General features: G+C 41.2%; 3 protein-coding genes and 1 long non-coding RNA gene across 13 annotated transcripts; 2 read left to right on the top strand and 2 right to left on the bottom strand.

Annotated features, from left to right (window-relative positions):
- Positions 1 to 39574: 39574 nt before the first annotated feature.
- LOC131557235 (uncharacterized) lies at positions 39575 to 40795 on the bottom strand. Its single transcript, XR_009274721.1, has 3 exons — positions 40600 to 40795; positions 40003 to 40174; positions 39575 to 39780 (listed from the first exon to the last, which is right to left on the bottom strand). It is a non-coding gene; the product is annotated as an uncharacterized LOC131557235 (long non-coding RNA).
- A 33584-nt stretch (positions 40796 to 74379) lies between these two features.
- NSUN7 (NOP2/Sun RNA methyltransferase family member 7) lies at positions 74380 to 88667 on the top strand. 2 transcript variants are annotated; one of them, XM_058804127.1, is made up of 12 exons: positions 74380 to 74692; positions 75223 to 75281; positions 76136 to 76266; positions 77438 to 77590; positions 78834 to 79017; positions 80572 to 80782; positions 81362 to 81505; positions 81920 to 82021; positions 82527 to 82644; positions 85836 to 85953; positions 85992 to 86003; positions 88009 to 88667. In XM_058804127.1, exons 1-12 carry the CDS (start codon positions 74380 to 74382, stop codon positions 88444 to 88446), a joined length of 1983 nt encoding a protein of 660 aa, XP_058660110.1. In that variant the 3' UTR covers positions 88447 to 88667. The 2 variants fall into 2 exon arrangements, with proteins under 2 accessions (XP_058660110.1, XP_058660109.1); XM_058804126.1 differs by lacking the exon at positions 85992 to 86003.
- Positions 88668 to 90129: 1462 nt separating this feature from the next.
- Positions 90130 to 253860, bottom strand: APBB2 (amyloid beta precursor protein binding family B member 2). Of its 8 annotated transcripts, none has more exons than XM_058803109.1 (17): positions 253827 to 253860; positions 200480 to 200553; positions 193243 to 193349; positions 183733 to 183801; positions 178951 to 179751; positions 155398 to 155606; positions 150510 to 150572; positions 149975 to 150060; positions 149797 to 149857; positions 135538 to 135684; positions 131166 to 131293; positions 99045 to 99159; positions 98402 to 98489; positions 97219 to 97302; positions 96610 to 96725; positions 95658 to 95837; positions 90130 to 95035 (listed from the first exon to the last, which is right to left on the bottom strand). In XM_058803109.1, the coding sequence occupies exons 4-17, from the start codon at positions 183749 to 183751 to the stop codon at positions 94868 to 94870; spliced, it is 2265 nt and encodes a 754-aa protein (XP_058659092.1). In that variant the 5' UTR covers positions 183752 to 183801; positions 193243 to 193349; positions 200480 to 200553; positions 253827 to 253860; the 3' UTR covers positions 90130 to 94867. The 8 variants fall into 8 exon arrangements, with proteins under 8 accessions (XP_058659092.1, XP_058659094.1, XP_058659095.1 ...); XM_058803111.1 differs by having other exon boundaries at positions 155398 to 155603; XM_058803112.1 differs by lacking the exon at positions 150510 to 150572.
- Positions 253861 to 268479: 14619 nt separating this feature from the next.
- Positions 268480 to 273280, top strand: UCHL1 (ubiquitin C-terminal hydrolase L1). Of its 2 annotated transcripts, XM_058803815.1 has the most exons (9): positions 268480 to 268569; positions 268675 to 268686; positions 269177 to 269305; positions 270141 to 270291; positions 271526 to 271611; positions 271687 to 271734; positions 272102 to 272171; positions 272494 to 272552; positions 272854 to 273280. In XM_058803815.1, exons 1-9 carry the CDS (start codon positions 268537 to 268539, stop codon positions 272938 to 272940), a joined length of 675 nt encoding a protein of 224 aa, XP_058659798.1. In that variant the 5' UTR covers positions 268480 to 268536; the 3' UTR covers positions 272941 to 273280. The 2 variants fall into 2 exon arrangements, with proteins under 2 accessions (XP_058659798.1, XP_058659800.1); XM_058803817.1 differs by lacking the exon at positions 268675 to 268686 and having other exon boundaries at positions 268529 to 268569.
- The last annotated feature ends 12536 nt before the right edge of the window (positions 273281 to 285816 follow it).

The raw sequence follows: 285816 nt of genomic DNA, 5'->3' as shown, positions 1-285816 counted from the left end.
TCATCTGGGTCCAGTCAGGTTGGAGAGGCACTCTGCCTGCTGGGTTCACTGCTGTGTGTGTATCACAGGTGGCCAGCAGCACAGCTCCATCCAGCTCAACAGCTTGCACACACATGTGACACCGTTGCCTCAGCAGTGGGCTGTGGCTTGACTGCAGCAGATGTGTCACTGGAACCAGGAGAGCCTTCCCTGAGCCAGGAGTGCCCAGAGCCCAGGGCACACCTGCAGGGGCTGAGGCATGGCCACTTGCTGCAGTAACACAGGCCCCGTGGCTACAGCCTATTCCAGATGCCCAGTGTACCCAGCACACAAAAGTCTGCTCAGCTCTCCAGGGTCCATTTGCTCTGTGTGTTTTCAGGTGTGTTGCTCGCTCCTGCATTCACCTCCCATCCCCTTTAACCTGGAAAAGGAGAGGCAGAAGGGGAATGTCTCATGCATTTGGTACTATGCCACCATGGCAGCAGCCTGTGACTGCCTACTAGGATGGTTCTATACTGGGAATGGGCAGGATGCTGGCATGATTAGAAAAGGCATGTGGACTTCCCTACAGCTGCTACACACAATCCTGCTGCTGTAGGGCAATCTGCAAGACTGATCAATACCTTTTGCATGAACCTCATGAATTCCCAACACCAATTTTTATACCCTCTGCATGAAAATCCCTCCCAGCTGCTTTACAGCATCTGCTCCCAGACTGTGAGGAAAAGTGCAATAATTGTGCAGGGGAGGGAGAGACCCATCTTCCTCTGCCAGCTTCTCAGGCTCGTAAGCCACATTCTGATAACCTCTATGTGCCTTGCTGATACCACAGTAGGAGTAAGAACACCCTGCTAATCCTCCACTCCTTGGAGTCTCAGCTGTGGCTATCAGCTCCGAGACCCCCAGGCAGAAGCAGGGGATTTATCTGAAAGAGCTTATCTAGGCTTAAGACCCTGCCTAACCAGATTTAGGGAGCAGAAACTTCTCATGGCAGTCTTGCTCCTCCTGGTAACCAATGCTGCTCACAGAGAGGTGCACTAGAAAGGCAAGGGAGAAGGTCCAGCCAAGCTGTTGCTCTCTTCAGTTTGGATAAGGAGCCCACTCAAGATCTCTCAGATTTTCCCAACAAAACCTAGTTGGAAAAGACCATGTTTCTGTGAAAAGATTTACTTTTGGCAGTTTAACATTTTCTGGTTGCAGTAGCATTTCACAGAAGACTGGAGGAGACCTGGCCACAGATCTCCATTAGATAAAGTTTTTGTCACTGCTGTATTCCATGTCATGGTCTGGACTTTGGCAAGTTGAAAACTGAGGCTGCAGTGGTGAGATTTGGGAGTAGAAGAGCAGCACACTGGTACCTGGGTTATGGAGCCAGCTCAAATTTAGTTTGCCTGGCAGCATAGACAAGGTTACTGCTTGTTATGGGAAGGTTGTACAAATACTCAATTTTCCACAGTGCTAACATTTCTACAAATCATGTTAGCCTGGTACAAGCCTAAGAAAGTCAAATAGTGTGTTGTATTTACACTCTGAGGGCAGAGGACTTTGAAGAAACTCAGTTATCAGTTGTAGCTGCCAGGTATAGCTACCACAGAAAAATGATGGCTCTACTACAGCACACCTAAAGTTGTATCATGTCCCCCATGGCAAAGAGAGCAGTGGCAAATGTGATGGGTCCTCCCTCTGAATTTGCCCTTGCAGATCAGCTGATATAAAGCAACAGAAACTGAACCTTTTTTTCATTGTTGCACAAGAAACAAAAAAAGAGCCTTCCCTGTATAGCCATCACCTTGAGAAAACTCAGTCTGTTATTCACACATTTTCGCTCTCAGAGATAAGGTTTCCACAGGGCTCAGAGAGAGGAGGATGCTTCTGAGGAGGCCGAGTCTGCCCTGGTGTCACCAGGTCCCAGGTGTGCCCCACCAGGCTTGGGCAGGTCTCTGGGGTGGGCTTCTGATTAACACACACCTCACAGAAGGGACTGGGGCCCATGGAAACTTGGCATTTCAGTCTCCTTTCAGCCTGCAACCTTTGTCACAGAGCACAGGTTTCAAGGGCAATGTAACACTTGCATATTTACTCACTGTGGATGGAGGAGGTGCCGGGTTGGACAGCATACAGACCGTGAAGTCAAACATTAATTTGATACAGACATCGTATGACTTCTACTGGCTTGGGAGCAACTAATACACAGGGACATTAAAACTGAGAAAGCACCTAAAATTCACAAAGCTCTTTCAATGAAACACCAATTTACTTACAAATTGTTAACAACCTTAACAACACAGAGACCAAAAAACAAAACTAAAACATGCGTATCAGGTAACAGAGGGGAATTTCTGTGAATCTTAAATAGGGCTTAATTTTGTTCCAGTTCTCTTTCAACAGATGCATTTGTATTTCATCCTGCAGGGCCACACTTGCTTTGGAAAAGAGTACAGGCAGATCCAGAGGGGCTGCTGCAGAGGCTTTGAAAATTTTCCATTGCCAGTAAAGAGCCTGCATCTGAGCACATGGGGCTATTAGGAATATGTTTAGGCCCATCCCTAAGCAACGTGTCGAAACCACCTCCCCAGGAAACACAGCACTGATCTCTCCTAGAGGAGCTACATCCCACCCTCTGGAGCAGAAGGATTAGCAACTACCTGCTGCTGCTAAAAAGCAGGTGGGAGGGGGAAATAATGGCTGTGAGCTGTGGAAGATCTTTATCACAGTAAAACAGCAGAGACCTGAAGTATGAATTGAGAGCACTATTTCAACAGCGGCCTGAATGCTGCACACATGAGGACACCTCTCCAGCTGTGGGTTTGATTTGGTGTCTGGGCTCCTGGAAATCCTATCTGGACATGCCAGCAGTGCAAGATCTACAGTCCTACCATACCTACTCATCCTTTTGGTCCATAATCTAGTATCTTGTGCTGAGCTTTCAGATCAAAATGCCCTGTAGATATTCATCTATCAGAGAATGAGTCCTCAGCACTTGACAAAATACTCCTCTGGATGACAAAAGAGATGGTAAGGAAACTGAAACATTGCTGCTAGCTGATCCCAGAGCTGTTTGGCTTGTGGTTTCACTGGATAGGAGTTGAAGTCATCACTATTTCCTTAGAGGGAGCAAACCTTGCAAAATACACAAGATACGTAAGAAAAGTTGCTCATGATTCACAGAGAGACCAAATGTTGATGGGGAAGAACATTTGCAAGCAGTTTCTGTAGAGCTGCTACCAAAGAATGGGCAACACTGATACAAAATTATATATCAGGCTAGAAAACATCCTACAAAAAGAGGCCTTTTTTCAAGAAACAAACCAACATATCCCACCTTTCTTGTTCACTCCCTTATTTGTAGCTTTTTTTTCAAAAATAGTATTACGAAACATTATCATCCAAAGCTTTCAGGGAGTATTGCCTATTTTTACTCTATCTTGTTTTGTAAGACCACACTACACTTGTGATTTGGCAACTTCACACTGTGGACAAGTATTTCAAAACATTCCCTTCTTATGAACACACAGCTGTTAAACCACTTTTACATGTATTGCTGCATTTTGTGGTGCCACCCACAGTCGTTCTTAGGAAAGGACCTGGGAAACTCAGTGCTTTAAAATCAGGGATGGACATACCCCATGGGTTTGATTTTAATGCAAAAGTCCCCCATCTAAGCTGCTTCTGGGATCTGCTGATGGGGCAATTTTATGTAAACAAGGAGAAGCTCAGGCTTTGGTGGTGCTGATTCAGTCAGGATCCTCACTGGACAGCTGGGAGGGGTATTTGTGGCCTGGAGGCTTTAACAATGTCCCCATCTTATCCCTGGGCCCTTGTATCCAGTTGTGGAGACCAGGTGCAGAGGGACAGATGGACAGGTCTGGGAGGAGATGCCTTCAGGAGCACTGTGCCACCACAACTGCCTGGCAGGCACACCTGCCCTGGCAGCACTGGGATGGCACTGCCTGCAGGTAGCAGTGTCTGTGGGGCACTGGTGTGTAGGGACCATGACATTAATTTATTTATTATCGATTATCCATTATCCAGCCTTATGTCGAGATACATTAGGTTTTTAAATGCTTTGCAAGAGCTGACTGGACATGTGGAGCTCTAAAAAGTTATTCTAATAAAAGAGAATACATGTGTTGCTAACAATACTTTAATTCTACTTTCTTGGGCATTAACATTGGAACTGAAACTAGCCTGTAGCCATTTCAGCAATGAGCATTCTTCTTACTCTGTCCTTAGCACCTTATGTTATATTTGGGCAAATATTTGCTCTCAAATTCAGTTCCTAACATTTGATGACATAAAGAACCTTCATTAGACTCCACAAGTGCAGCTAGTTGCTTTGAATGAACCCCAGGAGACAAATAATGTTTCTAATTTAAAATAACACTTAAGAAGGTAGTACATACAGAGATTTTTATAGCTGAATGGAAAAGAATGGGTCTGAATCAGCCTTTCCAGAATATACTGCCAAGATGATGAATTAAATATTTTTATTCTTATTTGCTTTACTCAAAATCTCACAGGAGATACTGATGTGGATCTCTGTGAGGCCAGTTCCTGAGGACTGTACTTACGTATTTGGAAGCTATTATTTACTTAATTATCTCCATGCAGCCCAAAACATCCCAAAGCTTCAGTACACAGATGCCTTTTACAGGACATCCACCTCATCACCAAATTCAAAGCACAAGGAAAAACATTTGTAGAGGAATAGGATGAAGATCTGAAGGTTGGACCCACACGTGGACCTCTTGCTTTGTGGTTTTCCTATCAGCTGCTGGTAAGAGGTGTCTGGCTGACTCTCACTTCTCTCTTTTGGTAGAACTCAATAAAGAGCTCCTGCCTAGAAATAGCAGAATGGCTAAGACAGAGGTGGAGGTAGATGGGTTACCACAAAAGCACAAGTTAGTTGAGGATGCCAAGGGATAGAGTGAGTGACTTGATGATTGTCTGAAAGGAAGTTAAGAAAAAATCTGGAGATTAACAGACATATGGTTCAGGAGGAGCAGGATATTGGGAACTGCTTACAAGGTGAGTGATAGATGCAGAGGAAGGTGGGATAGAGCTCAAAAGCATCTTGTCAGTAGAAGAGATAAAAGGAAATCCACAGTTTCTGAAGGGAAAAAAAATAGGATGGGGCAACCCGGCTGCTGAAGTGAAGTTGTTTTGGAGGGACAGCTGATGAGACATAGTAATGCTTGTGAGAAGGGAGAAAATGAGGGTTGAATTGGAAAGAGGAAGTAGCAAATACAGGATGTGCAGATGATGGCTCTGAAGGAGTGCCTGTGAGTCAGGTAAGATAACAGTGTACTGGAAGAACATAACCAAAAGGACATCTAGTCCCTGGGTGAAGGGAGAATTGGTGGGTAGTGTGCTTCCAAGCCATGCATCTGGCACCATTGCACTGGGTGCTGGAAGCTGCTCAAAAGTTGAAGAAATGGAGTCCATCTAGAGAGAGAAATGGGAAAAGGTCAGAGGGACAGCGCAACGAAGCCCAACCACATTAAAAAAGGGACAAAATTCCTCGTGTGGTGAAGCTGGAGGGATGAAAACTGTTCAAGAGGGACTGGTGGGAAAACCAAAGTGATGAGAGCTCAGAGGTTTGAAGATCAGAAAATAAACTGCCTATGGGGATCTGATCAGTTAGGGAGCATTTTTGTGACCAGGGTGAAGTCTTGCTTCACTTTCAAGAAGTCAAGCAAAGCTGTGAGGCTGAGAAGAGAGAAAGCTAACAGGGATATGGGACATTGAATGACAGTCACTGTGCTGAGAAATGAGAGATCTTTGGGGCAGCAGGAGAGAGCCTGAGGTGCAAAATTTTGGGAGGCAAACAATGGGGAGCAGTGTGTCAGCAGGTGGTTGAGCAGAGGGAGGAAGGAGAGGCAGTGCTGGGTGCAGCCTGCAGGGACTGAGCTTGTTAGCCCTTGCTGGCAATTGGCGGAGCAGTGTCAGGAATGGGCAGGCACCATGGCCCCTGCAGGGCAGCAGGGAGGGCTGGGGAGGGCTGGGTCAGGGTGAAGGGAGGAGTGGGAACCACAGGGGGAACAGGTGAGGAAGAAAAATGTCAAATGAACCTTTTTCCTGTTTATGATGGAAATACCCTCAAGCAGATTTTCATACTAATTAAAAATATTAATATATAAGGCTCCTAGGAAAACCAGCAATGCCCTCTCTACAGTAGCTACATCACATGTGCAAATAAAATATGTTGTTAAACTTAGTTTTTTTCTGTGTAAGGACTAAAACTAGATATCATTTAGTCCTATGCACACACAGCCAGTAATAGTTTATGCTTGTGGAGTTCCCATCTACTGTATGAAAACTAGACAGCTGAGTAACACAATGTTCTGTACCAGAAAATGGCAGCATTTAGCCATTCTACCAGCTCCCCAGAGAAATTTTATGGTGTTTCTATTTTTTAAACCTTCTAGTAACAGTGAAAGTGGATCAGATTAGTCAAATCCTTTACCAATCTGAACTTGAACACTTGAAGGGATCTCACATCTCTCTGGGTAACATGTTCCAGCATTTTACCACCATCATCATAATTTTTTTTTCCTTATATCTAGTCTGCATATTTTATCTACAAATCTAGATATAGTAGATAGATAGATAGATAGATATAGATATATCTATTTACCCTCTTTTACTTTAAAAGCATTACCCTTGTCCTATTGCAACAGGCCCTGCGAAAATTTGCCCCCATCTTTCTGCCTTTATGTACTGGAAGGTGCTATAAGACTTCCCCAGAGCTTTTTTTTCTCCTGGCTGAACAACCTGAACTCTCAGATTTTCCTCATAGGAGAGGTGATCCAACCCTCTGATCATCTTCACAGCCTTCCTCTGGTTTTTGCTCCAGCAGGTCCATGTCCTTCCTGTGCTGAGCCCTCCAGAACTGAATGCAGCACTCCAGGTGTGGTTTCACAGGAGTGGAGAGGGAGAATCACCTCCCTTGGCCTGTTGGCCACATTTCTCCTGATACAGCCCAGCCTGTGGTTGGCTTACTGGTCTTTGAGAGGACACTGCCAGCTCATGTGCAGCCTCTCATCCACCAGCACCCCCAAGTCCTTCTCCACCGAGCCATTCTCAATTCCTTCATCCCCCAGCCTGCTTTGATGCCAGGGGCTTCCTTTACCCAGGTGCAGCACTTGCCCTCAGCCTTGTGCCTCGTGAGGTTTCTCTGGATCCACTTCTTGGTCCCCAGGGATGGCATTGCATCCCAGCTTGGCACCATCTGCAAATGTGCTGAGAGTGCACTCTTTGGGTTTTTGTCTTCAAAACAGTCCCCTAAGCAGTGAGGAATTAAACACCTGAAAGTACTTCATTTCATTCAACACAACTCCATTTGTTCCATAAGGACTTTGAAGAGCACTGAAATTTTGCCTATGTTGTGGACCTCTAGATGGATCATTTTTCATCAGTCATGGAAAACTACATGTTTTTCCTGTTTTTTAAACAACAGAATAGATGGATGAAAACAGCCATTCAGAAATAGCATACAAAGAGTCCTAAATGGATGTCATAGACCACTGTGAAGGGAGATGATGAATCATATTTTAATTAATGATTACCAAGACTCCAAGCATCACCAGATTATGAGAAAGGTCTTAGAAGATGCCTTAGTAAAGATTGCTAGACAGAGTCTAAGTCACTCAATTTATCACCATCAAAATACCAAATGCTGAACCCAAACTGTTAGTCTCCTGTCCCCAAATGTGAGAACAGTGCTACAAACCTGTTATCAGGGTTTCTTCATGATTGATTACTTACTTTTTTTTTTGTTTTACAGTTTATCACCTGCATCTAGACTGAAATGTGATTGGTAGTTTGAAATAATCCTGAAGTATTCTACAGTGATAGTTGGTATTTCATGTTACACCTATGTTCTTGTGGGCTTTCAAATCCTCATAACAGTGTACATTTCCTTAGCCTTTCCCTTGAAGGAATCCCAGCTCACTTGTTCTTCACATGGTGCTTTCACCTCCTTTGACATACAGTCAGCTCTGAAGGAGAACACTGGAATGATTAAAGTCAGAAATTAAAAAATAATACTTGGTTTCATTAAGTTTACTGTGACAATTTTGAGTGATAGCAGAGCCATTTATCTGATCTCACACATTAGTCAGATACTGGTTAAAAATGTAGGGATGGGAAACTGAGTGTCTTGGCCACTTCTAAAGATTTTTGTTCTTAGTTAAGGACATGCTGTCTCCAGACACAACGTACCAGCAGCAAGCACCATTCATCACAAGAAATGTCAGAATGCTGTCATATATTTAACTATTAAAATTGAAAATGGCTCCAGATCATGGAAAGTGTTTCCACACCTTCACCCATTGCTTGGGGTGGCAGTGGGGACATCAGACTTCTCAAAAGCAAAGAACTGCAGAGACCAAGAAGAGGTCCAGCACAAAAAAGAGCAATGACTCTGCTGTGTTTTTTCTGGGGCCAGCCAAGACTGCTAAAAATTTCCTGTTTGCCACTTATACTTGTTTTATTTGAAGAAACAGATTATCTCCTGCTAGACACTGGGCCCATTTGGGCCAAGTAAGAATTGCCATTGCAGCACCTTTGCAGAGATATGGCACATAGCTGGCGTGAGTGCGCCCTCTCAGCTGAGCTCTGGCAGCCTCACCCCTCTCTCAAGCTCACTCCCAGGCTGGGGCACCTTCCAGAGCTGGACCTGTGAGCTGCCACCAGGCAGATCCTGGGATCCTCCCCCAGCCCAGCATTCCCTCCCAGCACGGCCACGGGGAGCTGGGAGAGCAGCCAGGGCTGGGAGTGCCTGCCACCCGCCCGGGCTGAGGTGTAAGCCCAGCACACCCAGGACAAAGGTGAAGCTGTTTCTTCACCAGAGGCCGCTCGCAGGAGTGATGGCAGTGCATGCTAGAACACCCTCACTCCTTGGCACAAACAAGTGAGGGCAACCCAGACAATCTAAATAAACAAATAGAAGCACAGAGGGAGGAAAAAATACACATTTTGGATTTGCTGCTATTCTTCATGGGTACATTTGACGCTTAGATGTTGTTTCAGGGGATGCCATGGTTCAGTTATTGATTGAATCCAAGTTGCTGAGCCCATTTCTCGTTTCTCACTGATGTCATTTATTGATAGGTTGCATATACTTTCATTTGCTTGTGGTTAAGTAAATCATCAGTGAAATTCTTTATTTTCTTGCAATGCTAAAGCCACTAAAAACATGAACAAGACATCGATGAATATAAGCCTGTGGGATCACACTGTGTATGAGCCTGAAATTCCAGACTGTGAATCAGTCTGTCTGGCAGAGCCTTTAGTGATCCTTTGTACAAAAATGGAGTAAGCCTTGTTGAAACTTCATTCTCATCGGTGTGTTAGTCAATGTTTTGGGTGTTAGCATCTCGCTGATTGCTTGATGTGTTAAGGAACAGTAAATAAAATGGTAGTGTGTAGCTCCTTTGCTGTGCAGATCTCTCACCTGTGATGCTGTATCTCTGAGGGGAAAAGCAAAGGAAAGATGGATTTATAAGCCCAGGGTTGTACCATGGAATTGCTACTGTTAAAACAAAGTTCACTCCATCCTTGTTCCTTCTATATGATAATTGGAAATGAAGGCAAAGTGTGTATTTTCTTAGCTCAGCTAAAATCCCTCCCTTGCCACCTATAGACCTATGTAAAGTAGTATATGCAAGGAAGGAAAGAAGATAAATGATGTTCCAGAGAAGGTGAAAGGAATTCTCATGGCCTCATTAAAAATACATTCCTGGGAAACTGGTTGCTAGAAAATAAATTTTCTATTAATTTCATTCCAGTTGAGTGAAGAAGGAAAAGGTGGGACTATGGCAGTCAGTCAAAAAGAGGTTTCAGCCCTATCATATTTTGGTGACATTCTTTTAGAAACCTGTGTCTCCAAGATCCTTTTTGCCTTGTGAATGAGATACTGAAGGAATATCCAAGTTAAATGTCTGCATTTCTAACCTAAAGAAAAATACCATGCTCAGTCATGAAAATTAATGTGTCAGTCAGAACCCACTGACATCCCTGGGACATCAGATCAACTTCTTTTAACTAATGAGTCTGCATTCTTCATTTAAACCAATTAGCACAGTTCCACTAGAGTCAAGACAGAGGTCCTGTTTCAGAGGGCTTCACAGCAGAGCTTCAAGCAATGTGACTAATATCAGGAAAAAGTGGCTTTATTCCCTCTGAAACAAAACCTAGAAGCTCTATAGCAATTAATGCTTATATAAAAAACGTAAATAATGCATACACCATTTATAAAACTTTATAAAAGCCTGTATTCCAGGCAGTACAGCTATGTACACGTCTCAAAAAATGCCCGTGTGAAAACATGCCTTAGCTCCCTGCAGCCACAGGGAGTCACATCTTATGACTACATGCATCTCTGCACACATTTGACACAATTCTCATGATTTTGTGTATATATGTGTGCACAAAACCTGCAGTATCCCTTTTTGAAAAAGTATTTGTAAATAAAAATATTTATTATATTTTCAAGATTTTAGAATGCTTATTTAATTAATTTTTACCATTACTAAGCCATAGGAGTATCAGAGTGGTTTTTCCTTCATAACACATATTGCATATACTTTGCCACATTGTCACTCAGACGACAAACCCACAAAACACAGTGGGCCAGAAGCAGCTTCTCAGAGCTTCCCCTCCTCACAGCTTCAGACTTTAAGGCAATGGAGTTGCACTGATGCTTTTCACTAAGTGCTTATCTTTCCTGTTCTGTAAGAGAAGGGGATAAATAACATTTTTTTTCTGGTAGTCTGAAGATAAGCAAGTTAATTTAAACTACTGAGTATAATGTTTCTTGCTATATATTCTCAAGTACAACGGCAATCTAAGTTTTGCTGTATTGCTGTGACCCATGTTTTACTTATTTGGAGGACAAAGGAAGAACTTGGGGTCATTTGTTAACCCACAAACTTTTAAAAATTATTTTAGTTACATAAAAGAAAGCACAGATCTCAGTTCTGAGTCTTCCTATGCACAAAAAGAGGGACAAAGTGGAAGAGAAGGGACAGAGAAGGTGCTCTTGGCTAGGGCAATCTTGTCAGGCTAGTTTAACAGGGTTGAAAAACCATCCTAGTGTAAATAAATGGGAGCACTATAGCACGTGGCTTCACAAAGCATAGCCTGCAATTTACTGGACCCCAGACAAAATACACTATCATGCAATGCTGCCCTTGCCACCCAGCCCTACTGCAGTGTCTCCCCATGCATCTGGTACCTATGGCCATGGTGTAGGGGACAGAATGATCTGCTTCCCAGAGGTACTGTGGCACCACGGCTCCCTGCAGTGCTCTCCCTCCAGCTCAGGCATAGATGGGAAGTCAGAGTGCCTTAAATTAATCTACACATCAGAAAACTGATATACAATTGGCTCACAATTCAAATAAAAATATAAGAACAGTGTTATTATTTCAGATTTTTGGGGCTCATGTAGCCCAGTAACCTGTCTGCAGCAGTGACAAAACCTGACCCCTGAAGAATAGCAACAATGGGATGAACATAATTGGTCTTTTCTGCAAGTTGTCTCCCAGTCTCCAACCATTTTCAGCTCAGGGGTCTCCTCCAGCCTGATCTAGATTGCCCAGTGGTGGACCTCTCTTCCAAATACTTGTCCAGTCTTCTCTTGAGTGTCTAAAAAAATTGCTGTATCTGTCATAACCTTCAGTAAAGAGTTTCACAAATACAGTACTTGCTGCATGAAGAAATATCTCCTTTTATTCTGAAAATGGCTCCTAGATCTTTGTCTAACAGTCACCACCTCTTGCATTGGGAGAGAATGTGAATAGCTCACCCCAAACCACAATTTCACACCACCCTGGATTTTATAGACCTGAATCAAAGAAAACCCCATGGTGATCTCTGCCTGAGCTTGAGCCTACTCAGCCAGAGGCTGACTATCACATGTGTTTGGTTGCTTTTTTCCAGGGGATTAGGGAATTTACTAAAATGTTCTTATTGCCCAGGGTCTCAGCACATCCTTGTGGCAAAACTTCAGCCCTCACCCACTTGCTGGACATTGAGCACACTGAGCACAACAACCACACAAAGCTTGGTGTGGGCCACTGGTCTCAAATATTTCATTGTCAGAGTGTGAGTGTTGAATTGCTCTCTTCATGGTACTTTGCAAAGTACCAAAGATTTTGCCTTACCTGGTGTATTAAGTTTTGGATATTATAGGTAAGATCCCCTCACTACTTAGGTGCACTCAGTAGCTTTTTATTGTATTGCCTGACATCATGTTTCCCTTCCATCACATCATTCTGCCACATTTTAATTTGCCTTATGGTTTGCTTTCAGTTAGTTGTAAGTAAGCCAGAAACCAGAACTTTTAATGGTCATCAGCACTGTAAGCACTCATATATTTATTGCTTCCTGCAAATATTTGCATGTGATGCTACTGAGTAAGATTTTTAGTTGCCTTCTGAAAGTAAAAAATTCATGAGCTCAGTCAGCAGACTTCTTTAAAAGCTGGCTTCCTAAGGAATGATTTCTAATGCTCTATGTTTTTGCTATTTTAACTTCTCTCAATAAGTGGGCTGGAATGGAAATCCTGCCTGATCAAGCAGATCTTGTTTAGGCAACATACCTTCAATTGATTTTACATCCATTCATCAGAATAGTTTGCTTTATAAATTGATTTTATGTCTAGCTAGAACACAAGAAAATATGTTTAAACCAGTTACTCCATGTTTACATATGCACCATATGGCTACGTGGTTTATCTCCCATACTGGGGCAGGAGGGCATTTTTAATTATTTACAGCAAGGGCAGCTCATCAAAACTATATCTGTAAAAATCATCTTGGCCAGTCATATTCCTCACAGGTCTGTGAAGCATCCCAAAAGCATATCCTGCCCTGCTCACTATGCAGACCTTGCAGACATCTTCCCCTCTGCTGAGGCAGGGGAGGGCAGGCAGGGCTCCCCAGCTCTGAGAGGAAGCAAATGGCATCCTGAAGAAGAGCAGCTGGAGCTGGGAACGAATATGTGCAGAATGGTGGGACAAATGTATCAAATACCTCGGGTTAATTGACAGTCAATTAAAGCTAGTGCCTAGGAAAGCTCTCATGATATTGCAAACTCAGGGCTGAAAGTGGTGGATATAGCAACTTTAAATAGAAGATGCTGATATTTTTTCTCACTTATTTACTTACTTATGTTTACTATGTTTAGCGATTTTCCAAAGCAAATTTAAGATGACCATATAGACCGGAAATAACTCCATGGCAGCACACTCAATGGGGGTGACTTGATCAGCATCACTTCTACTGGCACAGATGTTTCCAAAACACCACAGTGGCAGCAGACACAGCAGAGGAAGACAATACTGCTTTAAAAGTGCAGTGAAGTGATACCCCCGTGAGTCACCACTCATGGCCTTTCCCTCCATTCTCAATGATCACAGTATTGCTCTGGTTTCCCCAGGGACCTGCTGGAGGAGCACTCTTAAATACTTCACACAGCCCCCAGACCCCTCTGAGAGAGACTGCTGGAGAAACAGCTTGGACCTGAGAATAGTTTATGGGGGGGCTCATGGGTGGGCTTTGCACAGCCAGGGCCCTGGTTCTGTGGCAGAGCTAGTCTCAAGTTAGTAATTGCACATTTAGCATATTATGCAAGCATTGATTCCTGCTTTTTCACAGGTATCAATTCTGCTTTGTGATAGCCACTCCTTTTGTCACTGATTTCACGCGCCACAGGAGCCCAGGTCCTGTTGGCATCAGCATTCTCCCCCCAGCCTTGCCTGCCCTGCAGCAGTGACCCTGTGCTTCCTGGGTTAGGGCTTGTGTACTGCTCATGCCATGTTTCTCCTGGATTCAAATTACTAGGATCAAAAGTTCAGCAGGTTCTATGCTAAGTCAGTCTGTTTATATGTTTATTTGTTCCAGTAACCTGCCAGGTCTTCACAGGTCTTAACCATCCCATGAGAAGATCTCTGCCTTTCTTCAGAGTTGGCTTGACTTGTGCAAGCACAAACTGAGGGGCTGCTTTGGGGGGAGAGCAGAGATGGGGGGTTAGTGGAGGATCATGAAATGCTGTTTGGAGCCAGCAAATTGCCATTAAAGAATGCTGCCCACTTATGTAGAAAAACTGGGTGCCAGCCACTCACCAACCCTGTTATTCAAGTTCTGCAGCCTGCAGCAAAAGGCTCCTAGAATTAGCTCTCCCAATCTGGTGGTGAGACACTTCTGATGTCTGAAATGGGCTTCCCTTGGGGTTGTTAAATACCTGCTCCATGTGATTGGGCTAATTAAAAGTTTTTAGCCAAACAAACCCCTGTTTGTGAGGGTATAAGAGCTAAGAAGATTAGATATTAGTTAAACTAGACATAACTGAGAAAACAAAGTTGCTGCTGTTAATTCTTAAAAATGCTGCCCCACTGTGTGTGGGTGAAGGAGTGGATAACAAAATCAATAGGTGAAACAGAAGTCTCAGATGACAGGTATATCCCATCAGAAAAAGTGCTTCCTTGAATTCAATATTGTGATGTAACAGGAGAATATATTTATTCTACACAGAGATGGCAAAACCAGCTTTAGAAAAAATTAGTCTTGATCTCCTGTATTCTTCTTGCAAAGGACATGTAGGTATTTTCCATTATTCTATAGATTTACTACTATAGCTCATTGACTAAACAGGTGTAAACAAATCGCCCCAGAAGCTGGCTAAGCACAACTCAATTCCACACTTTGATCAGAAAGATTGTCCTCTACCACACTGAGAAACTGGATGAGTCTCATTGTTGTACTGACCAGCTGGGAAGTCAGAGCCTCTCAAAGACTTTCTACCCTGTCCTTCCAGGGGGGTCTCAGTTAAAAAGAATCAGCTTCTTTTACATTTTCATAGGAATCAAAAGTCAACTGTTTTCTTCTTCCAGTAGGGAACTGCTTGCAATTGCATCCCCAGTAAGAATAGTTTAGGGAAAATTGAACTTTGATCCAGAGCATATTTGTGCTGAATTTGTTTCCTCCCTACAAAAAAAAAAAAAAAAAAAAAAAACCTAAAGAAAAAAAAACTAAAAACCCCACAAAATCCAGGCCATTAGTGCCTCCAGACTCCTCCTTCTCCCCCTCTGCAAATAGACTCAGATCTTATGCTTGCTTAGAAATTCTTGACTTTATTCCCAGTGAAACTGTTCAGCAGCAGCCAGCAGCCCTCTCCGTCAGCATCTGCTGCTACCTGTCATCTTGCCTTGTTTCACTCCTTCCTGGGCAGACATCCCAAGGATCCCAGGTTTTTATCTTGATGGCTTCGTTCTCTCCTACCAGCCTCATTCTAGAACACCTGCTAAAGCTGCTAGCACTAATTATACTTTTATTTGAATGCAAATACTTTGCTTGGGGACATAATAAGTATTCACCTGATTTTGGAGCCTCTGAAAGAAGGCTGTTGAGCTGATCAGTGCCAATGAGGAAGGGAGAGATGTAAGAACTACCTCCACAGAAATAAGTGAAGTCAAACCATGTCAGTGGGCATTCCTAGGCACTGGAATGGAAACCAATTGCACCTTTTAAAGTCCAGAACAGCTGACACACTTTGGACCCATGTAATTTAAGTACACCAGAGGGCAGATCATCACTCTCCCAGGCACAGACTGAGGCTCAGGGTGAGCTCTGCATTGTACCTTACACACAGCGTGGGTGTTGCAGCCATTGGGTTTTGGCAGGTGACACAGCATCCTCCTCTGGAGGCAGCCAGCCCCTGTGCCAGAGAGCAATTCTGGGCACATCTGATTTACTAGCAGAGATGTAGCTAATGGGGAACAGAGATAGAAAACCAAACTCCTTATTTAACAAGTAAAATAAAGAAATCTTTTACATCTGGAAATACTGAGGCAGATGATCAAATAATTAGCACTGCAAGTTTGTACTGCCTGCAGCTAGAAGAACTGCTCTCTGTGGAAGCAGGAATGTGGTTGAGCCTGCAAAAACGTGATAAGGGATCTGTACCTAAGATTTTTGGATGGTCTGCATACGTCACAGGTAAGTTTCCACAGAGTTGAAGGAGTATTAAGGACCTGACTCCCATGGAAAATCTCCCTGCTCTATCCAGCTGAGGATGGCTTGGCAAGCAAGTGCCAGTGCCACATTTTCACTCCTTCTGAGGAGGTGTAGCAAAACTAAAGGTGTAGAAACAACCTTCCTTTTTCTTCTATCACAAGGTGACCCCAGAAACAGCAAATAGAAATAGTCTTTTTACTTGCTTTTCTCAACCAAATAAAAAATCAATTTCAGTTAAATTTTCCCCCAGCACTTTAGAGGTTCCTTCCATTTCCACATAAAATGCTCACAATTGAAAATTGGAAATATTTTCCTTAGAATTTTAATTTTTATACAGTCTGTTTTGCAAACTCTACCTAAATAGTTTTATTTTTACGAAATATTCACTTTTGGTAAGTATGTAAGCTGTTTACACATTTTTATCCTAGCTGGAATCCCAATGAGCTTGCATATTGTAAAGAAAAAAGTATGGGTATGGATTTCTATGCTGATGTTTCATCACATGTGTGGGCTGAGGTTGGCTGTAGCTATGAAATACAAATGTAGTATATACAGATCTTGCTGATCTAGTAGAAGTATTAAATAACAAATCTCCTGGCTCTTTTACAGAAGATGATTCAAGCAATCCATAGGTTCCTAGGCTGCTGCACGAGATCACAGCCTGATCACACGTGTATGATGGCACAAAGATGAATAATAGCAACTGCATTTTCAGTCCCACCCACATTTCATCTCATTTTTTTAAATCACATTACACCTACACACAATGCTTGGCAAGGATTGACAAACACAGACTACAAGAAAACCAATATGTTGTTTTCTATATGTGTGTATTTCAGGAGGAAGTAATACCTGGGGTTTTTTTCCCCCGTTTTTCCTTGTTTTTATTTTCAAGGAAACAAATCTGAGAAAACAAACAATGGAAGTCATTAGTTGTCATGGGATTTCAAATGCTGAGTCCTAACACAAGTGCAGGTAAGATGGGACTAGAGCAGGAGACAGCTGAGCTGTCCCAAAGTATTGCTGCCTGGCCTCCCTGTTGGGCTGCTGTCAGCTCCAGCACATGCCGTGACCTTCCCTCTGCTGAGAGCTGGGAGAGTTCTGGCCTTGCCTTGAACGGCAGCAGGACCAAGCCCTGCCCAGCCAGTTTCACACTCTGCGTGCTGTGCGTGCGTGCCAGCGTTATGCAACGGGGCGAAAAACGAAAACCTGTCAGGCACAGAACTGGTGCACTCAAGGACATACTGTTATTTGTCTTGCAGCTTTGCCACTCTACACTCTGCTTTGCCACAGGGATTAGCCACGTGCCATTGATAGCTGCCATGATAAAGTCAACCAAAACACTTCATTTTTTAACTTTCAGAACATGATCTAAACTTTTGAGGGAAATGGCTTGCTTGGCATCAAGTTTTTATTAGAAAAAAACCCAAAATTAAACTGGAAAAACATTTACTTTTCCCAGTCTTCTTTCCCCAATTTTCCCTTCCTTTGTCCCTCAGCTAACAAAGCAGCAGATTGAATTCACATCCCAATTCCTTTATTAATTATTTTTTCAACCAAGTGAGTAGGTATTGTAATTGCCAACCTTTGCTTTCTGGAAATTCTTTGGTGTATTACTGCATAGCAGAGTGGTGTGACAAGGATAAAGAGATTAGAAGTAATTTCATATAACTCCTTCTGTCAAAATCTGCAGAGGGTTTTTACTGGTAACTCTGAGTGTTGCTGAAATTCTTCATTAAAAACTTTCAATATATGGGCAGGAAATCTCTAAGCTCTAAGACACAAAGTAACCAAAACAGAGGGAGAGAAGGAATATTAAGTCAAAGTCTGAATAGAGAGGGAATACAAAGGAAAAAAAAAAAACCAACTCACCCCACTCAAGTACTACAGTAATAATGCATGTTATCTCCAGGGGGTTTGACAGCAATTTAGCTTTGAAAGCCAGAAAGCCACATGCTGATTTTCACCAGTTTCAATTAAGTGGGCATAACCTGTGCAGACACAGGCTCTCCCTACTAGCCTTAGACTGCCCAGGTGGCTGTGACCTGCTTGATGGTCACTACTGCAAGCTGCCTTGGCTCTCACAAAACCCAGGCTGTGCTTTTCCTGTTTGTTGTACCAGCACACTTCACATACAGCCTAGATGGGTGAAATCTGGCCAGTAGACAGAGAATGTTTCCTAGTGTGGTTGTCAGGGATGGCCCCGAGCACTGTCAGTGTGAGAAAGCAGAGGTGAGGCACACAGAGAAGGAACTAAATATGATCTGGCCAACACAGCTGGGCCAGCCTACAGACCTTATAAAAAAGCTTTGGAGACAAAAGGAGGGTGGTTTGCATTCTCTGTGGTTGCTCTATTAAATGAACAGAGGAATGGACAGATATTAAATGATAATGTCAGTCCTGCATCTTTTCAAAAGTTGCTATTGTGTTATAAAGCAATCTCCAGGTATTGCAGGTCCTCCTCAGGGCCTGTGGCCTTGCAGAAGAACAGAGAAAGTGCAGATAAGCATGAGCACAGGTGCATGAAAGGGAATGTACTGCTACCACCATGGAGTAGGAGAGGAGTATCATTGCTCTGTCCCCTATTTGAGGCGCATACTCTTCTATGTTTTTGGGAGGTCCTTTTCTCTCTTTGTGAATCATTCTCCCATTAGTTTCCACAAACATATTCACACCTCAGGTTTGCTCAATGAAGACTGTAGCATAATCTGCTGTGTTGCAGCCCACCCAGGGACAGGAGTTTTCATCCTTGTCTTTGGCAATTTGCTATGAATGAGGGGGATTGCTCTGTGTGCTTCATTTCTGTTCCTGGATTTCAAGTTGGTTGATCAAGGGATATTTTCCTCTGCTAACTGCAGCACCCAGTGCAACAAGTGTTTCCCAGTTGTCCACTTCTGCTTGAAAAAGAACAAAAGCTTTCCCAATATGCATTGTTTAGGAAATGTAATGCATTCAGGTTTTGATCCTGCACCTTTCTTGAGGCACAGTTGCTTTTGGTATGAGAGGGAAAGCAGCCCCATTGTACAGCTGTGCCTCAGCCCTGGTCTGCCTGAAGGCAAAGTGCAAAGGAGAAACACAGCCCTGTGTGGTGGGCAACCCTGGGTGCACAGCCTCTAACCAATCTCCTGCTCCTCTCCTGAAAACAGCTGAACTTCAGGCAGCTATCACTTGTAACTCTCATCCAGCAGGAAAAGGAGAGTAAAACACCACAACAGCACAGGGTGAATTGCTACATTTGACTTCTGCCACTTTACAGGACACTTTAATAAACAGATCTCTAGAAGAGGTGCACTGTGGTGGCCAGAGCCATGCTGAACATATTCCCTAAGCAAGGGAATGTCTAACCCTAGTACACCCAGCATGGGTAATATCCCAGTCCTCAGCACACTGCTCACTGTATGTCTTCCTTCCTTACCCCCCTATCTTTTCTTACCATGCAGAGGACACCAGCCTCATTTATGTTTTCATCTGTTTTTTCAGCTGCAATGCTGTCAGCAAACGAGGCTTGCTCTGCAAGGTTTTGGTCACCTGTCCTGCTTGGCCAGTCTCATCAGATGTCCAGCTGACCAGCAGGGATGCATGGTCCCAGTGTGGGACCGCTGCATCCTCAAACCAGCCCCTAAGTCAGCACAATTCAGACTGTGAGTGACTCCCACCATGAGAAGCCATGGCTCACTTCTCCCTCTTTTACCACAACGTGCAGGGATGGGGATAAAACACAGAAAGGGGCCATGGCACAGAAATGACAACCCAGGATCTCCCCTTCCCAGCCCAATACCTAATCAACCATTGGTGATGAGGATGCCTCTACTTGTGAGTTCTCCTCCTGGCCCCACACATCCCTGACTAGGCAGTGGCAGGGTGCTGGCATCTCCCCACTCCAGCCACTTATTTCTGGTGTACCCCAATGCAGCTCTACAGCCAAGGAGGGACAAAAGCATTGCAGGGCTTTCCTTGGGTACCCTCCAGTCTGACGAGGGCCAGGTACCATTGCCCTCACTCCCATGTTTCACCATGTTTCACCCAGCCTGCGTCTGGGTGGATCTTGCAGACATGTGCATGGGTGGGTGAGTGGTGCAATGTGCTGCTCCCCTGGAGCTCCTCATGTTTGGAACCTGCAAATTTGATCTCACACTGCTCTGGACCCTCATGGCAGACAGGGGCCTCCTTTGCTTGACATGCAGTAGAGAGGGTGGCCTTGTTCCTGCAGAGAAGCTGGGCTCAGACACCAACAGTGGCTGCTGTCCCCAGCATTCTGCTAAAGACAACAGAGGTGACAGCACCTGATGCACTGCAGGAAAGGGGAATCCACAGCTAAGGCAAATAAAGAGGCTCTTGATTACAGCTTCCTGCCTTTGGTCTGCACATGGATCTTGCGTGTCACTGGACAAGTCATTTAAACCAAGCTTTGTACAGCTGGTGACCAGTGGCATGTTCCTGGTTTCCAGATGGGAACATTTTCTGGACTGCAATTTGCTTGCAGGAGCACTTAGAGCTGCAAGGGAACTGTTTGGGAAATGCATTTTGAAAATGTGGATCTGAAGAAAAACTAAGTTTTCTGGAAAGTGGAGTCATGAGGTGAGCAGTGTGACTGACTTATACTAGTAGCTGAAGTACAAATAAAACAAGAAAAGAGGACAATTTGTTTTGCCTTGAGGCAAACATTAAATTTCTGAACTCTTTACCCTATTTTTATCGTTAAATTTGGTGATATTTTCTAAATGAAATTCCACTCTAAAGCAAAAATAAAAAAGTGATTGCACAATTTTGAAAACATGGAAATAACACATCAACTTATTTGTGTACCTGTATTTGTGACCGTCCAAAACAACCTCTCGGCTTGACACAAGCCTATAGCTAGAGCTTGTTTAGCCTTAGGAACACTGTTCAGTGAAGATGACCTTTATGTAAGCAAGTTCACCTGTGCCTGGCCCTAGCATCCCAAACTGTATAATTAAAACTATGGCAAACTTCTTCATTTATATCTTGTGTCCCTATTTTTTAGTAAATAAATATCAAATGGTTGTTATGCAGATTATCTCATTACTGTTTGTAAGTATTTAAGTTTATAGTAATGACCACTACTAAAAAGCCAAAGAATAATAAATCTCTCTTCAGAGATTTGGAATTCAAGAGCATGAACCATTTACATCCCAAACAGCAGGACAAAAAAAAAAATTAAATATTTAAAGTTTATTGTCCACCCTCATTTTTATGGATGGCATATTGCAAGGCTCCTTCAAAAAGCCTCATCAGCACTGAATGTGTCAAAAAGCCATGATCATACTATAATAATATATATAGCAGAAGGCAAACTAGGATTGTGCAGACTATAAATCTGGCACTTCACGTTTTTATGAGCAGGATATAGCTGTGCATGGTTTCCTAAGCTTCCCTGTTTTTGTTTTTTTTTTAATGAAAACAGAAACCCAACCCCAAATTCCATCATGAGGCATCCTACTGATGTGTGTGTCACCAGAGGGGTGGCACATGATATTTACTGCTTGGACTTCTGTTTCACGAAGGAACAGTAAATGACAAAGGCAGGGCAGCAGCAAAGAAAGAGGGAAGAGGCATGAGTGGGGGACTCCTCACAGCTTCTTGAGGGAAAGTTAGAGTGGTAAAAATCCTTGAATTCACATCCCAAAGTGCTTTGGCTGCATCCAGTCACCTTGGATGACTTGCCCTTTCTTCTGCTCCTGCCCTTGTCCAATAGCAGTGCCTCAAACTCCCACATCTCCCTCCTGTCACTGTCTCTAGCCCTGGGAACCCCAACCTGGCTGGCTCTGAGTGCAGCCCCCATGTCAGACCTTGCTCCCAAATGTGCTGCCTCCCTGCCCAGCCACCTCTTCTCAGTCATTTCTGGGTTGTCAAATCCCCTTTTCCATCAGCCTTCTGACTCTGCATCAGCTCTTCAAGGCAGACAGTGCTCATCTCTCTCCTGCCTCTTTGTCTCTCTTCTTCCTCCTCCTTTCCCACTAGGTTCAACCTGTTCTTCAGGAGCCCCACAGCCCAGCACCTGTTTCTTTGCTTTCTTTATCTTTAGGTACCCTATAGCTGCTCTTGAACACAGGGCAGAGAGCCCAGCAGGCTCATGCTAGAACTCTGACTCAAGTTTTCTCAGAGCACAGGCAGCGTCAACAGTGGGTTTGGGGACTTGGACGTTAAAAGTTGAAGTTTCCAGTAAACACATGGAAACTCAGTTTTCAAAGGTTCACATCCTGCTTTGACCCTCCACAAGAGCTACTTCCCTGCTTGAGGTCGAGTACTTAGTAAACCTTAGGAAGAAGTTGCAAAAGTTTGAAAAAAAGCAAATTCTCTAGCTTTGATTTTCAGAAATTGTCAAACACTTTTAGGCTGAGTGACACTTAGGTCTCTATACAGGTAAATGCAGAACAATTCACAGGCCTCAGGTATCTTGCCACGCAATGCAAACCTTTGCAAAATCATGAACAAATAAAAATGGTCTCCTAATAGAAAATGCAGGACATTCTTATTAACCAGAGATGCTCTATCTTCTTCCTTTTACATCTGCTTGTACAATGGAAACTTTTGGATGGTAAATGTCATACACTTGGAGCAGTTACAGCCCCAGATCTCTGTAGGTTATATTGTGTGGACACTTTTTTCCGCAGAGTTCTAGAGTGGGCTACAACAGTTATATCTGCTTATCAACACTAAAGCTTCAGGCCCTTTAGCATTACATTTCAATCTGCTTTTCCAAAACCAGTGATCTGAAGCAGAAACTTGGGATTGTCCCACCAACATCCTGAGGACTCCCTGCTCTCCTCGGTCCCTGGAGTTCCACAGCAGGTGCTGCTCACTGCTCTGTCAGCAGGACCTTGCTCTCACTTCACAGGGACACAGCTGGATCATGAAATGCTGGCGGTGCCCCCTTCCCGTCCCTTGACAGCCTGTGCCATTGCAGTGCTCCATGGAGTCCCCCTCACCCCAGGGCTGTGGGACTGAAGGAGCTGAGGCCAGGAGCCCAGGGGCTGCCAGATGTTTGGGTTAGTGTTCAGCTGGGACTGGCACCTTCCCTCATCCTTCCCCAGGACTCGCACAGCACAACGACCCAACCTTATCAAAATGAAGGCATAAACCAAACACAGAAAAATCCCTGAGATTTGCTGAAGTTCCCCACCAACTGACCATAGCAGACCTCACAACCTGGTGGGACTTTCAGCTATACCAGCAGAGACCAGCAAGCACAAAACAGATATCCACAAAAACCACTGGACTCTACTGCTGTTAACTCATGTGTGTTATTTTCTATGGCAAGGCAGGGACATGAACCCAGGTTTCATAAGTTTTACACTGGTGCTTTTCCTGCAAAACCAGTCATTTGTATACTTTTTCTTCTTGCCTGGCTTGTTCTACACCCTGTTGCACATAGGTGTACAATAGTACCCGTGAACTCAGAAGAAACCTTTATTTAATAGTGACTGACATTTGCAGGAGCTTTAAGAATGCAATGATTTTGGCATCAGTTCCTTTCCAGGTAAGGATTAATGAACCAATGTGTCAAATACCACCTGATGTTCTTTGTTTGAAAAAGGCCACGTTTCAAAATGGCAGCAGCTTTCAGATTTTTTTTCAGAATGATTGTGCTTTGGTTTGGAAATAGGGAAGCACAGCAAGGATTGCAACACAAAACAGATAAGATTAGATGAAGAGGAAATGTGATATAAGTGGTTTGGATCTACAGAAGGACGAACAAAATTATGTTCATCTCACACTGTTCATGATACAATGCTTGATTTAGAAGACACAAAAGCAGTGCCCCTCATCAGAGATCAGGCAGAAGTTAACCCCTCTCTGTGTCTTGGTATTGTGGCTGAAACCACATTTAAACAATGTAGAAAAGCAGTGAAAAGGAAGGTCTGGTTCATCCACCTTGCCTGTCATTGAAAGCTCCTGATGTTGGCCAGAAGGGGGTTCACCCCTTTTGCTTTTCCACGGTTCCAACACCTGTACACCCAGCTGTTTGCAAGGATGCAGAGTGGGTGGTCTGTGGGGCACCAGGGCACACACACGCCAGTTCAGAGCGCGTATCCTGTGCCAGGATCCCTGGCCACAGTGCCAGACTCACTGACTGACACAGACAGAGCATGCAGAGAGCATGGAGACCCAGAAACTGGCACCAGGGCCAGAAGGCAAAGGTGAACCTCTGAATATGGGAAAGCAGCGAGCCAGCTTTGAACACAGAATTCCGAAAGAAACTTGCATAGCAGCAGCAACTAGCAAGCTTAGCTAATCCTCTTTGCACCAGCCTCAGCTCTGCAAAGGGTTTGTCTGACTTATTTGTGGGTATTCCTGGGGCACAGGGGACAAGTAACCTTGTATCCACAATCACAACACAATTACAGCTCCCAAACTGCAGTGGGATCCTTTGCAATTGCTTTGGAGTACAACAAAAAAGAGAACATAGAGTTAGTTGCCCATGTATGAAAAACATGGAGGTGCACCTGAAGATACTACAAACTTACACCCCAGCTTACAAACCCCCTGTTCAGCCCATGTCTTGTGTACTGGCAGCATGCACTGGGAGTTGAGGTCTTTAACTGATTTTCACTATTACCAGTATGAAGCTTTATTGAGAACTTAACCTTTTAGGCTTACAGATGGAAGGCATTTTCCATAAAATTAAGTTTCTCATACTGCCCATGGGAAAGTAAACCTCACTGTCAGCAATTTTGCTTAAACTTCCTTTGGATAACTTGTAGTTTTTACACAACTTATTTATTTAGAAAAAAACACCCTGCTGTATCTGTTGGAAAATACAGAGGCAGAGATGCTTCATGTTTCACCTCTTTTATATATGTAGTATATTCTTTAACAGCTCGTCTGTTGTGGCACTCAAGAGTGTATTTCTGGTATACAGAGGGAGAGAAAAAAATATGACACAGTGGGCAAAATGATCCCATAAGATCATCTCCCTGAAACAGAGATAAAAATGGTAACTGACAGTGCTTTAGGAGTTGGAAATCCAGCACTGAGACTGATTTGTGTTGATATCTCTAGCGCACATGCTGTTTATATATATGTACAAATATACAAATATAAATACTATATTTTCCTTTTTAAAACAAACCAACAACCCAAAACCTCAGTGATCTACACATGGAAATGCCAGGATTTGACTCAGATTTCAATGTCCTTGGTAAAGGCCAATGAGATGGACACCACAACCTGCTCTCAGCAGCCCCAGAGCCCAGGGACTAGCAGGATCACTGTTAACACCTCTCAAATCCCTGAGTTTTTTTAAAGGTGCCTCCCTTCCCACTGGCATAGCACCATAAACCCATCTTTGGGACATGACAGGAATCAAAAAGCCACTGTTGAAACTCCAGGTAATGCTCTAGACAGGGGAGGGGGAAGAAGCCCTGAAACTCTTCTGTCAGCAAAATGCTTGCCCTGGGCTCTTCTCATTCTGATGCAAAAACCAACAGACAAGACCACCAGTGCCTTTGGTTTAGCAATACTTGCTGTATTTACTCAGGGCTTCTGGCAGTTCATTCCACATTCCTCACAGCTGTAGGATTTATACAATGCCCTGTATATCAACCAGACAGTGTACCTGATAAACTTCCCCCGAGGCAGGTGGCCATGGGAATGGCCAGGAATTTGTGCAGGAATTTGCACAGGAATTTGCACAGGAATTTTCTTACTTATAAGGTTAGCAAAGAGTAAAAACTAAAATTGTTCACCAGTCAGTCTTGCTGCTTACCAAAAGTGTAAGCTGATGACTCCCTGCAGAAAACCAGAGCTTTCCAAGAGAATTAAAGAGTGACCATGGGAAGACACCTTCTCACCACCTCCAGCAAGGACCTGCAAACACCTGTGGTGAATCACAGGTCAGAGAACAGACCTTAAAATATCAGGGAGGGCTCCCAGTTGGCAAGGCAGAGAGGGGCAGAGCAGCACAGACACAGCTGTGTTCAGGAGCTGTCTCAGACCCTCTTCCCACTGATCACACACCATGGAAGGCAGAGCACTGTGCTGACATCCCAGATACCTCTTGCCACCCCTGTGGTGCTCAGGAAGGTTTATTCTGCACACATACAGTCTGACCTGTGACTCACATTGGTAAGCTGAGACTTAGGACTTCAGTATGTGGAAGAAGCATGTAAAAGCCTTTTTGTTTATTGTTGCTCAATACAATTATCCTCTATGAAAATCACATTTTTTCCTTCCCTGCAGGACAACTGTGGCCTGTTTGAGCCCTGCCCAGGTTGAAGCTTGCTCTGGGCCCTGGAGTTGTGCAAGGCTGCTGGGTACATCTGCAGCCACCCTTGGCCTGGGTGCTCAGGATGAGCAGACAATCTTGTCAGTAGCATCTACTCATCCCATTTGCTTTGTAAACACTGACAAAGATACCACAAATGGCAGCAACAGCAAGCACGTTCAGATCTCCTTGACCCAGCCAGAGGCACCTCCATGTTCATTGAAAGTCTGCACTCAGTAAGTCAGATAAGTTGTGTCTTTTCTTGCCTGTTTCATGAGGCCAAGAAGCTAAAGGCAGAATCCACCTTCAAGAGCCACAGACTATTGTGCAGTCCCAAAAGTTTGAATGCACTCACCAATTAAGTCTAGGTCTGCTTGCAGCCTTAACTGTGACTATGCTCCTGTGAGCTTCTGGTGCTGTATTAGTGCTACCTTTAATGAAAATGCTAATGACAGTGAAATGCTTCCTGTGAGCACTAACACTCACATTAGGATGTGGATAGTAGTGTATGAACTCTGGTGAAATTTCAGCATACAGTCAACAGAAATTTTACTGCCGAAACATGGCCTCAAGTCATGGTAATAATGTTAATATTTAATTGAGGTGAGTTGAACGTGCTCTTTTGTTGCAAAAACATCTAGAGGACATGTCCCTGCGTGCATGATCGTGTTTGACTCTATCTTCCCTCCTTGCCTTTCACGCTTTTTTACCCGCTCCAGCTCTTCCTCCCTCCCCAGCCACAAGAGCTCCCACAGTTGCACCCTGCACACTGCTCACACCTCATACCCTCTGTTTGTCACCCCAACACAACTTCCAGTGTTAAAGACCTGTTAGCCACAGTCTCTTCATAATTTCACCCTTACAGGGTCCTGAAATCTTGAGCATAGCTTTCAAACCCTAATAAAGCCCCTCTGTCTCAGCTTTTCTGATCCCATTTGGGGATCAGACTCAGTGAACTGACCTTTTCCTCCCCTGTCTCCTTCCTCCTCCACCTCTTCCTCCTCCTCCTCTTTTCAAGGATTGCTCATTCGTCATTTTCTCCCTTCCCTTCTCTTCTGAGCCCTGCAAATGCCTCCCCTTCACCCAAGTCCATCACCTTCCTCCTTGGGTTTTGATTCCTCATTTTTCTCTTCTTATTCCTGCTGATTTATGCTGATGACCCATATCACCCTCTTTGTCATGCTATGTCCATTTTAACAATTCTGTTCCTCTTCTGCCCTGATCCTTTTCTTTTCCTCATTAAAAAGGACTGTTTATTTGGCATGCACTGTCCAGAGGCTTTCTACTGCTGGGTTATTCCTGCACTAAACTACAAGTGGTCCCATTCAGCACCACCCATTAGCCTCCCCCATTATGTCCACTATTCAGCCTTTTTGCGATTTCCATTCCATCAACCCTCATGACCTCTCTTTTGCTTTTAGCCCTTACCTCTATACCAAGTTAAATTGCAAAATCTCCCTACATTTCAATTCTCTTCGGTTTTCTTCCCTATAATATCCAGCCCAACCAACACCCCTCAGCTGTTTCTCTTCTGCTAGAAAGGTTGAAACACTGTCTCCTGAAAGCCCAGCCATCACTTTCAGCTGTATGTGGATAAAGCAGAGCCTCTAATACTGCCCCCCTCTCAAGGAATACCCAAAGTCTCTTTTCTCTCCTTTTCACAGTGACCATTACTGCTCTGTTTGCAGGCAGAGCAAAATTTTTATTTGGGCAGCCTTTCTTTCAAGGTACAGCTAAGACCTGTTGATGCTTTCTGCATGCATGTCAAGGACATCGGCTATTCTCTCTGCCCTCAAAACTTAAATGCTTCCCTGGAGTCTCACCCTCACATTAGCTCATTAATGGTGACAATCCTTTTTGCTCTTTCATAATTTGGTCCACTGTTGATCTACAATCTTGATCACTGTTTTGTCTTCCAAATATTATTTCAAGAGTCATTTTCATAGCTTTGAATGTGCCACTCATTTTCTGTGCTCCTGTTGATCCTCCTTCCGTCTTCTAACAAATAAAATAGAAGGTCCTTACACACAATACTTGCCTAGGCAGGCAGAGCTGAATAGTATAACCAGGTGTCTTTTGTAGCTTATGAACACCCACTTTATGCTTCTCATCATATGCCCTTCTGTTTTCCTTCATAATTCCTCACTGGGACTGCCTCCTTGGTCACAGCTGCAGAGGAACTTTGCTCACCTCTCCTAAATTCTTTCTAAAATCTCTCCCTTGCTGCTGAGATAGCCCAACAGCAGCCAGCCTGCTGGCATGCTGCTCTGCTCTGTACCCGGCTGACCCCTCACCATTTCCTTGTGCTCCACCTGCATCCATCCCATCCCCTGCCTCTCAGCAGCAGCTGTGTTGTGCACAAACCCCAGTGGCAGTGGCAGCCCTTCCGCTCCGCCTGTGTGAGCGGCTCCCCGCAGCAGAAACACCCAGGTCAGGAATCCCAGCTCTGTGACACAGCAATCATAAATGACATCTTCAATGTTACTGGGAACTCAGCTTGCTGAAACTCAGCCCACACCCTGACTTGCGGTGGAGCTGAGTTTCTCTGGTAAAAGACAAAAAGGCAGAAGCAGTACCTCAGTTTATTTCTACGGCACAGCTCCAGCCCATCCATTGGGTACTCAAAAGGCCAAAACATGAAAGCAAACTCTGAGCTACATCACTTGGGGTGCTGCTTTTCCAGAGTAAACCTTCCAATGGCTCTCCCATTGGCAAATAAGTTAGAAAGCCTCTCAGTTGTTAGAGGCTGGTTAAGCTGTTCTCCCTTTGGAAATACGTGGAAGTTACTGTTGTTGCATTGTTATTGGTTGAGGATTCTCATGCCTTTATAATTTCTTTCCATCTCATGGCAAATAAGCCCATCTGTGCTGTCTCAGTCTCAGCTTTATGACCTACCTAAGCAAAAGATAATATTCAAACTCTAAGCATATTTTGTAAAACACACTTTAAAAATATCAGAAACTTCTTTCTTCTTTTCAAATAAAATCTTACTTGGGATCAGGGCAAATGAAAGTCTGGAAAGGACAAAAATGCCCTCAAGTATCAGGTAGTCAGCTCTGCAGTTACTAAAAAGTTGCTTTTCTCTGTTGAGTTTACTGTGTCACCAAAGCCCTACCAGCCATAGCTATACAATGCCTGTATTGTCTCAGCAAGGCTACTGAGATGTTCCTGATCTTGGCAAGAGCTGGGTCTACCCAGAAGCATTTTATTGAAAAAAAAATTACTACAGCAGAAAGAAATATTATTTTAGGCCTCATATTGGAAAGATAAAGGTCAGAGTCCTTCCCTCTTACTAAGGGAGCAGACAAAAATATCCTGTTCACGGGATCCATTTTACAAACTTGAAAATTGCACCTAAAAATCCCCTTATGAAACAAATTTCAAAGTGACTACAATATAAGGAAGGATTTGTTGGTTTAAGTCATCAGTAATTTGGAAATTTCAACTTCATGACAAAAGAGGCAACTACATGTACCATATACAAGCATGGAGATAGTCTCTGTATACTCTTTATGTTAGATCTGCTTCCTTGCTACAAAGCAAGCCTGATCTTTATGTTCACCTTTGTGTTTATAATTGATTTTTTTTTTTAACAGGAGCAGGATCTGCCCATGTTTCTTCACAAAGAGCACATACTTGCCCCTACTAAATTTCTCAGTAAATTCTAGCAATATTCAGATTCAGGAAACTGCACACAAGTGATCAGGGCCATTTGAATGAAAAAGCCAAGACCACCTTTTTCTTTCACCCATAAATGTGGTGCCACCTCTGCTGGAGTTTGTCACCCTAGCAGAGCAGTGGGCCCCATGGTAACCCAACAGGTACTCTCACATCACTCCAGGTAACCCCTGGTTCTCTCTAGCTGTCAGATGCTCCCACAGCCTTCACAGAGGAGGGTGTAGCATTTCATAGAGTGGTAGTAGCAAAATGAGGGGCTCTGCCATGTGGAGGAGGCCAAGACTCCAAAATGTGGGAAGCTGCAAAAGCAGACCCCAGTGCCAGGGATAGCTTTGCTGAAGCCAGCCAGGTGAGGGCCACGCAGGATCAAGGGTTCAGACCAAACTGACATAGAAACAGTATTCCCTGAAGGCTCTACCATCTCCACTGCCTATATTAAATCTTTTTATTACAATGTTTGCAACTTTAAAAAAAATCTGTTGCATTGAAGGCAGCACGTTCTTTTGTTTTCTAAAACTTCAAAGGAAGATTTTGCATCCTCAGCTGCAGCAGGGACACTCAGAAATTATTAGCAACCCTATTTAAATGCCAGTCAACACCAAATATTTCCCTAACAACACTGAGGGCCCGGAGCCTGTGTCTCAGAGGAGGTCGGACCCCAAAAGCACAAGAGGGTGCTGGGGCTACAGGTGAGGTGGGAACAGCCGCCCTCAGCCCTCGGGATGCACAGCTCTGAAACGAGCCCCGAGAACAACCTCTCTCAGGACGGGAATATGCAGGGGAGCGGCGGGAGGGAGAAGGACCGTGCAGGAGGAGTGTTGAATGTGCAGGAGGAGTGTTTGTCTCTTGGTTTATCTCGCAGACAGCGGTCTGTAGGCTTCGAGCCTGCCGGACACCGGCAGCGGCCCATTCCTGGCGTTATCTCCAGCTCCTCTCGGAGAGCGCAGCTGCCTCCCGGTTTCCAGCTGTACACCGGGATACCAGGCTCCGCTTAACACCGCGGGCGGCCTCTGCCCCGGCCTGGCAGCTCCGCGGGCGCGCACCCAGCGCTCCCCGCGCACCACGGCAGCCCGGCAGGACCGGGACAGAGTAATTGCAGGCTTGTCCAAATTATCGCTTGCAGTCTCCCAGACACATCAGGGCACCGATACTCAGCTTGCGTTAGCCTCGGGCGGCTCATTTCAGCCCCGGCTAATGCTGCTCCCGCCTTCTGCCAGGTCAGCTCAGTTGAGCCGATAAAATTTAGTAGGGATCTTGCGACCTGTAAGGTCCCAGCCCATCTTTATCCATTACAATAGGTTGGCTTTTGCTCGAAGTTTTATTTCAAGTTCCTGAGAAGAAATGAGCTGCGCAGCCTTTCCTCTAAAAAAACTTTAAAATCTGCTGTTTCTTTTAACATGAACCCTAGTATTTCTCATCTACTCACGCATATCACAGCCTGATCTCCTGATGGATACATGTATTCTAAATGGTCTTCAGAAACTTTTCACAGATAAGGTCCCATTCTTATGCTAATGTCTATAACAGATTGGCAGACAGCAGACTCAGAACCCTCTTGTCACCTCCCTGTCACTTGTGCCACGGCTCTGGGGTCTGTACAAATTACAGCATTTTAAGTGTTCAAAAAAAAAAAAAAAACCAGCCATGAAACGAAACACTACTTCCGAAATTGACTCCAAAGACATTAGGCAAGTCACGCTGTGCTTTATCTTTGACTTGGAGAAACACATATTTTAAATTAAAACTCAGATCTGCAAATCACTTCTCAATCTGTCCTTTTTTAGTACCTGTCTGTGCCTCTCCCCTGTCATCTTTCTTCAGAATCACCAGAAGTCTGTCAATTGGAAAGAGTCACCAAAACTCCATCGAAAACATCTGCAGTTCTCTCCATTTGCCTTTCTCCCGTAAAAATACTTTAAAATGTATTTTCTGAGTGAACTTCTGGTCGCTTACATTGTCAACCTAATCAGAGAGGAGTGAGTACAATCCAATGCACAGCCAAGGGCGGAGGAAGCGCGGAGCAAACCGAGCAGCGGCGGTACCTACCTGGAGCCCACCTCAGCGCCCAGCACCATTCGCAGCGGCGGCCGCGGCGTTTTGGGGTAGCGACCTTAATGCATTGTCCTTCCTACCGCGCTGCTGAGTGAGAGTTGAGCAACTCCTTGCACTGCTTCTTGGAGCAACAGCTCTCCCAGCCTTAACCCCCTCTCTTGGCTCTTTGCTTGGTTGTTTTTTTTTTTTTTTTAACCAGAGTTTTTGAGCACTAAAACTTGCAATTAGTACCAGCTAAGCCAAAACCCCTGCTCGCCCCTGCCCTAAGCCGCACATTCCAGGGCGCTGAGCTGAGCTCTCTGCCGGCACCGCGCAGCTCCGGCACCCCAGACCCGGCTTTCTGCCTGCAAACTCGATAAGGCTGCGGGAGCTCAGCAACACGCACTGAAACTCGGACAGGGGAAAAATTGGTCTCTAATCTCCAGCCTGGGTGGTTTTTATTATCTTCCTCCCCCCCTCCTCTCTTTCTCTCCACATTCACAGTAGCAAGGTTGTCTCCGGACTACTCCCTGCCTTAAACTCACCAAACCAGATTTTTACTCCCAACACCTTCCCGTAAATCTGAACTGAAATTTTACCCTGCTTGCTGAGTTCTGGCTGGCTGAGGGCCAGCCAGCATTCCTGTTGTTTTAAGAGGGCAGATTAAAAAAAAAAACAAACCAAACAAACAAAAACCCCAAAAAACACCAACAGCAAACCCCTCCCCCAACAAACAAAAAAACCCCCAACCCAAACCCCAAAACCAAAACAACAACAAAATACAAACAAAAACAAACAAACTCGCCCCCCCCCCCAAAAAAAATCAAACCCTCCAAAACCAGAGAAGAAAACCTTGAGAGATGCAAGGGCTTGAAGCAAACTTTTAGAGGAGCTTTACTAAAAATACTGTGGGATGAAGTGATTCGCGTTTATCTCTAAAGGGCTAAAACAGTGAGTTGGGTTTTTCTTTGACAGTGTCAGTCGTGAAAAAATACCCTTCTCAGCCATCTGCCTCCTTCAGGTGGATGGATATTTGAAAATAAAATAAACCTGTGGTACTCACCTGAAGGACGGCAGCAGGCATCAGCACAGCAGGGAGAGGAGCCTGCACCTTTGCCTGATCGAGTTACCCCAGGGCAGCCGTACCGCTGGTTTGAGAAGTGCCACATTTTACACTTTTCTGACCTAAAGTTACATGTGGTTTCTAGAAAAGGAACAAAAGAGAAACCAGTTTACATAGACAGAAAAACAGCAACCAAGCCTTCTTTTAAACTCCGTGTGATCCCTCTCACCGTTGTCTGGAACGCTTAAAGAAACAATGAAGCAAGACTGTAAACTTTCTTACCCCCTTTTACCTTACTTGTCTGCGCCTGGCTAAGGGCTTTGATGTATTGAAACAAAGCACAAGACCTGTTTATAGTAAACGAAACCAACCAACAGAGAGATCTAATTCAGACTTGTGACTAAACAAACTGGAACAGGAAGCACACACCAGCAGATTTTTTTTTTTAACGTAGTAATTCCTGCTAGCATTGTCATGAAATAGAAAAAAAAAAAAAAGGTTTTTCTTCTCCCTTCAATTACTTTTGTTCAAATGCAGGAGTTTTTGGTGGTGTTTTTTTGTTGTTGTTGTTGTTGGCTTTTTTTTTTTTTTTTTTTTTTCTGGAGTGAAAAAGCCCAACCAATCAACCAACCAACCAAAATCCCAAAACAAACAAGCAATGTTCCATCTGTATATGTAAATATTTAACAGAGCAATATTTACCACTGGTGGTGACCTGGAAATATTCTTCATCCATTTGTTTCCACATGTAGGTCATTTGTGCAACTGATTAATATCATGACCCTCATCCCAATTAACATCTGTAACTGATGAGTAGACAGAAGATCTTCATCTAGGCTAGTTCAAGTCCCCAACAGTAGATTAGAAGTCCTGCAAGTTAAATTTTTAAAGAATAAATAATATTGGAGCTCAAAAATAGTGAAAGAAATTGATTTCCATAATTCTTTGTAATTAAAAAAATAATTATTTTTATTCTTAATTAATTCTTAGCAATTCTTATTTAAGAATTCTTCTTAATTCTTCTAAATTCTAATCTTTTAAAAAGATTTATTCAGAGCTGGGTACCCACTATGCTGTCTTTTTTCTGGAATATTACCTGTACTTTTTGAAAGCAGTTTGTGCTTCTAAACAATTGTAAATCTAATTGTATTCTTTTTCAAGCATAGAAAAATCTCACAGGTTTTACCTAAGCAAATCCCTAAGACAGTTTTGCTGCAGGTAGAAACCAATCAAACTACTATTGGTATAGTATGTAAAGCTCACAGTCAAATGTTGCAAAGTTCAAGTTCACAGTGTGTCCTCTCCAAACTATTGCAATTTAAAATTTGATAAAAGCATGTGAGTCCAGTTTTAGTAAATGCATCAAGAATAAACAAAAAAAATTCTTTTAGAACTTACCTGCAGTAATGAGCAAATAATCACAGGGAAAATTTTCATTAAATACTTGAATTAAAATGGGAGTTCAGCATTAGCAGCAAATATTATGCAGTTAAATTCTTCAAGAAAAAATAGTCCAGAATAGTAAATAATGAGGGCTTTAGTGGTACAAAAACCTCTCAAGTATTCTGTAGGACTCTTTAAAATCATGACCCATTCACCCAAAGGGAGGTTTTCCCTTAGAATCCTCATCTGATAAGTTTGCCAACAAAGTTCTCAGGCAATCCATCTCAAGCAGAGAGAACCTATGCTCCATTTGCTCCATTTAGAGGAGCAAATTGGCTTTACTGGCAGAAGTAGTTCCTTGCCAACATGTACAGATTACCTCTAAATGAGCATCTCTGTAATACAATGGCTAGTACAGAAAATACAAAGACATGTGAGTGCAGTGCCCTGCATGTCCAGAACACAGGTACACTACCAAAAGCCATGGTTGCACCACTGTGCTCAAGTCAACTATTTTAAGGTGTGCTGCTAAAGTGTAGCTCTGCCTGTTCTACTGACTGCACATGTGCTTGTGGGCCTTACCTCTGAAAGCCAGTTCATGCCTTTCTGGTGCAGGATGCAAATAGGTTTCCTTGGAAGAACCAAGGATAGGAAAGAGTTTGACTTTCTTCTTAGTTCAGTTCAGCTGCAGGTGAAGTGTGTGACTGCACTAGAGGCGTCTAGTTAGAGCTAATCCCTGCCAGCAGCTCATCCAGCAATTAAAATACTCCTTATTGCTCACCATCTGGGTGAGGAGACACATTCCATGGACCCAGGTGAGATTGCAGGGTACCACATCTCTCTGCATACTCCTGCAGGTGAAGGGATGATTGAGAAACATCTGCTCACAAGTTTTTAACAGACTTCCAGACTTTGGTGAGGAAAGCAATTTTTACATTTCTCATCTGCCAACAAAACAATGGTGCAAAACCTCTACTATTTATTGCTTGTGCTTTACTCTGGTTCACAGATTCCAGATCAAATAACAGGTAATGGTGCCAGGTTGTTCCCTAAGTGCACTTTCTCAGCACAAAGGAGAGGAGCAATTCAGGAAAGTCTCTTCTTGACCACCAAATGCTGAATGTATCATAAGCTGAGATAGGACAAAAGCAACCTCAACAATCAGTTGTAGGAATTGTTGCCATTGAGGTTTCAGGTAACCTAAAATTAAACTTTAGATCTAAGCGATAAAATTACAATCTGAGACATTTTTGACTATTTTGAAAAGGATTATTTTTCTCCCTTTTGTCCCAGTTGTCCAGCTGACAAAGTGTTCTGAGGGGTTGTGAGCTCCTTACATATGAAGGAAGGGGTGACCCACATGTAATTTGCTGCAGCACCCTCCAGTCTGTGTGTTAAAATGAAAGAGCAGTCACAACCCTCCAACCTGGAGAAGAAATTTCCTGTTTCTCTGCCAAGCCATGGCAGGGTTTCTGACCAAAAGAAAGAATTTAATGAGACCATAGCAAAGCAAATTAAGCTAAGTGCAGCATGATTAGGCTGTGAACACTAATCTTTAAAGGCAATAGTATTTGATTAAGAAAGGTGTCCTCCAAAACTGGTCTTAAAATTGCAATAAAAAATGTCAGGAGGTTTGGAGTGTTTTTTTGGAGGGCCGTGTCTCCTGAACTGTAATTTTTCCTTCTGAATATGGCTTACTGTATTATCAGTTATGTGAAATACCTAATATAGAGTTTGTCACTCCTGCCCAATAGCTGACTTCACTGCAGCAAGCAAACTGCATGTTGAAAGTTTGGTGACTGCATTTCATTAAGGAGATTATGGCAAAATGTTTTTTTCACCCTCTCTTTAATAGGGAAACTATGAATAAGTGAAAGTATATTATTCAAGAATTAATTTCTAATTATCAGAAAAGTAATTGGAGAAGTAGAACACCTGCTACTTTTGTCAAAAATTAAAAAGCTTCTACCTTCAACTCTAAATTTTGTTTAAGTTTGCTAACATAGAATGTTTCCTACTACAGGTTAAACATTTGAATATAATTCAGTAATCAAAGAGTCTGTAAATAAGTCTGCAATCATACAGCATTTGATTTTTTTCCCAGTTGAAGTTTGCAGAGTAAGCATTTCTGATAGTGGTCTGTGAAATCGTGTCCCTTCCTCGGATCTCAATATGCTTAGTCTGTAACACAGCATCTTCTTCCTCAGAAAGATCTTGTTTGTGATACTTCCATGAAGTTTATTTGTGACAGAGGTCACTGTGGCCCCCGTCATCTCTTCCCAGCCTGTAACTCTTGCTTTCCTGCTTGGTTTGACCACCCTGCCCCTCTCAAAATCTGCTTCATCTACACACATTTCAGATTCAGGCTTTCATTTAAACTCATCATTTCTCAGCCCTTTTATTCATATCTCCATCTCAGCACTTTGCCTCTGTCTTTCCACAGCTCCAGCAGCACCAGCCCAAGTCATGGTAATATTTGCTTTTCTACAAGTAACTTCATGTGCTCTTCCATGCTGTCTTCACACCAAATACAATCCCCCAAAAAAGAAGGGGGTAAAGCCACTGCTGTCCTTTCTTTGAGTCCCTCCTAAAGGCTATCTGTTGTGACAGCAGTGAGACTCCCAGTGTTGTGTTTTGGGATGGGGCTGACAAGGCTGGATGTGTGTCCTCACCGGGCCCTGGCAGAAGCTCTGTTGCCTGCCTGGCTGTGATGAAGGTGCTGTCTTCTCTTTGCCCTTCATCTCACTGCAATAACTCTCCTCCACCTCCAGGCCCCGGGTCTCTGTGCAGCCATTTACACCTGTGGGAGCCAGGCACAAAGCAGTGGGTTGGAATCTGCTCTGTGCAGGAGCCCCCAGCAGCAGAGGAGCAGCTGCTGCCCTTGGCCCAAGGCCTGTGAGGTGCCAGGGGCTCTGTCCCCATCAGCCCAGGCTGGGGGTGTCACAGCTCCAGCTGCTTCTCTTTGATGTCAGCCCTTCACCTGGGGCAGCTGGCAGGTTGGCATATATGCCACGTGCTCCTGCTGCAAATTGTTTGGCTAGCAAATAGCCTTTGGGGGGTTCTGGCCAGAGGCATACATTGGGGTGTTTCTGCTCAGGGGTGTCTGCATGATGCACCTTGGCTGTATGCAAACATGCCCTTACATAACCCTCCAACCAAACCCACAACTCAGAGAGTAATGCAACAAGCTGTTGCTCTTCTTCCCTCTTGGTTTTATTAAAGCTTTGGAGGGAAGAGAGCTCCACACTTTTACAGAGCCACAACCACCTCCAGTGCAGAAATAATAATAGTCATGTCATTTCCATTGTTATTATGCTGAGCTCTCTCACACATACAAAGTGGTTTTCCAGTCCCCATAATAAAATGAGGACCTGAAAAAGCAAGGGCAAACCACTCTGAACGTAGTATTACCCTTCTCTCACAGTTTTGCAGCTCATAAGAGTAGATAGTTTGCACAGGTTATCTTCTTCTTTGCATATTGTTGAGAATTCACAGCTGAAAACTTGGGTGCTCTCCTCACAGCAAACACACTTTAGCTCAAAACTGGAAGCCATTGCTGGTGAAATCAGAAGCTGGGTAAAATCACAAGGCTCTGTGGTCAGATTTAACCCCGGCTGGGAGTCACACTGTTCTGGTCCAATATTTACTCTGCAGTCACTTCTTTTGGAAGGGAAGTGAAACAGGCAAAGTGCAGCAGAAGCAGTTCAGCAGGAAATTATCGTTATGTACTGAAGCAAGACCTAAGAACAGAACAAAAGTCAAGCCAAGTATTCAGCTGTTTATTAATCCTTGTAAAAAGGGGGAGGAGAGGAAAGACATGGCCTAAATTTACTTCTCTGTCTCTCAGCACACATAAGCAGCAAGGTCTGAGAGGCCACCATGACAACAGCAGATACCACTGTGGCGCATGTAGACATCTATGTGCTCGTCTGGGTGTGAGCTTGAGCAGAGATCAGGGGAACAACCAGGAAGGTTTGTGACTGTGGGAGGGAGTGTTCACACACATCCCGTAATAGTCATGGGTGGTTACCAGAAAAAAAGGACTCAGATGACTCAGGGACTTGAAAATAATGGTGAGAGCTGAACACCTTCCACACTCCAACGGACAGAAGTGCTCCAGCAGGACGCAGGAGTCCCACAGGCTGTGGGACTATAATGTACAAAAGGAAGCCATCAAACAGGAAGGTCGCTCAGATACACAAGCCTTATGTTTATGTTAATAAACACTGATATTCTTTTTGACTTAAATAGCCAGGTAATTTTTTTTTTTAATTAGGAATTTGCAACAAAGCCAGGAATTTTCTGGATGCAGGAGAAATCAGATAATCATGAAATAATTTCAGCAGCCACAATATTTTTTCTTTTCTCTCTTTTTTTTAAGAGAAAGACAAATCATGCAAAAACCCCACATCATGTTGAAAAACTAATTGAACTGTAAGCCATTATAAGAGTTTTGTACTGAGTAGTCTCAATAGATGTAGTCTCAAAATTGGATAAAGGAAATCTAAAACCATTCTGCTTGCCTGTCTAGTCCACTTGAAACCTAGAGAGAGTAGCCAGCTCAGGCAGGAACACTCTGAGCAGCGCTGAAGTCCAGTTTTGAAAATTTCTATGAAAATAATTTCATAACTGATCATCCTATAACAGCAGCACAATGTGACTTGCTGCAATATTTGGAGAAGATGCCTACACTTACCAGCCCCTTCAGATTCATAGCAGCAAGATGAACAGTACAACACGGTTTTGAGGTGTTATACAGGAAGCATATTTACCAGCTTAATTTCCTTACTAGCAGTGTCTTGCAGTTGGGTAACAATGAACTTTTGTATGTTTCTGTTTCTTCCTTTTTTTCAATATTTCACAGCATCTTTTCAGCTTAACTTGAGAGTTCAAACAAGTCGATTCTAGAGAGCAAGTAAATCCTCCCCAGCTGAAAATTAATTACAAATGTAGTGTAAAGATAAAATTCATCCAGCCTATGTGAAAAATGCAGACTGTATATGCTTGAATGAAAGACATTGCACATTAAAATTCATGCTTTATTTTAGTCTTAGTTGCAACATTCTAAGTAATTCAGCGTTCTTTAAAAAATTAATCTAGAAGCAAATGTTTAGCACTGCATATATCAATTCATGAATAAGAACAAGATCAAAATAAAACTATGAGTTCTGATTATACATAACATGGCAAGCAGAAGAATTTGGAACACAGTCACAAAGAGGGGCACAGATATAGTTCATTTCACTTTTAAATAAGTATTACTTTTAAAGTTATATTTTTATTTTTTGAGTATAACTCACAACAAAAAAGGCAATTCTTGCTGTTTCATCTTTTTAGTCCAGGTGTACTCTACCTCAAGGAATATCTCTTGACACAGTCTATTCAGATGAAAAGTTCTGTGGGGAAAAACATGGGACATGATCCACATTTGTCAGCATTTGGCATAACAGGATCCTGATCCATGACCAAGTCCATCCAAATCTACAGTAAGATATGGTCACTACATTAGTGACCATAATAAACATTAGCTCTTCTGTAGGTTTTCCCTTTAGGGACTCTGATGAGATATCTGGCACGTTAATTAATGGGATTCACCAGAAGAAAAACTAATGGCTTACTCTGGTCTTAGTAAGTGAAGGTCAAATAAATCTGTGCACCCTCCAATAGTCTCTTAACAACAGCAGTAAGAAGCACAAGTTGCCACAGAGCTGATGACTTAGACTGACGAGCTGGAAGCCAGCCACCCTCTGTGCCATGTAATGGGGCTCTGCCATCCCTGTCAGACTGCTCCTACAAAATTAGAGAGATTATATGAATTTTATAGGCCTTAATTGTGGGGTGTTTCTTTTAATTCTATTAGCTTAGTAATTAGTGGTTTGCTAATAATAACCTTGACACAGCCAAAATATCTGCTGGTATTGTTTTAAGCAGGAGCGATGGAGAGGAATGGCACAGAGTCAGGAGCACTTTCCCTCTAGCCAGGGCTGATATAACAAGGTTTTAGCAGCACTTCCTACTACAATGGACAAAGTCCTTCCCTTCCCTTCCCTTCCCTTCCCTTCCCTTCCCTTCCCTTCCCTTCCCTTCCCTTCCCTTCCCTTCCCTTCCCTTCCCTTCCCTTCCCTTCCCTTCCCTTCCCTTCCCTCTCCACTGCAGCTTTTCCTAAAATTCACCAGTTTAAACTGCAGGTAGAAAAAAAAAATCATAGATTCTACCCAGTGTGCAGGAGCAAGTGGAGAAATCTAGAAGCATGCTTTGAGCATCTGAGAAACATTTCAGACAGAAGCTACACAAAATCCTAGAGTGCTCTGACCCTATTCTCTCCAATCTTCTATCACTTTGTTAGTACAAGCTGAAGCTGAGCTGACAAAGAAATCATATGTGCACTCTCAAAATGTTGTTCTGGTCAGAGCCATCTCACTCAGCATAAACAGCCCCTGAGCCACCAGGGAGGTGCTACTTAGGGCAGCAGGGGAGGAAACGCTCAGTTATCAAGGAATGGTCACCACCTGGGAACAAACCTGTTCATGCCCACAAGCTACTGCACCGGCACCAGTTTCAGGCCATCACACTTTCATTCACATTAGCATCATGAAAAGGTTCACCAGGTGAAGTAATTTTCCCCTTTCAAGGTGAGTATCTTTACTGAAAATTGAAATTTTCATTGACTTGTGTAGTGTTGTTCCTAGTTTTCTTGTGGAAGATAGAAGAGCAATGATGAAAATGGCTCTGCAAAAATCTAAATCTCTGAGATATGGTGTCTCCTTTCTTCTCTAATATAAACCTGTTTCAACTGAAACAGGTAAGAAAATAGTAATTTTACTATATATCATTGGAATGAATTCTAAAAAAGTTCATTGGGCTGAAGTCTCTAAACTAACAAGACAGCAGGACACCCCCTGCAACTGGGGCTCCATTTCCAGATCCATACATTACAGCTGTCACAAAAAGCATAATTTGGAACAGAGAGCCTGCCATTAGCAGCTAGCATCATAATACAATTGTGGTAATAATTGGAAGAAAATAAACAAATATTTATAAAAATATTTCATGGCAGGAGAGTTTTGCATACCTATCAATGAGCTCTCCTTGCAGATGGAAGGATGTTTTTTCCTGGCTGTTAACTGCAGCCCTGCAAAGAGCTGACTGCTAGAAAAACAAGCTGGGGGACTTTTGGCTTTGTCTTGTCACAGAGTCACAGTGCTGGAAGAGACTTTGAGAGGTCATCCTGTGCATCCCCCTTCCTTAAAGGATGAACAGTTATTCCCAGAGTTTCTGACCTACTTTGCCATTAACCATCACTGTTAATTATGAACCTGGAGACAATGTTGTGCCCACGGTGCTTGCAGTGGGGACTGTACTTGCAGTGCGGATGCATGAGATAGCAAACAAAAAAGATCCAGCTTTCTGCTCCTTACCTGTGATGGCTTAGAGGATCAAAGAAATCCAGAGGAGAAAGGAAACAAACAATAATTTACACTACTAAACTATCAGGATTCTGAACACAAAGGTGCTTTTTGTTGTTTGGGTTTCTTTTAATTAGGATCATACTTTGTAATAGTGATCATGAGAGCTATGCATGACACTTCCTAGCAAAATGACTCAAATTCCTGCACGAATTTTTGCAGTATGCAGTGCTTTCAAGCATAATGGGCTTAGATCCACAAATTTGCAGCTTGTAAACTATTGAGACTATAGCAGAGAGATTCAGAACACCAGAAAGAAAACTCATTTGCTATCATTTCAGCTGCTGCTTAAGCAAAATTCTATAACCACTGTGTGTGTGATGGATTCAAGCAGAAGACTTGGCCATGCCCATCAGTGCAAGGTAGGAGCAAATCAAGAGGTGTTTTGAACCGTCCAAGGAGTTGACTATGTAAGGGAAAAAATAATGAACAAATGTGCTAGACAGGATGGCAAATGGCAAAAGAAAGATCCTTTGCAGAGGCAGAAGGCCTAGAGGGTAAGGAGAGGAAAGGAAGGAAGGTCAAGTGACTTATTCAGCTTCTTCTGCTGCTTTGGATAAGAAAAATATTTTCTTCACACCAAGTCAGCAAAAGCATTTCCTGACATCTTGATCTCTTTGCTGCTGTTTCTTTTTTCAGTGAAAGCCGCTTTCTAAAAGGCATTGAAAAATGTGGGTGCTGGTCAAAGGAATGTATTCAACTGTCTCCAGGCTTAATGCTGGCCCTGTTGCCAGAACACCCAGGCACTTTCCATCACACTCCTGTGCCAAGGGTGAGCTTCACTTAGGCAAAGCACACTGTGCAGAGCAGGTGGAGGGTTCAGGGAATGGAGCAGCATGAGCCAGCAGCCAAGCAGAACCTGGAAGGGCTGGCATCAGGAACTCTGATGTGTACAAAGCCAGGTGTGGGTGTCTGATTTAAACCAATCCCTTAGACAACTTTTCTTCAAGCATTCAAGCCTGTAGAGTGCTTTTGGGTTTTCCTCCTTTCCTGCAGGCGAGTCTGTAGCTGGGTACAGTTCAGGGTTGTGCTCTCGCTGCTGTTCAGCTGCTGTGAACCCACTGAGTTTTAAACTCATTAGTGCTGTGTGGAACAGCAGTGAAAATATTTCTCTGAGTAAATCAAGCGGCAAAGGGAACCTGAGGCAGGATTTGCCTCTGGTTTTTCTGAAATGTAAAAGGTAAATGGGGACTTCCCTCTGCACTCAGGTAGAGCTGGTTTTACTTTCACGGGATGAGTTGTTAATAATTTCAAATCTTTCCTATTTACATCTTTTCATATTCTTTTAGTGAGAACAGGTGAAGTTCTGCAGAGCAACTGCCTAAACTGCAAAAATCTGTTTGCATGATTTGCAGAACTCTAGGAAAACAAGCTTGAGAATAAACTGTAAATATTTTGTATAAATGTAAACTGCTCCACTCACCAGCAGGATTCGGACCCAGGATTCCCCCTGCTCCCAAGCCTGGACGAGGACAGCAGGAGGGAAGGGGCGGTGGGTCCGGTTGGGAGCGGCGGGGCCGGGGAGCCGTGCGGCCGCAGGAGCGGAGCGCAGGATGCCGGGCCGGGACCGCTGCCCCAGGGCCACTGTGCCGCCCTCCTCAGCGGGGACTCTGGCAATGGCCAGTGCCAGGGCACCTTCCAGAACCTGCGGTGGAGCCACGGTCCCTGCACGCCCGGGACAGAGCAGCATTTCTTGCCCGGATCGCTCAGTGGTGAGCGTCCTCCGCGCCTCCCCCTCACAACGATTGCTGCAATTCTGTCCTGTTGGGACACTCCAAATAGACAAATTATTGCGAGCACACCAAGTGCCCTGGATGACCCGAGTGAACTCATCGCAGCAGACTTGTGTTTTGTTTTGCAGGGTGCGGAGCAGTCCCTCCAAGGCTGGACAGCAAGCGGCAGCTGCGGCAGCTCTCCCCCTGCCACCGAAGCGCTAACACACATCCAGCCAAACAAACGGACCGGGCTGATCCTGAACTTGGAGTGACCCTCGGTCAACGCACCTTCGCACTTTGTGTTACAAGGAAATGCCAGGCAGCAGCACCCCCTGACCTGCTGGTTTAGGGAGATGGCCCTCAATGAAAAAACAGCTTCCACCAAGTCTCTCCATTATGTGCTAGTTGTTTTTATGCTCTCAAACTAGTTTTCCCTCTTATTTTTTCTTTTTTTCTGTTACCTTTTTTTTCTTTTTCTTTTTTCTTTCTCCCCTGTTGCTAATGAGCACTTGAGAATTTGATTTAGCTCCTTGGAATGACTGCCACTTACTGCTAGAATGTTAATCTGTCTAAACCCATTCAGCTCCTCTTACTTGGAAGTCAATCACCTGGAGCCTGCATTTTAAAGAGATGCTGGCTAAGGCCGTGCAACAGCAGAGATGTTTTGGGACAATTCCCACAGTTGGGAGTAATGTCGGGAAGCTCATGGCTACCTGACGGCAGACAAACAGTGTTGAATCCCCGGAATAAGCAGAACTGGAGCAAAGCCTGGCAGAGACCAGAAGGGCAAGTGGAGAGGAGACAGGAGGCTGCTGACCTGCAGCTGCCACACGGGATGCTGTACTGGCCTGTTTTGGGGGACAGCCTTTAGTTAATGGTGAGAATATACCCAAGGAGGGCGTAGGCAAACCAGCTCAGAGGAGATACGCCAAGACACAGCTGGAGATAAAGCTTTAAAGTGTCAGAGGAGGAGTTTGGCTTTCCAGAAGTATTTAGAGAAATAATTTAATTTGTCTTGTACTGGCCATTTTAAAACCCCTGTTTGGAGGGGGAGAAAATGTGCAGAATTCCATATTAAATGTAGGAGACATGGACGTCACTTGGGATAGTTGATAATGTAGTGGAGCTGTGTATCTGTGAATCATCCCACTGTGCTATTCTGGAGATGTTTCTGTTTTAGCTTACTTAGCATGCTTAGAAACCTCCCATGGTCTGTCAGACCATGCTGCCCAGGCCAGAGGGGCAGCCACCACTGGCCACGAGCTGGAGAGCCAGGATCTGGGAGTGGAGGGGACCGTGAAGTCCCTGAACGCCAGAATTGCTCCTGGGTATTGCTTTGCATTTTTGACATGGGAAGAAGCGTGTTTTACCTGTGGTACACCCCACCTCTGTGACTGTCCCTTCACTCCCTCTGCAGTTCTCTGATGTCAAACTTTGCAGAGAGAAGATGTAAAAATTTAACAGCAAGAAAAGTTGCTTTGCTGCTGCTGCAGAGGAGCAGACTGCTCCTATGATCCCATGTGAAAAAGCACATTATTTGAATGAGCAAATGTTCAGAGGCATTATTTGCTCTTTCCATAGAATTTTTCTTTCTAAATAAGAAATACATCTTCAGGGTGCCTCTCCAGAAACCTTATAAATAAGAAATGCAGAAGGAAGGTCACAGTATGTATTTTGTCAGCATATGCAATCTTTTATGAAGAGACAGTTGGAGATGAAACTGGGATTCCTTTAGGTACTTGTACATTTATCTGCTGTCCTAGTTCTGAAACAAAAGTACATAAAAAATTAAAAGTCAAATGTACCATTATTATTGATTTATAAGCAAAATGGAAGATTGTGTCCATAAGGTTTAGGAGACTTAGGTTACATGCTACCTAATGCTACACGACCAGCCTGATACACTTGCTACAGACTATGATCAGAAGAATATTTTAGCAGTTGAACTTAAATCTGCAGTATGCAGGCACAGTAATGCCCTAATACCTCAGTGTGAGTTTTCTGTGCTGTCTAGGTGGCCTGGAAAGGCCCAGGGATGGCCTTGAAGAGCCCGGAGCTTCAAAGGACGAGGAGAGACTTCTGATCTTGTCTCGGTCCCGGTGTTTATTAATTGTTTATCTAAAAGATTTTCTTTCAGCCCGACAGAGGTCTGCACAGCAAGTCAGCCATGGGCACACTGCAAGCCCCCGGGGCGGTCACCTATCTTTATACTCTAAGTTACGTGTACAATATTTATCATTTCTCCCCAATACCTTCTACCCTTATTAACCGGTGCACTTTTAGTAATAACCAATCCCAAAGTGCCACCATCACCACAGAAGATGGAGGCCAAGAAGAAGAAGAACAGGACATGCCCCAATTCCTCCATCTTACTTCTTTAGACCCCCCTGTACCAAAATCCTAAACCCTGTGTTTTACACTCTAATTAACTTATCCCTTCACCATACACCCAGTGAAACCTTCCCAGTCCTCATACAGGTGTCGTCTCCTGTGTCAGATCAAAGTCCAGCCACCAGACACTTCTGGCAACATTCCAGGACTCCCGAGCCCCCCAAGGGTGTTCTCGGCCACTCTGCACCTCCATCCTGAGGTGCTGAGATCCCACACCTCAGTTTTGATGTAAACTTTCTTTAAATTACTTATTCATTAGCAAAAGTGATTTGAGGGATCAAGTACAGCAGTATCAATGTGGTTTCAAGCTCTCCTCAAAAGCAGTTTTTTTGTCTATAATGGAAGAGGTACTTTTGTGAATTTGCCTCTAATTTTCCATAGACTTCAATAGGAAAAACAGTGGGAAGAGCAATATATTCTGTTTCTGAAAATTTCAAAAGAAAATGATGGACTCAATCTGCTGCAGTTACCAGCACTGCACCCACTGCAGAGTCCCTCAGGGGAAAGCTTGGTACCCAGTAGCACAAGCAACCTGCTCAGCCTGAGACCCTCAAAGGAAAACATCCAAAACTGGCCATTATTCAAAGAACAAGATGTTTTCAGAAATGAGCCTTTGTTGGAAAAAAGAAAGAGCATTAAGTGCAGCCAGGTTTCAAAGCTAATGTGGATGGCTGGCTTTGTATTGTGAAGCCAGAAAAATTTGCCCCTGTAGATGTTGAGACCCTGTGGCAACATGAGTCTTTGTGTGTGAAGAAATTAATGTCTTCTCCATTTATTAACATCAATTCTTGGTAAAGAAATTAAGAGATGCACAGATTGTAGGTACCTGAGGAAGATTTCTAAACTCCTGTCAACTGGGGAAGCCACTTCTTAAAAATGAATAAATCTCCAGCTTATTGGAGATTTGGCTGTAAACTTCCAGCTCACAGGTTTTAAGCTTTTTTTTTTTAAAAGTTGTGATGATTTCTATTTTATTTTTATTACATGAGGTCTAAAGGAAGACTGTTTTTTGACACACTAGATTATTCAGAGCTTTTGGCAGTGATGGGAAGAAGATAAAACACAGCTTCTTAATGTCTGGATGAAATAACCAGACCTGCCAAAAAATTCCTTTGGGAGGTGGAGGAAGAGCAAGCTTCAGGATTTTCTTCATCGACCATTGTGGCTGAGGGATAGATGAACACCTGTACCAGTGATGGCTGTGGGACTTCTGCTTTGCACCCTTCTGCACAAGGGAGTCACCCTGGGCTCAGAAGCATCAAGGGGACACAAGTCTCCCAAGCCTGGCCAAAACTTGGTCATGCTGCCAATGCAGCCCCTGCAGAAGGATTAAAAAGCCTTTTGTATTTTAATTGACTCTGCAAGGATATCTGAGGTACCTAATTTTAAAGATCTTTAAAAAGTATGTCAGCCACGAGTTTGATCTTTCAATAATTTTCATGAGTCCCATTCCACAAAAAGTAGAGGTTTGTTATTATAAATGGTTGTCAATGACTGGGGTTAAGCTGTAAGCTGATCTGGAATTTTTTTAATAAAGTGGCTATTATTTGCAGAAAACTGCTGAGTAAAGTTGTTGTAATGCCACCCTATATTTAAAAAACACTGTCACAGTGTTTTAAATAGTTAGGCATACATTTAGCTGTGGGGCCTGGCTGAAGACATGCACCAGCTGAACTCCAGCACACAGCACTGGTACCAGTTATACTCCACTTGTATGTGTGGCTGCTACAAGAACTGAAATTCCATCACGGTCAAACATGACTGCCTACATTTTGCAGGTACATTGTCCAACCCCAAGTAGTTTCAAATGTCCCAAAGAACATCAAGATTCAGCAGTATAGTCTGAGGCTAAGAATCTCAAATATTTGCGTGGGGAAATTGTCTTCCTGAGTTTCAGTAGGCTGAAAATGTCCAGATATAAACTTCTACCAGCTGAACTAGACATCTCCAGTGCAAACTCCTCAGCTGGGCTGGTTATCTTCTGCTCATGGAAATCTCATGTTTGGGAGCTGACCTCAGTTGTTTTAACTAAAGAAAAAGTAATTCTGGACAAAACCTAAGATTTTCTTCTGTGTGTCCTGGCCTGGGGTTTCAAAACCATGGGCCAAGTCCCAGCCATTACCAACCGCAAGAAAACTCATAAAACAGCTGCTGTGCGAAAATTCCTATGTTCTTTCTCACACTGCTCACCAAACCATTACTAGGAAACTCAAATCACACTTCTCTCAAGATATAAAATTTCTGACAGAACTAGTAAGTTCCAAAGAGCTGAGCCACTTTCTTCCCGTCTCTACCGGAGCAAGCAGAGCTCCTACCCCTTCAGCCTAATTGGGCAACTCAGCTTTTACCATGGTCTGGTCTCTTGCCAGCCACAGGAGCCCAGCACCTTATCTCCAGGCAGGTTAGACCTTTTGGGTCACAGCCAAGCTCCCAGGCTCTCCAAGCAACCATTGGCTGCACCCAGGACAGCATATCAGTTCATCTGCTCCTGGCTCTAACAAAATCTTCAAGCCCTTCCCAGAAGGGAAAGGGTTTAAAAAAAAGCCCAAAACAATATAAAAAAACCCAAACAAAAAACCAAACACACAAAACCCCAAACCAAAACTGCTTCCAGGAGACAACAAATGGGAAAAAAAAAAAAAGGGAAAGGGTGTAAAGGTTACAAGCTCAGAAATTGGTCTGTAGAGGACTGGAGGGAGACAGCAAGCAGAGCATCCTTGAGAGCACCCACCACTCCCTGAAGCTGTCCAGACAAGACACCTCTGGGTTGCTCTGCACAGGGACTCAAGAGGACTAGGTGTGGATACAGGCCGCCACCAAGGTGCCTACACAGCTTTGTCCTCCTGCTGGTATGTCAGATCAATCTGACCAGGGCCAGGAGGAGGCTGATGAGGAGCTCCTGAGACCATAATGCTATCTCCCTCTGCCCCCTTACAAAGAAGGTCTTGTGTTATCAAGGATGTAAATATCCCTTCAAACCCTCTGGTAGGCCACACAGCAGCCTTTTAGCCCCAGGGTTATTCCAGGTGAGTCCCCATGGTGTCATCCCATGAAGTCCATCATGTGACTGTATGAAATGATAGGACAGACCTCCTGTTTTCCTGCTCTGAGCTGAACAAAGCTGTCTGGGAAGAACTGGAAGAGGTAGATGTAGAGCTAAAAGCTCTCTTTTTCTGTCCATGACCCCATCTGATCTTGAGAGTGGGTATTAGCACTGATGTGTTACCTCGATGGCAACACAGAGCTGCTCAGAAGCATGAGGAGCTGCCTTTGCATATGAGCTCTTATAAGGAATATGAACTCTGACAATGCATTGCTGAGGCCACCCTTCCAATTTAAACCCTTTCTATTCAACAGAAAACTGTTCAAAATCCCCATCTGCATGGCTATTTAAGGCAAGTGTATCAAGCTGGACTTAATAGTGCTGTGCAGAAACAATATAACTCACAGGCTTCAGGTTACAGGGGAATAACCTCATCTTCCTCGTAATGAGTTGTATCATATAATGGTGACATGGCAGTCGAAACCAAGAGGGCTGAGCTCCTTTGCCATAACTGGGGTTGTGCTGGAAATGCAAATTGTGCTTATAGGGTTTGGCTTCTCTGCAAGACCTCTGTGGTTAGTTACTGCTGCTAAGGGCTAATCCCTGGGAGCAGGGGTGGAACAGAAGGAGCTCCAGCCTTTGTGCCTTCCCAAACACCACAGGAACAGCACAGGACACGCTGAGCCTCAAGCCCCAAATGAAAAGGACTGCGGTCAGCTTGGGCTAGATCTCAAGGTAGTTCCTTCACAAAAGCCTTTAAAATGATCACCTGTTTTTTTATCTGCAGGCATTTCACAAACCCTGCACAACCAGCTGGCCATTCCCATAAAACATGAACAACAGCATCCAGAAATGCGACTTGCATGAGAGGCTTTAGACAAACCAAACAGGTAAACAAAGGCTCAGTGAGACCCTCTTTGGCCTGACAGCTCTCTTCATAGATAGACAGCCTTTTGTTTAGGTTCTTGGCCTCTTGCAAGGGAATAAAAGGGATCTAATATATAGAAAATATAGAAGATTTTTCTTTTAAAAATTTTTTAAACACTCCAAAGCACTAACTTGGTACAGATTACCTCACCCACATCAAAGAATGGAAACACAGCTATGTGAAAGAACCCTTTTCATTGGAGAAAAACATTCCCTTCCGGTGTTTGCAAACACACTGTACGGAATAATAGTCTTAAATTCATCAGCTAAAGCAGGCATTTGTAGAGTATGTGGGGAAACATCAGTGGAAGAAAAACACAAGGTGTACAAGATCTAGTGCACCTTTCTTAAATTCCTTCTGATATCTGTAAAAACTATATTTGCACTTTTTTCAACCTTTTTTTTATTCTTTGTTTTCAACCAGGGATTTGCAGCCTCTCTCCACTCTCCTCAAAACTCTCAGCTGGATTTAAGCTAACAATGTGCTTATTTTTGATGAACAACGGGGAAAACTTCTAACCATCAGCATTACTTGGATTTTTTTCTTTTGTGCTGCTTGTTGAAAGATAGATTGTGAATGCAGAAAAGCAATCTATTCAAAGTCAGTTGTAGTATGGATTCACACATCCAGCCGAGTAGCAAACGCCTTTTAACAAATCCTGCAACATCCTACACAAAAGTTGAGAAGATAAATAAAGCTAACAATATAATTTAATGGAAAAAGAACACATGTCAAGTCTACCACTGTCAGGAAACACAGGTGAGAAATTCTGTGCCTTCCCTCCCCATATGCAGCAAATTAGGTTGTCCATAAAATGGAAGTCTTGAATGGCAGAAAACCATGTTCTTTACCCAAAAATTGGCATATGCCTTAGTGTGAAGGTGTCACAGATAATTCTTCCTGAAATTGGGAATCTGATTGCTCAGAACAGGATGCTTTTCCTGCAAATTGTTGGTTTGATTCTAGTTTAGGTAGCAGCTGTCATTCAGCTTTGGTAGTTCAGCCACTGCTGCCAACCAGGGGAGATGTCTTGGCAGAGAAGGGGACACCATCTGGAAGATAAATGCAACTGAGTTCTGGGGGAACCTCCACAACAATCCAGAACCTCAGAATTGTATATTACAGCCCATCACAAAGGCAGCATGGATTCTCCTGCTAAGCCACATGGGATGGTCACTTGAATGTGAGGCCATTTTAGAAAACAGAACATGTAGAAGACAAGCCAAACATAAACAGAGAGATGAGAATCAAGTGCACACAGAGACACAAGAATCCTTCCCCGCCTCAGAGTATCTCTCCTGGTCACGTGCCATTAGTGGGAGCTTTGCTAAATGAGTGGTGTGTGGAAGCAAGGAAACTTCTGGTTTCCTCATCTGGCATAACACAGTTATGCATTAAATAGCAGCATAACAGCCTTTCCTTGATTACAGAGCTGATGTGTGATCCAGTGTGGTGAAATTTTGTCATAGTATAAATCTGATGGAATATTTCTGAATTTTGACTTAGATTGGCTTAATTGTTTTCAAGAATTGGCCAGATTTTGATGAACAGTGAAGTACCAAGCAACTGAGCATTTCTGTGTGTTGTTTGAAAGACTTGTTTTGGCTTCAAATTTCTGTATTTGTATTCCTGAGATTATATAAAGTAGTCAAAAACTCCTACAGAAGAGGTAGCCAAATGTTTGCCTTGTAAGAGATAAACCCTCACCATCTGTCCACCTTCCACAGAGCAAGAGGTTTGCAATAAAAAACACACCAGGGTCTCACAGCTGTCCAGGTACCATTGTGCACCTGTGGTTCCATAGATCTTTTTCTCAGTAGCACTGCAAACATAAGCATTTAATCCCACTTTTTAAAAATTTCTGGTGCTCATTTCCAGCCCTCATAGAAAATTTCAGGTTTGCAGGCAAAACTGATGTACAGTTGTGGGAATCAATACCTAAGCATATCTATGAAGAAAGAAGAAGTGAAATTAAAAATAGGCTGCACTGGAGCTGCACAGGGCTGAATTAGTATGTAGGAAAATGAATGGTTCAACTTTCTCTGTTTAACTTAATTCTGACTTGCAAAGGAATTTCAAAACTTTACTGGAAATAAAATTCTTATCCAGGCATATACTAGACTGGTGGAATAATACTAATCCTCATCTCATTCTCTGACATTATTGAACAATGGCTCTTTTGTCTGATATCAAGGTATTTAAGGAAGCTCATATATTAAGAGAAATCTGTTGAAACCTGTGATGAGAGCTACATAATGGAGGTCTTCAGCTTCACAAGCACCACAATCTGCAGATTCCTAAGACCAAAGTGAAGTGCAGACATTTGGTCTCTGACTTGTATAAGCTCATGGAAAAGGTTTGCCTTGTTTTTCTCAAATTAAAAGCTTCTACTGTTTCCTAAGGAGATACCTGAATGATGCATTTGAATGGACACCTGGAAACCTGTCCCAGCCCATCTCTTCTACATTGTGAAATTCAGCATTTACTAGTGGTATTTGGCATCATTAGCAACTCTTTTATGTACACAAAGGCTTTGGAAATCAGTGCAGTACTAGTTTTAGTCCAAGACTTCAAAGCAAGACCATAGTGACATGTAGGGGAAACATACCCAGATATAAACAGCCATGGGTAAACACAGGAAAACACTTCAGTTTTCTAATATTCCACTGCATGTGCAGAAACCAGCAGATATATTTATTATCTAATTGGGATAACATGGACGTTCCTGAGTCTACTGTAGTAGTGATTTAAAATTCAGCATGCATAGAGTCAGAAAAAGGTCACAAACTGCAACTTTCATTTATTTGTCGTGGAATAAAGGTCTGTAGAACAGAACAGCAAGATCTAGAATACCTGAAGATTACAAGCAGTGAAGAATGGATTCACTGAAGCAGACTAAGGAAGCACAAACATTACATCTACCAGCAAAGCCTCTGCTTGTCCAAGAGGCTTTCAAGTCTGAAACTGCTGAGCTTGCTCCTGCCATCCTGATTGTGTACGACCCCTAAAGAGGATATACAGCTGCTTGGTCAGTTCTGGAGGAGATAAATAGGGATCATTCTCCTTTTCCTTTTTTTTCTTTGCAAACCTTTTCCCACTGAGTGGCTCTGGCCATTGGCACCAGTTCTCTGAATCCTCTGCTCTTCAGCAGATGAGGGTCATAGTTGGTGTACAGTTTCACAAATTCTGAGTAATTTCTAACCACCTTCTCTTGAGCTGGAAAGGAAGAGATTTGAAAGCTGGGCACCCTCTGCCTCAGAGAAATTTGGGGTAGGATTTACATCTATAGAAATCTCTCCCTGTAATGCCACCACTAGTGGGGACCTCCAAAATTAATGCATAGTTAAAAACCCAAGCTACATGAATTTGGGTGAAATTAGCGATGCTACTGGGATCAGCAGCACACAAAAATACACAGACAATATATTTTTGCCATGACAGGCACAGAAATAAATGAATTGTTCACCATTGACCTGGTGCAACTGGTCAGACTAGTAATGATCACTTTGGTAAACAGCTCTCATTCCTGCCTTTTCTGCCTCATACAGGTTGTGCTCTCCTACATTAAAAGCTACCACAAAGAACTCTCTAAAACAATATTGTGCCTCTTACACAACCTAGGTGATTTAAGTATGAAAAATAAGGAGCTGCTGGCACACTGCTGTGCTATCAGAGAAGAAAGTGGAGTTAAAGGGTTTTCTGAAAGGCAAGGAGTTGTGAGGCAACATGCAGCACATGTGACCAGCCAACAAAAGCAATCAGTGGCACAGACATGCACCAGGCATGGAGGCAAAAATGGAGAACAGGGACAATAGCAGGAAGCCAGAACAGTCCTTGCAGCAGAAAAAGGGGGGAAAATTACATTCATCAAGTGCCTCTATAGATTTGCTTTGTGAGAATGTGAAACAAAGGGAAATGCTTTGATGCTCAACTTTCAGGATCACTAAATGCATCCTGGGAATCATTGTAATTGTTATCCCCATGTTCCACTCAAACAATTAATGCTTTGCCTTCTCTTTACATTAGAAAGGAGTGGTTTGCTAGTTTTGTGGGGAAAAAAAAAAAGGAGGCATGTCAATACAAAAGATGGACAAAAAATGTATCTGAAAGTCCAGTAGTCATTATTACTGTTATTTTAAGGTTTTAATTAGTAACAAGCATCACTGAAGTGACTCCTACCAAACTAGTAAAGTCCTTACCCTCATGAATGTGTGCATATGTTCATGCATGTATGGCTGTCATGATTTAAGTGATGCATAAGTGATTTTAATAGCATTCAAGGACATGACTATACTTTTGATTACTCCAGCATTGTACTGCTCATGACAGAGCTAAAGCATAAGTGCAAAAAAAATCTGTGAGGCTACCACTTGAAACTACCTTTCTGGTTAGCTAGTAGGGTATCTACCCAAACAAAATCTGAATAAAGTGAAAGGCTAGCAGGGACTTTTTGTGGTTGTTATTTTGAGAACGTTAATGTGTGACTCAGCTTGAGAAATCTGAAGATTAATAAATTTGCTCTTAAGAAAAACTTGAAAAATGAGGTCAGATATAGTTCAAACTGGTTAAGATTCCCCAAGAGTAAAGTTACAAATACAAATAACCCCAAGACCAAATATATTATTAATTACCTATCAGGGAGCTAAAGGGCACATAGTAAATGAAGATAAAGAAAAACTGTAGTAAATACACAGAAGTAATTTATCCTTCTCATGGGCAGGGGGGAATGGGGCAGAAGGACTAGGGACTCAACCTTTGTGCATACTATTATATAGAGATATTCTGTTAAAATATACAAATCTTTCTTGTTCTAGCAAGAAATGCCAGGATAAGACTCCACTCTGATGGTGATACCCATTCACTACAAGAATCTGTATCAAAGAAGAATGTTCTCAATATCCTTTTGCTGCATATCAAAACCAAAGAGTCTGTTTTTTTACCTCTACCCAGTTTGTCACAAGCTTGAGGAACCTAACAACAGATACACATTTGATGCAACATTTCTTCAGAAATTTGACACAATTAACTGTATCTAAAATAAAAAGATACAGGGATTTTTATTCACCAATGATGGGAATTTAAAATCATAGTCCATGAACTTATGTTTTTTTGCCTTTAATTTGTGAAATTGAGCTAGAATCAAGACAAACTCTGAGTTTATCTGACATTTCATGATAAATTTACTATCTTTCAAAATCAAAAAACATATTATACTTATTTAGATCAACTTATATTTTTCTAAGTATTGAGAAAAGATGCTTTTTTTTACAGTCACCTCTATTTTATATAATTAGAACATTGGTGATGAAGAAATTTGTGTAAGCCCTAGACATATTCAGAGAGCAAATTAAGCATCCTTATTTTTGATAAAAATCTAATAAGTAATTATTTTACAGAGGTGAAGGATTACTGATTCTGGACTTTTTATATCTACATATTTTAAAGGATCACTGGAGCAGGATCACTGCTCTCAACAGACTCAAAAGCATCATGTCTATAATGTTTTAAGTGGAGGCCTGGAGCTATCCTCAGATGAAGACACCTTTCAGGCTGGAGATAAAGTGATAGTTGATAAAATACAAGTGATGAAAGAGGAACAAAAATCACTTTCTTTGTTCTTGTTTGAAAATTTTGTTCCAGGAGACAGTAAACAAAGGAGAGGCCTCCAGAAAAATGAGTGTGAAGAATATAATGGTGGGCATCCATCCCTGAGTCTCACCTAGACTCAGAATAGGACTGACAGAGTCCCTGTATTTCTCTTGGCACATTAACTCAGGCATAGAAACTGGAAAAAATCTAGTTGCCCTGACTTCAAAACAAGTGCAGGCATCAGGCAATCTTCAGAAGCAGTGCAATTCCTTCACAATACTATCAAATGTAGGTCCACTTTTCCCCCCTTCCATATTTTCAAACGCCAGCATTTCAATGCCAAGATTGTATGAATGTGCATGCAGCTATCAGGATGAAACAGCACCAGATTTACACCTCAAGATCCACCTGTTTCCAGCCTAGGATTCTTGTCTGAAAGGTATTAGAAGTCAGGAAGAAAAGATGCCAAACACACTGGATCTTCAGTTTCCTACTTAAACACAAACATCCTCAACAGCTTCACAATATTTTGCACTCATCAGGATCTTGGGCTGGCAGACATGGGGAAATTCCTAGAACCCCTCCAGAGTGGTATATGTGCAGCTGCAGACTCCTTTCATTATCTCCTCCCTCAAAACCGTGGTCGTCCTGCCTTTTGAGGCAGAGGCAGCCAAGCTTCATATTTACTTACTTTTTGGTTCAAGACTTGCACAGCTCTGTGAGGAGCACTCCCAGCCTGGCTGCTCTGCGGTTATCCCTTGTGACCATGTCCTGTTTCCACCTCATCAAGTAACTAAACAAATAAACATGTTCACAGTGACACATGCTGAAAGTTCACTCTTTTGATTAAAGGAAGGAGAGGATTTGACATTATCATCTAGTCTGGCTTGGAAAGCTTCCAGAACAAGCTCTGGCTTTGCCTTACCCATTCTTTGGAAGGGGGATTTACCCTTCTCAACCTGACTGAAGAAATTCCTGAGTATAACAACTTTGTGGCAGGACCCACATAAATTTACTCCCAGTGAAGTGGTTGCTAATGCATCCTTTGACCATGTGTTGAAACAAGCAGATAAGACAAACTTCTCCTCAGTAAAATTCTGCTACTATTTTATCTGGATTCAGGAGCTTGTCAGGCTACTATAACCAGCAGGCAGAAGAGCATATGAATATGACTGGAAGGTGATATATTCTGCAAACTGTCACGTCAACACTTATGAGCATGGCTCTGGAATTCTGCGGAAGCATTGAGAAAAGCACCCAAAAAGACTGCTTCAGAGATAGTGAAGTTCAGGACTCATATCTAAACCCAAACTTCCATAAAGTTTAGATTTGGATATTTTCTACCTGGCCTGGAGGCTGCTTCTGTTTCACAGTTTAAATGCACACCTAATTAAGTAGTGTGACACCCTGTGCCAGAATGCAAAGCTCCACCAGAGCTGCACGCTGAGCGTTTATAAAAAGGAGTGACGTAAAAAGGATGGTACAAGTATCCAGGTGTTGGGGTGCCAAATAACTTTATATTAATTCCTTGTGCATGAACATCAAATGCTTTTAGGACCTGGCCAGTTATTTTCCAGTTTATTACAGAGCCCAACTTGGTAAATGAAACATAGTATGTCTTGGTCTAACAAATGCCCAATGAGAGAGGGAAAAAATATCACTGTGACACTGCATAGTTTGAGAAAGAGACATGAGGGGCAAAGATAATGACCAAACCAGTCAGCAAAACCTAACCAGATGTAAGTTATTGGATAAACCTGCTACGAATAAGGCCAAAATCCTACAGAGTGCTTTGCACTTGCTCAACTTAGAGCATGTAAGTTGTCTATTTGCTGCCATTGTATAATTTTTTCAACTACAAAAGTGTTTGCTGCCACACGTGTAGGAATGAAATCAAACCCATGCAGAGAACTTGTCACAGGATCTGGTCATAACAGAGTCCCAAGGTAAGACAAATGAACAATAAGAAAAAAACTTCCATGAAAAAGAGTGAGGATATAGATGAAGTTATGCCAGCAGGATGGATACATTTAGTAATGAAACAGAGCAATATACAAGAAAGGTACAGGAAAAATTACATGCTGAATAGATAGCCAAACTTCTTTTTATCCATAGTTAAATATCTATTATCATGCACAGTCAATTTATTTATGCTCCATTTCAGTTTCCTTTGCTTAGTTGCACTATTCTGCTTATTTAAAAATACTGCCCTAAGTAATAAAAAGCTAAACCTATACTGTCCCTTTTAACCATATTTATGTCTCTTCTACCTGGATTTGCACAGCTGTCACGTACTCAATAGCTAATAACTGACAGCTGAAACTAAAAAGATTTGCTATACATGAGTACTCAACAGCAGTACCTTAATTACTTGATAGACCTTTTACTCCTTGCAAAATGAAGAATAAATTGGTTGATAATAAATGACTCTCTCCAAAATATCTTGTATTTGACCTATTGTAGAGTAGCATAGACGAAGGGGAACTCTCCTGACAAATGATCCCAGGTATTTTTCCTCGGTCTAAGTTTGAGAGGAATTGGCTCCTTGTTCCTGCAGCTCCTCCTGCTGGAAAAACAGCAGAGTTGCAGGAAAAAGGAGAGACCCGCTCCTGGCTCCGCGCGCTGGGAGCAGCTGCCAAGACCAGTCATTTTCCCGAGCTGAATGAAACGTTTCGTCATTTAATAAAGGGAAAACCCTGAAAATACCAGCAGACATTAAATAGTGCCGTTATATACCACTAGCCCTTATGGAAGAAAAAATGTTCCCTTCTGGCGGGCATGATACTCTGTGATTATTGCACAGCAAGAAAAAAATATGGCAAAATGCACTGATAATTACTGTGATACACCCATTAGTCAGTACCAGTTCAGACACCTAATTTCACAGCAGTCTGATGACTAATTGAAAAAACAGCTCAAAAGTCAGCATCCACATTACAATTATTGACCTTGCAGTAAATGTTATCATCCGTGGGACCCCAAAGGTCGATGCTTTTACCCAGTCAGCACCTTGAATCTAGCTAAGGTTCAGTTCACAACCTGCACATAGGAAAAAACAGGATCTGAGAAGTTTGCTTATCAATTAGCACCATGAGTCTGCTCTATTTGAGAAACAGCAGACCCACAGACTTTTTATTTTAAATTTAAATTAATTTTAATGGAAAGGTGGTGAAAGTGCTGAAGCGCCAGTCCTGAAGACTGGCATGTACTATTGCCCAGAGGAAAAAAATATCCAAAAACTAGCTTTAGCTTTGATTACAGGACACTACAAAATTTTAATCAAATTAGGTTTTCACTTGGAAAATGACATATAAAACTACTGATGCAGGAAATCCAAACCACTGCTGATAGCTCAAGTTTTCCTGTCTTACATGTCTTCTTGAGAGGTTCAAATAGGTAGAAGGCCCTCTTCATGCCTGCTGGTCTGAAGTCCTCACATAAGCACTCTTTCTGTGATAGAGCTTGCAATGCCTTTGTTCTCCAGTGTCATCATGCTAGAGAACATTATTTACCAGGACACTGCTGGTGTATGATGAGTTTCTCTGCAGTTGGTAGTATCTTTTGGCCCGTTTTTGCCTCCTTCTTCTTCACAGGTCTACAAAATTTAATTTAAATTCTAATTAAAATGGTTCCTAGACTGCTGTACAGCTGGGCATATTCACCAGAGGCACAGAAGAAAAGATATATAATGCTAACTATATAATTTTTTTCTGCTGGTTTTGTTATATTTATTAACCACTCAGCACTTTAGTGTTTTCATGTATTCATGAGATTTAAATAGAAAATGCACCTGCAAGGGGAGGGTGCATTTTCTAAATTTGATGTTAAAATGTTTCATACACAGCAAGCTGAGGAATATTTAAATGGAATGACTCTAAATAAGACCAAGCTCTAAGCCCCCAGCGAAAAGCATGATGGAAGTCATACACAAAGTATTCACTGAAAAAAATACCAGAGACTGACAAAGCCTATGGCTCCCAGCTGTATGCCCCCCTCTGAATGTGCGTCCCTCTTAGTTCTGCTGGTGGAAGAAAATATGTGGGCATTTTCTGTCATCTATGCAGTAACCCCCAGCCTCACTTGAACTGCCTTGTGCAACAGCTTAAGTTAAGCCATCAGACTTTGATTGATATGGCCACAGAGTGTTCAGGTGCCATTACACCAGTGGTAACTGACACAGAGGTGATAAGAAATCCTAGGACAAGAGGTGTGGTGAAAAGGCATTATCTCTAATCCACCTGTCAAATGATCAAATGTTTTAGGCTTAGGTTTACTTTTGTGACGGACAAACGTTGTATGTCCCTACCAACTATTGGCTATACAGAAGGGTAAATGCATAACCTTCCATATCTCTCCAGAGATAAATGGAGAAGCACAGGCAAGGAAAATGAGGCTACTGCTCATTTGTACTGGATGCCAGTTAAGAAATACTGAACTTTGTCCAAAAGTCAGCAGGCAACATATAAAGCCAATGAAGTGGATGGGTGAGGGTGTCCCTGGTGCAACAGTGGATTGATTCTCAGCCTTAGCATCTGAAAATACAGCGAGGACCTGCAGTGTTCTATGTGAATGCACAAACCTCACACACATGAAAGCACCTTCATACTGTCCCACGGGCTTTACACGACGGGAAATGCCCCGTGTTTCCCCGCTCACCATCCTTTCCTGCACGGCAATCCCCAGCCAGCAGCGCTGCCCGGCGCTGGAGCAGCCGGAGCCGCTGCCCCCGCTCAGGAGCGGAGGGAGCCCAGCAGAATGCCGGCCGGGAGTGCCGGGGCTGGGCCGGGAGGTGGCAATGCCGAGCCGGGCACGGGCCGGCTCCCTGCCCCGCCTGCCGGGCTGCAGCTCCCGAATGCTGCTGGCAGCTCCCGAGCCTGAGGCTGGTGCACTGCGCGCACTTCGGGATGCGCCACGCTGCAGGGGGCCGCTTTCCCCCCGCTTTCCCCTGAGTGAAACAATTAACATAGAGCACTTGACTCCACAACATCGCCTTAATGCCTGAGGAGTCTGCTGAACCAGCTAATGATGCTGTTTTACTTGATTGAAGGTCATATTTCTTCATAGCAGTTGAAGAGATGTCAATACATCAGGAATGTAGGAGAAAAACCCAGATTGTTATGAGGGGCTCAGAAAGGCTGTGATTAAATTAAGCTTATCTAGAGAAAAGCTTAATGACTTTTATGGTATTTAAACATTATGTTCCAAACACACAAATGTTGGATCTGCAATTTTCAGTGTGGGACTGAATGAGCATTAGCACCAGAAATCACATTAATTCAGTTAATTCAGATGAAATTTGAGCTCTGGACTTACGGGTTGGCCCTAACTCTCTTAACCATGTGCTGTGCGTCCAGTCATGAATTCTTAACAGTGAACAAGATCTTACCAAAGTGTGCTTTTCTGTTCTCTGAGATCAGAGATGTCATTCATTCCTTTGATCCAACATGTTCAAAGAGTAAGGGATATTTTCTTATTTGACTCCAGGGCTTGGATTCCAGTGGGGAGAGATATAACACCAGAACAAGGAGAATCTGGATATGTAGAATTAATGCAATCAGATAACTAAGATGTCTGATGAAACACTGCCAAATTGACAATGTCTTCTATTGAAATTATGTTTTGTATGGTAAATTCAGTGTAACATTACAGAATTTCATTGTAATGTTCAATTTAAAAAATATTCTGTCAGAGTTCAGTTTGGAAATATTGCTTTTTCTCTGGAATTCTTCTCATGTGAAGAAATAGATGGCAGTATTTTTCAATTTCCTTCTATGTAGGTATCACTGTGGATTGAGTTCTGCAAGGTAAACTGGAAGAATCTGAACAGTGCCAGAAGTAGCAGAACCATAGGAAATTCAGCAATCAGATCAGGTTTATACTACTATTAACTGCTCTCTTGGCTGAAATTGTAACACAAATCACTACTAGAAATCTTTCAGATGAGGAGAGTAGCCCCCTACACCACAGATATCCTTTCCATGCATTCTGGGAGCTTTCACATCATCTGTGTAAAAACAGTGTGAGATTTTTGCTGTAGGTTCTGAATGGATCATTGGACTTTGTGTTGTGAACTTCCAACACAAACTTGAGAGATTAAATCTGGAAGATTTCTTAAGAGCAATCCAATGCCTGTTTAGAAGACAATGTTCAGATTCCTTACTGGAATATCACTGAAATGACCATTATTAATTGTTTCTCCTTCTCACTGGTACATCTCAAGGAAAAAATTGCACTAATTAAGTGGTATGAATCTGCAGGGTAAATATCCTCAAGAAAAAGTAAAATACTCTTCATTTGTTTTAGAAATTTTTGTCAGTTTTTCTAACTGGCAATCACCTGAACACATACATTTAGAAAATATGCAATTCCATGTAACAAAGACATTTTAAATTTAAACTGGGTGAGCTAAGTAGTATTTTGACTGCCCAGGGCTTCCTGTGACCAATAATACACTGCTGAATCCAGGTGGAGTTGATTTGGATGAACAAGATAGGGATTTAATAAATTAGAAAAGATTAAGTAATTGAGAACTTCTTCTGTAACTTAAATATAAACATATTGGAGCACTTGTTTCCGAAAGGAAAAAAGTTGCTTAGACTTGCATCCCTATATTTTCCTCTCAATGATACTTCTGCAGATAAAGGGAAATTCAGAAGCCCTGTCAGGAAGAACAAAATCTTCAAATTTCCAATAAATACACTGATATCAAACAGTCAGTGTTTCATTCACCTACATAAAAAGATGAAAACTCAGGGCACAGCAGTGCTTCTATTTGATTAACAGTATCACTGAAGGTTCTAACAAGTGAAAGAACAGAAGAACTTTACCCTTCCATGTAATTTTGCAAGTTAATGTCATGGTATCCTTTGCTAGCATAACTGAATGAGTGCTTCACAAAGAATTTAATATATGTAAAGATTTGGGAAAAAAGATTATGATAAATGAGAATATACTCACAATCTTTTATACTCTCATCCTTTTTTTAGTATTTCCCTGTTAATTTTCCTTGCACTAATTTGAATAGAACTGGTTTTTCTCTATGAAAAGCAATAAATAAAATTCCAACAGTCTCTACAGAAACTCAAACTGAGAACAATTACTAAGTTGTGAAATGCTAATGTACACAGTGTTCTTTGGCTTGAACCAGACTAGAATACAGATGCAGAATCAGTGAAATTTTAAATGGAAGCCTGATGGCTGTTTTGATCTAGGACAGACAAGCTATTTCTGTTCAGGAAATTTTGCTTGGAAAGCTAATATGACCACAGCAGTGCACAACAGCTTTTGGTATCTCTAGCTATTAATATTAACAAATTTAACCACTCAGAAAGTGCAACCTTATCACCAGCATCCACTGAGTAATGCAAAAAAGCAAACAAGCCATAAAATCACATGCAAGAAAGACTCAGGCCAGTCCTCAATGAGAACAGTAAAAGCTGCATAAATCCTTTTATACTAAAACCATGGGGAAGAAAATTGTCTTCTTATCTCCATGTTGACCATTCCAGTATTGAATTGATGTACTTTCCTGCATGGAAAGAATAGAAACCTGTCAGCAGCCTATAAAAATGCTTTTCTTAGTTTGTAGCTTGTATGTCTCTGCCTACTTTGACACTGTGATTGCTTGTACAAGGCACATGCACAGTTCCTTGCCTGAGATGCTATTATTAGATGCATGAAATCAGTTGGAAGGCTGTGTTTTCTAAAGCCTGCCCCATTTCTTAGAGCACTTAAACACTGCAGGATACAGGCTAGGGAAGTGCCAGACTTTATAACAGGTCACATCTGTTCTTCACTCCCTAAAAGAAACCAGGCTCAAAGCGAGGAACACAAAGAGAGGAAAGGATGGGCACTGTGAGAACAGGCTCCAAGCCCTAGCAGTGTTCTATTACACAACATAAAGACAGCTTTAAAAGTCACTGGGGTATGCAGGTTACCTGTTTTGCAGACAAGAGGTCTAAAAAAAGCCACTAATCTAAAATGTATCGGAAGGCAAACAGTGACAACTTGCTTCTAGTTTTAGGTTATGTCCTGAGCAACATTGAACTTCAGCATAATACTAGAACAGAAATGTGATTCAAAACCACTGTTTCTCTTTATCCTCCTGGGTTTGATGAATACTCCTATGTTGCTTCTGCTTGTTCAGTGAATTAAATTCTTTTAATCTTTGTTTGGGAGGACTTTCTCATTTCTGTTTGTTCAAGAGGGTAAAAATGCAACTGTGACTTGCCAGGGCTAAGAATGTGTCTTTTCATTATCAATTCTGCCAGGTATTGGTGAGAATGTAATGGTCATACCAAAAAACTTGTCCATTCATGTTATTAACAGACTATTTTGTCATTATTGCTGGAAGATTGCCACAAAGGGAGAAGGGAAAAAATTGACAATTTCACTCAAAAAAACTTACCAAGTGGGTTGCAAATGGTAAAAAGCAATAATAGGAGCACAGTGTATTTCTTATGGCTGTGGCTGCATAATAGGTCAAGCAATCTCATTCCTAGGCAATGATCTGATGATGCATATGCACTGCCACAATTGCTGCAATGAAATTTCATTGCTTAAAAAACACTCTTCACAAATCTGCTTTACATAAAATACATTTGATAGAGAAGTGATTGATCTTGTGAATAGGGCTGAGTTAATTTTGAGACTTTAAATGGTTGGCAGCATTCCAAGGAGAGTTAGACTCACAGATTTCTCTGCAATATTCTTATCTGCAGAGGAGTGCCGAAGATTTCTGAAAGAGAAATCAGCTTCATCAGCAGAGAAAATTGCATGCAGGCACTGTGATGAATGCTGTTAATCAGAAAGGTGTCTGTAACACAGGTGTGTATCTTAAGTTGCAAAGTCAGCATGTTGACATTCAATTGAGATCAACTCTTGGTTACTATGTTACTTAGTTTCCAGCAGGGAAAGAAAGTAGGAAAATCCTCACAAAGATGGTATTTTCTGCCTGCAAAATCTACTGGACTGCAATAATAACAGTAACAACAACAACAATAGTTTAACATGTGCTTAGAGTACTGATCTCTGTCTTTTTCAGCTTTGCAGTTTTTATTTATATTACTGCCTAACACATATTACAAACTCTTAAGAGACACACAAAAATGGGCTGAAAAGTGTGCTATTGGATGACAGTGAGTCATGGGGAAGGCTACTGGAATGCAAGGCTCTCCTGCTAAATCACCCCTCTTCTTACAAGGTACCCAGTATAAACAGCCAGAGCTCCAAGAGCTGTTTGATCTGGCAAATACTCCCAGTTTTGTAAGAAAGGGGCTGGAGACCCATTTGCAGATGGAAGGAATTTGAAAACTGGAATTCCCCTCCAGAAAAAGGAGACAAAATTAACCAAGCTCAAGAAGATTCTTGGGTGTATCATTGATAATGCTAACAACAAAATTAACCACAGTGAAGTGGGTGCTTGCAGGCATTGGCAGCATGTGTCTTCACTTGGTTTAGACCACAGATATCTTACTGCCTTCTTTAGAATTTACCTTGGCTTTGATTTACAGAGCAGAGACAAGATCAGGGGAGAGACATAGGCAGCAGTGAATTTGGATTTTAGGCAGAACTAGCAGGCACAGATTTGTGGGCTCTGTAACTGAAACTGCCATTACAGTAAGAGGGGTATCAACAACAGTGTGAAATGTCAGAGTGGGGAAAGGAACATCTAAAATCCTACAACACCAGTCCTTCTGCAGAACTGGATACTTACTATTTCCTTGTGAATGGAATTAAATTAATTTGGAACAATGGGTACAATGAACTAAGAATCTCAAAAGTGACAGGTGGGTATTACCTGGGCAGAGGCAAAGCATGATCCTGTATCACTAAACTCAGTAGCAGTGTTTAAATTTAGCTCAGTAGATGCAAGTTGTGAAAGGCTGAATGCCCCCCCCAGCCATTCTGTCAAGAGCCTAAATCTGTCTTGGTGTCTAGAGTTACCTGTGCAGGGGTGTTGGAAAACAACAGAGGGTTTCATTTCTTCACATCTGCACAAGTTGTCCTAGACATTCAGATTGTCTCTGAAACTAAGTTATGGAAGAAAGGAAGAAAACAGACAACAGAAGTGTTGAGCACCAATTTAGACATGTACCACAAAATATGTACTAATGAGGCAGGTCATTATTTAATTTTGCAGCTGTAGGGATGTGAACAAATCTTTTGAGGCTTGATTCATTATGCATGTACAGCTTCAGGGCTCTCCATTCTGTAGAGGTGTGCTTACTTATGTACAAGATGAAAATTAAAGGAGTTGTTTATGTCACTAAAACAAGAATGTTTTGTCCCTGAAAGGTGAAAGAATGTCTTCTCTCATATCTTGCCAGACCACATAGCTGCTGCTTTTCAGTGTCAAATTATCTGACTGTGCTTTACTTCTCTGTGCTGTATCTCCTTTATCTTCCTGGCAGACCTCTTTGCAATTTTTTTAGTATTTGCACAACTGAACATTAACATTGTCTTGCACAAATGGTTTCTATGGAATGTATGCAGGAGCTTTATTTTTCTTGGTAAAGGATAAGCATTAGCAACCGAGGTGACTTATATGTTAAATCCTTACATTTGAGCTGTAATTAGATTACAGAGGGAAATATTTGTACTGGTAATTGCTCTCCTGTTCTTAACTTCCAGGAATAATATTTTAAATAGATATCTATGGTTATATATAAACAATAAATATATATTTTAATGTAGATATATAATATTTATATATATTTATAATATATATTCTTAAATAAATTACAAAATTTGCATATATATATATATATACATATTTATATTAAGAGATCTGAAGAGGGTGGTTTTTTGCATGAATATGTCAAAGTCTAGCTTTGTTAAACAATATTATTTTGACAATTGTACATGTATACCAACAGGAATTTATGCCTGTCTGTCTATGAAAAGTATTTGTGAACAGAAAATCACTCTTGAATCTTAATGTTGGCAGTAATGATTACTATACTAGCTAGAGGTCATAACCATGAGAAATAAGGCACTCAGTTTTGCATATGCTTGGTAAATAAATGATAGAAATCTTTTACATAATCTATAATGTAATGACAGAGTGTATCTGTAGAGGAATGTTTTATTAATACCCTGGCTGCTGTGTTTTTTCAGAATGTTAATAATAATATTATTATTTGAAGACTTGGAAAGCTAAGGTCACAAGTGACTAAAATGTTAATTACCACTGCAGTGATTTTTGTACCCCTTGCTTCTATGTGACTGAAAACTCCACTAATTTGCTCTGCTCCTTCTCTGATAGATAGCCTCTGGCTAGAAATTTTGTCTCTTTTTCCTCTGTCTCTTACTCCTATTATCCCTGAAGCAGCTCATATTCCTCCATTCTTTTTTCAAGTTCCTACAGGTCTTATTAACATAAACTATTCTGGTGCCTGATCTTCAGATTTCTTTCTGAGCTTTCCTTGTCATCAGCTTTCCCTGGTCCTCCACACTTCCAGCTGCTAAAACAATGCTTTAGATATCCTACTGTTTTCTACCAGGGCATTTGTTAGTTTCAAGCCAATTCCTGTTAGTTGTTCTGTGTTATTCTGAGTTCCAGTCCTCCCAGCTGTAAAATAATTGGTCAGAAGAGCGAATGAGATAAATTTATAACATTCCATAGCAAAACAGAATTTTTTCCCCCCTTATTATAAAGCCTAATACAAGATTTCTTGCAAGTGTAATGAGATAAAAATTAAATAAAATCTCAGTTGTTAAGCATAAAACATATCTGGGCAAGCTTTCCAGTGAAGAGTTGATCATTAAGTAGCCATTAGCAACTTTTGGACTCATTTGGCCATTACCTTTGAAAATACAATTAAATAACCTAGAAAAACTAAATGTAAAATATGGGTTTTGAATGGACCCCTTACATTTTTGACTGGATTTGCAAATTGACTGGAAAAACAAAGGAGGAAGATTTGTTTATCACCTGCACTTCTTCTGTCTGTCCCACGCTCTGAGCTTACATTTGACTCCAGGCAGCTGGACTCCAGTTTGTGTATGCTTGAATAGATGAAGATTTAAGGCTGAGGTTATTATACTGAATTCAAATTAGTTTCTAAATCTAATGAAAACACTCTGCTCTAAATCTTCCAGTTATGAGGCAGGGAAGCTGACCATAACCAGGACATGATGAGTATTTCAGAAATTTACACTAAATGTAACACTTCAACAAGAAGGAAAGACATAAAAAAAAAGGGAATTTAAGGTAACATGTCATATGTTTTTCCCCACTACAGCTCTCTAAAGGTTTTAAGTTTAACACATGGTACTTGTTAAATGTTTTGAAAAGTGAACCACAACCACCTTTGAATGAAGCAAAGTATTACAGTGACCATCAGTTTTGAACAATTAAATTTCTTAACATTTCTGCATCAAAATTATTTTCAGTTTCACTGAAATCACAGTTACTTATAGAGTGATTAAAAGGGACTAAACTAGTGAAGTCTTTGTTCACTTACCCACTCCCAGTTACTACACAGTAGAACTGTTTACATATTACTTTGGCAACCTGTGTTGGGTCAAAAGTAAATGGCAACCTTTCTCACATATTGAATCTAGTCTGAAAGAACTACGAAAAAAGAGCAACCTCACACAGGGTCAGGTTCCATGGCCACCAATAACACCATGGTGCTAAGTACAGATGTGCTTGTTACACATGGCATCCTGGTAGAGAATGTTAATGACATCTGACTTGCTTTAAGTAAATTATTTACTGGTCTTTAATTATGAAGAATTTCACAAGCCATTAAACCCAAGTTCCTGTGAATTCAATGTGTAATCAAAACTTCTACAATGTAAAAGGCTTAGATTAATTGAAACTCCTATGAACTCCTAGGTTTTACTGCACCATATCAGCACCTGCCACTTCATAGAAAAATAAAATATTTGATGTTTCTTGATTTTTTGGAGAAATTGAGAATTTCAGAAATCAAAATTTGTGGGCATGATCAGTATGGCAGATTTTGATCTTTCTGCCTCTGCATAATTTATTATACTGGGATTGTAATTTCAAAATTAGAGGGGTACGAAATAATGTTCTTGTATGGATGAATAACTGGCAAAAAGATTGTAAGGAGAGGTGTGAAGGGAAGTCATCAGTGGAGTTCTTTAGTAATTTATATACTGACTTATTTTTGTTCAGCAACAATCTGGAAAGGGAGAGGAGCAATGAGATGTGATAGTTTGCCAATACATAAAAATATTCAGAGTACTAAGGATGAGGGACACCATTAGAAATAAGGTCAGAAAGACCTTAGGATACAGAGGGAGTGGACAGATAAAAATCAGATACATTATGTACATAGGAAAAAAAGATCCCTGGCTTCAAACATAGGCCAGTGGACTCTAAGATGAAAGTTGTGACTTAGGAGCAAAATCTCACTCCCACAGAAGTATCAACTCAATGCACACTGTGTCATCTTCAAGCCACCAAGCTCACTGGATATTTTACCATATCCAGTCCTTGAGTAGTACAAGATATAGTTTAAACCACTGTCTTACATAAAACAGCTGAATGGTTTTCTATTGCTCACCTTCAATGAAACAATTTACCAAATTTGACATTATTTAGCCTAACCAACACACTCAAGTACTACAAGTTGTGCTGAAAGTGAGATTTAATCTTTTATTCTCATTTTTAATGTTCTACTTGAACTTGGTCAGCAATTCATTCATGCACTACCTAGGCTGCTGAGCCTGCAAGCCAGTGAGCCACTTCAGCTTGTATCAAATTAACCCTAATGAGACTGCTCAGCTCCAGAGCCTCCCAAGCTCTGGGAAGAAAGGTCCCAGATGGAACAGAACACTGTTTCCCTTTTTCTCTGTCCATGAATAAGTTAAAAGCATGTAGACTAAAAAGTCTAACTTAAAATATGAAGGAGTTTTACAGGGGCTTATTATGAGGGGACAGTAGATCAAAATGTCACAGACAAAATGAAAATGAGGTAGTGGTGCTAATATATATTTATTTCGTTCAAAAGACAAATAGCTCCAGATACTGAAAATTCTTAGCAGAACTTTTAGCAAAATAAACTATTTCAAAGTAAAGATGAAATATTAGTACACATAAATGAAATTGCCTTTGGGCAGCAATTTCCCTCTGTGTCTTTTTAAAAGACCTGCCGTATCTATTTGGACAAAATGGAAAAACCAGCACAAAAAATTCCTTTCTATCTATACTGCAGCTAGCATACTGCCCTATTGACGCACACAACCTATTAAACATGTATTTTACCAATTTATCAGGAAAGATTCAAGATCTGTTTGAGCTGCTACGTGCAAAGTCTACTCAGCATATTTGGCTCACTTTGTAACTAATTGCTGCTGCCAAAGTTGCACCAGCCGTGCTGGAGCACGTAGCAGATCCAGACCAGAGGGGTTTCATCAACAAATTAAGCACTGCTTTTGACTCCCCAAACTTTCTAGTCCTGATGCAGGTGATTGCACAGAGTCACATCGTGATTTGCTTAGATATCTGATAAGATTGATACCAGAAAGGGATCTGGCTAACACTCAAGTTTTTGGCAGGAATAACAAGCACTAGCTTGTGTGCTTCAATGGAGCTTGTTCCCAAAAAACCCTGTAAACTCACAATCTGTAATAACGTGGCTATACTAAGGTTTGAACTGTGCTTTACCAAATGTGCAGCCAACCTACACCAAAGTCCTGGTCACATAGCTTTTGTGCAGCCCTGCGGCAGAAGTCTGTACTTCTATTTTCCCTGTGTAAGGGCACTCGTACCTGTGACAGGTGCTATTGGGAGGTGCTAGGCAGGATCTTGTTGGAGAAATAACGCTCCAAAAGTCACCACAGATTTTAACAGAATCACAGCAGTTTTCCCCTTATTGAGGAGAATTAAAGTTGTCCATGAAAGCATTGTGTAACAGGAACAAACTCTACAGGGAAAAAGGAGATTTCTAGTTTTTTTACAAAAGTTATAGCTGATTTATTGATTATTGGAATATTTTCAACAATTTTATCTCCTTTCCCCTTTTTTTAGAAAAACAAAACATCCGGAAACAACTTTAAAGCATGTCCCAATTATATTTTCAAACTGAATAAAAGCAGAGGCCGAGAGAGCTAAAACATTACAAGATCACGCTGCTAATTTGAAGTGCAAGTGAAACCCCAGCACCTTATCTGGGGCTATTCCTGTATGTGGGGCAGTTCCAGTCCTGTCACTGGTGGCGTTTCGATGCTGTGAGGCGTGTGAGTGTCGGTAACACTCGGCTGTAAGCGTGCTCATGGAGTTTGCGACAATTAATGCTGTTTGGACTTTTTTTTTAACCAATGGGGTTTAAAAAAACCCAAACAAAACAACAAAACAAACTGAGGTTCCAAAAGGAGCGTGGAAGCAGCTCTGTCTCCCGCGAAGGGATTTGCTCGGAGGTCGGCTCAGGGCAGCCTCTGGAAGCGCTCTCCGCCCCAGCCCCGTGTGCGCCGTTGCCGGCCGCTCTGTGCCCCGCTGGGTGCCGCGGGCTGGGGGCTCGGCCCGGCCCCTGCGGATGGAGCCGGAACCCCAGGCCGCGCTCGGCGGGGCCTGTGCGGGCGGCGCCCCGGCCCGAGCACAGCGGGTGGCGGCGCCTCAGCCCCCGCAGCAGTGCCGCGGGTGCGTGTGGGCCGCGGCGGGGCCGGGCGGCTGCGGCCGACGAGCCGTGCCGGGGCCCCGCTGCCCTGCCCGGCATGGGGCGGCCCCTGCCCGGCACGGGCCCGGGGGTGCTGCCCGCAGCCCCGCCCGTAGCGCCCCGACGGAGCCGCAGGAGCCCGGCCAGGTACGAGCCCCGCGGGCCCTGCCCAGGCCAAGGGCAGTGGCCGTGCCGCGGCCGCGCGGCTTTGGGGAGCTGCGTGCCTTTCAGGGCCTGTCAGGGCAGGGTTTCAATGAACCAACGCTTTGCCTGATTTTACAAAGAAATAGCTGCTTTTTCCCTGCTCCCCTTCTGTATGCCTGTCCTGTGAGTGGAGTTCAGCTGTTTCTCACGAATAAAGCGCAGTAGGGGAATGGTGTGGTGGCTGACTTGCTTTCCTGACTCTCAGCAGTCTTTGCTGCCCTCCAGCTTGGCTGGAGCTGGGGACAGCCGAGGCTTTGGAGCTCAGTGTCAGTCGCAGGGATGGTAGGAAACAGATGCAGCCATGCGTCCCCACAGAGTTAGTGAGACGAAAACCAGGGTGCATGTACGGCTCTCAGGGATTTACTGTTTGTTCGTGTGTGAGCAGCCATATCCATGCTCACACACCCGCTTCTCATGGGGTCCCTGTTCACATGAATCGGAGCTGGGAGGTCAGGCTGCCTCCTGTACCTGATACAACACAGGTGCCGTGGGTTTTTTTCTCTTTATTTTCCTTTTTTGTAGAGGCTACTGAAAAAGGTGATAATTGAGGAAATGGGAAAAATACACTTACTGGTGTATAAACGAAGGAATTGGTGATTTTTATGGGGATGTGTGTGTGTGAATCACTTACTATGCTGTGCAGTGAATAAATGTCATAATTCTGTCTGCTTGAGTTTATTAAGGCAAAGCTGGACTTATCTTTCACACCATTCTGGTTTTGGAGACCTTGAGACCTGGGTGTTTTTTTTTCCCCTGTCAACTGAGTAATGTGCTTGAGATCCACAAACAAAGGCAGGATCTTTTCTCCCTTGTCTGGGAAACTCTTCTTCTCAGCTGAGCTTTGTATTAATCCAGCTTGGTGTTGTCTGCTTGGTACAGCATTCAGTAAATCAGACTGTGATTTACAGTGTTGCAAACATAGAGTGTGTCTGCACAGGGCAGAACACTGGCATCTCATCTTTATTAGGGTGACATTTGTCTTTTGGGAAAGTATATTAATCAAGTCATTGATAGCAGTGTATGTTGTGGCTAACAGAAATGGCTTTGGCAAAGAAGTCACAAAGAGTAATTGGAAACTCTACAAATCTTCAAAGTCCTTACACCACAGACACAGTTCACTTGTTCCATATTCTAAAATAGAATATTTGCATTCCCCTGGAGAAGACATATAAGTTTCAGGTCTCTGACATGATGCCCCTGTGAGATATGTTTGCTGGTCAAAATAGTGTAAAAGATCATGAAAGCATTTATGGTTTTTCTTTTCCCTTTCTGAGCACAAGTGTTTCAATTTGTTTTAGGTGATCTGGTGCTTCATTCTAGTGGAGAATAGGGCTTTCTTTTGATAGCCCTGCTTGTTGTGTTTCAATATGGCTTCATAAAATAAATTTATGTTTGCTCCATGGATCTATCACTGCTGCATCTAACAGGGATGTTGGAGCGAAACTGCTGGAAGAAACTGTTTGTCTGAGGCCTCTGTAAAGTAACAGTAAGGGTGGCTTCTGCAGGGTTAGCAGTTCTCAGTTTTGGAGAGCAAATCCTGAGGAAGGAGAATGAGATGTGGCCTCCTCCAGATGGGTTGCCAGAATTCAGGAAGCCACACTGCTCCATTGTGTGGAGTGTGCTGGGCTGGTCAGACACTGACTTGTGCTGGTCTTGGAGAGGGGAGAGATGGGCTGAGTGTCACCCATGTTTGGGGAAGGGAGTTTGAATGGGGGAATGCTGGCCCAGCATGGAGATTTAATGGCTGCCTGCTGGAGAAGGAACAGTTTGTGTCCCCCTCCCTTGCCCCTCCAACTCTGTGTGCTGCCATCCTCCATTGCCACTGGGTTTTTTTGTGATGGGAGGGAGGAAAGGGGAGAGGAAGATAGCATGCTGAGCAAGTGTTTCCGAACAGGGGAGAAGAGGTGTGTATTTTATCCTTAGTGGTGCTGGGGAGTGCAGGGAAAAAGCTTGAGAATTGTTGTAATGAACTAAATCATGTAGCAAAAAAGAAGACCCCTTCCATTTGAGATCCATGCCTAGCTTTTTGTGCTATAGCTACTAAATTCCTCATAGTTCTTTTGTATTATTCTTTCCAAGGCAGGAAGACTAGTTAGATTTTTAAAAATCTTTATTCTGTGTTTAAATTAGTTTTGGCTTAACCCACTTCTGAACAGTTAATGTGACTTCTGCATATCCAGACATTATCATAAATGCGTGTTGGAACAACCAGAGCAAGTAGGGTAAATCCAATATTTCAAATATGTTTTATGTGGAACTTTAGAATATTTTTGCATTCAGTTAATTCTGGGACACTTTCATTTTCTTGAAGCCCTACTCCACCTCTGGGGAAGGTCATTTTTATATATGTTAATGTAAGATGTATAGAAAATCTAAGAAATTCACATGGGCTTAGAGTGTTGGATATTATCTCTAGAGACTCTCAGAATGGGTTTCCTGCATTTAAAATTGTGCTTAGGTAATGCATTAAATACTTTAACATTTGGGTGATCTATGTTTCTCACTTTTAAGGACAGATATGCAGTTTAGTGGACAAACATTTGGAATTCACTGCAGCCCTTTCCAAGATGGCTCTTTATAAAACATGATGTCTGCTTTGAAATTTTGGTATCATTTTTATTAAAGGAGAATTGCTAGTAAGAGATGCTATTCTGCCTGCAATAATAATGGTTCTTATTGGACACCGAATCAGATCTGTGTGTATATTCCATAAAGGACCAGTGATTGTAAAGCACTGGACTTTTTGAAACAAGTAACCAGTCTTTGCATGTGCATTGGTGAAAACAAATAATGTAAAAAAACTCTTATAAATACTTCTCTATAATGTGTAAGATGAGAGATGTATAGAGATATAGATGGTACACATATATATGTAATTGCAAGGTTAGAGCCTGAAAATTGAAAGCCCTCAAAGGAAGGGAAAAGTGTATTCTAGTGAAAGAAAATTTCATTATTCAATACAAACTTTGCTTTTTTGCAGAGGCAGCAGGATTGTGACTTGCCCTTGCACAGTCAGCAACTGGAAAAATGCCAGATTCTGAGAGTAATTTGGAGTCTTCACATGTGGATGTTATAAATGGTACTTCAGTCTTGAGTGAAACGAAAATTTCGGATGAGAAGGGATCTATTGGAAAAAGAGCAGTGTCTCAGATTGGGAAGGATGGCTATCCTGACTCCATCTACATAAATGCAGCTAAGATTTTTCAAGGCCTTCGTACTGAAAAGAGTTCAGGTAAAATCCTGCTGCGCTATGGCGATGCCTCAGGGTCTCCCACGGTGGCTTTTAAAGATGAGCAGTCCAGGCGTGTGTCCTATGAACTGGCTTTCAAAACTCTAAAATGTAAGTACAGAACTCAGCCAAGAATTGCTGACAGAAATGATGCAGCAGAAAAACGTGGAAAAACAAATGTTCCGTGTCTGCCTGATCTAGGGAAATTTTTGTAAAGCTTCAGGTTATTACAGAGTTACAGATTCACAGAATATTCTGAATTGGAAGGCATCTACAAGGATCATCAAGGAAGGCCTGTGAGGGTATTGAACCCATAACCTTGGTGTTACTAGCACCCTGCTCTGACCAACTGACTCATCACAGTGCTTCTTTTCACTTCCTAATTATGGATGAATATACGTATTTACCAGACTACTCATATCCCTCAAATATTTGAATATAGCTAAGTGTTATTAGAATTTGTGAAATCAAACATTTAAATCCTATTCTTTTTCATGTAAATTAATTACATAGGGTTGCTGCTGTTGGTGATTGAATTTGCCCTCAATTTTCATGATGTTTAAAATTACAATTTAGTGACTTACTTCCATAGAATATTGTAGAGAGTAGCATGACTTGTCAACATTTTCTTCTTTTTACAGATCAAGATCTTCTTGAAGAAATGTTGGTAGAGAGTAAGGTTTACCCATCCTACTCAATAGTAAGTGAACCTTTTTTTTAGGCATTTTTATTTTCTGTGTTGATGTAATTAGTACCTTTTCTGAGGATTCTATAACATTCTTCCAAACAAGCTTTGTTGTACATGACAGCCTTAGACTGAAATATTGCTGACCTTATCCATCTCCACAGTCTGTTATCTTTGGCTTGTTTGTGTAAGGATGTAAGACTTTCATGCTAACATCTTGTGTTTGGTGCTATCTCCCTAATAACTTGAGTTTTCTAACTAATTTTGGTCTATTTGTGAGAAGATGAGAATTTTAGAAGGCATAATAACTGTAAGAATTTAATGTAATGAGGCAAACAGTAGTGACTGAAGTGCAGAAATTATTGTCCTTAAGAAGGACATGCTCCCTGGTTTAAAGATTTAGACAGAGAAAGGAGGTTTTATATATATCCCACAAACAGAAGGGTTATTACAACTGAGTGTACTGGATGCTACATATCTAAGAATCCCACAAGAGAGGAATTGATACACAAGAAGGTTTTGTTAGGTTAGCTATTTAACAAACTACTTTCTGAAGAGTAAATAATTTCAACGTTTCAATTCTGATAACATTAGAAGTTAAGATACAGTATTTTATCTGCGTGCATGGAGAATGTTTTTAATTTTGATAATCAAAACAACTTGTAAGTTATATATTTGAGTTTAAAAAAATATTTTTTAAAAAACTGCTTTATTAACTCTCCAGAAGTAATTACTTTCATATTCTTGCAAATAAGCATTTAAGGGTTTTTAATGCCTTTTGCATGGGAGTCTGCTGTTTGATATGGATCTTTTTTCAGAAATCATTCATGCTGGGTCACTTTCTCTATCCAGTTGCTTTTCTCTTGCAGCCAGATGAGCTAACCAGCTTGCTTGTTGTGATGCTTTGTGACCTACAAGACCGAAAATTTCAAAACCGAAAGATTTTTGCTGAAGAGGAAATTGTAGCAGAAGTTCAGGAAGTAGGGAATTATTTATACAGGTATATGTGCAAAGAGCTATTTTTTGTTGATACAGATCAGCAAAAATGAAGATTTGTATAATCAGTGTCTTTTAAAGGTAATTAATAAACGTGTCTTTCACCTTAAAATTTTGTGGTTTTATTTTTTTTTTTTTAATGAGAGACTAGTTTAGAGGCAAGCATTCATATTTATATAGTTATAAAAAATACAGTTAAGAAACCGTCCTTATATTGTGGATTATCTTGCAGGCATCTTATTTTGGCATTGTTGACACTTTTATACAATTCTAGGAAGGAAATTAAATATTCAGTAAGTATTCATAAATGCAAGCGTAATAGAATCAAGAGGTCATGGAATGGAATAGCATTTATCTATTTAGCAGTACTTCTACGATGAAACTTTGTTAAATATTTATTATTTTAAATAATGAGAACAAAAACCAGAATACAGAAACATTTTAATATTTATTATCTCTTCCATCAAACTACAAACAACATTTTGTTTAACTCAAAAGGCATTTATTAGACAAAATTGTCTTGCTGCTGAATTTAGAATGGCCCAAAAAGTTCATTAATCTCTTAAGTGCAAGGTATTTCTGGAGGGCAGTGAGTAAGATAACTGAAGTAGTTCACCAGCAATTCTTATTTATTTTTAATTATCATGTATCAGTAATATGCATGAAGCTTGTGGGAAGAAAAGACTGGAAACATTTTCTCAGACATTTTCATGTAATAATAATAAAAGTGACTCCTGGTTGCCATCATACTTACATTGTTTTTGTACATGTTTAAGGGCCAGCTTTCATCAAATGCTCATTCTGCACATGTATGTATTTACGTTTTCAAACGTTCAGATGCATCTGATGGTTGTGTTCCACACATTGCAGTTCCAAAACATACTGAGATTTTTTTTTAACTGTCTGAGAAAATGGATGTATTTGACAGTCCCCTGCTATAATTCCAGTCCTGCCTGATTTAAAGAAAATAATCATAGCTATTGAGTAACACCTTGCATCTGCTGTTGTCTGGGGTAGAAATGTTCTGTAACTGTATTTTCTGTTGCAACTTGCAGTAGAAGGTGTCCCTTTTGGATTTGGTTTCTGAGCAAGATGGTTTTGTAACAGAAATGTTGCATGCTAACAGCTAATGAAAACATTTATAAAATTTATTAAACTTGTGACTGTTTTTATAGCTATGAGACCAAGCTGGCAGCTGCCCTAGCACGATGTCGCATCAAACATGATGCTCTTTCAATTGAATACTTTGTACCAGAAACCATATCGAAGCAGGAACAAAGGACTTCTGCTTTACCTATCTGTTTTTGGATAAACACATTTAAAATCAGGTAAGATCTTTAAAATATCATCTGATATTGATGGTTTTGCATATAAAGTGATACAGTTTGCTACATACTTGTTTTAGAATTTCCAGGTTATATTTTTACCAGTAATTAAAAATTCTTACAGGAAAATTCTGCTTAATGCAGTGCCATTGTGTTATTTTTTTTTAGAAGTTTTTATATATTGTAGCAGTGGTATTTATACACTATTCTGTTACAGTTCTTCTTCCTGTTCTGTTGCTTGTGTGGGTCATTCAAATAAATGAGGAAAAAAAGTTAGAAAAAATATGAGTGAGTTAACTTGGTGACAAAAAATAAGAGAAAATGTCTTTAAAAGCAGGTGTATTAGTTAAACCATAATCTTGACAAAGGGTGTTAAAACACAATACTTAAACCTGCTGTTTATTCTGTAAGGATAATGTAAACTTTAAATTAAAATACACATTTTAAAATCCTTGTATTCTCTAGGCTACTATAGATGTAACACTGCTGTTCCCAGTTCTGTACTAACTGATACATGAACCATACCACATTATCCTGTTATCTGTTTTGTTAGACAGGTAATCCATTTTGTAACGTTTTTAAGAATTTTCTTTTACTACTCTTGTCTTGGATCAGTGTTCAGTGCTTAGGTTATAGGCTCTTCTAGATAATGTACCTTACTTTGGGTGTGAGTTTAGAGCCCTTAAATAGTAAATAAATAAAAGCTGCTCCTTCCATCCCATGTTTAATGTACTGTATAAACTTATGGCACTGTCAGAAATAGCATTTCAACAAACATCTCCTGCTATATATACCTTTAAATCTTTATGAAATTTGAATTGCTAACCTCAGCAGTTATGCCTTCATTACATTTACACAAGGATTCTTTCAATGTCAGTCATTAAAATTATTGGTGAGCTAGACTGAAGGCAATTGAAAGAACTAAAGCATCCCAGCAGTAAATTTGCTACAGCATCTCCTGAGCACATGGACATTTCTGTTTTGAGGCTTTGAATCATTCTCTGGAGACACATACCTCTTTTTAATTAATTGTATCAGACTTATTAACTGTTTCAAACCAGAACTTACATGGCTAAAGGAGAGTAAGTTTCCCTCCTGCATGAGGCAGTATGCATTTTATACCTATATATGTATGCATGTGTATACACACACACGATAACAGAGGTAAAAAATTCTTATAATCAATGTAAACGATGTTGCTTAAGTAACTCTTGTATATTTAATGGTCAGAGTTGTATGTTAACAGCCTTGAAGATGTTATCAAAGATTTGGAGATGAAGGGATTCACAAAGGTTGAATCTGTGCCAGACTTTGACCATTACACATATGCTGTGGACCAACATTGCCGAGATGTATTGGTTTTTCCTTCCTCTCTTAAAGAAGAACTGCTTAATTTAGATCTTTTTGCAGATTGCAAACTCTTGCTGCAGGTGAGTTGATGTTCCACCTTGAGTCAGATGATCTGAAAATTGAAATAATTGTTTTGTTTTAGAAAGAGGTTGTGAATTGTGTGACTATTCTATTAAATCAGTCAGGCAGTGATAAACTCTCATAAGGTTTTGGACATTTGTAATAATTAGGTTACAAACTGATCCACTTACTAAATTTAGCATACAAATGTCAATGCTTAATTGATAGCTGTGATTGAGTTAGTAGAATGTTTCAAATTTAATTTTAGAGCTGTTGAAGTAAATATAAAAATGGTCAAAAGAGGCAGTCTCACTTCTGAAAATGTGAGGAAGGTTTCAATATAACTCCATATGCTTTCCTTCATTTAGTAGATAGTGATATGCTATTGTAATATTTCTTCCTCTTCAAATGCATGTTTGTGATGGAATGATCACAGTTGTTTGTATTTTGTGCAGTGTGGTTCCTTGATCTCCATAACCCCCACTGGTCTTTTTCCTGACTTGCCATTGTTGAACTCCCCAGTGAAGTTTGGTGGGAGGTTTCTCTTCTAGAGTAGGGGCTTGCAGTAACATGCAACAACACAACCATGAATTATCTGAATTGTCTGATGATTCTTGAATGCCTAGCAGAAACATTTCAACCAGCATTTTCACTAGATGTCTGAAAACTTTAGCCTCAAAATCTATTGCTCAACTTAGAGGTGACTCAGTATTCAATATTCCATTTCAGTTTGTAGATTTTAAATACAATACTTACAGAAAAGAACTATAGTTTACAGCTCTGTAGGTAATGGGAACAAATTCTGAGTGTAACTGCTTAAAAGTATTCAAAATGAGTAAATAAAACCATCAAAACTTCCATCTCTGTGGTGGGGTAGGGTGTTGCTTGAATGCTCTGTGTACATAGACAGTGATGTGAATTTGAAGGCTTAGCACTTTCTTTTTCCCTTTCCATTTATCATCAGTTTGTCAGATTTAGTGCAAGACCTGGTAATTGTGGTCAGAATCATCACTCCTTGCCTTTTTAAGTAATTTGGTAAAATTTCTCTTAATCACCAGTGGTACACGAGCATTTACTCTTGTGGAACTGTCTCTTGTGCTTTCTGCATTCCAATCTGCCTCTCAGTTCAAATTTCAGCAAAATCTTGATCTTTGATCTACAAGGGCAACATTTCTCCTGTAATTATCATCAAGAGCTGTGTGAATAGTTTTGCATTTCTCTGTTAAGCTCCCTCAGAGGATGAATTCTGCCTGAATTGTGGCCAATGTTTGTCTTTTCTGGAACAAGCTGTTGGTAGGAGTTCCTCCTTATGAGGATGATATGTACTTTAATTTCACCTACAGATACTAAGCTTTTTCTTGTATTATTTAGAATTAAGTTATTTAAATTTATTGAGTGACTGCTTGGTTTTGTAATGTATTTAATTCTGTATTAGCAAATATCCCTGATTAGTTTTTTTCCTCCTTTCTTTTCCATTTCCTATGAATGGAAGACTTTCCTCATTTGGAAAAGGCTGGCATTCATAGAAGCCAAGATAGGTGATCATAGTTAACTTTTGTGTCGTTGTGTTGTAGGACAAGTCTCGCAGCCTCGCCGTGCACTCCGCACGCGCGCTGTTGACTGAGGGTGCTGACATTATAATGGCTCACTTGGGTTCCCACCTGACCATTGCCCATATGTCAGTGCTGACAAATGACAGCAGCTCCAGCATTTTTGTTTGTGGTGTGAAATCTTCGGCAAAAGAAGAAGAACTGATGAACAGTTTCAGTCATATGGGATGTACAAGTAGGTGCTGAAACAGTTGGTATTGAGGAAGTATTGTAATACAGTTTGTGATGTCTGTAAATATGGACTAATTCTATCAGAGAACCCTTCTTTGGCGGCTTGGGGATGGCACTAACAACTTTTTTGTCCCAAGGTGAGCTGATAGCTCTTCAGCTACAGTCAAGTTAATTACAGTCTAACCCTATCACAGATGCAAGCTCCTGAAATATTGGTGATTTTTTCTGTAGAAGTAGCTACTACTTAGCAGTTGGTGTAGCTGGTAGTGGGGAACTTCTGGTGTTTTGGCTCTAGCTTTCACTCTGATTTCCAGCTGTTTGAGAGTCTTAATCCAAAACAGACACGCCTGTCCAGTTTACCTGGGGGACACTGTCAGGACAGAATGCAGCACATTAACTGTCTTCTCAGTGGAAGATGCAGCCTTTCAATCAGCTTGAATCCATAGGCCATACTGGGGAGCATGTGAATCTAGCAGGCTCCAGCTCTGTCCAATTCTGTGTAACACCACAGTCTCTTCACCTCTGTCACCTGTAGGCAGGCTTGCTTGCAGTCTGTAAGTGGTGAGTTTTCCCTGTTTTTCAGATATTTGCTTGTTACATGAAGACTTTACTGAGCTTCGGCCAACAGACCCAAGACTTGAAAAGGCAACAGTTATTTTGCTGATACCACAATGCTCTGAACTGGGTGCTGGCAATCCAATGGAGCTTATTTTAAGTGAACATGGAGGTAAATTTTGATACAATATCTAGCTCATGCTTTCTGGTAGAAATAGATCCAAGTATTTTAGTCTAATCAGTGCAGGTGCTTCCGTAAATTGTATAATTTTATTAAAGAAACCTTCCTTATTTTAATTGCTATAAATTATATAAATTAACTTGCATGATTCTGTGACTGCTTCAGATTGATAGTATGAAAGTGTGAGGGTGATTCTGGGGAGCAGAGTGTGTATAGGTTTTTTTAAAGTAAAAAGATATAGGCAGAAAATTTATTTGAAGATACCAATATGTATATAATTTTCTATTTGATTACATTCCTTTATTGACTGTTTGTATAAATCCTTTCACTGTACAATCTTCATTAACTAGAAGCAAGTAAGAGACACCAGTTTGCAAGACTAAATTTACTACTCTCTGCTTTTAGATGCAGATTTGCTACAGGACCTTTTCCAGGGATTTGTGTCGGAGGATAAACTCAGGATTCTTGCTGAGAGGCAGCTTAATGAGTTGCTTCATGCATTGAAATGTAAGTATGCTAATTTCCCAATTTTTGGGAAGACTTTGTGCTATCAATTCCATTGTAGTATCACCAGTTTTAATATAGTTAAAAATGCACAAATTATTAATTATGAATAAGCATGTAACCAAACCCCCTGAACAATGATTTCCTCCAGTCTGAAGGTGTTTCTGTGCCCTAGTGTCCACCAGACATTAATATAATACTCTTCAGTATTCTGTAGAGAGCTGGCTTATGGCTTAGTTATACTCTGCTTTAGAAATTCTGCAAATGTATTCTCCCCCCATCTGCATGCTGCCTCTTTTTTCCTCTCTCCTTTGGTAGCTGTGTGAAAAGACTGGAGACATCTTTGACTTTGTGCAATCTGCAAATATTTGAAAATATTTTAATTATTTAAAAACACTACAGATCAGGAGGTAAAAGTGACATAGTTTTTATGATGCTTTTAATCCTTACCAAACCACTGTCAGTATGAAGAATCTGAAGAGTAAAGAAGTTGTGTTTTGTTTTGTAGTTAACAAAGTACAAGCTATTGTTTACTGCACTTGCTCAGTTTACCCAGAAGAAAATGAACTTGTAGTGAAAAAAGCACTGGAATCTGGAGTGGAGAGAGATAAAGCACGACGCTATAGGTACAGAATGAGTAGTTTTATCTGTGGAAAAATTAAAGTGTGACTTTGAATTGTAGCATAATTCTTATCCTAGACTGATATGTATCTTGCGTGAAATTAAAATAGCTTTTTCTGCCTGTCATGCCATTCTTTCTGTTTATGAGATTACTTAGCAGTATTCTGTTGACTTTTTCATCTAATATTTTTGTTCATCTGCAATTAAAATGGAAGGAAATCATCCTGTTGGAAATAACATTCTTCAGATAGAGCTATTGCTATTACTGTATTAGTGTTCAGAGAATGAAACTAACTTGCTAGCATGCTCTCTGCTTCTGATGTAAAATGATCAATTTCAAAGGAAAAAGAAATTAAATCTTAAATTTAAGAATCATACAGAAGAATAAGAACTCTTTGCTGTAGGATTGCTCATTGCTGTATTCAGATGAATGACTTCTGGGAAGGACAGGTTACAGTAAGAGATCATCCTGTGCAATCATGGAAAATACAAACTTAGATGAAAAAAAGTATGTATGCTGTATACTTCATATGTACTTATAACCTGTTAGCTATCACCCTGTCAGCCAGAGGAATTGTTGAAAGATTGATGGGTATTTTCTGTATTTTCCTTTCACTCACACCAGTGCAAACACTTGGCACTCACTTGCACATAGATACAATAGCGGATTACAGGATGCAGGTTTAAAAGAGTTTATGTTGTAAAAATCACAGAAGAGTCATACTGTATTTTTAGATTTTATATTACCTTAGTTAATAGTCTGGCTATCAAAGGGAAAAGGTACTGTGGCTCAAATATTCAGTGTAACTAAATTTTGCATGATTAAAAGAGTAAATATTAACTGTGGCCAGTCCAAAGAAGGTTTAAAAGTTGTATGTTATTCATAAGACACAGTGCAATAAAGTGCATATTTTTTCAAATTCACTGATAGAAAATAGCAGTCTGCTTGATTTTTTTTACATTAAGTGGGATGAAATCAGGGTATGTCTTGCCAAGGATGGTGTGCTAGACCAAAAGCATTTATGGCTTCTTGCTTGTGTTTTCCTTTGGAATTTGAAATTTTCTGGAGTCTGTCTTGATCTCTGTGCAGCTGTTACTCTATGGGGAGAACTTGGGGAACCTTGGAATGTAATGGTCTCTAAATTATTGAATATAAATAATATTTAAATTCATGACACAGAAATTATTTTTTAAAAAAAGTTCCTGGACCTTTAATTATTTTTTTAAAAATCCCCCCTTGTGTAAAACCCTTCCCTCCCCACAAAGCTAAACCAAAATCTGTTCACTGTTGTGCAGAAGCATCATGAATGTTGTCAAAGCACCAATGATACTACACTTTCAAAAAGGCAATCTTGGATGGTAAGAAAAGGACAATAAAATTACATTAGGATTTTTTCAGACCTGAGCAAATTTCTGACTGACAATTGATTGAGTTTCATAAATGACAATTTCAGATTCAGTTCCTCCTTCCCTGCAGTATCTTGGATGTTTCATCATAGTCCTTGCTACAATAAAGCTGCTGGTAATCAGCACAAACAAAAAGAGCAGTAATAGATTGCCATAAATAAAATATACAGAGTGATTATGCTTAAGATGAAAGCTCAAGCCATTTAAGATGCATGTACTGCTTAAAAAAAAATCATTTTACACTTTTCTTAGAATTAATTAGACAACTTATTTGACTAAAACAGTGCAGTATAGAATGAAAGGCTGTTGCAGAGTTACTAACCCCCACGTTCACAGTATATTTGAGAGACAAGTCGTAATAAAACATGTTGTATAATCATCAAAGATCTACTGAATAATAATTCTCCTTTCCAAGAAAATTGAGGGCTTTCAGGAAACTCTTAAAACATTTTTGCTTATGTGCATTTTATCTTTTTGGAATTACTCTGCAGTACTGAAGTGGTGCCAAACAAAATAAAGCTCTTTTGGAGTTTGGGGTCACACAGCTGGTTCTAGGGCTCTGCAGTTTTAAGGGTGATTTAAAAAATGTTCACACTGGTGAAGCTGAACTTACCTTCAGGATATGACAGTTTACAGCAGCAGTTTTACCTAAAGCAAGGGTACACATGGCAGACAGGTGTGTATAGAATAGTCTAAACCACTCGAGCATTTTGCTTTGGCCTATCAAATTTGAATTAATTTCTACATCATTTTCCAGGGTCATTGAAGAGATTCCTGGTGAACAGTAACTTGTGCACAATAAAAGATTGCCACTGGGTTTTTTTTCCATTGAATAAGCTTATGTAAAATCAAAAATCTGTCTCATAAGACACAGAGCTTTATTTAGTAATATGAGGAGGATTTGAGCCTTGTAGCCTGTTTTATCAAGTTCCAAGGAACATAGAAAATCCAGATCGTGGTGAGAACTTGGAAACAAACAGTTTTGCAGAATTCTCATTAAAAGTGAACTAGCCAGCCAAATCAGGTTATTGCTTTCAAATATTGAATGCATTTCTCTGTAACCATCTTTGAATAAACCTCTGTCTCACAAGAGAGTTAGTGGAGCATTAAGGAGTAGGACTCCCTCAGTGAAGAGGAGGGAATTATAATTACAAAAGGACATTTTGATAGTGTTTTTCTATACTGAGACAGCTTAGTATAGTTTGCTAGCCATATGAGCCAAGTCCTTGAGACTGCTTTGTAACAGCGAGGCACTTCTGGAATTCAGGGAGAACAGAAGAGGCAAGTTCTTGCAAAACTGTAAAATTGGAGAAAAAGCCCTCAATTAGAACAAACAGCAAATTTTCCCAGCCTAAGATTTTTAGCTTAGATAGGTATTGATTATGACATTTATTATTATTACTATTATTATTATAACTCAAAGTCAACACCTCTACAATTTCTGCAGCTCCTTAGTGTTTTCAGACCATTCCCCAACTTCAGGGACAACTTGATCACTCAATAATTGCACACCTGAGAAAGAACATAGTTTTTCATTGTCATATTATGTATTTATTATCTGGTGATTAATATACTTAATAATTGGGGGAAAAAAAGGAATTACTGAAAAAAAAAACCACAATTCTAAAAAGATGAATTCTCATGCCTTTCTTGAATTGCATTTTTTTAAAATAATGATAAATCTATGTTACTGAAAGACATAATTTGAAAATTACTTTTAATATATCCTTGTTTATTTCCTGTTATATTCTTAAATATTATTTTCTGGTCTTCCACTTCTTTTTCACAGGCTTATTCCTTCTATTTTTTCTACTTGCTCTGATTCAGAGTCTTCCACTGAAATGTTTTTCAAAATGGAGCCATCAGAAATTTCCAGTGGTTGTTTCCTAGCTGTTCTAGAGAGAGAGGTAAGCTATGAAAATAAACACTTAAAATCCCTTCATAGAAGACGAGTAGTGCAACTTTCCACAGAAGAATAACAAAACGGAGATTTGAAATAAAACTCCTGGCTGCTTTTTAGTTGTTTTAAGACCAAAAGACAGGTGAGTGGTTGAAATGTGCCACTTCTGGAATTTTATGCTGAGCACAAGTTTAAAAGCTGTGCCTGTTGTGGAGCTCATGATCAGAGCAGACCCTTGATCCAAGTTAGTGCCAGCAAGGTCTAGAGGAAATACATTGCTGTTATCACACTTTGGAATGAAATGCACAGATTGATTAGACTCAGGATAAATGGTATCTAGTAAATGTATTTGTTATATGTGTCACTAAGATTTTCCAGTATCCAAGCAGCTGAAATCTTAATCCCTATGGGTCATTATTACAATTTGAATAAAATAGGTATGAATATGTTTCCTTCCCAAACTCAGGCATATGCAAATCTAGCTTGAAAGGCAGGAGACTTTTGCTGAGTAAACGGAAAAGCCTTGGCATGATTCCTGAGGAAAGGCCTTAAAGGGCTAGTTTGCATCTCTGAGCATCAACATTTTCCTCTTGTTTCTAAGAAAAACACACATTTTTTTCCACCAAAAGTGGAAGGGCTGTGGAGAAGAACTAATCCCAGTTTCATTGCAGAATAAAGATAGGAGATCTTGGTTATTTGTACCATTTTCTGTCATACTGCAATTACAGTGCTTGAAAGAAGCTTGCCTCTTGGGAAAGGTAGATTTTATTAAGAATAAGAGAATTACATATGAAAAGCCTTTCAAGTTACCTGTTATTGACCTCTTTCTTTACAATATTAAATATTTTAAACTTGGTCTGAGTTTTAGTTAATCATGCTATGTTCATCTCTCTACCATATTGTCTCTCTCCAGAGAAACAAACACTTTTGTTGCAGGTAGTTAATGCAAGTAATTTTTTGGGTCAAATTCTAATACAAAGAAGCAGTTGCTCCAATGGCCAGTTTTTAGGTGATTCAGCAAATGAACGTTTTCCACAAAGTAGAAAACATGTATTTACAATTTAAACTGAAATTCCTTGTTTACAGAAACGTTCTTAGCTAGCTGTAAATAGTTTCTCTCCCATTGTTTCTCTTTATATACTTGGATGTTGAGCTGGTTCCCAGTTTGAGTTCCTTGCTTATCTATTATGAACAAGAACTTTCATTACTGTGAAAATTATTCATGCTTAATGTTACTGAAATTTCTGTATTTTAGTAAGTATTTCTGATACACACACACAATGGATATTTTATTCATACAGGCATACTACAGAGCAGGTCAGTGTGGGAATATGTTGGTTTTGGCTGGGTGGAGATAATTTTCCTCACTGTGACTGGTGTGGAGCTGTGTTTTGGATTTGTGCTGAATAGGATTGATGACCTAGAAATGGTTTTGTTATCTCCAAGCAGGGCTTACCCAGAGCCAAGGCCCTTTGTGCTTTTCATAGTGCCGCACTGGTGAGGGCACTGGGGGTGTGTGGGAGGCTGGGAGGGGACACAGCCAGGACAGGTGACCCAAACTGACCAAGGGGATATCCCAGACCGTGTGAGATCGTGCTCAGTACATAAAGTGGGGGGAAGCAGGAGGAAGGGAGGACTTTTGCAGTAATGGCACTGGTCTTCCCAGGGAACCACAATCTTTATCTTAACCCAGGAGTTCCCTAGCTTTACTCTTCCATTTCCTTCCCTGATTCTTTTGGTGGGGGACTGAGCAAGCGGCCACGTGGGTCTTGGCAACCAGCTGGGGTTAAAGAGCTGGTTGCTAAGACAGACACACATTACAGAGCCCAGAACTGAGCTTCCCCTCTTTGGGTCAGCAGAGAAGAAAGCCTATGAAGAACAAATGCTCCAGTACCTCTTTACACAAGTCAAGTTCCTAGTTTTAGAATAAATAGTTTGGTTAGCATTTATCACGTGCGACTTAAGTCCTTCTGCTAGATTCTGCTCTTTTTCTCATGGAGTAAATTCTGAGCAGCTCTGTATTGTGGCTTAGATTCACTGTTGTTTCCTGTGAAATTTTCAGAAAAAGGTGTCTGCTAAAGACATTTTGGCTTCTGCTGCAGCAAAAGCTCTACTAGATGGCATTGTTGAAGAAAAACCAAAAGAAGAGGTGAAAAAGCCGAAAGTAAAACAACGTAGGCGTAAGGCTGCTGCAGGTGACAGTAAGCCAAAAGCTGCAAAGCTCCCTCCCCGCCCAACTGCAGCTAAGGTTAAGGCTCCTAAAGCAGCCCATAAGATACAAGAAACACATGTGTGCCCCATATGCCCAAAAAGCCCAGCCAGTAAGGTGCAAAAAAACCATGCAGACTCCCCAAAAGAAAAGACTGTGCAAGAGAGAAAAGCAGCCAGTGACACAGCACAGGAGACTGTGCAAGGGAAAAAAGCAGCCAGTGATACACCACAGAAGACTGGGCAAGGGAAAAAAGCAGCCAGTAACACACAGCAAAAGAATGTGCCCTGAACAGACAGCTGTGTTGAGCTGAAGAAATCTGTGGACCCTGACTGATACACAGCACCAGTGAAAGTGCAGAAGCCAACATCTCATCTGTCACCTCTGGGCAAGGTGTATGAGACAGACACCTGATCAAAAGGCATGCACAGAACAGAACAGGAATGTACTGAAGCCCACAACAATCACTTTGCCTTCACTGATAACACCATATGAAAGGCTGTAATGAAACAAACTCAGGGTATCAACTTAACATGGCTTTCATGGCCAGACTAGAGCACAGGGTCCAAGTGGTTGGATATTTCCACCACCCTGGTCAAAAATGGTCAAGCCAACTTGGCTGTATGAACCTTCAGACTCTGCCCTCCCTTTGTAAAGAAGGTAAAGGTTACTGTATCCTAATCAATAGTCTTAAATTACAGTATAAATTAATGCAAGGATAATCTGGCCTTAGGAAAGATGTATTATGGGCTATGTATATAGAAATATCCATGTTTAGATAGTAACTTCTCATCCAGTAATCATACTTTAAGTGAATGGAGCTCAGCTGCCTAAGGCTGATAGATTGTTGGGGGAAGTGAGGTCAAAAACCTATAGCCTCTTGCTATACAGTCTGAAGTGACAAGTTGAATTGTATACCCAACCCCTCACTGTATCTGAACCTGTACAGGTAATCAGTTTCAAATTGATGTTTTTAAAGTGAGACTGAATTTTTTAAAGTGGCTTTTCTTTACAAGTGCTAGATACTATTTTTGTGAGTTTCCACTTACGACAGATGCATGGAAAATAAGCCTTGTATTTTTAAAACTAGATGTGAACTTTTGTCCAGGAAACTGGCCAAGTACATTGAAGCCCATGCATAGGCTTTCTAGTGTGTGTTCTCTTGGTTTCTTCTTAAGTGTGCACTGAAATACTAACAGTGAAAAATAGATCAAATATTCTCATGCTAAGAACACTGAATCGTCATCATTATGTCACATCAGACTACATCATGGTTCATAACTGATTTTTATCAATTTCTTAACATAAACAGTTCTTAGTTGAAAAGAGCTGCTACAAGGTAACATTTTTATAAATGTTACTGCTAGTCAGCTGAATAGTGACTGGACAAAGACTAGCTGCCTGTCTTTGGAAACAGCTGTGGGCTTCTAAGCTGCTCCCTTTTGCTATCAAAGATAAAATAACTGTAAAACATCTACAACTGTCTTGTAGTCTGAGTAGAGGATAAAAGGAAGCACAGAGATACTTTTAACAATAAACCTGATTTGTATCTAGAACTTGTAAAAATGAAAGAGACAGCACAGCAATACAGAAAGACAAAGGTATCTGTGGCCCAGAAATCTTCCTCTAGGCCACCATTTCAGATACTTGGGAAGAGTGTTGCCAGGAGCATCACCACTGTAGTGTGGGACTTAACCAGTTTGACATACGGGTCTGGATTTAGACCCATCCAGAGAAAATGTTATAACATCTCTATTTTGTCTTCACCCACACCAGTCAGTGTTACTGGATCAGCAGTAGTTTTAAGAAAGGATGTGAATGATATTACCCCAGCAGTGTAGGCAGCTGGCTCTTGTTCATCTGATAAATATCATTGCTTCACTGAATCAGTGAAATTTCTTACAGCATTTTAATGTGAGCCAGCTGTCCTATACAAAGACATCCCTCACCCTCTGCATATCCCTGTGAGCAATCCATGCTCCTTGCCTGCTCCAGTAATACAATGAACTCTACTCTTATTTCTGAATAAACTTGTTAGGATAGATTTAGACCAATACACATGCCATGTGTAGAACCAGAAAAAAAAATATTATTTTATTTCAAAAACATCTTGGAGGAGGAGGGATTCTACATGTTGGATGGAAGGAATGGACACTGTGGAGATTTTTTTCCCCCCAATATGGTTGTTAAATGCTTAAAATAAACTTAAGAGATTCTGCAGTTAAATAATGATCTTTTTTAAAAAAATCAAGATCTGTATAATTCATTATGAAAGCTGAAATTACTTGTAAAACAACACACGTGTGTCTAATAACAGAATTTCTGGGCTACTTACGTAATATCTGCCATGATGTCCCTCACTTGGCCTCGTCTTGCTTTCAGGAATTTGCATTTTTCACACAGTATGGAGGTTAAACCAGTCAGTGTCTTGATGGCTTACCAAGAATATCAGAGAATGAATTTTTCAACTGCAGGTCACCAGCTTACTTTGTAAGCATGGAACATCACATGGTGGCAACACCTGGGACTGACTTCGGATGGCTTGTAGGTAGATGCCTGTAACAGTCTTTTTTCAGTAAAACTGCATCTTATGTAACTATTTTTCTGTAATCCAGTTGTTTATTTGTCATTTTCAACTAGAAACTGTTGATTCAGCTTTCCAGATACAAAAGTTCTCAGAGTACTGCTACTGCCTCTAAACCACCAGTATGTTTTTCCCTTCCCTCAACCACCATTCTGAACAAAATAATTTTGCAGTTTCATGGAGCAGTAACAGGTGAGACAATCACTTTATGCAGCTAAATTTATTCTCAGAACAGATTACATTTAAATATGGAGAAGTGGTCAACAGCAGGGAAAATTGTCCTTTTGTTGTCAGTCATGTACTTTTATGTAAGACTGGGCTCTGCTAATAAACAGTGTTGTGTTTCCTTCTGTCTCACTGTTGTTAAATCAAACCTGCATGGGCTGATGGGACAGCACATGTGACAATGTGTTAATTAATGTGCCCAAGAAAGGAGTAATGCATTTGGGGGTAATGCTGAAATGCTGTGCCCATAATGGCTCTTGAAATGAGAATATTCTCTTTTCCATGGGTGATGTACTAACACTTTTAGATTCCATGATGAATGATCTATGAAATGCTTGATAAAATTAAGAAATGTAGAACCCTTAGTGACAGCCTGGGTGTGAGCTATTAGATACTCCACAATTTTTGTTCCTCTGCCACTGAAGGGCATATTTCTGTAGGTACAAGTGACTCTGCACAGGAAATATATCACTAAACCTTGTTTTATTGTGAATGGATTCTGTGCTATTCCTATGCTATTTTTGTCATTCCCAGTTAACCACCCTGTAGGTGGCCTCCATAGCCTTGCATCTCCCACACCTCCTTGCTCCCCTGTAAATGAAACAGTCAGTGGCTTAAATAAAACCTACAGCCAGCACTACAGATTTCAAAAGAAAGGCTTTTATCTATTAGTCATTGACTGTGAATATAAATCTCCTTGCTTCTGCAAGGGGGTGTGTTAATGACATGACTGACTGACACGTGATACCTCTAACTTACTACTTGCATTGAAAAAAATTACGACATTAGCTTTGCTTTACATGATTCTTCTACAGACTTCAATAAAAATGTGACTATAAATAATTACAAAGCCTGCCTTTTTTTAGGCAACCTATGGTATACAGAATGGAGAATGTTACAAGAGCACATCCAGTAAAGACAATACATCAACATAATAAAGCAGGATATTTCAGTAAAAATAGAATAAATAAAATAAAAATATTTTAAGCTGTATTTAACAGGTTAAGTTAGAATATGGCATCAGACATACAAGGCATAGTGAACATGGCTGCCGGTCTACAGAATCACTAGGTATTATAAAAAATGCATAGATAACTGAAGGGTTGCTATAACATCAACTAGAACAATTGCAGTTGCTCAAAAACACACACACACCTCATACATACTTTTTTTTGGCCATGGTAAAAAGAGCGTCTGAATATATTGTGAAACAAAAGATAATAGGCTTTGCAATATTAGGCTCTGATTCTGCAAACACCTGGGTGTGTATTAAATCTTTTGGAGAATTAGGAGCTCTACTGAAGCAAAAAGGCCATGTATAGTCAAATCATCAAGCACACTACTTAAATATTTGCAAAATCAACAGCATTTTGTTAACAGACATAAACCTTTTAAAACATACACGGGTGAGTGATGCACAGCTTTTCAAATACCCTTCTGTCTTCTCAGCCCTGCCTGCAGTTGCCTGCATTGCTAATGAAAGCTAACCAGATGTTCTAGCCTTGACAACGTGGATGTAGAACCTTTACACTGCTGTTTGCCAAGTGTTGGTTTAGTTAAAGAGAGTCTGGATCTCTCTTGGGGAGAATCAGCATGGTGCAGATGCAATGAAAAAATTCCATTATACTGTTTAAAATTAATTCACTGCTGTACAACAGTTGCCAATCTCAAATCACGACATTGTCAGCAGGAACTTTAAAAAGATACTGTCAAAGTATTTAATTTAAAATAAAATAAAATGTGAATCACTAGCACAAGGATGAACAAGGAAACTTTTAACTTCACAATCCTACCTAAGGGTACCTGTTAGCCACCACAATTTGAGAGCAGTCATCCCTGGAAATATTCAAGACCAGGTTGGATGGACAGCTTTGGTGAAAAGTGCCCTCTGATAGGGTTTGGAATGAGATGACCTTTGAGGTCTCTTCCAAACCAAACAGTTCTGTGATTCTGTGCTAGAAGTGAGTTTTACACTGCTCCTAGCAGGGTGGCTGGGATCAGGACTGGGAACTACAGAAGCTATATGCAAGCTGCCATCCCCATGCTTTGTGCTCTGGGTTTGTTTGCACATCCTCCCCTCCAGCCCTCCTTCTCCAGCTGTGCAGGCAATAGAGGTGGTGCAAAGGAGGTGGCAAGAGCGTGAGCCTTGAGAGGGGAAAGAGCTGCTTCAGTGCCTGACGTGCAGGATCGTGATCATGAAGAGATCTGAGCTCCTCAGAGGATCAGCTCTTCAGAGGGTATTGTAGAAAGCTAAATTTAATTACAATAGTTGCATAGCCAGCCTTCACCTGACACTAGCTCATACATCACACTGAGTTTGGTAATGATTTTCCTGCATTTTTCAGCACAGAAATTTCTTGAATCATCATTATTTTCCTGTTGTGTTCCTAAGTTACTTCGCCAGGTGTGGTCATTAATTTCTTCAAACAAGGAAATAAAAAAGAAAATAGTTTGTTTATAACAGTCTCTTGCATATTAAAATAAAAGAGCTATTGTAACAAAAACTTTGCCAGCGCTCCTTTATCACAAGATTTGCAGACTTGGGAGACAGTTACTGTTTGGAACCTAGCTATAAATGGAGGCAAAACATTTTTAACACTAGTTAAACATAATGTTCCAAAATCTGTACCAATCTGCAGGTTTAGACAGAAGATGACAAAGGAAGAGACTGAAGATGCAGGACTGCATTTCAAAATCAGCCTGAGGTACAATTTTGAGGGCAATGCTGGGCTGATTTTGAGGGTCTGCAGGTGTGTAAAGCAAATCAATCAGATGAAGTCTTTGGAGCAAAAGCAGTGAAATCCAATTGCACCACCTGAAACACTGCCCTGTTAAAAAACAACTCTCTTCTTATTTTGTTACAAGAGCATTGAAAGTAAAATAAATTTCAGGAAGTTTTGTAAATAACAAGAAATGTAATTGTTCTTCTGGCATGCTAAGTATTCAGCAACAAACTCCAAGGGAAAGGGGGAATTATGCAACCAGACACTGAACTGAACATTTCATCAAACACTTGTATAGAAAAGGTATGGAATAGTTTAGTCTCTATAACAGTTGTAAGAGAATAAAATCACTAACTACTTCTTCTTATTCCTGATTGGTTTGAGCCCTCCATGAAACAAATTATTTTTGATGAATTAATGATAGATTTAGGAGAATAAATTTAACAGCCAGCAGTTGAATTTGTATGTTTAAAGCTTAAAAGCTTCACTGGATCACCCTGCAACTCAATTACTGAAAACACTTCCGTATTTTTCATCATTGGTTTGGTTTTAAACAAAATTCTTCTGTAAGACCATAATGTGTAACCAGAAGATGACATAATGACACTACAATTCAAAAACATGTCAGGGAGATGTTAAAGTAGTTGCTAGACCAATGCTGACAAACAATTTAAAACTATCAGGTGCAGTTCTGTAAAAATAAAACTTGGTATTTAATCTACAGTAATTCAATGGTAGCTAATACTTGATACCTATTCCAGTGTTGAAAACAGAGCAAAGTGCTGTAGGATATAAGATTGGTTTATGACAAATCCAGCTCAAGAAGGTGAAATTTTTAACTCAGACATCATTCACTCCAAGGATTTTAGCACGAGTTCACTGGGAGGGACGTGGCCATATTCTCTTTTTTGTGTGAGTTTAGGTAAAGTTCATGTATTTACAATCAAACAGACCTTCCATTGCCCATGATGTAACTCACTGACAGCAAAAAAATTATTCATGCTTCTTTTCATATCAGGCGATGGTGGCAGGAAGGAGAGAACATGCGTGTGTAACATTGTTTCCATGGGGTGAACTCTCTGAAGAGGAAGCATCGGCAGCTGCAATGGAAGGGCAGACGTGGTCCGTTCACTGGCCCCAGTGTGGCCATGCTATCTTCAGTCACTCGGTGCGAGAGCAGCTATGGCATCTCGGGCACCGGGCGCTTCTGTTTCAAAGTGTCAATGAGGGACAAGACTCCTCTTTTCACGTTGGTGGTGACTCTCCTGGTCACCGAGTCTGCGGGCGGCGGCGGCGGCCGGACTTTGTGTGAGGGAGGTCTGGCTACCAAGCACTTCTGATACCGCAGCTGCAACAGAGCAAAGCCACTCTGAAACCATTTCTGCAGCAAGGAATTCACTGACCATTTCAAATACACACTTCTGTATTTTCTCATTAGTCAAACATCTGCTACGTCTGCTTTGGCTGTGGCAAAAAGCTCAGCTGAAGTAATGGGAAATTGGTCTATCAATGTTTGGGCAGAAACTGTCCATTAGCACGCAACAAATACGGGAATAAATCATATAAATACCAATTTGAAAACTGAAAAGTAAGTTTTCTGGGTTCAGTTACTCTTGCAAAAGGATTATTTTCTGGATTTCATAACATGAATCCAAGCAAAATGTTTTTTTGGCATTAGATAATTTGTGTAGTGAAAGAAAAGATTTCTAATTTGCATAGATGCTGCAGAGGTTAGGAGGGAAGATAATTAAAGGGGCATTGTTCACTAAGCTGGTGCTTCAAACATTAAAATGTTTGGATTTTAATTGATTAAATATTTTTAATTGATTAAATTATAATATTAATTCCGATTTTTATCTTTCTTTTCTCTGTCTTGAAATGAATATAATTACAAATTTGAAAAAATGCAAATTTATGGAGGCAGTGAAAATCTAAAGTGCTATTAGATGCCTTTGAAGAAGGTTACTTACCATACAAGCAGCCTGAACAGCTTCTGATACATTGCCTGCATTAGGTTCACACCAAAACACGTGGCACTCAAAGTGCTGGTTTCCCGTGTCCATGATGAAGGCGAAGGTGTGGATGTCCTTGCCCACCCCCATGAAGGACAGGAACCGCACACGACACTCCACCATCACCTCCTCTTCATTCTGCTCAGGAACCAAAGGGTTCAGCATTACTGCTGCATGCTCTGTGGAACTTTCAGTTTTGATTAAATGGGAGGATATCCTGATACATTATTGTAATTCCTTCTTATCTGTATGACCCAAGCATGCTCAGGCCTGGGCTGGATCTCTCCCTCTAGGCTGCCACTGAGGCTTTGAGCATTGCCACAAAATTTTAAAATGTTGCACACTTTGGAAGCTGCTTGTTTTGTGAAGAAACCAACAACGTGGGTACATGGGTATAATGACTCCAAAATATGCTCCCCTATCACTGGTGTGTTATGGAGATGTTGATTTAGTACCTCATCAAAAGACAAATATAAAATACAGTATTAGTAAGTCCCACTGTGTTAACCTCTATGGAAAATGCTCTACATTTTCTTCTGTAACACAGATTTTTATATTACTCTTGGCATCCATACCAAGAGTAAGGCAAATGCAGTTTGGAATTTAGGATTGCTACTACTTTGGGCTTAACCTACAACATTTTAGGCTTGAAATTCCTAGAAAGGAAAACACTGAATTTAATTATCTAATGAATATTTATGGTAATTTATTTCTGAGAACATGCTTGGAATGATAAATAAAACTGGAGCTGATATGAGCAGTAATAGCCTCTGCATATTCTGGAAAGAAATAAAATGCAAAATAAACAAATTAATTTTAGTTTAAATTAACCCTACTAGCATTTCTGTGTTCCTGGATTTCAACACTCATATAATTTTAGTTGTGTTATAAAGAACACAGTCTGCCTTACTGTTTCATTGATGACTGTGACAGTAGCATCAGCAACGTTCATGGTAACTGGCAACCAGTCATCTTTGCTAGAGGAAGCCATTAGACTTTCAATGGCACTGTTCAGAGTATCCATTCCTAAAAAAGAATAAAATGCAACACTGAAAAATAATATATATATATATATATAAAACAACAGATATTTTTATCTTCACACAGCAGTACAGAAAACAGATTGTTTTGGATTCCTTATTAAAATCAATTTGATAATGGAAGAAGGTATTATGAAGCTGTATTTCTCCACCCCTGGAAGAGCAAAGCAGGTGCCTCTGGCTTACAAAAAACCAGGATAGCATCTTGTTTAGCTTTTATACTGTTTCAGTCTTTCTCATTAGTAGCAGAACTCATATTCAGAGAAAGCTGTAGAAAGAAACTCTGCCTTCTTGGCAGCTCCCAGAATACCCTGTTTGCAAAACAAATGTTCATGTGATGCCCTGAATATTGGATGTCTTCATGCCTGATTCATGTGACTGAAACAGAAGAGGTGCTACCCTCCAGAAGTCATGCACTGGCAGTTGATGAGCCATTAGTTTAAGCAAGGAACTTTGGAATTCACTGAAGTGTTACATACCCACAGGTTTTGCTACAGGTAGCATGCCCAGGTACTGGACGTGAAACTTCTGTACCAGTTCTGTCTTTGGTGTTGGGAAATCTACTGCATGGGAACAAAAGTCAATTTCTATTAATCAGCATTCACAGCAGAAAAAAAAGCATTTTTATTTCATCAATAATATAAAACTGTTTACCCATTAATTGTACTCTGAAGGTATTGCATTGATTTAAAGAAATTTTTATTTCTTCTAACAAGAACAAGCCTCAATCATTTCTAAAGGAATTTTTGGTCTATGCTTAGCATAGAAGCACGTTATAATGATGGCATATTAAACCACAGAAAATATGGGTCTCTGAGATGTATAGACCTAAGTTTCACTACAACAATTATGTAAAATCTGCTTTAATACCATCCTTGCTAATATGTTAAACACAGTCTCCAAGTAATCAATACTACTGCCTGAACAGAACACATTACACAGACCATTGCACAAGCTGATGTATGGATTAGGAGCAAGATATTCAGTACAAACTGGTGGATCCAGAGGCATATAATTTTCTGAAAAGCTAATGCAAAGTATATTTGTTCTCCTGGAATAGTTTCAAAACAGCAGCTACTAAGATGTGACAACACCACACAAAGGCAACTTCCTTCTACCATGCAGTAAAGTGTGCAAAAAGCTGGATGACATCCCAGCACTTGCACCCTTGCCTCAGAAGCTGCTAAAATAGATGCTGAAACCTAGGAGGAGAACTCCTATGGCAATTCTGAATCCAAGTGAGTAATTGGAGTATATTCTGGTTTTAAGGAAGATTTGGCCAACTGGTGCAGTCTCAAGTCAGGAGGTATTTTGATTTGAAAAAGACAATATCCTGAGTAGCCACAAATAAGTATGACTGTGTTTGAAACACTTGCATTTCAAAATAAAAGAGGAAACGCATGAGTTGACATAACTGAGCAGGACTCCATAACTGTCACCAAAACCAAGAAAAATACTTAAAGTAATACAGGAACAGATTACAATCAGTCAGATACATTAATTATAGATTAATGATATAATAGATTATATTACAGATACATCAGGATACACCCCTGACTTCTCTACCCAGCATGCTCCATTTTTGTCAAAATCTGCATCAGAAACAACACTTATCTAAACCAGGACCATCCTGAGGAGGATACTAGCTGTACCACACAGTACCTTGCAGAGGAACATCAAGGGTGACATTTGTCCTGTCTTGCAACGAGCTGCAAGCCATAGCTTTAGCATTTTTCCGTTCAGCCATAATCTGAAGAAGACAGTGATAATACAGCATTAAAAAAATATATATATAGTACAGCAGCAACTACAGTCTACTCATTTTACAACCCTATTTCTGAAATCTGAAATAAGTCAGAGAGTACATGACTAAGCAGGTTATTCTTTTTAAATAACAATTTTAACAGTTAATAATTTTAACAGTTAGCAACTATTTTTCTTGGTCCTGCAGGATAATACCATTGAATAACACCATTCAAACAAGGTTTGATTTATTTATGGAGTTTAACATCATTGTTTATTATTAACTGAACCTCTGTGTTCTTTTCCCATTTTGAATCTGCAGCTTCTTTATTATTCAGGAGAGCCTTTGGCCTCTACACACACTTGTCAAATCAAAGGCACATATCCTCCTCCTCAAATGTAAATGCCTATCTATTTGCATCCTTTCCCTTACAAATCCTCTACACTGTTTCTCGTTGCCAGTTACATAAACTAAACTGGCACTGCACACAACTGCTGATTACATGTATAAGTCTCAGGGACCTCTGAACAGACAAATGCAGCTGATTTTAAATCCACTTGCCTTTGAGCAGATTTCGTGTAAACTTGTAGCAATGGCTTTTGCAGGTGTGTCACATCGAAACACATGACATTTCAGAATTCTGGTGTCCTTGTCTCTTGCCACGTAAGCAAAGTCTCTGTGTAAACAAGATAAATGGACACAAAACATTAAAATCGGTTGTATTTCCAAAACTGCAAGTCCTACATCACCTTAACAGGTGTATATCTCAGCTCTTAAGGTACAAAATATATACCTTCCACAAAGCAGGCCTACAAATGTAGTAAACTGCTTACCCATGAAACACATATCTAATCTATATAATTCAAAACCTTAATCTATATAATTCAACAGCTCATTACGGTTTCCTAACCATGCAACTTACTCAAGTTACAACCTGTAATTCCAAATGCAATTGTAAATAAACAGCAAAATTTACTCAAATATATTACTGAAGATGAAGTAGAGAGAGAATTACATATTAAGACAGAAACCGTATGCAGCTCTTAACTGCTAGAAAACCCCAAGAAATAGCATACAACACTGTAGTCAGAGAAAAATCATATTTCAAAGTGTATAAAGTGCTTAAAATATGCAGATAGTAATTAGAGATCTGGTTGCATAAGGGAGATGTGAACCTGCTGAGCTTTGCTCACACTAATTGCCCTAAATTTCTGACCTTATTTTTTCAAAAGTTAAATAAAGCTGCCCTACAAAAGGGATTTTTGTACTGCACTGGCTGGCTAGTCACCACAGCACATACAGCTTTCTAGCATGGATGAAGGAAGTGCCATGACAAGGTTTATTTGTTCCAGGCTGCTTAGGAGTTGGAGCTCTTCTGAGACAGTCCAAGTGACACAGCTGAGCCAGGAAGAAGCCTGGCTTTGCCCAGCTGCCATCCCTGCGATACCAGACTCCCTCTTTGCTGGTCTTGCACCTCTGCTTTTTCATGTCCTCCAAGCAACCACAGCTTATTCCTACTTTGTGTCCCTCTTGCTACCTTCAGATTTCTCTGGGACTTTGCTCCGGCCTCTTATGCTGAAATTCCTTTTCAGTGTCTTTCTGTTTTACATATAAATAATTACCAGCAAAGCTCTCAGTGGTGAAGAGATAGGAGGGATATTCCTAAGCCACAGGCCTAGTATAAACTAAAGTACTTCTGTATATAAAAGTCTGTAAATATTCTGAGCAGGGTTTAATGTACCATGGATGGCCAATTTTAAAATTCATTTTAAATGCTCCAGGAATTGAAGAATTTTACACTGAAGCTATCTAGGGAGAATCAGTGACTGTGGCAAATGGATTTCTGGCCTTCCTGCTCTGTACAAGACACAGACCCTGTCCTGCAGTTAAGTACTGTGCCTGTACCTAATTGAATGGCAGATTTTGCTCTTCATGAGCCCTTGCAATATAAGGGCTGCTCAGTAACAGGTACAGATGGTTGCTCCATCTAAGTGCTTTGCAACCTGAAGCCTGATTAATAATATTTAAAAAACCCCCAAGCTACACAAAACTGTCAGAGCATGAGATTTGAAAGCAATTGCACATGACAGCACCAAGCAGAAACACTGAATGAAGCTGAGGGCCCCTCTCCGTGCCCCTGCATGCCAGCCTGCAGTGGTGGCACACATCAGGGAGTGGGGCAGCACCTTCCCCTGAGCCCTTCCTGCATGGAGAATGGGCTGCCCTGAATGTGAGACACAGGAATCCTTTGGGACAGCTTCACCCAGCTGATGGTGACCTGCAGGACAAATCACACAGCAGTAATCCAGGAAGGTACTGTCTGTTACAGAAGATGCCCCAAGGCTTCCTCCCCAAGTCCCTTGGCCACAAGAGCTTTTTGCATGTTGTTCCCTTTTTCTGCACTGCAAGATGCTGAGTTTCAGCTGGAATCTTGCTCCTGGAAAGAGACTGGTGCTTTTGGCTCATCTGGACATGTGCCAAGCCTTGCTTTAGAATGGTTTCCTCCTCACTTAACTCATCAAAAGCAGGCTGGAGACTCCTAGCTGGACTCCAAGAGAAGAGGGTGTGGATCACCCGCAGCTTATGAAAAACTTGCAGTTAACGGGAAAACATGAAACAATGTGCCATGTCAAAACCCCCTGGGATTGGTGGTGGGTGCTGGGAAGGAGCTGCCAGGACCACCTGGCCCAAACCTCAGCACTGCATGCAAGGCTTGTGTCCTGCCCCTCCAGCCTCTGTAAATATTTCTGCTTGTGATGGTATGCAGTCATTAACAAGGCTGTGTAACACAATTACAGAAGAAAGTGACACACCAGCCAGTAGAGCAGTTTCAGGCACTGAGAGCCAATAAAACCCTGGTGGTGGTGTTGCAGTCTCACACACCAGTGTTTCACCTGAAGTACCTGAACAGCTTGAACAAAGTAAACCAGCTAATCACACTCATGGATTGTGAATATTCATAAAGCTTCAGATGATCAGGGCCTGCATCTACTGAGACAAAGTATGAAATGTGAGTTCTTCTAAACCTGTGGTTTACATCACACTCAGCCCTGCCAGCACTATCTGTTTTCTAATCATCAATCAGAATTAGCACACAAACCATCCTTCCCCCTTCTGGCAGTGCACAGACAGTACCACTGATGCCATGAATCCATGGAAGTCACCCAGATGCTTGCATGGGTGGCCCTACATGGCAGCCCAGACCTGGGGATGGGCACTGGCTGGTGGCAGCTGGCTCCTCCAGGAGCCTTCAGCCCTGCTTCAGGCATTTCCAGGCACCCAGAGAGCAGAGCTCCATGGTTGGTCTTGGAGAAGAAAGGCACGGCTTTCTGAGGATTTCAGAGTATCTGCTTCCTACAGCAACAATGAAAGTTAGGAAAAGTTTCGTGTTTCCCTACATAGGACCACAATGGAACAGCTTCTTTTTTGTCCAGAGCATTGAATCCCAAGTAAGGCAGAAGACCAGTCTCTGATTCTTCCTCCACTTCAGATCCCTTCTGGGCTGCTTCATCTATAAACCTTCATTTGACTGCAGCTCACTTGAAGCTGATTAACATTTAAGTGAGATTTATGTGCAACAGGCCCCTGGGATAATGAAGAAGTGCTGAGCAACGTGCTTGCAATAGAAATTTACGGAAAAGGGCAAATGCCTCCTCTTACCACTCCCCTATGTTTACATTCTGCTAGGAAAACCAGCAAAAAAAGAAATGAAAAAGCCATTACAAAGCCCACAGCTGGTCAGAGAGCCAGCACAGGGTTAACATCACATCTCATCCAGCTGGCCGAGCCTCTGTCTCCATAGGGGTGTGCACACAAAATCAGTGGGATGAGCAGCAAGGTGTTTAGTGGGAGAATGATGTTGCAAACAAAGCTGTATACTCCTAAAATTTCATAACAGAAGTGCAACACTTCAATTGATACAGGATTATAGAGAAGTGCTGCATAGAGGGTATTTTTAAATTTAAAAAAACCATTTGCACACTACATCATCCACTAATAACTTTCCAGTTATAGGAACTGGATATAAATCAGTAATCTGGACAAAAGCTAGAAAAACAAAAAAATAGATAAGAATTACTTTGTGCAAGACTAGGTAAGACTGGTTCTGCTAAACAGTTAAAAATTTGTAGTAATTTATTTTGAAAGAATACAGAACTAGAGAAAGACATTTTAAAAAGCAATTTTGAGACTTGAAAAGACAATGTAAGGTGCTAAGTAGAAGGGAATTAAATCTCTATTTGCTCTTTTACTCTCTTTAATTGGCAAATGCCTACAGTCATTGACTAAACCCTAGATAATCATACCTATTTAACACCTGGCTAAACATCACTTAGCTGCTCAACCTTGGATGAATATAATCACATTAAAAGCAATTTATGCTAATGCTGTCCTGTTTGAGTAGCAGTTATAACCATTTGCCACTATTAGGGTAAAGTCCTAGGAGGCATCCCAATTAAGTACAGCCTAGAAGAGTAGCACATCCTCCATTACCTTCTCACATTAAACTTATTTCTTCAAAAGACTGTAGAAGAATGTAGAATTGCATGAATCCTTTTGGTTAAAAACCCCTAACATTCTAGCCTTAAAGTATGAAATAAAATTTTTTACTCTTCTCAATAAAATTAAATTGCTGCTATTTAAAACATCTACATTAAAATGATACACATGCAGGAAAATGTACACTTCCTTCCAGATTTATGTATTACAAATTGTAACAAGAATCCTTGAACCACAAAATTATATTCTCTGGGTTTGTCTTAAAATTGACTGAAATTCATCCAGAATAGCCTAGAGGAGATGATTTCTCTGAACTGGTGTACAGATTCTGTGACTGCAGGGTCAGGGAACAGATACCCCAGGCTGTGGGGAAATCATCTCCTGAGCCTGTGACTTCCAGGCTTCCCTTTGCTTTCCTGCAAACAGCTCACCAGAGACTTAGGAGAGCAGGGAACACAAAGAGAGAGCAGGGTCAGAGGCACCTGGCAGGGGGCTGCCATTCCCTGCCAAGGCTTGAATGTCCATGGGAGCAGAGGAGGGGAAAAGCAAGAGAAGGGAGAGGAGGCAGGTGATAAAAGCAGGCAAATGTAATGCCATCAGGACCATCCTCGGGTGGGTTTTTCCATGACACACAAATATTCTAATATAATGAATGGCAGAGCAGATGAAGTGCAAGAAACCCTGCAGTAATATCTGTTAGAAATTACAGATCCTCTGCGTTAACATTTCAAGGTTTTTATCCAGGCTTCTTGTTCACATAGGAGAAAGGAGAATGGCTTATGGCTGAAATAATGTTTGTGACTGTTCAGTTCACTTGTCTTTTTATTATGGTCCCACCAAGGAACTTGCAAAGTTAGGGAGAAAAAATCCAAAGGTAAGAAAATGATAATTAGATGAAACAAGCAGCATTCACAAACACTGCAAAATGTGTTTGTAAAAGATTTACTGAGGACCTTTCAGCTACCAGATACCAGAAAGATACCAAGTGAAACCACTGCTTCCCTTCCACCTGTTCGAAATGAAACTCATAGCCCCTTCTTCAGGTGAATATGCAGCCAACACTGTGGAATCAAATCCTGGAGGAGGAAGAAAAATAACTATTCCCAAGAGTCTTCTCTTTTCCATTTCTGTTATACAGTAGCCACATGTACCCTTCTTCCCTCAGTGATGAGAGCTGGAAGTGATGCGGGGGAGAGAGAATTTTCCCTGTGTTTCTGACAGTTGCTGGAAATCCTAAACACACATTAAAACCTTTCCTTTTTCTTCACTCCAAGTGCTCCACCTCACAAAGCTCCTCCACCTCTTTAGCTACTCTCCAGCTACGGCACACTTGGCCACCATGACATTACCCTGGTGATGAATTTTGGATCCAAGCAGTTAAAATGCCCTCCCCAAGAAGAGGGAGGGAGACTTTTGGGATGCTTTTCTTATTTTAGTTTTTACACAATTTGAAAATTGATTTCCTTGCAGCAAAACATCAGTTCTTCATTTAAATAAATTCTTCTCAAATAGTCTGGCATTCACAGAGTGTAGCTTGTTTTCTAATTCAAGCATAAAGTTTGTAGGGCAAATTATCCCCTGCTGAAAGGCTGTTTGCTTCATTCCTTGATAATGTCACTTGCTAACTCTGAAGGAGGAGCTATGGCTACTTTGTGTGATTCTCAGAGGCTTTAATCTGGCAGCTCTAAAACTCACAGCTGCCGGGTTTTCTTTGATGTCTTATCATCACCACAGTTCTGTGTGCTTCCAAAATTTGTTCAAACCCTCTCAGAGCTGATAGGTCTGATACCCAGCTCAGCCCCCTGAGCCCAGAGCTTCCAAGCCTAAGCATTTGCATGACTTTCACTCCGATTTCCTTCCTGCAGCCTGATCTTAGGCAGCTGCAAAAGCTGCTCCCAGAGGGGCTTCCAGGGTCTCAGTGCTGCCTGCCACCTCCTCCTGTGCCCAGGGGGCAGGAGCCCTGCCAGCCTCACCAGCATGCAAGGTGGCTCTGAGATGCTGCAAAGCATTTCCTTCTCTACACCAAGGGTTTATTCTATTCCTGCAAAGGGCCACAGGTTTGCATCAGCTGGAGTCATGGCCAAGTGCAATTGTCCAGATCCATGAGCTCTGTTAGCACAGTGACAACAGTACAGATTGTACAGCTTAAATGTATGTCCCATGTTGGTCCTCCTTCCCAGCCTCACCCCACAATCACAAAGCCAAAGCACCACCATCATGGCAAGGAGGACACTCTGTCCCATGTGCCATGGTCACCACCAAGGGGGTGCCCTGGGAACGGAGCTCCTGCAGGACTGGCAGCCCAAGGAGGCTCAGACAGCAGTGTGTCACATCCAGACAGGGCTCACTGCTGCTCACCCACTGCTACACAGGCATGGCAGACTCAAAAGTCAATCAGTAGCTGAGATCTCTGCTTGTTTTATGGATGGATTTAACAAAGACGGAACTTCTGGGACAGATGGTATGAAAAATCACTGGCCACTGACTTGGTCAACACAGATTTTTCAGGGTGTTATGTTGGAATTTTCCTTAACTACTTCACAATAATTTTGAAATGTGCATGGTGAGGGGGCTGCCTTCCTACCCTCTGCAGCAGTTTTCAAAGAAAAGGCACACAAATGAGGTAGTTTATCAAGACCATTATAGCTGCTGCTTTTCCCTGGAAGCATTGTAAAGTGGTGCTTTAACTCCTCAGGATGGCCAGTGTGATGAATCCTGAATTTCCTTTAAGTAAATGAATGTGTTATTATGCCTGTGTTATTATGCCTGAACAGCCTCTTTGCAGCAGATCCTGTAAATTTGACTTTGACAAATTAGTATTTAGATATTTTTGACAATGCTTCTGTCTTCCAGATCTAATTGGAAGACACAGGCTTTTGTTTAAAAGGAATATTTAAAGATTTAATAAGGAAATACATCAAGTTGAGATGCTCAAAGCTCTATAACAGATTTAACTGAAGACAGAAGACTACAGCAGAATAGTTAATTTCTCCAGTGTGATTTGTTTTATAAGCAGGGCTTCCTAGCTCTCCTTTGTTCTTTATTATTCAGACAGAGAACACAGCAGTTGTGCACAGACACTACACACCAATCTGCTTGAAGCACACTTTTGCCAGTGCTAGGCTGGAAGCATCATTGCTCTCCACATGCACAAAACCTACATTAGACTGCAAAGCCATAATCAAGAAAGTTCAAATATTTCCCTAGGCCAACACTGCCTGAAGAATTGATTATAAAAAAGTCAGGCCTGGAAACTGTGCTCATTATATTCCACAAAGCAAACACGAGGAACGGTGTGCATCTCTAAACCACATTCTTTCCACCCAGTCCCACTTTCAAGATTTTGCAATTTAGAAGAGCAAACAAACCCCAGATCTCATCTGAGGGATGCAATTCTATTGCTGAGAGCCTTTGGAGTGGCTGCAGCCCTTGTGCTGCAAAGCACCTGACTACAATGCCTCAGTGTCTGTGCTGCCATGAAACAGGAAGCATTGTGGAGAATTCCAAATGATCCCTTTGTACATCCAAACAAATCAAACCGACTGGGGACAACTTTTCATCCAACTTAAAATACAGGCAGGCAACCCAGACAGACTGGAAACAAATACCAAAATATTAAATAAACATTTACTTTTTCAAATCTCGCTAAACTTAGCTCTAAATCCCCTGCTCCCAGGATCATGTTTTTTTCAATTTTTAAAATAAAAGTTGAGATTTTAACACTGTCTTGTATTTCAGATTCCAGAAAACATCATCATCTGAATTTAATCCCAAGACTAGAAGCAAATACTAAGACCCACTGCACTGCATGATTTTAAATTTTCCTATTATTTTAGAGGGCCTGAGGGAAAAAAAACCCAAAACAACCAACAGCCAGTATCAATTGGACAATTCTGTTAACAGCAAATTGAAAAGGTGACAGATATGAATTTACTCACTTAAGTTGAGCTTCTGTTCACTGATACAAGCAAACCAATACAGCATTTTTCAGTGCATGCCAGAAGGATAAACACAAAAATCGAAAAATGACAATAATTTACCTCTCTCTGAATCCAGGGAAGCATGAAGAAACAGAAAGAGCAAGTTAGAAAGCACTCAAGCAGACAGAGCTCCAGCAAATGATAAGAGAGGGTAGCTGAAAAGTGCTGTACATGTAACATACACTGTTTGTTTGTAGCACAGCATTTCTAAGCATACGGCCACTGTTTCCTCTCCACACCTTTTTCCATTGAATCTTGTTGCTCTGAAGTTTGGATTGTAAACATGCAATGAAGCCAAGAGGCATCAGCTGAATTCAGTGAGGCAGTGCAGACATATCAACAGTGGGAGGTAATAAAGCTTAAAATACCATACAGAAGTCTGGGAAGTAGCATGCAGAAAGTATAAATAGACACAGAAAGTGCATGAACCTTCCTTCTTCCAAAATAACACCTTCTACAGCAGACACTGACAAAAGAAACAAGAATAATTCTTCAAGTTGTGCAAAACCCTACACTGTTTAAACTCAAAGAGCAGAAAGCAGGTTGTGCAACCTTTACATGGTTTAAACTCAAAGAGAAGAAAGATTGCCATCAGTTTTTTAAATGCCTCTTCCAAATGCTCATGCTCCAAGGTCACCTGGGGTGCTCTGAAAGTTGCACCCTGAAGAAGTGACAGCCTGGGGAACACCCTTACATGAGCACTGAACTGAAGCCAGGATGTATAAAATCACCACACACCTTCATTTCCAGAACACTTCAGCAACCACTAACCTTGGTGTGACTTAACCCACATCCCTTTGAGAAGGCAGACAGGAGAGGCACAAGCTTCCCTGGCTGGAGGCTGCCTTTCTGTCCCCTCCCTGTCCCCAGAGCTGCTCTGCCTGCCTCCTGAAGGGCTGGAGGAGGCTCCCTGCAGGTGCTGGCACCTCCCACAGCCTGCAGCCCTCCAGGTGATGGCAGCCACCAGGAACCCTGCCAGGGACACGGGAGTGCTTCTGGAGCTTGTCCTGTGAGGAAAGCACAGCTCCCTCGGATGTTACACAAAGGGCTGGCTGGGCTGGGGAAGGATATGGGCTGCTGCCTGATTCTGTGCACCTCTCCCTAAACACTGGACATCCCTGTGTGCAAGGCACAGTGTCTCTGCAGGGACAATGGCCATTCTCAGGAGAGCTACTTAGTCCTGCTCTCCCACTCCTCCTGCAGGCACCTCACAACTTCCCTTTTCTAAGAAGGGCTTATCTCTAGTGAGCATCACAGCATGGCTCATGCACTGTGTGCAAAAATGTGGGACCCTACATCATTCCAGCTTGTAACTGACTCTTGGGGGAAAAAAAAAGAAAAAAAGAAAAGAGGTGGAGTAGAAAAATCATCACATAGCAAGTAATAAGGCTAGGATTAAAGTCAGATCACACTGAAGGGAAGGGATCCAATTCCCATTAGACATCTCATGTCAGCAAGCTCGCAGCAATCGATCTGTTACTTAGAAATGGCTTGGTTAATAGATCTGGAATAAACAGAAGTTTTCTAAGGCAGGTTTTAGCTAAACATGCATATGGTTCCCTAATTCATCTGTCCAAAATGGATGTGTATGCATGCAGCTAGAGATTTAATTTTTTCTCATACTGAGATGAAACCTCTCCTGTTGCACTTTGTACCCCCTGTCCCTTGCAATAATCTCCATGTGGCTCCTTGTGACCAACAGGAATTCACTGCACCAACCTCTCCATGCACATGTCAGAGCTCCATCACAATAGGTTTCACTTGACAGTGTGCTAGACTATTTCATTTAGGCTCCCCTTCCCATAAATGGCTGGATCATGTGGTCTTTTCACATTCCTTCCAATCTGGATTGTTTTATGGTTCTATGAAAGCAGCCAAGTTGGAAAAATTATCTATATTACAAATGTAATGGACTTTCCTAGAAATTTTATAACAGAAGCATGAAGCTTAGCTTTATTGTAAAGAAGAAACACATGGTGCTCTGCTCCACTCCTGTCATGCACTGACCTGGGAGTTTCCCCTTTTCAATATCCAGTGGAGACCAGTGTGGATCTCCCCTGCCAACACCCCCCTCACTCCTTTGCTTCAGCTCCACGGGCTTTCTGCTGGGCTTTGCAGAATCAGCAAGCACTTCAACTATTGCCAACATTTTATAAAACAAAGGGTTAAAATCTCAACATTGCAAATATTGGAAGTCTTTCAAATCTAAACACTATTAATACCATATGCCAGTGCCAATATGAAAATCAGAATTGAAAAAGTAGTATCTCTTTCACTTTCTGAGAAAACACAGTGTTTCTAGGTGGTATGAGAAGTAAACATTTATGATTTTCTTTGTCCATTAATCACTGATGTTATATGAAGTTGACAAACTGAGATTTCCATCTCTCAGAAAAAGCATTATACTGGAGGAACTGTCCTGTAACTTAGACACAACATACTGAGGGGAGGACAGGAAAAGGAATGCCTTAGAGACACAAAACATGACCTGCTGGAGCAAACTCTGAAAGGGAGATCTGTTAATTCCCCAATTGTTATGCAAGATACAACTGGACAGAACAATCACCACTGCAGCTGCCAGCCCAGAGAAAAGAGCAATGAAGGAAATTCAGGAAGGTGAGAGAAAAACAAGCAGCTGAGCTGCTGGACTTCCTCAGGCATGGAGAAATGAGTGGGGCTCTGGCTGCCGTGGCATGCATATGAATCAGGGGACGCTACCTCCTGCTTCTAACCAGTTAATTACTGCTTTGCAATTAAGTCAACAACTTCTCATAGAGTGCCTTGTAATTCATTAATCATTTTCATATAAAAGACTATTTGCCTGTATTTTCTTTACATTCTAGTAGCTCAAATCTGGTTGAATAATTTACCTTTAAACTTAAATAAACATATTTTTAAAAAACCACCCCAAGGCTAAAAAGTAGATACAGAAAGTTTCAGTTCAAGGGGCAGATTTTGTTGATTGCTCCATGTGCCAGAAATGCTGCAAGAGCAGCTGCACAAATGCTTCTGTTTGGTGCCCTACATATCCCTTTCCAAGCTGACTGAGGTAAAACAGGTCAAGCCAGAGCCTGCCAATAACCTGGGAAGACAATCCCCAGAAAATTGTGTCAGGGTTGCTACACAGGATTTGAGATTCATTTCTGAGGGGAAAAGGCCAAGACCAAGAAAAACAGCCCACGACCTTCCAGCCTGCAGAGGTGTGAGAAAGGAGCAAACACTGAGAGGACACTGCCTTCCAGGGAAGGTGCTAACGTGTCTTCCTCCCCATCACTTCTGCCAGGCTCATTTATTCCAGGCTGTTTTCTGATTAGTGCCTTTAGGGACAGAGCATTGCAGGAAGGGCACCTGCCTCCCTGATCCCTGCTTTCCTCCAGAGTCCCCAAAGAGTGTTGTAACTGATGGGGCACTGCTTGAGTGCAAGACCATTCCGCATTTCTGTGCCAGGATTTGTACATCAGTGACTGATGCAAATCCTGGGGGCTGACACTGATGTGCAATGCCCACTCCATAAGCAGAGGGATGATGGAGATTTCACTGAGAGGTGAATGAAGACCCTTTGACATGGTGCTCATGAGGTGCTCACCTGCACTTCTGCCTGCAAGTTTGGGCTCAGCAATCCATGGAGAGTGACAAACTGGAGTGAGCCCAACTGTGGGCAACCAAGGCTGTAGGAGCCATGCTTGTTTAGCTTGGAGATGAGGTGGGCTTGTTTAGCCAGGGGACAAGGAAATGGGACAGGATCTAATTAATGGGTCCCACTTGCTCAAGGGAGGGTTTAAAAAATAGAGCAAACCCAAGTCTCTTTGCCAAGTGAGTGGGTAAACCCAGGGATATATACTCTAAGAGGCTGTGCACTCTGCTCTTAGAGCCTTATAAATATCAGCCTGAAGTGGCTCTGAGATAATCCTGACCCCTGCCCAGGTGTGGGCAGGAGGCTGCTCTGGCTGACCTGTTGCAGTCCATTCCAGGACAACTTTTTTCCCTGGCTCTGTAACAGAAGCACCTCCAAGCACAGATGTGAGATGTCTGTGCTGATGGACATGGTGATGCTGGGTTATGCAGATGATCAACCTACGGGACTGTCTCAAGAGGGAAGAAGGAAGCAGGCAGGGATGAAACAACATGCCCAAGAGCCTCAGCAGCAGGTGCCCCACACATCCAACCCTGTGGCAGGGACAGCAGGAGCTGTGCTGGGCTCCAAATACTCCACAGTTCCTACTGTTGTGTCTTCTGCTTCAACAAGGGCCACTGTAAGACTACAATGAGATGGAGAGCAAATCACACCAAAACACCTGACAGGTTTTGGTTTTGTCACCTCCAGAAAGGTATTTAAGTATCAAGGTGATGTTCTTGTGCTTGGATGATGTTTTAGTGTGGCACTGTACTGCATATAAGCCTGGGAAAGTGTAAGGAGTTTAATCCCTGTACCTGGCAGAGGTCTGCAGCCCAAGCATTTTGTGACTGATGCATTCAGCTAACTTTGTGAAGACAGGTTAACACTTCACACCTCTTCATTCCTGTAGCTTGCCCTGGAGTCTGGCATACTGCAACTTCCTCAGTTGTCTTTTTTAAGCAGATCAGAAAAAAAAAAAAAAAAAAAAAAGGGCTGCCATGTGTTAACTACACCATAAAGAGCTACAAAGGTCTGCCCTGCAACTTCCATGGTCCTTCAACTTTTTCACATGGGACTACACAGACCAGCAGCAGCCCTGACCATCTCTCTTCCTAACAGATAACAACCAGTTGAAATGCCTTCGATGTCAACTACCGTAGAGTTTTAATGGAGTAAAACATATTTAACTTGATTAAGAATTACAGTCCATTACATGAGCCTTACATCTTTATTTACAGTTACAAGTATTTGCCTGAGCACATCCTATGAGGCACAGAAGAGGCCCTATTCTGGTTCTCTAATTTGTAATTACAAAGTCGAGGAGCACTTCATGCAACAAAATCCCTATGTAAAATGTTGTTACACCTCAACAACACAACATGAAAAAATAAAGGAAACAACCTAAATTTCTGTGCATTTGAAAGCCTCCTGGTGCTTAGAGAATGATTATGTCTTTCACTTTTGTATGCCATAAGAAAAATAGTTTCTTTTAATGAAAGGAAAATAGCCATGGTTTATGATTTTTCTAAGACTTTGGTACAGTTTTTTGTTTATTTTGTTTTGTTTGTTTGTGTATGGGTTTTTGCTTTTTGTTTTGGTTTGTTTGTTGTTTGGTTTTATTTTTTTTTTCTTTTTTTAAAATAGTCCTTAAGCCTTTTGTCTCCCAACAAGTAGTGAAATTGCAGACTATTCCAGCAGGCTGGTTTTGAGTTTCTGGGTCCCTGCCATCACCAGGATGGAGACTGAGTAGAATTACAACTAATGCTTTCTGCATGAATCTCCTGTTCATTGTGGGCCAGATTGTGCCATCAATTTTTAAGCAATTCTCCACTGGTAGCGAAGAAGAGCTCTGCTTAAAAATTGATGGCTTGATCTGGCATTCTGTTGCTAATTATATATTATGAAACCTACTACAACCTAAACAGATTCTATTTTTAAAATTAAAAAAAATAGGCACCCGGACAAATCCATGTTTTGTAAAGACTAAATTTTACTCTTAAAACCAGAAGAGTTTGTTTTTGAGTACAGACTTTCTGAATCAGTCAGCTCCACTTACTGGGGCTTTTGTTATTTTGTCAGGTATCAATGTGACATCTAGCCATGAAACTATGGAAGTTTCATAGTTTGGTATCTGACAGCCAGGCTTGGTTCCTTGTTATTCTTAAGTCCTCTCCATAAATAAGCAACCTCAGGTCATTTTGCTGTTCCTTCAGGGTTTCCCTTATCTGCCCGCACTCAGTGACTCAAAACCTGAGATTAAAGAGTGGGTGCACTTAGAGCCCCCCTGAAGCACATGGCTACCCCAGGTGTCCCCTCTCCTGGTGTAAACCAGAGACATCTTCCATAATACACTGCAGATCATTTCCCTCTCATGAGGACATGTTGGCTTGTTAGGGAAAACAAACACATTTCTGGAAGCACAAGAAGAATGTCGAACAGCAGGCCACCTTTCCCCCAGATCACTAGACACCATTTAAGATGGATGGATATTCCCAGGATGGTTGGATATTCCCAGGCAACCAGCAGTAGGACAAGAGGACGCTGTCTTAAGCTACACCAGGGGAGGTTTAGGTCAGACATTTAGGAAGAATTTCTCCCCAGAAAGGGTGATTGGGCATTGGAATGGGCAGCCCAGGGAGGTAGTGCAGTCATTGTCCCTGGAGGTGCTTAAGGAAAGCCTGGATGTGGCACTCAGTGCCCTGGTCTGGTTGGAAAGGTGGTGTTGGGTCACAGCTTGGACTCTATGACCTCATAAATCTTTTCCAAACTAACAGATTCTGTGATCTGTGATATAAGAATTTCTGGTTCAAGTTATTAAAAAATTAAGCCATAAAAGTATTTCAAATTTAGGAAAATTCTTAAAACGTATAAAGAAGGTTTTAATACCACATCAACATCAAAATACTACTAAAAAAAGAGAAAAAGGTCATGTTGTTTCATTTGGCAGACACCGATAAAAGTTCTGGGACATGCCAGTTATTTTCTAATAGGTGGAAATGAAACAAAACACTTTTTACTGACTTGATATCCCTGATCTTTATAACTGTTAAATTTCAGAGCTGACCTATATTAACTTGATCAAGAGAATAAGGCTATCACAGCAAATTTAAGCTTTACAGAGCAGTTGAATCAATACTAGCACTCCAATATCAACTCTACAGAACTTTGTCCACTGTAACAGTTTTACTTCATGTCATGAAATACAGCAAACTGTGAATGATGAATCAGAAAGCCTTGCTGAATTCCCAACAGACTGCAACAATACAAGAAATACCACAGACCTTCAATACACACCTTGATTATCTAAAATACTAATTCAAATGGTTTGTTCTCCATCTACAACTGATCTATGTTTAAAATTTCTTCATAGAAAGGGTTTATGTATATACACTCACTTGTTGTAAAAGGGAAAACTAACCAGTACTTAAAAAAAGAAAAATTAAAACTAAAAAAACCCAACCAAACAAAAAAATCCCACAAAACAAAAAACTTAAAAAAATCATAACTGGTATTACATAAGAAAACCCCACTATCTTTCCCTTTCCCTCTTTTAAATTCTTATGAAAATAAATAGGCCACTTTTTACTGAGAAATGCTCCAGGGCTAAATAATGTTCTTTTCCTCACTCATAAGTTGTTATAATTACATTAACCACAACACAACAGCTACAAGGACATAAAGCCATAGTTTTAAAAGATGAAACAGATCATGTAGTCCCCTCATAGACTCAGCTATCCTTTAGAAAGCAAAAATTACTGCACAGAACAGGGAGAGCAATGAGGTTCCATACCATGCAAGAAACCTAATTGAAGAGTGAAGCTGCTGAGTTTAAAGAAAAAGATAAATGTGCTTGTCTCTCTTCCTTCTCAATACACCCAGCATAATAAGGATTCAAAGCTATATATCAATTAACGAATCAATGAAATTTCTCCTGCTGCAATTTCTTTATAAATTCACATAGGATTAAGCAAGCACAGAGACCTCAAGGCAATAGATTACATTTAATCATAAAGTTTCCTCTTCTGTCAAAAGACCTGCTAACTAAATATATTTAACATGCAGGTATACCCACATACAGTGCAATACTTTTGCCATTAAAGATATTCACGTCTTTTGAAAATTTACACAGATTGTTCAATCTTCATTGTCAATTATGGGCTGAGAAAAGAAAGCCCAGACTGTCTAGCTAGAAGTTAGCTGGGAATTAGCCATAAATAATTATACAGGTGGTGTATGTTGGGAGCGAAAACACAGAGCTTTCTTCGCTTTAGCAAATGAGGTCTCTGCTGTTCTTAACTGCAGCATCTTTTCATACATTAACATGGCATTAACAGGAAAAACAAATCATGATCAGCCTCTACAGAATCAGGCTGGTCAGTATGCAGTCAGTAAGCACAGTTTAGGAACATGTAATTCTGAGCTAAATACAGTCCCCCAAACCTATTAATCATCAGGATCCATAGTTAGCTTACTGCTCAAATGAGCACCATCTGAAGGGATAAAGGAGAGGGAGAACAGCATCCAACACTTACCGCTCAGCACACAGTCCAGCATTGCTGCTACAGTGCTCTCCTGAAGCTTGGTAAGTGTCAGCTCAGGAGAAAAGAAATCTGACTTGCCTTTGTCACACCAGGAGCTGTAATTTGCCTTGCAGGCATCCACACAGTAGCTTTAGACTAATAGACCACAGCTTTGAAAATACAGCTCGAGACAAAGGCTACACTAATGCAAAACTGTTGTCTGGGGGGGTGGAAGGGCTGAGGTTTTTTCCTTGTCACTTTTTAAGTTTCTTACCTTTTCGTTGCAGCTAAGAGGAATTAAATGCCAAGCACGTCATACAGAACCCCCAAGTCAATAATCCCCATCTCCGGTGGTTGTATTTAAGCATCCGACGGTGCAGAGCACTTGATGCAGCCCCGTGTTTGTATTTCAGCGACGGGGGCTGAACACCCCGAGAACAGCAGCTCATTGACTTTGCAGTGCACTGAGGCACACCATGGCAGCTCCCACTCCCCCGGGCTGTGCTTGCCGGCTCCAGCTGCGAGGGAGTGGGTGCCTCTCCCTGGAGCCCGGCTCCGCCAGGGGTGTGTCTGCTCCTGCCTCCCATCCCCGGTGCCGCTCCCCGACCCGCAGCAGCGCTCTCTCCTCCTGCCACGCATTGTGTTTCTGGCCAGTAAACTCCAAAGATTAATCTTTTGTGACACAAGTAATCTTTCGGGGAAAGCTGAAGTGCACAGGGAGTCTGCCCCTCTCCATTTTCCAAAACCTCTGCAAAGCATTCACAACGTAGCTCTGAATGCAACACAGAAAGAAAGTCTCCTTAAAAAGGCAACAAAGATTTACAGCTAAATCCAAAAATTCAGACACAAGTAACAACTACATTTACTTCAATGAAATTACAGGTGCTTATGCTGGAAATGAGATTTATCCTTGAGCTGTAAAAACAAACATTAAATAATTTGATTTTCCAGAACTGGCACATGCAGTAATAGTAAATCCAATTTAGAGGTGTTGCTTGCACTAAAGGTTCCTGGAGCATTAGTTTTTATCAAAACTCCCCATTAAATGTGCTCAATCAGCAACAAAGAGCTGCTTCTGGCAGGGACTGCATTTAAAATGTATCAGAGCTTAAAGCCCATTCCAGGTTATTATTTAGGTTTCACAGCCACCTGCAGCATTGCACATCGCTTCTCAGTGCAGGGGGAAGACTGGGGGAAGGCAAACTCTGACCAAGGAACAACCCCAAGTTTGCAAGAACATGGGTCACCACCCTGCAAGTCACTCTTCTCCATCCAAGGGAACTTCTCCCTCCCTCCCTCAAATGTGCCAGCAGAGCTGTCTGTGGGATCACACCTGTGGTCTCCCAGGAAAATGAGCCAACATGCAAATGCCCACCAACAACTCTTTAAATTATCTGAGCCCAACCTGAGTGAAAGTAGAGCAAGAAACATGACCATGGACATTTCCACCAGCAGAGCTGAGAGGGTGAAAAGCAGTTAAGGATAATTTTCTGGCAGTCACTTCTTTCAGCCACACAGATGCATAAGGAACAGGATGTTTTTTTCACCACCTAAATGCACCCTCAGAATCTAGTGGGATTCCTTCCTTCCTTCCTTCCTTCCTTCCTTCCTTCCTTCCTTCCTTCCTTCCTTCCTTCCTTCCTTCCTTCCTTCCTTCCTTCCTTCCTTCCTTCCTTCCTTCCTTCCTTCCTTCCTTCCTTCCTTCCTTCCTTCCTTCCTTCCTTCCTTCCTTCCTTCCTTCCTTCCTTCCTTCCTTCCTTCCTTCCTTCCTTCCTTCCTTCCTTCCTTCCTTCCTTCCTTCCTTCCTTCCTTCCTCCCTTCCTCCCTTCCTCCCTTCCTCCCTCCCTCCCTTCCTTCCTTCCTTCCTATCATCAACAAGGTTTGGCAGGACCACTTATGCTCAAGCAACAACCTGTGCCATCCCAAAAGCTTTCCACTGATTTCCAGGGAGTAACAGGAGGGAATTTAATTAACAAATCTGTTGATGCTGCCTAAGATAAAACAGCTCCAGCTCCTCCTTGGATGTGCTGAACGCCCAATGCTAAGAAGAATTCAAAGCCATGGAATAATTTTTGCATTGTCCAAGCAACTTCTCAAAAGACTTGACAAAAGTGTGGAATTCACTTGTGGGGAAAGAAAGGGGCATTTTATGGACAAAGTGACACCCAAAACTGGTTAATGGGCTAAAATATAAACATATTGCATTTATAATCTAGGTTCCAATATGCATTCAGTGTAATTTCTTTACATTTGAAAATGAGGACCCAATTGATTTGATAACTATTAACTATTACAACAACCCTCTTCGTTTGCTGCTGTCCTCTTTCAGTCTTGGTAAGGAGAATACAAGGGGGTATGGTAGCCTTCCAGCTGGCCAAACAACAGCACTCATGAGAACAATGTCAGACGTCTACTTGAAAGGCTTCTAAGAAGAAAAGCCAGATTTTGCCATTTTAATATGCTGGAACAGTTTGTGGGAGAGAACTGCTCTTCTCTGATCATCCTTCAGTATGAAGAGAGAAAAAGAGACTCAGCAAAACTTTATAAACATGTGAAAAAAGTATAATTAAAACTAAATCTTAGTTTTCAAGTTATTAAGTTGGCTTTTCAAGAAGCGAACTGGGGTCAAATTCTAATCCTGTGTTGGTTTTCATAGTTTGTTAGATGCCACACTTACTGCCTGTGCACCTGTCAGTAATGATATGGCCAGACATATATGTGTTTCAAGGAATAACTTGCCCTGGTTTTAGCATTTAATTTTCCCTTGCCCCACACCCTCTGTTCCTCCAAGTTTGTTAATTCTAGTTGATATGTATGAAAAGGGCAACAGATTTACCTCTGCCACCAGATATAGGAAAATCTCCCAGGGCTTGACCAGCAGGCAGTTTCTGAAAATGAAAAACAATCTGAGCCAAATCTCTTCCCATTTGTGCACAAACAATTTGCTTAATAACTACAATTGTGTGGCAAATTCTCAATCACACCCAAAAATGTGGATTCAAACATGAATTAAAATTTTTAGTTTTAGGCTTCAGGGTAATAGTGGTGGCATCTGGTTTCTGATTTCTCCCAGTTTACTTGAACTAATTTTATTCTGAAAATGAAAGGTGAAACTCACACAGAAGTCTTCTTTCATGAACTGTATTGTAAAGAATAATCATCAATAAGCTTTGAGACCAGTCCTGGAAGTCACAGAACTCCCCACTGGATGCCAGGTTTGGCTGACAAGCTCACCCTAGCAACAACTGCTACCAAAAACACAGTGAAAAGATTTCCAGGACAAACACCACACTGAGTCCCATTTCCCACTACCAGCCAGGCACTGTGAACTTGCAGCCAAATCCCTTGGCAGGAAGGATCTTTGTACTGCAATTTACAGTACAAAGCAGGCTGCAGAACAAATAAGCTTACAGCAAGTAATGGGTCAAATTTACACTGACAAAAACATTCCCAGCAGCCAGCCCCGGCAAGGTGAAAACAGCCCAGGAGAGCTCTTGGCTCATGAAGAGCTGACAAATTCAACTCCTGCACTGCCAAAAGTGCCAAATGAAGGTAAGGGGGTGTTTTGGAGCATGCCTGGTGCATAAATGACACCTGTGTTGTTCCAGGCTATCCCAGCTATCCTGTCCTGCCCTCTCACAGATCCCCAGCTGGGAGCTGTTTCCCAGGCTGCTGTGCTCCTCACTGGGATGAGGCTCAGCCAAGCTCATCATGAGGGAATGGGCAACACTGAAAAGAATCTGGGCAGATCTCCATGCCCTTGGTAGCAATGAGGTGCCCAATTCTCTGGTTAAACTGCAGTGAACAGCAGGACACCTGAGCGAATGAAATGAGCTTATCCTCTAGACAGGGGTGGGATCACTCTCCCTAAACAGATCAAATATTCCCATTGCATGGCCAGAATCTGTATCTCACAGTGAAATACCAAGTATCCCAGCACACACAGCCCACGTAAGACTAGCAGAGCTATAGATGGGCTGAAGATACAAAAACAGAATCAGCATCTGAGATCCTCATACTCATCCTGAGCAAGGACTGGATCCAAGGATTTCACATACACAAAATTTTGAGGAAAAAAGAAAATTAGTTTATGATTATCCAACTTGGATTCAGGTTGCAGTTTGCTTCAGTTTGAGCAAAAGCAAAATTATATTATAGCAATATATTCATACTGTGAGGCCAAGAGTGCATTTTAGTCAGTCCTAGCAGCTGCACTCACACTGCTGGCTGACAGCTGTACCCTTGCAGTCCTACACTTGAGGGAAAAGCCAGAGCAGGTTTGCATCCCAGCTCGTGCTACTACAGCACTCAAAAGCTCCACTTCTGCCTCACAGGAAGAGAAACAAATGTTTCCCAAACTAGCCCTGCCTTTGCTACTCTGAAGCATCCATCCTATCCCTCACACAAAACATTTTGACACATTCAGGAAACAAAAAATTTGTCCCTTTTGCAAACCTCAGAGCACTACAATATTCTTTAGTCTCTAACAACATAGAAACTTAAAACCTCCTCTCATCATGATCATATACTTTCATCAAAAATTATCACAGAGTAACAGCAATGCCAATCTTCTAATTTATCTGAAATTTCCTATTATTTTTGAAAAGAGAAGAGAAAGTGAGAGGCAAGTGAGGAAACATTTCAGAAGGTTTAAATCTAGGATACAGGCAGGTATATGAGAACCTTCCATATACATCACACAATGAGTTTCCAAAATCCATGGGTGGATGAAGAAAATCTGAAATACTACCTTGAATCCTAAACATTCCAAAGTGACAAAATGAATATAGCATTTGTAAAAGCCTGGGTTGGCAACACTCCAGAAGAGCTTTGTTTGTCTTTTTTCCATTAAGGCCCCTGGAGCCATGTATGTACTCCATCAGTGATCAGAGGGCAAGAACAATTGCTCAGTTTCCTTGTCTAATCCATCTCATTATGTTTCTGATGGTGGTTGAGTAAAAGCAGAGATGAAAAGCTATTTTCCTAAATAAATACACACAAGTGTCCTCCAAATAGGAAAAGAAAAAAGGAATCTTTCTTAGTAATAATTTATTTTCTTGTGGATGTGGGTGCTATCAATCTTAAACACATAACTACGTTGTTGGAGATACATATATGAAGTTTCTTTAGGTTCTTCAGACACTGCAGAAAAGGAACAGGCAGAAAATAAGCTTCTTAATCGATGAAGGACTGATGAAACACAACTGCAAAGCAAATGCAATTCAATTTACCCTTAGCAAACTGAACTACACCTGTGGTGGCTTTCCAAAGGAAGGACCTCCACTGCTCTAGACTGTCTGCCATAAGGACCCGGGGGGCCCTTCCAATCTGAGCTACTAAAAAATAATTCTGTAAGTAATCTACAGTGCCTCTTTCTGCATCTTGCTGGCAAATCCAGCATCATTACAGACACTGCTGTGCCATCATGAGGTATCCCAGAACAACGGCAGGCTGACGTTCACAGGGTCTTGTCTGAAGTGGAAAAACTCACTTCACTGATGTTAAACATAGGATCAGGAGAATATTACGTCAAATATTGAAGACAGCCACCTTGCAGACCTTTAACTCTTTCATATTATTTTAAAAACCATAGTAGGCTCCTTACTTTTCCCCCTGCTATTTATTGCTTGTATGAGAACCTTAGTACTGCTAAAGAAAAAACATTTACACCATCCTTATGCCCCCAGAGGTACTACATTGATTTTGCTGAGCAGTATTCAGGTCCTGGAGGTCCATCTCTGTAAGTTAGTCCCTAACTCAACTCATGGTCAAGCTAATAAAAACCTTCCCATCAATTATAAGGGAATTTGGCCCAACTCAGGACACAAATGTACATCCAGCCAACTTGGAAATTAATCAAGGTGGGGAGAGGGGAACTTCAAACAATAAAATAATGAAATTTTAGAGGTATTTGAGTTCTATGTTTAATGCATTAATTCAGATTAGAAATTGAAAGCATTTTTATGGGATAAAGACAAACAGAATTTGTGTGAAGATGACTGTCATCAGAAGAGGTATAATGCACATGAATTTTTCAGTCTCACTAGGCACAAATTTATTTAAGAAATACAGATGTTAATGTAACAATTTCTAAATACAAAACCAAATCAGTCAGTAAACAAATCCCTAAATGTTTAAGACACTTGAATTATCTGTTGACAAAACTATTTTCATTTGCTCAAAGTAGTGTTTAAATTTCTGCTAATCAATCTGCACATATCAAGGAGACTTCAGCAGGCAATCTACCTCCAATGCCAGAGGCCAAATTGTGCTGAATACCCCTAACAAAAAAAGCCCCTTTTCCCTGGTGGAGCCAGTGTTAGGTAAGAAGCCAACATACTATTCTCAGAATTAAAATCCTGAAGTGAAAAGGCTTTCTAAATACATGGAATGGATAGGACAGTATATACTATGATTTACATAAAAATGCACTGCATATAAATATTTGAATTGCAATCATCTAGCAGCAAATGTGAAAAAGCATCCAGAGGTAGCTGTGACATTTAAATAATTGAAGAGCCAAATTGACAGCAAGAGAATCCTCTTAGAGTCACATTTCAAATTATTATATAAGTGCAGGTAGTAGAGTTTGTGACTGCATAGAGAGACACAGGTCAAAGCCTGTACCTCATTTTACTATTGCATATAGCAAATGCCAGAGGACAATCAGTGATCTACAAATACGTAGACATGTCACAAATCCTCCTGATATCAGGAAAATACTCATGCAAAGATCAAAGGTGTTTTTATCTAGGTGGATATAAATACTTACACAGTAAAGGTGTACATAGAAACTTCCTACTCTCTCTCTAACCCACCAGAACAATATTGGCATAAGGTGTTTGGACAGGAGGAAGAGCTACACAGGTCACTTTCTGTCAGTACGTTTGCTTTTTAATTTGCTGCATTAGAAAGTTGTGTATCTTCCATATTAAGTAGCATAATAGTGAGATAATTGAACTAAACACTTCCTGCTGCACAAATATTTTTTCCTCTCAATTATTTTTTCTGAAATTATTTGCCCAGTAACAATTTTTATAAAGTCAAAGTTTTGCTCACAATAGAAAACAATAAGCAAAATACTTACATGTCTTGCAAAAGGCTGACATTTTCAAGTGAACCACTACACAACAGAAAAGTGTTTTACTGTTCATACGAACATACTACAGTCAAGGTTGCAGAGAGCTTTATAAACTTTTAGCCAGCAAGGTCTAAGTAAGCATTATTGGCACAATTTTTCATAAAGCATTGCTCTTCTCTTCAATGGCCTATACTTTCTTTGGCTTTTCTCCTCAGAAGGTTTTTGTATGTCCACCTTAGTACTAACTGAACAGGTTCAATATATAGTAGACTAACAAAGTGAAATCACTAGTGGACTAATTTGGTTTTCTCTCATCTGCAACAGACACCTTACACTAGGAAAGGTCTTGAAATGAGAACAAAAGACCACAAAAGGTTGCTATTGAGTCTTTTTTGTTTTTTTATGTTTTTAAGAAGTATTAGTTAATTATTTGACAGCTATTTATTCCATAGGTGGCTCCCTCTATACACAGTTCCTATGTTGGTATAGCCTCTGAGAGATGTGTAATTAAGAGTAACTTCAGCACCGCTGAAGATAAAGGGAGTGAATGCAAGGCAGGCACCTTCAATTGACTCCAGCTAGTTTGGGAAGGAAGTTGGTATTTTTTGTTTGCACAGCCTCCTTGGAGAGGAATCAACAGAAGGAGTATGCACCCAAGTGATGACCACACAATGTAAGTAAGGTAAGTTTAAACCATCTTTGATTGTGAGGTAAGATCAGAGCTTCTAACGGGGTGTTGAAATCTAGCAGGGTTGTAGAGAGTCTGGGAGGAAGATGGATGTTTCCTGGGGACAGGTACAGAGCTGGACAGCAGCTGCTTTTTCCATCACTGTTTTGCCATGGAGTTGAAGCAGCAGTTACTTACAGAAATCCAGCCTGGACACAGCACCTGCTTAATTAACATATAGAGAAAAGAATAGTAGAAGAACTCATCAGATTTCTACCCCAAAATAGCAGTCAGTAGCTCTCCTGAGCTACACACACTTTCACAGGCAGCTCAGCTGCTCTCAAGGGCCTTCTGTGATAGCTGCTTAAATTCATGGATTACTCTAGCTGTATCCTGAAGTGTTTGAGTTTAATAGCTGAAATAACAGGGAGTGTGTGGAGATTTTCTAGCACAAATTTGTATAAAGGCTTTAAGCCAGGGACTCAGTCAATGTGCCATCTCATTAATTGAGACAACCTGACGATATCACAGTGCTTATTTGTAATACACATCTAGATATATCATTTGTCTTAACTGAAACTTCTACAGTGGAATAATTCCAAGCGCTATTTAAAAAGGTTCAGGTTGAAGATCAGGAGGAATTTGTTCCTAGAAAGAGTGACTAGACATTGGAATGGACTGCCCAGGGAGGTGCTGGGGTAACCACCCCTGGAGGTGTTCAAGACAGGACGTGACTTAGTGCCACGGTCTAGTTGACAGGGTGGTGACTGCTCTAAGGTTGGACTTAATGATCTCAGAGATCTTTTCCAACCTAATTGATTCTGTGTTTCTATGTAATATTTGTTCGTCTCATTAGTGAGATTACTCAGAAAGGATAGAAGGATGCTGCCCCAGTTGAAGCCACCAGCAACAGAAAACCACTGGTGCAAAACTACAGGCGTTTCAAATTACATAATATTTCAAGTTAATACCAGCCTATTTCAATGCATCTTCAGTCTACTGTGTCTTTCATGTTAAATCCCCAAGCTAAAATAAACCAGTTTAATGAATCAAAGTATGAATGCACACATGCAGCTTTTTGCACCCACTTGACCACGTTTGCTTAAAACACATCAATTCTGTAAGCCTGACTGGATTCTCCCTTTCACAGCTGTATTGTTTCATTACTCCCTCCTAGAACACACTGCACCTCCAAACAGTAATGCCAGAACTTATGGATATAAATGAGAAGTTTTGCATAAATAACTACCTAAACTATTTCTTAGTGAGAAGGGAAAATGCTACCAAAACACACAGAAAGGGATCCTCAAATGCAGCTGGCTTAGGGAAGAAGGAAAAGCAAAAGATAACTGTAAAACCCCAGCTAAAAAGAGAGGTCAGAAAAGCCAGTAAAATCCTTTTTCTCCAGTGTAATCCTTCACCTATGCCCTATTTATGTGATTCCTTACAGTATGTTTTGTCCTTATTCCAAGGTTACAGGGACCGAAGGGAATAGGCAATATTGATTAATGGTGTTTCAGAGATTGAAGAGCTCAGCTGAAATTACACATTCTTTGGGAGGTGTTATCTTTTCAGAAGAGCAGGTGCAAACACCATTTCAGTTTAATTTATTTTCTGCTTTTTTCAACTATGTCGCTAATGCAAAAAAGAAAGTTTATTATTCATTATCTTGTACAGTTTGATAAACTTCTCTCATAGAACTGAAGAAAGACTCAGAGCACATTCAATCATTGCCTCAGAGGGAAGGCAATCCAAAAAAACTTAAACACCTTCTTGAATGATGCATCTAGAAGCCACTAAATCTGAATTTAGACACTTGATTTTCAAAGACACAATGTGTAGAGATCCTACTGAAGTCAGTGGACAGCACAGGTGTTAAACACCTCTGAAACCCAGACATTTTTGTTAACCATGGAAAAAGCAAGGCAGCATACTATTTTTAATTCCCCATATTCTGAGGAATTTGAGCCATAACTTTACATCATATCATCCCCATTTGCCACAGATTTGTCCCATTTTTCTCTTATATCACCTCAAAAGTTTTCTCTTGTCCTAACAGCTCCTGAGATAACAGAGCTCAGATAATTCATATTGTTGTCAGGGCTCTCTTCTCTTTCAGCTTAGAGGATTATGTCCATCTGACCTGGGGCATCTATTCATTTAGTTGCCTGCTCTCCCCTTCTGAGGCAGCTTGAGCCTCATCATGTGTGCATCCATTGTTCTACTTTCTTCAAGGCCCTGTCTGCCTTTCTCCCCTTTCTGAATCTCAGCTTCATTTTATTCCTATGTCTAGGCAGCAGAAAAACATCAGCAGTTCAGAGAAGCAGGGCAATGGACATCCGTACCTGATAAAATGGGGCAGAGGAAGGAGCACAGTACATTCACATCACCCAGTCAAAGTGTCTGTGGTCAGAAAACTTTAATACCAGAGAATGTGCCTCTCCTATCACTTAAGAACCAAAAGCAACCAGGCTCCCTCCTCTGCCTGTCAGAAAACACACAAACTATACATTGGAAACAAACCTGCTCTGTGTGGTGACAAGGCTAGTGGATGAACAGACACATGCTGTGTGTTCTGTCCCACAGACCAGGTGCCCACCCCATCCAGTTCATATTCAGACCCATCAAAGATGTCTCCTGGATTCACCAGCAGCCCTCCTTGCCAGCTGACCACAGACTGTTTCAGCTGGATATACTGCTGTTGTATGAAGTCACCAGGAGACAAGAAACTGTGATCTTTCAGGCAGTTAAAGTCCTTTAGATTTTTTAAAACTTGAGGTAGGCTTGGACTGGTGGAGTAGCGATGAAGATAAAGGAGGGTTCAGGTAAATGTGCTAACAGAATCTCATTTACAAAACTGATGAGCCATTGCCTTTTCTCTCTTCCTTGTTAGTGAGCTGCTCAGAAAGCAAAGGGCACACACCAGCAGTCCAGGAGAAGAGACAAACCCCAACCTGAGGAATGATTAATGTACAGTCATGCTGCTCACAAGCGAGAAGAGCAGCCCTTTTACAGCCTCAGTGCATCCCGAGGCTGTAAACACGCTTTTAATGACGAGGAGAAAAACATGGCATGCATGGCTTGCTGAGAAGCAAACACAGCACTGACAATTATTCACTGATACACCTGTGACACCTCCATGTGACAATGACCTTAGTGATCTTGAAATCAAACTATTTATACAACTGCAAGGACTGTTCTTATTTACAAATAATACTAAATGAATCACCATGACTCTTTTCAGAACAGCAGAAGAGGAAGACTGTACAAAGGACAGTGGTTTTTGACTTTTAAAAATCACAAGGTATCACTGAATCTTGCAAAGGGTTGCATGTATACAGGACATTTATTTTCTTCTAATGCCCATATATACTTATCAAACAAAGGAGCTCAGTGTACACATACATGCATACCCACCAATTTTTGGGAATCTGCTTTTGTTCATGGTTTTATGAAGGCATTCCAGGCCTTTTAAAATCAAACATATTTACTGACTGATCAATTGAAAACAAGGGATGAAACACAAAATCACCACACAGCCCAAGTTAACCAAATGAGGAAGCCCTTGCTACCCCAGGATTGTTAAATAAGAATCTCCAAAGGGCAGTATAATGGTGTAACCTATGGAGAGAGTGATTACAGTCTCCTGGAAAACACTTCTGCCTGAGGTGAGATAGCAGCCACATCCTCAGATTAAACTTTCATCAGCAGATCTCTGTGTTTCATCAATCTTTCATTATGGCAGAGCTTAGAAAATCATCTGCTCATGTGTCATTAGAAAATCTCTTCATCTTCCAAAGCAGAAACTACACAAATAAATTAATACAAGCAAAAGAGTTAAAAGGAGGGCCTGCAGACCATTTTGGGGTTCAAATAGATCAAAATACAGAGAAATATACATTTCTACAGTATTTTAAAATTTAAATACTACTTTTCAGGACAAACCCAAAAGGTAAATTATACAGGTTCTTAGATGAGAAGATATAGCTAATTAAGGAAATTCATGTGCAACAACTTCTGGAAGAATTTCCCACCAGAAACTGGGATTTCAACTTCATGAACACTTACTCCACCTAAGCAGCAGTGTGATCCCTACCTTTTTTTTCTGGTGATGGCAAACCCATAATCAGGGAAAGCTGCTTTTGCAGTCAGTGAATGGCTTTGGTATTTCTCACCTCAGTAGGAACAGGTGATTTCACCAGGATGAATGTAAGGACTGTGGGCTAATGTACACACATGAAAAGAGTTGCAGTGCAGTTTCCGGCTCAACAATATGGTTTTCTCAGCTTGTGTTCTCCTTTTGGTTTGTCTCAAAATGTTTTTTTCTTGTGTGTTAGTGTTTCTTCAGCAAATGCTACATCTTTTATGCTACCTCTCAAAGCATGTTTCCTACACTGAATATCTCTACATCCAAAACATATTGTACATCTGATTATGCACTCATAAGTTTGTTCTTTCTGCTTGTCATTTTGATCTTGTTATTTCACATCACATGCAGTCTGAATTGACTTACAACTAATAGCTACACTGCTTTTCCTACAATCTTATTTTTTAAAATGTGTCAATAAAATATTAAACAAATTACATTTCAAAAAGAGTGGGCTCCAGTCCTGAAAGTCATTCTGGACACAAAATTTATGTAAAAGCACCTATCAAAATTCTTACAAATGGTTATGAATAGGAAAGTTCTGAAATAAAATTTCTTATGATGAAAAAAAATCCCAAAGTCCAATAAAAGTGGCTAAGAACATTAGTGTGCCAGCAAATGAAATATTAAAGCTGTTTTTGACTTTGTGTTTAATACCTAAATGCAATATATAATTAATTTTAATAAATGATTTCTTGCTGTTCCTTACAGCAACTGGTCAAGAATTGTCATGGTGTCTAAAAACAAGAAATGTTCACTTTTGAACACAGAAAGGGCTTCTCCCACAACTGACCATTTAAGCATGAGAAAAAATTAGTTTATTTCCTCTGCCATTTCTCTGTATTGTCAGCATCATATATAAAACTTCCTTTCAGGAAAACAGTTGAGAAAGTGGCTACCTTTAATGACCAAAAAGAAGAACTGGGTTTGAGGAGTTCTTGTTGTTTGTACTTTTAAAATTGGACCTGTACTTCTCTCATATATTCCATATCTAAACATTTTTTTCTAGATAGAGACATAAGTTTCTGCAGAAGTGTAGGAACTGGAATTCCTCTTTGGCCCCCAGCTATGGCATGCAGAAGGGCAGGAGTGGGATCAGAGATTTCCCATGCCTTGCACACAGCTCTTGGGGAATGCTGTGGGGCACCACAGCAGGTCAGAGCAGACAGGGTGACCTGTGCACACACAGCCTTTCCCAACCCCTGCCCTATTGATGGGGCTTATGTTCATCTAGGAGAGTCTGCTATTGCCTCCCACCCCAGACACATTCCACCTAAAGCACACAATGTTATTGGTGCCACATGATTGCAAAAGGTACATCTCTCTTAAATGTTTCCTAAAAACATCCATGACCAGTTCTGTCTTTAGGAAAAGCAGGTACCCAGCCTGAAGAAAAATGATTCATTATCTTCTTTATAAAAGAACATACTGGAATGAGTTTATTTCACAAAGAAATGTAAGTATTTGGGAAAAGAACTGTAAATGCTTAAAAAAAATTTAAGATCAAAGCTGGAATCTTTTACTCTGTAAAGCTGCATCACATTGGGTGCCCCTTAAAATGCTCTATTTATTTTCTGACAGAAGCAAGGTACTACAAAAACTGACTTGAAGGGAAATGTGTAATGCACCCATTTTCTAATGCAAACAAAGAACTCCAATGGTTTATTCATTAGGAGTTAAAACCTTTTTACTTCCCAGCATTTCAAACTGGATTTGCCCTTTTTAGACCTCTCAAAAATCTGTACCAAAGGAAGTGAAAACCAGTTAACCTATGCCCAACTGACTATCAGTCATTTATAAGTGTAAAAAAATTAGAAACCTTTAGTCACCTAAAAAAATAATCACCTTCTCTTTTAGAAATTTAGCCATTGGTAATCAGAATCTTTCAGACAGATAAAACAAGTTTCAGAAAATCTTTTACTGAGAAAGATTCTTCATGTTTGAAATTACATTTCCTATCAAAAGCTAGAGACAAAAAACCCCAAACCCTGACTATTGCAAATATCTTGACAATCACAGAAGGGCTTGGGTTGGAAGGGACCTCAAATATCATCTAGCTCCAACTTCCCTGCCTTAGGCAAGGACACTTTTCACTAGACCAGGTTGCTTAGAGCTCCATCCAGCCTGGCCTTGAACCTTTCCAGGGATGGAGCACACACAGCTTCTCTGGGTAACCTGTTCCGGTGCCTCACCACCCTCACAGGAAAGAATTTCTTCCTGAGATGTAATCTAAACCTACTCTTCATTTCGAAACCAATCTCCCTTGACCTGCCACTACATGCTCTTGTAAATATCAGGTACTGAAAGGAGCGTACAGGAAGGATGGGGTGAGACACCCCATAGTAAGGGGAGGGGTTAGATCCAACTGCCAACCCCCTAGAACAAAACACAACCTGAAAAATAAAACAAATTCTATCACAAATTCCTACTCAGCCTCTCTCTGAGATTTATGACCTGAAAAGCCGTTGTTACGAAATTTAACCACAGGAACGCCAAGCTATGCCTCAGGTCACCTTGAAGCCTTCTCTTTTCCAGGCTGAACAATCCCAGGTCTCTCAGCCTTTCCTCATAGGAGAGGTGCTCCATCCCTCTAATCAACTTGGTGGCCCTCCTCTAACAGGTCCATGTCCTTCCTGTGCTGTGGCCCCAGAGCTGGCTGCAGCCCTGCAGGTGGGGTCTCACCAGAGCAGAGCAGAGCAGAGGGGCAGAATCCCCTCCCTGCCCTGCTGCCCACGGGGCTCTGGATGCAGCCCAGGACACCTTTGGCTCTCTGGGCTGTGAGTGCCCATGGCTGGGTCATGTCCAGCCTCTCATCCACCAGCATCACCAAATCCTCTCTGGCAGGGCTGCTCTGGGTCTGTGCATCCCCCAGACTGGGCTGATAATGGGGGTTGTCCCAGCTCAGATGCAGGACTCTGTACTTGGTTTTGTTAAACCATGTGAAATTCCTGAAGGTCCAGTTCTTGAGCCTGTCCAGGTCCTTTTGGATGGCACCTCATCCTTTAGAAGCGTCAACTGCACCACTCAGCTTGGTGGCATCAGCAAATTTGCAGAGGGTGTATTTGATCCCTTCATCTATGCCATTAATGAAGATATTAAGTAACACTGGCCCCAGTGCAGATCCCTGAAGGGCACCACTTATCACTGATGTCCACTGGGACTCTGAGCCATTGACCAGTAACCTCTGAATGCAACTATCCAACCACTTTCATATCCATCCAACAGTCCACTCATCAAATACATCTCTCTCCAATTTAGAAAGAAGAATGTAGTGGGAGACTGTGTCAAAGGCGTTTTAGATAAATGACATCAGCAACCCTTCCCTTGTGCAGTAATGTGGTTATTCCATCACAGCCAGTACTGGTCATGCAGGACTTACCTGATCATTATCAAATATGGACACAAAAAGCAGAAGATTGCTGGTGTTACTCAATCCTTACCATCCTTGTGTCAGGATGGGTACTGTGCTAAGATCCTGGACTTTTTCCATATGAATGGCAATGTTTTCACTACATCAAAATGCCCAATCAGACTGGGAGGCAGCTCACTGTCGTGCTCCAAACAAGTCACCTTCACAACCCAGTTTCCTCAGCAGTATTACATGGCAAACAAGAATGCTACCAAGAGACCAGCCAAGAAGGAAACCTAAGGAAAGACTGCTTCTAGGGCAGGAAGGCCTTTAGCACACGCTCCTGGTTGCTTCCTACCACAAGGAACAACTTTAGCTCACAGGCAGCACATTTCAGGGACAAATCTCAGCTTTCCGCAACACCTTTGGGGATTTTCTTACACCAAGAACTAGAAGAAACAGTAATGACTAAACCCATTACTTGGACCAGCAGGAAGACATGCTTTCACATAGTCAGGAGAAACATCCTACGAGACATATTTGAAAACATGCTTTTATACCAAAAGTACTACACAGATCTGAAACAAATCAATGCTACATGTGCAGTTCTATGCACCTGAGTTAATCTGAAAGGCTTGTTCAATGCAGGCTTAACAAGACAGCATACAAGTGATACACTACAAAATGCACAGAGTTTAAAAAGTAACACCAGTAACAAAAAGAAGAATTTACCCACCTTCTCTCAGGCCCTGGGACAGAGTAATGTGCAGTATGCATTAGCAGAAGGAAATAGCAGCAAGGCAGACAAGCAGAGCCAACACTCACCGGCCGTTGTCACGGCCCACGCCCCAGACTCGGATGCTCACGATGGGCTGCGCGTGCAGGACCGTGCGGTCCATGGGGTCAATCAGGTTCAGCATGTCATTCTCCAGGATGAGGTACATGTCTTTGCCCTGCAGATCCAGACAAAGTACACAGTGCATCACCCTCTCAGACTGGCTGGGATCGAGGTGTTATGTCTGTGCTGTTCAGACTAGCTTCATCTTTACTCAAAGGTTTGGGCTGTTCCAAGAGCAAATGAAAAAAGCTTCATATGCTTCTGGTGTGAAAAAGATCTAAGATGTTATGTTGCTACTATATTTTTAAACAACCCCAATCACAAAAAGCTTTGATGTCTTTTAAATACAACTCATTCAGACCCAAACTACTGAGTTATTCAATAAGCTATGTGTTCATCTGTTTTTCAGTAAATTCTTCCAAATATATGAGAAATCATGGCCTGTACTCATAGTAAAAGCTTATATCAAAACCTGTACTTTTGAGGCAGAGTTCCTTCCTTCAAAGTGTTTTGTTTCCATAAAATTTAACCAATGGATTATGGGAACAGACAGCAATTTGTACATGTCAAAGGATTTACTCTTTGAAGAAAGATTAAAGGGGAAAACCCAGTATTAAAACCTGAATGTGAATTCTGCTAGTGAATGCAGAATCTTGGAGTCAGGACTTCTCCCCAGTTCTTCTGGCATGTAAGAACAAGGATAATGCTTTTTTTCTCTTGCAGGAAACAAATTTAGAGAAAATTCTCCTTTTGATACTAATTCACAAATGCTTATCTTCCTTCTCTTGACAGCATTTGTAATAGGTCTGCTGCCTCCTCTAGCACATGTAATTTCCTTCTTCTTGAAGGCTGTACACATACTCTTCAGACCATGAGATCTTACAGAAATGCTCCTGAACCTATTGCTGAGCAGTAAGACAAGCTCCTGATCAGAAGGTGGAAGCTATCAGCTACATACAGAGTAATTAGTTTCCTCTCTTTGGTGCCAGAATATATACATGAACAGAAAGAACAGAAAGAGTCTGAATCCCTACTGACTAATGATTCAAAACTGACCTTTTTCTTCATCTCAGTGACACAGAAACCCTTTTCCCTCTTGGTTACAGAGGCTCAAGTCTTTATGATGCCTACTTTTGTGTTTGTGTAAGAAATACAATCATGTCACTTTGTGAGGGCTGCCTGCCATTGTTCGTAGGCAAGGCAGCAAGGGGCAGGCACTGCCCATTTCCCAGCAGGGATTCCAAGGGAAGCTGTGACACAGAGCTGGCACTGCAAGTACCAAGAGGGATGTGGGAGACACAGGTGACACCTGGTATGAGCAAAGCCTGAAGAAGCATTTTTTGCCTGATGGAAAAAGCACATCTGTGGCTGAGATGCAAGGCTGGATATATAGGCTGCTCCTAGAGAAGCAGAAGGAGCTGTGATAGCCATGCAAAAAACTGGGGTAAACCAGCAGCACTGAGATGCTAGTGGCAGATAGAAAAAGAAACATCATGAAGATAAAAAGGGAGAAATTTGCTTGGAGGTCAGAAGCAGTAAACAAATTATGTGAAGAATGCTACCAAGTGTCACACAGATTGCTTTTTGGACCAATTTTATACTTATATATTTGTTCCAGAGGAAATTATTACAAAAAGGAAAAATATGTTATTCATGCAAAATACACTGGGATTAGAGTAACAAAACAGGATCCAAATTAGCTGGAAAAAAATTGGAGAATGGGCAGAGAAGCAACATAAGTCACAGGAAATGATCCTTGCAATGCTCAGGGGATCACTTGTCTGCAGCCAGAAGCAATATATTTTGCTAAATTTTGTTGCCTTATTATACAAAAGCTATTTTAGAGACGAAAGCACTGCATAGGTCAAAAAGAAATTATTAGACAGGCTAGGAGCTTGAATATAGGCTTTAATGTCTCAGACTGCTGAAGAGCTGCAGAGATCTGATGGTTTGAAGAAGAGCCATGGAGGGAAAGTGACTAAAGGAAAGAGAGGCTCAATCCCAGCAGTTTTTCTGGAAGTGTTACAGGCTGCAGTATATAGGTCAATGGAAGATATCTTTTTCATGTAAGTGAAATTGCAATGTACAGAAATGTAATTCATCTGCAATACAAACAAAAGAACAGTGTTTTTCTGTTTGGATTTTACAGAACAGTAGAAGTTCAAAATTTATAGGCAATTTCTTTTGTAGCAAAGGGCATGAAATCCCACAGTAAAGCCACTAACAAAGCTTCTGCAGGGTCAGGGTTTTACCTGGGGTGTGGGAGGGTTTGTGGTTTGTTTTGCAGTTTTTTAAATCATGAAATCTTGGGGTTAGTCCTAACCCCGATTTCACTTTCATTATATTCTAGCTTAGGCAATCTTAAAATTCTTACATGCAGTCATTTAGCTCCATAATAGACTCCTGCTGTAATTGCTCCATCTGATGCATCAATGATGGAGTATAATTTTTTCAGGTTCCTTTCTAACACATGCCTCTTCTAATCACTCTTGAAGCCTTACATTGCAGGCAGGAAAATGTGGTCGGATGTAATGAACTCTTTTAAAATCAGGAAGACAATTTACTTCAGGAGCCACCTATTCAAGCACAGTGTCTCTATTGTTTTGTCAGGCTGATTTTTTTTTTTTTTTAAATGAATAGCACTCTTAATTTAAACATCCATTCAAGAGGACCAAAACTTTTTACCAGCTTAGCTTGAAAACCTGCAAGGATTTCCAACAAAGAATAAGGGGATTGACAGAGAGATATAGAAAAAATGTGAACATTAACTCTTAAAATAAATCATGAGGGTTCAAAGTAAACACTATATTTCAAGGTGATCAAAGTGCTGCTATCTGAAATATGGATGAGATTACACACATGTAAAGATACTGGATTTTTTTCTACCCTGAGGTCAGCAGTAAGTCCAAAGCCCATGACTGACACATCTCTAATTGTTTGTCTAGCTATATTATCTAAAAAAACTGTTCCCAGGTGTAAGAAATAAAGGAAAACAATATTATTTTGTTTATTTATATGTGCAATATATACTTTGTACATATAAAAATCCTGCTGAAATTATTTTAAATGGATAGAACACTATATATGTGCTCCTTTACACATAATTTCAATTTTTAAGGGCACTTTCCCCCAGCATCTCAGCATTGCTGGGGTCATAGCTAGGATGGTGAACTGGAGCCATAGACTGCAACAATAACTTGGGAGACTGAATGTTATTTTTCCTGAAACTTTTACTGAAATGTAGACAAGTCTTTCTTTTGATTTCTTTTTTTTTGTTTGGCAGTGTTTCCCTCTTAGGAGGGAAAGTTACAACATTCACTCTTTTGTCAATTTTGAATTCAGCTCCTGTGTGACCAATCCACACTAGTGTAACCCTTCTGAAAATATGTCAGGAGAGAGGTAGAAAATGAGATTTGGCAGAAGTTGAAGATGTTCCATGAACAATCAAATAACAAAGATGTTTTAGTGTGGCTTTGTCTCCTATGTCCTCTGTCTGTCCCACCTTTTCCCTTCTTGTTACACTTACTGACCCCTCAACATCTCCCCCTTCCTCATCTGTCCCCAGCACACCTGGGCACAGATGAATACCTGACAGTATTTTCTACATCACAAAACCGAAATGTCCCTTCAATTTTCCCTGAGTTCCCAGTTATCCTCTCTTTCTGAGCCAACTCAGAAAGAAGCAGAGAGCAACTGTGGTACAGACAGTGAAGGCACACTGACCCTTCAGCAAACCAGGAAAGAGGAAAGCTGGGCTCTCTCCTTTTTCCTCAGCGTGTGGGAATCTGGCATCCTTCAAAACTGGATGACACTGGTGCAGAAATTCAAGAGTTATTGGAGAGGAGCCAACAGACAGACTGATGACATATAATTAATTTCCTTCTGAAACACTGATAAAATAATAATTGTAAGATAAACCATCTGCCCATCAGTTCCAATCTTCTCATACATTTCAGAACCACAACCCTGCCAGTGTGGGTTTCCTTAAAGCCCTTTGTCATTGTGAAACCTTTGAAAATGCTGTTACAAAGAATCACTTTCAGACCTCTGGTCAAGAAGAGTTACACTGAATACAACAGTTTGGCCTGTGTGTCCCCAGCACTGCCACTGCACAGGTGTGTACTAGCACAGATGTAACAGGGAAGTGAGCTCTTTGGGGTATCTGCTGTCCTGAGCAGTTTGGAACAAAAAAGTCAACACTTTCCCTGAACCCTTTTATATATTTGGCAGTGCCAGGCTGAGGTAGTGAAATCCCAAACACAGAACATGGAAGTAGCTGTCTACAGAATTGCTCCTTTGAGATGTTTTATGATGTGAGAGGGATGTTCCAAGAGGAGAAGTTGTTCACTCTGTTCTTACCTCTCCCCAAATGCCAACAGTGTCTCTGATGTCATTTTTACAGTAAGAGAGTTGTCTGATGCAATTGTTCACAGCAACACTGCTCTTTCCAGGAGCCAGATCTTCTTCTGCCATTTCTACCCAGCCCAGAGATCGCACAGCGAAGCACTAGAAATAAATCAAAAACCATCTGTCATACAACAGCAACTAGGCAGTTAATGGTAAAGGTCTCCATCTCGTATGGGGAAAAAAATGAAGGCCTTGTAGATGGCCTTACATTCAAAGATAAGTAAATGAAAATCTAATTTGTGAATGGCAAGGTGAAAACATTCAAAGGAAAGAAGAAGAATGCATAACTTGCTATGAATAGTGTCAGTGGAGGTAACAGCAATGCCTTCCAATAAAATAATTTTGTTAAGATAAAGGAGGAAACAAGGGAGCAGAAATACTAGGATACACACAAACACAAAACAGTAAAGGAAAAAACACAACTATAGAGTATAGAATTGAAATTTTAGCTAGAATCTAATTGAAAAGAAAGAAAACCCTACTGGATTATGTCTCCTATGAGATATTCACTGTCTGGCTTTTTACCAGAAAATTACATTTTTTTTCTGGATTACAGCAATCACTTCTATAGTTAGTTTACCTAAGGTAGTAAGCAATAACAATTTCAAAGCTACATAGAAGATAAGCTATCATAAGAGGAAAGCAGGCTTTTTCTAGAAAAAATTCAAAATTACCTTTAAAATAAAACACTCTAATTATGCATTTGTTAGCAGAAAGCTGTTTAGCCAACTAGAGCACTCAGTTGGCTGAACAAGCCAAGGCAACATTATTTTGTGCAAATGGTACTTTTGCAAACAAATCAAAATTGAAGAAATTGAATGGCACCCTACACCTACTAAGGTAAAGAATAAAAAGTGTTTATTCTGAAAAAACACCAAAACCTGCTCATTTGCCCTCAGGCATCATGGTGGGAGGAATACAGACCCCACACTAAGTCAATAGGAGCTTGTCTATGAGACCAAGACTTCTTCCAGAGAAGGTTACAGGAGTTTCACTCTGAACCACAGCCATGGGCTCAACAGGCTGCTTGTTGAACCTCCTGAGCAGGCACACCAAATGCTTCAGGTGGTCCCTAAAGGCTCAGCAATAGCAGAGCAACACTCATGGCTGAGTGCTGCTGCCCTGTGCCACACAGCTTTCCTTGCTGTCAGCAGCATCCTGCGGGTCCTTGGGAAAGCAGGGTGTGATCCTGGGAGCTGCAGGGAGGAAGGCAGTGCTGGGACTGCTGGGAGCCCTGCTGCCTCCAGCAGCACCCTGCCACCCTGCCCAGCAGCTGCAACAGAGGCCCAGGCTGCAGCTACCAATCCTCCTTAGGATGCAGTAAATAAATCAGCTTCAGAGCTCAAAAGCTGAGTCTTCACTTGCCACCTTCTCAAAGCTGCTGAGAAGTCAGAGAGCTGATCCAGCTCACACACCATCACTGGTGTGTCCTTTGGGAACAGCTGCCCTCAAAAAAACCCTACCCCAGAACACCAAGGTATTTTAAACATGCATAATGTGTCAACTTCGGCAAACTAAGGAAGGAATAAAATTCACCAGTGGATAAAAAGAGTAATGAGTTTGTCCCTCCCTTTAAAACTTCTCCTTCAGCCTTCTTTCAGTTTGCACAATGCACTCCAGGCTCACTCCACCAAGCAGGAAAGAACCTGCTTCCTGAACCCCTGGTACCCACTCCAAGGAGTCATTAAGGCTGCATCTCATCTCAGGTATCAGACAGCAAACACACTCTGCAATTGCATAAAACTCTTTAGTGAGAGTAGGTAAAAAATTAAAGCCTTTCATGCCTCCAGCTTTTTGTGGGGTTTTTTTTTCTTTTTTTTCCTTTGGAAACAAGGGAATCAACATGCAAATTCTCCCACACTGCTGCTTCCTGACCCAGCTCTGCTGGAAACCCACAAAAGTGCTGACTTTCAATTCTGAAGGGCCATGAAGGAGAAGGTGAAAAAGGAGACAAACAAGAGGTCAATACTCAGGGGTGCTCTTCACTTCAGGGCTACACAAGATACCAAAACACCCCATTTTTTAGCAATTATTAAGGTGGTCTAATCTAAAGATTGCAAAATTGTTTCAGGCACATTAGATGTTCATGAATCTTGCTAAAAGTGCTGCTATACTCACTGGGGTATTAAATATTTATCTTTGCAAGCTTTAAAAATACTGATTCTACTGTACCAGAAGAAAGGGGTTTTTTACAAGTACTTAAATATTAAATTGAATAGTAGAATACTGGCAGAGAGAAACATTCTCCAAATCGAAAGAGAGGTGAAGAACTAAATACACACAATAAGCACACTGTTTCCTTGTTGCTCTTCACATCTCAACTCATCTGCTATTTGTTAGCTGCTTTCTGAACACAAGGATAAATACAGAATCACAGAATGCTTTGGGTTGGAAGAGACCTTAAAGATTGTCTACATCCAATCCCCTGTTGTGGGCAGGGACACCTTTCACCAGACCAGACTGCTCAGAAGTCCATCCAACCTACATAGTCCTTGCACTGAACAGTGTATCTTAAGAAGGCCAAAATTGATGAAAGACTATCAATTCAACTTGACAGCAGGTAAATCTCTTATTAGTAAAGATGGTGAACTGTTTTGCTATTTTTTTCCTGGCCTTTCTTTATTCTATGTTTGAAATTCTCTGGTGGGAGCATCCACTGTACTGATGCAGCCCACTGCCAAAACAATAAAGTGAGCAGAACACAACACTCTTGCCTACCCCACATATTGCCCTCTATGTGAAAGACATGGCTTCCTTTCCTGCTTCTATTCCCTCTTGGTCCTTCCAAGTGAGGTAGGCATGAGAAAGCCCTTGACTTCTGGCACCTGACAAGTTTTTGTGTATTTCACAAGAAGCCCTTACCATAACCCAAACAAAATGCTTCAGAGCAGCTCCAGAAAACAAACCAATTTCCCATAAACTCACTGCAAACAAAAACCTCTCAATAAACCTTAAAAAGACTCAACATTCTACTCACATTCTACTCTACACATGTACCTGAGTATATATATAAAAGTAACTTTCTTTTGTTTAAAATATACCTAAAAGCCAAAAACTTTGTATTTTGTGGTTAAGTGAATGCATGTGCTGATGTGGCTCAGCAGTCATGGCTGACCCTCATGCAGATTTTCAGAACTAGAAAAGAGGCGGACTCAGTAACATGTGACACATACCAGGGTCCACTCAGCATCAGTGGAGCAGAAGTTATAAATACACAAATGTATTTATATATTTATAAATACATAAGTGTAGTGGGAGAGAGGTGGAAGTCTGAGCATGCCTGCCTGTCTGTCAGCAGCTGGACTGTCAGAGATCCACTTTGTGTTTTATTATAGGTTGCTTTTTTCCTCTTTCATTATTTAGAGGTTCCCTTCCCTTAAAACAAAAGAGCACAAAGCCCAGCAGAAACAAACCACCTAGTGTCTCCAGTCAGATAGGACCTAATTTTTACCATGGCTGGCTGAGTCAGGCATGAGAGCAGAATTTTTTGGAACTTTAACACATTAACACAGCATCATGGTCCCCTGCCTCCCACCAATGACACTGACAAGCCAAGAGACAAAGTACTTCCTCTGACCCCAAAGAGCCTTGATAATGCACTCTCTTATCTTCTGGAACTAACACCCAGAGGCAAACCAAGCCCAGCTAAAAACAGAGTGTAGCTTTTCTTCATTAAGTGCCTATGAGCTCATTCCTGGAAATGCCAGTTTGTTATGCATCTCTTCTCAAGGCTTAGAGATAATTAGTGGCAATTAATAATTATTGGCCTGTCATAATTTCACAGTAATCCCAATGTCAACTTTTGTCTTACAGTCGTCTATCTAATTTATTTTCTCTCTTAGAGTAAGTTTTCTGTGCCTGGTCAGGCTGTCTGCTTGACTCTTTTCAAGAGCTGGCAAAGAAAAACAAAAGAAGTTGATAAATACAGCAGGCTGAAAGATACTTAGGAATTGTATACTGTGCAAACATTGCCGTGTGGGATTGGGAAGATCAAAGATATTACCACAAATACTGCATGGCTGAGAGAAGTGAATGAAAGTGTCACTTAAACCATGGTAAGCCAATAATTTTGTATTTTCATCTTGACTGGACACTTCACATTTCCTGACTGGCTACACAGGACATTGTACAAAGAAGTTACATACAGATTAAAAAAATCCACCTTATCACACACTAGCCCAAGAAAAGACAGGTGAACAAAAATAAAACCACAGGTATTGCTGCTTGGTTTTACAGTTCTGGGGAACCTATGTTCAAATGGTTGCAAATCCAATTAATGTTTCAGGGTTAATGATCTGTAACCTAAGAACCAAACTCATAAATGCTGTCATCTGAACTCTGTATAGAGCTGTAAACCTTTCTTGCAGTGCAGTTCTGATCCAAAATACTGCCTAAAGCTGGGGAACTTTAGGACTGAAGAAATGGACAAACCACAGATCCCGTTTGCTCTTTGGCATTGCAAACCTTTCACCACAGGGCAGGTCCTGCTCTGCAGCAGCTTTCCCAAGAGGAACCCTGGAAGGAGCTTTGGCAGGGACAGAGAGCTCTGACAAAGTTCTAACCATAAGCAAATGCACACTCTACTTGTTGCCTCATGCAGTGCTAAGCATGTAGCACTAAAGAAAATTAAAATAAAATAACTGAGAAAGACAAAGCAAATACAATTCCCTACTAAAAAGAGGGCAAGAGATCAAGTGCACATGACTATGGCAGAGTAGTGTTGGAAGCTGGATAAAGGTGCGGATAGAAAAGATCCCACAAGAGGGTGAAAGTGAATTAGAGCACCAGTTTGAGAACAACAACTAATGCACATTACCAGACCACAGACAGATTGCTTTTCACATTACACAGCTGTTGGCAGCCACTATGAACAGATCTGCATTAAGAGAATGTTTGCCTTGATGCTTTAAATATGTGCTACTTATTTCTTCTCTACTTCCAAGCCCACAGGATGGTTTTTAGTAGTTTCCCTTTGTTTCCTTTTACATTTTTCCTTTCTAAAGGTTATATCTGCCTGCAGACATGTAAATCACTACAATATTTAATAAGGTCTTTTATCACAGACCACTGAGCAGGTTTGTGCCTGAGACACAGCATGTAGGTCACATAATTAACCATTTATAATGCAGCCAACCAAGATTTCACTTGCATTTTCTTTGATACTTTGAAAATTAAAAAAAACCTATCATATTATTTTGTGCTTTGGAAGCATAACATAACATCTTTCTATTCTGAGGAAGAAGTATGTTCCAGTTTATTTTCCTACTACACAGCAAGAAAGATTACATCGATTTCAGATGAAAACACTATAGAAGATCAAAGAGTAACAAGAGAATAAAAAGAACTTATGCAATTAATGAACAAGCACTTTCATTTAATTGATATGAATAGACGGCAGTGCATTTACTTTCTCAAAGAAATATTCACAGATGTCAAATAAAACTTCTTAGCTACAAAAAATTCAAAATGCTTAATCAAAAACAACTAATAAGACCTTTCAACATTTCCAGCTTCCTGTTGCAGTTAATCTTTTATTACTTGAATTACTGAAAATGCACATGAAATACAAAAATAAGGACAGAAGTATTCAGGTCACAACAGAATTCACAAATCACTAATAAATGCTATTTCAGGCAGATGACTATAAACTAAACTCCCCTAAAATTAAATATGGTGACTTCACAAATACTATAAAATAACCTTTATAATACATTACTTCTTTAGAGGAGGTCAGTATCCAATTTTCTGGTCTCACAGTCCCTTACTCATTCTCCAAGCCACTACAGTCTCATTTTTCCAGACCTGCAGACTTCAATGTGTAGGATCACAAAAGTTCCTCTCTTGTTTTGAGCTTAATACTTTTGTCTCAGTGGTTCCCCCTGGCTTACAGCCAGAGGTCAAACCTGCTCTACCAAGGCAAGAAAATGTTGCAGGAACATTGTGCTGGTTCAAGATCTTTTAAAATCCAGTCATTTGAGCAAAAAATAGAATGGACCCTACCATTCTCTAACAGCTCCTTCTGAAGAATAAATTAAAATCATCTTATTCTTTTCTCTAGTCTTAGCAAGAGAGGTTTTCACTTTAGACGCTTTACAGATACCTTGACTTCAGATCCTAAAGGGATGGGTTTATACACTTTGCTTTGAGTCAAGGCTGGGCTGGGCTTCATTTTAGTACAGTGAAATAAAACCTGTGCTTCCTCATTTAAGAAAAGGCAGTCATATTTTTCACTAGAAACTAATAAAGGATGTTCAAACTCAGGTCTATCTTGCAGAGTAACTGAACTGTTAGGATAACTCAGATAAGCAGATTTTGCTGTTCTGTGACACACACAGGTGACCCCCACAAATACACACATTGTCAGTAGAGACAAGCCCTGCAGGAGTTTAGAGCATAAAGAATGTGTGCACCCATTTCTTTAGAACTAGTGCTCTGCATTTATTAACTTTAACCTTAAATGCTGTATTTTCCCAATGTATGCTCTTCTTCAGGCTGACAGATATATAAGTGTTTCTGATGCCATCAGCAGTACTTTATTTAGTACCGTGGTGCATAATTTCAAAGGGAATATGCATGACATCCAAATTTTAAAGGAAACAAAAACCCCTGAAGAGCTCCCAACCTTTAAGTGAACTCTTGACCTTATGAATCAATGGATAAAAAACTTCCAGCTTCACTAAAGTGAGAATTTCAGTCTCTTTGGAAGGAACGTTATTACAAGTAATTTGATTTCTGCAGAAATTATGTTTACCACAGGATCAAAAGTCAATGAAGTTAAATCACTATTGATCGATTTCTGCTTTTCAAAAAAGACTCAAATAAACATGAATCCAGAGCCCAGAAATCTTGAGCCCTGGTGGACCGCCCACATTTAAGGACCCATTTACTGTCATGCTGTCTCCTTGAAGCACCATGGAGCCATAATTTCCAAACATATGGAATAATGCATTATGTGCAACAATGAAGCACATCTCATGCTTTCACATCTCTTAAGAGATAAATATTATCCCTTTTCTCTTGGATGAAGTGCAGAGAATTTTGACAAGGAAAATGTCTCATTTTTTAAAGTAAAATTTACAAGTAGAACTAAAAATAAATATACATGCTGGCTAGAGCTATCTAAATATTGCTCTGTCATTCAACTCAATATTCTACTTTAATTGATTTTTAAATGAATTTCCTCCATAATTGCACCTTTCAGCTAGTCCACAATGGACAAATAACTCACCAAGTTTGTATCATGCAGGTTTCAAAATGTGTATGTGCAATTTTCAACAGAAATAAATATACACATTTATATAGGCACATAAATACAAACAGCACTTTTTTTCCATTAAATATCTATGCCACGGAATGGTAAACACTGTAACATTTCAAACTAGAACAAGCTATTTCCCTGAGCTGCCCTAAACTGGCAAGGTAATGTAAATAATTGAAGAGAAATACAAAAATATCTGTCAGTTCATTTTGTAGCAATAGGATGAACAGACATTCAAGAGGCAATTCACATTCAACAGGCCATTCCAGAGCTGAAGCTGGCAGGGGCTGCATAGATTGTTTTAGAGGAGGAATGGCTGGTCTCAAGTGGGGAGCATGAAGGGCTGCAAGCTGGGATTACCTGTGCACTGCAGCAGCAAAGCTGCTGGAGGGCTGACAGGGAGCTGTGCCAGCAATACCAGCCCAGCTGTGCTGAACTGGGAGCTGCTTGCTGACAGAATCCATTGGGCTGCACAATGGCCACAGAAACTTTTTGCCTGTGGCACATGAGTGTGATGAGCTGCTGCTTCTCCCAGTTTCTGTCCATTCTTGAGGGTTCCTTCAACAATCACACCCTAAGTACTGCTGGCCCACGAAAATTTTACCGTGTGGCACCATAAAACAGTGAATAAACTGTGATTAAAAACTACTAAAATAAGCAACACTAAAATATTAGAAAATGAAGATTCTTGAAAAAAAAATTTTTTTTTGCTTAGATCAGCGGCCTGGGGTTTTCTGTGTTCTACTGAACCACCACAGTTTATTATATGGCTGTACACAGCAAGATGCTGTACACAGACTCCAGCCAAGAAAATCTGGACTGTGCACCTCCATTAGAAAAGTACTGCAGAGGACACTGGCACTTTGACCTGGTGAAGCAATAGAAACTGCCACCATGGAAGAAACAACATCACTAATAAAAATAAAATTATAATAGGTATATTCATGCTTTCTCAAACGTAGCCAGCATTTCCTAGTATCCCATGCCTGAGAGGCCACAGCAGCATATTGGGTGTCCCACAGCTGCAATTCCAGAGGCAAGGCTCCCTCCAGTGTCACCTCACCAGACTGGCAGCCAGGGAAGCTGCCTCCCCACAAGGACAGTGGTCACTGGCAGGCACCCAAAGTGCCCACACAACCTGGCCGCTCATGGCAAAGGCAGTGACTGTCCCAAGGACAAAGCAGGACCCACATCATTCCCACCTGCATCAGCCATCCTCCTGTAATACACTTGGCACCTCTGTTCTTACTTACCCCAGCAATAACTCCTGGTCAACACACCTGTGGCAGACACAGCTACTGTTAAGTCTGGAACTTCACTGGCCATGAAGATCTTTTGTTTTGATTTGAAACAAAGGTGTTCCTATGATTTATCTTCTCTTTTTCCAATCCTGCAGAAATCTCCCAGCCCAGTGCAAACCTTTTGTACAGCGCATCTTAACAAAACAAATCCTGATAATGCCCCCAAACTCAAGATGTAATTCTTGCATTATGAACCTGTAAAATAGTGGTAAATATTCAAGCAGTTTCCATTGTCTTTCACATGAGGAATGGCTTTGTGAGGTATTTTTCTAAGGACGATTACAAGTAAAATGTCTGCTCAATATCCCTCCTACTGTTTGGGCCCTCATGTCCTAATTGTGCGTCTTAAGTTCCCAATTAATTAGATCCCAGAGATACATGGGATTCCTAGGAGTGAAAGACATGTAATATTTTGCAGGATCTCATTATAATCTTGAATGGCTTGAGAAAATAGGAAATTATCCTGTGGAAACCCAGGGCACTGGGAATATTTCTCTCTCTGCTCTGGGGTGCCCTGATGCCCAGGGGAACACTGACTTTGACCCTCATTCATGGAGAAAGTTTCCTAGACTTCAAGATAGACTAGAGCCCACAGAAGTGTGAAATAGATTATAGAGAGTAGTGTACGTGTATCACTTGATGAGAAATTTAGGGTTTGGGATTTTTAGTATGTTGTGGATGGAAGCAAGATGGAGGGCACAGGGTGTCGTCATCCTGGGTTTCTTCTTCATGCTTCTTCTTCCTTCTTCCTCATGGGTTTGGGTGGCATTTTGTAATTGGGCAGAAAAGTCCACATTGTGGGCCCTTTGGGATCAGTTATTGGGTTAAAAGGGAAAATAATCTAGGTGTCCTTTCTTAACTGGATAGTTTAGTCTTAAAAGACCTTGTAACAAGAGATTGTAAGCCATTTTGTGCCTTCTAATGAAAAGCTGCTGAACTCACAGCAGTGAGACTGTTTTACTGATAAGGAATAATCAACACCTGAGTCCGAACATGAACTACCACCTCAAGTGCCTTCAATCCACACCCAGAGAAACCAATGTTATCCCAGATATTTATATTTTACATATAGTATAACAAAAAAACCCCATACTGTAACTTGGAGTGCCCTTATAAAGTAAAATCCATGAGATTTGGGAAAATGCTGCATCTTCCTTGCCCTGAATTTATCTTCGTATTTGATTAAACAAGACTCCATTTAGGAACAAGGTGGAAGCAAATATCCTCTAGCCTGAAATCTGTATTATGATGTACATCACATCAGGACATTAGGAATTTTTACCTAAAGATACAACAGATGTCAATAGTAATGACTATCATTCACAGAGATAAAGAACAACGAAACATATTCTCTGAAAGGTCTAATGCACAACATGAGAAAGACTATTTAAAAAATAAATCATTGAGGATATGTAGTTTAGTGCTTTAGCTGCCTGTTTCTAAAGCTGCTTTTGAAGCAGAACATTTTCAAGCACCTGCATAATTTACCTGCAGCAGCTCTATAGATGTGAGGGTGCTGCTAATGGCAAACAGCCAAATTCAGGAACAACAACCCAGTTTAGAAACAGCCTCTTCCACCACTCACCATTGCTACCCAGGAGCTGCAAAGGTGGAATGGCAGATTACACTTGAATCAGTCTGTCAGGAAGACTAGTCAAAGCAGAAAAAAAGCCCCACAAAAAACACTTAAAGAAGAAACTTGAAATTAATACACTGTGATTCCCTTATAAGGGTAAAGAAATAGGTAAAAATTTCTTCCAGTGCTATTTCCTAGGGAATGAAAACAAAAGACTGTTTTGAAAGAAACAAATTCCTAATCCAAAAACCAAGCAAAAATACCACTTTGGAAGAAAAACTGTTGAAGATATCCTATTTCTCTTTTAGATTTAATCTAATTTTGAAAAGAGACTTAAGGTGGAATAAACTCCTCAAATTTAATTAATTGAAATTAATTGAATTGAGGCTTTTTGCAGCATTCTATGAGCTCATAAGAAGACTGTAATGCAGCTAAGGTGGACTGCTGGAAAATGCTGAATACTCCCTGCCTGCATCAAGAATTTAGAAGCTGCTTTGACTGTAAGAAAATAATACTTTCTTGGGATTGCTGGACATGGCAAAAGCTCCTCTCAGGTTAAGTCTTCACTTGGGTCAGAAATCAGATTCATGTCCATCCCCACAGATACACACTGACCTGTGTCTAGGCAGGAGGTTTTCTTCTGGAAAAAACCAGAAAGAAGCAAATATACAATGTTTCCAAAACACATACCTCTGCTTCTATAGTAAGAAAAGCAGTCAGGATATGGATATTAAATCTTTGGGGAGCACAGTATTTTGTAAAATTATTTTGATAGTGCTTAGATAGATTATTTTGATTTACAGGCCACTTTCACAACAGCCACAAGTCAGCTTACCAAAGGCCATCTGGTTAAACCCTAAAGGCCAGGTAATCCCCAGAAATTTATCACCAACTCATTTTCCATGTCTTCAAGTTGTGTTTTCATTCACCTACAGGTGAATCACTAAATTTAAATACTTGTTATCAACATCTCTTGATGCTCTCTCTTGGAAACAGTCTCATTCTCTTCCTTTGAGACCCAGAGCATTTATTGGTTTCTAAAGCAGAAAACAGTCTTTTGGAGTAAATGCCTAGGACTTGCACGGGTTTAAACACATTCTTCCCATTCTTAGATAATGGACATAGCTAAAAATGCTCTAAATAGCTCTAAAATAGTGAGGCTGGAAAAGTGAAGCTTTGCTGAGCAGACAAATGTGGATAGGGAATCTGAAAATCTGTGCCATTCCTAGGGACAGTGACAGGTTTCCCAGAGGTTCTGTTTCTATACATGGACAAAAGAAAAAATTTAGCACCTTCCTATGTTTTTACATAGGGACACTGTATTTTACAACAATGAAAAAAAAGACAACCCAGAAGAATTTACAGTCTGGGATTGCTAAAAGCATCTTTTGCCTTCCTTGAAACTCAATTAGGAAGGCACACATTGCTCTATAAATTAACCAGGAAGGTTACGATCTGTCTCCTGGGAAGCACCAATCCAAAACTCATTTCTAGCTGTGCATGTTTCACATGCAGAATTAGATCCTCATCAAGCACAATAAGCCATCTCTTCAAGAAATTTCTACCGAAATAAATGGATGATATCAAGAAGCTGGAGGTAATAATTCTCCTCTTTCCACTTCTCCTTTGTGACCTTCTGCAGTAACCTGACCGAGACACCACGGACATGAAACCATGAACTGCATCTTAAGCACGTGAAGAAAGCACACAGAGAAACATTTGTTCTTTACTGATAATTATGACACTTAAATGGGTTGCTGCATAAGTCACTTTTCTTACAACCGTTACGTTAACCATATTACATGCTTTTTCCAAAGCAGGCATTTTTGCAGCACTTCAATCTTTGCAGAAGCTGACTCTCTAGGGGAGAACTACTAAAGCCTCCCACAAGGTGGCACGGTTCCCTTTGCTGAAGTACAGCATTAAATGTGCCACAGAGACAACTGTTTTTTTTTCACAAATGTACTGGTCAATGTAAGAATTAGATTCAAATAGGTTTAAGATCTCTAACACACCTCTAACAAAGTTCATTTTAACAAATTCTTCCAATAGATAGTTTAATGAGCAAAAAACCCCATTTCTTCTCTTTTCTTATGATAAAATGAAGACAAAAGATTTATCTGTGCTTGCTGCCCCACAAAAACAAGCTTTAATCAAAGATAGTTAAGGCAGATAATATGGCAGGGGAGAGCCTAAAAGGCTAAAAATATCTGATTTTTTCAAGTCATCTGTTTCAAAGCCTATCAGACATCTTTCAGTCTTTCATATTTGGGGTAAAATGGACTAGCAAGGAATCCACCTACCCCATCCCCTTCCCAACCATGTGAGAAATAAAAGTCTCAGAGCATTTTCCAGAGGTGAAGATTGCCCCTGCTGTTTCTGGACCACTTGCCATTCCTGTGAGATATGGCCATAGGTGCCCCGTCCTTGGGACAGAGTCAGATGCACTGAACAGCTCTGCCCTCAGCCTCTCCTGCTGCAAATCAGTGTCAGCACTGGTGAGCTTCACCTGCAGCCAGCCACACTATATCTGCTGGGGTCACTGCTGCCCCTGCACAGCATCTGCATTGGGCAGAAATCAGGCAAGGTGCTTTGAACCAACTGATTTTTAAAAAGGCAAAAACATGTCTAGTTTCTCCTCTATTTCTTGTCTTGCTCCTCTCAATCACTTCTGTGACTGTTTCAGTGCTCAGTATATAAGCATTATCAGCATAGTTTTACCTGAACTGGTAAAACAAAACCAGTTGTGATAGACACAAGACGACAAGCTTTTGGCACTGCCCCATTTCACAGACACCAGAGAGGAACCTGATCCAAAAAAAGTGAAGTTTCAACAGCAAGTGAGAGAGGGAAGGGAAGTGATGGCACAAGTTATTTGTCCACAAAACTACTGCCATGGTCTTCCATGCAGGAACAGCTCAAAAAATACTCAGTGCAAATCACCTGGTAAAATCATAGACATACCAAAAAACTGTCTCCCTTTAAAGCTTTCCATACCATAAAGTTCATCATGAAAGGAACAACTCTATTGTTCTCAGGACTGGAACCTAAAGCTTCTCACTCCTTCAGCTCCATTTACTGTGCTCAGAATTTAGCACTTGTTTTTAAACTACCAGTGAGCCAAGCAAAGTACAACTATTTACATCTCAATTAAATATCACAAGCCAAATAATCAAGATGACAAAGAAAATTAGGTGCCATGATCAGTCTGTTTTCTCTCTTAAAATGTATCATAAGGCTATTAAAATTATCAACTCTGTATCATACATACATATTTGTTCCTGCAAATAAATAGCTTCAGATCCTGTCAGTTGCTGCAGCTGTATGGAACAGCCAAAATACTTATTTAAATTACTTGTATTTTCAATTATACAGATTTATATACACCCTTAATAATGGATGCAAGCAGAAGGCAAAACTATCAACAAGGCAAATCTGAAGATAAATATGCAAGCATACAAAACTTTCTGCTGCTTCTTTCTCCTCAAAACCCTTAGATTCCAACAGTAAAAGCTTTGATTTAATTATGGTGCTTTGTCACATAATGGCCTAATTTTTCTCTATGAAGTGCATTCTCAAAGTAGCATTCTCTCTTCCAAAAAATGAAGTTTCTTGTTCTAAAAGGTAACTTCCTTGTTAGTAGCTGTAAGTTGAAGCAGACACACAAAAAAGGAAGAATATTTTAAAGAAGGACAAACTTGAAAATAAAGAGCAAATTCTGTCACTGAATGCGCCTGGAAACTATCTAGAGATAATAAAAACCAGAGCTCTCTCTCAGACACTCAGTCGTGCAAGAGGACAGTTATTACAGTTGGACAGTGGAATCTTGAGCTCTAAAATCCAATTTCCCGGCTTACATGATTTCAAAATAAGTCACACTTGCCTGACCCAACCAAAGGAAGCTTTAGATCTGCTAACTCCTTTGATGGAATTAGTCTTGCATGGTCAATCCACATTGTGCCAAGAGGAGGGGCACACTTAATTTCAAAACTTAGGAGACATTCTGCACGTTGGAAGTTTATGCTTACAAATGCTAGATTTTTAATTGTTATGCCATTGTGGATCTTCATACAGACCTTGGCTTCCGGATCACTGTTGATGCTACAAGAATCATCATCATCAGATTGTGGACCATTTCTGTGGAATAAAAAAAAAAACAAAACAAAACAATATCAGTCTTAAAATCATATGAAAATTACAGCACAACACAAAACAGAGTTGGTCATTCCACTGAGCCCTCTGAAGTCATTGTACCTGAGCTTCAAAGAGGCATAGCGTAAAGTTGCTCCTTCAAACTCCTTCAGACTTGGGTCTGGGTTCACAGTGGCTGCATGCAGGTCCTAGAGATAGAGGCAATGCTATTAGTATAGTTTTAATACTATTATAACAGTATTAAGTACACCATCATGTTATTTCTTATCTCAAAGGGAAATTAAATCCTCCCTGCAAAGAAGCGATAGTATTTCTGGCTGAAGTTGAAAAGAGGCATGCATATATAGATACATATATATATATATAAATATTTCTCAAGCTGCATTTCATTCAGTGCAGGCATCTTATTTGTTACATCATGGCAGTTGCCCTGCTAGCTTAGACTGAATCCATTCCAAGTGGAAAGATAGAAAAGGCAGCATGTTTGTGAGCTAGACATCCCTAGCAATACCCCCACTCACTTTGGCCTAGGTTATGAATGACATTCATGGAAAAATAAAAGGGGAAAACAGCCACTGCCATGCAAAAAAACAAGGGTAATAGTAGTAAAGGTTCTAAAATCTGACAATATACTTGCCTTCCAAATGTCACTATTAATCTTTCCCCCATTCAGTACAGCAAAATCACTCCATGGCTGTTTCTAGACACATAATTATTCACACAGGAAGAAGCACATTGATAAAAAAAAAAAAAAAGAAAAAAAGAAAAAGAAAAAAAACACAAGACACTGTTGTTAGCATTGATATTTACAGGATGGGTTAGGGAACAGATCACCTCAAACTTCAACTACTTACTCCACTATAGCATGGCATTTGGAGGGAAGGGGAGAGAAGACATGCCTCTAACAGTTACTTACCAAAACAAATGATTGAAACAAGGAAAGTTAATATAAATTAGGAACAGACAATGAAATTACTCTTTAACTATGATCTTAAAAGCAAGCAAAATGAATCTGAATATGAATGTTGGCCACAGCTGCTACAGCCTTTGATCAACAGCAATTAAGGGGAAACATTAGGATTTCCATTTGATTACTTTTGTTAAAAGACCCTAATGGTACTGGAACTAGAAGTACTGAAACACAAAAAAAGTATACACAAGCATAAGATACACACAAGGTAAAAATCAAATATTTCTAGAGAGAAAGCACAAGAAGGGAAGAAGGATTAGTAAGGAATGCAGAGATTTCTTGCTGAAAAAGTAGTTTTGAAAAGTCTACCAGATTTTTAAAAAACAACCCCAAACCAAACAAAGCACCCACCCTCTCCTTTTCCATTCAAGTTTCTCAAAGATTTTCAGAGGTGTTCAGTGGTACAATCAAGCAAGTAGCAGTGTGTCTAGCACTAAACAACCTGAGTGAGGTTCAGGCTTTTCTAAAAAAGCTGGCGAAGAACAGCTGATGCTGGAGTGCCTCTCTCCTCTGTCTCACCTGGAGAGAATTCGCACAGTCCTCAATAAAAGCCAGGAGATTTGATTGCTGGGAGACCCAGAGCCAAATCAAGAAATCCTGAAACTAATTCCCCTTCTAACATGAGCTCTGCTGGGCTGTCCAGCTCAGCCCCAAGCTGAAGTGGTACCCACTAATACGGCCCAAAATATTCATCTGCAGGGAGGACTTCTCACCACAGAAGCATTCTCAGTACATCCCCACTGGAGGAATTATTTTGTGAGAAACAACTCCCAGGAATAATCGTTTCCTAATGTGCCTTTGAATTAAATGAGTTGTTACCTTTTCCTCCCAAGCCCCCTCTCTTTAATTACCAGCGGTTACGTTATCTACAGAAGAACCTCTAGAGGTGTTCAAGACCTGGGATGAGTTAGGCTATAAGAAGACACAACTACTATCACCAAATTCTCCTATGATCTCAAAGAAGCTCTTATTGAAACTTAAACACAACAGATTTTTCTCTGCACAGGAAATGGGAAAGAGGCAGCAAAATTTCTAAAATTTGGAAAAGAAAGTTACAAAAGACAAGGATTCAAAAAGGAAGTAATTTGACAACACACAAGAGAAACGACAGATCTAAAATGAAGTCAAATTTCAACAGCTGTGCAAAACCAAAATACATTTTCATGCTTTTGAGGGGGAGGAAGGAAAGGAATGTTACAGGTTATTCATATTTAGCATTTATTAGCATTTTTGTTAAATCAGCAGGATTTTTGCATAATGCTTAACCCATAATTGCTTTGGATTGAAATTTACTGATTATCTTGTGAAAGAAAAATTGCCTTGCACTTCATGTAAAAGTAAGACATTTTCACATTATTTTTCTTTTTAAAACATTTTCCCATTTCTATGCACGACAGCATCATTCCTCCATGATGTTTTTTAAAATTCTCTGTTCAACAGTAATAACTATTTTTCTTTATGCTAAATATCCAGAGTAAGCTATAACATAAAAATGGCTGAATTGATCTGTTCTTTGTTGACTGCCCTCAGCTGTGAGCCACATTCTACCAAATGAAGCAAAGCTTCTGTATATTACATTATTTAAGAGACAGGGACACAAAATAAAATTAAGGAAAAAAAGGAGGAAACAAGACAAAGGGTAAAAAGGTGTTACTTGTGGGGGTGGGGAAAATGGTGTTTCTAAATGTTTGTTTGACAAACTCATAACCTGAAAGAGCCAAATAAACTCATTTCAAGACTGGCACATCATGCTTTACAGACAAATGTAAATTAGATAAGGTATTTTTATGGACTCAGAGAAGCCAATTGGTTCAGATATCAAATACTACCCATGCCAGTCCTCAATCCTAGATTATATTCTTTTATCTGCCTAAAACCTTTTCAGAATGAAGCAATACATATCCAGCATGGGGGAATGAACTAAACACATTCCCTTGCAGCACAGGCTTCCAGCAGCAATGAGGGAAGCAGCAGTACACAGCTCACACAGGGTCCAGCTGGGAGGTGGAAGCTCTCCACCACAAGGGATGCTGGCAGTGGTAGTGCTGGGATAGAGGTCTTTGGGAGCCCCCAGCCTAGACTGAATTCCCAATCTTCTGTGAAGTGTCAGATTGACCTTATCACAGATACCTGCATTATTCTTTCCCAGTGAGGGAAAGGAGGAGCACTTGGGTATGCAGCAGTGCAGGGAGCAGGAATTGAAACAAATATTGCCTGCCAGTGACTTGGAGATGATACAGTGATGGCATGAACCAACTGCAGAGAGATTAAAACCCAAAAATTCATGATAGCTGACACTGTCAAATTATTTCATTACTCCTATCTTAAACACACACACTATGACTTATTTCTCTCTTACTGCTCTGCACTGGGGTTTCGTTCAGAACCAGCTGAATCACAAAGGATTCTTCCTCCACTTCCTTTTAGTAAAGCTTGGCATCTGTGGTTTCAAGAAATGCAGGACTTCTTCTAATAGTTCCCACTATAACTCCAGCCATGCCTGGAGCCTCTGTAGCTGTTTCATTATTTGGAAGTGGACAAAATCCTGGGCCCAATTCATGCTCTTGTTTTGAGCTCCCATACTCCAAGACTGCTGGTACTGGATTGGAATGCTGTCTTAATGATCACTGAGTCAAAAAGCCAGTACTGCTTCAATGACCCTAAGATGCTGACCAATGAATGCAAAACTGACAAAAAGCAAACGTTTTTGCCTATATCTACAAATAAAATAACTACAAGTTATCATACTAATATGAATTTTGGGGATGTGCTTATTTCTGTATCACCTTTTACAGCACAGTACATCATCTTGGTGCTGCCATAGAACTGTCTATGCATAAGTCTTTGCTGGAACAAATTCCTTGCGGAATTAGAACTGCCATATCAAAACATAGGTGAGCCTACTACATCTGTATGTCTAACTTAATACAACTATACTGTATTAAAATCTGTGTTATTATAATTCACACATTTTATACTCTGGTGATGCTGTTGAGAATTAATGATTATTATTCATAATCACCAACTATATTTCATTTAAAGCAAAAAATCATGAAAGGTTAAAAATACATGTAATACATTACCAGTAGGTCTGAAATTTTAATTGTAAAAACACTTTAAACAGAAGTAGAAAAATATTGCAAATGAAAATATGTTTTTCTTCTCCTCTGCAGTTTACCAACCATACTGATTACTGGGTTTTTGTGAAAATCATCTATAATTTACTAATCAAGGTCCCATTCTCTACATTCTAGAGGTAGAAAAATAATAACACTAAAGTTATATTCTTCACATGTACATGACAGGAATTTATACTAGAAGCTCATGCAGCCCTTTACATTCAGTATTTCTGAGGTTTTTTTCTTGTTTTCTACCAGAATTGTAACAGTCACAGCTCTTTCTCAATGAATCCTCTCAGAAATTATTTCCAGCATGCCTGGTGCACAATAATGAAATGTGTTCAAGTCTGCAGACCTTATGAGTAGCATTTATGAACACGTGAGAACAACTTTCTAAAATAATGAACAAGACTGTATGTATTTAAGCCTACACAGGATAAAAGTTTTAGGGTCAAGATGGTAATACATACTTGAATGTCCTTAACTCCTCTTAACTTCCATGTAAGTTAGTTTGATGGATATATGAACAAAGTAAAAAAATGTTCTCTCTAAAAGAATTAAAAACCAAAAAACCAAACCCCTAGGGATTGCCTGATCCAAAACTCAGAGCCAGTACAAAGACTTTCCTTGACAGAGCTGTGGACATTTTTCTGAAAATTCCATATATAAAAATAATTTAAAACCAACATTATCTTACACTAGTACTTAATTCCATAGAAGTCTTCCCAGCATACTCAAACAAAGTGATTGTGTTTTTTGAAAAATACTGTTCTTCATGAGAATTGATTTTATTTTCTACTTACATGACACCAAACAAACCCTTGGATTGTGCCTGAAAGCATTATTTTTAAAGACAGTACCAGGTACTGCTCTTTCAGCACATGTGGAGGGCAGAGTGTATCTCTCTGTTTCTAGTTAAAGCCTGATAGATATTGGTACTGGCAGGATTGACAGACTTACACCTGAGAACACTTCATGCTTATTCAATAGAAACTACCCTGTGAAGGAATTAGTGTCTCAAATGAAGACTGATATGTCTTTTGTGATACTCCTGCCAAAAGAGCCAAAAAGAAGATGCAAACAAAGGGTCCAGCCAAAAGTCTTCTGTCATTTGCAAAAATTGTATCTATCCTGTATCCATACAATGCAGCAATGCTTCAGAACTGCCAAAGTTTCACTCTCATCAGGCACTCCCTATCCAGTTTATCAGAGACATGTCTGATTTCATCCTACATATCTAAAATTTAGGGTGTTTTATCAAGCATCACCATTATAAAATGAATATAGAGAATAGATACTTACGAGGTATTAACAACAAGTAGCTACACTTTGAGACATTATTAGGCCAGCTTAGCTATCAGCTAAGCCTGCAAGTTCAAAAGGTTATTTCAATTTTCCTTGCAGTATGTAGCCCCCAAGAAGACACAGCAGGTTACCTCAGTTTCTGGAGTAGGAGATGGAGTAATGGAACCAAGTGATCCTTTCCGTGAGCCCTGGAGATCCGTTGGGATGGACACGGGACGCTGCCACTGAGTTGTTCCTGTTGGTATGTGCCAGTAGTAGATCCCAGCAACGTCATTTATTTTTTTCCAACCAGGTGGTAAGTCTGGGTCTGTCTGAAATGAATGATCACTCCATATATCTGCTGAGAACAGGAAAAGAAAAAAATTACACAAAGACACAAACACTTCTTCCATGGGTCTGCATACCTGGTAGTGTTGTTTTACAGTTCCTGGGCAAATGAATACCAGAAAAAAATATCAAATTATGTAGACTCAATGTAACATGATAGATGAATAACCTCTTGTTATACTGCTGCTCTTAATCTCTTTTTGGAATTAAAAGTTCCTTTTTAGTCTATCCTTCAAGCCTTCTACTAGATATTTTATTATGGTTGCTTTTTTCCTGAGTCTCTCTCATTTCTGCTATCCAAATTTATGCACATACACACAAACAGACACACAAATGTCATGATAACTTGAAATAACTCTTACACTCCAAGGTACAAACCAGACTATTTCTCTCCCATAGCCACTTTAAAAGTTCTTAAACTACTAATTTACCATTTGAGGACTAATCTGAGCAAGTTCTGCAGAAGAAATGCTAGATGATACCATTACACTCAAATGTAATAAAAATCCTCACCTATGACCCAAACCCGAAATCAGCAACATCATCATAATCAGTTCCAGAAGGTCACAAGAATTCTAAACATTTGCTTTTAAATGTCTCCTGTTGTGGTCTCTATGGCATTCAGCATGTAGCTCCTGACTCTAAGATCTTACGTGTTTTAAAGCCTATTCATCTTCAACCTTGCCCACTTTTGTTTCCCAACTGAATAAATCGACTGCACTCTTCTCAACCACATAAATGGCAAATCAATGCAAAACACTTTCCATAATTTGGGCCACATCATGCAAGAAGTAATGTGATCAAATATCTAAACATCACAATGAGGTATGTGTGCAACATCTGCAAGTCCAGTTTAAGTTTAAAGTTTAGGCACAGCTTCTGTCCTTGCTATGCATACCTACGGATGCATACACAGCTACTCAAACATACAGGCAGCAAAGCGTTAAGCTATGGTTGCATTAAACTGCTAATTTCAAACTAATCAACCAAAGACTCAGAGGAGCCAACATACTGTTATTTATTGTTGCAATGACATGCAGCACCAGAAAGACCTAAACAGGAATTACTTTGAAGTAAAAGCAGACAAAACTCACAGCAGAAATAAAATTTTTAACCCAGTGACTGAAACAAAGAATATGTCTGCAACAACTAGTTGCAAGACAATAAATTATCTCATTTGTGAACAAACAGTTGGAAGGAAATAATGTAAAATATCTGGGATAAGAAAATAGCACTGAGCTGAATAATACTAATTTATTTTGAAAATTTATCCATTTGTAAAAATAAATACTAAATAATAAATACTAAAACAAAAATAATGTTTTCATATGTTGAAAAATAAAACAGGAATTAGAGTAATTTTCAATTAACATAGCTCAGAGCCACATTTCCCACACCAAATGACTGATTTATGTCTGTGTGCAGGTGCTCCTCAGGCAGAGGGACTGGCTTCAGGCCATCTGATAAACATGGCTGAACAGAACAGCACCAGAGGGCATGTGTTCATCCTGAAACACCAGCCTCATCTTTGCTATGCAAACCTGCTTGAAAAAAACGCAAACCATACCTAACCTATGTGTGTCTGAGCCCATGCTGCAGGATGGCAGACTGCTGAGGTTTCCTACCAGCATGACCTGGGGAGCCTCCCTGGTGCACTGGCTGTGCTAACACATGGAAGCACTCCGTGTGCAGGGCAAAGGCAATGCAGCATCACTAGAGATACCAGCACAAAGAAACACAACAAAGTAAGCATCAACATACAAAATCTAACAAGGCAAACAAATGTGCTTGAGGCATCAGAGACCTGCTACAGGATATCAGGACATCAGTGGCTTTACTCTGCTTGAATGTGGAATTACAGGTAGCAAAATAATTTCCATCTGAATTTGGAAGACCCCATTTAATGGCATGACATTTCAAACAGTGTGATTTTCGTTGCACAGCAGCTGGGTGTTATCTCCACTTCCAAGAGAACTTGATGGTGATGATAAGCAAGGTGTGGGGACAGAGAGTTGGTGCCTCTCTACTTAGGTTCTTGTGCATGAGGGAACTTGGTTTACTGAAGGCCAAGCAAACTTCCTTCCTGAAGAAAATAGTCTTAAGTAAGGCAACATGTCTAACACAATAAATTTTGTATTGAACTGGGAGTTGTACTTAGAAAAACATGCCTGTATTTTGCACATGCATCTCTTCAGATGAAAACAAATCCCACCAGTCAGCATGGCTGGGACACTAATTTATGGACAAAAAGAGCACTCTTGAGTAAGAGGAACTGCAGCCCCAAAGGGATTGAGTTTGGCAGCATGCATGACTTCAAAAGAGAGACTGTAAAAATGCTGTACAGAGTTACCAGAGTGCTGCAAATTCTGTTCCTGGGAGGTGCAGTACAGTAATAGCTCCCACGCCACAGGACAATTTTAACTGTTATTTCACATGCTAAAACCACATTCTTTGAAAATTGGGAGACAGCAGCAAGGTAGAGTCATACTATGACAGAAAATAGATTCAGGGAAATCTGGGTATTACCTCTGGAAATGAAAGATATCATTGCATCATTCAAAGGACACATGCTTTGCTTTGCCAGGGATTTATTTAAACAGAAGGATCTCATTTTGTCTCCTTGGAAGCAATGCAGCAGATGTGAGTGCACAGCCTCTGGCTAATGCAAATGCAGCTCTGCTGGAGTTGGTGGAAGCATGAGCCTTTCAGTCAGTCTTTCTAGCTTTAAGAGGGCTTATTTCACTGCATGAGATCAGAGTGAGACTGCTTGTCTGCAAGGCTCAACAATACTGGCAAACACTTGATCTACGCTATCTAAATAGGTTAAGTAATAAAATACCCACACTGTACAGAGTGAAAGATGAGATATCTCTTTTTTGTTTTGTATTTCTAGCTTAGCAGTCTCAATTCTTATGATGATTTTGAAACAATTTTTCTTCTGTTAAGATCCTCTGAAGAAAAGGGACACCATCCCAACACCGGATTTGATCAAGACTGATTGCCAGTTTTTAATTCCACAGTAAAAAAGTTAACTGAAAAGGAGTGTTCATTGTCCAGGCTGGAAGCATGTTGGTACAAGTAGGAACACTTTCAGTGTTTTCCAAATGGAAAAAAATAATCTGGTCAATAATAAATAATCTGTAAAGTCACTTCTGAATCTCTGGCCCTCCCACTGCTCACCTTCCAGCAGTGGATGCACAATATAAATGAAGAATTGAAACTGAAAAGCATCCTGTTTGTAATAAGAGATCTGCATCAAAGCTTTCTATGTAAAAAATGGCAGAGAATGGGCCAGCAACAGCATCCAACATGTTGTCCTAATGTTTGGCCACCAGTGGGAAATCACTAGCTTCATATCTGATCTGTCTTCATAGCTGGGCTGAAGCATGATGAAGAGCTGGCCCACCATACCACATGTGTATTACAGATCCTGTCCCTCTAGGCAAACAAGGGGAAGCACAAAAAGGAACTGGGAAGACAGGAGGATTAAAAGGTTTGAATAAAAGGAAAGAGGTGGGAGAAAGTACTGTGGGGGTTTTTTTCTGAAATTCCAAAATCTTGAAATGAAAATGTTTTACTTCAGTGTTCTGCATCTAAATAAAAGCAAAACTAAAGGAAAAGAAGGCACAGAAACTCAGTCTTTTTGAAGAGATGCCAATGACTTCAGCAGATCCAGGATTTCATCCCAAGGGAAGCATACTCCCCCACCCCCTACACACACTGAGGATCAAGTCAGGCACTGAAGGGAGAAGGAAACTTTGCATTAATGACTGAGGGCAAGTGAAATTCAAGGAGCACTCTCCACTCAGTAGCACAACAGAAAGAACAGAGGTCAAGTATGTTTTTATCCCATCTGTTTCTTGCAGTGGGTTCAATGTGCAAGTTTAAATTGTTTGGTTTTAATGAAAAGAAGTCTCCAAAGATAACTTCTCACTTTTTATGCACTACAGCAAAATCAACAGCTTCACCTACTCAGATGATTCACACCAATGGTGGCCAGCAGGCAGCCTCACCTAAGCACCACTGCAAGAAGCACGAATGCCATCTCAGCAACAAATGCAGCACAAACACAAGTCAACAGGTCAAATAACTATGAATCAGACATGTCTGCCTCATTTGGGGAACGTTACTCAATGAGGAGCGATAACCAGCCGGAAGGTGGTCATTTGTCACATCTCTGCTCACAGCATGTAGCTGGTTGTCATGGCAACCCTGCCATCCTCCTTGCCGAATTGCTGAACCAGCCACCAGTCACATGCACTTGGGGAGAGGAAGATTCTCTAACACTTTCCAGGAAAACATGCTGAAACGTGGGATCTGCAGGCATACATGTAACCAAACTCTATCTGTGCCAAAATGATTTGCTGTTTTGATGAACTGTAAAATCAGCCATAATCAGAAAAGACTGACTTTGTAAAAATCCTAAGGAAATTCGGGATGAATTGCCAGTACTATTTTTCATGAGATGCAATCTTTGTTTGGCTGTATAAACAAGATACTACAAGCAGAAGCATTCAAGCAGAGATGACAAATCTAAAGGAAAGGAGAAGAAAGCAGATTTATCAACATTCAGGAAAAAAATCCAGAGACCACAACTAAACCCACTTGTTTTGCTGTCTTGGCTTATTTTCCCTTTCAATGACCAGAGCCCAACCTGCTGATATAAGGACCACAATACTAGCACAACTACCAAAGAAAACAAGGGCAAGTGACTTCAGCAGAGGGGCTCTGAAGAACTGTTGATAACAGCCATGGATGAGGGTGATGGATGACACTAGCTGTCCTGCTTAAATGGGAGAATTTTGGGGCTCTCCAAGTTGTCTGCTCAGGGGCAGTACAGTCTGAGGGGCAGAGGTGAAGCTGTGAGAAGCCAGCACCACAGCTGGTGTTTACAGGAGTTGATATGAACAGCAGCAGGAAAAAGTACTGCAGTAAGACTGTGAGGCAAGGTCTATATGCTCCTTCCTGGAAAATGGGCAAAAAAAGGTAAACACAAGAGGACTAACCTGTTCACCAACCAAAAACATCAACAAAACAAGCAGAGTCTGGTAAAGTAAGGAAGGAAGACTTGGAGGTGACCTGAATTGCTGTGTCAAGGGCACTTTTGTAGCAACAGATGGACCAGGAAGAAGTCAGCCTCTGTCCCAGCTGGAGTAGGGTGGCTGCTGAGCCAGGTGAAGCAGTGGTGAAAACATTAAACTATAGACATGTAGAATCAGAAATTATAGACATGTAGGAAGGATCATGTCAGCTTGAGCAAAAGCTGATGAATTGCTACCTGAAAAGTGCTGTACTGGAGACACATCCTACAGCTCTTCCACAAAATTACTGTGTGACAAGAGATCAATCTCTTTATTAGGGTGCTGATGGACATTAGGAGAGCTAGGCAACTAAGAAGATCTACTGGGTCTGGATGGAATTGGTCTCATTTTTTTCGTAGCAGCCTGTAACGTACTGCACATTTTATTTGTAACCAAAACAAGTGCTGGAAACACCCAGCGGTTCAGTTGATGCTAAGCAGTGCTTGCATAGGCCCGAGATATCTCTGTTCTTAGCCTCAAGCACACAGGCTAGGCATTGGCCTGCTAGTGCTAGTGTTTGCATCACTTTTTATAGATGATTATTTATTTCTTCACTAACTAAGCTTTCTTTACCATGAGTCATGACTTCTTCTCATTTTTGCTCTTCCAGTTCTCTTCCCCATCTCACTGGTGGAAGGAAACAAGCCACAACAGAATTCAAAGCATATTGGCCAACCTAAGATCCAGAAAAAAATAAGCAGGTACCATCTGGGGTGGAATAAAAAAGAGTCCCAAACAAGTGAGGGCAGCATATAAATGAATGCCCTTTCCACCAACTTGGTGCTTAAATGAGACAGTGTCTGAACAAAGTGCACCAATACCTTAGAAGATTTCTACCAACTAATTTTCAAAGTAGTCAGAATAATTTGCTACTGTTCTAGTGAGTAATCTGCTGCTTATAAATACCTTTTGCATACCACAGAATTACAGAATGGTTGGGGTTGAAAGAGACTTCTGGGGATCATCTTGTCCAATCCCCCTGCTAAAGCAGGTACACCCAGAGCAGGTCACACAGGATTGCATCCAGGTGGGTTTAGAATATCTCCAGAGAAGCAGACTCCACAATCTCTCTGGGCAGCCTGTTCAGTGCTCTCCCCCTCACAGTAAAGAATACAACCAGTATAACTGAGTTTCTAGCTGATTTGAAATACTAGTTCTCTATTCCTTCCACTAGATGGCAAAAGCTTTTACTTTAAGAGTAGTCCAAAACACAGCAGACTGTATACCTCTAAATTGGTCTACATCCACTGTGATCATGCATTGTGTGAATGTGACCCAAAGGGCCTCCTCACTTCAAAGGACTGTGAGCAGCAAATAGTTCATCAAGAGCTATTCAAGAGTCTTTTCATTACCATTATTAGCAAATTACTAAAAACGGTATTGCAAGTCAATTTTCAGGGCTAAACCAGCCCAGCAGCAATCTGCATCTGCTTTTCTGATTTTTTTTTTTTTTTTTGTATAGTATCTCTTCTTCCTGTGCTTTTCCCCATACAGAGCAGAACTGCAGCATATGATCTCATGTTCTGGGTTCATTTACTACTTCATCTTGTTTTAGAAGCAGGGTTTTGTTTGGTCTAAAGAGGAAGAATCAAATGACCACCTCACCCAAGGGACTGCTGGACTGACAGAGCAAAGCCTGTGCACAAATTGTCCCACTAACCAGCAGGCACCTGCACTGCACACCAAGGGAGGGCAATGTGCATGCATGGAGTCCAGCCCTCCATCCCTTCAAATTTATCTGTCACAACAGCAGCAGCCAAGCATTTGGTAGAAAAACGGGGAAAATCACACTGGTAGCAGCTCTGGATTTGTGTATTTCTCCCTTAAAATAAAGAGTCTGATTCTCCTCTCTTCTCAAAGTGAACTGGTATGCTAGTGTCAAACCACCCACAGACAAACCAATAATTCTGGGCAATGAACAAACATAGTCAAGAATTTTCACCCAAAACAGAAAGGTTCAGTCTATAACTGACACAAAAGATACTCAAGTTAAGCACAGATGTCCTTCTGACTTCAAAACACAGGATGCCTGCAGAGCAGAAGGGGATGGTGTGCCAGGGTCTGGCATATGGCAGTGGGGTCACCTCAACAGCTTCACTCTCCACAAAGGAACTCCTGCACCACAGTGCTTTACTTACAACGAACACTCTTGTTTTGCAGGCTTCCAATGGATTTCAGTATCTCCGAGCCTGTAACTCTCCATTTTACTGAAAGGCTGAAGACACAAGTGGCTCCATCTCCTTTACAATTTCTGCTAGTAGCTAGTGCCTCTTACCTGGATACAAGCCATGAAAGACAGAGGAACAGATCTGAATCCCTCCAATATACCTGCCATTAGTCCCTGGTACAAAGAATGGTACAAGGTTGGACTCCACACTTTTAATCCTATTTGTCTGAACTGAGGAATAGCTTTCTGTCCTCTGTATTGTATTTCTATTGTATCCTCAATAGTTTAAATTGAGGATTGGCAATGTGAGTGAGTGCCACTAGAATCTGAATGACACAAGTAGTAAGAGAGAGTATGGAAGAAAGAATCTGACTAGCAGTCACCATTTTGTTTGTCTGTTTTAGAAAAGAAACTGCATAAAAATATTTGCATTATAAGCCAGGTACTGGGCAAAGGTAATTTTCTCCATCTAAAATATAATGACGCTTACTTACCTCAGGAGTCAATGGAGAGAAAGGACTGCACTTCTCTGGAGAATATCCTGCATAAATATATTGATATACTCAGACATTTTAGGGATGTGCTCATTAGTGGTTTTGTGCATATGAATGGCTAATTAAAAGCAAGTGAAGTTGCCCAGTGGCACAGAAATACAATTCAGCTGGTGGCTTGACTAAATCTACCTTTCCTTGACAGCTTCATTTAGAGCACTGTGCAAATACATTAGAAAAACCTTCTTCTGAATCTAATTATTCAGTGAAAACAGAACATAAAACTGAATTACAATGGATCTACTTTGTGAAATTAGATGTTTTACTTCACAAAAAAAAGCTAATTTTGCGAGAACAGTAATTTCCCCTCTCATATCCAAGCTCTGCTCATCCTTCAGCTCACACACTGCAGCAGAGGCTCTAGGATGCCATGAAAATGACTGCTTTATCCTCACACCAACCTTGTGAGGCAGGAGAGTGCAAGCCCTGTTTTAAACAAAGGGGGATGTAGGAGAGGTCTGAGATGCACTAAATAACTCCCTGGAGTCATGGCCAGACTCCAGGTCTGTGCAGGCTCCCTACACCAAGCCCCAGCCAAACACACACAGTGCACAGAGATCAGCCACTGTGCTCCGGTGTGACTACACATCAGAATCCCCTTCCATCCCCATCCTGCAGCATGGGCTGCTCCTTCTACTATGGCAAAACTTGGTCTATTTAGTACTATCAATAAAAGCTGGAGTGTGACTTTCAACAATCTATACAATGGATTCATTTGCCACTTTAAATCTGTAGGGAAATGTGCATTAGAGAGCAAACAGAAGGCTCCTGGTTTTTTCCAACATAGAAGTCAAATACCTAATATTTCTCCATCTGCAAATTAATTTCATGTTGCTACAGTACTGAAGGGATGGGAAAATTCATTATGGTGAAAATCCACTTAGAGATGCATAAGCATGAAGTTGCGCACAAGCCTAGGAAGCAGCACATTGGCCCCATGGCCTGCCTGCAGTCAGAGACACTGAGGGGGAGGCCTGGGCACCTTGGGCAGTTCCAGCCCATGCTGAGGGCTTGTAACACAGTGAACTCAAGCTTCACCTCCCAGCCTCAAACTTGCAGACTTTTTATAAAAAAGAAAGCCAACAACCAAACAACTTCAACCTTTTCAAAGTAATTTTGCTTCAGCTGAACTAAGTATTTTCCTGCACAGTGCACAGAGCCATCCATGAAGTGCAATGTATGGCATCTACAGGAAGAAGGCTTCACAAATGGGGGCTTCTGACAGCAGATGGAAGCTCCAGAGGAGCTGGCTAGGTTTCACCTGCTGTGGGAGAGAGAAGCGTGCTGAGAGCACACAGGGGCCTCTCAGCCCTGCAGTTTATTCTAGTATTTCACATCACTACACTGGTATATCAATTTTCTATTAAATCTAGTCATACTGCCCAAATACCTTCTGGTATTAAGAAATCTCAAAGATGTTAATCATCTTTGAAAGCATCCATCCAGGATTAGAAATACCAGCATTTTCATTTTTATATTTGCTTCACGGGACTCCAGCACTAAAATTCTGGTTTTTTCCACTGAGTGGATTCATATATGTAATTGAAGCTAGACTTAAAAAATCTGCATTCAAGGAGATACAAATGGTGTCTCTGACAAACACACTAGCAAGAATTAGAAGAAAATTCAGGAAAAAATAACTGTGGCCTAAATCACCCTGGGAAGTCTATGTTAGCAAACAGTAGCCAGGAACAAACTCAACACACAACTACAGTCCTATGCCAGACAGCATTTGAAAGAAAAAAATTAATGGATTAATTTTAAAATTCCACAGAACCACAACACAATTCCACTTGCAATTAGTCCCACCTTCCATTTAAAGCCTACAAGCAAAATGCATGCTTTGAAAACAAGGATAAAGTTCCCTTAAAAATGCATATGCCCAGAGCACAACTTGAAAAGTTCTTTTTATTGTGAACCCTGAGATAGAATATCCCTAAACACAAACACCTGCTTGGTAAGAAGAAAAATATGCCAAAGCACAGGAAAACAACAGACAAAATCTCCAGTGCATGATAAACTGAGCTCTTTAAGCACTGTGGAGAAAACCTTCTGGTGTTACAAAAATCTCAAAGAAGTTTATTATCAGATATGTGCATGTGACTGGCTAATTAAAACCAAGTGAAGCTGCCCAATGGCACAGACATACAATTCAACCTGTATGTGGATTGGCATCACAAACAGTAAAACAAGAGATGCACAAGGGACAGAATGATCCTCTCCCCAGGTGAAAACAGTAGCTAATCTTTGGTGGAAATCTTTTAATTTGTGGATGTGCCAGAGGACTACAGGCGGTTTTGGAAAGCTGGAAAACCAGTTATGAAGGATGAGAAGAGTACCCTTTCTGGATTTCTAATCACCTTTGTTGCTGAGCAAAAACAAAAGAGTGCAGATAGATCCTACAGGATTAAGATACACACAGCTTCAAGAGCTGTTTTTCCATGCACAACCTTCACCTTCTCATTTTCTTCAATGGACAAAGACATCCACCTCCTCTTTTTTATCAATTTCTTACAAGTTCCTTTAATGTTACTCTTCGGCTACTTCAAATCCGCATATACAACAGCAGATAATTAATTATCTTTTGTCATTCTGGAAGGATCAAGGTCATAAAGTTTTTTGAAGGCAGCATTTTAGTACTCATTGCCAGTTGAAAAAATTACACTTTAGGAACCAAGATCAAGATAAAAGTCTTCATGTATACAGTTTTAATGTAGGATTGAACTATCACATGACTAGTGCATGCACTTCATGTGCCCTACTATAAAAATGGATGCAGCAGAATTAGAAAAGACAGACAGATAAAAATCTCTCTGCAGGAAGAGACACTGAGTAAAGTAGGGCTCTCCAGCTTGGAGAATAAATGACAGGGAGGAGGGGAGGATGCCAGAAAAATCTGTAAAATCATGAATGGTGGGAAGAAGGCAAGGATGGAAAGGAAATCATCATTCACTGTTATTTTCTGCTTCCTAAAACAGAAAAGCAAGAGGCATCTAATGAAATTATTGGAGGGCGATTTTATAATAAAAGGAAATACTTTTTCATACAACACATAATTTGATTATGGAGCCCACGGTTACAGGATGTTGTGGATGCCAGAAATACAAATGAGAAAAAAATGATTAAACAAACTCATGTTAGAAGTCTATCAAGGGCAATTAAAGAAGACAACATGAATGACATACCAAGTCTAAAAGTCCTGAAACTATCAATTACTGCAAGTGAAAAAGATATAATAGGGGGAGGACCACTTTATGCTAGCCATGTTTTTGTTTTAGTGAAGCCATAAGTTTCTGCCACTGACCCTTGTCAGAGAAGCAACCCATAAAGAACTCCATGATCCTAAGCTCTGCTATATAGGGTCATTTGGTTATGTACAACATGGAACTGTAACCACTGTAACTCTTGTAAAAGCCCTGCCTTCCATTTACTGTATTACATATATATTTATATGTAATATATTTACTATATTTACATTGGAAATAGTGGAACTAACAACATTATTAAAGGACTTTGATTAAAGTTACCACAGCGGTTATACTGGACCAGATTAAAAAGTCACATCTGATGTGAGAATTCTCAAACCATTATATCCAAGCTCACTCTAAGGGATTTATATATAAATATAGATTTATATTCCTAGGAGGAAAATACACAATAAATTTTTTTTTCATAAATACAAAGGTACTTTCCTACCCTGAGATACAGAATAATCTCATATGACAATAGAAATGCAGGAGTTATGGGACTGAATATCAATATCTTTCCACACTTGTCCCTTTCCGATTTATAGTAACATGCATCCAAAAGGAAGATTTTACTACTTTTATAGCAAATTATGCATCACCATTTAACAAATATAAATTCACTTAGAGGCAAATAGAACAGTTGGTGTTAAATATCTGTATGAATAGGGAAAGGGGAACATAGCTGAACTACTGAGGAGCAGTTAAGCAACAGCAGATCTGTCTGGTGATCAGTGCAGAGACACTGCTGGGGAGAGGTAATTAGCACTGCTTACACTACATGCTCTTACACATGACCATTACTACAGTTCAAAAAAGCTCTTCTGTCAGTCAGGGTTTGCAGTCTCGCTGTCCTGATATTATTTGCATTCCAAAAAATTTCAGAAGTAGAAAGGAGAGATGACAGCAACAAACTGTAAGCAAGATGCTAGCCAGAAATTCAGTTTATGCACCAATAACAAATTCTCACTGAATCCTGCCACCTGAAAATAGAATCAGCTCAGATAAAACTGTGGCCAGGCAAACACATAATCCTGATATAGCATCTGTAAAACAATAAACCAAAAGTCAAAATAACCCAATCTGGTGGCCTTTACACTGACCTTTTTGCAGTAATGTTACCAGAAGGAAAAAACAGTTTTCTCTCTCTTTTAAGCTTTGATCACCACCTTACCCCTCAGCAAGTCATAAAAACACATCCCACCAAAAGAGCTTTAGTGTTTTAGCAAATGAGGTAGTTAATTTGCTCATTACTGCAGAATTCAAGCTGCAAGGTTCCTTTCAAAAAGTTTCCTTTTAAAACACTGAAGAAATGAAATATTACTCTTGTGAACTTACACTTGTTTTCAGCATTTTTGACAGAAATTTTTATGACTTTGTGTCTTGTGATACCTGGAACTTTTAAACTCCCTAACTCTCGGAATCAATGGGAAAATTGCAGCTTGTCCACTTAAAAAAAAACCCAAATCAACAAATATTCAAAAAACCCCTCATTACAACCCACAGAATCACCCAAGTTTCCAAAAAAGGTAAAAGCTGAAAAAACAAAATTAAAATAAAAGCATAACCCTAAAATATAAACAATGACCTGAAATTTATTCTTGCTTTTGAATACACATTGTTTTTAAACCCCCATTTGGGGACAAGGTGTATTAGTTCCAAGAAGAATTTGTTTTCAATTGGTTTACTGGCATAGATTGAAGAAGTTATTCATCTTTACTTTAGTCTTTATAAATGCATCACATTTATAAGTATTCCTGTGCAATGAATATGAGGATGCAAAATTAAATGTATTACTAATAAAGGAGCAACATGTGAAAACTCCCTCCCCTCCCTTCTACTTCCAATGCTGGATCTGTCCATTTGCCCTGTCTGCAGATGAGGTGCTGTGCAGAGAAAAACAGTTTTGCACTGATATCAACAAAATTTGGAAATAGTGAACCTCAAACATTGGTTGAACCCATAGATAAAACCTCCACTTCTGGCAGAGAGAAAATCCACCCTTCTGCATCATTCCTGGAAAACCAACTGAGCATAGTCACTACTCAGTTGGTTTTATCTTGGAACAGCTGAAGCTTGTCCCAGGTTAACAACAGGCTCCCTCAAGCCAGAGAGCCCTGTCCACAAAAAAGGTGATTTCCTCTGGGAAATGTTGAGAACACTGGATCATGCCCCACTATTTTCTGGACCAGCTTTTTGATACTTAAAGTGGATGTGACCAGAAGCCACTGGGAGGAACAGAGAATGGGGAAACTTCCACTGTCACCCTGTTCCTGAGGCTGCTTCTTTAAGCTGCATTTTCCCTGTGAAGTAATTGTAGGATTAAAAAAATCTTAGGTAATAGGAGCTTGGTATATTCAAAGTACCAGAATCTGGAGTACAGTTCTGAAAGAGAGAATTCACCTGTGACATGAAATCAAGAGAACTACAGAAAACAAATTTTCTGTTAATGATCATCCATTAATTTTGACATTGCATAAAAGTCTTATTTCCTGTACTAAACCTGAATAGGCAATATAATTTTACAAAGCCTAACACACCCATTTTAGCAGGAAAAAACCAATCATGTAAGAAAAATGAAATAAACTTCCTCTTCCATGCCAGTGGATGCTTAGCCCTGAAATCCCTGTCATCTTCCTACTTTTCAGATATCTTTGTTACAAAAAGCATTGGTTATGTTTCAGCACAATTAACCAAAGGAAATTAAGCAGTCAGTAGACTACAAAGTTTCTTAGTTGATCCACTGACAGCTTCCATGGGCAAAAAAAGGGAAATGTATTGTTTTGCTTTAGTTAAGTACAAAAGAAAAACAAGATAATTTTACACCAAATGTTATCTTGAAATTCTGCTAGAAATGGAGTGTGGCAAACAATGCTAGCTTACCCACAAAAAAAAAGTGAACTAAATTACAAATAATTTTACAAAAGCCAAACCAAACTATTTCTTATTATTAGTTTGTTTCTGTAAGGAGCAAATACAATTGTGCTGTTTAATTACAGTTCCCCTGTAATGAAGAGAAAAAGTTGTGTAAAGGTTTTGTGTGAGTCAGCTTTTTAATAAGACATCCTTTTTCTACCTCAACAAATTGATTTATTTAGAACTGTCAAGAAGGACCAAAAAAAAAAAAAAATCCAAGATATTACTCAACATTCTTTGACAGCTCCCAGTTCAATACTGGCTATAAACTGTCTCATTTTTCTAACTCCCAAACCCACATTCAGTATTGCAAAAGTTCCTTTACCTTGAACTTTAGGGAATGACTAGGGGTACCACTATTACCCTGTTTAGAGATTTTTTTTTTCTTCCCTTTGACTACAAGAAAAATACAGGGGAAGAATTTGTCACGTGTAAAGGAGAAATCAGAAGTCTGGTTTTTAATGTATTTTAAATTTATGTAAAGATCTTCAAGCTCTATGGATCACAAGTATAAAACATCACTTGTCGATTCAATATTGAAATAATGAGCATTCAGGAAGATACTGCTGCAACCTAAACTGTCAGATACCAGCTGATCTTCCACTGAGCAGAATTTTTAATAACAGATAAAATAATAGTATTCAGCATCCAGGCATAAGTGACATTGTTCACCAGTGCTATGAAAAAGTAAAATAGAATTGTTACTTACAGTTACTAGATGTTCCTGTATAGTTCAACATGTACTGATCTGTTACCAGCATGCTTTAAGTTTGCTATATACATGTCCCAACAGCTTCATATTCTCCTTCTGTGTAGCATCTCCAACTCAAATACAAGAAAACACACTGCTGTGTTTAAACAGACACTCGCTCAATTAGTCGAACGAGGAATGGTGCTTTGGATGGGAGGGAAGAGAAGCCACCCCCATTCAACTGCCACTAAATGTAACAGAGAAAACACCACATGTTGACCATATAAATGACTGCATTTTCTAATAAGCCAAGAAAAAATAGGAGAGAGGGCTATACATGGATTTCAGCAGTGTGTGCATATACTCCATCCTCCACTGAATTCATTCCAGCTTGCAAGACATTGATGTATTTTCTGACTGACTCTGCTTAGGAGACAAGCTTTTGAAACAGTACTTTCAGCCACAAGCTTTTAGATGACAATCAAATCAAGATTTAATCAGTTCAACTTTGAACCAGAACAGCCCCTCATCCTGCAGATCAGCCCCTGGAAATATATTTATGTTGATTTTTTCTCTCCAACTGCCAGTATAAACACGAAAAGTTTAAAAAAATGTAAAGCAAAGATCCTCTCTTCAAATACAAAATTCTTCTTAAGGCTGTAATCCTCTGACTTCCTGAAGGTGCACTGCAGGAATGGTAGAAATTGATTTAGTGAAAGGCTTCTATTAGTGAGAGCACTGTTCTCATTGCAAAGTCCCTCCCCTTGCTATAATCAATAATTTAAGCAAAGCCAAGAATCATGTCAGACAAAATGACCAGGATAACTTGACTGTCTCTTTCTTACAGAGTACAAGTAAAATTAAATTAAGGTCTGAATGGGAATGTACCCTAATTTAAAAATTAATTTGGCCAATTTGAGTTGTGTCTTTGGCTTTCATGCTGATTACGGGAGGAGGGATGGGGTCCTTTGTTCCTTACTAAAAACTTCTCAGGTTCGGAGAAGTGCCCAAAATCCACTTCCAAGAAGTAAAAGCCATAACCTTTGATTTAGAGTATTTTTTCGGTTATGTGCAAGCAAAAAATGTGCTCTACAAAGTTAAAGCTTTGACTTGTGGATCATGACAGTGCTACTCCTCTCTCAGTGCCCTGCAATGTCTGAGTTAATAACTGATGCAGGGTTTAAAACTTAAACTGAGCTCTGCAGAATCTCAATTCAAAAGCAATTAAAAACATGAAAAATACATTTAGTTACACTGTGTTATTGTTCAGGATGAAGTAGTTTTATTAAGGAACAGTTTCATTGAAGAATTCTGAGAATGATTTTCAAGCTAAAGCCTTGAAGTAGTTTTAGTACATAATAAATAATTCCCATGTATCAAATTATATACATATAAAATAATCAATATAATAAATAGCAGTTAAAAAACAATCCCTATAATACATCACCATACAAAAACGGATTAAAATGCCTCAGAGATACTATAAGCAGGAAGCACAAATATATGTTTTATATTTGGAGTTGTCGTCTCCCTCTCTCCCCAGTGATTTCTCATCACCAAAGATCATGGACAAACCTACATTGCAAGCTGAAGGGCACTCACTGCTGGGGTTTACCAAACCAGATCCAGACACTGCAAGGAGCCCAGTTAATGTCATTATCTTGAGTTCTGCGGCATCCAGATAATGGACATTTAGGGCCTAATCCTGAATACCCAGGGGCTCTCAGAATGAAGCAATCGAGTCTTAACAGCAAATTCCTGTGCTTTCATGGGCTTGCTTAAAAAGGCTTCATGTCCCTTCAGGTAGGGATCAGACATCCACTCTCGAGCGAGGACTGAGTTCAGAGCAAGGTCTCTGCAGCATGCCAGGTCACATCACACAACACCTCTTCTGGCCCATGGAGATGCTCAGTACTGCTCTGATCTACCCACCTTCTCCTGAAGCAAAAGCAACAAACCCAAGGCTGCCTGCAGCACCATCTATCCCATGTCTTGGTGGCACATGCTATAGGTTCCTGTTTATCCAGAAATTTCTATATGTACAATGCCATAACTTTGAACAGCACCATGGTGACTCAAGAGACCCACAATCCTACTTCAGCCAATCCCACCTTGCTAATTAAAGCTGAATTCAACTTCAGTCAGCTAACTCTTGCCTTATGTGAGAATTCAGCACACAAGGAACCAGTGCACTGAGAGACTGGGATATAAAGGAGCCACTAATTTGGGGAGATTTTAAGAAATACCTTCAGATGCAAATGCATCAGGTCAGCAACTTGAGGAGGATTTAAATCTGTGTTCCTGTACAGACATCTCCTTCCACAGGGGCTTGAACTAGGATCTGACTTTCTCTTGGCAGTACTTCAGTATTAAATAACTCAGAGCTCCCCATTTTTTGTGTTAAGTTTTCAAAACTTCTGTGAAATAACACCCCAGCACAGACAAAATCCCCAATACTCACTTTTGCTGTCAAATTGAGTGCATGTGATTTACTGTCATGGCCTTTGTGCTAGTCTTGCTTGCCTAACCTATGGTCTACGAACACCCCTGCTTGCTTCCAGGTCTCCTGCAGCTGGCGCCAAGTCCTTATTTATCTCCACAGCTGCATATTATTCACTCTCCTTTTGCTTCCCCCTCCAATGCATCCCTCCTCCAGGTCATGTTCCCATCTTCCATCCTCTCCTCCCCACTTCACAACCCACATGTGCCCCATCAGCTTTCTCCTCTGAGAGCAGTAGGGAGAGCAGCTCAGCACTGCTGGGCTGACACTGGGACCACAGCAGGTGCTCACAGGAACAACCACAGGGGCCAGGCTTTGCATTTCCCCTCTGCAGAGTGCAAAGAGGCAGGAATATCTTCAGAACAGGGAACCCTCAAGGTGTGCTGGCCATCCCCGGCTTGTACACCTGGTGAATCACTGCTACCCCAGCAACTGCAAGGTCCTCAGAGAGCTCAAGGGCCACTGCAAAGACTGGAGACTCATTCTGCTGAGTGGCAGCCCTATTCCTCTACCACACCTCCTGCAGCTGACATACAGGAGCCTGGAATATAACAAACAAGCGCCCAAACAGGCTGCAAGGAGCTTCGGAGCACACAGACCCCACCTAGAAGAATATAACCTTGTTCTCAGCTTGCCTTAACAAACAGAGGCCTGCACATAAAGCCTCCTCCCAAAGGTAATACTGTTTCTTCCTTCCCTTCCCCAGAGATATCTGTACCCATTTCACAGCATCAATCAGGTGGAGTGAAGTTGGCCTGACTTGTATGCAGCATTCAGAAGTGCTGAGGCAGAGGTTTACTGGATCGATTTTGGCCATAATTTTTTATTACTTGAACAGCTTTATGAACTGGAAAGTTTTTGTTTTTTTTAAGAAGAGGTGGTTAGTTTGGTATCAGCTTATTGTGGCTTTTCTTCTGTGCCACCTCCTGCATTATCATCCCTCTGAAATCAGGATCCTGACTTTTCCCCATTACCTTCTGTTTTTTCTTCTGTGATTTGTTTTTCCCTTCCTCTTTGCTTGGTCCTTGTGTCTGACAATCCTAGGCATAGAAGAGTTTTTCCAGCAAGATACATTTAACCTCAGAGAGGACATGCAGCATCCAGAACTACACACTTCTACCCCTAAACTAGAGAAGCTTGGAAAGTTTCCAAAAATAGTTTGTCAAGTTAAATACCTGACATGATTAAGTTATTTACCACTTCTGAAACTTGAGTCTGCCCTACAGATGCTCAGAAGAGTTTTCCACTTGGCTACAGCACACAAAAAGCATGTCCTAATATCTCTTAACATCACACACTCATGCAAAGTGCATTGTGGAGTTAAGGGAAATGTGCAGTGCTCTGGGCATCTTGTGAACCACTCAGGCAGTAGCATGAGGCTGGCATTTACTTCTCTGTGTTGTCTTGGCACCACCTCTACTCCCCACTGCCACCTTTTGCTTTCCCATGCAGGTATTCCACGTGTTCCAGGCACAGGCCCTGCAGGCATTTGTTTATCCCACAACTACACGTTTTACTGAATAGAAAAATATTCAACACTCTCAAAATCATAGTACCGCACTTATACAAAGCAGGACTATGATATTTTCTGGATTAGGAATTATGTGCTTTACTAGCATGGGAAGTGTCCTTGAAAAGACAAACACCAAACAAGAAATGAAATATCAAGGGCAAAACAACCCAGTTATGAGACTCCATCAAGTGGCCAGAAGTCCAGCTGGAGTAAGGTCAAAATCAATGAAGCTGTGCCAGTCAGACCTGGGCTACATCTGACACTGCCTGTAGCCAAAGGACAGAGCTAGCCACAGCAATGCTTTAGTAATCAAAGCACAGCCACCACAAGGCAACTGTCTTCAAACACAATCTGCCCCAGCCCCAGGGCACCCAGGGAGAGATGTCACACTAGGAGAGAGCTGTTTTCACAGAGAATATGACAAACCATCCCAGACCCTTTTGGAGCAACACAGCAGAAATCAAACAGAGAGCTATTTTTAAAACAAAAACACAGTAAATTAACAAATTTCATTTCTGCACTATAGGGCAAGTGTTTCAAAATCTATTCAGCTGGTTAATTAATCTGTGAGTGTTATCTAATGTTCATCCTGCTCAGCCTGTGATTGCTTCTCCAAATGCAAGTCCTAGCTCTTGCCTCTTCTCTGCTGCCTGTCTTGGACACCACCAGACATCTCAAGGGACACCAGGTGGGCAGCTGAACCAAGTTTACTCTAGGGAGGAAACTGAATGGCTCCAATGATCTGAAAAATCCTTATCTTTTTGGCAAACAGTTAAGTATGAAACTGTAACTGTAACACAGTCTGGAGAACCTCTTCCGTATTCCCAAATTTTGGTAATTGCAAACAGGGTTTGGAAGAGGATATTAATCACTGCTATATAAAGAATTTATTTGCCCATTGCTGAATTTAAGCATGTTAATTCACTTTTACATACCCATTTTTGTTATCTATCTCAAATAAAAAAGCTGTTGATCATTCCTCTTAATTGTGGGATCTGGGTGCTGACTGCCACTCTTAATTGTGGAATTTCAAGTCAGAGCATACAAACATCCAAGATAAGGATTTAGGTAGCTCCACTGAGAATCACAGAATAAAACCAACCTGACTGCCTAAACACAGTAAGCAGTCTCCCTGTGCAACTGATAGTGGCAATGTGTACTTGAGAGGATCATCTTTCAAGTTCAATTTATTTTATAGCCTTCTACCAGTAGACCCTGAAACTGTGAACAGTGTATAACCATGGCTGCCCTTGAAGTTTTATTTCTTATAACTGACCCTAGAATCTTCTTATAGGGATGGCTAAATAAGAGACAAACACGCAGTTAGTAACTTCACATGCAGAATGTGAGGAATACCTACACACACACACTGGGGATATAGAGCAACAGTCACCTTTCTTATTTCATAAGCAGTCAGCAAACAGTCAAGCCTGAGACTATAAACCATGCACTATTTTTGAGACATGGTTATCAGTAACATGCAGAATTAAAAAATATAACAGCCCAATATTAAAAAGTTGCCAGTCTTTAGGAGATGCACAGCAGGTGTGAAGCAGAGACTCTTATTCCCAAAAATCTGAAAATTGTATAGGTGGTTCTCTGTCTAGTTTTATAGGACTTGCATGAATCCACAATGTAACTGAATGTATTTTTAGTACATAAATCCTTTTCCCCACTCAGGAACACAGAAAACATGTTCTGAGCAAGTAACAGACCTATTGTCTGAATCAGATAGGTACTGCAAAGGAAGAGTCGTGCTTTTTAGGGGACATCATTTAATTTTAATTTGGTCAAAGATGCCAGTTAAAATCAGAGGCAGAACTGGCCATTGCTATAAGTCTTTCTGACAAGCTCATGATTTCCTGTAATTTTTATTGCATTAGGACAGCCATTCTCCCCAGCCATGCTGCTCTTTCGGAGCACCAGCAGCACTCTGCAAGAGCAGCACTCCTGATCCCCAAGGGCTGCTGTCCCAGTGGCCCTTTCTGCATGGGATGGAACTGGTTTATCAGGAACCAGCTGTTAGACTGCCCTCTGCTCAGAGACCAGCAGCAGACAGGCACTGGTATGTTGCAGTTGCACAGCAGCAGCACTCCTGAAAAAGGACACTTGTGGTTTTAATACCCCTTTGATTTCCGCTAGGGAGAGATGAGGCACCAAAGACTGAGAGACCAGGGAGCCAGAGGAGGCTGCTGCCCTGCACATCCTCACACAACCCCAAAGAGGGCAAGAGGGGCAGCTGGCATAGAGCAAGAAATATCTGTGGCTCTCTAGCACCATGTGTCCCACATCTCAGGGACTTTCCTAATTATGGGGCAATTCCTGGCTCTAGAAGGAGGGGAGTTTATTTAAATTAAAACAGAAAGCAAAAGCAAATTCCAATTTTCTTGTTGGTTTGGAGACAAAGAGAATTCTTTTTATTTCCTGAAGAATCTCCACTTCTAATTCATTAGAGATTATTACACAGAGCACTGCACTTTACTATGGCAGAATAACTTTCCATTGAAATTGTTTTTCAGGTGATACAAAGATTAAGAAATGTGCCTGCCTCCTAGGGAGCTTCTTAACAAAAAACAAACAAAAAAAAAAGCAAGCCACAAAGAGAAAACATGACCCTCATTCTCTCCTAGGTTTGAGCTCTGGGGCATGTGCTTTGCTGCTGCTTGCACCACATACATTCAAACAATTAATACATACAAATTTTATCCAGGTGAAACTGATAAATACACAGAGAGGAAGAGAAAGAATAGGTAGATGTTGTAATAACACAAGATGTGTTTCCTTTAAAAGCCAGACTAAGGAAAGTTTCTTGAGAGAGAAGGAGGAAGCGCTCCCCACGATGTGAACCCAGTTCTGGTCCATTTGCAGTATTAAAAGCACCTGGAGCTGGTGTGTGGTTATTCATAAGCCCCTCCAAATGACAGGATTCAGCTGGATAGACACAGCAGGTCCCAGGGGAGCTGCAGTGCCTGAGGCCAAGGGAGGCAGCTCTCCTTGTCTGGGGGACTGCCTGCAGTGCTGGGTGTCAATCAGCTCTGGTGGAGAGTCACTGCCTGTCTCTAGGAAGGCTGCCTGAAAACCCATTAGGGCTTGGCATGTGCTAAGATCTCAATGACATCCCACTGCTTTGCTGACTATAGGTTTTTTCTGCTTTTAAAATCCCCACAGACTCTTTTTTTTTTTTTTTTTGAAGTACTAAATCTCAGAAAGAAGGTTAGATAGCTGAAAGCACTAATAAAATTATCTGAAAGTTGAGGTCTATGTAGATGCACATACAGCTAATTTCCCTGGACAAGGAAGAAGAGTTTCCTCCAGACACATTCCTTATACTGCACTGTGCTTGTGGTGTTCAGTGCCCATTATTAATGGATTCTATCATATCTGTTTATCAACATTAACATTTGTTTAAATAAATCAGGTTTTTTGCATCTTTAAATTGAGTTGTATTTATTTTTTACCTCATCACTCAGAGAGAAGGTCAAGGCTCCTGAAAACACCTTTTCGTTAGACCACACATAGAAGTATCCTGCCCTGAGGAGACTTTAGGAGGATTTTATCTAAACAATTATGCATTCTGAGTGCAATCAATTAAGAATAGTGTTCAGGGTTTTTGAATTACACAACTCCAAAAGTAAACATATGAAAACAAAACAACAAAAATATCTCATAAAACAACATTCAGATTTCTTGGATTTAAATAACGAAATATTGTTAAGAGTGGGAAAAGCAAGACAAAACAATTCAGAAGCCCTAAAAGAAGCATATTGTTATTTCCAAGAGTGTCTTCTCAAGAAAGCCATATTTCTATCATATTTCTGCATAAACTGAAATGCTAAACACAATCTCTGCACTGAACATTATTAATTCCCCAGGTATCTGCTGGACTACATTCTTTTATGGATTAACTGCTCTCAATACTGCAGGATTTTTTCAATTCCCACAAGTCATATGACTAAAACTCTACTGCATATTTTTCCCCTAGATAAATGTCTTTCTTTCTTTGGGCCCTAATATTTACTATTGGAGCATATATGCAAGGCTTGGGGAGCACTGAGCTGTGAAGACGCCACATGATGCTCTCCTCCTACCCCAGATGCAGTGGCAGTGAAGAGCCCTGTCCATGCCCAAAAGCACAGCCCTCCAGGACAGACACCAGCAGGGCTCACTGCACAGCTCCTCAGCTGGGAGGGTTTCTCTTTGCCCATGCTGACACATAGGGAGGGAACATCATCAAATGACTGGGATGTAGTGGGCACACTTACAAAGCTGTGCATTACAAAAGAAAAATCTTCACTGAACCTAGAAATCATCATTCAGAAAAGCTTTTTTGTTGTGTGTAGGTAGCTATCAGTAGTTCAGCATCTCCTGATAACCATGTTCTTCTCACAACATGCACCCACTGATTATTGAAGAGCAATTATTTATAAAGTAGCCAGAGGTGCAGTCAGCATATTTCTAGGACCCTGTATAGGCCATCTGCTGGTGGCCTATACAAAGCTGCCACAATCAACCAGGAACCTTCCAAGCATTCCCTAGCAGACAAGCAGCTGTGTGCAAGGCCAGTGCTCGCATTTTGATACAATCCAGTTCCCCAGTGAAACTGCTAAACCACCTCTGTCCTTCCTGGCACCAGCTGAGGAAAGCTAAGCAATCCCTTTCTAAAACAAGGCTGTGAGGAGCCTTGGCTTCGTACCTGTTTCATCGGGTGAGCTCGGCGAGGCGCTGTCCTGGGACAGGGTAGTCCAGCTGGAGTCCTCATCACTTGGGGCCAGGTTTTGAATCCTGTGGAGGGCACAGTCTGTTTTGGCCCCAGTTTTTGGGTGATCCTTCTTTGTCTCAGGGCTTGATGACACCGTGGCAACCTGGCCATCCTCTGGGCTCGGCATCTTGTTCTGTTTCCTGGGCAGGACTTCCCCATTGACAATAACGGTAGAAGCCTGGCTGTTGCTTTGTGCAGACTTATCTTCCATGCCAACAAAACCCTGCTCTAGATCTCGAGCTGATGTCTCTAGATCTGCATAATAATTCAGGAAGCTCTTGGTCCTTCTTGGCTGCGAGGGTAATATTTCACAGCCAGAGGAATCCTGTGGGATGGGCTCATTGCCTTCAAACTTCTCAGAAGTTACATTTACGCCTGCAGTAGTACCAAGGTTTTTGTTGGGATCCTGCTGTCCCTGCTCGGCAGCTTTCCTGAGCTGGTTTTCTCCGTTCTTCACCAGCTTTATATTGGCAGAGCCGTTCCCCAGCAGGGGCTGGACTGCTGGGTCAGAAAGCCCCATGGCTGTCTGAATGTTAGTCAGAGCGTACTTTTTCCTGCATTTGGGAGGGGTGCTGTTCTTGCTCTCCGTGTGCCTGATCTCTGCATTGAGGAGCTCGTTGTGGGAGGAGCGCAGGTTCAGGGTGTTGGGCGGCGTGGCGGGGCCGTTGCGGTTCACGGCGTCCGTGGTGCTGCCGCTCGCCATGAACACCGCCAGGGCATCCACGCCGGAATCGACTGCAAAGCAAAGGGAGCACCCGTGAGACACATGCACCGCATACACTCTGTGCTAGGGCTTCTGGTAAGGGCATGTAGCACTTTAGGTAATGGTTTTACAGGAGGAAAATTACCACAACCTATGTGGGTAAGAGAAGAGACAAAAGCTTAACTTATTCAATAAGGAAGAACAGAGTCAGAAAAAAATACAGAGAGATTATCAGGACCACGAAGATGAGAAAAAGCAGAAAGCTTGGCCCCATACAAGAAAATTTTAGGGCAGGGTTTTCATTTCTGAATCTGTTGCAGGCAGGCTGTGGGACAGCAGGGGTGCCCTTTGCAAATGCCTGGGACTCTCACTATCATACCATAAATCTTTCAGTATTTCACCTCTGTCTTGGATGGAGAGAGAAATAAGTCCTCAAGTGGTCATCACCAGGAAACAGAAATTTGAACTATTTGTAAGACTGCAGACAGATGCTGCTTCTTTTTCATTTTTACGTAGTGCTGTTACTGCTAAACCTGACTGGTTGGTCAGCTGTTGACTCCTAACACTTGCATTTTCTCTGTCTTTCTTTCTTTCCCCTCCCTCCCTTGCCACCTTCCTTTTTCAATTTTTTTAGGGAAGGGAAGGAGAGGGTCAGGGAAGACAAGTGGATGACCACAAAGGTGTATTTGATTTTCAGGGGCAGGGAAAAAAATCCCTTGAAAAAATACCCTGCTGGAATTCAATCAACTTCAAACAAAAGGCTTGCTCCAGAGATGGTCTCCTATTTCTATAGCTCACAAAGTTCAAGCTTAAGGATAAAACATACATCCTAACATACACTGTTAAATTCTTTTGTCTGCTTTTAAACAAGTTTCTGATTTTTCTTAGCCATTTGCACAGCTCATATTTTGAAAAAATATTAAGTTTATTGAGGGAACAGATTTTTAGATTATTAAAAATAATTGAAATATAGCTCTTTTAAAAAACTCATTTAAAAAACCCTGCAATTTGTTCCTGTACTGTCTATTTATGGTTTCCATTAATCTGCACAATACTCCATGAACACCTCAATTTACTGTAACAGTCTCTGTTGTTTTATACCTGGCAACTAAATTAGAGGCCAATTAATAAATCACTTCCATCTGCCACAACATGAAACACCCTTTCTGTTGTTCCTAATTCTCAGTTATCATTGACTGCTTATATTGCACATAAAAAGGTATCAGGGGCTTATCCAGGAATGAAAAGCTGTAATTTGAGCTAGCCGATGACAGATCACTGCAACTGAGCTGTGCTGCATCTTTGTACATTTGATATATGACAGAACTGACTGCTGTACAGATTTACAAGAGATTAAATATATGGGTTTTAAAAGAAAATACAATACATAAACAGAGTGAAAAGAAGCACTTCCCATTGATACCTAAATGCAGGCACAGTTGCCAGTGTTCCCTCCTCTTTGATGTGCTGTCAAAGCTGCTCACTTGCAAACATGACTCTGGTTCATTTGAAACCAAGCAGTTCAAGTAATAATACCCTTTGTTCCCTGAATCACCCATCCAGGTGTTGAAGAACAATTTCTAAAATTGTTAAAAAAAGAATTTAAACTAAATTTTACAATTGTTCATATTTGCCAATTCCTCAAGCCCTGGTCAGTCAGTCTAAACCAACTGCAAATTCTTTAGAACATGGCTCACCCCATGATGACATGCTGTGCCATCATCTTAGGCAATGGCTAACAAACATCCTGGAAAAAAACTTAAGCCACAAGACACTTTAAAACTCAACTATTACAAAATTTAAAGGAACTTTATAAATTACTTCTCAAATAAACAGATCATATACACACACAGAGCTTCCTGGACCTTGTTCAAAACAAATCAGGTCTAATTGCATCTGATCAGATGTTACCAAAATGTTTTACGCGAAACAGCTTCTACATATCAAATGGCTGCTTTGTACTCTCTTTCTGAATCACTCAAAATCTGACAACATGAAAGTCACATAAAAAAGTAAAGCAATAGGGCAGGATAATTTCCCCCCTGTGTTGCCTGACCTTTAGAATTTGTGCAATTGCATGGTATCTAGGGATTTCACTACATTTTACTTCATGCTTCAGCAAATTAAAACAAGCATCTATGTTTTTCACCCATAAAGACAATTACCACAATATAGAACAAGACAAATTTATTCTCCTCTGTTACAAACGAGCTACTTCATGCAATGTTTGCCACTATTTTTGTCACTGAACAAATTCCTTAAAAAATAACCTTCCTGGATAAAGCTTAAGTATTTGCCTGTCAGCTTATCTTTAGCTTGTCCCCTGCTGTTATTGTTTCATTGCTCAGAAATATTGTTAAGAATAAGACCTTGGCAACATTGCAACACAATGTATTACATTTTACTAATCTGCTTGATAAAGGTTCTCCATTGATTTGATGAACATTGGCACATTGCTCAATGCCTGAGTCAAGGAGTCTTTGTGGCTCACACAGTGTTTGTGACTTGGCTGTCAAGTTGGGCTGGTGTGTGACCATGAGCAGAAAAATGTCAAAACAAACCTTTCACTAGACACCATCTCCCCTCCTGACCCCACCTCAGGTGATTCATTGATCAAACCATCATGACCAAATGATCAGTGAACAGGCAGACAGCAGCATAAGGGGTGCACAGAGTGAAGCCAGCTGCTCTCTCGGGGACCATGAGCCTGTTTGCTCGCTGTCACCCTGCGCTCCCAGCCACGCCCTGGGATGCACACGGCCAGCTTCCCTCTGCTCTTGGAAGCAGACAGATGTGAGAAAAGGGGAGGAAAAAAAAAGAGAAAAGAAGGCAAAAAGAAGAAATACAGATGGGCAGATCTTCCATTTCAAGGGTAGAAGTTTCTATGAGACTGGGACTAACTACAGCAGCAGAAAAATTGGAATGAAAGGAAATTCCTAAGAGCACTGAAGAAAGATTGCATAGTAGAACAGTGCAAGGAAGAAGAGCAATTGCCTGCCCCTCCTCCTTTATACAGGACACAATGATGCTTGAAACACATCACTTTCCCAGAGGAAGCACATGCCAGTTTTCTAATTAAAGACTTCAATAAAATGCAAGAATCCTAGATTCCTGCATCCAGAGCTGCCACAGACAGACTCCATCCCCCTCTCAGACAGCTCCTTGTGCTGCCTGGCTACCAGCAAGGACCATGCTACTGGCACAGGGCACCATATTTTCAATTAATCTACCTTCTGCTGAAAAGCAAACACAATGGACAACCAGACCAGGAATCACTGAGTTGATATATATGTCTCAGTATAAGTGGGAGAACACTGCTAAGTTGTAAGTGAGCAAAAGTAGGGTATTACACTAAAAAATATTCTACTTTGGTGAAAAGCTAACAACAATTAGAATATTATCATTACTGGGAATAATAACATGGTTAAATTGTTGATTCTTCAGGACAGCACTTAACTTGGCAGAAGATCTGTCATAGCAATTCATTAAGGGTTTCAACTTGCTTACTTTTTAAAAGAACTCCCAGCCTCAATTGTAGACGTTTAACATTCTTACAGATCTAGATTAAAAAACTTTAACCATTCTCACAGATATAGATTAAAATACTTTTACTACTATAATGTGTTTAACAAAGAGTAGTGCCAACTCTCTAAGGATCACAATAATACAAATAATGTTATTACTTCAATGGCTTTTATCGATGTTTTTCAATCTTGTCATGTAACTTTCAGAGCTAAAAGAGACAGAAAATGTCCTTGCAAACAAAGAATAGTGCATGACCAATTTGTCATTGCCATCTAATGACTTTATTGCATCCTATTGTCTATGGGAAGTTTTTAAAAAGCTCAATGGAGAGTTTCTTCAAAAAGGCACAGTTAAAAAAAAATGAAGTGCTTTCTCTTTTTCATGTGTAAGTGCAAAATGAAAGTGAAATATGGACCTGGAAAGAAGAAGAAAAATAAGAGGAAGATTTCACATATTTGCATAGCAGAATCTTTTAAAGGGCATCTGACCTGGAAGTACTTCTGACATGGCTCGCGTGACGTCAGCAATGCATCAGGAAATAGATTATAATTTGCAATCTGAAAAGAGGGACCATTTAAGAATTAAAACCAAAAAAACACAAAAGAAAAATACCACATTTTAGAAGCTCCTGAGAGATGTTAAGCATTCTAAATAAAGCTCACAGCATAACAGTGAGGATTGTCTGAGTTTTTAATGTTATTTGACAGTCAATAAAGTATGGGAGAGGCTAATCTGCAGCCACACGAACATGTAATTAAAAATAACTATTATATTTTTGTTTATATACAACTTTAATAGGGCACAAATTCAAAAATATTCTCCAGTTTTAGTCTACATATTGTAGCAAAAACCTAAATAATACAAGGTTTTCCCAATTACCCGATTACAGCTTACTCAGGGAGCCACAGCAGTAAATTGGTAAAAGAAAACACAGCAGTAAGGCAGGTTCATAAGAAAATTTGCAGAATGAGATCTAGCATATGAAACTAAGAAGCACAGGGTTGATCTCACGGGGGGAATCATAAAAAGAAAATCAGGCAGTAAATTCCAGTATGGGACCCTTTCCTGGCCATCTTCTCATAAATAAACCATTTTGCCCTAAAGTCTCTGGTTTGGATAAGAATGACAAACACAGTGAGAGACAAGGTACTTATGAAAATTTTTGCCACTGCATGTAGGAAACATAGGAAAAAATAATACAAATCTTTCCAAACAGCAGATTTCTCTTTGGCAAGGATATCTCTTGAGTACAAAATATTTATGACAAATTCATGCCAGGGGCCTACAGCCATAGGTCTTACACACTTGGAGTTGAGTTTAAGTCTAAGCAGCTGTAGAGAACACCTTCATTCTACAATGACTGCAGCCCAACACCAGCTAACTCCCTTCACTTCAAAGGGTGAATTCCAATGTTAAAACATTCATTCTCAAACTATGACCAGCTAAATGATAATAGTTAAACAGATGTCAGCCAAAAGCATCCTAATAAACTCCAGATTTACATTAGCTAAAATCAGAATTAAGACTAGAAGCTTTCTTAGTATCAAATATCATCTGATTCTTTTTATATAGATATCTACACAAATTCCAGTCAACATCTAACACTTTCAGAATGGAAAAGGAAAGGAAATATTCAAATGAAGTGCTGCGGTAGATCAGAGACCACAGCCAATGATTTTCTTCTTGCTGCTCCCTCTGGCAGTGACATCTTAGCTGGACTGAGCTTGGAAGCTGGAAAGAGAAAGCTCAGCAAAGCCAAGAAAGCGAATTATGATGGTGGGCAGAGCAGTTTGGGGAATGCAAGAGCAGGAAAGTAGCAGGGCTGCCAGCACCTTACATATGGTACTCTCAAATCTGTCTGCAGATGGCTCCACACAAATCTCTGAGTTGCTGAGGGTGGGAAGGATCTCTCCAGACCATCAAATACAACACTCCTGCCCAAGCAGGTAATCACTGCTGCCCTCTCTACTCCACCCTGGATCTGTCCTCACATCAGAATAAAATTGCCACTTCAACTTGATTGCTAAATGCAGCTTCTCCCATTTCCAGCTATTTCCTGCTTCACCTAGTCCTACTGAAATCACCATCTGGTACCAGCTTTCTGTCCTGGCTCCTCCACCCCCAGAGGCACCCTGCCAGTCCCTGCTGCCACAATAATGACATTCCCCTTTTTAGAGCTAATCATGCTGCCAACCAACTGCAACAGCCTAGCAGCAGTGCTGTTCCTGTTCTAGTGGTGCTCTTACTAATGAGAATCCATAAAGCTGATCTGTCTTTATGTTGTGTAATTGAGGAAAAAAAACTTCAGATCCTCAATGAGTTGTAGCACTCAAGTTGAATATGTCTTCTCATTTACCATTGTTTTCCTTCCCCTTTCCCACAAAGCCAAACAGTCATCCAGAAAAAAATCCAAGACAAGATGCTTCTCAGAATCAGATTCTAACAGACAAAAAGAAAAATAACAAAATATTCATGACAAAAATAAACTAGCTAAATCCACTGTTCCTGTACTTTTCTTTTATTAAGCTAGATACATCTAAATAACCAGTGTATATTTGACTACCTGACTGAAATTTTATATTACAGAGAACATGGGTCATCTTGTGCTTCTATAGTACTCTTAAATCAAGTAACCACTTTAAGAAAGAAAGAGCAATTCTTTCATTTATATAAGGTATTGCCATGACATGGCATAAAGACTAATCCTGCATTTATGAGGGAAAAAAACAAGATGACATGCTAAGTCTTTTCCAAATTCAAATCTCTCCCTTTAATTAGATTCTCCCCCATGTGTAGAATGGAACAGTCTGGTAGGCAAAACCAGTGTTGTCGCAGCAAAAAGATGGAGTGTTTTATCTGCTAGCTACTTGTGAGCACAGATAACAAGACCTGTCATTGGATCTATAAGTTCACAGCAATATTTGCTAAGTAAATGGTTGTAATTGTTTCTAATCCCATTGTTTAAATTAAAATGCAGAGCCCTAAAATTCTGCTTCTTTAAATTTTCATGTAAATTATTCAATCTCTAAATAAAGATCACACCTCGGACTTATCTGCTAATTTACAAATATCCTTACTTTAATGTAAGGGCTAAGACAGGACACAAGCATAAACATCATTCTCCTTAAACAGAAACACAAACTCAGAAATTGTAGCCTGAATTTCTGCAATTGAGATGACCAATGAGGCAAGAAGGACTTCTGTATTCTGCAGCTTTAATCTCAAATGCCATCCAAAAATAACTCTCACCGAGCCTGAAGGTAAACAGTGTGTAATCAAAGCTGATGAGAAATACCTAAACTGAAGCAAAATGTCTTATGAAACAGAAAGTTAGGATAAGCTGTCTCAGTGAAAAAATGTAGCCAAAATGTTTTGTAGGACAGGCAGCCTACCCATATGCTTGAAAGGAATCAAGGGCCACAGATTTCCCACATAAAATGACTTTTACTGATTCCAAACCAGGGATCTTTCAGCTCCACATAAATTTAACATTGATCAGTTTCTAAATCAGCAAACAGAGCCACTCAAAAGATGATCTATTCCTTACCAGGCTTAAGGAAACCCACAAGGTCCAGGACCAGCTTTCCAAAACATCACTGGACCAATCCCAAGCTCTTTGATCAGGTGACATAGGCACCAAAAGCAGGAAGGACACAAAGCACAGGTCACAGCACTAGCTAGAGAAGTAGGTAAATGTTAACTGAGACTCTGTCAGGTGGAATGGTTAAGGCTCCAGCATAGATGCTGTGCTGGGGAAAAAAAAATTAAACAGATTATTATCAACAACCACCTCCCACACACCTTGTCTGTGGCCCTGCTATTTGGAGCTCGCAAACACTCCCTGTTCTGCAAAGCCCAGAAACAAGGCTGCAAATTCCTGAGCACAATCTGCCTCTCCAAGAACAACTAACTGCATGCACATAAAGACATTTCAGTTTCCCTTTTTAAACTAATTTATTTTCAATTTCAGATGGGCTGGCATTATGATTTCACCTGCCACACCTTCATCTGCCCTCTGAAGCACACATTACAAATTTATGGCTAGTTATACATTAAACTTTTATCAAACATGGTTATCCAGAAATGTTTTTATCCTCAGATTACCCAGACTGGTAGCAAGAGTTTTGAGCCACCTATTTTTACTGCCTCATAGTTGAGATCTTAGAACACACTTGAAAGAGCATTCTACAGCAGAAAATTTTTCTTTACTGTAAAGTTACACTTAATACTTGTAGTATCAAATTAGGCTCTAGAGATAAAAATTTGAAAATTAAAAAATGGAAAATAATCTATATGGAAATAAAGAATAAAAGTGTGTTTCTACCTAAAGTATCAATATAAAGAACATATCTAATTTCATTAATTCCTAAGTGTTTGCAAATAATTTCAAATTGCTAACAGTAAGTTCCTTAGACCAGTGAGTTAAAATAAAAAGCCCAAGACTCAGACACAGAAAAGAGGACTAGAGTGCCAGCTTTTGAACAATGAGACTATGAGGGCTCTCAAGAAAAGCAAATTAAGATTTTGAAAAGATCGTTTGTGTTCCATGTATATTAAAAACATTTTGTATCTCACCTACGTAAGGTTAGTATATATGTGCACTTTTAACTACATCTGCTAAAGTGCCTGAAAATTGGACTACATATTCCTTGCCTCCGGTAGAGGAACAGAGCTCAGGTACATCAAACCAAAAAAGGTCTCTATATTTCCAGTCTGGTTTTTTTAATCAAAGGTTGAACTAAAATAAGGTTCATTGCGCAAACATCTCAGCAAGGCTGAAAGTTCCCTGCAAAGCTACATGTTGTCTTCAACCAAACTTCAATGGGATGAATCAGAAATATTTCTAAACATACAATATTTCTAAATATTTCTAAACATACTGATGCAGCCAGTAGAGCTGCCTGAGAAGGCTCTGCCCATAGTGCTCATGTATAAAACAAACCACGTGCTCAAAAATGAAATCAAACTATCATATTTGCTTTATGGTTCCCCATAAACTAAGCAGATCAATCCATAATAAAGTGGAAGGAGAACACAACAGAAAAGCAGCTGCACTTACTGGCATTTATATTAATTACACTGAAGTGTGGCTGAAAGCAGATTCAGTTCCAACAAACTTGGCTGCAGAAGACATTGAACAAGAGGAACAGAACAAAGTACCATATTACTGACCTGAACTGCAACATGGAATCTTGAGTTCTTGACATGCCAGCCAAAAACTCTGTTCTTCCTTCTTATCTACAAACTCAGATGCCCACAAGTTACTGAATACCAAAGGAACTGTGAAAGGGGACAAACACAATGCAAATCTGCTACCATGGTGGCTCTCCATGACCATATGCAACCCCAAGTGGAATTACAATGAAACCTTCAGCATCTGTCTCTGACTCCCCTGTGAAGAAGAAATTGACTGTCAGGATCCTGAGATAGGGCTACTATTTAATCATGCTAAGAAATAAATGCATAAGTGATGATAGGCATTCAGAGCACTACACAGTCCCTAAAGAAAGCTTTTCATCCGCAGGCTCTGAGTCAGCTCTTATGTGCCAACAAGAGCATGTGCTTTAGAGCTTCAGCAGGATCACTCAAGAAGAAGATGCCACACAGCTTCCTAGGAAAGGCAGAAACCAGAGAGACTCTAATGAAGACAGCAACATATGTCATTGTGTACTTCTGCAATTTCCACTCCATCAGTCATTTGCATTCCTGCCTTCTCCTCAGCTATTATGTGGAGCTCTTAAAGAAACTTAACAGAAAAGTGTCACCTGCCCAAGCATGATCTGAGCAGTGCTATAGCTTGAATCTCATTTACACCAAGATGTCTTTGTCTGGAAAGAAAAGGTCAGGAGATACAGGGCAGGATTTTGCAGATGTAGAATTTTACTGATGCTTCTACCAAGAGTTGCACAGAGCACACACTCCTCCTCCTTGGGGTTAGGTGCCTCTTTGGGTCAGTACTTTGTTATTCTAGGAGCAGCTCCAAGCCCACAGAGCCACACCATGATACATTTTTACACCAACTCATCTTGTGCTAATGACAGCAACGTAATTGTTGGCACTGGCTGCAAGACTGGAAGTTTGGGGCTCATTCAGGGGTTTGCTGCTATTTATAATGTCACCATGCTCACATTTGTTTCTTCATCTCACTGCAGTGAGATTTTCCAGCAGTTTCATGAAACAACAGCTCCCTTGCAAGCTCAGTGCAATGAAAAGCACAGTTGGGCATTCCTTGGGAAGCTGACAGAGACATAGGCAGAGCAGAAATTTGAGTGTTCCTCAAGGGAAATCAAAACCTAAGTTTATAAGATCAACCCTGCTCTTTCTGCCCTCAAGCACTTTAAATTCTTTATAAGAGCAGCTTTATCACGAAGCAGATGATCATGAAGAACCAAGACTCAAACCTCTCCCGTCTGCAGTCCAGGGGAATGCCATCTCATGAGGAATATTTCCTTTCATTGTCATTCTTGATTTATGATGCTGCAGAAAAATGGCATTTCCCAAAGAAAGTTTGCTTGGGACAAAAAAAGTCATCCTCCAGCAGAAGTTTCTGAGTCAGCTCTAATAATTATATTGCAGAATCACATCAAAAAATCATTCCATATGGACCTTAGTCTGAGTTACAAATAGGTCAAAAATCCTGAAACCCACCCCTACCTGCCACAAATAAAGAGGCTGACTTTAGAGTGGGACATGTGGCACTGCTGTCTGTGGGCAGAGAGGGCTGGTCCTGGAGTTCCAGGTGCAAGCAGGTCCCTTCCTGCCAGTGAAAGCTGATGTGCCACTGCAGGACTGAGCCTCCACCCCTGAACACTCCAAAGGTCAGCAAGGGCTGAACACTACCACCCACATATTTCTCACTTCCAATGTCCGCTGAAAAAGTGGGCTTTTTCATTTAAAGCAGGCTCAAAAAACTCTACATTTTTAATTTTTGTTATTATTTCTATTATTATTGTTGTTGTTGCTCCTGTTGTTTAAGCCCTTTGGGAACACTGAATGCCAGCAGGAAGGCAGTAGAGTCAAACCCTTCAAAACACTTGGTCAGATTTCAATGCCATGCAAAAGTCTATAACTAAAATAAATGAGTTGTTATGCTGTCAACAGGATATGCATGGACAAGCCCTTTAAAAAGGTTTTTTCCAGGCATACAAAACTCTTTGTGTACAGAAAAAATTTTAGTATGAAACAAAATCTGAGTCTTCCTAAACATCACAAACAGAACCATATTTTCACAAGAGGTGCCGCAGCCAATGCAGAAAAGTGGAGTTTGTGACCAAGAATTAGGAAAATATAAATAAAAAAGCTCAGGAGAAATTAATGAAAGAAATCTGTTTACAAAACCCAGCTTCTCAGTAGGTGGAGACTGTACATACATTCTTTGTATGTTTTCACAAGAAAAGAAAGAAAAATACACAAGAAAAGAAAGAAAACCCAACAAAATAGCACATGAGGGAGTGTTCAATCAGCACAAACAGCATTAGACAGTGCCAGGGACATGTCTAAGACTGTTTTGCTTGCTGACAATAATCAAGGGAGATCATTGCTCTCTAATAACACTTTTAAAAAGTCTAAACCTGCAGGCACCTGTTAAATTCACAGCTCTCCATTTGACAATTTAAACACCTTGCTGGTTTTTATATCTTTAGCACCTGTATAGGAAATGGACTTCCTAGCATTGGGCTTCAAATAAGCCATTTTCTATTTAAGCTGTTATGTGTTTCCACAACTATAAAACCCTTTGTTATTCTCACAAGACCACACACTGTCTATCCAATAAGTTTATGAAATCCTTCAACAGAACAGTCAATGCCATAAATGGATGAAATGTTACCTTACCACCTAAAAGGCAATACAACTGCTATACTCTACACAGAGCAAATTCTTCCCTTCACAGATTTATTTAGGTATATGTACAGACAGAAGGTAAAGTTAGGGACTAAAGCTAAAGGCAGCACCAAGCCCTTGATGCACAACATTAAGATTGCAACAACAGTAAACATGAAATACAATAACTGAGATGGTGTAATTACTCATTATTTATGCAAAAAACACAAAAGCAAAGTCCTGTGTTTTACCAGCACTTCCATCAAGATCTAATCTGTTATCAGAGAATTCATTATGATCCACAATTCCCAAATACTGGGCAATTTCAATACCATTATTGCTGGATGTCCAAAACATGTTATGTTAAGCACCAGGAAGCTACACAAATCATATAGCAACAAAACCAAAAAACAAAGAAAGTTTCCTGGCTTAGAAACCTTGACAGGTTAAGGAAAGGGGAAACTTAGCTTAACAAAAGCACAAAGCAGTCATGAAGTAGGTGTTTTGATATCTCCATCCTCAGACTGAGGGAGTTCTGGTGCCAATTGATTCTGACACAAGTTTTGGCCCTGGCAGATGATGGGAACCCCAGCCTTTCCCCAAGTAAACAATTCTACTTCTTCATGCCTAAAACTGTTCAACTAGACAACAGGCACAGCATTTCAGGCTCTTCTGGTAAGAATGTAATGCCTATCACTTCTCTCTAAGCAGGAACAGATTTGATACTTTTACACTAGAGTTTCTTAAACATCTGAACTTTAAGCCTGGGCACAGGATGTGAATGTCACGTCCGGCAGTACTCCGAGAGGCCACGTTTGACAGCTAGTGCCCCGAACTAATGTGCAGTGATTCAAACAGATCAGTCCAACTTTACTCCAGCACTGGACCACCAAAGATCTGTCAAAACTGTAACAATCATTTATTTCCTCCATTGCGGTATAGACAATATCCCTCAAACAAGTCTTTGGACACAGTATCTAAGCCGGCTCTTATGCACCTTTTTAATGTGTATCCTTATGACATCTATGATTAGTCTGCAGCAGAAAGTAACCATGCTTTACTGCTGCCTAGGGTTTAGCCCTGTGGTTAGGCAAAACCCCAAATGTCAGGTTCCAAATGCAGGATCTCACCATGCAGTTCCTCATGTCCAATGGGAAAGCCACCACACAAGTCCCTGTCCTGCCACAGCTGTCAGCTCTCACTACAGTTTACCACTTGAATCAGCCAATGCAAGTATGTGTGGAGCCAGATGCCTGAAGTGGTTGGGGATTTTAAACAAGTCTTTTAAGGAACAGAAAGAATGTTACAGAAGTGAGAGCTTATCAAGCTGGCTTTGATGCCAAGAAAAGCCTTGTGGGATAGAGCTCTTTTGCTACAGCAGAAGGAGGAGTGAATACAGAAGTTAACCTACCACAACTTCACCTCAGTAGCCTGAGGGATCAACAGAAGGTGCACAAGAACCAGTAGCAGATTTTGGAGGTGAGGTGCTAGCCCATAGCTGTCCAGGGAGGCCACACCAGCTCACTTCCCATTGTCTGCACTGTGGAACCACTGCAGTGCAGGCGCTGATGGAAGGAGGGAGGTGATAAAATTCTAGGAGCTCCCTTTTTGTACTTCTACAGAAGACAAACTTCAGTAAGGGATGATGTAATACAATCAGGTGTTCAATTGTTACAATTGAATAGGTTACAATTCAGAGGAAAGAAACAATAATATTGAATAATACTGAACTCAAGAATATAAATAGTCTGAACTGGGGATGTTAGCTGCAGTTGTAAGCAATTGAAGCTACAGTGCACAGTGACATTTTAGATTGAGCTCAAGTAGCTTGTTAATTTAAAGAGATCTGGTATTAAAAGCTTGAGATAGATGGGAAGAGGAATAGCAGCCAACCTTAGAACTCTATAATAAATGAAGTTGGAGACCTTGAACACAAATCACAGCACATTGCAGTAGATCTGGTCAAGTCACACAGCAAGCCACTTTTTAAAGTTCTAGAAAATACCTTTGCAGTTTAAACAGAAATCAATATACTTACCATTTGGGTACACACACAGAAGGGCTGCCATCGATTACAATAAGTCAGCATTCTTTATAAATACTATTTCAGAATTTACAGGCTTAGCAGCCTTGGAAAGCAATAAAGCAAGAACAAAGTGAGAGGAGTGCGTACGTACATGAGCTGCTTGGCCGATAGTGAGCCCCTGGGTAGCGCCTGCCCATAGTGCCCCTCAGCACATTCCCACTCTGGCAGCTGCTCCCAAAGTGCAGATCCAAGTTCTTACTGAGGGAGAAGGAAAAAAAAGTGAAGATTTAGTACAACAGCTGTATTTTTTTCATTAAAATGCTAATGATCCCTACAAATTCCAGGATAACTACATCTATAAATTATTCAGTCACGATGTCAGAGGAGATGAACTGTTGTGCTATACATGCAGCACAAATTTATTATTGGTGGTTGGCCTCCATTAATAAGCACACAAATTTTGAGACACAAAGAAATCTCAGGTCATACAGTAGCTTCTTTTGGTCCATTACAGGGAACAACAAACACTGCAAGAAAGCTTGCTATTGAGCTTTTAATAGAGATAGCCAGTAGGTGAGATTTAAAAACAATGTTTGTCTTAAATTCTGTGAAGTAATCATTAAGCAATCATTTATGAACTGTTTACTATAGAAGCAAAATTTATCCTTGCTACATAACACTGACTGCTTTGTTCTTTCTATCCAGCAGTGTTTTCACAGGAATGCAGGCTATTAACTCATGTATCAATCTTCTTGCACCATCAAAACCCTAAGCAAACAAAAAATTGCATGGCACATTTTACAGTCAGTGAGGAATAACAAATCCAAAGTCTTAATTGAAGTGCTACTGAAGCTGTCATATCACTAGTATAAAATGTTTCATTCTAAAACCAAGTCCCATTGTTTTTTTCTTTGGTGTAGGATTTTGTACCAAAATATGACTTTCAGTTCTTTTCACCTTTACCTTTTTCTTAGTTTACCTGAATTGCCTTCATATTCCCAAATGTCTATCAATAAATATTGAATGTTAACTGCATCATTTATTAGAATACATTCCCTCTTATTTCATTTACTTTCTTGCTGGAAACACCAGGAAAAGCAGCAAATTCTGAAGAGTGTTTTTCCTTATTCATTAAGGATTTTTAATGTCTCAGGCTGCAGCTACAAGCACAAATATCCAGGAAATAAAGAGAAATATCAGGACATAGACAAAATAGCACTGCACTGAAAGTGGGAGATCTCCCCAAATCTTCAGGTATGTCAGCTCCCTTATTGAACACAATGCCAGCTTATTCCTGAATTAGATAAGTCTTTATATATACTGGCATCCATGCAATTCTCTGGTGATATAGTCTGGGAGCCAACAGAGCTGAAAACTCCATATACAGACACATTTTCAGTCAGATTAGGCTCCTGAAATGGCTGATGGTAGCTGCATAAGTATTGGTGGCTAGTGAGAGCAAGTGGAAAGAATAGGACCATGACAGCCTGAGCTAAAAATGACTAAATTGCATAACATTGCTACAGCCTTGGTAGATTACTTCTGAATAGACACCTCTAAGGCTGCACACCTGACAGACCAAACAACAGGTAAAGATCTCCACTGTTTTCCAAATCAGTACTGACAAAGCACGTCCTGTTCCGCTCCCCTCAATGGGGAAAGTTCAGTGAATCTATGAGACAGTACTCTTGCCACTAAAAGAATTCTGGCTGTTAAGAAGAAAAGGAAGTGGTATGCAGTAAAATTAACATTCATTCAAAAAATCCTGCATTTCTTGTGCAGGAAAATATGGGACAACTCCTTGCCATGGGTCAAACAGACCTTTACAAGTTTTTTGGGTGGCCTACTAGCTCAACTCATTGTAAAGTTGTGCAAGGAACAAACCTGCAGATGGCTGCTTCCCCTTTCCTGTTTTATGGGAATAAAACTAAAAATACATATTTATTAGGTGAAAAAAATTAAGTCACTCCTCACCCTAAATGGACCAAATTAATCACAAAACACAACAGAACAGTCTTTAGCTGTGCAAGGATTAGAAAAGAAAATTACTGTAACAAGAAGAGAGTATTTACCATTCTTTTCCATAGCTTGTGAAAGAGTTTGATCAGTATGTATGGAGCTGCAAGATTATTCATTTGTTATAAATGCATTGCTGTCTTTCTAAAAGGTATACACTTTCCCTAAGCAATCTCACTAAATTATATCAAATGTCTACAGTTGAGACAGGCTTCTCCTTCAGCACCTAGCACCACACTATTGAAGGGGGCCTTTGCACCATATCACAAGAAAAAAGCCTAACAAATAAAAATTAAGACTCCCAAACCTTACAATCATGCTCTCAAACAGCTGAAATAAAGTACAGTACGGTCTTCCTAAGGTAGTGTGCCCACTCTGGGAGCAAAACACTCTTTGTAGAGGTCAGGACACAAAAGGTTTGACCATTTTTAAATATCACATTTAAAAACTCCATAAATCTCAGAGGAAAAGACAACATAAAGATAGATTCTCTATATAGCAAAGGTTTTATCAGTTACTGCATAAAATGTGAACTTCAAAGATTTACAAGGTGGACTAAAGCCAACTATCAAAAGCCAATTAAGAAGCAGGGATCAGACAGCAAGTGAAGTTAAACTGCTCCACAAAATAATAGTGGTATTGGATTCTAGGTACCAGAGGGGACATACCCAGATCAAGACAAATGAAAATGGTGCTTGGGTTTGGTTTTGGGTTTTTTCTGTGCTGTTGTTTGCTTGTTTTTCTTTAGTTTAGTTTAGTTTTTCCTTAAGAACCATCTTTTGTGGCTCAGACTACCCAAAGCAACCTCCCCTTTCTTTAAACACATCCACTCACAGAGGTAAACCTTGGGGGAATTTCTGCTCTTCAGCGAGCTCAGGGAACTCTTACAGGAATGTGACCAGCCTTGTTGGTACCCAAATGCCAACAGCTAAAACATCTGAAAACTAGCCCTTGTTTTCCATATATGCATCTGTGAGACTGATAAAATGGAAGGAGTACTCAAATGTTACTGTTGAAAAATCCCCATATCATGCATGTACAGGTTTGGATTTGGTTTTATTTTTAACTGTACACAACTTAGATATCCACAACTGCACATAAACCTGAGTTAAACCTGAATGTACCTGATAAGTCAGATCAAGTCTTCATATTACTTTTTAACCTGTTGGTTCACATTTGTTTTGTAACAAATGTGTTTCTGAACAGCTTTCTGTGGTTTTTTGCTTCTTATATTATTATTTGCTTTCTGTGGTTATTTGCTTCTTATTATAAAGCAAAATTGCTCAAAAATGTTTTATGATGATTTTTCCATCTTTATAGTTGAATTTAAAACTACATAGACACAAATGGACATATAGCCTTATAGCTTCTCTTCAAGAACAAATTGATATAGCTCTGCCTAAAGTTTTGGGTTTTTTTAATTATCCTTCCTGATAATCTTCACTGATTCCTTTCAGGTGGCCATCCCCACTCTGCAGCAGTTACAGAGAACCATGGAAACAAAACCTGAGCACCAGCACTGCATACCTGCTACCCAGGGAGCACCTGAAAGCCCTTCACCTCAGGCCAAGTCCCTTTTAGGAGCTGTGGTGACAGAGCTACCAGCTACTCATCATCACACATAATTGGGACACACATCATCTTGGAAAGATGCCATCACTTTCAACTGAGACTGTCATCTTCCTAAGCCATTTTCTTTACAGAGCTTTTCTTGCAACTCTTCCACATTTTTCAGGTTTTATGCCTGCTACATAGAAGTTTCATTTAACTTGTATTCATGTTTTGATACGAAGAAAAAAAACCCCAAAAGACAAACTAAATTCTGGTAGTCTTTGTGAGTTGTTTTTTTCCAATGAGTGAGTCAAACCAAGAGTTCTGTCTATACAGCTGGCACACAGAATCCAGTTTACTTGAATTCCCTTTTGTTTCAGAAAAAAAAAAATCATTGTCCAATCCCCATACTATTAATGACCATTAAAGCTATGTTGTGTTTCACCCAAATTTATTTTTTCACACATGCTGCTGCTTATGAGGTCAGCTGACTCCTTGACCTTTCCTGGTTTTCTAGAAGTAACATCTGCTATAAATGCATTTGTGTCCAAACATAAATATAGGTACACGCATATTGGCTGCCCTAATCTCATACAACAGATTGTTGTACAACCTACCCTCACAAACCCAAGAAAAAGCATATGAAAAAAGGAGACGACTGCAAATTAGCTACAGAAGTCATCCAAGTGTGACTGACTACATCACTCAACACTGGCAAGGAACAGCTGCACACAGTGCGGGGAAAGAAAAGGTTATTGCATGATGTTTCTCAGGGGACAGCTACTCAAGAAATCACACTCCAGCACTCTTTGTGTGATATTCTGACAAACAACGCAATCCTACCTTCCAAGTCTTGCTTTGGATACCAGGAAATAGGTCTGCTAAGGAATGGGTAAGAGGAAGGCTGTGCATTGTTTTAAAAGCACACACAGGCCACAGGTCCTATACAAAACAGATCCTTACAGCAAAGGGTTCAGACACTGAAAGAGGTTAATCTAGGAGGGGAAAAAAATTAAAGATCAGTCTGTAAGACTCGTGGACGGCTCATTTTAAGAAATCACAGTTCAATACACACACACAGATTTTGTGTACATATTTGCATATCTAATGCAAAATTTTTGTTTTTCACTTTGTCTGCATTCAAAGTAATGACTGGCAGCATTACCAGTTGAACAACAGTACCAAAACAATTACAACAAGCAAGCAAAGTGCCAGCCAGGCCATTAGGAAGTTGTGCTGCTGATTTCTGGAGACAGCTACAGAGAGTGCACGTTCATTTTCTGTACTAGGAACAGCTACTGGACATGGATCTCACATATCAAACTGCCTCATGGAGAAAGCACAATGTTATCTACTAGCCACATCTCTTGTATCATTGCATGTTTGACCTTTTTGGAGGTCATCAACAATTCCTAACCATTAGTTTCATTTAATAACTACCAACACTTTTTAAAAATAGGTATTTTCATTTCAGGAGCATTTTTTCCCAAGTCTTCATTTACCTAAGAATCCTCATCCATGCTTCCAGTTCTGCCTGCCAGTGCTCACACCAAGGAGGTTATGCTGTCCTCCCCACCTGCCTTTGCTGAGGCAGAGCCACCCTGCCTCCCAAACACTCCCTCCCCCATCACATTTGCTGGTTGGCACAGGATTAAAGTGTCCCGGGATCCGGAAAGACAAGAACAGTCCCACAGACAAGAGGATGTCCTGCCTGCAATCCAGCCCTGCTGCAGTTCCTGTGATTTTACCACACTTGGACCTGACCTGCCCAGATATCTGGGAAGTCCTGCCCTGCCCAAAAAGTCTGGCAACTCCATCCTTTCTCCTTCCAACAAATTCTCAGTACTGAAATTCTTGTTGCATGCAGACATTCTTGCTTGCATTTCTCTATCCTATCCACTTTCTGGCTGCCTTTGTGCTTCTAATTCCTCCCCTAACAAGCTTTGATTTGGATTCTTTCCCTCTTCTCCATAACTGAGAAGTCCTTCTTGAGGTTTTTTCTTTTTCTTGGTCATCCTTTCCAGGTACTGTACCACCCACCTGTTTAACTGAGGTTCCCATTCACCATGGAGGGATGGATGCTATTATTTCCCACTCTGTTCTGGAGGGCATCATCACTGTCAATCACTTGAACGAATTTCCTAATGTTTAAGGCTTTATGATACAGACTCTTAACTCATCAAAAGCATGTTTTTCTGAAAGTTAGCCTTTCAGTACTTCTGCAGGCAGATCACACAGAGCAAGCTGCATTCAAAACATTCATGGTCCCCTGACAGACAGCACATACACATGCTTTTTACATTTATTCTACGTTATCTTAATGCAGATTTTGTTCACCAAACGGTAACAGAAAACATCAGGGCATTCAGTGCATAATTACATATATATTTTAACACAAAGGAAAGCACTGCCTATTTTTTGTAGCACTTGCAAGTTTGTTAAAAATACAGTTAACCTCTTCACTCAGTGCAGCTGTCTGAATGGATATCAGTTAGTGATCTCAATTTTACTTGCTCATTGGTAAGGATTTGTTAAGTTAGAAGTAATGTTGCCCATTAAAAAGAACTGCAGTGCTCTGAGCCTCTGGGGCTGCAGCAGGTTGGGCTGTGTGCCACAAGGAAGCCTGGCAAGCTAAGGAGCTGTGGGAGTGCAAAAGCATTACACAATCAAAGCAGTCACCACTGGTAAACACAGATCTCCCCATAAAGCCTGAACCAAGAGGGCAATATTTCAGACATATAGTCTGAACCTCATTTACAACAAGATCCATGAAAAGTATTTTTCAAAGCTGACTGTTTGGTATTAACAGTTATTAACAGTATTTCTGAATGGGAAGGTACTTATTTCTTCTGCAGTTACAGATGCCACTGTGCTCTTGCTTTGTGTGAGAAGCTTACCAAGCACAGCTAGGTTTTCCATTGTAGCATTTCACCACTACTCCACAGGTCACCACCATCCATGAGGACTGTACCAAGTAAAACTCTGGTAAGGATCACATCAGCAAAAGCCCAAAAGAGTGCTGCTGCATTTCAGAAACTTGGAAAGGCAATAGTGATGGAAAAAACTTCCTGCCTCTATCAGCAAAGAGAGCAGTCTCTCCACAGGGCTCTGCCAGCACAACTACTTGTACAGCACAGACCAAGAGACATGCTTAGCCCAGGTCATCCAGCTAACACCACTTGCTTTATGGGCAGATAGTTCCAGACTTCTCATATACCTTATGTGAGAAGATGAGAAGCCCTGCTGGCTTGCCAGGTACTGGGAAATACATCCCCAGCCTGGCAAATTCATGTGAGAAGGAAGGGAAAGCCATGGCATCAGATGCTGCTGGGGAGCATGACAGCAGATAATCTCTCCACACACAGCCTCAGCTGGAGTCACAGGGCTCTGTGGCTGTGGGCCTCCCTCCCTCTCCCAGACCCACAGAGAACCATGTGGGTACATCACAGGAGGCTGCACAGAACACTGATATTCAGCACAGGTGTCTGCAACAACAGATAGCATTACTGACACCACAGAGGAGCAGCACTGCTGTGAAACACCTCTGCTGAGTACAGCTTTTTCCCACATGAGGTGGCAGAGCAAGTTATAGTACAGCTACTCTGCAAAAATGGATACACCAAGAACTGTGGCTGGAGTACTAGAAGAACTGGACTGCCGCTGTTCATTAATATCATGACAAACAATGGAAGTGCTGCATAGAAATACAGATACCTCCAGTCTCTGTGCTCAAACTTCAGTGTTTAAGATGTGAGACATGAAAGGTGCAGAAGGAGTGCCCCCACCCTACAGGATCCCCAGACATGGAGCAGGTTACTCACTCTTCCCAACTTCTTGTGGAAAGCCTGTTCAAGAGCACCAGCACCCTCTGAGGTCGCTGCAGAAATCAGGCAAGCTGCAAAACAAAACCAAATCATGTATTTTAATTTATGAAGAGTCAAGAGGCATTAATGAAAACTACTGAGCTTGCAAAGGTGCAGGATACCAGAAGAAGCAGCAGGAGCCTGGGAATCAGAGGAGCACTGACAAATGACTGAGTAACCCAAGCAGCCACCTTCAGTTTACACAGGAGAAGTAAAAGCAGAACAGAGGATCCAGGCACCCCAGGGCAGGGATCCTCCCAAACCTAGCAGGGGTCACTACCTGCTGCCAGACCATGGCAGCTCAGGTATGTAAGGGACACATTGCAAAGCACACTTTAAATTCTCTGTCTCTCTCTCCACACTGCAACACAGAGCTGCCATTTTCCCCTGCACAAACACCGAATATCATGAAGAAAATTAATCCAAATGATAGACATGAGCCCAAGTTATGAAAAAGCAGCAAGAAGTGCTCAGTAAACAATGAGTTCATAAAAAATCATGTTTTCAATTATGTTTGCACTCAGTAGACATCAAGTATATAATTTATTTTTGCAATGTCTGTACACTGCATCACAGTCATTTCACCCCTGGCAAGTGGTTACATTAATGCAGTGGCATTTGGTACTGAAAAATATACATGTATTATCAATACAAAATATATATACAATACCAAAATATATATAAAACCTCACACAATGAGGTTATCCTCCCATCAAAAGATCCTCCAGCAGCAGCAAGATATCTGTCAGTCAAACTATGTTCTAGGATTCAGGGTGGTGTTCAACTTTCTGTTTGCTCCCCCACGCAGAGAAAATAAATATGAAAGACCAAAGATACAAATCTCATCTGCAGTAGAGCTTATATAATATTTTTTCTTTATTAAAGCAAAAGTCAGGCTAAATCAAGCCAAATTATATTCTATTTTAAAGAGAGGTTTATATTTTTCTTTGTTCTAACAGAAATCCAAGAACAATAAATTCTAGAAAGCACTGAAACAAAACAGATCATTTAAGAGAGCTAAATACATTCTTGCTAAAAAATATATTTGTCCTTTGAAACTTGGAAATATAACTTTTTTACACTAGATAAAAAGTAATTTTGAAATATAAAGCTTTTTTTTAAAAAAAATCAAGAAAATATACTCACTGCATTTTCAATAATAAATTTTACTTTAAAGAAAAGTTCTTCAGGAAGAAAACATACCAATGCTCATTAAACTGATACTCTAACCCAATTTAGCACATTTGTGCACTTCTGTATCAGATGATTTTAGTATTCAAGAGAGAGGGGAAAAAAAAAGAGGGAGAGAAACAAAGCACACATGTTAACACCTTCCTACCAGGAAAGCCAAGAAACCAGCAAGTTCCTGCTGAGATACATGGGTTTATAGAAACACAACTTTTTGGGTCAAGTGCTGAGACCCCAAACTTCTTCACAGGCTGAGCATACACGGCAGCTTTTCCAAATAATTTAAAAGAATTTCTTCCCAACATAATCAAAAAGATGCATCTGTCTGTTGTGGAATTGCCATTTTTAGAATTAATTGTTTTCATCCTATATATCAAACTTGTCCTAAACCATGCCTAGAGTAACTGCAACTGAAACAGTAATCAATTCAATAAGCTCCAAGATAATAAAATAATCTCAAAGTCTTTTTCTCCTGAAAGGAGACAGTTTTTTAACACAAACTAAGATACGGTCAGCTTCCAGACCTGAGATCAGAGGAAAGCCTGAAATACAAAATACAGGTCTCAAAGGTAGGAATGACCAGCCTCTTCAACAAAACAGCAAACAGAAAATTGCAAAACAAAGTTTTATCAGCAGATATTTGACCTCTGACCAGACAGGACCTTAACACTGATGGCATAAATTCCTGAAACTGTGCTACCACACACCCAACATTTTCTATTTCCCAGTTGAGAATCCACCATCCTGAGTATTTTTCCTTTCCTCTGAAGCCTGCTGAAAACGTCCACTTCTCCACCCACATTTTTACCACATTGCCTGCCTTGAAAATTGGCAGACTTGAAAATGAAGACAGGAATCTTTTTTCATCCTGTTTAAAAATCCTCATATTTCAAGAAAGGCTCAGACAGCCAACAGTGGAGCCAGCTCAGCCTCCCAGACCTATGCAAGAAGCAATAACTCATTTAGGGCTTTATTAAAAGCAGCAAATTGAAAGGCAATAACATGCAGGCACTGATACCCTTAGTAAAGAAGTAATGAGCAAATGTCTAACGCCCACAGATGACAAAACAGTAAAATAACATTACCATTACTGAAATAAACAACAGATTGGTTGAGGCAATAATAGGTGCAAGTTTAAGAATTGTCCTTATTTTCTTCTTTTGCAAAAATGTGGTGATGTGAGCTCAAATATGGGAGCTACACGTATTTAAAATGGGATTTCTGGGTTCTTGGATTTTCATAGGACACAGACCTGCAATCCTGTCTTCACCTAGCCTAAGAAAGAAGTGATGTCACAGAAGCCAATGTGAAACATGATCTTGAGCACATTACAGAATTTCAGCTAGAAATAATAAAACCAAACAGAAAACACCAGTCAGCATAGAAAAAAATTGGGAATTATTGCTCTTCCTGAGAAGCTAGAGCAAAAACATACTTTTGTACATATCTCAAAACAGAGACAGACTTCTGATAGACTCCCCATGGATTTGTAACATGTAAACTTGGGCCAAATCTACTTTCCTGAGGTTTAGTAGGAATTTACCAACCTAGGAATCACTGCAGCTTTTTCCTACTTCCCCACTGCAGCTTGCGCCTGGTGGCTTCCTGCTAACAGCTGAGAAGGTAGCTGGTTTTACAGCTCTCCTTTCCAACTCCTTGCTATTGGTAAGGGACTTGAAAATTCAGGTTAATACAAAAGAGGCAGGTTTCCAACCACCAAATTTCAGCTGGAGTCATTCAGTACCAAAACCAGTTCTATACTTTAGAAACTCTTTCTCCTAAAGCACACACGCTAGATTAATAGTGGGTCGGTCAGCAATAGCATTCTATTTTTATTTTGTCCTTATATAATAAAATAACCTGCACCAGCAAGATCTTCAGATGTTTCTGTTGACATTGAATGAGGAACTCTGATTTAAATCCACCTACACTTAAAAACTGACACAAAAAAAAAAAATCAAAAATATTCATCAGCTCTTCTTCTCTGCATAATAGGCAACTGCTTCTCAGATGGGCTGCAGAAAAGAGCAGCCAGACTGGAGCTGGGGGTGGCATTTCTGTCCAGGGAAAGCAGCAGATAGTCTTCTACTTCTTCACATTGAAAGCTCATTCTATATGAAAATAAATCCATTTATTTGAATCTGGGAACACAAAGTCTAAGAATTCCATCACTCTGGAGCACCCCTCCTGCATCCATTACAGTAATGGCTATATATTGCTACTGGACTGCAAACCTGTTTGTTGGGCAGGATGAAAGGATGCAAAAGTCAGTAGGAATCCAGTTGCTGTGGGAAAAATAAGTACAGACTTCACAATTCCTGCACTTTTAGGCTGGAAGCACAGTTATGAACTCATGTGTGAGATTGAGGCTATTACATGTGTACAGAATTCATCATACAGAGCTGAATGAACTGGTATCAGAACAAAACTCGTGACAGTTTTCATACTGCAACTTCCTCTGGGCATGCACAGACATGCAGACATGCCACATTGACATTATCAGAGCTCTGCCTTAAATTGTCTTTTAAACAGCAATCCCAGGATCCTACATACCCCTGCATTAAAATTCACCTCTTCTTCCAACTTCTTAATAGAATAAAGTCATCCAATGTAACATCAATAATTAATAAGTACAGCATGGCCATCTATTTTAGGAATATATTTTTCTTTCCTTCTAAAAAGTACATTAACAGTGTCTAACTTCAGTCCATCAGACAGCCTCCCAGTAAGCCTCATGCAACCACCCCAAGAACCTGGGCTGCTGGGGCTTGTTTCCAAAAGGACAGAAGAAGAACTTCATTTTTTATCAGGCTTCTAGGGGTCTTAGTCTGGAAAAAGCATAAAAACAAACAAACAAACCTCAACAAAACAACCTGACAACCATGGGGAACTCACATAACATAATGATGGCTAAAAAACTCATTGCAGATGGGATGGAGAAAGCTGCTGTCACACCCCAAGAATTCCCTGACACTTTCTGCATCTACCTTTCTCTGCATCCTACCTTCTTTGGCAGTAGTTTTTGCCAAATCCACAGAAAGAAGCTTCAAACACATTAATTCACTTACTGCCCTAGGGGGCCAAAAGGAAAATTGCATCACTTAGATGGTTTTACCTTCCCAAATTTTTGAAGGTCAGGAAGAAGTGTTTCTTTCACAACTAGTGGATAAAACCCTGAAATGCACATGGCACTGTTTTATTTATGAACCCTGACAAGTCCAACGAAACTGAGAAGATTTGGTGTTCCCCTATAGGCAGGAGGGGTCCTTATATTCTCCTCCCACATTAAAAAGCATATTCTGGACACCCTCCTGGAAAGGGCAGGTGGAGGCCTGGGGTCCTCCTGGGACACAGGCAAGTGTCCTTTGCTCCCTGCTCCCCACAATGAAGACTGACCAGGGATCATTGCAGAGGAGACTGTGAGGAGGGAAAGTCTCAATATTTATGAAGGATACTCAGGTGTCCTCCCTTCATTTCAGTGATTCTTTTATTTAAAAATATCCAAAGCAGATATTGAAATGTGGTTTTTGTTCTTCCTTTTAAGGTATTGATCAGAAGGTGGCATGTGTGGGTGGGACTAAAACATTTATGTCACTCTGGCCCAAAACTGTATTTCCATTTTAGCAAATCCTCCTCACCATTGTCCTCAAAACACTTATGCAGACCTTCACATTGCCAGTCACTGCTCCCAAACACCAGGGTATTACTTCAGTTCTCTGGCTGCATGACCTACTGCTTTTCTCAAGTCTTATTGTTTGCTGAACTATGCTGCACAGACACCAAAGCAGAAGAAAGCAAAGCACTGGGTGACACTGAAGCAGAATTCATCTTCAGCCTTGGCTGACACCTCCCAGTGCACAGTGCTGGCTTCAGCTCACATGGTCCTGTCATATTGTGCACTTCAAAGCCCACTTTGAATTGTGTTCTGCCACTACAGTTACACACAAATCATTAGCTCACCATTACAAACTTTCATGGGAATACCCTACACTTACAGCCTGAGAGAATTGGTATTTTCATTAGTGACTAATTCAGCTTCCTCAGGTGAACCAGAGAGCCAGGGCGAGGAGCTGCTCCCGAGAGACATGTGCTGCTCTGGTGTAAGGTCTCAGCACACATGCATCCCATGTGCAGAAGCCATTGGAATAGAGACAGCTTAGAAACATCCAGAACACAGCTCCAGCACTTCAGGGCCCTGCCTGAAGCAGGTTTGCAACGTGCTGAGAATCATCCCAGCAGCACAACAAAGCCTTTGTATCCCCCTTTCTGTCCCTAAGTCCAGTCCTCTCCAGCTTTCAGTATCACTGCAGCCATGACTCCCAACAAGAAGCAGACAATTCCTGCTAGTGCAGAGCTGTCTGAGCAAACACCTGGGCTGAGGCTCACAGTGCTCAGGATGTTATGCCAAAAGCACAGCACAATCAACATGGGTACTTTATCCTTCAACAGCAACTCTTCAATCAAGTACCACTGCAGCATGTTTTCCCCCCAGATCAAGCCATATTTCCTGTTTCCTCATCTGCCCTGACCCAAATTTTAGAGCTCACAAAAGCCCAACACACAATTTGATGATAGCACTTCTGCAGCGAAACAAGTATGCTTTGAAAACACTTAAGCAGCTGAGTTAAAAAGAATTTTAAAAACCTTAAAAGTGGAAATAGAAACTTGAATCAATATTTGAAAACAAAACAGTCTGGAATTTCTCTCAAAAAATCCTATTCTTAGCACAAGGGGGTGCAGCACAACTAGCTGAACAATTTTTGAATATATTTTAGGAATAACTTTCAGGCAGGCATCATATTTTGAAGAAGGAATTGAAAGCTAATATATGTGACAGAGACCAACCATGAGGGTTAGAATCACCTGAAGATGCTCTTCCATAAGCTGGCTAGGGAGAAAAACATCTCAGAGTGATATGACTTAGCACACACACTATAGTTGAGACCAGGTTTTATCTGTCACTTACAGACCTGTGGGTCATGAGTATTCAGGTCACACACACACCTCTTCTGCAGCAGCCCACAGCACAACTATTCATGTGATAAACACCCACGGCACAGTAGAAGCTAGAGGCAATGAATAATGCAGGAGATCCAGTCACTACCACACCACATACCCATGGGACATGGAGGCAGCATTTTAACTTAAGTCATCCTTCCCCCTCCAGGGTGCAAGAACACTCCTCAGTAATTCTCTCTCCACCTCAGGTTCTGCATATGCATTAACAAGTCAAACCCAGCAAACCAGGACAAGTAGTTACAGAAGAAATAGGGACACAGAAATGCAATGCACCCTCTCACATGATCACATTAAATTATTACATCATCTGCTCAGCTCAAGAGCTCCACAAACCAGGAACAGTTTCCCCAAAAAGGTAGTCCTTTGTTGACACTTCCCAAGAGATGTACTTCCTCACCATTAAGACAATAATTTCTCAAAGCATTCGCTAAACTAAGATAAATTAAAACAGAGCCACACTCAGCCTTCCCTTATAACTGTGCCTGAATGAAGACAGGTTATTAAATGCACACTGCAAAGCTGAAAGAAAATCTGAATTTGTAAGTCATCTCCTTAAAAAGGCATTATCACCTATGCTTTAGGCACGAACTCTCCCAGTAAGTCACATAAGTTATTAATTCCTATTCTGAATATTATTACCACTGTATACTTCTCCACAACCCTTCTTGATATTCTTCAGTACTTTGCACAGCTTATGCTGCACAGCACAAATTGCTCCATCTTAGAGCACCCTTGAGAGCCACCACAGCAGGGCAAGGCACAGAGATAACAGATATCATGGCACAAGGCACTTGGCAGTGCCAGCTTGGCTTCTCTGGCACACTCTGCCTTTCAATATCCTGCTTACTCAGCCACTCTGCCAGCACGCCTGGCCTTCACACAGCTTCTGCCTGACCCTGGGCACTCATTTAATTTGCAGATTTAATATGCCACTGGAAGGGCACATCTCTGCCTCACATCTGTGTTGTTACATGCCATTTCTTTGACATTATTTTCACGTACCCAAGAAAATCTGCATAGGAAAGCTGATGCAGCAAGAGAGCGCACTGCATTCATTAATGCCCATGCTCAAAATGACTGCACTAAAAAGAAAAAAGAGACAGAATAAAAGCTCATGTCTCTCTCCAGGTTCAGTCATAATCAACTTTAATGATGCTGTTACAAGACCTCATAATCTCAGCTTCAAAGCTAGCTAAAAGGCAATGAAGAATTTGTAGTTTCAACAACATGTACTAACAGAACTATCCTATTGATTCTGCACACCAGGGCAACATATTCCAAACTTTTTGGCCTGTAGGCACTCAGTTGTAAAAAGGAATCGTCTCATCTTCCTTACAAGCCTCTCTGTCACTATGGTTTGCTGTGGGACAAAATTTTAAAAAACATTACAGCATTTTTTTTTACAGACCTTATGCAAGCCTTTGAAAGGTTTGGAATAGACCACTGCATACATACGTAACAGAACAGGTTTCATAGCTACTTATAATGGTGTTTCTGCCTTAATTCTATCTCCATCACCTCAAATATAACAACTGTTGGGGTTTGGGGGTTTTGGGGTTGGCTTTTTGTTTGGTTTGTTTGTTTTTTTTTAACAAAACAGGGTCAGATAGTACTTGGAATTAGTTCTTGCTCAGAAGAACTGGTGGTTAAGAGAAAAAAAATCTTGGGTTAGCATTTTCCTTTAGTAATTATCATTGCTGGTGAGCTGACTCATTATCTAGGATTGATGTCTTAAGGAAGTAAAAATATTTTATCAGTTGTTTTTTGCACTTAACACTACAGTTCTAGTGCTCTGCAGTATTTTCTCAATTCCCTACCTCTGACAGGGAGCCCTATTAATGATGCAATCACCTGATGAAAAGAGTGAGATTAATTTTCCAATCATCTTCAAAAAACATGCTCACATTTTTCCTACTGTCTTAAGAACTCCTATGAGCCTAAAATCTCTTATCTAATACATTTACTTCTACTGGTTTTACTGTCTCTTATTTTAAACCAACTTGAGGTCTCTGACACAAGAGATACTCCAGTTTCTCTTGAGAAAATTATAATTAATTATTCTAGAAACAACAGGAAAAAATACTTTTTCCAGGGAAGAGAAATTGGGAAGACAGAAGATACAAACTTATCAGCTGCAGAAAGATCCAGAGAACCACTACTCAAAGAAAAATCTCAAAGAATGGCTGTCACATGACAAGAAATTTGGCACTCGCATGCCAGAGAAGCAGGCCTTGTATCCTACATTTGCTTCCTGCATGGACCAATGAGTTCCCACTCTTCTCAATATGACTCAAACTGCAGAACAGCATTAACTACACTTTTACCAAAAGTTATAGCAAGTTTTCCTTTACCATCCTCGTGGCTTCAGGAGTTTATTCCTCTGAGCAGAGCCATATTCTACCCTGAAACACACAAGCATACTCTTAATTTATTTGAAAAAAAATCTTTTCCAACAATTGCAGACAAATCATCCGATCCAAACAACCACATGGTCTAAGACTGCAGTCAGTAATTCTACTTTAAAAAAAAGGCATTTCTCAGTAACAACTTCTGCTCATGCATGATGACACCTCCAAGAGCTACAAATGCATGCTCACATGTGGCATTTACTCCTAAAATAAAAAATTAGGAATCCAATATTGATTAGGAAGCTTTCCCAAAAGACAACCACTTTAAAAGGGGTTTATTTAACAGAAGAGCAACAGTAATACTGCTTTACTATATTGCTTTTTCCAAAATATGTTCATTTATGTTCTTTCCAAAGTCTCCATTCCAAGGTTTTAAGACCTAGATTTTTATTACCAAGTGTTGTGCTTCTGTTTATTTTTAAAATGAGCTTATTTACAAAATACATGAGAAGCATCTATGCCTGTATTAAATCAACAAGGTTTAAAATTCATTTCCTCCTGAATTGAAAGGAAATTTTCCAACAGGACATCTCACACACTTAATTAAGCAGCTAAATGGTTATATTTATGCATCATGTCAATACTAAAAAGTCAAACTACAGAAATTAAGATTTCACTTCAATATTGCAGAATCTTCAGTAAAACACCCTGTACATTGCTTAACCACTTTCATTAAAAGACAGGAATGCCATCTCAGAGCACACCTGATTTAAGCAGCTGTTACCAGATGCTCCAAAAGGAAGCAATAAAATTCCCTAATAATTCCTAACTAATAATATTGCCTTGCTCTATCTCACTTAGATCCCTATCATTTCCAGCTATTAATTAAAACCTCCTGTCATCTCTTTTTTTTTACCTAAGGCCTCAATTCCAGAGAATTACATTGAATATTTTCTAATTTATGCAGAACCATCCACGTCAGTAAGAAACCAAGGGGAGTCAAATATAACCACAGTGAGAGGAATCTCATCTCTCAACACTGTGTGCCCAAATTGATTTTGAGGCAGAAAAGAAGCAGGGCTTTTTCCCCCCAAAGACTGCCCTGGATGTGCACTGCAGTGCTTTGTCCTAGCATTTCAGGAATGGCAGCAATGTTTAGCATTTTGCTTGGAGGTACTGCAGGAATGTAGGGTCAGCAGTGGCCACAGGTGGTCAAATTTACTCAAAACAGTTAAGGTAATCAGTACAGCAAAAAAATGTAACCTCTTGAAGAGAGACAGCAGGACTGGATACTTCCAAAACGAGCACTGACAAAGACTAGAAGCTGGCTTGGACAGGACAGGTCTGGGGCTGTCTGTGTATAGACCCTCTCTGGCTAAACTCTGACAAAAGATGTGAAGTATTATGAAATCAAAAAAAAGGTGCTCTACAACAAGAAGCACAGCATATGAAGGAACAAACTGAACTGAAATGCTGATAAAGGTCGTGAGGAGGCCCCTAGTAAATCAAAGGAAATTCAGTGACCGAACCCAGATTGAGGTCTGTGTCACAACTGAAAAATAAAATTCCAAATTCTTTCTGTTCAAAAGTAATTTTCCTCACTTCCAAATGGAACTTGTTACTGTTCAAGTACAGAATTACAGCTCTAGGAAACCAAACCTTGACCAGTCACACATCATGGCTGAACACAGCTGAAATGGGACCACCTGAAAGTCAAAAACATTAAAATTCTCCATCAGACCCTTCAAAACCTAAATGGTGCAAGAGGTGGAATATGTGGAATAGGTGGAATATTCCAGGAAAGGAATATGTGAAATATTCATCTACAATCTCTGCTGAAGTCACAAATGGGAAGAACAATGACTCTCATTTTGTAACTCCAGTTTACCCACCTGGGAAGCTGCTTATTCTCAGAGCTACTGAACTAGGAAGGCAGAACTAGCAGCTTCAAAACTTCCTGTCAGAGATAAGAGTGTGCATATGTATATATACATCTGTATAAGTATGTATGTGAATGGACAGGCACATACTCTACCTGCCTGCAAAACCAGCTAACTCAATTTAAAATTAACTTATTCCCATAGTTAAAAGCAAGAGTGAAATTTTAATATTAAAATTAAGCTCAGTATAAATTTGAAATATGCATAAACAAGAGCTGGAAGAGTCTTTAATTTCACACAGGCAGAACTTAAATAAGAACAGAGTCCTGGACTAAACAAGTTAAACTCCAAGTATGAACAGGTAGTGCTCACAAGCAATCTTTTTGTTTACATTCAGCTGCAGAAAGTAGAAGTCAGAGCTGCTGTTCCACAGCCAGCAGAGTGATGGTAACTGTACAGTTTCACATCTCCACTGATTTAAGCCAACTGCAGCACCTGGCCTTTAGACTGCCTCCACCTCCTCATCCCAGAGACATGGTCACCAAGATGCATCTTTGAGGGATTACTTTTCAGCTGGGTCCTCAAATGAATCAGATTGGACAGGGGGCCAGAAAAATGCCAGGGATGAGGAGATGGCATGTTGTAATAGCTTGAAGAAGATGGACTGACACCCTTAAACAGTTGCTGTTAACAGCTTTTAAAACATTCATTTTGGAGCAGTCCAAAGTGGTGTGAAACCATGCCCATAATCTTTCACCATGCCTTTAAATTTTGTTGAAAGATGTCACATCTGGCACGTGTGACAGGCCAGGAGCACTGCCAGCACTAATGGCTTGAATGTCACATGTAACCAGTGTGCTTAACTCTTCCCTGCTCACTCCAGTTTTTCAGTACTGTTTAAAAATAGAAGAATTTTTTAAAAAATTAAAAAGAAATTTAATTGAGGTAATGTCAGAAGCTTACAGAAATCCACACATCCTGATCTAATTTCAGCACAGCCAAATAGATCATCCTCATTGTCTGAAGGAGGATGAATAGCTGGCCCAGGGGCAGACCTGCTCCTTGTGACCTGGGAAAGAAAGGGAAGGTGATCCCAGCATGGGTCACACAAAAGCCCCCTGCAAGGATCTAGAAGTTTCTGGCATTTTCTGCCCACAGGATCAAGCATTTTAAAAGAAATAACTTATGTCAGAAACATCAGCCAGGCTGGGCAACACCCAGGAGTACTGGGAGCTTCAGCAGACAAGGAGACAGAGCACAGCAAGCAGCCACCAGGTTTCACTTGGAGAAACATCACCCAAGTCCCCATACACGGGATACCTGGTCACAGAAGCATTTACCTGACAGAGATGACAGTGCTCCTGCAAATTGAACAGTTTATGCAACAGCTGCAATAGTATTAGAGTAGAAACAAAGACAAAGCTTGAGAAAGCATCAATATTATAGTTCAAAGGCAGCTGGAGTTAAGAAAATGTAACAGAAACCAGACTGTTCTGTCACAAAGGTACTTTCAGCCACAATAATTTAGGCATAACCTTAAATCAATCGAGAATGTTTTGATGTAACTGAGAGGAAAACTTTGTTCATAGCTGTAATTAGCAGATAAAAACTGTTCCAAATGAAATCAGTGGAGCTAAGATTCTGTACCCTGTATTCATAATTAAGATTAGTGGGTCTTTTGCATTCCTTTTCCATTACATATCCATTCAGTCAGGAATTCATAAAGTCTTTAGACAAATCAATGTACAAATGAATAATTTCTTAAAATAATTTTCCATATATTATGCCAAGACAGATATCTGTTTAAAAACCTGACTTGAGAGGATGCCTTAAAATTGTGTCCATGCCAGTCACCACCTCCCATCTGATCTCCTGGCATATTTATTACCTATCATCTTTCCAACTTATCCTGTTTCTGTCTGTACTTTCAACAAGCAGCTTGTGAACTATCTTAAAGACAGTCTGCTAAAAGAAATAAAAAAGTCAAACTTATTTCTACTTACCAAAAAAAAAAATAAAAAATCCATAATTACTATACCACAAGCATGCTGCTGTACATTTAAACCTGAACAAAGAGGATTAAAAAAAACAGTTATTGCTATTCAGCAAGTATTCCTATAACACAGGTTTTGCTGCTCATCTTTTTGCAACATTGCTGTACTTAAGCAGCAGAGGATACTTTTAAGAGCTCACCACACTCAATGAAACACTACTCCAGAAGATAAAGTCCTAATCAGGGATACCAATATGCAAAACTCACACTGCAGGGGTTGTTGACTGGCAGCAGACCATTACATTACTACATCCTTCTTTGTTGGCCATCTCACAGGCATGTGAGGAATTATGCTTAAATTTAACACAATTCTGATGTGGCAGGTACAGTCAGCAAAAGCACAGCCACCAAACCTAAGAGAATGGAGTAGCCAAGTTATGGCAGACCAGGGTATCTGACTACAGTGCAGTGGTAACTGTGCCAATTCTGTGAATCCTGACAACCAGGAAGGAAAGTGTGCTTTCTATAAGCTAAATAAAGGTTTCTATTATGATGGCTTAAACAAAACAGGCCCCTAGGGAGGAAATAAATGTTACCCAAGCCGTCTGGCATGTTTACTCTCCTCAGGTGCAGCAGACAGTGACCCTCCCAGACCAGAGACAGCATTTCCTTGCCAGGGTCATGTCCATTTCCCCCCTTAGTAAAGAACACTTTTAAATAATTTGAATTCTGCCATTGGTCTAGTTTCAGCATATGTTCTGATGTCTTATTTATAATTACTTATGCTTCTCAAAAATGGAGATGCTATCAGATAATAAAACATTACCCCAAACCATCTCCTCTTTTCACTGATTCTGAGACAGATGAATGCTGACATTAAAATGATCAAAAAGACTTCTGAAGGTATAAGTTTTAAAGAAAACTACAATCCTCTTTTCCCTCAAATTAGGATATATTGTTCTAAAGCCAGGTCTCTATGGGGGGACTGACATTGACTGGATGCCAGGTGCACACCAAAGCTGTTTTATCACTGACCTCCTTAACAGCACAGGGGAGAGAAAGCTTCAGGATCAAGATATGGACAGGGAGAGATCCCTCACCAATTAACCATCATGGGCAAAACAACCTCCACTTGGGAAAACTAATTTAATTTATTGCCAATCAAATCAGAACAGGGAAATAAATCAAATTGAGAAAATAAAATCAATTAATCAAACACCTTCCCCAGTCCCTCCCTTCTACCCAGGTTTAACTTTACTCTCATTTTCTCTACCTGCTTCCCACAGTAGTGCCAAGGGACTGGGAATGTGGGCTGAAGTCAGGTCACCACACGTTGTCTCTGCTGCTCCTTCTTTCTCGGAGGACTCCTCACATTCTTCCCCAACACAGGGTCCCACCCACAGGAGACAGCATCCCATAAACTTCAGCCTGAGTCCTTCCAAAGGCTGCAGGTCCTCATGGACTGCATGGGTCCCCAGGGCACAGTCCTTCAGGCACAGGCTGCTCCAGCATGGCTCCTGCACCAGGTCACAAGTCCTGTCAGCAAACCTGCTCCAGAGTGGGCTCCTCTCTCCACAGACCACAGCTCCTGCCAGGAGCTTGCTCCAACATGGGCCTCCCATGAGGTCAGACTCCTTCCGCCATCTACACACTCCAGCATGGGGGATTCCCTGGCTGCAGGCGGATCTCTGCTCCACCATGGCCTCCATGGGCTGCAGGGGCACAGCTGCCTCAAGGGCTGCAGAGGAATCTCTGCTCCAGCACCTGGAACACCTCCTCCCCTCCCTTCTGCACAGACCTGGGTGTCTGCAGAGCTGTTACACATACTCTCCCTACTGGTAACATGTGCTTACCATATCAACGGTAACATATTCTCAATCCCATCTTCTGCTTGCTACTGGTGTTGCACAGCGGTTTTTACACCCCTATCTGCTATCCCAAAGGTAACACCACCACTGATGGCCTCAGCCTTGGTCTGGGGTGGGTCCCTCCTGGAGCTGGCTGGCACTGGCTCGGTCAGGCACGGTGGGAGCTCCTGGCAGCTTCCACAGACGCCACCTTGTAGCCCTGCACTACCAAAACCTTGCCATGTGTAGCCAGCACAGGCACCCAGAGGCCCAAGGTGCTGCCAGCCCCCCAGCAGCCCAGGCTGTGGCCAGTAACCACATCTGCCTTCTCCTGCCCTTTCTGAACCCCAGTGCCATCCAACAAGTGAGAAGCCAAGCTGTACTTACACTGCAGATAGTCTAGCCAAGTATTTTAAAACTTCATTCTTAAACAAAGGGCATCTGTCTGTAAATACAAATACATAGCATAGGAGTCTGCTCTTTCCAAACATATGCTGCATTTTCTCCAGCTGAGAGGAAGGACTGGTTTTACATAGTGACTGAAAATTCTGCTTAGCATTTTTCATTCTAAAAGTACAACAATTGCTTTGTAATTAACATCAATTTTCTGATGCACAAAAGACCAACGGAATGATTTAAGCCAACTTAGCCAAAGGTTATCTTTGCTTGACAAAGATACAAAATAACAAACATTTAAAACACTGTACTGCCTTTGCATGTTTAGAACAAATTAACTTCCTTTAAAAAATAACTGTTTAAAAAACACTTCTCTTCCAATTTGTCTATTACTCCAGTTCTTGTTCTAAATGTTGCTGTTCTAAAGCTTGTTCTAAATGTTACTGAGTAAATAACATCTAGAAACTGTATCCAAAGAAATCTCACACACACACATCGTTTCACTGCAGACATTCCCCATGATGGAGAGCAGCTTATCCACCAGTACGTAGATACAGCAGGGCCCTATCCACAGTAAGGGCGGTAATCAAGTTTTATGTAAAAAGAAAAAAGCAGTGGTGATTACTGGAGGAAATGAAACACAAGAACAGTTATTACAGTTGGGGAAAAGACAGATACTTTAAAGGTTTTGAACAAGTGATTTTATTTCACCTGATAGTGAAAAGATCAGATCCTTCTTTTGCGCTTAAAACCTGCTTCTCAACCCTCTGTTTCCTGTTCAGAGATGTGCTTTTAGCAAGGAGTATAGTTGCCTTTATTTGCACAACATAGTTGCCTTTATTTGCACAACAAGAAAGAACATCAGAAATTACAACAAACCTCAGACTCCTTAGGCTGAATAATCACCCACACTCAAGTACAGTAAAAGCAAACATTTGCAACCAATACAGTTGTACTAATTAGGATACAACTTCTGTAATATGAGCATCTGTATTTATTTTTTTACCTATCAGTTGAACCAGCATCATTGACAAGATTTCTTTAAAATAAGCCATTGAAAAATCATAGCTGGTGCTAAACACAGAGATCTAGGATTTTATTTTACTACTTACAGGGAGAGGGGCCTTGTACAAATTGCTTAAGCTCATAGTAGGGTGGTTTACAACTTACTCAAAATCACAACCACGCCATGTAGTGCCTGTGGCTTCTTGACAGGTGTCTTAAAACAAATTGGAAGAGAGAATCTGTAACACCCTCTACAAGTGTATTAATAATTTGTTTTGATGCTTGGAGACCCTCAGTTGAGGTATAACCTGTGCACTAAACAGAGAGCTGGAGGAGTTCTCTCCATGACTTCCAAACCAGAGAACCATAACAAGATCCAAAGAAGTGACAAACCAGTAAAGGAGACATGAAAAGACACATAGAAAACCAAAGTGACCTATTACTCACAAATGAAACTATCTCAACAGTCAGAGAAGACTCAAGATTAACTATTCTTATGCCACAGCCCCTGCAAGATAAGACAGATCTCCAGGAATTCAGCCAAACCTTCCCACACAAGGCAGGCAAATTGAGCGAAGAACCTACTGTCACCTACTGCTGCGATTTAGCATCTTTTAATATTCTTAACTTCTAATTTCCAAGACAGTAGAGGCTTGCTGAAAGTCTGCAAAACACATCCAGAGGCACTGACAAAAGATAATATGCAGGTACACGCTCTTATAGCAGTAATCTTAGCTACACTCTTATTTTGTGCCCTTATGGTTTCCTTCATTTCAGGCCCTGTAAAACAAAACAAACAAATAGCACCTATATAAAGATTGCTTGTTTTACACGATAAACAAAGCAGCAATTTACCCTAGCTAATAAAAAACCAAATCCATTGTATAACTTCAACATTCCAAGGGATAAGAATAAGCAAGTAATAAATACCTCCATTTGAGTGAAGCCCAAAGTTAATATTAGGATAAATCTTAACTCACAGAAAACCCAAACCTCACTGCATTTCTTCTAAAGCAATCCTTTTAGTTGCTCTGTTTGGGGGAATGCAGCTGTGAACAACAATGAATCTGAGGCTGAACAATTTATAAAATACAAGGTAATGAATATTTCAGTCAGTGACTGGACCATGTAAGGGTCAGAAATATCTTTCACATAACTGCTGCACCAGCTCACTCATGCTCAACACAGCAATCCAAAGGAGCAGCTTCCCTCAGCAAGATGCCTCAAAACAGGGCAGGTTTAATCTTCACTCATTTTACTACACTGGTTGAGTTGAGAGCAAACATGCAGCAAACTAAGTCAACTCCTTGGTTTGGATGAAGAAACAGAAAAAGCAGCTCTAGACTGATCAATTGTTAACGTGCCATGAATCACTCCTTCCCCTTAGCAGCTGCAGGAGAAGTTGCTTGGTGTCCTACAGGAATAACCCAGTCCTTACAAGACAACACCTACAATTACTAAATAACAATCAACAGGCTTGTTGATAGTTACACAACTATCTACTTGCACAGGCTTTTCAGAAGCATCTAACACTGATACAAAGTTCTGTGAAAGGATAAATCTTCCATGGAGAAAGCAAAAGCCCCGAGCTCATGCACATCTTGTTTTCTCACTATCCCACTGCCAGGCCCAGCTATCAGACATCTGTCAGTGTGTGACTGATTTAACCCCCACACCCCCTGCAGCAGTCCTCCACAGCACAGGAGCTCTATACTGCTGATGCTTATGTTGGGGAAGTATTAGAAGCATTTATTCCTCAAGGTCCATTCATGCTTTGCAGCATTTTCTTTTCTGACAGATGTCTGATGTCTGCAAAACTCAAGGCCAAACTAGTGTCAAAGGTCCTTAAACTGATAGTGGCACATAATGAACAAGGAAATTGCACCATGTAATCACAACAGGATAATGAGTATAGATGTACTTTGTCAGAGGAACACAAGCAGGGTGAGTAAAACAGGCTCAGTAACCACTTTGCTGCTGGAGGTTCTGTTAGAGGCAAGAAGCAATTTCTCACAGCACTGTCTCTAGAGAGCATTCTGCAGGGATCAGCTGCTTCCTCACCACCCTGAAAGGAAACCCAGAGGACTAACACCTCTGGGAATTCACACCCACAACACAGGCATAAAACAAGCAATATCTGACTGAGGCACAGTCACAAACATCAGCAATGGTGATATGCACAGCAAGATATAAAGGATTCAAGAGTAGAAAGCTGCATTTTTACCTTCTAGGAAGCTGAATGGAGATGAATATCTACTACTGCATTTCATGTCTGTCTTCAATTTGGGTAATTCCAGCTAGCAAGATAGATCTCTTCCCTATTGCAATAAACTCTTGATGCTTCTGAAAAAATAAGACCCAAGGCACCCAAAAATCCAACATCACTGTGCCCTGTGAAACAACAGAACTGCACAAGTTTTGCTCTTCTGCACCAAACAGCTCCTTCTCCCCTTTCATTACAAATGTTTTAGTTTAGATTTCCAGTAGAAGCACTCATTGGTGGACTCAGCCCACCCTGAGCCTCCCAGACCACAGGAAGCTCAGCACAACTTCTTCTCTCACACCTCCTGATCTTCCTGAGCCTGCCCTGGCATCCTTTCAAGCAGCCTCCACAGGGAGCAGGATGAATCCAGGCACTGTATTTAACTCACACTTGGTGTTATATAAAATCAAGCCATGGCACTGGCTGAAACAAGAGGGCAGGGCCACATCACACAACATGTGGGGGAAAAAATCCTACAAAACAAACTTAAAGAATAAGGATTCCCTCTTCCAGCAGTAACTCACTGGCTCAGCTGTAATATTAATTTTCACTTCATTTTAATTTTCATTTTACTCAGATCCATGTGGCCAAAAAGGATGCTCTTCTGTTTATAAGAACTCTTCTCCCAGTGTACACAAACAGCTGAAGCTCTTTTCCAGAAGTGCTCCAAACTGAATGGATTACATACAGCTGCAAGGCTGCAAAGCTGGGTGATTTCACTTTACACTCCAAGTTGTGGCAATTAAAAAATAAACGAATACAGAACAAAGCAGCATTGTTTCTCTGAAAGCTGCATAACTCCACCTCCCCATTCAACACCCTGCTAAGGCACATCCTGTGTACCTGGACATGGCTTGTGAGCACTGCCCAGTATCACACTTAACTTCCATTGCCAGAAGCTGGCGACTTAAAATTTTCCCTTATTTTCCAACCTTCAGTCCAGCAATTCTGTGCTGTTCTATGAATCTCTTTTCCTTTGAAAAAGGGGAACACAGCAGAGATAATAGCTACAAGTTGTCAAATACCATATATAAACCAGAAGTAGAAAAACATACTATTGGTTTGCAGTTGAAATAGTTTCCAATGCAATTAAGTGTATTTCAAGCTACATATTGTATTTGTGCACTAAATTATAATTACTTGGGTAACTTAGGTACAACACAACTCTAGTGTTGTATGTAAATTCAACATTTCTTTATCATATTAGTGAGAACTCCAGTTTTGATGAGTTAGTACAGGAAAGGAAATGCAATGACATATTAGCACAAATCTAAGGAAAGAATTGCTTAGCTAAAATTCCACCATTTACTGTTTTTGCAAGCATCTAAAAACACAGCCAAGAGTCACTAGAATTGCTGAATATGGCTTTTAGAAAGTGGGACGCACACAGACACACACAAAAAGAGCAAAATTGCAGATCCATCAAAAAAATTCCCTTTGAGTTCAGGTCAGCTTCTTATCACAAAAGTTTAGTAAAATTACTACTGAAATAACTATTTCTTTTTTGGCAGGACATCAAAAAAGAAGACTTAAAACATAAAAAAAAGCCTTTTAAATAATAAATACATCCCCCAGATACTTTTGACCTCAAAAGGAAATGGTCTCAGCCATGATAACTTATGCCTGCATTGCTCCTCCTCAGTTTCAGAGGTACATTCAGGCACCAGTCCCTCCATAGCAAGCGATGTCAATTCCCTATGGAGGCACCCCAAGCCAGGCACATTGCTCAGATTGGAGTGGCACAAAGGCAAAGCACCTTCCATGATCATTTCTGCAGCATGCAGAGCACAGAGCTGAAGGACAGCCACAGACAGGCACCAACAGCACCAAATAATGGCAGTCACCGAGGAACAAGAGCAGACCTCCAAACCCTGCTCTCAGGAAGCCTCATCCATTCATTACAACACTATCCATGTGTTCTGGACAAATGCCACAAAACCAGGTTCTGCAAAAGCCTCAGCACACACCCAGACAGAACTGCCAACCACCTCCTCCAGCCACAGCTGCTGGGGCCAGGTGAGAAGCAGGAGTGGTGAGAAAGGGGGAAAAAATCCAAAAATTCAAGAAATCAACACTAACTTCCCATCCAGAACTGCTGCCTAGTTTTCTCCAAGCCTGCACCAGGATTTTAAGTACCTATTGGACTGCCAGCACCCAAAGAAGTGCACAGAATGATCTAGTCCAGAATTGAATGTAGGCATGGGAACTGTATTTGGGTTAATTACAGAAGAGCAGGAGATCTAACTTAATGACTTGCAAGAGCATAGCATCTCAGCTGTACAGCTGCATTGCTGAGGGAGCTGCTGGGGAGCCCTACCAGCTCTGATTTGCCCACAAACCCCCCAATTGGCACATGCATCACATAGTGCAGAGTTTGGTTTCACTTGGCTGCATACTGATATGAGGCCATAACTTGGTGACCTGGCTCTGGAAATCTGTACATTTCCATTTTCCTTTTTCAAGTCTGTCTTTTACTTATGAGGAAAAAAAAAAATCCTCTACTTTGTAAAAATGCATAGCATTTTTATTCCTGTTCCAAGCCAAAACCAACACCAGATGGAAACTCATTTAAAATTCTTACATCTTTCTGCAAGGAGGCTACTACTACCAGCTAAGCAGCCCCAGGGAAAAAAAAAGTAAATGAAAAAAAAACCAGCAATGGACTATGAAAGTGATTTACATTATGTAAGATGAGTAACACAGAAGAAAACTGATCAACCAGAGTGACTTCAAAAATCATAATGTTTTATTACTTTGAAAACAATGAAAAGTCCTGAAAATACCATCAGGTCCCACCAGATGCAAAATGCATAATACATGTTCCTAAGGATAGTGGAGGACACCTGAAGCAGTTTTACTCTGCAACAAATCTCAGCTCCTAAAAAGACATAATGCCACAAACTGACTTGCTGTGAGTCAGACCATGCCAGCTGTAGAGGACAAAGGCACCCAAAAAGCCATCTCCCCTCCATTCCCCATGCTCAGGCTATCCAACAAGTTGAATGAGGAAGCAGAACAGGAGAGACAACAAGACATCTTGTTGCTTCCTGACTTTCTATCTGGAGCTTTAAGGTGGCTGCTCTGCATGTCACTGGGTCACATTTCTTGCTGGAATAATAGGAACAGTTCTGTAGGTGACTCATTCATAATTCATAAAATCTTGAGCATTTTGCAGCTCTCACTACAAATGCAGAGCAGCATTTTCTAGTCTCATTTACCACAGCCAGTCTCAACAACAAACTGATATCAAAAATCAGTAACAGAAAAGTTTTATGATGCTGGGAATACTTTTCAAATAGTGTGAATACAGCACTTACACAGCAATCACATTCAGAATGTGTGCAGTGGCCCTTACTGATCAGTCACTACAGAAATCTGAACAATGGCATGTCTTTTTAAGAAAGTAAGAGCTGTCAAAGTGTATATTTATACTATTTGCAGAGCATTCTTTATTTAGATTTCTATGGTAACCAGTAAGTAAGAGGACTGCAGTTCGTATTTGGAATATTTTTCATTCCCCATAGTCCAAACTAGCAGAAGTACTACAACCTTTTTTCAAGAAGGAAAAAGCAGTAAGCAAACATCTTATGGACTCAAATAGAGCTAAGCCTTTAATTATTAAACTTGAGATGGAGTTCTCTAATGTAGCAACAAACAAATCATTCATTTAAGTTGTCCTTTTAAAAGTAATTTAGTAACAAAACCAGTCTGGTATTCATCACCCACCAGGCAAAACTTGTCACAATGGGATTTCTGCTGTTACATTATTTTATCTGTCAAAATGCAACCACTGAAGAGGAAATGGGCAAGTTTGTTCTCCCTCTGTTACATAAGGACTCAGGGACCACATACATTGTGAGTAGCAGTACCTGCTGCAGGGGTACCATACTGTTAACACAGGAGGAAGCATGTTCATTATTAAACCACACCAATTTAATTTGAAAAGGGTCAGACAATGTGCTGCAGCCCACACCCACCCTACACCTCCAGAACAGACTATGGCCAGGCTGGTCCAACAGCAAATTGGGCTCGCTGTAAATACTACAGGGCCAGCACAAGAAGCACCAGCTCCCTCACCCACACTGCCTGGTTATGGGTTTTCCCATCAAGTCCTCCTACTTACATTTTGGGATAATAAAGTATCAGGAAGAAGAACATAATTGCTGTGTTTTGTAAATAATCAGAACTCAAAATGATTGTTATTTATTTCTTTTGAGGGGGAACTGCAAAGCAGGAAAAAAATTACCTCTCTCCCAAAATACAAGGTATGTCCATTTTAACATCAGAATTGTATGTATTCTCAGGTATTCACTTTCTTCCCTTCGTTAGTCTTGATTTTTGAAGAGGGAATGCCAGCCACAGACACTACTCAGTTAGCCTTTAGCTCCAAATATCCAAAACTAATTTCCAAAACCTCAGAGAAATTAATCCACTGGCAATGTCAAATGATTTTTATGGAATATTCCTCTCCCACATTGCTCATCTGGCCACTCTCTTCCAAGCATTTTGGTTGTCAGAGATGGTACCATACTCCTACCTTCGGGAAGCTCATGAGCAAGTCTGGAGCGAGCGCTCCCCAGCAAGTCCATTTTTGCATTGAGTTCAGTTTTTGGGAATTGTGATTCCTCCCTAGACAAAGGCTATTTTTATTAAGGAAAGAGGAAATCCTGTTCCCATCTCCTGTGAGTTTCATTACACATCCACAATTCCCAAGTGAAACGGCACAGGACTTTGAGAACTACAGCATTCTGGCAAGAGCACTGAGGGTTTAGTCATGAGAGAGCCCAGAAGTGCCTAGAGGAAAGCAATCGCTGAACACAGCACAGCAGGAGCCCTCCATAACCAGTTCCCTTCCCATGCCCAGGAGCAGACAAATGGCCAGGCAGCAGGAGATGACAGCCAAGGCAATCACTCTGCACTTACCTAGAGTCACCAATGAGACCACTCAGTGTCAAAAGCCACCTTTTGGCACAAGACAAAAGACAGCCACCAGCAGTGCTGCTCAGCACAGGGTCAGTCTGCGCTCAGCAACACCTGCGATGGGACAAGCAGGGCATTGTCAGCAGCCCCCCAGCATGGGACCTCCCTGCCCTCACTGCTGTCTGGAAGGGGCAGATGAGATGGCAGAGACACTGCAACTACCCAAAATATCCAGGAGCACTGAGAGCCAGGCACTCTCTGCAGCTAGGGCCCTCACACAGCCAAAACTAAAGAGCAGGGCAGCCCTGGGGAAGGCACACTTTACCACTAGAGCCCCATGAACGGGCACCATCTTGCCTGGTTCCCCAGGGGCCTGTAAGCAACAGCGACTCAATCCCTCTCTCCAGCTTCTCCCACCCCCCACATCGGTGGTGCCTGAGCACAAAGGCATCCTGTTTTAACATACCACTTTATGGCAAGAGCATGGAAAAGCAACAGTAGGCAATAGTAAAAAATATTAAAGAGAACAGAAGTTCTGTGGAACAGAAAGCACTTTCAAAGCCCCAGGTTTGACTGGGACGCAGAAGCCAGTGAATGAGCATTCAGTTTCACTAAAATTACTCCAGACTAGTAAAGCATAACATCTCACAGGGTAATAAATTTGAAAAACAAAAGCTTGTTAGATACAGTAGAATAGGAATACATTTTCTACCTGTGGCTTATATCCTCCCTTGATCTAATAAATCCAATTAATTTCAACATCACTCAAGGCAAGCAGAGTACTTATCTCCCTCATGGTCCTATCTAATGCAACTAAGCAGTTTAAAAAGGGAGAAGCTACAAGTGCCTACCAAGCCATGTGTCAGCCAGAGCCAAGCAGGCTCCTTGCCAACAAAAACTGCTGCATATTCATCTCTGCATTTCCATACCAAGCCTCCTAAAAAATACTCTTAGATAGAAAATCTTTCCTTAGAAACTTCTTAGCATGGGCTATGCTGAAGTATCTAATTGTGTTCTGCAAAGCACACTGCAGAAGTCTCAAATATTTCCTTGCTCTGTGCTTGCACATGTTACCTTACATAAGTCATATAACTGTAGAATACCCTGAGCTGGAAGAGACCCAGGACCAACAAAGGATCATCAAAGTCCAACTCCTGGCCCTGCACAGGACAGCCCCAACAATCACACCATGTGTCTGAGAGCATTGTCCAAACACTTCTGGAACTCTGTCAGGCTTGGTGGTGTGATCACTTCTCTGGGAAGCCTGTTCCAATGCTCAACCACCCTGGGTGAGGAACCTTCTCCTAATATCCCATCTAAACACCCCTGGTGCAGCTTGATGCCATTCCCTCAGGTCCTATTGCTGGTCACCAGAGCAAATGTTCAGCACCTGTTCCTCTGCTTCCCCACATGAAGAAGCTGCAGACCTCAGTCTCCTCCAAGAACAAACCAAGTGACCTCAGCTTGTCCTCACATGGCTTCCCCTTTAGACACCTCACCATCTTCATGGCCCTTCTTTGGACTCTCTCTAATAGCTTTATATCCCTCTTACACTGTGACAACCAACACAGCAGTCAAGCTGAGACTGCACCAGTGAGAGAAGAGCAGGACAATCCCCTCCCTTGCCTGGCTGGTGATGCTGTTATACACCCCAGGACATAGTTCACCATCATACACACATGCTCCAAAGACAGGGGGGAAAATCGCAGTCCCTTTTGGCCCATTCAATTACAAGCCAGCCTCCTGCTACTCACAATAGCAGTGGTACTCCTATAGAAGAGCACATGCTTTTGAATGCCAGAGGTGATGGAAAGGAAAAAACCCCACAAATCTATGATACTTTTTCTACACAGATAGGAAGCACAGAAACAAAGAGATCACCATAAGAGAAAACATTGTAATATGCATTGAAAAAAACCAAAAGAAAATGTAAACAAAACCAGAAAAAATGGACTGAGTGGCCCAGCTGCCATCCTGGCCAGCTTGAGGTTCTGCTGTGCTGGCAGGTAGTCCTCTAATCCACAGGGGCTGCTGCTAAGGGAATGCAGCCAGTACAGAGCAAAATGCTCAGAAGAGCAAGGGAATAAGGAGGCAGGACTTCAGACAGCTTTTGCTCTGAATGTTTCCAAAAGGACTAAGTTATTTAAAACAACTCTCTTCCATTTGCAGCATATTTTATCTAGCTTTTTAATTTGTTTTGACCAAGCTTATGTTCCTTCTGTTCAACCAAGTAGTCCAACAACTTGACATGTGAACCATTCAATACTCCTTTTAACATGGAGTTCCTATGTCACTGATAACCAGTTGCTTAGGATGCAGAAACACATTGAAAAATCCCTGTGCAGCTCCTGTGGCTCTACATAATAGAGGGCACAAAACCTTGCTGGAAAAATATCTCTAGTATCCAGCTACAATCAAAGGGGAGCACACCTACACAGTTTGGCTGACCCAGATATTAAATATTTGCCCTCTGTAAATAAATAAGCAAAATAGAACGACAAAAGAAAGTAAAGTGAAATTAAAATAACCACAGAAAATCCAGGCTAGGACTAAAACCCCCAAATATGTCCACAACAAAAACCAAAACCCAACATGAACACAGGTATTCATAAGGAATTTTTGCTGCATTGTCCTCCAGTAAGTGTTTGGATTTTAAGGTCACACGCAACCGTTCCCAGTTTCCCAAAGAAAGGGAAATCAGATGGCAGCAACAGTCCATCTCTATTTGTGCTGACTTCTAAGAAAAAAGCACCTAAAAATTAAAAGTCCATGGTAGGCACCATAAAGCTACTACAGTTATATATTAGCATTACTTCAGACTATGGAAGAATTTAAATTTCTGTATCTTTAAAGCATAACTATTCCACTTTTTGAAACAATTCTGCCAGTGTGCCTGCAGGACTGTAAGCTAGCTAGAAAGGAATACATACCCATTGCTAGCAAAGGGCTAGCTGGGAAATGCACCAACAGCAGGGAAGCACACAGAGCTGAGGAGATGCTCAGCACACTGCACAAGCTTGAGGTGCCTGGCCACCCCAAGGCACAGAGGGGAACAGGGAGCTTTGCTTCCTTTTTTCTCAGCACAAACCTGAACAGTCAGGCATTATTTTCTACCATCAGATAAGAGCTGGCTTTTGCAAAGTTAAGAGTCTGACATTTAATCAAGAAAATGTGCCCAGAGAACAAACTGCTTACTCTCTGCAGAAATCACAAACACATCCAGTTGCTTCTAATATAAAAGTCTAACTACACAGCAGCCCAGACAAACACTGCAGTTCAACACTTGAAGTTTCACTGCAAAGGCACCATTGCCAAAACTTCCAGTTTATGATGTGAAACAGCACCTTAAGAGCATATTGGAGTAGTATTTTCTTTATATTAAATATGCAGAGCATAGAAATAAGTCAAAGGTGAACTTTGGAAAGGTAGTCAAGTACGTTTTTTCTAAACACAGATTTCAAACAGATCATTGACAAAGATAAGTGAGAAGACATAGGAACACCACAGGGGTGTGTTCTCCAAATATTTTGTTCAGAGGGTTACCGCAAAAAATGCAAAAGACCTCCAAAAACCCCTAATTGAATCTAGCCAGAAAGGCATACCACACAAGCACAGTACTTTCACTAAGGAAGCAGCCTATGGGGTGTTTTTGTTTATGCACTGATTAGGCTGTTAAGAGCATTCAGAGGTACCCCACCTACCAGAGTGCATTCCTCAGAGTGTGTAAAAACACAAAGGTCCTCTTTTTCACTGAAGATCTCTAAAACTGTAACAGAGAACAGATTGTTTCCTCACATCTTTCATACAACCCTGTTTGTGTTCCTGCAATTCAAACACATTATTTCCAGCATTTCACTTCCCCTTCATCTTAATCCCTTAAATTTGATGAATATACTGGCATTATTTTCCCCACAGAAACCCAAAGCCAATTCATAAAACAGTAAGGTGAAAAGACCTTCAGATATGGTGCTATAAAAAATTATAGTAGAGTCCAAGAGTTGTTGTTTAGATATAGCTTTATTCACATTACAAATAAAGATGCAAAGGACAAAACACCTGGGCAGGTGACTGGTGTTACAAGTGATGACTATTTTTCTTTAATCTATAAAGCCTTTTCTTTTAAATACAGTCTTGCAGATGTAAAACCAAGAACAATATAAGTGTACAAGAGTACACTAGGAACATCAGCAATGCTGACTCTAAAGCACAGAGATCCATCCCTGAGGTGGCACCAGCCCAAAGTGCCAAGGCTGCATGCTGCTGCCCAAGCTCAGGCACATTGCTTCTGGTCCTGAGCCAGATGGCATGAAACCAGCTCAGATCTCCTCCACAGCACATTTATGTGCAATGCAGATAATCCTTCTACAACAACCAAGTGCAAAAGGGGGGGGGGACATGATACTTTTCACTACAAGAAAAACTCCAACAACGCTTGGCTGAACAAGACAGCAAACTGGCCTGCATTGTTGCATTTGTATCTTGCCATAAACACCACCATCTAAAATCAGCTTGCTTCCAAGATTTAAACTCAATAAATAAAACCTACTTGAGGAATTATACTCATTTTCATATCAAACACTAACAACCATTTCACTGTTTTAACCCTTTATTATTCCTTCACTGATGTTAAAATTTAGGTTTCATTTTCTTACCTTCCCATCCTTTTGCCGCATGTTGGCTACAATTTGGTAGAAACATCCTACCTTAAGATTGTAAGCTGTATGTTTAAAGAGATGCTGAAAGTGGATGTTGTCTGCTTCAACTTTAGTGAAGCCTTTGATACAATTTTCCACAGCACTCTCCTAGAGAAACTGGCTGATCATTGCTTGGACGGGTGCACTGCTCTTCAGATAGAAAACTGTCTGGATGATCAGCCCCAGAGAGTTACATCCAGCTGACAGCCAGTCACAAGTGGTGGCCCCAGAGCCTGGTTTAATCTTTGTCAATGACCCGGACAAGTAGATGAAGGGCATTTTCAGACAGTCTGCATACAACACAAGTTGGGTGGGTGTATTGATCTACTGGAGTACACAAAGGCTTTCACAGAAGGATCTGGACAGGCTGGATCAACGGGCCAAGGCCAGCTGGATGAGGTTCAACAAGGCCACAACAACCCCCTGCAGCACAACAGGCTGGGGGCAGAGTGGCTGGAACGCAGCCCAGTGGAAGAGGCCCTGGGGGTGCTGGTCAAGAGCCAGATGAACACAGTGTGTGCCCAGGTGGCCAAGGAGGCCAATGGCATCCTGGCTTGTATCAGCAACAGTGGTTAGGAACACACCAGAAACAGGGCAGTCATTGTCTTGTCCTCAGCACTGGTGAGGCCATAATTCCAGTCCTATGTTCAGTTTTGGACCCTTCATTACAGGAAAGACTGAATAAGATGCTGGAGTGTGTCCAGACGAGCAGAAAAGCTAGCAGAGTCTGGAGCATGTCTTACACTGAGTGGTTGAGAAGCTGTGCTTGTTTAATCTGGAGAAAAGGAGGCTCATGGGGGCTTTTTCACTCTCTTCAAGAGAGCTGAGGTTGCAGCCAGGTGGGGGCAAGGTTCTTCTCCCAGGTAACAAGTCGTTTGACGTGAGGGAACAGCCTCAAGTTGTGCCATGCAGATTTATATTGGATATTAGGAAAAATTTTTTCACTGAAAGGGCTATTGAGCATTAGAACAGGCTGCCCAGGGAACTGATGGAACCACTGTCCCTGGGGGCATTTAAAGGACATGTAGATGTGGTTCTTAGAAATAGGGTTTGGTGGTGGACTTGACAATGCCTAGTTAACAACTGGACTGGATGATCTTGGGGTCCCTCTCCCAACCTAAATGATTTTATAATAATGGGTACCATCAGCACACTATATGCAGAAACCAATTAAGAGTTGGAAAGTATTTGACCTATGCATGCAGAATTATTGACTAACGCTCAAACACAATTTGAAAACACAATTTGATCTCAGCAGTTACGCTTGCATGAGGAACACCAGCACAGCATTCACACACTACCTCAAACTAACATACAGTCCAGTATCTGGCCAATCTTCCAATTGTTCCTCAAATTATGTAATTTTTTAGAGAAAACTTGTCTTTATTTGGCTCCTTGTTTTTTCCTACACTCATGTTTTCATCTCTCTCTCTCTGTATATATATATGTATGCACCAAGATCTTAATATGTGAAGTACAGGCAGACATAAAGGCACCTTTTCTTATAAAAACAAAGCTAGAAACCTGAAGCTCTGACCATGTTAATTAGAAAACAAAGTTATCGTGACAATTTTAAAGTTAATTTGTTAATGTTGCAGTGTTTCCTTGCTTTCATATTCCAGCTAAAGTCAGCTGTGGAAATGACAGAAGAAAGGGTGTTTCTTTAACACCATAGATTTTAAGCCAGAACAGAAGCAGGAAGTCCTGGAAGTTTCACAGGAAAGCTGGTCAGTTTAGTTTTATTGCTGGAAGCTATCTCAACATGTCTTTTAACATTTGAATAGAGAACAGATATGAATCTCTGAAAATTAAGGTTCATGTGTAGCCAAATCAAAGCAACACATGAACAGGTGCTGTTATCAAATTGAACTCTAACCATAAAGTTCACCACATACATGGCATCAGCTGTAATTACCAAGGCAAGACTACCTTATCCACCTGAAGTGCCCTTCATTCTTTGAACTGGTGCACTATGCATGGTAGTATCAATGTGGATGTGTTTTACAAAATTCATTCAATGCAAAAAGAACTTGTACCAGACTGCTCCGTGGATACCACCAGCAACTGCCAAACCTGAACTTCTCCAAAGTACCATAGCCAAGCACAACAGGCACGCTGGTGTCTGAGAGCAGGTCTGTCAGCCAGAAGCCCCTGATGCACTTCAAATGAAGTGTGCTTTGCAGTGCCCACACAACCAAGGAGAAAGCAAGGACTGCCACATGCATGTCCCCAGGCAGCATGGCTCTGCCAAGATAACCAGATGATGGGCAGGTGGTGAGATGCACACATACCAAACCCTGGCTGGGAGACCAATTGCAATGATCAGTAAAAGGGTTCAGTGTGCACAAGAGCAGAGAGTGGCATCCTATCTCCCAAATCCTTGTCTTTTGAAGTATCTCACAATGCAACGAGCTGAAAGCAAGGCTGCAGCAGAGAGATAAAACAGGTAGGAACCTCAGAAAATGACAGTTTCTGATGTAAAGCAGTATCTGACAGGACCATGAGGACTCTGCAGAGAGATATAAGTGACATGAATGGACAAGAAATTAAACAATAACAGATTAGAGTATCAACAAATTTGCATTAAATGCAAGCTTTTAAACTAGCTATAAAACCTCACAGGATTTTTAACTAAACCATTAATTATAACATATAGAAAGGGACTTGAAACAGCTCAGCAAAAGGTTCAAGATACAGCCATGCTTTAAAAAGCAGAACCTCAAATTCCATAGCTTTGAGTAAACAGAACTGAGATGAAGAGTAATGTTAGCCTAATTAAGGTCTTCTAGAGGACACCAGTGCAGATTGCTTTTTTATAACATGCTGCGCTAGTCACATCAAAAGACAAGGTTACCTCTTTCATAAAGAGGTAACAAGTCTGGCTCTGTGAGTGGAAAAACCCTCAAAGTACAGTCTTCCTGAACAATCAAATCTGCTGAAATACACCCAAGTATGATAAGACAGAAAACCATTTGGAAAAGGAAGCCTGGCAGTTTCTGCTTGCATATGCAGAAGAGTGTGTGAGTAAGTAAATACAAAAAACAATTCTGGCAGGAAGTCATGAAGTCAAGTATGGGACATTTTATGTGGGTATCAGGATCAGGAAAATAGTTCCATCTACACCAGGTTTATTACTAAGATTCATTTATCAACAATCAGATCTACCTCTTACTGTCACAGACCATGACAAAACAGTGGGAGATATACACATAAAACCCAGAGATGCTTCTACTTTTTCCTCTGGAAACATACAGCTGTGACACCTCATGGACAAGGTACTGAAAATAGAGGGACAGAAGGTCTGATCCACCCTAACAACCTCCCCAGTCTCAAACAGCTCCACTCTGTCTGGCACAGATAGAGCTCATTCCACAGCAGGTCTGGCTCTGGTAGCAGACAAAAGGAGCCCTACACAGGAGCAGTAGTACCTGCTGAAACTGGAACAGATTTTGATGTGAGAAAGGTAGATTTAGACTGGACAAAAGCAAAATATTTTTATTATGAGGGTGATGAGGCACTGGAACAGACTGCCCAGAGAAGTTGTGGATACCCCATCCCTTTAAATAAATGTTCAAGGTCTGGTTAAATGGGGCTTTGAGCAACCTAGTCTAGCAAAAAATAAGATGTCCCTGCCCACAGCAGTGGAGTTTTTGGACCACGTGTTCTTTAAAAATCCCTTCCAATCCAATCCAAAACATCCAATGACTCCATGATTCTACCTGCCCTATAATGTCCTCTCTACCTTTCCTGGCTACCACCTATATAAAGCCAGCTTGTCTGGGAAAACAAGGGAGCACCAACAAACAGGGCCAAGACACAAAAAGATCCAAGATACACAAAGCCAGCTATACAGAAAGCCACAAGGCCTTGCACACCGATCCTCATGCAAGTGGGAAGGACAGCTCCACATGAACAGCACACAAGGGTAACTCAGAGAAATGCTCAACTTCTGCAGAGCTGGCTACCTCTCAACAAGGAAAAATAGCCCTCCTTTGAATGCTTTCTGATCTTAGACCTACCTCTTCCATAGTTCTAAAATATTGACTGAAATGACACTTTGGTGCATCTGGAGATTTGTCAGGCATCTATCCCAGCCACAGAGCTCCCCTCCTCCTACTTTTGTTCCACACATAATACACACACCAGAATCCCCTCCATAAATTGTGCAAAGTTTAAATTGTTTCAGAAGTTGCATGCTCAGCATCTAGGAACATGCATATTTCTTAATGATCTTCTCAGTACTGCCTGTGCTGCTGAAGACTTTTCAACCCATCCACCTCAGGAAGCATTCACTTACCATGAGCAAAGACCTATTTTCTTAGAGAAAAAATGTTCTAGCTTGAAGCTTAATTTAATCTTCGGGACATCGATTTATCTGTCTTGCTGCCTGCAAAATAAGCCCAGATGAATTTTTTTCTGGCTGAAAAAATAAGTTTTATGCCTTTTTCTGCCACTCTGCAAGCCAAACTGTGATTACATTTTTCTGCTGTTCAGAGTTAATTAAGTGGTCCTTGGAAACCATCAAGATTTGTTACATCATCTTCCTTTCTATCCTGTATTGTTGTCCAAGTCATTGCTTTTCCAGGATGTTAGCTCCTCCAGTGGGTGACTTCTTCTACCTCATTCTAATCCTACCTTCTCCTCTGGGTCTCCTTTTAAAAGTCCCTTTGCCCCAAGACATGGTCCCAGGCAAAGTAACCCATTCTAGCCTGCAAAACACCATTCACTTTCTCTGCCTACTGAAGGCCCAGACATCATCTCTACCCAAATAATGAGGGCCAGATTCTCTCACTCTACTGATATCAGAATCATGAGATTTAGTCCTCCTACATGAGGAAAGCCTCTCCATACTTGGGCAAAAGCTCAACAGTCACTGCCCAGCTATCCACTAAATTGTTTTGGTAAGTCCCAGTGAGGGATGGAATATTCAGTAATGGAGCTACAGGAATGCCATGCCAACGACAGAGCTGCATACACAGATAATCACTGTAAAATACTAACAGACATGCAGCTTGTCACTTCATTTTTTATACACTTGCCTGTGGGAACATGAAATACCAACACTTAACAAGTCTGCCTGGTTACAAGATATGACTGCCATCACCGAAGGACATGCAACTGAAAATCTTCCACTGTTCTCCCTTCAAACTCATCAACTCCAGTCATAAAGCACATTTCACTGCTTGCTGCTCTGCTGTACATTCACCTTTGGGCTCTGGTAGATTTTACTCTCTGGGAGACCAATCACTTGAGATAACAGCCTGTAGAGAAAGATGGCTTGTCCACACCTATTCACCTCCATATTGAAGGTGACCACTTAAGATCAAAGCAAAATGAAGACCTGAAGGGAGCAGTGCAAGTATCAAGAGACCAGTTCCCAACAGTTATCTGTACTCAAACATACAGTGGAGTTGCTCATCACATAAGCCTATGATTAATGGTGTCCTGATGAAAATAGGAATTCAATTTCAATTCTTCTAGAATAGCCAGAGGCCTTTTGGTATTTTCAGGATGTCATTTTGGTGTCTGGACCTTTACACAGCCTGAAACAAAGAACAAGCACTTGCAAAACAAAGATAAGGAAGTGTCATGTACAGTCTGAGTACAAAATCTATGCTTCAGCTATAATGAAAGGGTGTTTCTGCAAAAAGCAAAGTAATGAAAACACAAGCAGGACACCAATAGGAAAATACAGGTGACTTCTGTGGCAAATTGTACATCACTGCATACAACATTTCACCGTGGGGAGCACACTAGAAGGAGAGAAAGCAAAAGGAAAAAAAAGTTGGGGAAAAATGGAGGTAAAAAGCACTTAAGATCATTTTGACTTGACTGAAATCCCACCCACTGCAAGGACCCAAGGTGCTCAAGGACCCCAGGCCAAACATACTCCACTGAGGAGCCTTGTTAGTCCTCTCCAGAAAGAGTGAGGAAGTTTGCTCTCTCCATTACACTGGAGTGAAAGTCCCCCTTACACAGCAGCTCTGCTGGTGAAGTGGAGGGAACTGGAATCACTGACATGAAGATGTCAGAGCCCAACATCTCAGAGGAAAGCCTCAGCCATGAGGCAGCTGCCTTTTGCAGATGCTGAGAGCCAATGCTTCCGTTCAGACAGAAGCAGTATGCTGACCCAGTAAGTTAAAACCAGATTATTTTTCCCAATTGTTCCTTCCAGCACACTTTGTTCAATGGAAAGAAAATTAAAACCTAGACAAGTTGTTGTATTCATTAATCTCTGCAGACCCACTGCAATCATAATTGAGCAGCCTAACTGCTCAGAAGATTATGCCAGTGATTCAATTGCACTGCAATACAAATAAAGATAGCTGCACAAAGTGGGCTGCAAAATACTAAATATAAAGACCTAATGAAGTTATACATTTGTGCATCATTGCCCTTTCTAATAGAGTTTGGAAAATTGAAGGCAACATACTATTATATATCATGTGCTATTATTCACATAAGTGCCTAAATTACAGAGTTTTGGGAGATACTAGTTATATGCATATTAAAAAGTCATTTATTTCATCATATAATACACAGACCTCTTTCAAGACTGAAATAGGAAACATGAAAGCAACATCTGAATAGCAAGTCTCAATTAAAAATTATTTCTGCTGCCATAACAACAGCTTTTCCCTCCAGATTTTGGGTTCCCTTCTCACACTGAGCACAGCAGGAGAATTTCTGAACTCTAATTCATGCTCCATGCATTTATCTTCTTCCAAAAAAAAAGTGTGCTGAGTACAAACTGTGACAGGAGTGCACAACTTTTCAGAACACCAGATAAAATTGTTCATACCACTTAAGTACAAAGCTAGAGGACCTGAATAAATCAGGTTTAGACTAAATGTTAGACTAGACTAGAGGCTCTTGAGAGCAAGGGGAAGGTAAACAACCACACCACATAGAGCAGAGATACACAAGCCATGATTTAGAAGCAGAGGACACACTGAAATGTGCAAAGGATGTTTAGATGTAGGGATACAACCAAGTCAGCCTTTTTAGCACTTGTGATGGAGGCCTTGGCTCACCTTGCACACACAGGGATGAAGATGCTGAGTAGCTGTCAATCACACATCCCTTAATGAAGCCCTGGTGTTATTTCACACTCAGTCTTTTGGGTTCCTTCCTTGTTATTTTCACTTTGTGCCTAATTGATTACAAGCTTGGCTACCACTGGAGTTTGTTCAGCTTCCCAGTAGCCTGGCCAGGGGGAGCAGCCAGCCCCCAGCAGGGGAATGGGGACAAGGAGCAATGCCCGGGCACAAAGGGTACTCCCGGTCAGCCAACCTCTGGCACTCTGGAATCAGCTGCTCCTCAATCAAGTTTTGCCCACCCTGGGAACACTAACTCCCAACCCCCAAATTCAGGGTTTGATGAGCTTAGCTTTTCAAAAGCCATTTAATATCAGAAATGGCTTTCTAAGCACTCCCTCCCTTCTCCCTCAAAATATTTCACATAGCTTCAGGGAGACAGACTAAAGCTTCCTCTTAGAATTTAAATATAAATTTATATTCAAAACAGGCTTAATTACTAAACTGCAGTTTGTTTTATGTGAAAGGATTTGTCTTTATCATAGAAACCACAGCTGTTAAAACAGTGTCTGATAGTACTCTTTTCCTATCATCACTATTCCTTCATTAACCACAGTGTGTCTCTTTTATCTTAACTGCCAAAAAGAAGCTCTGAAGTACTAAGCTGCACAACTTCCACTCGAGTTAAGAAGGCTATTACATCCTCACAGCACAGATACATCAACCACAACTACCCCAACACTGAACTGACATAAGCAACATCTTTCCCAAATTGTTCTTTTAATCATTCAACAAGCTGTCCTCAGCTAGAAGCACCAAGCTGAATGCAGCCCTCCTCCACAAGCAGCTTTACAACCAAGGATGCCACACATTGTTTTTGTAATGGCAAGAGATAGCACCAAGTTAGAGTGCAGCTGGCTGCAGTGAGATGCCTGTTGTTCTTCCTTTGACCTCTCCACATATTATTTTCATCTGTGCTCGGTGATGCAGGCTTGAAGCTCTTGAAAAAGAACATGAACCTAAAATCACACATTACATTTAGTCTGAAGGTTTTCAAGAGATTTCTTTTGGATTTAACAACAAGGTTTTGAAAGAGCTAACAGCAGCACCATTCTTGTATCTCTGCAGGTGGGATGGCTGCACTTACATCTAACCCCCAAACCTTCACTTTATAACCTCCCCCAGCTTCTCTGCCTCAAATCTTCAGAAGTACAAGGAGTCTGGAAATAAATGGAATAGAGAAAAATAAAACAAAAGCCTTTTGTTTTAACATCTCTTAAATGAAATCTTAAGTTCATTTAAAATGAAGAGTGCAGTTTCCAAGGCACATCAAAAAATTAAAAAAAAAAAAAAAAGAACTTATACAATAAGGAGTTGGAACAGAATCCCTCAATATTATTTGTTTTAAAGAGCTGAACAGGAAGTTCATGAAAGGTATCCTTAGCCATGAACACTTTGTGGTTTTCATTGAAATGTACTGATGTATCACAACTTTGGCCAAACTTCTAACTGCACGTATTTCAGGGCATTAGGTAACTTAAGAAGTCTTCTTTTTACTCAGGAACACACAAAATCTTAAATTTTAAGAAAGTCTCCCCATTCTAACTTAAAACCACCACTCAGCAACAGGGAAAACTTCTCCATTACAACGCTGCCTCCCGTGCTGCCATTGAGCTGGTGGGCTTTCCCCACCTCGGTGGCCAAAAAGATCCACGCAGGAGAAGAGGATGATGAAACACAGAAGTAACATCAGTCCGTGTCTAGACAGTGACTTTCCATGCAAGCCTTTCTCGTTTCCAGGCTTTGGTAACGCCAGATTGATAAAAGCTGTTGAATAGCAGCTAAAGGCACTCTGGAAAAACAAAACACTGCAGCAACAGGAACAGGAATCGAGCCAAACTCAACTGGATGTGTTTGCAAACCCTGCCAGGAGCATAATGACCACTGTAAAACGTAGCTGTCCTCACAAGGCAAAGGGAAAATGCTCCTGAGCACATGCTATTCAAAGCCTGTAAGAGCTTAGGCTGCCAGGCTGCTAATTCCTGCAGTTTGTAAATTCTTAAACAATCTGTTGAGCAGTCTTTCAAGGAGAAATAGCCTGGCACTCACTCCAAGCCTTTTCTTCACTTAACCATCCATAATAAAAGAAGAGTTGACCTGCATGTAAACCAACAACCAGCCAGAGGAATTTCCCTCCTGCCATTCCGGGATGCCACACATCCCTGTAGATGTATTTACCATGCTAGTTATCTTTTGCATGATCAAACACTAGATTGCAGCTGGTACTTTGAACACCAGGCTAAGAATCCAGGTGGAGAAATTTCCCCAGGGACTATGGAAAGCAAGGCCTTAAGGGCACCTATATCTCAAATCTTACTTGGTAAGAAAAGATGTGTAACTATTTTACTACCAACTGAACAACATTACTCAAGCCACCTCCCTCCACTTTTCCCCCCAAAACACACAAGCAGAATTACCAAGTATTTAAAATATGCAGGAATCCTTACATAAACTAAAAACATCCTTAGAGCATGTGTTAAATTCCCCAGCATTGCCAATGCAGACAGATCCTTTCATGATTAAGCACAACGAGGCTATGCAGGAACTCAAGGCAGGTACCTTCATGGCCGATTCACAACATTCATAACTCCTTTGTTCTGGTATCTTGCAACACAAATAATTGTATTGGCCACTAAATACTATGTTTCCATATAATTTTAAAATCTTTCCACAATAAAGTGTTTTTCTCAATATAATGCTTTCCTCTACGAACGCTAAAAGTAAGGCCGTTTAATATGACCTTAACAGAGAATGAGGTGAATTTAACAGCAACCTTTATAATTTGCTTGGGGCAGGGGGGAAATTAGAATTAATCAGCCCCACTGAACTTTCCTATCCATTTCAACCTGGGGGAAAGTTTTACAGCAGGAAAGTGTTTGTTAATCTTTATTTCTGGTCACACAGGGACACAAGCAATGCTACTACAGGCTACCCACCAAGGAGGGAAGTGTTCTGCCATAACTGCAGTTAAAAGGTACCTCTGTACAGAGAAACCTCAAATAACACTGCAAGTTTACATTTGCCTTGGCAGGGAGCAAAACACAAAAAGGGAAACATGGAGAGATGTTTATGGCCCAACCCACGAGAGCAGAGTGAAATATCAAACAGCACATAAGCTCACAGCTCCTCTGCTCTGAGCCACAGCTTCCCTACTCCCGTTGAACCTGTACAAAACCCACCAGTAATTGTCTGTTGCTGCGCTCCTGCCTTCCACACAAAGCCATGCTTTTTTGGAATGCTGCTCTGTATCAAACCCACTGCAGTCAGTTAAGCATTGCAAAACACTTTAGAGTCCAAACACAGCTGCCCTACTTCACAACATACTGCAGATTGTTTTAGAAGAGGAGGAAGGAAAAAAAGCAAAGTCAATAAATCTTTAGCTCAGGGCAACTTTACCTTGTGTTTTGCAGCTGCTCTATAGCAAAAATTATGCTTTACAGCAAGAATTAAGGGAATGTTTTCAATTAAAGCATATCTTGATCTCAAAATATCACCAATCTGATTCAAACTCCAGTACCCCCCTCATCAGAGAAGTAGTTTCTCATGGGTTTTGGATATATATAATTTTTTTTAAAGTACCAGCTGAAACTGGGACTAAAAGCACATCTCCGAAAACAATCCTGAAACTACAAAGGTCTCACTGTCTGCCAGGAAAGAGTATCAAAAACATGCTCCAACTTGGCTGATGCTTGGGCACTGTCAGCTTCAGAGCCAGACACTTCAAGGAAGAGCCAAGCTGTCGCTGCCCTCTTTGTTGTGCAATGACCCAATGTCAGGACCCAGTGTCCAGTTTGGGGAGGGAAAGCCAAATTTTGTATGAATAAAGTGACATACATGGCTTTCTAACATGATTCAGGGCTCACATTAGAGGGAAGTACTTCAGCACATCTATTCTACTAGCACCAGTAGGTCAAAATCAAAGCACAGAAGACATTGAAGTACTGCCTCAAATACAAAAGCAAAGCCAAAGGAACCACATATTGCTAAGAGAAATGAACAAATATTATCCTGGCAGGTAAAAATGTTTTCCCAGACCACCAAAATCCTTGTCGTAACTTAATAGCAGTAACCCAAGCTATTCAGATACAAAGGTTTCTTAGGAATTTTGGAAACATCTTTTACAGAATTACGAATGCACAATGCCATATTTAACTCCTGGCCATGGGTGACTCAAAATTAACACTTCTCCTCCATCTTATCTTACTCATGCCAATTACAATGGGTTACTCAGAATCAGCATACCACCCATCAGTAACAAGAGTAGCAAATGCTTTCCTTTAGGCAGGAAAAACATATTTTCTACACTGTTCTCTGAGTCTAACACAGGATAGATCTTCTTACATGTATTAAAGGTTCACCACTGACTGTCTACATAAAATCTTGAATTGCTGCCATTAAGACTTTAAATGTCTTTAAACAGCAGAGTGTTTAGAGAAGCTAGCCCTCATTCTTGCTCTACCATCATCTCTGTCAGCCTTACAGAGCTGCCTTGATTTGCCATGCAGATCTGCAAGGAGCAAGAAGAGACACCACTGGGATCATCACTCCCTGTCTTCATGGGCTGGAGATGGCAGCCCATAACTTACATACCATGAACTGGGGAAAGCTGAGAGCAGGGAAATCCTAGCACTGCTCCTACTCCTAGAAGGACTGCCCATCCTTCTCCAGCACTGTGTTCAAAGATACAAATCACTTACACACCATAATGTTGCACTGACACTTACAAACATCAAGGAGAGGAGATGTCCTGTAGTACTTTTAAGACAGGCAACTCTAAATATAAACTAAGCCCTAAACCTGGGGAGTTCCAGGTCACACACAACACAACTTTATAAATTGAACCTTATAAATTCAGATAATGATAGTATTTAATAAATACTAATGTATTATACAAACTTCTGTATTTAACACAGTTATTATAGTTATGTATGCAGTGCAATCCTTGCCAAAGCTCTTGCAGCAAGAAACACCAAACTCTGCTGAAGCTTTTGGAATTCACCTCCAAGCAGCCAAATAGGAAGCTGCCACCACAGTTTGGGAAACCATATAGCCACAAGCAGTTCAAAGCCTATAGAGCACTTCTCCCTTTTCCCAGGCTGAGCAAGGTCGTCCAGTCATTCTTTGTGCCACTTCCAAAGACAATTAAGCAAAATCTTGTTTCAATTAGCTTTTCCAGAGCTATAAGCACAAAGAGCACTGCACAACTTCAGAAAGAAGAGGGGAGATCAAAAACATCAGGGCAGGGAAAGACCAGATAAAGCAAGGGACAAGAAATCCCAAAGTGTGTCCCCCCAAAATGTTGAGTACTGTGTGGGGTAAAGCCAATGCTTTTGTTCAGAACAGGGAGCCTTCTTACAGAAATTACCTTTCTCAGTTCTCATTATTTAAATTATTAATTTCTTCCTAGACAAGAACTCTACAGTATACTGTATAAAAAATCTACTTCTTTTGTATAAGGGTTTAGTCTACCTGCATATATCTGCAACATCTCATTTAATACCAGCAAGATTAATGCACCTTTTGAGCACTCCTAACTTCTGGCAGACAATTTTATTTGGCAACATCCCACCCCTAGTCCTCTTCAATCTAGGCATCTCCTTTGCTCTTCTATTGTTTCCCCTTTAGTACAACCCTTAACTGCTTTGTAACTCAAATGACTGCCATAACAAATGTTTTATTAAAGACCAGATGAAATAAAAATATTTATCCCGACTAATATCTTAAGGTAGGAAAAAGAAAATAAAGGGTCATTTACTCTGACACACTCCAGCAACAGATTAATTTATGTTGCATTTTGTCCACTTTTCCATAGACAGCTTTAACTATTCTTTCCTTTAATATATGTTTTAAAATTTAACAGTCTGACTGTTTCTTCTGTAAACACACACTGTGCTTCAAACACACCAAGGACTGTTACCACTTTGGAAAATAAATAACTTTCACACATGTTTATGTTCTATTTTAACCAAATCAAGAAATATGCAAAGGATGAAAACACAATACTTTATTGCTCAGAGTAGAGGTTTAAAAAAAAAACCCACCCCAAACCCCATGCAGTTCTCTTTCACAGAGTCTACCAGAAAGATGGAGAAAGATGATATTATGACAGGAAAAGGGAAATGGCTTCAAACCAAAAGAGAGCAGGTTTAGAGTAGATATTAGGAAGAAATTCTCTATTGTGAGGGTGGTGAGGAACTGGAACAGATTGCCCAGACAAGCTGTGAATGCTCAGTCCCTGGGGAGGTGTTCAAGGCCAGGTTGGATGGGGCTTTGAGCAACCTGCTCTAGTGAAAGGTGCCCCTGCCCATGGCAGGGGGGTTAGAACAAGAGTTTTGAGGTCCCTTCCAACCCAAGCCACTCTATGATTCTATATGAAAAATAAAAAATATGGTTAGGCACGCAAGAAAATAACAGCTTTTCCTACAACTTCTGTTTCACTTACTCCAAGCAGCAGCAGTCTGCTGAGAAGGAGAAATTCAAAGTTTGTGTTTTCCCTCCCAATAAGAAAAGTCATCTCAGGGAAATAAACATTTTTTGCAACAAAATATACCTATAAATTTCTGTTCTTTACAAAATACCTAGTATAGAGCAACAGCAATGCTATCTCTGTAACCACCAACACTGGGAATTAGTCAAGCAGCTAATTGCAAACAAGCACAATTGTCACAGGCCTTGAGAGGTGTTAAGTCACTCCATGCTGGGAAAGAGACTCGTGAGACCTTCCAGCTCAGCTGGCAGCTTGCAATGCTCCTCCTCAGAAATCCCACACTGCTGCACTGAGATAATGAGTACGTGTTTGTACAAAGGGGTCACTGATGTGAAATTAAGCCACCAAATTTCAACCAATTTTGATACCTGAGAGCATGAGAATTAATTCATTGGAGTAAAGCTCTACTGCTTTCATAATCTAAGTTTAGTTGGAGCAGCAATTTATGGTCTGTATGCTAAAGGTTACATACACATGACAATCTTAATAACAGTCACTCAAAAATTCACAGAAAAAAATCCCAGTACTATTGTCACTGCCTGCCTGGATGCACAGGCAGTGTGTAATCTCTTTTATAGCACTGAAAATGTGGCACACAGGTAATTGAAGCATCAGAGTTCCATAATAATATGACCCCACATCTGATGGTTGGCTGCAGCTTAATGAAACAGAAGAGCAGTGAATGATTTAGACAAAACCAGGATGGAGGCTAAAAGCAAGATTTGCTTCCTCTAGACAAAGCCAGAAGGAACTAAGTGATAATGATTAACTGTGAATATTCAGAAAAACAGATAATCTGTGATAAAAGCAATCTCAAAGTGTCTAGTATACCATCATCACTTCTAGCTCCTATTTTTATCCTCAAGAATAAAAAAAAAAAGAATTGACTCACTTCTTTTAAATTACCAATGTCCCTACACAGAAAATTATTGTGGTAATTACTCCCTCTTTTAAAAAGCACCTTTACTTTTTCTCAATGCCTTCTTATAATATGCACCAGCAGTCAATTACCATCTCACAGGAGTAAAAGTCCAAAATATGCCACTTGCCTGAGTGGTGGCATCAATAAACCTTCTTTGGCAACACAGTCACTGGTGACATGCAACTTGCATACAAAGTTTTCAGCTCAAAAAATTAATACAGCTTAAGAAATTCATCTACCCTAACCAGTATTTAGGGAGAAATCCCATTGGTGTGGTGGCACCTAAACACAGCATCTACCTAACAATTTCTTTCAGAATGTGGGGAAGAAAACCCCAAAAGACTTGCTGCTCTCCCTCCTCCCCTTCCACAGTGATTCATTTCTGAAGACACAACTTCTCATTCTAATATACATTAAACATTTATGCTTGCCTGACTTGATGTGGAAAGGAAAGCATAAAAACAGTAACTGGGTCAAGGGTGCAATTATCAGAAGCTGTATTAATGTGGTGAAATCCACGGGACAACAGGATAACCAGCAGATCTAAAAATTCCCATTGGCATGCTATTTCTTAACTTTGTGCTCAGAGCACCTAATTTGAAAAGCACTTTGCTTTTCTCTTCAAAGAGAATTGTTTTAAGAAAAAGGTTGTTTTAAACACAGATATTTTTATACCATGAAAAAGCATGGAGTAAACAAGGGAAATGAGCATGTAAAAGCCTCCTAGCACTACTTCCCTTTGGAAGCAAGACATGAATTTCATGATCTTGATTCTGACAACAGGGTACTGTTCTAAAGTGAGCTCAGTTTCTGAAGCCATCCCTGGTGACCCTTAAGGTAACAGCACTAGAGCTAGACTTCCCAGTAGAGCTGTCTTTTTTTTAAACACTTGCTCCCCATCAGTGTATCCAACCCATACTGTTATTTCACTACAGTGCTTTGCCTCTGTGTGCTCTGCCTCAGCCAACACTCAGCAATACCAATCCACTGCACCTTGTTAAATTGTGATGTGGTCTTCACACACAAAAGCCTAGTGCTTCAAACTGAAACATTTTATCAAGTTTAAGATATTCTGTTGCTTTCTAGTTATGGTAAAAAACCTTGAAAACACCCATTTGAAAAGTACCAATAATTTTACTACAATTTCCTGTATGCTGTGCAGATACCATCTGAGGTAAGTAAGTATTACCCTCCACAGGAGTCAAGCATTCCTGTGTGCACTGCCCTGTTCCAAAGAAAAAGTTCTTTCAGCCACAGCTTCTGAGAGAGGTAGAAACATGGCTAATCAATGAGCCTGTCACACTCAGCTTACAAGCCTTTGGAAAACACTGGTTTTTAATCACCCACTTTTACCAACCAGATGTGGCTACTTGACAAGCTTTGCACAGGGTCTCTCATGGCCTATTAAAACTCTTTGTTGTGCTGTGAAAGCATTTGAGGTAGCTTATGCTTCTGAATTAGAGATAATAAAAGCCACAGACACTACTACATTAGCAATAGCCAAGAAAATGCAAAGGAACATAGCTTGTATGTGAAACTCCCATATGTAAATGTCAGTTTCTGCAAAACAAAACACAATTATTTGCAAATTTGGTTACTTAGAATCTTACAGGATAAACCCTGGCCTGTCCTTGAAACAGACAAGGAGAGGAAAGAAAGAAACTTAGAAAACATTTTTAAATGTATTTATTTGTACTTTGCACAGACTATGCCTCCCCACTGCTCCACAAGAGTTTTATACCCAGGCTGGTGTCTAACTCTGTGCAAGTGACTTAGGCTTATTTTACTGTTGCATTTTGCAGCAAATCTCATCATCTAGCTCCTCTGTGTAATTAAGATTCCTCTTTATGTACTAGCTCCTACCTCCACCGAGTCCTCTGGCAGGGGCCTTTCCTGAGCCAGCCTTCGGGAGCACCAGTACCTTCTTTTTGGAATTGCAGGGTATGTGTGTCACACCCCTTAGAGCACCTCCTCTGTCAGTTTAAAATCTATTCAAATTCAGTTTCATCCTCTACCATCAAGGATCTAGAATTTCAATACCTCCTTTCAAGCTCACCTTGTGCAAGGAGGATACAAATCCTGCCATAACAGCACACTGCATCTACCCATGCTTAAAATATTTGCTTGCAACCTCAGCTCAAAGAACAAGCCCAGAATGGGGAAAGCCTAGCTCCCTGCTTGAACACCGTCTGCCTGAGGAAGTGGTCAAGTATTTGCAGCAGGGACAACTCAGGACAGGCTCACACTGTGTGCCAAGGGAGAGTGCTCCAGGAGAACTCTGGACACGCTCACACTGCGTGCCATGGAAGAGCTCTCTAGGACAGCCTGGTGACACTGTGCCAAAAGTAGCCACCCTCTGTTCTAGTGTCATTAGTTCTCTCAGAGTAAACATCAGCAGCCTGTGAATTTTCCATCCCTGTACTGCAGCAAAGGCAGTATAGGCAGCAGAAGCTAAAGCTCAACACCAGCTAGGTTGGAAGTCGGACCAGCACATCCTGAATCAGCCCCACACTGTCCAGTCTTGGTTTTACAGCCAACGTGCTGTGTGGGCTGACAGCCTTATTTTAAACCTTTGCATATGTGTTATTTAACCCACAGATTTAAATCAACCTTAGGACTTACAGACATAAACCTTAACAGCTTTCGAGGAGTAATAGGATTTATCAGGCCAACTATTAAGAAACTCAAATTTCTGATTTATAGCAGAAGCTCATATTTCCTCATTTAATTCCTAGTGCAAGCTGGGATACCAGATCAAGTGCTATTTTTTCCAGCTCTATATTTACACTTCAAGGACTATGTAGAAGCACAGAGCAGAAGCAAAAATTCAGCTAAATGCCTCAATTGTGAGCCTTTTGGGGGAGGTTCACAGAAGTTTGGGTTATATGCCTTCAAACAGGTTTTCAAAGCAGTACAGATCTAGACATCCATCACAACTCAAGGATGGAGAACCCAAACTTGAAATTTAGGAAAATAATAGCTTTACCTTGTATATGCACGGAAGCTGAAAAGCTTTGAGACAAAAAGGAGGGTTTCTCTTCTGCTCTAGCAGGAGGTGCAGCTGAAGAATTTCAGCCTCACCCATGCAAAATTAGATATTTATTTTGGATAAATCCCACAGAATGCTTTCCGCCCAGCCAGCACTCCTACCTGCTGGTTTGGCAGCAGCAGAGGCAGGCTCTGTGCTGCAGGATGGCAGGCAGCCAGCCACCAGCTCCTGGGCCTCTCCACACGGGCAGGGTGCACTGCTCAGTGCAGCCTCGGGGTTACTGCAAGGCAAGCACAGTGACAGCTCTCAGCTGCCACATCTCTGAGCCTACAAGGGTCACCAGAGCCTCTGCTACCAGGGAAACAGCCAATTTAGGGATGCACCTTGCCATACCCTGCCTGTCAGCTGTTCCCTTCCCTGTAATGTGTGCACACACACTGGAAAGGGGGGAGAACAAACATCACCCCCTGACTTGCTGGTTGGACCAGGGAAGCACCAAGGGATCCCCCTGTTTTCTGCCTAAAAACAAGCAAAATCCTATCATATCATTGTATGTGTTCCTACACACCAGCTGGCCAAAGCACAGCATGGAGACTGAATTTCAGAACCAACATGTTGTCACTACATTACAAAGGTTCTATTGTCATTACATTGCAAAGGTTCCACACTGCTAGAGTTTCATACCTCCTTGATGTTTCTCATAGTCAGCTCCTCTAGGCACTGACTCTTGCTTATCCTCACAGCAGCCAGCTGACTCCAGTTCCCACCAACCCACTCCTTCATAACACTCTGCTTATCGGCTACAGCTGCGGCCTGTTAAAGTCAGGCCTGCTCCCAATCTCTCCTAATTGGCTCAGCTGCAACTCTTTAGGGGGTAAGATTACTTTCTATACTACCTTTATTTCCTTATATTGTATCCTCCTACATATGCTGACTGAGTTTTAGCCCAAAGCAAGATAGAAAACAACAGAAATTGACTCCTGCCTGAGGAACAAACCTTTAACCATGCTCTGAGGATCCCCTGACTTCAGGATTTTTCTGGCATGAAGCCTCATTGACATCCCTCAATGTCCCAATTGCCCCTCTTGATTCCCTTCCCCACACAGACTCCTCAATGAGAACTCCTGAATTTTCTGTGATCTGCCATCAAGAGTTACACTTCAGTGCAAGGGCATCACAATATTGACATGCTGTTAGGCTGCAAAGACAAACTTCCCAGGGAACACTTAAGCCATTTCCTTGACAAACAGCACCATTTTTATCACATTAGGACATATCTATATTGGTTTTCAGAAAAGAATTAGTGGTCCCTCAGTGCTGAAATGCCTCTACCAGAAAGCTTCCTATATTTTGGCAGATACAGAATTTTTACCCATGTTTAAATCTGTACTTGCAAAAGGAAATATACAGGATATTTCACTGAAAAAGTTTACACATGTCAACACTGACATAACAGCATGCAAAGATTATAAAAATAAGGTTAAAACATATATATAATTAAGCATTGCTTGCTAGCAGCTCTTGCACATGCTTAAATAATAACACATGCTTAAAGCCATCATTATTTTGTGTTACTTCAATATCCTTTGTTAGTCCTCTTAACAACCTACAAAGTTAGCTAACAATAAGTTCAATCTCAAATGTTTCCAAGAAGCAAACTTCAAATAATTAAAAATATGGGGTTTTTTCTAATGTTTCTCTTTTCAAATACACAAGCATCATCAAACATTTTTCCTAAATTGGAGAACTTTTTAAGAGAATTAATATCAAACTTCTCAAAAAATATTTAAAAGTCCTGTTTGTCTGAGTACGTGTATCTTTTCATATACAGTTCTGTTAAACCATTCCCTTCAGTGATGGTTCCTGTGCTGTTTCATTGTTTTCTTGAATTATGGTGGGGAAAAGAGAGAGGGAAGGAAAGAGAAGAGAAGAAAAAAAAAGAAGAAAAAGGCAAGCAGACTCCCACACGACTAGAAAAATATGAGTTATTTCTCAACATGCCACTCCACCAGAGTGCCTGACCTGGTGAGATCTCATTCCCCAAAGGTTTTACACCCACGTGGGTATCAGGGAAAAAAAAAAAAAAAGCCCAGAAAACCCCATCAACAAAGTATCATGGAGATCTGCCTCTCCTGCTCACACAGGAGGCATGCAGGGTGGCAAGGAGACAAGATCATCGCATAATGCTGAAGGTTTTCTTAATGCCATGTGCATCCCAAACACTCAGGCTGCCTACTGTATTTACTTCCAAATGAATCTTGCTGTAAGCTCATAGATTTATTTTATACAGTTTCCTATGTATCTTCACCTCATTTACACAATGTAATTAAACTTTCTTTCCATTATGTCGCTTTTAAATCCCAATTTTATCTGTCAAGTGCCAAATTCTCCATGGGAGAGAATTCCTCCTCCTTATTTCTCTTCCTTGCAGTTCCCTTTCATGTTTCATGGTGGCTCTCTGCACAGCTTTCTCCATAGCTACACAATTCAACACCTTGCTAAGAAATATCTCCTCCTAACAATAAACCTCTCTGCAAATAGAATTAACAAGACAAGTGCAAACACAAGAGCAATGAATTAGTTGCCATATTTAGCCAAACTACTGCTTACACTTCCTTATGAAGTGGAAGCAGCAGTTTGGGTAAATGAAATTCTATATTAGATACACAAAATAGTTTAATGTCAAGCTCCTCATTTGCTGAATTCTGCAGCTGCCTTGTAGGAACCCTGCAGCATCTCCCTTCAATTCATCTGAGAAATTATACTTCCAAGTTTTCCAAGAAAGTCTTTGTGCAATATTAGTCACACTAATGACTGCCATTTAGTAACTATCCTGAGAACACTGCAAAGATACATTTCTACAACAGACAACAACAACAAAACATATAAAGCTTATGGTAGCTTCTTCTGTTAAAACAAGTTAATTCGTAAAGGTAAGGAACATTAAGGCCTGCCAATTTCCTTCTCTCTGGAATCTGTCCTTCACACACAGTAATTACATTGGGAAACCTCCCTCCATAACCAATTAATGGACATAAGGAAAAAATCAGTTGTGACTAAGAGAGTACTGCATTAAACATATTTTAACACCAACATCAAATTCAAATGGTATTTTTAACACATCATCTACACTTGAAATCTGCAGAAGTACTTTAGAACTGTTCCTTTTGGTGCCTTTGAAAATTAAACTGCACTTGCACTAAAGGCAAAGAAAAAGAAACCTCCAACAGAACAACTCAACACACTGCAAAATTGCTTAAAAGCATATCATAGTGAAGCATGACTAGTGCTTCCAGGAGGGTTTTCCCAAAGGCAGACAGATCTGATACTTTGTCTGACAGGGTATATTATCTGGATTGCAATGTAATCCAGCAAGGAAGACAAAGGAAAAAAAGATTCCCCTTAAGTCTTCTCCAGAAAATAAGAACAGCCAAACAGTAATAAATCATGGAGTTATAACTCCATTTTGGCATAGCTACAGGAGGACACCATTGAGATTTTAGAAGGGGTTTTAAATTGTGAAGTCAGACAGATTAAACTGTCAAATATAAGTCTGCCAGGAGTTTGGTTAAAGTACTTTACAGCCATAGCACTATTCATAAATAAATTAAACCAGAATTACAGACACTGGCTATCTGGGACTGGGATCAGAAGAAAAATTTGCATGTTTTATTTTCTAGGAAACCTCTCTCTGTCACATATTACTTTCAATGCATTACTACTCAAGCTAGTAGTTTACATTCATGAATTCCTAGACTGAACCGTGCCTGACTTCATTCATCTGAGATCAGTGCTCAGTATCAAATGCAGCAAAGACTACTGATAAAGGCACATATTTGCATCTAGTTAATCATCCTAATTGGTATGCAGACCACTTTAAAAATGCACTAATCAGTGTTACACCCAGATGCAGGGTTTGTTCAGCAGTAAAAGTCATGATCTAAACACTTATCCAAACAAATATCACATTTTCAGGGGAGACTGAAGCTCAGCATGTTGCAGTTAAAGAAAGAAAATGGTTTTAACATTGGGAGACAGAACTTTGAGGCGGACCTTAGATCTCCAGCTAAATCGAGTATTATCCTTTTAAGGCATAAAGAAATCCACTTTCTTTAACAAGGTTAACTCACTATCCTGAGAGTGATGGAGGCCAAATGTCTGCTGTCTTTATCAGGGCAGACTCCTACATTCATTTCCCCCTAGCCTTGCTGCAGGGTCTGCTCTTACACCCTTGGCAACAAACTTCAGCAACCAGGACCTCCCAGATGAGGCACAGATAAACCAGTGGTCATCAGCAATCCCAAGGCACCCTCCACACCACAATTCCCTCAAATTCTCCTGCCAGAGCTCTACAGCCTCCTACCTGTGGCACCCCTGGCAGGTGAATGGAAAGTGGTAAAAGAGACAATAATCTCAGCAGGGATCCCGGGGAAGCTAAGCAGAAATCAGGAATTCTTTTCCCAGCCAGCAGCAGGCCTGCAGACAAGCAGCACTCCTGGCTGAAGGCCATGGAGGCTGCAACAAGGTCCCAGGAGGCTGCAGACAGACCAGACAGGCATTTGGAACCAAAAACCACCAAATGTTTTGAAGGGAAAGCATGCACCCAACTCTGGTAACAACAAACTGAGAACAGCCAGAGCTTCAGACAGTATCTACAGAGGAGGTTTTGAATAAGGGCATCCTGTTCTTATTTTTCCTTTGACATCTGCTTTCATGGTGACCAAAAATAAAAAAAGGAAAAGGGAAGAAAGAAAAAAGGTTGCAGAAGACAACAGATTACAAGGGAAGCAGGCTGAAGGGTAAAAAGAATTAGGCAATTAAAGCAGGACATCACATAGAGCATCCCACAAACACCCTCTGCTCCTTAAATCTCTGGGGACAGCATAGATCAGTGCTCTGTCCAAAGCATAATGAGACAAGGAAACAGGCACAGAGGTGCTGGGATACTGATCACCATGAGAAGCAGTCAGGTTCTGCTCACAGTCACAGTAACCATTACACAGCATCTGCAGCTGGCTGCATTCCTTGTTGGACAATATTTTTCAAACCAACTACAGACCTCATACAAGTTCAACTACTGCAACCACCATGCCACTAACTCAGATATTCTGCAGGACAACGAATTAGACAAATCCCATGCACAACTAGCTCCACTAGACTTGTTTTCAAATTTGTTTTAACTTTATTTAATTATGGTCTTCCAGTCACAGCATACCTTGGAGAACTGGTCTCATTTCACATTATCTGGGCCTACTGTACAGCCCCCCCAAGAACTCCTTTTTGAGAGGATTTATGAATTACTTACATATGAGGGGGGGCAGAATTGCTGCAGTTCCTTTTTTAACCTGAAAGTTAATAAGCTCAAGCAGCTCATATATACAAACACATAGTTTCCTTTTGCACAGCGGGTACTTTAAGGAAAAGGATTTTCCACACAATTAGATGCAGTTGTTAGACAATACATTATTCTAGAGGGGGAAAAAAACCTAATAAGCAAAACATTTCAGAAAGCAGCCACTAAGCACATTGCAACCATGTAGCAATACAAGCTGTAAAGCAGGCATTTTTATACCAGTTTTGTAGAGTCAGAATTTAAAAATAAGAAACACTAACACATAAAATCTATATAAAGTTAACTCAGGCATACAGAAAAGCTTTTCTTGAGTTACCAAGCCTTCTCTCCTACTGCCACAGCCAAGCATACAATACAGGCTTCCTCAACATATCCTCAAGAGCCAGTTAAGGGGTTTACTCCATTTATCCCATTTTAAGGTTGTTCTGGAACCTGAGCCCATTTAGGAAGAAACTGTGTAAATTTCAGCTTAAGTTTATTCCTGCCAGTTTATATCCATTTCCTCTCATGCCAACATTGTTCTTTAGCTTAAATACCTCCTCTCTTCCTTTTTAGTATTTATATCCCAGCTGTACTTACAGACTGCAATCATATTCCATCTCAGCCTTATTTGCTAGGCTAAACAAGCCAGGTTTTCCGTGTCTTCTCTGAAATAATTGACACTGCTGTCCTCCAGCCTCAGTCTGCACTGTCCCACCTGCAGCACAGGTGAGAGAAGTGCCCGTGGCACTCACACAGCTCACACCCCTTCCACCACTGCTCCTGATGTGTCCTGGCCTGACATCCTCCACCATCACCTTCACTTTCTCCACAGCAGCAACTTGGTCAGGGATCAGCCAGCACATCCCTGGCTCCACTGCTCCCCTCCCAGTAATGGAGCTCCTTGCTCACAGCAGGGTACAAAGGCAGGACTTTGTGTCCCACTAGAAAGGGATGTACAGGATAGTTTGTTTTCAGTGTGGATGATTTGTTCAAGTCTGACGACACATCCTGTGTCAAAGCTTGCTATCTGACAGAGAGGTAATCAGTCAGTGGCTCACCGTTACCATCAACTACCAGGATTCACTTCAGTTTTTCACAACCTCTGCTAAAAAATCCTTACAGCAGGCAATCTCAAGTACTCAAATTCCCCCTTAAGCTCCTGAAGTCACCACTCTCTTCAGCTCAAATCCTGCAGCAGCGCTTTCTAGGCTCCTCAGGCATTTCCTAAGGAAAACTCCATCCCTCCTGAACAATGGCAAAGTCTACCCAACACCATACCAAAAATGACCCATTTTGTCACTGGTTTCCAGCTTAGCTGCAGAACTGAAAATGAAAATAATAATCCAGGTTTCCAAGTCATGCATTTCCTCTCCTAGCAAATGATTCCCACAGTTGTAATCTACTATTTAGATGACTCTTGCTGGGAAAGGCACATTCACTTGTACTGCTTCAGAGCCAAGAATCTTCCTCCTTGTTACAACAGTTATGTTTTCTTCATAACACAGGATAAAATTACTCTTCATCCCAAAGAGTCTTCTCCAGACCTTGATTCCCTCAACTGACAAAAGACCCCAAAAAATACAAGCCAAAATGTATTTCATCACACGCTCATTGCTGTAAAGGAAGAACAAAAATATCCTCACTCCGCATGACTGTTCCAGACAAGGAAATTAATCAGCCAAGATTTTGTCCCAAGGTCACCGTAAGAGGATGTCTCTTCCTTTAAGTGCTAGGACATCTGCACTCTTATTTTAACTAAATACAATTATGCCAGCAGAAAACAGTTTTAAACACAAGACAGACAACTCATTCAGGCGTTCAGAAAATACCAGAGCATGACATGTAGGATCTAGAACAAACTGCAGGAGCACACCTCCGAGCCAGAGGACACAGCAAACCCGCAGCAGCTCAGCGGCAACCATAGCTCAGCTCCTGGGGCACCCTAGCAGATCTTGGGGAAGCACTGACACTTGCAGCACACACTGTTACCCCAAACAACTGACTGCAGGTACCATTTACCACGTACAGCATCCACAGCACACAAAGCCCAGCAACGCACCAGCGCTGCAGAGTTGGGTTTTTTCCTTGGTTTTGTTATTTTGTGTTTAAAGCCCAGAAGTACACTTACCCTCCCCGGCAAGCAGGAGCCCAGCCAAGAATTACAAAGCATTGCAAACAAGCAGGCAAAGCAATGAAGTACAAATACAAACCGTTACACTTTCATTTTATCTGCCTCTCTAGCCGCAACGAAAAGTAGCTCCGTTGCTGCCTTGGGACCCAAGCAAAGTCCTGACAACTTCCAAGACGGATTCATGGGGTTCCACGTTTTGTTCCGAGGACCGGATTTTTCCCATTTGCAGCCCCGCGCGTAACCCTCGAGTACGATTTAATCACAGAGCTCAACCTGCTCACTCTACTAATGAAAACAAAAAAAAGGGAAAAAAAACCCCAAAAAACCAAAAAAAACCATCCCAAAACCAAAAAACAATACAAAACAAAGCAAACCTACTACAGGCACTTTTAACATTTTACCATTTACCGCACCACCAGCAGTAGAAAGAGACCAGCTGCCGCTGCTATTCGCCGCCCGCGGGAGCAGAGCCCACGCTCGCCGCAGGCTCGGCCAGCGCTCTGCAGCAGCAGCGGCGGCAGCGCTCCTGCACACCGGGGGAAGGCAGCGGACCGCAGGCCGGCCTCGGCCCCGCACCCCCGAGACCGGGATGCGCCGCAACGACCCCGAGCAAGGGCGGCGGGACCCTCCCCCGGCCTCCCGCCCGGTCCCACCGGGCCGGGCGGAGCGGCGGCACCGCGGGCGGCCGCGCACCGGGGTTCTGCCGCGGAACGGGACGCGCTGCCCTGCCGTGCCCTACCGTGCTCTGCCTTGCCCTGCCGTGCCCTCCCGCCGCCCGCCGCGGAACGCACCTGCCCGCCGCGCCGCTCCTCCGCCCGCCCCGGAGGCGCCCGAAGCCGCTGCGGGATGCGGCCAGCCTTCCGGAAACGCTTCCCAGCCCGCTGCGCTTACCCAGGAAACGATTCCGGCCGCCGGCCGCCACCGCCCCTCCTCTCCCTCCGCCCCGGCCGCCGCCCAGAGCCGCGGGCCGCAGGGTGGCGCCGGGCGGGACCAGGGGCGATGGCCGCGGCGCCATGGCGGCAGAGTGCCCGCTGGGCCTGACCCGGCCCGGCCCGGGCCAGCCCAACGGGGTCAGCAGCCCACATCAGAGCAGATGTATATCTGTGAAAGAGAAGAGGTTGTGTGTGAGGCAGGTCTACCCCCTGGGGAAAAAGAAAAAAATATTTTTTTTTCTTCTTAGGGAATAAAAAGGGTTCTGGCTCGTGCTTGGCATGTGTGGTAATGCCCATGTCAGGTGAGGCAGTGGGAATGACTCTCCTAAAATGCCACCTGCTGTAACCCGGTGCTCCTCCGGCAATAGTGAGGGACAGAGGTAGACAGGGAGACAGCCAGGTAGGCTGGGAAGCCCTAGAAGATTTTATCACTCTACAATTACCTGAAAGGAGGTTGTAGACAGCTTGGGGTGGGTCACTTCTCCCAGGTAAAAAGCAATAGGACAAGAAGAAACGGCCTGAAGTTGCACCATGGGAGGTTTATGCTGGATATTAAGAAAAGTTTCTTCACTGAACAGGTTGTTAAGCATTGGAACAGGGAAATGGTGGAATCACCATTTCTAAAGGTGTTTAACAGGATGGGTAGGTGTAGTACTTGAGGATGTGGTTTAGTGGTGGACTTGGCAGTGTCAGGTTAATGATTAGACTTCATGATCTTAAATCTCTTTTTGTAGGTTTCTATGATTCAAATTTTATGTTTCTGTGATTATAGGAATTGTTTTTCACAGTGGATATGGGCACCAATTAGCAACATGGCAGTGGGCTACACACCTACATGGCTGATGAGCATTAGCAAACCCCATCTGGTCATGGATTAATGGAGTGTGCTTGGCATGGGCATAGGCTCCAGGCAACTGTGTTCTGGTTGGTCTCAAAGCTCAGGTAACCAGTGTGAATGGAAAGGTGTGCAGAAAACAAACAAGTAAAGGACCAGGCCTGGCAACGTCACTGCTTTAACCTGTGTGCACTGCTATAGGGTTACGGCTCAGATTAAATCCCTACACACATCTTGAGATGGATGAGTAGGGAATCACAGCAACAGCCCAGACAGTTAGAAATGAGGCTTAATAGAACACACCCACAGGAAGATACTTCTGTTTAATGCCTTACAAATATGTGGAATATTGTCTGTTTTGCCAAGCTAGACTTTTGAGATTGCAGGGGAAGAAAGTGGTCATTGCTAAAGCAAAAAATTCAACATGAGATGGTAGTTTAATGAAAAGCATGTAGCAGACTTTTACTTCAACACCTCCTAACAATTTTAGGAGGTCCCTGGAACAGCGGATGCAAAACAATCGGCAGTAAAATAGTGTCATATTGGAGTGGCCTAAGATGTATAAGGAGGTCAAAGAAGCCTATTACAATCCTGAAATTGGCATCTCATACATTTTCTGACATGTTCTTGTAAATGTAAACACATATTGTAGTCCTACTGAAGTGCCCAAGTCTGCTTTAAAATTTACCACACCTTTTATAACAGCAAATCTCTTTATCTGCAAGAGATGATTTTTCCTATGCATTCTGTAACGTTCTTCTGTGTTTTGTTCCCTGCCTTTACAATCATGTTCCTGGTCAAAACAGAACACTCAGGAACTGAGAACAATTTAAAGGATCATTAAGATTAATAACAATATTAAGTCTTTAATTAAAAATATTTATGTTTTTAGATGATCATATTGATATCCACCAGCCTAAAGAACAGAAAAAAAAATTTGTAATTGTAAGTCCTCTACTGATGAACAGGAAGAAACAACAATTAGGTGAAGACATACAACAGTTAAGCAAAGTAATTCAGAGCAAAGCACCTAAAAATTATACTTTAATATTTAATAACTTACTCTTAAATGTATTTTCCTTTTTTCTAGAACTTTTTCCACTTTTTCCATTTGTCTTAAAATTGGACATTATTTAATCCAACACTTTTATAAGCTAAAACTCACATTTTAATTGATATTTTTAGATTCAAGACTAAGAAGATGGCCCAGAAAAGCCTCTAAATAGTTATAATGATCTATAATAAAATCATGTTATTGTGATCAGTTTCAGAAGGACCTCCTGAGACATCCAAAGGTGATTCATCACATTCCAGCATTTGCAAATCATGTTGCTTCCCTCTTTAACAAAGCACATCATCCAGGAGGAGGGAAAGCTTTTATGCTTTGACAGCATACTGGAGAGGAACTCTCCCTGGAATATGCACTATATCTACTTTAGAGATGCAAGACAACTAGCAGATTACCAAGGTTATTAGTGAATACCCTATTAATAAATTTCCCTGACAGAAATGCTCAGGCAAGATACTCAGAAATTAATGTTTCTTTAATAAAAATAAATGTAATAACACTGCATTGTGGTTTTCACTATGTGGTTAGAGTTATGATTAATATTTAGTTATCTATTCTACATAATGCACTTTGGATTGCAGTGTAGTAAGCAGTGCCATAAAAAGAAAGTGTTGGGGAAACAAAATAAGGAATTTCATATACATCCTAAATGGACTGATGCCCAATACACTCACTTCTTGGAAATATTGCTGTGTGGATGCAGTGCTTGCCTAGGCTTAGCAAGTCTCATCAAATATTTCATAGAATCATAAAATATCATTATTTGGAAGGGATCCACAATGATAATCAAAATCCAACTCTTGGGCACTTACTCTTTTGCTTAAGACACAAACATCTTGTGGAATAGTGTTTATAAACAACAGTGGAAGAAAAAGAGAGGCCTTTCTATATTATCAACTCATACCAAAAGAATTTCATTATCATCCTGCTGTTCCTGTGTGTGAACTATTGACTGCAATTTTATTTGGGTCAAAATCTCTCCAACTTTACAACAAGGAATGACAGTCCATGGGAATGTCCATGGGCAAGTAAACCTGTGCCACTGACCTTCCCCACTGCCACACGGGTTTGCAGCCTGGCACCAGGACTGGCTGTGCCCCCAGTGTGCTCTGAGGAGGAGTTCATCGTTCTCCCCTGCTTTCCTCTGTGTAGCAGCGTTTTACTTAGGGGTTCGTCCGTGCAGAGGGGTAGTTACAGTACACAATGATCCCATCTCCAGAAACTCTTACTCTCCCTTCCTGCGGCGGACTGCAGGAGGAGAGCGGTGCCTATGAGATAAGCAAGGCTACCATCTAGTGGTGCTACTGTGCTTCCATAGCACAGAGAAACGTACACTGAATATGGCTGAATAGACTGATCCTAAACGCAGAAAATTAACTAAGAAAATTCGATTATAGCAGAATGCTTGGAACACTTTCTCCAACATTTTCATGCAGCTACAATAAGTCTTCATTTTAAATACAAAATCAAACAATTTTCCAGAAAAAGCAAAAACCACCACACACAATGCACCTCCTTCTAGGAGATTTAAGAATTAGGCTTGTAGCATGTAATTTTTCATCACAGGCTTGAGCAGGCTTGGAGGGTTCAGTCCCCCAGACACATTGCTTCTCAGGACCTGTGCAAAAGCATGTATCACTCCCATTATTTTGAATTCCTGTCTCCTTGGTGCTCCCTGGGCTAGCATATAGTGAAAGGTTAGTTCTGCCATGAACAAACTTCCCTGTGTTATTTATAGACAAGCAAAGACCACAAGACATCAGTATCAGATAAGATTATTCCAGTAGCTAAACCAGAAACTAAATCAAGGCCTTCTGCTGTGCTCATGGAGCTCCCTCCCATTTGCTGTATGAGCTATCTGAGGCACATTGCCACTACCTTAATGAAGGCTGTATAGGAACAAGTGCAAGTGGAACAATTTGTAGGCCAGCATTTCTCTCATATCTTGGCATGCCAAGCAAGGCAGAATGACAATTTTGAAGTTTTTCTCTAGCTCTTCAGGAATGCAAAGCCCTGCATCCAGGAATGGTTGTAAAGTAATTATAAATTATCTCTTAGACATCTGTCTAGATGTAATTCTCTGGTCTTTTCTTTCTCTGCCTGTTACACAGCAGTATATTGAGATTTCCTACAGGGAGGGTGAAGGAAATATGGCCTGACCGGACTGGTCCCAGGCATATAAACTCCTTGGTTATGTGGTGAATTTACCCAGCACTCCCACTCATCCAAACATGGGCAGCTCAATTTTTTATTATTATTACAGGCAGATTCTGAGCAGTGCAAGCAGGGTGACTGTGTTCACTCACAATCACCATATTGCAACAGGAGAACTTACCAACCGACCCCTGCAGTAAACAGCCCATTGGGAACTTCCTTCTAGTGGAAGGGCCAGATAGGGAAAGCTGCTCTATGTAAAGCTGCTATTAATGCAGAGTTTCTAAATGCTACAGTAGCTGCTTAGGCGCTGCTAGAAGCCATTAGCTGCTTTCAGAGCTGACTTTTCTGCAAACTCCGCTTGCTTTTTTATGTGGCTCTGGTGGACAAAAATACTCAAAAGCTGCCACAGAGCAAGGCCTGTAATTATAGGTAGTCAAACAAAGAGAATAGCTCACACTTTCAAAGCTGACATCTAGCTAGATTTTCTTGCCTTGGCTGCTTAAAATGGGAACTCTAGCCCTGATGGGAGCTGAAACATATGATCACCAATATTTTCCTACAACTGAGAAATAGGAATACAACAGAGATTTTGCAATGTAGGTGGCATTTGAGGCTCTAAATATTTTGTTGTTCAAATAGTACAAAATAAAGCACAGCTTGGAAGTTTTAGGAAAACACCTCTCCATTGCTAGCAGCTGCTGTGCTTCAGGCCTGCCACTCAGGTATCTTTCCCTGGAAGAACTGCACTGCGGGTTCTGCCCAACAGGCAGCCAAGCATGATGGTCAGTACAGGTCCCCATGAGGCAGTCAGGAAAGCCATGTTTCAGGCCAGAATGACCTCATGCTATACATGGGGCTTTGAGAAACCTGCCTGGTGTAGTTGCAGGTGTCACTGCCCATGGCAGGGTGTTTGAGAGCTCTCTCAAGGATTTTTGAGTAATCTTGGGAATCTGGAGAGGTCACATTTGACTGGTAGCTGGCAAATGTTTTTCCAATTTTCAAGAAGGGCAAGAAGGATGATCCTAGGAATTACAAATCTTTCTTTCTTAATTCAGTGCCTGGTAAAATTATGGAGAAAATTTTTCTGGGAGTTATTAAAAAACACTTGAAGGACAACATGGTCACTGGTCACAGCCAGTATGGCTTCATGAGGGGACAGTCCTGTTTCACAAACTTAATTTGCTTTTATGGTAAATTAACTCACCTAAGTTATCAAGGGAAGCCAGTTGATGTAATCTTTTTGGATTTCAGTAAAGCTTTCCATACTGTCTCTCAAGTATCCTTCTGACAAAATATTCAGCACACAGCTGGATAAACACATAATAGGATGGGTGAGCAACTGGTTAATGCATCAGGCACAAAGGTTTTTGTGAATGGGGTGACATCAGACTGGGGACCTGTCACTAGTGGGGTTCCACAGGGCTCTAATTCAGGGCCAGTGCTCTTCAACATCCTTATAAATTACTTAGATGCAGGGCCTGAAAGTAAAGTAAGTTTATCAACAGGACTAAATTGTGGGGAGTTGTTGACTCCCTGCAAGGTAGAGTGGTTCTGCAGAGAGACCTGGACAAATTAGAGGGCTGGGCGATCACCAACTATATGAAGTTTCACAAGGGGAAGTGATGGATTCTGCACCTGGGTTGTACATACAAACTGAGGAATGAGATGCTGGCAAATAGCACCATGGAAAGAGACCTCTGTGTCTTGGTCAGTGGAAAGGTGATCACGAGTCAGCAGTGCCCTGGCAGCCGGGAGGGACAACGCTGTCCTGGGGGACATCAGGCACAGCATGGCCAGCCAGGCAAGGGAGGGGATTGTCCTGCTCTGCTCTGGGCTGGTGCAGCCTCATCTTGAATATTGTGTGCAGTTTTGGGCACTTCAATAACAAGAAGGATCTAAAGCTGTTAGAGAGTGTCCAAAGGAACAGCCTTCTATGAAGGTGGGTGAAGGGTCATGAGGGGGAGCCATACAAGAACACCTGAGGACACTTGGTCTGTTCAGCCTGGAGAAGAGGACAGTGAGGGGAGACCTCATTGCAGTCTACAATTTCCTCATGAAGGGAAGAGCAGGGGCAGACACTGATCTCTTCTCTATGGTGACCAGTAACAGAACTTTAGGAAACAGCATGATGTTGTGTCAGGGGGGTTTAAGCTGGGTATTAGGAAAAGGTTCTTCCCCCAGAGGGTGTTCGGGTACTGAAACAGGCTCCCCAGAGAAGTGGTCACAGCACCAAGCCTGACAGAGTTCAAGAAGCATTTGGAAAATGTTCTCAGACACATGGTGTGATTGTTGGGTTGTCCTGTGCAGGGCCAGGAGCTGAACATTGATATTCCTTGTGGTTTTCTTCCAACCCAGGATATTCTATGATTCTATCATCCTTACTAGATGATCTTTAGGGTCTCTTGCAACCCAAACCATTCTAGAATTCTGTGAGTTTCTGTTATGCATATATACACACTCACATCCACTAATACACATCAAGAGGTACAGAAAGCTAAGATAAAGTTGGAAACGCTAGGTTTGCTAACAGCAGAAGGCCAGTGCTTTGTCTCTGAAACAAGAGAGACAAAAGTTCAGTGCCTAATGTCCTAAATACAGCTAGAAAAGCCCAGGCTGCAAATGCACTCAATGGGAATTTTGCCCTACGTGTATAAACATACACAGGAAAGAGCAGCATGTTTTGCCTTTAGATTTGCAGCTGTAGAATGTGATAGAGTCCCATTGTTTTTCAGATCCATAGTGTAGTTTCCCTTGCAATCTAAATATTTTTCTCCACTGAGATAGGGATTTGTTTCAGCAGGCACCTTCATAAGCTAAACTCCTCCACTGAGACAGTATGGCTCAAGATCCAAATGATGGTGTTCTTCATACCAACCTGTGCTTTGGGTAAACAATTCCAAACAGCACTTGTTAAACTGATCTTCAGAAAACAAGTTCCTCTATCAGTGATGAACACTGTCTAAACACTTCTCTAAAGATGGACATTTGGAAATATTCTCCTCCTTGTGTAGTGTGTAAAAATTCCCGAAGCAGAGAGAGAAAAAATCCTCCCTTTCTCTGCACAGCTGGTGCTTGGAGAGCAGCATCTGAAGGTGTACAGGAGGCACTATAGTACTAGGCTCTAAGAGTGGCTGGGTCAAAGGCAGCTTGGAAGGCCTGATGGTTCCCAACTGGATTTGTTTTGCTGTGTTTTTAATGTTAATTGCTTGCACTTGAGCCAAGCCTAATAAGCTTCCAGCAGCAACATCCCCAGCAGTGTCAGAGCAGCTGGGCCCCTGCGCTGCTGCCTGGCCCAGCTGGTACCAGCAGCACGTACAGGACAACTGGTCTGCGTTAGCAAGGCTCTGGGTGGTCACCACGTGTAAAACACTTTGTGTCAGCATTGTAACTTAACCAAAAGGTTATGTTCTGCCAGATGTCCTTCTGAAAAGTGGCTATTAATGTAAGGTTAAGTCTCTCATTCTTACACATTTTGAAATCAAAGTCTTGACTTGTAAGTACACATGAATACCTACTGCTATTTGTCATTAACACAGGAATTGGTTCAGCAAAGACTTTGGAGGTCTTGTAGCCTAAAAACCACAATCTGCTAGCCTGACTAAGGGATGCATTTAATGCTTCTATGTGCTGTGGAGAAGCAAGAGCAGCTCAGGTCTAGGTCTGTGAGGCTTTTTATTTACCATGGTCACAGTGGGAAAGAGTCAAAGTGCTGCTCTGAGTCACTACCCTGTCAGGCCTGCACATCAAGTATATGTAGAGGCTGGGAAGTCTAAGATATACCTTAGGAGTGATTAAGAAGAGGTAGTTTGACTCTGTCTCAGATGCAGATAATGTCTTTCCCACGCAGCTCACTTTAGGACAGGACTAGCTAGGAAGGCTCAGGGCAATCCAGGGACCCCAGGCTCTTGGCTTCACTCACTGGACTGGCAGCAGCCCTGTGCCAACATCACTCTCCAGGTGAAGTAGCTCCAACAGAAGAACCATGCTTGAACATCTCACAGACTGTCTGCAGCTAAAGCTTTAGATCAGAGCACTTCTCCAATTAAAAACAAAATCCCCACACTTCTCAAGAATGTGCACATGTAGATTAGGCAGCAAATCCTTTGGCACAAGTTAGTGTAAATAATGTGCTACATCTGTCCTTGTTGATGTGGAGGAGTTCAGGGTAGCTTGTACTACCCAGGACATTTTTGTTATGCAAGTGAAGATTTTAGAGAATATGTTAAGCTGAGCACAACTTACTTCAGAATTTCTGTTAGTAGGGGTGAACAGGTACATAAAGATCAGGTGGAGACAGTTGACCAGAAGACTATTCATAAGATACAACAAGAATACAGGACCATGTCAGTTATGTGGAAAAAGCAACCATCTTTCAGGATTCTGAAAAAAATGAACATGGGGTTGGGGATTTTTATAATTTCTTTATTTGTTTATTTATTTATTTTCATTAAGTGGCTTTGTTGTTCACTGATTTCAGTTGACAACTACTTTAAATTATGGTTAAGGTCCCATTTGCATAAAAAAGACAGAGTGAAGGAATGCTTTTTACATCTGCCCATCACTATCAGTCTACTTTTCCTTCTCCCCAAAAGAAAATAGCTTTTGGACACCGTGTAAGATGGTTTGTTGTGCTGACTTGGATTTCACAGTAAACCCCCTGCACATGAAAGTTCTCGTGTACAGGTGCCTCTGTTGTCATGCAAGCTGGACAAACCCCTCTTTCTTTTTTCTTCAAGCCTTGCTATTCCCTTCTGGTAGAGCCATACTTCTCCTTTCTTCATCCAACAACAGGCTAGCCAATTTCTTTATTTTCTCCTCACATTTCCTCCAGAAACAACCAAAGCTACACTAGTATGTAAAGAGAGTGCAGGTGACAATAGACTGGATACAGTCAGCAGCTCTTTAAGACATATATTCTTTCCTTTCCCTTAAAAAGTTTAATTCTAGACATTGGAGATTGCTGACATAAAGAGGTATTTGGGAGGTGGCCTGTGCCTTTCCCTCAGCACCCCATAAGCCTGAGGAAGAGCATCTCTTCTACGGTAAAAGTACTACTAAGTCAATGTCTTGATATCCTTTCCACTGATTGACAACATTTCTCATCTCTCCTTGTTTTCTGCTGCTCTCCTCCAGCTTAGAAGTGGCTTGTGCTCCAGAGCTGATTTGAAGCAGCCTTGTATTTATTTTCTCATTCTGTCTAAGGTAAGCTCTTCCAGCAGTCCCAGAACTCAGGGAGAGATTAATGCTTTTTGGGTACTACTGTATAGCTGTTGAGCGTTCAGAAAAAAATCTAAGGATAGGCTTTGCTATCTTTGCTGAAGAAACTGAAGATTGCATGGGAGAAGCAAACTGGGGTCACCCCAGGATGGCCTGACACAACACAGTGCTTGGAAAGAGGCATAGTGCTGCACTAGAGAGTGTGTTAAAGAGTCAAGTGCTGCTATTTATGTTTCTCACAACTAGTAGTTTAAAATCACATGACCCATCTTTTTTCACTTTTGCCTGTTAATCTGAGGAAAGTATTCTCTGGATGAAAATGTAAGTAGGTATGCAAATCCTAATCACAGATCATCCAAGCATTACATTGAAATTAAAATTCATTATTATTAGCTATTACATGTATTATGCTAAATCATTGCACAGAATGAGGTCTTCTTGAAATGTGTATTTTACATCTCTAGATGAAAGCACTAATCCTGAGAATGTTCAGGTCAACAAAACAAAGAGGAAGGAAGCAGGGACTGTTCTCTCCAACAGGACTAGAAAGATGGATTCTTCCTGCCTATAAAGAAAGGATAGATGGCTTACATCAGCAGAGAAAGCATTTGAGGGGAAGGAGACAGATGCTGATTGCCCAGGTGCCAGTATTGTGTCTTTCGTATCCATTGAGACAAGCCTTGCAAGCTTTCATATCTTTCATAACCAAAGAGTATTATCATTTCATGGGAAACTAAGAGACCCTTGTCAACAATGATGTCCCTCCTACCTTTCTTTGTGAAAAGAGGAAGAAGTCACTCTCTGTTTGTCCTACTTCTACTGTGACATGCTGCTGCTATGGTTCTGATAGACACTATCATTGTTTGGTGGATGCCATTTTTCAGAGGAATGAAGTGAAGAATCATCAGCATCCTGCCAGACAGGCCTGAAATCAAGGAAACCATGGCTGCACTCTTTAGAACGGAGACTCTCAAGGCAAGCCTTCAAAGCTACATTTCAGCAGTTTAACACTTCCACCTACAGACTTCCAGAAGAGCTCTTGCATTCTGTAGAACACGCTCTTTACCTGCTGGTGGACTTGGCTGTAGTTCAGAGCAATTGCAGAGTCACTGCTAGCAGTCAATACACACAAAGGCAGTGCTCGGCAGAGCAGCCTCCTTCATCAGCCTGACACTTTTATCTGCATTGCTTCTGTTACCTCTCTCTAGCTGGTCTTCATCTCAGGTCAGACCCAGAGTTCAGCTCCTTCAGTATGCCCCCACCTCAGAAGCCCTTAATTATTCCATTTTCTAGACAAAACATATGCTTCTTGTGGACAATGGAATACAACAACATAAATTTTCCAATCTTTACATTAAGTAAAGCAAGACTTGGGGCTTTTTTTCTCCCCATTCCCAACTCAGCTCTAGGCTGTTTTGAATTTCTTTCATTTGCAAGTCTCCTGCTTGACAGTTGAGATGTTCCAGCGCAGAGCTCCTGGCCCATGGACCTGGAGAGCAGCAGCTGACAGCCAGGTGCTGAATAGCAACTGGACTTAGACTTCCCCACATGCTGGGCTGCATGACTTGCAGTCACCACGACTCCCCACATAAGCATTTAAATTAACCTGGATGCAATTCAGAAACAAACAGATGTCTCTCTTGCTGCTCAAATCTTTCATGGATCCAGGGCCTCTATAAAAGCACTCAATTGCTTGGCCTATTGATCCCTCTGATCCTCTAATTAAAGGCTGGGGCACTCTCATGCAGGAATTGCTGCAGTGCTCCAGACAATTTACCAGAAGAGAAGGGGGGAAGTTGCAGCCTTACACAGACCCCTGACACCCACTGTCCCGGCAGTGGCCTCAGTTATGTTTTATGTTTGATCCCTTGTGACACAGTGTACAGGTTCTGGCTGGGATGAAATTTGTTTTCTCCATAGTGCCTGTCATAATGCTGTGTTTTGGACCTGAGTTGGGATTAGGATTTAGAGCAGCATAATCCTACCATTCCAGGGACACATTTGTTCCCTCCACACCTTTCTCTCTTGGCCACAACTTCAGCCTAGAGCTGACATTAGAGCTAAGGTTGAGACCCAAGAGTTTCCAGCTTCAGGGCCACTGTCACAGCAGGAGGCATGCCAAAGGGAGCACGGCACTGCATCAACATTGCTCCATCCATCTGTGTGTAAGTCAATCCCTGTCTGAAACACTGCTATGGTAAAACTGAGCTAATTGCATGATTTACCTCACCCAGAATTTACCTCAAGCAGGATTTACCCCCAAAGCCAATGGAGGTACTTAGAGTAAGTCAGCACATTTATCTCAAACACCAAGGGTAAATGCAGTCACCAGGAGAATGGCGCCGTGTAGCAAATCCTGTGGCTCCAGCACCTGCACAGCCAAGGACCTGCATCCTGCTGCCTGGGCAGCCAGCTATGGACCATAATTGTTTGTTTTGAAGGCAGAGAGTAGGGAATTAAGGAGGTTTCTAGGAATGTGTTTGGAAACCTTCTTTTGGGACCTGAGTCATTATAAGAAAATTAAGAGAAGCACATATCTAGATGTTTGCTAGGCAGGTGAGGACAATGCAGAAGATGTGGGCTTGGACTGCCCCAGGGCTTGGATTTTGACAGGACAGTAGGAAAATTGTTTTCTAAAGAATATTATAGAGCCTCAGCTTCCATTTTGGGAAGCTGATTGTCTAAGGCCAATTGTCTAAGGCAGCTTTGCCTCCTTTACTACCCTACTTGTTATAAGAACTTTTGTTTGGAGATCCTCTGAACTCAGGAACAGGCCTCAGTTATAGGTCTAGATCTTGTGCAAACCTTCAAGTGGAATATGGTGGAAAGGTAAATACTGACGCCAAGTCCTACATCTAAGGGAAAGGAATCTGTCAAAAGATCATATATGTAGCAAAGATTCCTCTGTCCGCAGTTTCTAGATTAGACATCTGAGCAAAACCTTAACACTGTGAACAGTGTTGAGCACCAGAAGTGCTATTATTACATTTGGACAGTGCAGAAAGTTCACAAGTATGTCCAGTCACTTTTCCAGGTGAGTATTAATTTTATTGCAGTAATGGGAATGAATTGGATTAAATGTGTTGGGCACATCTATCTTCTTCTCTGAAGAAAGATGGTCTAGAGGCTTCCTTCATCTTTGCAATGAGGTGGATGAGGACTGCATATGACACAGAACTCATTTATGTGTCTTTCTGGAGGCATCTTTATGCAACAGTAGCCGTTTTAGAAGTTTGATATTGTTACACTTACTGTTTATGTTAAAATTAGTGTATTGATAGATTTGACAGATGCTACCACAGAAACAGTTCTGCTGTCACTTCCTGCATGCTGTACATGCCATGCAGAGCCTGAAATTGCACTTGCACAACTGTTTGCAGTCTGCCTCAACAGCCTGGACACAGGAGCCACCCCAGGGATGGCTAACCTAGGGATCTAGGCACTGCCATTGCTGAGGCAGGCTGAAGCCATAACCACCATTTGCTGCTGTACAATTCAGAAATAGGATTTTCTTGCCTTTTTTAGCCTTCTCTTTTGTAGGCTGCAAGATGAATGTTCTGCTGTCCTCTCAGAGGAGCTGCATGCAGGCCCTCCTACATATCTGTCAGGGACCATTAGCATTGGACTTGTTCACTCAAGTTGCTTTGATATCCTTGCATCTTACAGTGCATTAAGAGTTCATCATAAAGGGAAAGATAGTCAAAGATACCATATATAGAATATTTTGGGCCAATTTTGACTTGCTTATAGGCATCAAAGACTGTTTTCAGCTACAGTAAAGGGGGAAAAAAGCAGAAATAAATGGTATGGTGATTTACTGTGAAACTTTCCCCCATCCTCCCCAGAAATCTTTGGTTTTGAACAGTGTGTACTGCTTTTCTTTTTACTGTGATAGAAAGGATCATGGGGTATTTCAGGAAGGGTTATTAGGATACCTTTAAACAAACCTCCTCCTCCAGGCACGATCAGCTAAAAGATCAGACAAGGTTGCTAAAGGCCTTATCCTGTCTGGAAACTTCCCAGCTTTGGCCACAAAATACAAAGCCTGCCTTGCTATCCTATTTTTTTCTTCACTAAGTCTTGTTATAGACTTGTATAGGTAGAACCAGTGTGAGACTGCATCTTGAACCTTTTATGGCCATATTTCAAAGATTAACTCTGGGCTTTTTTCCCAAGGAGCTCATGGTAAACTGAGTAATGTTGATGAGTAGGTCTCAATTCAAAAACGCACGTGCGCAACCACCTGATGTGAATGAATCTCCACTAAATTACAGTGCAACAGATCTAAAGTTAATTTAAATGTGCTTGAAATGAGGCAAGCACTTAGAAATTTTGCTGTGCTGGGGCCCAAATCGTTCTGAAACACAGTGAAAAACCAAAGGAAGAAAGTCATCAAAACGAAACAGACTGCAGACATTCAGCTGACTCTTTTGTTCAGTATTTGCATTGTTTGAAAGACAACTGTGAAGCATCTCGCTTATCCACAAGGCTGTTTACCAGTAAAATCTGAAAAGCTGTTGGGATTCCACGTGATTTCTAGTATTTTGAGCAGGTTGGTTTTGTTTCCTTGTTCAGACATGTTCTAGTGCAAAGACATTGTGCACAGAAACTGTCAGGTCATGAATAAAAGATAAAAAGCCCGCTATTTTTTAACCAGCTTCACTGGACTGGTTCAGGGGTTGGTCCAAACGCAGAGATACAATCAGCACACAGGAGACTTTCATGTCACATTAATGATACTGGAAATTTAAAAATAAGTGTTTAATGATTTTGTTGAATACCAAAACCATTGTATACTTTTCGCAACATACACAGAACAGGGGCTGATGCTTAGGAGCGGCTCAGCACACAAATGTAGACATGGGCTTTGGGGATGCACGGAGCCAGGGGTTGGGCTGATGGCGGAGGAGAAGCCTGTTGCCCAGGGTGATGCCAGCCGCTTGCCCACGCTGCCAGCCGGCTTCCAGCACTTTCTCCACGCCAACGTCGGGGGCCCGGGGTCTCCCCGGCCGCACCCCGCTCCGGCGGAGGCGCCGTGACCGGGCCCCTCAGCCCCGGCCGGGCTCCCCCGGCCCCTCCGGCCCCTCCGGCCCCCCCCCCCTCGGCCGTGCCCGCTCCTCCCTCTCCCCCCGCCGCCGCGCCGAGTGGGCCAGCCCGCCCCTATATAAGAGCCGGGTGGGCGGCTCCGCGCCCCAGCGTCGCCAGCGGCTCGGCAGCGGAACTGCCGCGGGGGACATCGTCGTGCGTGGGGCACAGCCTGTCTTCTTCCCGGCTCCCGCCGCCCTGCAGCCATGGCCTGGCAGCCCATGGAGATCAACCCCGAGGTGCGCCAGGGGCGGCGGGGACAGGGCTGGGGCTGCGGGGCGGGTGGTGGCACGCCGTCTCTCACCCGCACTCACGCTTTCCCCCCACCCCGCATTGTCTTCCAGATGCTGAACAAAGTGAGTTGCCGCCGCCGGAGGAGCGCCGCGGGCGGGAGGGCGCCGGACCTTCCCCCTCCCTCCCTCGGCATCGCGCCCTGCCGGGGAGCGCCAGCCGCGGTGGCGGTACCGCTGCGCGGGGCGCGGCCGCACCTGCGGAGCGGCGCCTCCCTCCGTCCCTCGGCATCCCGTCCCCGTCCCTCGGCATCCCGCCCCGCCTGTGCACGGAGCGGCGCCTGCCTCCGTCCCTCGGCATCCCGCCCGCCGTGGCGCTGAGCGGCGCCTCCCTCCGTCCCCCGGCATCCCGCCCTACGGGGCACGGAGCGGCTCCGCCGGCGGGGCGCGGCCGCACCTGCGGAGCGGCGCGGGGCCGTGCGGCGCGGGGCCGGCAGGCGGCGCGGCGGGCCCGCGCGTTGTGCTGTGTCACCGGGCGCGGCGGGGCTGGGGCGGGCGCGCCCCGCGGGGACGGGCGTGGCGCGGCCGGGCCACCCGCTCTCTGTGCCCCGTGCAGGTGCTGTCCCGCCTCGGGGTGGGTCCTGGCTGGCGCTTCGTGGACGTGCTGGGCTTCGAGGATGAGGCGCTGCGCGCCGTGCCGACCCCGGCGTGCGCGCTGCTGCTGCTGTTCCCGCTCACGGAGCAGGTGCGTGTCCCCTCCCCGCAGGGCAGCGCTGGCCGCCGCCTGGAGTGCGGCTGCCATCCCCCAAGCATCAGATGGCTGGGCGTGGATGGGGCTTGACACTGGCACGGGGTTGTGCTTGGTCCCCGCCTCCGAATAGCCTCGGCTGAGCTGGGAAACCAAACAAGGGCTCTCATTCCATCACAGTGTTTCTGTGAGATTTTGCTTTGTATATCAGACTGAGGGGAAAAAAAACATGCGTGATCTTGACTGTGAGGGATAGCAATTCCATTACTGTGCTGAATCATTGGATCTGGAGAGGCCTACATTACTTCTTTAATATAATCAATTGGTTTGATGCTAAGGAAGTGAATGAGATGAAATCAAATTCAGTTAACGGATTCTTAAAAAGAAGGATTATAACTTGCCAATAGCAATGGATTTTGCAGTCTATACGTTGTTCTGATGGGGAGGGGCTCATGAAGGCAATTCTAAAAGGCCTATTGTAGAGACATGCTGAGTAGCCTTGTTCAGTGGACTGAAGCAACAGAGAGAGGATAGAAAAGAGCCTATCCATTATATTATTTTCCACCAAGCTATTTCCAGTGTATGGCACAGATGGAGAAGCTCCGAACAGTGCCTTTGGATATGACTGAATCATGCAGGTAGTCAGTCCATTAAGTGTTGGCCTGAATCCAGTTTAGGCATATGGTGCTTTACTGGTGCCACAAAGATGACTTTCTGAATAAATCTCTTTCCAGTTCTGATACTGATGCTCCTGCACAACAACTTATTTTTCCAGTGTACTATACGAGGATAGGACTGTGATGAAATGCCTAAACTAGTTATGTGTTTACAGCATGAAAACTTCAGGAAGCAACAGACTGAGAAAATAAAGGACCAGGAGATCAGTTCTAAAGTGTATTTCCTGAAGCAGACCGTCAGTAACTCCTGTGGGACAATTGGTCTGATACATGCAGTTGCTAATAACAAAGACAAATTGAAACTTGGTGAGTATGAATGTTCTGAAGTGCTTGAATTTCTATTTTTTTGACAGCAGATTGAATGGGGATGGGCTATTGGGAGACAGCTTTCTTTCAGGCAAGCCAGGTTAAGGCATCCTGTAATGTTTCAGTCGGTTAGTGGGTCTTCCAGCTCTTGGAGAGGGGCATGTGGAATGCCTGAAACACAGAAGGGAATGTGCTTCGACTCCTGCCTGCCAGCTGCAGAGGTATTGTCCTAGTAAGCAATGCAAGAGGGAAAGGGCACTTAGCAGCACTGACCAGAGTCTGTCTGTAATTAGGAACTGCTGTGTTCAGAAGCAGTTATTGACATTAAACTTGATGGCAATAGATGAGATGGAGTTCTTCATGCTGCTTATGTCTAATGTAAATCGATGTGCTCAGAGTAGCCTGTAAATCAGTCTAAAACATTTGTATTTTTCTTTTTGCTGGACAAGTTGAATAGATAAGGGTTTGTAAGGAGATTAAGGAGATTTTTCCTACCGAGGTAATAGTTTGGATGGTTTTTTACTATAGAAAAATATTCTTTTGCTGTTCAGAGACTAGATCTGCAAAATACAACTACCATTATTCTAAGAGAACTCGTCCGCATTCTGTGCTGTGGGATTCCTTTTTATACAAAGGAAAACATGTGAAAGTCATAGTGAACATTTAAACATAGTTTTTCTTTATTCTTCAAAAGGATTCACTGGAATAACACTCTTGATGAGTGAAGCAATGATGCAGCATATCTTTTATGTGCTAGACCTCAGTGTATCTTAGTAATTTATATTCTGGCAAACCAAAGTTAGCAAGTGCTGCCTTCATTTAAAGGCAGTGAGACAATTTTGTCTACCCATATTCTGTTAGTTATGTATCCTTACAGCTGGTACCTTTCTTGAATTTCTTCAAAACAGGGCTGAACATTTCTGCCAAATGTGCAGTGGGGAAATCAGAAAAGCTAAATCCCATTTGAAAATTATTTTTCTAAATGAGCATCCAGAGTTAACTGAAGCACTCTTCCCTGAAACGATTCTGGTTGTTTTTGTAGATTGTTACTAATAACTTCTGTGTTAATAGCTGACTTTGAGTGGTAGTTATAATGTGCTTATATTGGAGATAGTTACAGGCTGAGTGCAATGACTTGTAGTTAGTGCAAAAAGCATTGATTTCTGTGGGCTGCATCTACACCATGACTGAGGTTTTACCTATACTGAATGAAATGTTTGATCATCTTGTGCAGAGGAGGGGTCTGCCCTGAAGAAGTTTCTTGATGAAACAGCTGATTTGTCTCCTGAAGAAAGAGCTAAGCATTTGGCAAATAATAAGGTATATGAACTATACAAACTACTGACAGTTATCAGCACTTAAAGATGTAGTAACCTGTACCTGCTTTCTCTTAAGGCTATACAAGAAGTCCACAACTCTGTTGCGCAAGAAGGACAATGTCGGGTAAGATGTGAATGTGTAAAATCTTGGGAAAATGTTTAATGAAGGTGGCAGAGCAACACTTTTTTGTCTGTCAGAAAGCTGTTATAGTTCATGGGGAAAGAGAAATAAGTTACTCATGGGTGAATACTTGTTTGGGATTTCTTCCTCAAACATGGATTGAAAATGTGGATCAAGGCCCAGTTGTAAAATATAATTTTACAATAGGATTTCTGGTGCTTGACCTTTGGAAGTCTTGCCACGGACCTCTCCCACTGAACTTAAGTTTTCAGTCCTTTGCTTTCTTGAAGTTTCCTCTGTTCTGTAGTCACAAATTGGGTTTGCAGTACTAGCTTCAAACTAATAGTTATGTCTGATGGTGTTTCCTAAGGTTGAGGACAACAGTGTGAACTTCCATTTCATCCTTTTTGTCAATGTGGATGGACACCTGTATGAATTGGGTAAGGCCTATGAACTGTTTGGACTGGGCTTATACCACACTGCACAGCAGTGTTGGGGGCTCAAACAAGGTATTTTGTGCTAATTAAGCTGTTTGAGGCCCTCAGAGCCAAAACACAATTTGTATCTTCATCTGAAGATTTTACCTGATGGGGGGTTACACTGAAGGCCGAAAGCATATTGTCACTGGTGTAGCTGAGAACACTGTTTCCATCTCACTCAGACTAGTGACAATTTGTTTTGACTTCCCCAGTGTCATCACATGTGTACTTGTTTGGGTCTGCTATGCTCAGTTCTGCTAATTCAGAAGTTTTTCTTCCACAGATGGCCGTATGCCATTTCCTGTAAACCATGGCACGAGCTCGGATGACTTGCTGTTGAAGGTAAGCCTTCTCCCTTGCTGCTTGTTTCCCTGAAAACAAGGCTTATAAAAAGCCTTATAAAGAAGTGAGAATTCTGCATGTGGTGTATAGTGGCTGTACCTACTTGCTGTACAAGTCTTAGCTTAAATCTGCTAAGTTTATGAGTACTGAAGGTATTGTCCTAAGAGCTAGATACCTGTTCAGTGTATTTATTAGCTGGTGCTATAAGATTATGTAACTTAGTTGGTGGAACTACAAAGGCTTGTTCTCTGCAGGAAATGTATTTGGTTGGTCTAAGCAGCTGTATTTTTTCATCCCTAAGGATTCTGCTAAGATCTGCAGACAATTTACAGAACGTGAAAAAGGAGAAGTTCGTTTTTCTGCCGTGGCTTTCTGCAAGTCTGCTTAAGACTCTGAAGAGATGCAAGGAAAGCAGTTTAATAGCACACCAGTAAATGCAGTTTAAACTCCAGTGCTTCAGTACTTGTTAAACACAGCTGTTCTGGTAACTTAAATTATTTCCACCTTTTGCTATACACAGAAGCAACATCAGCTGAGCTTATGCTAAAGGATGAGCTCAAGTTTTAATGTGAACGGTTTGGACACATCAGATATCTTTAGACTCTTTTTTCACATGTTAAGTAGAAAATGCTTAACAGGGCTTGTTTGATCTGTGTTATGTTATTTGAGTTGTTGGTTGATATTTCCTTGTCCTTAATGAGAATAAAATGTTCTGCTGGAAGACTAAATGGACTGAAGTGCTGACTAATTTTCTCCAAAAGGCGTTGTGAAGCATCCTCTGTAAGCCTTCTTTTCAAAAGGCCCTCAAAGCTCTCCTCTGAGCAAAAGGTTAAGTTAACCTCAGGGTAGCAGGGCAATTGCTTTTTCTAGTGTCTTGGGGGCTTTCAAGGATGGAGAGACACTGGTCTGTGTAACATGTTGCAGTGCTGCATGCTGCACTACCCCTCCAGTAAGGCTTTCATAACGTCCAGTCTGAAACTCATAAGCTGCAATCTGCCACTCTGAATACATTTAGCTTGGAGGGGTAAGGTGTGATAAATTACCATTCAAATGTCACTTTAATGTGGTCTGTATTAGTGCTACAGGAATACCCACTGAGTTGGTTGTTGTTGTTTCCTTATAGGAGACAGTATTAGAACAGCTATTTTCCCTCCCTGTAGCTAAACTAAACCTGCTGGCTGAGGCAGAAACAATCCTGGTTAGGCCATGTGTGCTTACTAACTTGTGATTCTTTTATAAGACCTTTAAAGAGGCTGTACTTATCTGTCCCATCCAAAATGACCTAAAAAGGAGAAACCCACACTGCATAAATTTCTAATAGCAGGTTGGAATTTTGGATTCAAGCAAAAGAGATTAAATCTATCTATAATACATGTTATTTGGCATGAGCCATGACCTGTGGAAACTATTTTTCCAACTGAGTCTAGTTGCTGTTTGCTGGTCTTGCAATTCCCTGCTGATACTTCAGGTAGCTGTAGGCAGGGATAAAACACGCTTAAACTTGGGTCTTTATTCTAATGTAGTCCCAGTCTTTCCCTGGCAACCATTTTATACAGTGCTGGGTAACACACTTGTAGATGGTCACAGGGCTTTTTAGAAGGGTAAATCAAGCTTTTGTTAAAGCTCTGTGTGGGCTGATGTTGTTTTGTATTGGGCCTTGTTACTGCTCGTGTAATTGCCTGATAGCTGAAGCTGGCAAAGGGTTGCGAAACATTTTAATTTGCAGTCTAAGGATTTGCTAAACCTCTGGATACTCAAATTCTAAATATCAGTGCCTTCAGTTTCTGTTAGCAGGAAGGTGAAAACCATGGCTAGGAAAAGGTCTGTTATGTGTCATTGTCCTCTGCAACAGCATCATTTTCTGCCTCTTAGTGGAGGTTGTTGTAGGGTGTGGGGAGAGGCTGTGCTCCAGCGCAGGCTCGGAGCCATGCCCAGGGCTCAGGCTGCTTAGCAACACAGCCTGCAGCAGGGGAGAGTGGAAGGTGAACAAAATCACCTGCAGGACCAGGAGCATGGGAAGTGCCAGGTGAGCTGTGTGCCTTACCTGGGGCAGTGAGCTTTGGTGCTGCACAGGACCCTCTCCTTGCCCTTAGGGCAGTCACTGAGGGTACAGGCTGTGGCTGTGCCTGTGCAGAGCCAATGCTGAAGAAACCTGAAAATGTTTGTGCCAGACTTTTCTTATTTTCTCACATTCTGGTCCCAGGTATAGTTTCAAAGGATGGAAATAAAGAGAAAAACTAAAGAATTAATGTTATCTATCTACTTATGTATAACATCCACTACCAAGGCTGTTGTCCCCTGCAGAAATGATGACAAGGGCTTAGGAAACAGCTGGGCTTTACTTTAAACCACCTTGGGCTTCAGAAACAGGAAGATGAGTTTTTGGGGATGGCAAAGATCTTGGGGGCTGGGATAGAGGTCTCAAACCATGGGTGGTGATCTGTAAGCTGAATAGATGGAAGATGTTGCAATATTGCAGTGCAGCTGTTCCAAATGTGTTACTGCATTCAGAGAAAAAGTCACAATGCACAGAAATGTGTATTTGACAACTTGCAATTCTATTAAATAAATAGAAAACCAGGAAGATGTTTTAAAGCCATATCAGGCATGTATAGTCTCAAAAGAAATGCTTTTTCTTATTCATATTTTCTAGCTTATTTTACCTACTTGCCAGTTTTTTAATTTTAATCTTTGCCCATTATTTCACACTTTGGCAGAAATGTTTGGGACAAGAGTTGTTTTTTAGAGTGCTGTGTAGCAAAAACACTTTTCATGAGAAGATGCTCTTATAATTTAGTTTTTTTAATTGGGCACATCTATCTGAAGTGAGGATCATTTCTTGTCCCTCCTTGTTGTCTCCTCTATTCTTATAGCTGTAGTTCCATTCTGAACTGTTGCTTTTCCTTGATTTCCTGTGTGTTCTTCTTAAGTAAATTGACTCTTTTTACCCTCTCTACATCCATCTAAAGCCCTTCATGTTTTTCTTGAATTTACCCCTGAATTTTCCCTGTGACAATTGTTGGGAAGGGCAGGAGCTTGTAAAGCCTGCTGTGTTTTATGCCCACTCTGAAGAAACCGGTGACTACTGAGCAAATTAATTTGAATTAACAGATTCCTGACATTTTTGTGCTGCCTTCCAGAGGTGGACATTCAACAGTTAATGTATAGAACTATCCTTGGAAATATTTGAGAAATATTGAAGGTAGGATTTTAGGCTTATCTGTTTAGACATGCACATTTAGAGCTAATTTAGAGCTCTACCGGGGTAGACTGTGCAATCTATAATTTTCATAACCATTTAATTGCCTGCCTGAAAGCTGTAGTCAGCTAACTCTGTAGATGGTAGCATTGGGAAACTTGGAGCAACAAGTCTGATTTAGGACCGATGACAGATCCAGACACTATCTTAAAGTCCACAGCTAGTCCTATTGCTTTCAGTGGGATCATTCATGTGCTTAAGCAAACTTCTGGTTTCAGAGCCAAATAGCCAATCCTTAACTTAATCAAAAGGTAGGCTTAATGCAACATGCAAAGCCTCTTACATGTATGAATAGTCTTTGGTTTAGATCCCCAGTTTACTTGCAGCTAATGTACAACTTTTGGCCAGTATACACTGCTGTGCACTATATACACTAGTATTTCCATACTAAATATAATTCTTTTTAGGGGAAGTAAGGAAGGTGTGGGACTAGCTGCCACAGCATTCAGCTTTTGACACACAGACCAGTTTATCAATCTCAGATATTTAAGATGGAGAAGCAGTTAGCTGAAAAAGGAACTAGACACACTCATATCCTCTTTGCCATTAATGTAAAGACAGCAGGGCCTGTGGTGGGCACTGGGAACAAACAAGACTGGCAAAAACTACTAAACCTTGTAGTCACAGGATCCCTCTCCTAGTGCTGCCAGCAGCCAGGAAGAGCCTGATGGCAGGACTTCAGCTCTGTTGAGCTGTGGACTAAATGAGAACAAACACAAATTGAGAGAAATGCAGCCAGAAGCAGAGTAACAGCATTAAAGTTCCTTTGAGAAAAAAGGACAAAAATATCACTCGCATTTTGCAATTTTTGACATACTGTACAGGATGATATTCCAAAGGCTTTGAAGCCAAGGGACCTCAAGGGATGAGAGTGTGGGTTAGAAGAAACCTCATGGAGTTCAACATGGTGATGTGCAGAGCTTGGCACCTGGCTGGAGCCACCCTGTGGCTGGGAGGTGATGGGCTGAGTTTCAGCCTTTCTGCAACCGGGGGGTTATGGCAGGTGCCAAGTTGAATATAAGCCCATATGTTGAGTGCTCCTTCTGTAAGGCAAATCACATGCTGTGTTGGGAGTCAATACTGGGAGGAACAAGACCAGCAGGTGAAGTTAGTCGCCCATTACTCCTAGCACTGGTGAGGTAGCTCCTGGAATAGGGGTCCTGTTCTGGGTCCCCTCCTTCCAATCCAGAAAGGATGTGGAGGAATCTGGAGAGGGCCCATCAGCAAGCTACAGAGGCAGGAAGCATGTGGAGAGACTGGTGGAGCTCAGCCTATATAGTCTGGCATGGAGGAGACTAAGGCAAGGTCTGATGGTAGCTTACAACTACATCAAGGGCAATTGCCAAGATGACAAAGCCATATTTTGTCCTGGTAATAGGAGATGGTCTATAAAAGGGCAGTAACCCCAAGTTGCAGCTTGGAAGGTTCAATTCAGGACATTTGGAAACAAGAAGAATATTTCTTCATGGGGAAGTAATATATTGGAACAAGTTGTCAGGGAAATGGGAGCATCTCCATCCTTGGAAGTGTGTAAGGGACCAGAAATTAACAACCAGCTTCTGTTAGGCTAACTGAGGTTACCTATTACAGTATGAAAAATTAGAGCAGTGATCAGTAAAGATTTCATTCTCTTCCCTTTCAGAAAAGGGAAGGAAATCTTGAAATCAGAGAACAAAATCTAACAAATGCTCTGGAAAGGAGATATGATTAAAAAAAATGCAATTGAAAAAACCCAGAAAATTTGGAAATGGAGTGACTACAACCAAACGGACTGAAGTGAAATGAGGGGCAGTGAAAAGGACCAAGCCTTGCCAAAATTACTCCAATACAAATCTTGAAATCAGGGAAGAAAGGTAAACACAGAGAGAGAAGAAGAAATTGAAGAAATCAAAGGCTTAAAAAAAAAAAAAAAAAAGGAAAAAATTTTGAAACCAAGTGAAAGCAATAAAAGTGAATGGGATGACAAGAAGTGCAGGGAAATGGACCAAAGCTTGCTCAATTAATCCCCAGTGAAATGGCAAGTGCTTTGTGTGGGGAAGCTGTTCAGCTGGAGGCTGATGCTGCTGGCTGCTGGTTTTCTTCTCTGTCCGGGTAGGAGGACAAGAATGGCTGCAGGAATAGCGGCCAAGTCATCCAGGGGGAGGTGCAGGTTTTGTTCCTGATGGGACGGTTGTCACTTCACAGAGAGCTGGGAAAGGCAGAGGCCAAAGAAGGACCTGAGGGAGCACTTCCACAGTCAATGAATCAGAAACTGAAGTGTGAGGAGTCCTCCCTGAGGATGTATGCAACATCCCCAGGGGTACCCCAGGGGGAAAAAGAGCAGTGAGTGATGGGGGAAATGGAAAAATGAGAGAATTCCTGAACATTTTTCAATTGTCATATTTGCAGCAGTACCATAAGGCTGTTCAATGAAGTTTCCCATTCCCTTAAATAATTGTGCATCCAAAATGTAGTGCTTGATGAAGCTCAGCGAACAAATAAGGAGCTATGTAGAATTGATTTGAAACTTCTCTACTTTTTGGTTAGATGAACTTCAGACATGGTTAGATGACATTGCAAGGCCTGCAGCAAGATACAAAGAGAGATCTGCATGATGTTGGAGGAACCAGACTAGGCAAAGGTATTTCAGCTAGTTTAGCATTTCCAGCAGGGTACCATAAAAACCACGGCAGTCAATTCCTTTGCTTAGAACACTCAACACCATACTAAGAGATATTACTTACAGCACTGTGGCCAGGCTGAGTTGCATTTTATTTTCAAGTCTTCATATGTATGCATGTTGTCATCTTAGCAGAAGAGCTTCTACTCTTAGTGTGTCAGAGTGGGAGAAGCACAGCTGAACTATCCCCACTTTGCAAGTAAGGCATGGAGATGCAGATTCCCTGATATTTTTTGGTTTTTTGCAGAGACAGTTCTTATATTTACTCTGCTTTGGCTTTGGGCCTGAGTTAATACACCCTCCCTCTTAGCTGGACTTATTAGCTAAAGCTTAGTGTTAGACTAACCTCAGCTTGACTGACTTGGAGAACAATCAGGTGAACTCATGTCTGTCTGCAAAAGAGGTCTGTATTGATACATAGTCCTGTGAGTCCCTTTATCATGCCTGAATATATATTTTCCAGTAGACTTATATTGCAACTCAACATTCAAGAAATACTACTTTCTCCCTCTTTTTCCCTTTCCCATTCCACAAAAATGTTTAGCAGCACCGAGGAGTTGAGGATGATGCATAAATCTAAATTGAAGATGATTATATGAAGAGTGGTTTCAGTATCCAGGCTTTCTGACATACTGAAGATTCAGGTGGCGAGGCTGTGGCCACATTCCTGATGGTTAGAAGAAGTATTGATGAAGGAACAAGATGGTTCAGAGAAGAATATAATTATTTGGCTAGCTTGATACTTTATCGGACTTCATCAACTATTCTTTCTCCTTTCACTGAACAATGGCTCTGAAGGTCAAGCCATGCCAATAAACAACACATTTCTCAGGATGAATTCTTACTGAACAATGTAAGAAAAGGGGCTGAGTGGCTAGTTTTTCCCAGCTTCAGAAAGCAGCTGTTACAGGTTCTTGATGCAACCCAGTGCTGCTATGAATGTGAACTTACCTAAATACACAGTTTAGGACTTGGTTTTCAACTTTCATCACCATCTCAAAAGTCATAAAGTAATCTCTGCTGCATTTTAGTGATGATCAGTACCACTAGCAGTGACAACAAACTTCCCTGTAAAACACCATTCAAATCTTTTACCAAAGATGGCAAAATCCTTTTTGGTTTGAATCAGTCCAATGCATGTTCATGGCCCTTGATGGACTATGAGGATTTAGGAAAATTGTTGCTCTTTGTTAAAATGCAGTGTTTCAGGGCAATGAGAAACTGCTGGTTAAGCAGCCAGGGATCTTGTACAATGCATTTTACAAATGTCATTTCTATGGTCTGTCTGTCTGCCACAGCTGCTGCAGGGATCCGTGTCAGTCAGGTGACAGATTTTATCCTTTGCTTAGCTGCAGTGTGGATGTGCCTAGCTCGTGAGTGTCACTCCTGAGGCTTGTGGTAGGGAATGGTCCCACGAGTGCCTGGGACTGCTGTCTGTCTTTCCTGCAGAGAAGGTGCTTGCTATGTTGCAGCCTGAGAACCACACACTCATTGACTAAAAAAAGCAGTAGGAAGAAATTAGCTTAAAATCTCTTTGATTTTTAAAGCTTGAGATATTTCTCCTGCCGGCCTCAAAAAAATTGTGGGTTTTTTTTACCCTATAACTTAGCAGGTGTTTTTGAAAGCAAAATCCACAACTACTCTTGAGTCCCTGTGAGTGCAAGTAAAATAAGTACTGCTGCTCAAAAATTTGAAACATTAACTCCACAGCAACGCTGGTTTTGTTCCTTACTCATTTGATACATGCATGCCAGGAAATGTCATTTGGTTCATTAGATTTGATGGGGCATGGAAAAGTTCCCTTCTCAAATTTGCTAAATTCAGCTTTGCTAAAGTCAGCTCCTAGGCTGCAACAGGCGAACTTATTTTTAAGTATTGTGTAGCAATTGGGGTCTGATTTTACAGAGCACCTCAGCTCACGTCTAGCCCATGATCTCAAGTGAAATCAAGCCTTCAGTTAGGCTCTAGCACATGGTTGAATTTATGTATAGGCTGAAGTGATTTCCTCAGTCAGACACTTGATGATATTTCCACATCTGTTTAGACTCAGAGCTGAACTCATTGCATGAGGAGGGCAAAAGTCCATTTGCTTTCAAGCAGAAGCCCCTCACTTGGTATTTTTCACTCTGGACTGGACAGGGAATTAACAAACTGCTGGTCCTTCTCACAAAATTATATAAATTCTACTACATCAAGTGGGACAACTTTCCTTGGAATGATTATACTTTTCCAAGATTTCATATCCTCACTCATCTGACTTCATTTAGCACAGGAAATTACAGTTAAGCTGTAAAAAGACTTACCTGGCCTAAATCCAAAGTTTATAAATTATAACTAGGCAGAAAATGGGAATCTCAACAATGTAATTGTAGTCTGAAGTGTAAGCATTCACAAGTTCAACTTCTTTCCCAAATACTTTTTACCACAGCAGTAACATGAGTTTATATAATAATGCATGCATTTTTAGCTTATTTGCACACTGTAATATAATAGATAATATTTGTGTGTGTTAGAAGAATGCAGACATGTGTGGGCTGTCTCTGCCTTCATTCTCAGACAGGAGATTTTTGGACTTTTCAGCAGCAGCGACCACCAACAGAGCAACTTCCTTCACATTGTGGGATTTTTTTTTTTTTATAAGAATGCTACTGGAAAGCTTCTTAAGAAATAAGCTCTATAAAGCTTCTTAAGAAATAAAACAATAACAAGTTGGATATGCTTTATCCAGTCCCACAGAATTTTTCATGTCTATGGCAATATCTCATTATTTGTCCTTTCAGTATTTCAGCAGTCAGGCCAAGGTATACTTATTATATCTGTGCAATAACAATATGGACCATAAAATATGGACCAACAGGTGAAGAAAAGGCTCTCTCCAGAGAAAAGAGCAGATCTAGCAGCAATGAGAACAAGAACCACTCACACAGTTTAGATTTTCTTGTGCTGTCCTAAACAAGCCACTGACTGGACACAGATTCATTATTTTCTCTAATGTACATAAGAGATTTAATGCACATTATGTAAAATATACATCATACAACAAGGATCATCATAGTATACGTCATAAAAATATAATGGATCATAGTAATATAGAGAATTATTTTTAAAACTGTAGGACTAAATAAGAAATCATAAAACCTAAATGCAGCTAATACCTCCTTGTAGGGTAATGCTTTAAAATGCTTGAGATAGAGCTACTGCTCACAAGCACATTCACATGTAAGAGGAAGAGGATTAGAAACAAAAATAAGAACAATTGCTGCATTGAATTGAAGGGAAGTTTATCATACTGACTTCTGGAATACACTAGGTTTTAAATTTGATGGTCTGCATTTCTAGGATTTAAATTAGGCTCAAGCTACCTGAAATTTGTGCAAAGAGACAGACTTTAGCTGTTTTCTGTTGAACTACTTTTCTTTATGGATGATTGCAAACCCTTCAGGGATCACCATGCAAACACTGTCAAAATGAACAGTGGTGAATGTGTGGTGTGGGGAGCATAAACTGACCATGCATAGGGAACTGCAATGCCTGGTCAGTGCTCAGCCATGGCAGAAAACGTGGCCAGGGAAAGGACTTCACCCCTTGACTCTACATGGAACCCAAACCAGTTAAACTAGGCAGGCCACTCAGCATTCCCATTTAGGACCAGCTTTAGAAAGGAAAATAGCTGCACTGTGCACCAACAAATTCAGCTTAATGGAAAGTGTTAGCACCCAGGAGAATTCTGGCCCATGACCTAGATAATACAGGAGCAAACCATTGTGTGACTGCATCTCTTTAGCAAATGTAGTACTGCAGTCAGCAGTCTGCAAAAATACTCACTTTCAAAGCAAGCTTTCAGTAAAGCTTTCAGAATGACTTTTGTTTCAGGAGGGAATCACAGATGCAAGCACTAGAAAGGCTTTTCAGCACCTGTTTATTTACATTTATTCTTATCTGGGGCAAAATAAATCCTTGTGGTTTTTGTTTGCAAATAAAGCATGGACAGTGCAATCTATAACAAAACAAAAGTGTAGGTGGTGGTGCCCTTAAAGCTCTGTCCAGCATATATAAAATAACTAGCTGGAAGAAACATCTGCAAATACTAATATGCATATACTTTGTAAACTGTGAAAAAAAATCACCAGTAGTGTAGGAAAAATTGTCTGAAACTCATGCCATTTCTTGTGGGGAATTATGACATTTCTGCATTAAAATAAGAAGGGACACAGAAAATATTGGAATGGAATACTAGAAAAAGGCTTCCCAAACTACAGCCAGTGCATGCTCATGGTATTCAGGCATAAAACTGCAGCCCACATACAGAAGGCCTGGCCTCTCATTTCATAGTTAATTTAGAACTGTAGCTAATCTGAGAAAACATTTAGGGTCCGGAGTGGTCTTTTCATGTAGAAATGTACTGTATTATAACATACAGATTTTGAACTTGAATTGGTAATGAGTTTCACCTACATCTTGTGGCTCAGATGTGTTTGTTTTAGCACATCTCTGAGTGTGCTGCCCTGGGAAGCCTCCAGGGTGAGACACAACAGACGGACAGAAGCAGCCCAGATCTGCATTTCTTCAAAGCTGCCACAAAGCATGAACTATACTGGAGTTTAACTGGCACACACTGGAGAGGGGATGTTTCCCAGAAAGGTCTCTGTCCTAAAATATCCTCCCTATTCTCACCCTATCTCACAGAGTGACAGTTTCTCTCGATTGTGCAAAAAATATCTCTGCTCAAGAGATTCCATGGAACTCTCATCTCAATGGTATTTTCATGCCCTTATTCTTCTTGAGTATCAACTACTTTCTACAGCCCAGTAGAAAAAGAAAGTATTCACTGAGATGATAGGCAAAGGAAAACATCAGTGTTAAAAGAACTACAGGTCTGTGTTCATGGAATGACAGCATACAGACTCTCATCTCAGCTAGTCAGATTTTGGGTTTAATAGTGATCTTTTTACCTCCCTGGGTCTAAGATCATAAGCATTAGTCCTGCTGGAAGACGAATTCTGATTCTCCCTGCCCATTCAAAGTATTATCTCTAAACTTATGTCCACAGCTTTTGAAAAGATAACACAGCCTTTTCCACGAGTACCAAATAAAGGTAAAGAGTAGTTTTCAGTAGTGAAAGACTTAAAACTCTTTCTTTTGAAAATGTCTGATAAATTTTGGTTTGTTGTTTTTTTGTTTTCATTTTCTCAAAGCTGTTTTGCAAGTAGGGTTTTGCCAGTGTTGAAAATGGAACCACATTGATGTAAATAGGCACAAGAAATTAACTTGCACAGGGAAGCTGTTTTTTCCAGTTTTGTGTCCTCCAGAATCAGGGTTTGAATGAAGCAAGCTGGGGCAAGAAGACAGTAAAAAGTAACTGGAGTTACACATTCCTCTCATTTAGCTTAAGAAGAGTTCATCCAGTTCCTTCAGGGTCATAAACCCAACTCCTAAGCCAGCTGAAGTTGGTGGCAAAGTGCCCAGGGATGGCACATTGTACTGCTTACATCCTGAGTCTTCTTTTACTCACCTAACATAAATCTACAGACCCATAAGAGACAAGAAAACCACTATTGTCCAAAGCAATGGGGATGCTCACTGACAAGCCACAGCACACAACAAGTGTTAGAAAAAGCAGGAGGGCTGGGTGGCCAGACCAGATCACCAGAGTCTTACATTCAACACCCTGCTCTGCCACCACTGCTCTTGAGCAAACTGCACAAGCAAAGCCCTGCTCCCACACATTTTGTCACTCAAGGAAATCTCTGCCATCAGTCAGGCAGCATGATCCTCTACAAAACCAATGGGATGAACAAAGGGCTTATGGCTGAGGAGCACAGAGCTGTAAACCTACAGAGGAGAGTGTTGCTTAAACCAGGTGATGAGAATACTGAGTCTAGACACAGGGTTTTTTTCTTCAAAAGGACTTAAACACATTGTGGTGGTGAGAAGGAGATATTTATCCCTGCTTAATACTCTTCCAGTGAATAATCTCCTACTGTTAGGTGTCCTTTTGAATGAAAGAGACATGACAGGCTGTCCTGTGTAATGTCCCTTTTCTGGCTAGGTGTTCTCTTTTGCTCTGCTGCCAAAACATACACTGAATCACTCTATGTTTAACTCAGTTTAACCACTATCTGGCCCATTATGATGAATGGTTCTCTCTTCCTGCAGTGGTCCCCCATTTGAAAGCAATGAACAGTCACTGGAATAGGGATTTGGCTCTGACTCCTTCACACCTGTTTCTAACTTCTTACCATGAAGGCAAAATCTCAACATCTCTCCTTGCCTTAATGTATATCCAGTTTCTTTATGCAAAATGCATTTCAGGGATCTGTACACTTTGTTGTACAAGGTAATAGTCAGCTGGTGGTATACAGCTCCTAAAACACAGAAGCATCAGATGAAAAAAACCCCAGGAAGCTGGAGGCAGACCTCTGACCTCCCATCAGAGCCTTTCCCACTAGGTGATAACACATGTGCACTCTGAGAATTACAACACTTTAGTCAATTCTGTTCTGTGCAAAGCCTCACCTAAGTACTTCACTAGCCTACTCTCTTGGCAAGAAGAAGGCTGAGAGTGCCCTGACCCTTAACTCAGATCACCAAGCAATTCTGCGTTACCCTCTAGAAAAAAAATAAACGCAAAACTGCAACAATACTGGTAGAAAAATATGGCCTAAGGGCAGGAAGGCTGAATTAGGCAGGAAAGCTGAATTAGGTAGGAGAGCTGAACAAGTTTTCTGAGGATTTTAGTAGTGCCTAAAGACTGAGTGCAGTGCTCAGAGTTTCCTGTTGGATTTAAGGTTTAGTCCCAGCTGATGGTTAAAGCAGTGACCGGGTTGCTGAAGGTACAAAACAAGGTTATCGAAGGAAGCCAGACCTCGGTTTGCAGGCTGGTGCTGTGTTCTCTCCATAGATGGCGCTGGAACTTACCGAATGCTCTGATTCCCTGCTCAAAATTTTTCTGATGCTGTCAGCATTGTGCCATCTCAAAAAGCACGCTGAGGGTGAAAAAATCCCTCAAAACCACCAGTAGCACTGCTACCTCAGATCATGGGTATGATTTCTAGTCTCAAGAGCATTACAGCATTTTACAGGACCTGATCAAAAAGCATCCTCATTCAGGGTCTGTGAATGGTCAGTAATATGAACTTGGAGCAGAATGTAAAAGGAGACTAAACATATAGTGGTGTTTGACAGATTTTTCTTCAGTGAATTTCTTCAATTGCTTTTGCAGCCACATAAACTTTAAACATCCATAGCAAATCAGATGTTCCTGGTTGAAACATAATTTCTGAATTTTTCCAGAGTGAACACATAAATTCAAATGCATTATAAGACATTTGAAGCAATTAATGTGG

The sequence above is a fragment of the Ammospiza caudacuta genome, chromosome 4 (genome assembly GCF_027887145.1).
Source record: "Ammospiza caudacuta isolate bAmmCau1 chromosome 4, bAmmCau1.pri, whole genome shotgun sequence".
Lineage (NCBI taxonomy): Eukaryota > Metazoa > Chordata > Aves > Passeriformes > Passerellidae > Ammospiza > Ammospiza caudacuta.
Note: the sequence above shows the minus strand (reverse complement) of the source record. Positions and strands in the feature narration are given on the sequence as shown.

Bases quoted from the DNA above. Each gene is read 5' to 3' on its own strand.
- NSUN7 (XM_058804127.1), top strand. From the start codon at position 74,380: ATGCCAGATTCTGAGAGTAATTTGGAGTCTTCACATGTGGATGTTATA. The intron at 74,693-75,222 runs GTAAGTACAGAA...TTCTTTTTACAG, and splicing joins GGCTTTCAAAACTCTAAAAT to ATCAAGATCTTCTTGAAGAA. The intron at 76,267-77,437 runs GTATATGTGCAA...CTGTTTTTATAG, and splicing joins GTAGGGAATTATTTATACAG to CTATGAGACCAAGCTGGCAG.
- APBB2 (XM_058803107.1), bottom strand. From the start codon at position 193,288: ATGGGCAGGCGCTACCCAGGGGCTCACTATCGGCCAAGCAGCTCAT. The intron at 150,061-150,509 runs GCAAGTATATTG...CTCTATCTCTAG, and splicing joins TTAATAGTGACATTTGGAAG to GACCTGCATGCAGCCACTGT. The intron at 135,685-149,796 runs GTCTGTATGAAG...ATTTATTTCTAG, and splicing joins ACAGTGATCCGGAAGCCAAG to TGCTTCGCTGTGCGATCTCT.
- UCHL1 (XM_058803815.1), top strand. From the start codon at position 268,537: ATGGCCTGGCAGCCCATGGAGATCAACCCCGAG. The intron at 270,292-271,525 runs GTGAGTATGAAT...CATCTTGTGCAG, and splicing joins CAAAGACAAATTGAAACTTG to AGGAGGGGTCTGCCCTGAAG. The intron at 272,553-272,853 runs GTAAGCCTTCTC...TTCATCCCTAAG, and splicing joins CGGATGACTTGCTGTTGAAG to GATTCTGCTAAGATCTGCAG.